General features: G+C 46.0%; 1 protein-coding gene across 11 annotated transcripts; it reads right to left on the bottom strand.

Moving 5' to 3' along the window:
- Positions 1-70,563: 70,563 nt before the first annotated feature.
- Positions 70,564-194,648, bottom strand: LOC138287369 (uncharacterized). 11 transcript variants are annotated; one of them, XM_069227749.1, is made up of 5 exons: positions 194,475-194,648; positions 169,514-169,623; positions 126,666-126,774; positions 88,851-88,889; positions 70,564-74,790 (listed from the first exon to the last, which is right to left on the bottom strand). In XM_069227749.1, the coding sequence occupies exon 5, from the start codon at positions 73,768-73,770 to the stop codon at positions 72,013-72,015; it is 1,758 nt and encodes a 585-aa protein (XP_069083850.1). In that variant the 5' UTR covers positions 73,771-74,790; positions 88,851-88,889; positions 126,666-126,774; positions 169,514-169,623; positions 194,475-194,648; the 3' UTR covers positions 70,564-72,012. The 11 variants fall into 11 exon arrangements, with proteins under 11 accessions (XP_069083850.1, XP_069083852.1, XP_069083851.1 ...); XM_069227751.1 differs by having other exon boundaries at positions 88,859-88,889; XM_069227750.1 differs by lacking the exon at positions 88,851-88,889 and adding an exon at positions 80,175-80,210.
- Between the last annotated feature and the right edge of the window lie 42,509 nt (positions 194,649-237,157).

The raw sequence follows: 237,157 nt of genomic DNA, 5'->3' as shown, positions 1-237,157 counted from the left end.
AACCTACTCTGGTTTCATGGTCTGGGGAGCTGCCAAGTTCACAGATTGCCCATATGTGACATTTCCATCATTTCAGGGTGCTGATGAGTGAAATTCCATTGCTGAGTGTGTGATACCTGGAGTGACACTTTAACATTGATAAAGCCAAGCAAATACATTAACTTGAAGAGCTCTATATAGTGCAAAACCTTTGAAACAGAAGTTCAATAACCACAACAAATGCACCAAACCACCAAACTGTAGGAAAGTACCATCTTGCCTGGCATGTTACCCCCATTTTTCACTGTATATATGTTGTTTTAGTTGTATGTGTCACTGGGACCCTGGTAACCCAGGGCCCCAGTGCTCATAAGTGTGCCTGAATGTGTTACCTGTGTAGTGACTAACTGTCTCACTGAGGCTCTGCTAATCAGAACCTCAGTGGTTATGCTCTCTCATTTCTTTCCAAATTGTCACTAACAGGCTAGTGACCATTTTTACCAATTTACATTGGCTTACTGGAACACCCTTATAATTCCCTAGTATATGGTACTGAGGTACCCAGGGTATTGGGGTTCCAGGAGATCCCTATGGGCTGCAGCATTTCTTTTGCCACCCATAGGGAGCTCTGACAATTCTTACACAGGCCTGCCACTGCAGCCTGAGTGAAATAACGTCCACGTTATTTCACAGCCATTTTACACTGCACTTAAGTAACTTATAAGTCACCTATATGTCTAACCTTTACCTGGTAAAGGTTAGGTGCAAAGTTACTTAGTGTGAGGGCACCCTGGCACTAGCCAAGGTGCCCCCACATTGTTCAGAGCCAATTCCCTGAACTTTGTGAGTGCGGGGACACCATTACACACGTGCACTACATATAGGTCACTACCTATATGTAGCTTCACAATGGTAACTCCGAATATGGCCATGTAACATGTCTATGATCATGGAATTGCCCCCTCTATGCCATCCTGGCATAGTTGACACAATCCCATGATCCCAGTGGTCTGTAGCACAGACCCTGGTACTGCCAAACTGCCCTTCCTGGGGTTTCACTGCAGCTGCTGCTGCTGCCAACCCCTCAGACAGGCATCTGCCCTCCTGGGGTCCAGCCAGGCCTGGCCCAGGATGGCAGAACAAAGAACTTCCTCTGAGAGAGGGTGTGACACCCTCTCCCTTTGGAAAATGGTGTGAAGGCAGGGGAGGAGTAGCCTCCCCCAGCCTCTGGAAATGCTTTCTTGGGCACAGATGTGCCCAATTCTGCATAAGCCAGTCTACACCGGTTCAGGGACCCCTTAGCCCCTGCTCTGGCGCGAAACTGGACAAAGGAAAGGGGAGTGACCACTCCCCTGACCTGCACCTCCCCTGGGAGGTGTCCAGAGCTCCTCCAGTGTGCTCCAGACCTCTGCCATCTTGGAAACAGAGGTGCTGCTGGCACACTGGACTGCTCTGAGTGGCCAGTGCCACCAGGTGACGTCAGAGACTCCTGCTGATAGGCTCCTTCAGGTGTTAGTAGCCTATCCTCTCTCCTAGGTAGCCAAACCCTCTTTTCTGGCTATTTAGCGTCTCTGGCTCTGGGGAAACTTTAGATAACGAATGCAAGAGCTCATCCGAGTTCCTCTGCATCTCTCTCTTCACCTTCTGATAAGGAATCGACTGCTGACCGCGCTGGAAGCCTGCAAACCTGCAACATAGTAGCAAAGACGACTACTGCAACTCTGTAACGCTGATCCTGCCGCCTTCTCGACTGTTTTCCTGCTTGTGCATGCTGTGGGGGTAGTCTGCCTCCTCTCTGCACCAGAAGCTCCGAAGAAATCTCCCGTGGGTCGATGGAATCTTCCCCCTGCAACCGCAGGCACCAAAAAGCTGCATTACCGGTCCCTTGGGTCTCCTCTCAGCACGACGAGCAAGGTCCCTCGAATCCAGCGACTCTGTCCAAGTGACCCCCACAGTCCAGTGACTCTTCAGTCCAAGTTTGGTGGAGGTAAGTCCTTGCCTCACCTCGCTGGGCTGCATTGCTGGGAACCGCGACTTTTGCAGCTACTCCGGCCCCTGTGCACTTCCGGCGGAAATCCTTTGTGCACAGCCAAGCCTGGGTCCACGGCACTCTAACCTGCATTGCACGACTTTCTAAGTTGGTCTCCGGCGACGTGGGACTCCTTTGTGCAACTTCGGCGAGCACCGTTTCACGCATCCTCGTAGTGCCTGTTTCTGGCACTTCTCCGGGTGCTACCTGCTTCAGTGAGGGCTCTTTATCTTGCTCGACGTCCCCTCTCTCTTCAGGTCCAATTTGCGACCTCCTGGGCCCCAGCAGCGTCCAAAAACGCCAAACGCACGATTTGCGACTAGCAAGGCTTGTTGGCGTCCTTCTGGCGGGAAAACACTTCTGCACGACTCTCCAAGGCGAGAAGGATCCGTCCACCAAAGGGGAAGTCTCTAGCCCTTTTCGTTCCTGCAGAAACCTCAGCTTCTTCTGTCCAGTAGAAGCTTCTTTGCACCCGCAGCTGGCATTTCCTGGGCATCTGCCCATCTCCGACTTGCTTGTGACTTTTGGACTTGGTCCCCTTGTTCCACAGGTACCCTAGATTGGAAATCCACAGTTGTTGCATTGCTGGTTTGTGTCTTTCCTGCATTATTCCTCTAACACGACTTCTTTGTCCTTAGGGGAACTTTAGTGCACTTTGCACTCACTTTTCAGGGTCTTGGGGAGGGTTATTTTTCTAACTCTCACTATTTTCTAATAGTCCCAGCGACCCTCTACAAGGTCACATAGGTTTGGGGTCCATTCGTGGTTCGCATTCCACTTTTGGAGTATATGGTTTGTGTTGCCCCTATCTCTATGTTTCCCCATTGCATCCTATTGTAACTATACATTGTTTGCACTGTTTTCTAAGACTATACTGCATATTTTTGCTATTGTGTATATATATCTTGTGTATATTTCCTATCCTCTCACTGAGGGTACACTCTAAGATACTTTGGCATATTGTCATAAAAATAAAGTACCTTTATTTTTAGTATAACTGTGTATTGTGTTTTCTTATGATATTGTGCATATGACACTAGGTGGTACTGTAGTAGCTTCACACGTCTCCTAGTTCAGCCTAAGCTGCTCTGCTAAGCTACCATTATCTATCAGCCTAAGCTGCTAGACACCCTATACACTAATAAGGGATAACTGGGCCTGGTGCAAGGTGCAAGTACCCCTTGGTACTCACTACAAGCCAGTCCAGCCTCCTACATTGGTTGTGCAGTGGTGGGATAAGTGCTTTGAGACTACTTACCACTCTTGTCATTGTACTTTTCATAAGAGAAAAATATACAAAACAAGGTCAGTGTATATACACATAGCCAAAAGGTTTTGCATTTCCTCTTTTCACTCTTTTCTAAGTGCTGAAAAGTACTTCTAACTTTCTAAAAAGTTCTAAAAAGTTTTAAAAGTTTTTTTTCTCTGTCTTTCTAAAAGCTCTGACAAACTTTTTATCTTTTACTATCACTTTAACTCTCTCTAAAAATGTCTGGCACAGGCCAAAATGTTGATCTGTCCAAACTTGCATATGACAACCTTAGCTGGAAAAGAGCAAGGAGTCTCTGTATAGAGAGAGGTTTGAGTGTAGGGAAGAATCCTTCCTTGGAACTGTTACTTAACATGCTTAGAGAACAGGATAAGGCCATAGGTGCCTCATCTGTTGAAAAAGTACCGAATAGTTCTCAATCTGATTCAGGGACTCCCCCAGGAAAAGATTCAGGAAAGAAACTTCCTAGCCTGCCCATTACTAGACAGTCTAGCATAGTTGGTAATGATGATGAGCCACACCATACAAATAGTGTTGTCTCACATCATAGCAAAAGCATTTATTCTCACCATACTGGTAGTAATGTTTCTGTTAACCAAGCTGTTAGGGTGGCTTCTGTAAGGGACAGGTCTCCTTCTGTTCATTCCCATCATACCTCTGTTTCTAGGAATGTCCCTCCCACCAACCCTGATGACAGAATGTTAGAGAGGGAACTCAATAAGTTGAGGGTGGAACAAACCAGACTGAAGCTTAAAAAGCAACAGCTGGATTTGGATAGACAGTCTTTTGAATTAGAGAAGGAAAGACAGAAGTTGGGTTTAGATACCCATGGTGGCAGCAGCAGTATTCCCCATAGTCATCCTGCAAAAGAGCATGATTCCAGGAATCTGCACAAGATAGTTCCCCCTTATAAGGAGGGGGATGACATTAACAAGTGGTTTGCTGCACTTGAGAGGGCCTGTGTTGTACAGGATGTCCCTCAAAGGCAGTGGGCTGCTATCCTATGGCTATCATTTAGTGGAAAAGGTAGGGATAGGCTCCTTACTGTGAAAGAAAATGATGCTAATAATTTCCAAGTTCTTAAGAATGCACTCCTGGATGGTTATGGCTTAACCACTGAACAGTACAGGATAAAGTTCAGAGAGACCAAAAAGGAGTCTTCACAAGACTGGGTTGATTTCATTGACCATTCAGTGAAGGCCTTGGAGGGGTGGTTACATGGCAGTAAAGTTACTGATTATGACAGCCTGTATAACTTAATCCTGAGAGAGCATATTCTTAATAATTGTGTGTCTGATTTGTTGCACCAGTACTTGGTGGACTCTGATCTGACCTCTCCCCAAGAATTGGGAAAGAAGGCAGACAAATGGGTCAGAACAAGAGTGAACAGAAAAGTTCATACAGGGGGTGACAAAGATGGCAACAAAAAGAAGGATGGTAAGTCTTCTGACAAGGGTGGGGACAAATCTAAAAATGAGTCTTCATCAGGCCCACAAAAACACTCTGGTGGGGGTGGTGGGCCCAAATCCTCTTTTAATCAGAACAAGGAAAAGAAACCATGGTGCTATTTATGTAAAATAAAAGGCCACTGGACAACAGATCCCAGTTGTCCAAAGAAAGGCACCACTGCTCCTACCACTACAACCCCTACTGCTACACCTAGTGTCCCTACTAATAGCAGTGGTGGTGGGAGCAAACCTACTAATAGCCAATCCAAGGGAGTAGCTGGGCTCACTATTGGTAACTTAGTTGGGGTTGGTCTGATTAGGGAGACCACAGAGGCTACTTTAGTCTCTGAAGGGGCTATTGATTTAGCCACTTTGGTTGCTTGCCCCCATAACGTGGAAAAGTACAAGCAACTACCCCTAATAAATGGTGTTGAGGTCCAGGCCTACAGAGACACAGGTGCCAGTATCACAATGGTGATTGAGAAACTGGTGCACCCTGAACAACACATACTTGGACACCAGTACCAAGTAACCGATGCTCACAACATAACACAAAGCCACCCCATGGCTGTTGTAAATCTCAACTGGGGGGGGGTAACTGGTCCAAAGAAAGTTGTGGTAGCTTCAGAATTACCTGTAGACTGTCTATTAGGGAATGATTTGGAGACATCAGCTTGGTCAGATGTGGAGTTGGAGGCCCATGCAGCAATGCTGGGCATCCCAGGGCATATTTTTGCTTTGACAAGGGCTCAGGCCAAAAAGCAAAAAGGACAGGGAAGCTTGGATCCTGGAACAATGGACCAAGTGCTCCCTAAAGCTAGGGCTAGTAGAAGCAAACCACTTCCTACTATCCCTCCCTCTACAGTGGATTCTACTTCTGAGGAAGAAGAATTCCCTCCCTGTGCAGAACCTACACCAGAGGAGCTGGAAGCAGACACTGCTGAGCTTTTGGGTGAAGGGGGGCCTGCCAGAGAGGAGCTGAGTGTGGCACAGCAAACCTGTCCCACATTAGAGGGTCTCAGACAGCAAGCTGTCAAACAGGCTAATGGGGATGTCAGTGACTCTCACAGAGTTTACTGGTAGGACAACCTCTTGTACACTGAGCATAGGGATCCTAAACCTGGAGCTGCTAGGAGATTAGTGATTCCTCAGGAGTACAGAAAGTTCCTCCTAACACTGGCACATGACATTCCCTTAGCTGGGCACCTAGGACAAATGAAAACTTGGGACAGGCTTGTTCCCCTGTTTCATTGGCCTAGGATGTCTGAGGACACAAAGGAATTTTGTAAGTCCTGTGAAACCTGTCAAGCCAGTGGCAAGACAGGTGGCACCCCAAAGGCACCCCTTATCCCACTGCCTGTGGTTGGGGTTCCCTTTGAAAGGGTAGGGGTTGACATAGTTGGCCCCCTTGACCCTCCTACTGCTTCAGGCAATAGGTTTATCTTGGTGATAGTGGACCATGCCACAAGATATCCTGAAGCTATTCCTTTAAGGACCACTACAGCTCCTGCAGTGGCAAAGGCCCTCCTGGGAATATTTTCCAGGGTGGGCTTCCCAAAGGAAGTAGTATCAGACAGGGGAAGCAATTTCATGTCTGCATACTTAAAGGCCATGTGGAAGGAGTGTGGTGTAACGTACAAGTTCACAACACCCTATCATCCACAAAGAAATGGACTGGTGGAGAGATTTAATAAAACTCTCAAAGGCATGATTATGGGTCTCCCTGAAAAACTCCGCAGGAGATGGGATATCCTTCTACCATGCCTCCTTTTTGCCTACAGGGAGGTACCCCAGAAAGGAGTGGGCTTCAGCCCCTTTGAACTTCTTTTTGGACACCCTGTTAGGGGTCCACTCACACTTGTAAAGGAGGGTTGGGAACAACCTTTAAAAGCTCCTAAGCAGGATATTGTGGACTATGTACTTGGCCTCAGATCAAGGATGGCTGAGTACATGAAAAAGGCCAGTAAAAACCTTCAGGCCAGCCAAGAGCTCCAGAAGCAATGGCATGATCAGAAGGCTGTTTTGGTTCAGTACCAACCAGGGCAGAAAGTGTGGGTCTTGGAGCCTGTGGCCCCAAGAGCACTCCAAGATAAATGGAGTGGACCCCACACAATTGTTGAAAAGAAGGGTGAAGTCACCTACTTGGTTGACTTAGGCACTGCCAGGAGTCCCCTTAGGGTGCTCCATGTCAACCGCCTGAAACCCTACTATGACAGGGCTGATCTCACCCTGCTCATGGCAACTGATGAGAGACAGGAAGAAGACAGTGATCCTCTACCTGATCTCTTCTCTTCCACAGAACAAGATGCTCTTGTGGAAGGTGTAGTTTTGGCAGATTGTCTTACTGCTGAGCAGAAAGACCATTGCATAAATCTCCTAGGACAATTTTCAGAACTCTTCTCTACTGTGCCAGGCACCACTTCTTGGTGTGAGCACACTATAGATACTGGAGACAGTTTACCTGTCAAAAGTAAGATCTATAGGCAGCCTGACCATGTCAGGGACTGCATAAAGCAAGAAGTTCAGAAAATGTTGGAACTAGGAGTGGTTGAGCACTCTGACAGTCCATGGGCTTCTCCTGTGGTACTGGTACCAAAACCGAATTCTAAAGATGGAAAGAAGGAAATGCGGTTTTGTGTAGACTATAGAGGTCTCAACTTGGTAACCAAAACTGATGCTCACCCTATACCCAGGGCAGAAGAGGATATAGATACACTGGCATCTGCCAAGTATCTAAGCACTTTTGATTTGACTGCAGGGTATTGGCAGATCAAATTATCAGAAGATGCTAAACCTAAGACTGCATTTTCTACCATTGGAGGACATTACCAGTTTACTGTAATGCCTTTTGGTTTGAAAAATGCACCTGCCACTTTTCAGAGGTTGGTGAACACAGTCCTGCAAGGGCTGGAAGCTTTCAGTGCAGCATATTTGGACGATATAGCTGTCTTTAGCTCCAGCTGGGATGATCACCTGGTCCACCTATGGAAAGTTTTGGAGGCCCTGCAAAAGGCAGGCCTCACTATCAAGGCTTCAAAGTGCCAGATAGGGCAGGGTAAGGTGGTTTATCTGGGACACCTTGTTGGTGGGGAACAGATTGCACCACTTCAGGGGAAAATCCAAACAATTATTGATTGGGTTCCCCCTACCACTCAGACTCAGGTGAGAGCCTTCCTAGGCCTCACTGGGTATTACAGGAGGTTCATTAAGAACTATGGCTCCATTGCAGCCCCTCTTAATGACCTCACATCCAAGAAAATGCCTAAAAAGGTATTATGGACAGCAAACTGTCAGAAAGCTTTTGAGGAGCTGAAGCAGGCCATGTGCTCTGCACCTGTCCTGAAAAGCCCTTGTTACTCTAAAGAATTCTATGTCCAGACTGATGCATCTGAATTAGGAGTAGGGGCAGTCCTATCACAACTTAATTCTGAGGGCCAGGATCAACCTGTTGCTTTTATTAGTAGAAGGTTGACCCCTAGAGAAAAGCGTTGGTCTGCCATTGAGAGGGAGGCCTTTGCTGTGGTCTGGGCTCTGAAGAAGTTGAGGCCATACCTGTTTGGCACTCACTTCATTGTTCAGACAGACCACAAACCTCTACTTTGGCTAAAACAAATGAAAGGTGAAAATCCTAAATTGTTGAGGTGGTCCATATCCCTACAGGGAATGGACTATACAGTGGAACATAGACCTAGGAGTAGCCACTCCAATGCAGATGGACTCTCCAGATATTTCCACTTAGACAATGAAGACTCATCAGGTCATGGCTAGTCTTATTGTCCTTCGTTTGGGGGGGGGGTTGTGTAGGAAAGTACCATCTTGCCTGGCATGTTACCCCCATTTTTCACTGTATATATGTTGTTTTAGTTGTATGTGTCACTGGACCCTGGTAACCCAGGGCCCCAGTGCTCATAAGTGTGCCTGAATGTGTTACCTGTGTAGTGACTAACTGTCTCACTGAGGCTCTGCTAATCAGAACCTCAGTGGTTATGCTCTCTCATTTCTTTCCAAATTGTCACTAACAGGCTAGTGACCATTTTTACCAATTTACATTGGCTTACTGGAACACCCTTATAATTCCCTAGTATATGGTACTGAGGTACCCAGGGTATTGGGGTTCCAGGAGATCCCTATGGGCTGCAGCATTTCTTTTGCCACCCATAGGGAGCTCTGACAATTCTTACACAGGCCTGCCACTGCAGCCTGAGTGAAATAACGTCCACGTTATTTCACAGCCATTTTACACTGCACTTAAGTAACTTATAAGTCACCTATATGTCTAACCTTTACCTGGTAAAGGTTAGGTGCAAAGTTATTTAGTGTGAGGGCACCCTGGCACTAGCCAAGGTGCCCCCACATTGTTCAGAGCCAATTCCCTGAACTTTGTGAGTGCGGGGACACCATTACACGCGTGCACTACATATAGGTCACTACCTATATGTAGCTTCACAATGGTAACTCCGAATATGGCCATGTAACATGTCTATGATCATGGAATTGCCCCCTCTATGCCATCCTGGCATAGTTGGCACAATCCCATGATCCCAGTGGTCTGTAGAACAGACCCTGGTACTGCCAAACTGCCCTTCCTGGGGTTTCACTGCAGCTGCTGCTGCTGCCAACCCCTCAGACAGGCATCTGCCCTCCTGGGGTCCAGCCAGGCCTGGCCCAGGATGGCAAAACAAAGAACTTCCTCTGAGAGAGGGTGTGACACCCTCTCCCTTTGGAAAATGGTGTGAAGGCAGGGGAGGAGTAGCCTCCCCCAGCCTCTGCAAATGCTTTCTTGGGCACAGATGTGCCCAATTCTGCATAAGCCAGTCTACACCGGTTCAGGGACCCCTTAGCCCCTGCTCTGGCGCGAAACTGGACAAAGGAAAGGGGAGTGACCACTCCCCTGACCTGCACCTCCCCTGGGAGGTGTCCAGAGCTCCTCCAGTGTGCTCCAGACCTCTGCCATCTTGGAAACAGAGGTGCTGCTGGCACACTGGACTGCTCTGAGTGGCCAGTGCCACCAGGTGACGTCAGAGACTCCTGCTGATAGGCTCCTTCAGGTGTTAGTAGCCTATCCTCTCTCCTAGGTAGCCAAACCCTCTTTTCTGGCTATTTAGGGTCTCTGGCTCTGGGGAAACTTTAGATAACGAATGCAAGAGCTCATCCGAGTTCCTCTGCATCTCTCTCTTCACCTTCTGATAAGGAATCGACTGCTGACCGCGCTGGAAGCCTGCAAACCTGCAACATAGTAGCAAAGACGACTACTGCAACTCTGTAACGCTGATCCTGCCGCCTTCTCGACTGTTTTCCTGCTTGTGCATGCTGTGGGGGTAGTCTGCCTCCTCTCTGCACCAGAAGCTCCGAAGAAATCTCCCGTGGGTCGACGGAATCTTCCCCCTGCAACCGCAGGCACCAAAAAGCTGCATTACCGGTCCCTTGGGTCTCCTCTCAGCACGACGAGCGAGGTCCCTCGAATCCAGCGACTCTGTCCAAGTGACCCCCACAGTCCAGTGACTCTTCAGTCCAAGTTTGGTGGAGGTAAGTCCTTGCCTCACCTCGCTGGGCTGCATTGCTGAGAACCGCGACTTTGCAGCTACTCCGGCCCCTGTGCACTTCCGGCGGAAATCCTTTGTGCACAGCCAAGCCTGGGTCCACGGCACTCTAACCTGCATTGCACGACTTTCTAAGTTGGTCTCCGGCGACGTGGGACTCCTTTGTGCAACTTCGGCGAGCACCGTTTCACGCATCCTCGTAGTGCCTGTTTCTGGCACTTCTCCGGGTGCTACCTGCTTCAGTGAGGGCTCTTTATCTTGCTCGACGTCCCCTCTCTCTTCAGGTCCAATTTGCGACCTCCTGGTCCCTCCTGGGCCCCAGCAGCGTCCAAAAACGCCAAACGCACGATTTGCGACTAGCAAGGCTTGTTGGTGTCCTTCTGGCGGGAAAACACTTCTGCACGACTCTCCAAGGCGAGTGGGATCCGTCCACCAAAGGGGAAGTCTCTAGCCCTTTTCGTTCCTGCAGAAACCTCAGCTTCTTCTGTCCAGTAGAAGCTTCTTTGCACCCGCAGCTGGCATTTCCTGGGAATCTGCCCATCTCCGACTTGCTTGTGACTTTTGGACTTGGTCCCCTTGTTCCACAGGTACCCTAGATTGGAAATCCACAGTTGTTGCATTGCTGGTTTGTGTCTTTCCTGCATTATTCCTCTAACACGACTTCTTTGTCCTTAGGGGAACTTTAGTGCACTTTGCACTCACTTTTCAGGGTCTTGGGGAGGGTTATTTTTCTAACTCTCACTATTTTCTAATAGTCCCAGCGACCCTCTACAAGGTCACATAGGTTTGGGGTCCATTCGTGGTTCGCATTCCACTTTTGGAGTATATGGTTTGTGTTGCCCCTATCTCTATGTTTCCCCATTGCATCCTATTGTAACTATACATTGTTTGCACTGTTTTCTAAGACTATACTGCATATTTTTGCTATTGTGTATATATATCTTGTGTATATTTCCTATCCTCTCACTGAGGGTACACTCTAAGATACTTTGGCATATTGTCATAAAAATAAAGTACCTTTATTTTTAGTATAACTGTGTATTGTGTTTTCTTATGATATTGTGCATATGACACTAGGTGGTACTGTAGTAGCTTCACACGTCTCCTAGTTCAGCCTAAGCTGCTCTGCTAAGCTACCATTATCTATCAGCCTAAGCTGCTAGACACCCTATACACTAATAAGGGATAACTGGGCCTGGTGCAAGGTGCAAGTACCCCTTGGTACTCACTACAAGCCAGTCCAGCCTCCTACATTGGTTGTGCAGTGGTGGGATAAGTGCTTTGAGACTACTTACCACTCTTGTCATTGTACTTTTCATAAGAGAAAAATATACAAAACATGGTCAGTGTATATACACATAGCCAAAAAGTTTTGCATTTCCTCTTTTCACTCTTTTCTAAGTGCTGAAAAGTACTTCTAACTTTCTAAAAAGTTCTAAAAAGTTTAAAAAGTTTTTTTTCTCTGTCTTTCTAAAAGCTCTGACAAACTTTTTATCTTTTACTATCACTTTAACTCTCTCTAAAAATGTCTGGCACAGGCCAAAATGTTGATCTGTCCAAACTTGCATATGACAACCTTAGCTGGAAAAGAGCAAGGAGTCTCTGTATAGAGAGAGGTTTGAGTGTAGGGAAGAATCCTTCCTTGGAACTGTTACTTAACATGCTTAGAGAACAGGATAAGGCCATAGGTGCCTCATCTGTTGAAAAAGTACCTAATAGTTCTCAATCTGACTCCCCCAGGAAAAGATTCAGGAAAGAAACTTCCTAGCCTGCCCATTACTAGACAGTCTAGCATAGTTGGTAATGATGATGAGCCACACCATACAAATAGTGTTGTCTCACATCATAGCAAAAGCATTTATTCTCACCATACTGGTAGTAATGTTTCTGTTAACCAAGCTGTTAGGGTGGCTTCTGTAAGGGACAGGTCTCCTTCTGTTCATTCCCATCATACCTCTGTTTCTAGGAATGTCCCTCCCACCAACCCTGATGACAGAATGTTAGAGAGGGAACTCAATAAGTTGAGGGTGGAACAAACCAGACTGAAGCTTAAAAAGCAACAGCTGGATTTGGATAGACAGTCTTTTGAATTAGAGAAGGAAAGACAGAAGTTGGGTTTAGATACCCATGGTGGCAGCAGCAGTATTCCCCATAGTCATCCTGCAAAAGAGCATGATTCCAGGAATCTGCACAAGATAGTTCCCCCTTATAAGGAGGGGGATGACATTAACAAGTGGTTTGCTGCACTTGAGAGGGCCTGTGTTGTACAGGATGTCCCTCAAAGGCAGTGGGCTGCTATCCTATGGCTATCATTTAGTGGAAAAGGTAGGGATAGGCTCCTTACTGTGAAAGAAAATGATGCTAATAATTTCCAAGTTCTTAAGAATGCACTCCTGGATGGTTATGGCTTAACCACTGAACAGTACAGGATAAAGTTCAGAGACACCAAAAAGGAGTCTTCACAAGACTGGGTTGATTTCATTGACCATTCAGTGAAGGCCTTGGAGGGGTGGTTACATGGCAGTAAAGTTACTGATTATGACAGCCTGTATAACTTAATCCTGAGAGAGCATATTCTTAATAATTGTGTGTCTGATTTGTTGCACCAGTACTTGGTGGACTCTGATCTGACCTCTCCCCAAGAATTGGGAAAGAAGGCAGACAAATGGGTCAGAACAAGAGTGAACAGAAAAGTTCATACAGGGGGTGACAAAGATGGCAACAAAAAGAAGGATGGTAAGTCTTCTGACAAGGGTGGGGACAAATCTAAAAATGAGTCTTCATCAGGCCCACAAAAACACTCTGGTGGGGGTGGTGGGCCCAAATCCTCTTTTAATCAGAACAAGGAAAAGAAACCATGGTGCTATTTATGTAAAATAAAAGGCCACTGGACAACAGATCCCAGTTGTCCAAAGAAAGGCACCACTGCTCCTACCACTACAACCCCTACTGCTACACCTAGTGTCCCTACTAATAGCAGTGGTGGTGGGAGCAAACCTACTAATAGCCAATCCAAGGGAGTAGCTGGGCTCACTATTGGTAACTTAGTTGGGGTTGGTCTGATTAGGGAGACCACAGAGGCTACTTTAGTCTCTGAAGGGGCTATTGATTTAGACACTTTGGTTGCTTGCCCCCATAACTTGGAGAAGTACAAGCAACTACCCCTAATAAATGGTGTTGAGGTCCAGGCCTACAGAGACACAGGTGCCAGTATCACAATGGTGATTGAGAAACTGGTGCACCCTGAACAACACATACTTGGACACCAGTACCAAGTAACCGATGCTCACAACATAACACAAAGCCACCCCATGGCTGTTGTAAATCTCAACTGGGGGGGGGTAACTGGTCCAAAGAAAGTTGTGGTAGCTTCAGAATTACCTGTAGGCTGTCTATTAGGGAATGATTTGGAGACATCAGCTTGGTCAGATGTGGAGTTGGAGGCCCATGCAGCAATGCTGGGCATCCCAGGGCATATTTTTGCTTTGACAAGGGCTCAGGCCAAAAAGCAAAAAGGACAGGGAAGCTTGGATCCTGGAACAATGGACCAAGTGCTCCCTAAAGCTAGGGCTAGTAGAAGCAAACCACTTCCTACTATCCCTCCCTCTACAGTGGATTCTACTTCTGAGGAAGAAGAATTCCCTCCCTGTGCAGAACCTACACCAGAGGAGCTGGAAGCAGACACTGCTGAGCTTTTGGGTGAAGGGGGGCCTGCCAGAGAGGAGCTGAGTGTGGCACAGCAAACCTGTCCCACATTAGAGGGTCTCAGACAGCAAGCTGTCAAACAGGCTAATGGGGATGTCAGTGACTCTCACAGAGTTTACTGGGAGGACAACCTCTTGTACACTGAGCATAGGGATCCTAAACCTGGAGCTGCCAGGAGATTAGTGATTCCTCAGGAGTACAGAAAGTTCCTCCTAACACTGGCACATGACATTCCCTTAGCTGGGCACCTAGGACAAATTAAAACTTGGGACAGGCTTGTTCCCCTGTTTCATTGGCCTAGGATGTCTGAGCACACAAAGGAATTTTGTAAGTCCTGTGAAACCTGTCAAGCCAGTGGCAAGACAGGTGGCACCCCAAAGGCACCCCTTATCCCACTGCCTGTGGTTGGGGTTCCCTTTGAAAGGGTAGGGGTTGACATAGTTGGCCCCCTTGACCCTCCTACTGCTTCAGGCAATAGGTTTATCTTGGTGGTAGTGGACCATGCCACAAGATATCCTGAAGCTATTCCTTTAAGGACCACTACAGCTCCTGCAGTGGCAAAGGCCCTCCTGGGAATATTTTCCAGGGTGGGCTTCCCAAAGGAAGTAGTATCAGACAGGGGAAGCAATTTCATGTCTGCATACTTAAAGGCCATGTGGAAGGAGTGTGGTGTAACGTACAAGTTCACAACACCCTATCATCCACAAACAAATGGACTGGTGGAGAGATTTAATAAAACTCTCAAAGGCATGATTATGGGTCTCCCTGAAAAACTCCGCAGGAGATGGGATATCCTTCTACCATGCCTCCTTTTTGCCTACAGGGAGGTACCCCAGAAAGGAGTGGGCTTCAGCCCCTTTGAACTTCTTTTTGGACACTCTGTTAGGGGTCCACTCACACTTGTAAAGGAGGGTTGGGAACAACCTTTAAAAGCTCCTAAGCAGGATATTGTGGACTATGTACTTGGCCTCAGATCAAGGATGGCTGAGTACATGAAAAAGGCCAGTAAAAACCTTCAGGCCAGCCAAGAGCTCCAGAAGCAATGGCATGATCAGAAGGCTGTTTTGGTTCAGTACCAACCAGGGCAGAAAGTGTGGGTCTTGGAGCCTGTGGCCCCAAGAGCACTTCAAGATAAATGGAGTGGACCCCACACAATTGTTGAAAAGAAGGGTGAAGTCACCTACTTGGTTGACTTAGGCACTGCCAGGAGTCCCCTTAGGGTGCTCCATGTCAACCGCCTGAAACCCTACTATGACAGGGCTGATCTCACCCTGCTCATGGCAACTGATGAGGGACAGGAAGAAGACAGTGATCCTCTACCTGATCTCTTCTCTTCCACAGAACAAGATGCTCTTGTGGAAGGTGTAGTTTTGGCAGATTGTCTTACTGCTGAGTAGAAAGACCATTGCATAAATCTCCTAGGACAATTTTCAGAACTCTTCTCTACTGTGCCAGGCACCACTTCTTGGTGTGAGCACACTATAGATACTGGAGACAGTTTACCTGTCAAAAGTAAGATCTATAGGCAGCCTGACCATGTCAGGGACTGCATAAAGCAAGAAGTTCAGAAAATGTTGGAACTAGGAGTGGTTGAGCACTCTGACAGTCCATGGGCTTCTCCTGTGGTACTGGTACCAAAACCGAATTCTAAAGATGGAAAGAAGGAAATGCGGTTTTGTGTAGACTACAGAGGTCTCAACTTGGTAACCAAAACTGATGCTCACCCTATACCCAGGGCAGATGAGCTTATAGATACACTGGCATCTGCCAAGTATCTAAGCACTTTTGATTTGACTGCAGGGTATTGGCAGATCAAATTATCAGAAGATGCTAAACCTAAGACTGCATTTTCTACCATTGGAGGACATTACCAGTTTACTGTAATGCCTTTTGGTTTGAAAAATGCACCTGCCACTTTTCAGAGGTTGGTGAACACAGTCCTGCAAGGGCTGGAAGCTTTCAGTGCAGCATATTTGGACGATATAGCTGTCTTTAGCTCCAGCTGGGATGATCACCTGGTCCACCTATGGAAAGTTTTGGAGGCCCTGCAAAAGGCAGGCCTCACTATCAAGGCTTCAAAGTGCCAGATAGGGCAGGGTAAGGTGGTTTATCTGGGACACCTTGTTGGTGGGGAACAGATTGCACCACTTCAGGGGAAAATCCAAACAATTATTGATTGGGTTCCCCCTACCACTCAGACTCAGGTGAGAGCCTTCCTAGGCCTCACTGGGTATTACAGGAGGTTCATTAAGAACTATGGCTCCATTGCAGCCCCTCTTAATGACCTCACATCCAAGAAAATGCCTAAAAAGGTATTATGGACAGCAAACTGTCAGAAAGCTTTTGAGGAGCTGAAGCAGGCCATGTGCTCTGCACCTGTCCTGAAAAGCCCTTGTTACTCTAAAAAATTCTATGTCCAGACTGATGCATCTGAATTAGGAGTAGGGGCAGTCCTATCACAACTTAATTCTGAGGGCCAGGATCAACCTGTTGCTTTTATTAGTAGAAGGTTGACCCCTAGAGAAAAGCGTTGGTCTGCCATTGAGAGGGAGGCCTTTGCTGTGGTCTGGGCTCTGAAGAAGTTGAGGCCATACCTGTTTGGCACTCACTTCATTGTTCAGACAGACCACAGACCTCTACTTTGGCTAAAACAAATGAAAGGTGAAAATCCTAAATTGTTGAGGTGGTCCATATCCCTACAGGGAATGGACTATACAGTGGAACATAGACCTGGGAGTAGCCACTCCAATGCAGATGGACTCTCCAGATATTTCCACTTAGACAATGAAGACTCATCAGGTCATGGCTACTCTTATTGTCCTTCGTTTGGGGGGGGGGTTGTGTAGGAAAGTACCATCTTGCCTGGCATGTTACCCCCATTTTTCACTGTATATATGTTGTTTTAGTTGTATGTGTCACTGGGACCCTGGTAACCCAGGGCCCCAGTGCTCATAAGTGTGCCTGAATGTGTTACCTGTGTAGTGACTAACTGTCTCACTGAGGCTCTGCTAATCAGAACCTCAGTGGTTATGCTCTCTCATTTCTTTCCAAATTGTCACTAACAGGCTAGTGACCATTTTTACCAATTTACATTGGCTTACTGGAACACCCTTATAATTCCCTAGTATATGGTACTGAGGTACCCAGGGTATTGGGGTTCCAGGAGATCCCTATGGGCTGCAGCATTTCTTTTGCCACCCATAGGGAGCTCTGACAATTCTTACACAGGCCTGCCACTGCAGCCTGAGTGAAATAACGTCCACGTTATTTCACAGCCATTTTACACTGCACTTAAGTAACTTATAAGTCACCTATATGTCTAACCTTTACCTGGTAAAGGTTAGGTGCAAAGTTACTTAGTGTGAGGGCACCCTGGCACTAGCCAAGGTGCCCCCACATTGTTCAGAGCCAATTCCCTGAACTTTGTGAGTGCGGGGACACCATTACACGCGTGCACTACATATAGGTCACTACCTATATGTAGCTTCACAATGGTAACTCCGAATATGGCCATGTAACATGTCTATGATCATGGAATTGCCCCCTCTATGCCATCCTGGCATAGTTGGCACAATCCCATGATCCCAGTGGTCTGTAGCACCGACCCTGGTACTGCCAAACTGCCCTTCCTGGGGTTTCACTGCAGCTGCTGCTGCTGCCAACCCCTCAGACAGGCATCTGCCCTCCTGGGGTCCAGCCAGGCCTGGCCCAGGATGGCAGAACAAAGAACTTCCTCTGAGAGAGGGTGTGACACCCTCTCCCTTTGGAAAATGGTGTGAAGGCAGGGGAGGAGTAGCCTCCCCCAGCCTCTGGAAATGCTTTCTTGGGCACAGATGTGCCCAATTCTGCATAAGCCAGTCTACACCGGTTCAGGGACCCCTTAGCCCCTGCTCTGGCGCGAAACTGGACAAAGGAAAGGGGAGTGACCACTCCCCTGACCTGCACCTCCCCTGGGAGGTGTCCAGAGCTCCTCCAGTGTGCTCCAGACCTCTGCCATCTTGGAAACAGAGGTGCTGCTGGCACACTGGACTGCTCTGAGTGGCCAGTGCCACCAGGTGACGTCAGAGACTCCTGCTGATAGGCTCCTTCAGGTGTTAGTAGCCTATCCTCTCTCCTAGGTAGCCGAGAAGTGTGGCTCAATGGTTAGAGCGGCAGACCCTGAAGCAGAGCTCTGGCTCAAGACCAGGGTTCAAGTCCCGCTTCGGCAGGTCTTGGGCTCAATTCCCCTTGACCAGATAATTCTCGCCTCGGTGCCTAATCTAATTCATGGGTCCCACTCTGCAACTCTGGGCAATAGCTTGCTTAATCTCCACAACGGCCCCAACAGCGCTTGGATGCCTGGCTTCACCCTGGGGGTGCTCAGGAGTGGGCGCCTCACAGGGAAAAGCCAGGAGGGGTTCCATAGCGGTATGAGTACAGCGCCTTGAGACCCTAACGGGTGAGTAGTGCGCTATACAAGTGCTAATTTACATTTAAACCCTCTTTTCTGGCTATTTAGCGTCTCTGGCTCTGGGGAAACTTTAGATAACGAATGCAAGAGCTCATCCGAGTTCCTCTACATCTCTCTCTTCACCTTCTGATAAGGAATCGACTGCTGACCGCGCTGGAAGCCTGCAAACCTGCAACATAGTAGCAAAGACGACTACTGCAACTCTGTAACGCTGATCCTGCCGCCTTCTCGACTGTTTTCCTGCTTGTGCATGCTGTGGGGGTAGTCTGCCTCCTCTCTGCACCAGAAGCTCCGAAGAAATCTCCCGTGGGTCGATGGAATCTTCCCCCTGCAACCGCAGGCACCAAAAAGCTGCATTACCGGTCCCTTGGGTCTCCTCTCAGCACGACGAGCGAGGTCCCTCGAATCCAGCGACTCTGTCCAAGTGACCCCCACAGTCCAGTGACTCTTCAGTCCAAGTTTGGTGGAGGTAAGTCCTTGCCTCACCTCGCTGGGCTGCATTGGTGTGAACCGCGACTTTGCAGCTACTCCGGCCCCTGTGCACTTCCGGCGGAAATCCTTTGTGCACAGCCAAGCCTGGGTCCACGGCACTCTAACCTGCATTGCACGACTTTCTAAGTTGGTCTCCGGCGACGTGGGACTCCTTTGTGCAACTTCGGCGAGCACCGTTTCACGCATCCTCGTAGTGCCTGTTTCTGGCACTTCTCCGGGTGCTACCTACTTCAGTGAGGGCTCTTTATCTTGCTCGACGTCCCCTCTCTCTTCAGGTCCAATTTGCGACCTCCTGGTCCCTCCTGGGCCCCAGCAGCGTCCAAAAACGCCAAACGCACGATTTGCAACTAGCAAGGCTTGTTGGCGTCCTTCCGGCGGGAAAACACTTCTGCACGACTCTCCAAGGCGAGAGGGATCCGTCCACCAAAGGGGAAGTCTCTAGCCCTTTTCGTTCCTGCAGAAACCTCAGCTTCTTCTGTCCAGTAGAAGCTTCTTTGCACCCGCAGCTGGCATTTCCTGGGCATCTGCCCATCTCCGACTTGCTTGTGACTTTTGGACTTGGTCCCCTTGTTCCACAGGTACCCTAGATTGGAAATCCACAGTTGTTGCATTGCTGGTTTGTGTCTTTCCTGCATTATTCCTCTAACACGACTTCTTTGTCCTTAGGGGAACTTTAGTGCACTTTGCACTCACTTTTCAGGGTCTTGGGGAGGGTTATTTTTCTAACTCTCACTATTTTCTAATAGTCCCAGCGACCCTCTACAAGGTCACATAGGTTTGGGGTCCATTCGTGGTTCGCATTCCACTTTTGGAGTATATGGTTTGTGTTGCCCCTATCTCTATGTTTCCCCATTGCATCCTATTGTAACTATACATTGTTTGCACTGTTTTCTAAGACTATACTGCATATTTTTGCTATTGTGTATATATATCTTGTGTATATTTCCTATCCTCTCACTGAGGGTACACTCTAAGATACTTTGGCATATTGTCATAAAAATAAAGTACCTTTATTTTTAGTATAACTGTGTATTGTGTTTTCTTATGATATTGTGCATATGACACTAGGTGGTACTGTAGTAGCTTCACACGTCTCCTAGTTCAGCCTAAGCTGCTCTGCTAAGCTACCATTATCTATCAGCCTAAGCTGCTAGACACCCTATACACTAATAAGGGATAACTGTGCCTGGTGCAAGGTACAAGTACCCCTTGGTACTCACTACAAGCCAGTCCAGCCTCCTACACAAAGGCCTCTCAGTATGAGGATAGTCGCTACACTTTGACTCATTTCAATTATTTAGGTTGTTTTTTGTGTGGTTCACAGTGCTCAATGTCCCACGAGATCCACCCTTCCTGTCGCAGGCACGTAAGTGCCACTGCCTGCAATCACTTGATGAGTGGACTTTGCTGAAAGTCCTCGCAGCTCACTCATTGTGTTTGTCATGTCTGAGAGTAATTTAGCAAACCATGCATCACTCGTGAAAATGGCACCTTCACATATACAAGGTGCAAGCACATCTATTCACACAGAATGAATGCCCGCTGGGCTGCACACATGGGTGGACTCTCCAGGAATGCACCATGAATAGTTGTATCATGTTTGCCCTTCTGACCCTCTGTCATGGACCTATGAAAGCATTCAGTAGGACTAGTCTGTGTAATGTCTGTTTGATTGGGTTGCTCCCGCCTGCTCCTGGGTTGACCCCTCAGAGCATATAGCATGACTGGTTGTTTAATGTGTCTTCGATGGGCTTCTCCTATGGCGCTTCTGTAGAGTATACACCATGACTGGCTGCATAATGCCCATTCCTATAGGTTGCTTCTGAGTGTACTCCTAAGGCATATATTTTGTGTGGCTGTACGATGACTGGTAACCTGTCGCACCATGGTTGATCGAACCATCAGAATAGACTGTGGCTGGTTAAAGAATACCAGTTCCTGCGGGTGGCTCCCTCCTGCCCCTGCCAGGACATCAGAGCATATACACTGTGGCTGGATACATAATTGACTATTTTCCTTGGTTTACGCTTCGGTTACTGCTGTGTGGACAGGAACCCTGTTTTTGGCATGGTTACCCCTACCTTTGGGCTGCTGTCTGTGTGTTTTGACTGTTTTACCTGGGATCCTACTAATCAGGACACCAGTGACTGTGCTCTCTCCCTCTAAATTTGGTTGCTTGGGTATTTACACACCCCACAATTGACATACTGGTGCCCCCATATAAGTCCCTAGTATATGGTACTTAGGTATCCAGGGCATTGGGGCACCAGGGGTTCCCCACGGGCTGCAGCATGTACTGTGCCACCCATGGGAGCCCATGCAAAATATGCCTGCAGGCATGCCATTGCAGCCTGTATGAAAAGGTGCATGCACCCTTTCACTACAGGTCACTGCACCAGGTCACTGTAAGTCACCCCTATGGTAAGCCCACCTAGGTCAGAGGGCAGGGTGCAGGTGCTTGTGTGTGAGGGCACCCCTGCATGAGCAGAGGTGCCCCTATGAACTCCAGCTCCATTACACTGGACTTCGTAAGGGGGCTCCTGTTACTGAAAATATAGAAAAAGGAGAAGGCCCACTTTTGCTAATGCATGAATTAGGAGGAAAATGTGCAGAAAGTCCAAATAGAGAGCCCAGGATAGAGAGGATGCAGGGGTGCAAGGACAGGGACAAGCAGAAACATATATTCATAATGCAGCTGGAAGTAGAAGGCCATAGAAAGCTTGAGCCATAACTAGATAACACGCACAAGGAGGGCGCACATTACGATCCTCGTTCACAAGGGAAAGTCGTTCACAATGGTGGTTTTGGAAAGGGAACACGATAAGCTTTCATGCTTGAAGGAAAGCAGCTGTGCAAGGGAGGACAGACAGAAATGTTTCCAAACGTGGAGTTAGCTGAGGAAGGATGTACTGATAGGCTTCAGAACGTGAGATCAAAAGGCACTGTGGTTATTAGCAAATGTGTCCATGACAGATGTGTAACCTTCGCTTTTCTGTAAATACGTAATTAGATGCTTTCCCAAGGAGAAATGTGGCTTTGTGCTAACGTAAGTAGAGATAACAATGCACCAAGCAAGCTCTTAAATTATAATGCATGACAAATTATAAGACGCATTTAAGGTATCGTGAGGATATAAAAGAAGCTTTTTGTGATGACAAAGTTGAGTGCTGTATCAGTCACAGAGCTATGCTGCCCTCCCGGCCGTTATTCATAAATGCTCATATTATTTCCCAAACAGAGTTGTGTCGTTCTTTCATTTCCTGACCCTACAACACTCCTTAGAGGACCCCCAGCATTGCTTCTACCAGTCTTCTGGTGTTTTCCGCGCAGCCCGCGCTGCTGCCACCCTTTAGACAGGTTTCTGCCCTCCTGCTGCCTAACCAACTCAGGCAGAGGAAGGCAGAACAAATGATTTCCTGTGGGAGAGGGAGGTAACACCCTCTCCCTTGGAAATAGGTGTTACATGGCTTGGGAGAGGTAGCCTCCCCAAGCCACCGGTATGCTTTGAAGGGCACTTTTGGTGCTCTCCCTCCTTGTATAAACCAGTTTGCACCAGTCCAGGGACCCACCATCCCTGCTCTAGCGCAAAACTGGACAATGGAAAGGGGAGTGACCACTCCCATGTCCATCACCACCCCAGGGCTGGTGCCCAGAGCTCCTCCAGGTGGCCACTTGATTCTGCCATCTTTAATCCAAGGTGGGCAGAAGCCCCGGGGAGCATCTGAGTGGCCAGGTCAGGCAGGTGACGTCTCAGCCCCCTTCTGATAGGTGATCACCCTGTAAGGTGACCAATCCTTCCTCCTGGGCTATTTAGGGGCTCCGTCTTGGGTGGGTCCTCAAATTCGATGTGCAAGATTCCAGCAGGACTCCTCTGCATCGTTTACTTCATCTTCTGGCCACAGGGACTGCAACTGGACCCTCAAGCAACAGACAATCTGCAACTACAGCAACAACTCCGCTCTGCAACATAGTTTCTCCAGCTCCTTCCAGCAACTGCAACAATTGCCCAGCTGTGCATCCTCTGAGGGCAACGAGTCTTCAGCCTACATAAGAAGCAAGAAGGAATCTCCCTTGGAGTAAAGGAGTCACTCCCCTGCATCCGCAGGCACCAAATGCAACAACGACCGGCTGCATGGATCTTCTCTTCTCCAGAGCTGGTTGGATCTTGCATCACAGGTTGTGGTCTGGAGTGGTCCCCTTGGTCCTCTCTACCAGCTCTCCAACTTGGGGGACGGTAAGCCCTTCCCTCTCCTTGCAGGACAGTACTCCTGTGCACCATGACTCTTGCAGCTACCAAGGCTTGTTTGTTCCTCCTCCAAGGGATCTTCAAGCTCCGTGTAGACCCAGCACTTTTTCCTGCAAAGCACAGTTGTAGGAAGCTGGCCTCGTGTGTGGTGGGTATCTAAGGTACTTACACCTTATACCAGGTATCCCCTGTTAGTGTAGTGTAGGCAGTGTCTAGAAGCCAGGCTCTCTAGAGGTAGCTGTGGATGAGCAGCCAAAGCTTATCTAGGAGACATGCAAAGCTCATGCAATACCACTGTAGTCACACAGTACTCACACAGAAGAAAGAAAACACTCAGTGTTACAAAAATAAAGGTACTTTATTTTAGTGACACAATTACCAAAAAGTACCAGAGAGCCAACACTCCAATAGGAGGTAAATAACACACTAGATATGTACACTAGAACCTGGGTATCAAATCAAAACAAATCATTAACATTTATAAAGCGCGCTACTCACCCGTGTGGGTCTCAAGGCGCTAGGGGGAAGGGGGTTACTGCTGCTCGAAGAGCCAGGTCTTGAGGAGTCTCCGGAATACGGAGTGGTCCTGGGTGGTCCTGAGGCTGGTGGGGAGGGTGTTCCAAGTCTTGGCCGCCAGGTAGGAGAAGGACCTCCCACCCGCTGTGGCGCGGCGGATGCGAGGGACGGCGGCGAGAGCGAGGCTGGTGGAACGGAGGAGACGGGTGGGGGTGTAGAAGTTGAGGCGTCGGTTGAGGTATTCTGGTCCCTTGTTGTGGAGGGCTTTGTGTGCGTGGGTGAGAAGTCGGAAGGTGATCCTTTTGCTGACTGGGAGCCAATGCAGGTGTCTCAGGTGGGCGGAGATGTGGCTGTTGCGGGGTATGTCGAGGATGAGGCGGGCGGAGGCGTTTTGAATACGTTGCAGTTGTTTCTGGAGTTTTGCGGTGGTCCCAGCATAAAGGGTGTTGCCGTAATCCAGGCGGCTAGTGACGAGGGCGTGGGTCGGCGGGGATCCAGCGGAAGATCTTGCGGCACATGTGGAGGGTGAGGAAGCAGGAGGAGGACGTGGCGTTGACTTGTTTGGTCATGGTGAGAAGAGGGTCCAAGGTGAAGCCAAGGTTGCGGGCGTGGTCTGAGGGGGTCGGTGCGGTGCCAAGGGCCGTGGGCCACCAGGAGTCGTCCCATGCAGTCGGGGTGTTGCCGAGGATGAGGACTTCCGTTTTGTCTGAGTTCAGTTTCAGACGGCTGAGCCTCATCCAGTCTGCGACGTCCTTCATACCATCTTGCAGGTTGGTCTTTGCGCTGGCGGGGTCCTTGGTGAGGGAGAGTATAAGTTGAGTGTCGTCGGCGTAGGAGGTGATGTTGAAATCATGCCCCAATACTGTTGCAAGTATTGGAAGTATGATTCCATGCACTCTGGGGGCTCCTTAGGGGACCCCCAGCATTGTTACCACTAGTCTTACAGGGTTTTCCGGGCAGCCCAAGCTGCTGCCACCCCTCGGACAGGTTTCTGCCCTCCTACTGCTTCATCTGATCAAGCTCAGGAAGGCAGAACAAAGCATTTATTTTGGGAGACGGAGGCAGCACCCTCTCCCTTTGGAAATAGGTGTGACTGGCTTGGGAGGGGTAGCCTCCCCAAGCCACTGGTGTGCTTTGAAGGGCATATTTGGTGCCCTCCGTGCATAAACCAGTCTACACCAGTTCAGGGACCCCCAGTCCCTGCTTTGGCGCAAAACTGGACAATGGAAAGGGGAGTGACCACTTCCTTGTCCATCCCCACCCCAGGGGTGGTGCTCAGAGCTCCTCCAGAGGGTCCCTGGCTTCTGCCATCTTGAATCCAAGGTTGGCAAGGACTTCTGGGAGTATCTGAGTGGCCAGTCCAGGCAGGTGAAGTCAGAGCCCCCTCCTGATAGGCACTTACCTGGTTAGGTGACCAGTCCCCTTTTCAGTGCTTTTTAGGGTCTCTCTCTTGGGTGGGTCCTCAGATTCGGCTTGCAAGATTCCAGCAGGATTCCTCTGCAACCTCTGCTTCTACTTCTGGTCTCCAGAACTTTGACTGGACCCTCCAGGATCTGATAATCTGCCTCCAAGAAGAAGAACTCTTCTGCAACATTGTTTCCGGTGCTTCTGCCAGCAACTGCAATATTCCCACCGGCTGTGAATCCACGGAGGGCGGAGTGTCTTCAACCTGCACGAGAAGAAAGAAGGAATCTCCCTTGGAGTAAAGGAGTCACTCCCCTGCATCTGCAGACACCCGCTACGACGACGACAGGCTGCGTGGATCTTCCCTCCCCCTGAGTAGCGTGGATCCTGCATCACGGGTGATGGTCCAGAGTGATCCCCTTAGTACTCTCTACCAGCTGTCTGACTTTGGTGGAGGTAAGCCCTTGCCTTCCCACGCAAGACAGTACCCCGGTACACTGCATCCTTTGCAGCTGCCAAGGCTTGTTTGCATCTCCTCCAAAGGAACTTCAGGCTACGTGCAGCTCCAGCCCCCAGCACTCCTTCCTGTGAAGCGTGGTTCTTCTGCAGCGTGGTATCCTTCTTCTGTGTGCTGCGTGGGCTCCTTCTGCAACTTAGGTGTCCCTGTCCTGTGGGACTCCTATGGGTGCTGCCTCTGCTCCTGTGGACTCTCTCTGTGACGCTGAGCATCCCCTCTTACTCCCACTCCTGGGTTGAGTCCTCCTGGGTGTAGGAGGCTGGCCTGGTTTGTAGTGGGTACCTTGGGTACTTACACCTTATACCAGGTCCAGTTATCCCTTATTAGTAAAGTAGTAGTGTTCTAGCAGTTTAGGCTGATGGAGGTAGCTATAGCAGAGCAGCTTAGGCTGAACTAGGAGACATGCAAAGCTCATGCAATACCACTTTTAGTTACACAGTACTTATACACAAGCAAAGACAATACTCAGTGTTACCAAAAATAAAGGTATTTATTTGGGTGACACAGTACCAAAAATATCTTAGAGACAATATTCCTTCTGGAGGTAAGTATTATACACAATATATACACTAGACACCAAAATTAGACAAGTAAATAGTCATAGAACAATGCAAACAGTAGGAAATCCATTAGAATGCAATGGGAGAAAATAGGTCAAGGGGCAACACAAACCATATACTAAGAAAGTGGAATGTGAATCACGAATTCCCCCCTAGACAAGTGTAGTGTGTGCAGAATCGCTGGGAGAGTAAGAATACAGTAAAGGTAAGTAAATTACACCACCCCAGAGCCCAGAAAAGCAGGAGTAAAGTACTGCAGGTTTCCTTAGGACACATCACACCTCGTTTTGGGGATTTTGCAGCAGCCAACCAAGTCTGCAAAGAACAACTGCTGGATTGTTGAAGAGGGTGCAAAAGAAGAGTCCCCGGTTGGTCAAAGACTGCAGAAATGCACCCTAGGAAGATGCCAGCGGGTTCCTGTGTGATGCAAAAGATGTCCCACGGTGTGAAGATTGTTGTGACTGTTTGTCAATATGGCACTGGATGGACCCAGGAGGGACCTGGGGGCCTCAACTCTGTGTGAGGAGGAAGAGGGGGCTCTCAGCACTTTAGAGAGCCCTCAGGATGCCAGCCAGCGCCCCCAGAAGCCTCAGGATCCAGGTTCAAAGGAGGTGCAAAACACGGTTGATGCAGCACAACAAAAGAAGGTCCCACGCCGCCGGAGAACAACTCAGCGAGTTGAGCGTTCCAGGGTGGAGTGCTGGGGACCTGGGCCAGGCTGTGCACAAAGGAATTTTGCAGAGAGTGCACAGAGGCCTCAGGAGGTGAAGAAGACACAGTACACAGGGGTACCGTCGTTCTCGGGGAAGGCAAGGTCTTACCTCCTCCAAATTGCATCAGCAGGACCTCAGGACAGTCTATTTCGATGATGTCCACCCTCTGTGTCCTTAGGAGCACGCTTGTCATTGTGAGATGAGTCTCAGGGTACCGGTCGTCGTCTTAGAAGGTGCCTGCTTGGAGCAGGGGAGTGACTCTGTCACTCCACAGGAGATTTCTTCGGTCCTTCTGGTGCGGGATGAAGACAGGGAGTCCCTAGAGCGTGCACACTGTGGAAACTGTTGCAGTTGCTGACTGAGGTTGCTGAAGAAAAGTGTCTCTTGTTTTGCAGTTACAGCATTTCTTGGAGCAGGCTGCGGTTGATCCGAGGTCAGAAGATTCTGAAGTTGTTGCAGAGGATTCCTGAAGGAAACTTGCAAGCAGAATCTGAAGAGAACCCACAGGACAGACTCTAAATAGCCCTGAGAAGGGGATTGGCTACCTTATCAGGTATGGACCTATCAGGAGGTGTCTCTGACGTCACCTGCTGGCACTGGCCACTCAGAGCCCTTCAGAGTGCACCCACACCTTGCAAAGCAAGATGGCTGCCCAGACCCCAGGAGGGCGGAACCCTGTCTGTGAGGTGGCAGCAGCTGTAGTTGCAGTGCAAGCCTCAGAGAGCTGGTTTGGCAGTACTGGGGGTCCATGGTGGAGCCCCCAGGATGCATGGAATTGGCTCCCCAATACCAGATTTGGAATGGGGGGACAATTCCATGATCTTAGACATGTTACATGGCCATCTTCGGGGTTACCATTGTGAAGCTACATATAGGTATTGACCATATAGGTCCAGGTAGTGCACGCGTGTAATGCCATCCCCGCACTCACAAAGTCCGGGGAAATGGCCCTGAACTATATGGGGGCACCTTTGTTAGTGCAAGGGTGCCCTCACACTTAGTAACTTTGCACCTAACCTTCAGCAAGTGAAGGTTAGACATATAGGTGACTTATACGTTACTTAAGTGCAGTGAAAATGGCTGTGAAATAACATGTGCGTTACTTCACGCAGGCTGCAGTGGCAGTCCTGTGTAAGGGTTTGTCTGAGCTCCCTATGGGTGGCAAAAGAAATGCTGCAGCCCATATGGATCTCCTGGAACCCCAATGCCCAGGGTACCTAGGTACCATATACTAGGGACTTATAAGGGGGGTCCAATGCGCCAATTGAAATTGGTAAATGAAGTCACCGGCCTACAGTGACAAATTTAAAAACAGAAAGAGCATAAGTACTGAGGTTCTGATTAGCAGAGCCTCAGTGACACAGTTAGGCACTACACAGGCATACACATTAGGCTAGCAGGATCCCACTGAGACAGGCAAAACACACTGACATAGAGGTTTTTATCTATGACCACTGGGGTCCTGGCTAGCAGGATCCCAGTGACAAAGTAAAAGCACACTGACATACACTCACAAACAGGCCAAAAGTGGGGGTAACCATGCTAGAAAGAGGCTACTTTCTCACACTGGGCCTTTGCTCGTCCCTGGCAGCACCACTTTCCACCAACCGTGATATTTGCCTTTGCCAAGGCTTGTTGGTGGAATTCCTGCACCAACACCCAACTGCAATTCTTCTTCCAGCGTGGGACATCATCTGCATCCCTCAGGAACTCCTCTCCGGCTCCAGGGCTGCAGTGCTGACCTTCTTCACCTCACCATCAACCAACTCCTGCAACTACAGCTGGGTGGGTAGTAGCTTCTACTCCTCCTGAACTCCACTGTGACTGATGGCCTTGGTCTCCTCTCTCCACAGGTCTTCCTCTCCAGGAATCCACCGCTGGTTTCTTGCAGTCTTGTCTGGGTGTCTTCTTTCTTCATTTCCTTCCTTTGGGGTGGTTTGGGTAAATTCCAGTAATATACTCCTGCTTTCCTGGTCGCTGAGGGGTACTGTGTTACTTACCTTTGTGGTCCTCTAGTACTCACAGCTTCCCTCTACACATTCCACTTACCTAGGTGGGGGTCCTGTGTTCGCATTCCATTTTGTTAGTATATGGTTTGGGCTCCCCCTAGGGTCACTATTGGTTATTTGCAACTGCACTGTTTTCTAACTTTTTCTATGCCTTTTGCTGTTTACTAGTGTATATAATTAGTGTATTACTTACCTTCTATTGGAGGATTGCCTCTAGTATTTTCTGGTATTGTGTGATAAAAAATAAAGCACTTTTATTTCTGTACAACTGAGTGTTTTCTTTCATGTGTGTAAGTACAGTGTGACTACAGTGGTATTGCATGAGCTTTGCATGCCTCTTAGATAAGCCTTGGCTGCTCATCCACATCTACCTGTAGAGAGCCTGGCTTCTAGACACTGCCTACACTACACTGAGAGGGGACACCTGGACCTGGCATAAGGTGTCCTTTGGTACCTTTGGTACCCACCACACACCAGGCCAGCTTCCTACAATATACTAGTGGGTTTACTTAGCTCCAGTTGGGGTATTGCCTATATAGTAATTAAGTATGTGTGTTATCATAATAAAGTACCTTTATTTTTGTAACACTGTGTGGTTCTTTCATGTGTGTAAGTGCTGTGTGACTACAGTGGTATTGCATAAGCTCTACATGTCTCCTAGATAGGTATTGGCTGATCATCCACAGCTGCCTGTAAAGAGCCCTGGGTTCCTAGACACTGCCTACACCTCACTAATAGGGAATACCTGGACCTGGTATAAGGTGATAACTGTTGTATTGTGGAATTAGAATCCTGGGAGCTTCGGGAAGGGAGAGCGAGGATGAGAACTCTGGGGAGATGAGAGACGGTTGATTGTGAAGAGGAGGCTTGGATCTATTGACGGAGACTTTGTCTCGACTTCGTCTTAATGGAATAAACTTCACGAAATATATCTTCACTTGTTTGGATCTTACTACCTTCATAACACTGGCGACGAAGGTGGTCAACTCTGCGTGTCAGTCCTGTCGACATCCCAACTCCTTCACGTTTTTTTTGGTTTTGTTTTTTTCTCTGTCCTCCGATGCTCTGAAGCGACTTCTCGCTGGAACCTGCAGACTGGGAGGCATTCTGGGAGAACAAGGAGAAGAAGGAGGAACAATTTTTTTTTTTTTCCTCTTTTCTTTCGCGTATACTGAAACACGCTCAACGGAGCTAATGCGCGTGCAACGTCAACTCGCAGACGCCATCTTGCCGCACATGACGCCTTTTCACCTGGCAACTAGGGAATAGTGGTGTTGCTTTCTTAGCAACCAAAGACACCATCTTGACGCACACAACGTCTTTTCACCTGGCAACCAGGGGACGCTTTCCCACGTCCGATCGGCAACCCGGAGATGCTTTTCTACGCCTGATCGGCAATATCTTTCAGGACACTTCTGTTCCAAGACACTGTTATTTATTTTCTTAGTTTTCTTTTAAGTGGATTTGATATTTTGAATCTGTTTCTTTCTTGTTACATTTTTTTTTTGTTTTGGTTATATTATATAAGCACCTGTTTGCTACATTTAGTGCCCTCTATGGTCTGTGCCAACTCATCCTACTAAAATGCAGAATGTTTCTTCTCCACCTTTCTTTCTTTCCACTCCTGGTGAACCCCCAATCAAGTGGGCTAAGTGGAAGAAAGTGTTCGAGAGGTACTCCAGAGTGTGTGGTACATCTTTGAGCAATGAGAGGAGGACTGCATTACTTCTTCATTGTTTGGGAACCGAAGGTCAGGAGGTTTTTGATCATCTTCCTGATCTTCCAGATAATGAAGCAATCAATTTGAATGAGTATGAAATATGTATTAGGAAGCTAGATTTACATTATCTTCCTAAGGTTAGCACAATCTTGGAGAGATATTACTTTGGGAAGCGTTTTCAAACTGAAGGTGAATCTGTTGAAGATTATGTCACGGATTTAAGACGTTTAGCCTCATCATGTAAATTTGGGTCCACAATAGAGGAGAGAATTCGTGACCAATTTATGCTAGGGTGCAATGTTGAAAAAGTACGTAGTGAACTATGGCTTTTGGATGATCCTCAAATTGATCAAGTTATTTCTCTGGCCAAGAGGATTGAGCACTCTCTTAAGTGTGTTGATGTTGTGAAACGCTGTGATTTAAAAGATGTAAATGTGGTTGGTGGTACTAAACCCAAAATAATCAAACCTTTTGATAAAGAATTATTCTCCAACATTACTGGCAAGAAATGTTTTAGATGTGGGAGAGGGGGACATCTTGCTAATAGTAAGCTTTGTCCAGCTGTTAATAGTTTTTGTTTGTTTTGCAAAAAGAAGGGTCATTTCTCGGATGTGTGTAACCTCAAGAAAGCAAAACAGTCTGTGAGTGTGGTTGATAATGATTTGGATGTCAGCAAGGTTGAGCCTGATTTTTCCTGTGGTCAAATTATACTTCAAGTTTCAGGTGACAAATTGTCTGGCCCTCTGGATTATATTACGGTAGAGGGTAAAAGAACCAAAGTACTTTTTGACTCAGGGGCGAAAATTTCCATAGTGTCTGATAAGTTTTATCAGAATGAGTTAAAGGGTAAAGTCAACCTGTTAAAACCTGATATTAAACCTTGTGGTTATGGTGGTGAGCCCATTGACTTACATGGTTATTTTATTGGTTTGATTGAGTATGATCAACAATTCACTTCTGGGAAAGTTTATGTATCAAAAAGGGGGGATAGCATCATAAGTTGGTGGCATCAGAAAGATCTTGGGGTGATGCTTGATCCCAACAGTTCACCTCCTATTATAGTGAAACAATTGGGAGATATGGATGGAGTGAGTGTATTAGCTACAACTGATCTCACGGATAAGTTGCGTAAAGAATTTCCTAATGTTTTCAGTGGCAGAATAGGATGCATGAAGGGATATTCTCATAAAATTAATTTGCTTCCTGATGCTATACCGTTCAGTAGTAAAGTGCGGAATGTTCCTTTTGCAGTGAGGGATGAGTTACAATCTGAACTCAAAAAATTAGAGGATCAAGGAATAATAGAAGAAGTGGAGGGGACAAATTTGTTGTCTCCCATAGTCATAGCTAAAAAAACTAATGGTAATATCAGACTTTGTGTTGATCTTCGCAAACTTAATAGATGTGTTATGGTGGACAGATATCCTCTTCCCAACATTTCTGAATTACTAACTATGGTCTTGGGCGCTAAAGTTTTCTCTACCATAGATTTAACCTCAGCTTACCATCAGATAATCTTAGATGAATCTTCAAGGGATTTAACAGCTTTTGTTACGCCTTTTGGTACGTTTAGGTTCATTCGATTGCCTTTTGGCTTAATCTCAGCTGCATCTGTGTTTCAAAGAGCAATGGAACGTATATTAAGAGGGATCAATGGTGTGTGCGTCTATCAGGATGACGTTCTGGTTTATGGGGAGAACAGTAGTGCTCATGATGATATCCTTAGAAGGGTGTTATTGAAGATTTCGGAGTATGGCTTAACTATTAAAGCAGAGAAATGCAAGTTTTTGGTTGAGAATATTGACTACCTAGGACACACTATTACTGGAGGTGGTTTAGTTCCTAAGAAAGATTTGGTTGACACGATTAAGACTTTAGCTTCTCCTACCTCCAAGGAAGAACTGATGAGATTTTTAGGCATGGCTGAATATTATAATAAATTTGTTAAAGATTTTGCTAGTTCATGCTAGAATATGAGACTTTTATTAAAGAAAAGTAGAGAGTTCTTATGGGATGAGGAGTGTGAAAAGGAATTCATCATGTTAAAAAATTGTTTATGTAATGCTCCCAAACTAAAGAATTTTAATCCAAATCTACAATTGATTCTGACAACTGATGCCAGTAGTAAAGGGTTAGGTGCAGTTCTGCAACAAGGTTTACGTAGTGCTGAGAACACTATTGCATTTGTTTCCAGAAGTCTGAAAGAAACTGAGACAAAATACTCTGTTATAGAAAGAGAAGCCCTTGCGGTTTATTGGGCGGTTAAGAAGTTTAAAACAAATTTGTGGGGAAGACCCTTTGTTGTGAAACTGATCATAAACCTTTAGTTGAGGTCTTTAAGTCTAAAGGTGTTGATGCGATCTCAAGCAGAATTACTAAATGGATCATAGCTTTACAAGAGTATGATTATGTGGTAGAGTATGTTCCTGGGACTGAAAATTGCTCCGCAGATGTGCTATCGAGATTGGTATCTCCTATAATGTCAGATTTGGATGATGTTGAAGATTTCGAACAATTTGAAAGGGTGTGTGAAGTTGATTTTGAGATGATTTCAGAAGAAAGGTGGCGTGAAGATACTAAGTCTGATAGAGTATTACAGGAGTTGGTGAATTTAATGTGTTCTGGTTGGAAGAGTAAAAATCAATGCAGTGTGGAGTGCAGAGAGTTTTGGAGTGTGAGAGATCAATTGACTGTTGATCGGGATTTAGTACTTAGAGGAATGAGGTTAATTCCACCATCTAGTGTGAGAGGGCTACTTATTGATCAGGCACATAACAGTCACATGGGGATATCCAAAACCAAGGAGAGGTTAAGATCATCGTATTGGTGGCCTGGGATGGATACCCATGTAGAGAGAGTTGTTCGTGACTGTATGCAGTGCGCTTTTAGTGAAAAAACTATGAAGCCTAGAATTCAACCAATGGTAGTTAGGAACAAACCGAAGGGACCTTGGGAATATATTTCACTTGATATTTTGGGTCCTATATATGGTCATGGTTCTGTTGAGTATGTTATTGTGGTCATGGACATGTATTCTAGATGGCCTGAGATTTTTTTCACCAAAGGGACAGAAACGCGGAAAGTGATAGATGTTCTTAAAAGTCTCATTACTAGGGAGGGCATACCTTCTACCATACTTACTGATAATGGTGTACAACTGGTTTCGAGAGAGATGGAGGAGTTCCTTAAGGGGTGTGGTATAAGACATAAGTTATGTGCATTATATCATCCTGAGTGTAATGGTTTAATTGAGAGATTCAACCGAGTTTTAAAAGAAACCATCTCGTTAGCTAAGGATAATCATCTCAACTGGAAACAAGAAGTAATTAAAAAAGTGGCAGTTTATAGACATACTCCACATTCAACAACAGGTCAAACCCCTTTTGTCTTATTTCGGGGAAGACAAGGGAATACTATTCTTGAGCCATTTTGGGTCAATGAATTTTTGGGAGAGAAGTCAAATCAAATCAAATCAAATCAAATCAAATCAAATCAAATCAAATCAAATCATTAGCATTTGTAAAGCGCGCTACTCACCCGTGCGGGTCTCAAGGCGCTAGGGGGGAAAGGGGGGGTTATCGCTGCTCGAACAGCCAAGTCTTTAGGAGTCTCCGGAAAGCGGAGTGGTCCTGGGTGGTCCTGAGGCTGGTGGGGAGGGAGTTCCAGGTCTTGGCCGCCAGGAAGGAGAAAGATCTCCCACCCGCCGTGGAGCGGCGGGTGCGAGGGACGGCAGCAAGTGCGAGGCCAGCGGAGCGGAGGGGGCGGGTGGGGACGTAGAAGCTGAGGCGTCTGTTGAGGTATTCCGGTCCCTTGTTGTGGAGGGCTTTGTGTGCGTGGGTGAGAAGACGGAAGGTGATCCTTTTGCTGACTGGGAGCCAATGCAGGTGTCTCAGGTGTGCGGAGATGTGGCTGTTGCGGGGTACGTCGAGGGAAAGAAGAAGAAGGGAAGAAAGGTTGTTAACTAGGATTGGAAATTCAAGGAACAAGAGAAATCTTTGATGAGTAAGAATAATTTAGATAAAAGGAATGCAGTGAAGAAGACTATTGTAAATGTTGGTGATTGGGTTATAGTCAAGAGTCCTGTGTTGAGGACTCGTGGGAAGAGACTCTTTTCTCCCATAAAAGTTGTGAAACTTTTCACTAATGGTGTGAAACTGAGTGATGGTCGAATTTGGAACTTAAATAGAATAAGTAAGATTAATGCTAACACTGCAAGTTTTGAAACTTTTAAGGGTCAGCAAGATGAAAGCTCTTGTTCTGCTGATAACATGGAAACGAGGAAATCTGAGAGGAATATTAAGACTCCTTCATATTTGAAAGACTACATTTTAAAACGACGGAAGGAAGGTAGTTCAAAAGCCTTGGATGAAAGACTGAAGAGGAATATCAAGATCCCTTCTCACCTCAAGAACTTTGTAATGTGATGATGGACATTTTTGTTTCTTTTGTTTTTGATATTTAGAATGTTACAATCAACTTATTATATGTTTTTCAAGTTTTTATTATTGTAAACTCAAAAGTTTTTATAATTCTCCTTAGTTTTGTTAGGTATCCACTAGGTGCTATCAATGGAAGAGGGGAGATGTGTTGTATTGTGGAATTAGAATCCTGGGAGGTTCGGGAGGTTCGGGAAGGGAGAGCGAGGATGAGAACTCTGGGGAGATGAGAGACGGTTGATTGTGAAGAGGAGGCTGGGATCTATTGACGGAGACTTCGTCTTAATGGAATAAACTTCACGAAATATATCTTCACTTGTTTGGATCTTACTACCTTCATAGCAATAACACCACAGGTGCCCACCACACACCAGGCAAGCTTCCTGCAAGCACATAATCTAGCTCCTAAAGGTTTCACCTCTGGGCACTTTTCTAGACCACACATTAAATCTGGCCTAAACTGTAGGAAACAGGGGGCTCCAAAACAGGAGGTATTTTCATGTGCGACCACATCTATCCTCACAGTTGTCTCATATATAAGCATAGATGGGGGACATGCTTCCTCTGACGTGGTTTGAGCTGTCTCTGACGTGTACACAAAACACCAGCACACTTCCAGCAGAAGCCGTCGGGGGATTCACGGGGCAACTTGTCCCCTATTGCCATCCCTGTCAGTGCCACACGGATGGAGTCAACCTCGTGCTCGGAATAAAAGGAGCCAAATAAAAGTAGGACTCTGGGATTCACCCCCCCCCCACTCCTCCTGTGGGAGGTAAAACACCCAAAGGGCACCAAGAACCTTCTGCTTCTGACTGCTTGTTGGGTAGGGGTTGCTGTTTATGACAGTTTATGCACCCCCACACCGAACAGGGATGGGAGCTTATGTGTGCACCGAGGGCCGCACCGCATGAACCCAGACATGGTGAGAGGGGTGGCCTGGCCGTGATGAGGCTGGAGGGCAACCTGGCATGACAGGCAGCACAGAAGTGGAGACATCTTTTGTACGTGCATTAATGTACACGCAAAAAGACGACTGTATGCATGGTATCTAATTAGCTTATCAAGTACCTTCTAGTCACCAGGCTTGTTTAGGCCCTCTAGGGTGAGGTTTCGGTGATCATGTCCACATGACAATCTATGATGTTAAAGTTTTGTTTGTTTTTCCAAATTCTAACAATATTCCGCGGGGCAACGATTTCTCAATTTCCAATCAGGCTTTTGGGTGGTCACCAGTTTTATCAAGAGTGGAGGTCATTTAGGATCAATGGTGCAGGTGTGAGCACGTGCAGATGTGAGGAGGACGTGAGCAGCTGTGACGAAGGTGTGAGCAGGGCGTCAGCAGGTGTGAGAAGGGAGTGAGCAGGTGTGAGTTGGGCGTGTGCCTGGCGTGAGCAAGTCTGAGAGGGAAGTGAGCAGGGCGTGTGCGGGTGTGAGAGGGGCATGAGGAAGCCGTGAGCAGCTATGGCATGGGTCTATAACCGGCTGTCTTGCCCTTGACTTCTGACCACCAAATTTCATCTGAAGAGCACAGCACGAGCCTATGTACACAGCCTACGTGAAGTGGATCCAGTAAGTTTTTTTTTCTCCATTTATTTAGTTTGTGGAACTTTGCAAGGACGCACTAACTCTCTAGAACACTGGTCTCCAGACTGTGGGGCGGCATCACCCCTGGGGCGCGCGCCTCATCCCTGGGGGGGGGGGGCTCGCGCCTCATCCAATAACCTCACCCTCCATTGTGCACTTTCGAACGTTGAAAGTACGTTCGCCTCCTTTCCTTTGTCCCTCATCTTCAACGGAGCTCTCTGATTGGCTGCACTGTCATAGCACCCAATCATGAGCCAGCGTTATTAGCTGTGACGTTGCGCCAATCACAGCGAGAGCAGCGCTGCAAATTCTACCTTTGTGGAGTTACAGAATGGTCACTACTTTGCTTTTAGGGGCTCTTCTCCACTGCTGCCTTTCCCCTCCTGGTTGCTTCCCTTGGCCTCCTGGTTCCCGCCAACGCCGTAGCTTCTCCCTTTCACTGCCTCACTGGTTTCGAGCTAGAGAAGTTAAACGTTAATTCTATATCAGGACCGGAGGCTCGGATTATGCTTTCTCTTTCTTTACTGAGAAATTCACAGCAGCCAATTAAAACACATTTAAACAAAAAACAACATTTCCCAAAGTGCTCTAGTGTATCAGTCACATGCACCAATCAACCATAGTGACCTTAGTCCATAAAGTCCTTAACCTCCAACGTCATATCCTCTTTCTTTGCTGCTTCGCAGCAGATAAGTAACTTTTCACTTTATCTAAATCTAATGTCTATTTTACTGGTGTATTGAAGTTGAATTTCTTAAATGTAGCAGGCGCAGGGAGTCTGGGTGCCTTTTACAAGCTTTTTAATCTTTATTCTTCGGCTTCCAGCCGAGTTAATTGCCTTTTTATTGATTTTTTCTAAAGCACTTGCTTTACTCTGTACATTTCGGCCTCCTGCCGAGTTAATCCCTTTTATTGATTTTCCTGTGTTGAGGGAACTCTCCTGTTATTGATTTTTTCATTAGGAGCGCGTTACACCCTACAGCTCGGTTTCCCTGCCGAGTTAATATTTATATTGATTTTCCCTCGTGGAGGGACCTCGGGAGAGGACTGCACGCCCTGCGTGCAGTCTATTTTCACTGGCAACCGGTGTTGCCAAGCGTGCACGCCCATTACGAACCGATCTCATTTCCCTTTGCCATTTTATGAGATCGGTTCGTTTCTGGACAGCGTGAGAGGCATCAGGGCTTGCCTGGAATCATTAACTCACCTCCTCCCTGACGCCCAGTTAAGAAAAGATTCCACTGGGTTGTAAAATTTAAAAAAAGGCTTGGCCTAGGGGAAATACCTTTTATTGATGCAGGCACCTTCCTCCTCAAGCACAGTTGTTTTTTCATTGATATATATATACTTATTTTTCACTGGTTGTGGTTTTTAGGTATATATATATATATTTATTTTGTTCTGCTAATTCGCCTGCTGAGGTTTATCCACTCACTCCTTTATTATTCTTGTCTATGGTCCTATATATTATTATTATGGCTCAATGGAGCGACCAGGATGCAGGGTTCTACCCCGATGATACCGACAACCAACTGGAGTTAAATCTGGTTGAGGCACTAGATTCCAGGGTGCAACAGTCGGTGAATGATGCTCTAGCAAGAGCTTTGGGCCCCTTCTCAGGTCAATTATTAGATTATGCCCAAACGCAGGGCTGGATGACCGGGGACCCCACCCCTTCCTCGGAGGACACTGCTACACCTGTCCCTACAAAATCCAAGTCAAAATCTAAGAACATTTCAAAGGAGGACCCTGTTGGAGAATTACATGCTGACATGTTTGACAAGTTACGCAGGAAGAGAAGCGCAGAGCATAATTATAGCTCCCATCGTAATTCCTCTTCTTCGGAAGACTCCGATGATCCAGATTCAGACGACATTACCACCCCTAACCTTAGTAAAAAATCGTAAACTACTTCCACTACGCCTCAAATTTTAGATTTTAATCCTTCAGAGATTATACACCCTAGATCGTCGAGTTGGCGCCCAACTCCTGAGGTAGCTCTCTATGTTCACGCGAACTTAAGGAAGAGTTTTGATAAAGAGGTGCATTCCAGACTCAAGGCGGAATGCCCCAGGCCTGAGCTAGATAATAATGTAGCAGAAACTCCCGAGATTGACCCCACTATGATTACCTTCATGAAGAAGTACGCGAAAGATCCTAAGAAGGGTCTCGACAGATCCTGGCGCCTCTGCCAAGACAAATTATTAGACATGGCAGGCCCATTAACAAAAATCTTAGATTTGGCTACCACTTCCAAGGAATCAAACACCCCAGTGAACACTGATGTTTTATTGGGATGGGCCCAGAGAGCAGTATGCCTTTTAGGCAACACAAATAGTGCTATTTCCACTGAGCGCAGGAAATCCATACTGATGCGAATAGACCCTAAACTAGTAGACTTGGCTGCCTCCGAAGCGGGACCAGCAGCTGAAGGTCTCCTCTTTGGCTCATTCTTCATAAAGGAATTGGCCAAATTTTGCTCTACTTTTTCGACACTGGGCAAGGCCCAACTGTCCCTTAAAAAAGTTTTTAGAAGGGGCCTTTTTATCAGGGCTGGGCGTTACGGCGGACAAATGCCCGGCCGAGGTGGCTTTGTCAGTCCTCAAAATTACTACCCGAGGGGTAGAGGTAACTGGTCTGGAGATCAAGCAGACACCACGTTCTATCCCTCACGGCCCCGTGGAGGAAGACCCAGGTTCCGCAGAGGGTACCGTAGGAGCCAGCAAGGAGCTATACAAGATGCCCCCTTTACCGGTAAGAATTATTCTACATTCACAAGTCATTCTAGGGGGAAGAGTCAGTCTGTTTGTACACAAATGGAGGGAGATTTCAGGAGATCCTTGGGTTATTCAGACAGTGTCGGGATTTCACCTGGAGTTCCTCAACACTCCGTTTCAGCATGCCCCTCCGATAAACATGTGTTTTTCCCAATCAAATCAGAATTTTATAGATATAGAGGTACAAGCGTTGTTAGACAAAGGTGCAGTAACATTTTCAACCCCGCACCCTACCGGTTTCTGCAATCCTATTTTTGTGGTAGACAAAAAAGGAGGTGGTCTTCGGTTAGTATTAAATCTGAAGGACTTCAATTGTTGGATTGTTTACAGACACTTCAAGATGGAAGGGATCCTCATGTTGCGAGACATCCTTCTAGAAGGGGATTGGATGGTTTGCTTAGATCTGAAGGATGCGTACCTCTCAATCCCGATTTTTGTCCCCCACAGGAAGTATCTTCAGTTCCAGTGGAAGGGGTATTGCCTAGAATTCACGGCTCTCCCATTCGGCCTATCCTCGGCCCCTTGGTGCTTCACAAAGCTTTTGAGACCATTAGTGGAATGGCTGAGAACCAAGGGGGTTCGTCCTATCATATACCTGGACGACATCTTACTGATGGCGCAGGATGCAACGACGTTGCTGACACATCTGAATTGGACAATCACTTTACTACAGGAATTAGGTTTCCTTATCAATGCGCAGAAGTCATTGTTGAAACCATCCCAAAGGATAGAATTCTTGGGTTTCAAGATAGATTCCATTCTCTCCCTCTTGATACTTCCAGCTAAAAAAATTCGCAATATCAAAAGAGAATTGAGAGCGGCATTACTCAGGCCGAATATTTCTCAAAGGAGCATTGCTCGATTGGTGGGACTATTAGCCTCCTCCATTCAAGCAATATTTCCTGCCCCCTTACACTATCGTGCCCTCCAGCGATTGAAGATTCAATATTTGAGGCAAGGTCTGAGTTACTCGGCCCTTGTTCCTCTGACTTCAGAGGTCAAAGAGGAAATTCAGTGGTGGCTTCACCACATGGAAGCATGGAATGGCAGGGCCATTTTCGGATCTCACCCAGAGGTGGTCATAGAATCGGACGCCAGCCAGTGGGGCTGGGGAGCTCGTTGCGGCTCAATGACGACAGGGGGTCGTTGGTCATCAACAGAGAAAGATTTGCACATAAATTGCTTAGAACTCTTGGCGGGGTCGTTCGCAATAAAGAGTTTATCCCCGATCAGGACAGATTGTTGCATTCTTCTGAGAATGGACAATATTTCGGCAACGGATGCTTTTCTACAGAATTGGAGCTCGTTCCAGTGCTATGCATTCCCTCCATTCCTATTGATACCCAGAGTCTTGGCTCAAGTGAGGAGACAGAAGGTAGAATTGATTTTAGTAACCCAGTTGTGGAGGTCTCAGCCGTGGTTCCCTATTGCCCTTCAATTAGCATGTGCTCCTCCACTGCTCATTCCTCCTCGTCGGGACATCTTACTCAGTCCGGAGGGCCATCAACATCCCTTAATTGTCTCGGGGACTCTAACTCTGATGGCTTGGAGTGTTTCAGGGCAAGATGGAAAGCCCCGGGAATTTCGCAACAGGCTGAAGGTTTTATCAAGCGAGCATGGGCAAAGAGTACCCACAAGAGATATGCTTCGGCATGGCGTAAATGGGTTAGTTGGTGCAATGGAAGAGACCTTAATCCCATGGGGTCAGGTATTGATATGATTATTAATTTCCTGGCTGAGTTAGCCTCTTCAGGTTTGGTTTATAGGACAATCAATAATTTTAGATCAGCAATTTCTTCAGGACATCCACCTATTGATGGCAAACAGGTAGGTGAACATCCGCTAGTATGTAAACTGTTGAGGGGTATCAGATTTTCGAATCCTCCTCAGCCTAAGTACTCTGTACTTTGGGATGTGAATATTGTGTTGAGATTTCTGGATTCTTGGCCCAGTAACAAATACTTGTCTCAGAAACAATTGTCAGCTAAATTAACTATGTTACTATGTTTAGTCTCATGCAAGAGAGTCTCAGATGTGAGAGCCCTAGATCTATCGGGGAGACTTTATTCTCCGGAGGGAGTAACCTTTATTATCTCCAGAAGAACCAAGAACAATTGCAGGTCAGTAACGTACCCTTGTTTTCCAGATAATTCAAAATTATGTGTGGTACAATGTCTTAAAGATTATGAAATATCTACAGAAGAACATAGACAGGACATGAATGGGCAAGTATTGCTTCGGCCACTCTGGCGAGATGGTTAAGATGGCTTATGAACGAAGCAGGCATTGATACTAGCCATTTTGGAGCTCATTCAGTAAGAGGAGCAATGGCATCTAAGTCTTTTACGTTAGGTTCCAGTTTAACGGATATTATGAAATCTGCAGACTGGTCGTCTGAAAGTACTTTTCTTAAGTTTTATTTTAAACCCGTTTTGGATGTGGCCTCTGTGGTTATGGGTCAGCTTTGAACTAGCATAATCCGAGCCTCCGGTCCTGATATAGAATGAAAAATTTTCTAGCTTACGCGTTAAGAATTTTCAATTCTATTAAGGACACGGAGGCGAGGATTATCCCACCCTTTTATGAATATTAATAATTTTATTACTCTTGAAAATCTTAATTCATTGTTACCCTCCCACGTTTATAGAGTGTATTAAGATGTGAAAGATTTTAAAATGGTTTGTACCATTAGTTTGAAAATATTACCGGCTGTTTTTATTTTTTTTATTTTTTTATTATTATTTCTTAGGAACGGATCACAAGAATTCCTGAAGTTCTTTCCATCCAGATGTCTACGTTCTTGGAAAACCGACTTGATGTTCAATCTGGTCTCCTTCGTTGGTTTCTTCCTTCCTAGATGAGAGTTGGTATCATCTAAAGACTTTGAGGTCGTGAGAAAGGAATTTACTGTTTTCGGTTGAAGCAAAGAAAGAGGATATGACGTTCGAGGTTAAGGACTTTATGGACTAAGGTCACTATGGTTGATTGGTGCATGTGACTTATACACTAGAGCACTTTGGGAAATGTTGTTTTTTGTTTAAATGTGTTTTAATTGGCTGCTGTGAATTTCTCAGTAAAGAAAGAGAAAGCATAATCCTCGCCTCCGTGTCCTTAATAGAATTGAAAATTCTTAACGCGTAAGCTAGAAAATTTTTCATTGCATGTAAGCCGCACATCGGGTGTTTCCCGGGAGGCTTTTAGGGTTGGTAGTGAGGGAGGAGGCGGTTTGTTTGGGGGGCTGGTTTGCCTTTGAGGTGCAGGAGTCCTGCGTGTTTAGCAGGTAGGTAGAAAAGAATGTTCTCATCCTCAATTTGTCCCGTAACATCAATTTGGGACACATTTCATATGCGGAAACCATCCCCTGACAGTTTTAAAGTTGTTTTGCCTGAGCAGCGTGTAAGGGTTTGTAGCAGTGCAGTAGTTTTTGAAGCACTGCAAAATTCCTTGTATCTTCAGCACTTTTTGAGCAACAATAAAAGTGTCAAGTTAACTCCGGTGATTAATGTACCTGCAGGAGAGAGAAGGGAGTTCTGTCTAGCTGCAGTTTTTACTCATCTAGGGTAGCGCAGAGGGTTAATATGCCTCCTGCAAAGAAGTGCACTATGCACATCAAAGAACAATATTTTATGTGCATAGGTCATTGGGTTACTGCTTTTGTCACAGAGATTCTTCGGTTACTGTGCATTTCATAAAATACAATCGTAATCTAGCGCAGTGAGTTATGAACTGCCATCAAAGAGCTGCATGCAACCTACATGCTACAGGTTATAACGTTATGTATTCTCCCAGTCTTTCATCATCTTGAGGTTGCTTAAAAATGGGTTTGTCCGGTGGAAATAAATTATTTTCATTAAAGTCAATCCTAACCACCTCATTAGGTTCTGAATCATGAGTTGGTGCTACTCCAAACCGAGCACCTTTCAAAAGCGCTTACCAGTATGGATGGCGTGTGAATCCTACACTCTGTAGTCCCCTTTGCCTTATGTAACATTTTCTCTACACTGATTTACACATGTATGATGCATTGTCTCTGCATGTGTGTTTGAAACAAGCAAAACGGTGCATTTTCCAACCTTTTATTTCAATGTCATGGCCCAATTTCTAATTTTTGCCAAGAGACTCTGACCCTCCTGTGGCGGTCACCAGTCACTAAGACACAAACAAATGGAGAAAATAATATGGGATGAAACAGTGTAGAGAGGTTTAGGGTGCCCAGTGCACTGATCAGCCCTCTCTTCAGGTCAGGTGATTGCTCTCAAGCAGGGCGGCACACCCAGGCTACAGCAGGACCTGTTAGCCAACATTCCTTGCTGGAATGTCTGTTGGCCCAATCCTACTCCACAAAAATTAATCCGACTGCCTTCCTTACGGCTTCTCCAGCACGAGTGTGTTAAAAACTGAGATGAAGTCTATTTGGCAGCCTCATCCTCCGCATGGCATGTGCCTACTAGAGCTTGTGCAACTGACCATAATCAGTCTTCCAGACCACATAAACAGACCCTCGGTGACCTGGTCATCAAAGGTTTGGATGTTTTCTAACAAAAACTTGAAGGGCAGCTTTGAATGTGTAGACACAGTTGCTCTGTTCTTGTATGCAGTAGTCACTCTAAGCTGTCATGCTTGGATGCATTCCACTTGCTATTCAGGACCCATCCAACCACTCTTGTGGACATGTTCTTAGATCACAAGTGGATATTCAGTGAGAAGGCTGACTGCCTAGGCCCAGCCCTCACATACTCATGACCGGTCTTCTGACCAGTCCAGGCCCTTTCAGACCCAGGTCAGTTACCTCAAGGTGCTCGCTCTCCTCATGCTTTCCAGCTCCTTTCTCTTTCACCCGACTCTTGTCCTCTGTCAAGCTGTTTCATCCTTCTGTGCCTTTTGCTCTTTCACTTAATGTTTGTCTATCTTTCACCTGTTTTTCTGTTTGATTTCTCTTTCATCCCTTGTGCCTTTTTGTTCTTTTCACTTGTTTTCTTGTGCCTTTTTCACCCATTTCAGGCCTTCTGCCTCGCCCTTCCCCCGTCTGCAGCATTCAAATGCCTCCAACATCTTTCCTTAATTGCTCTTCTGTTCCCATCTCCTTCCTGCCTCTTCTTTCCCTGCCTCTGCATCTTCACCCATGGCTTCCACACTCCTTCCCCTCCCAGAACCTACTTAATGGCAGCCGCTGTGTGACAAAGGCAAGCCCGTTTGCAACTGGACCCCTCTCGGCACCGCAGACCCTGGTCCAATCACCCCCAGCACTACCCTGCAGCGCTCCTTCGATCCCTCGACCTTGGATGCATCTCTTTCCACTGCTGCCGCACCACACCACAGTAGGAATATTCACCTGCACCCACTGCAGCAACACCATCAACACTCCCACCTAACACAACCTATTACAGAAAACCCACACCCCAACACTCACATGCATGCTTCTCAACATGCGAACCCTCAGCAAACACGCGACCAAAATCTGGGACCTGCTGAGCAGGAATGCATAGCGCTGCCTCTTCCAGAGGGAAACCTGTCTCAACTCCAGATCAGCACCCGGCATCGCCACAGCAATCTCAGCGGACTACAAGATTGCAAAACAAGCCCTCATTCACACACCGCTCCCCACATTCACATAAGCAGAGCAGAAGGTTGCTCATTCTCCTATATCACACCCAAAACATGGAATGACCTCCCCCCCTACATTTGAGAGCCTCCTCCTCACTTCTGGAATTCCGCAAGAAGCTGAAGACCTGGCTCATCGAATAACTCTAAGGGGACCACACGCCTCCATAGCTGCTCAAGTGCCTAGATCCCTTGGAGGAGAAGTAAACAAGCCTTGGCAACTGCAAAGGACGCAGTGTAATGGGCTACTGTCTTGGTGGGGAGGCAAGGGCTTAACTCCACCAAAGTCAGAAAGCTGGTAGTGATGACTAAGGGGGCCATTCCGGACCACCACACGTGACGCAGGATCCACGACACTCAGAAGGAGAGAAGATCCATGGAGCCAGTTGTCGATGCAGCAGGTGCCTGCGGATGCAGGGGAGTGACTCCTTCACTCCAATGGCGATTCCTTATTCTTCTTGTGCAGGCTGAAGAGTTGCTGTCTTCTGGGGATGCACAGCCGGGGAAATGTTGCAAAGCTGGCAGGAGCCTTGGAAACAAAGTTGCAGAGGAGTCTTCTTTGTGGATTGCAGTGTTGTCGGTTCCTGGAGGGTCAAGTCACAGTTCCAGTGGCCTGAAGTGGAGGTTGCAGAGGAATCCTGTGGAATCTTGCAAGCCAAATCTGAGGACCTACCCCAGAAGAAGACCCTACATATCCCTGGAAGGGAGACTGGTCACTTAACCAGTTAAGTACCTATCAGGAGTGGGCTCTGACATCACCTGCCTGGCCTGGCCACTCAGATGCTCCCAGAAGTCCCTGCAAAACATGGATTCAAGATGGCAGAACCCAGGGACCCTCGGGAGGAGCTCTGGGCACCACCCCTTGGGTGGTGATGGACAGGGGAGTGGTCACTCCCCTTTCCATTGTCCAGTTTTGCGTCAGATCAGGGACTGGGGATCCCTGAACTGGTGTGGACTGGTTTATGCATGGAGGGCACTTAATGTGCCCTTCAAAGTAATGCCAGTGGCTTGAGGAAGCTACCCCTCCCAAACGAGTCACCTTTTCCTAAGGGAGACGGTGTTACCTCCCTCTCTCAAAGGAAATCCTTTGTTCTGCCTTCCTGGGCTTGATCAGATCAAGCAGCAGGAGGGCAGAAACCTGACTGAGGGGTGGCAGTAGCATGGGCTGCTCGGAAAACCCTGCAAGACTGGCGGTAGCAATGCTGGGGGTCTTCTAAGGAGCACCCAGAGTGCATGGAATCATACTTCCAATACTTGCAACAGTATTGGGGTATGATTCAGACATGTTTGATACCAAACATGCCCAGGTTCGGAGTTAAAATTATGTAGCTGGACATAGGTAGTGACCTATGTTCAGTACACGCGTAAAATGGCGTCCCAGGAAAATGGAGCTGGAGTCTGTGGGAGCACTTCTGCTAGTGCAGGGGTGCCCTCACACAAAGGTACCTGTACCCTGTCCTCTGGGCTGAGAGGGCCTACGAGGGTTGATTTACAGTGACCTGGTGAAGTGACCTGTAGTGTTTCAGGGTGTATGCACCCTTTCATGCAGGCTGCAATGGCAGCCTTGCAGAGCATTTTGCATGGGCTCCCTATGGGTGGCATAATACATGCTGCAGCCCATAGGGATCCCCTGGTACCCTAATGCCCTGGGTACCATATACTAGGGGCTTACATGGGGGCACCAGTATGCCAAATGTAGGAATAAAAAGGTACAGTTACCAAAATTTACAGGAGAGAGCATAACCACTGGGGTCCTGGTAAGCAGCATCCCAGTGGACACAAACACACTGAGGATAGGCAGAAAATGGGTGTAACTGTGTCAAGAAAGAGGGTACTTTGGTACATTCCTCAAAGAGGATGCAGGCATAAGCCCATAACTGACCTCTGCCTCAAACCTGTTCATTCAACAGGACAAGTTCAAGGTGTGGTTCCAGAGCTCATTGTGGGAGATCACTTGACATTCCTGGATCTTCAGGATGCCTAATATCCTCGAACAATCCTCCACATACACAGATATTACCCGAGGTTCACCATGGCATCCCAGCACTATCAGTTCACAGTCCTGCCACTTAGCCTAAAAATTGCACCTTGTGTCTTCATGAAAGTACTGCCAGTTCTTGCAACTTCACTGTAATGGTCTGGGGTTCATATATTTCTGTACTGATAAAATAGTAACTTTAACACCATGGGAGACTCTCAGCTCAGGTGACGATCTATGAGTTAGTTATCCAAATCTGCACTGGTGGATGAACCACTCCAACCTGATGATGGGTTGCCCCTTCTGTCCTCTACAGGCACAAGCTACTGTGGCCAAGAATGCATCCTTGCTTGCCTCAGGTGCCCATTGGGGTGACATCAAGGTGTATCACCTTAGAGTCAAGATGGATTAGCTTCTGCCCATAAATGTGCGGGTGGTTCACCTTCCATGAAGACCTATCTGCCTACCATCTCAGGGAACGCATCCAGGATCTGACCAACATCACCACCAACAACCGTTATATCAACAGTGGTGTGGGGTAGTGGACCCTGTGTTGGGAGGTGATTTGTCTGTGCCAGTGGGCTTAGTATTGGAGGATATTCCAGTACACATCTCGCCTTGCAGGCTCCCTCAATGTGAGAACAGATACTTTGAGATGCCTCTCTGTCGAAGACCCTGTATTTGGTATTTATTCAGAGAACATTTGCCAAAGCTTCATTGCATTAAAGAAAGGAAAAAAAGAGGTTCCATAAAAAAACGTAAAAGAAAGCAATGCCAGTGAAGCAGATGATTACAACAGGTTGAACAGATATGTTTTAAAGCTTTGAGGGAGAAAAGCGATTGCAATACTTCCCAAATATCCTTGAGGCGCTTGTTCCATTCTCTAGCAGACATTATTGAAAGGCTCTATCACCAAAGGTCTTGCTTCGAGTTAAGGCCAGGGTTCAAGGTCCTCTAGATCTCAAATCTCCGGGTTGCTCCGAGTAGTCTATTGAAAATAATTTTGGCTTTTAAAATGTGTGGAGCTTTCCCATGTAAGATACAATGTATTATTGCCGTGGCCTTAAAGAGGATTGGTATCCAGTGCAACTGCCTCAAAATAAGTGAGATCAGTTGAAACCAAGGACTGGGTATTAGCAAAGGGGCTGCCGACTACTGAATCACCTGTAGCTATTTCAAAGACTTCTCTCCAGTAGCAGATATTTCTGTAGTTGGGATGTGGTAATATCAGTATATATATATATATATATATATAGGTTTGTTTAGATTAGAGATAATGATATATAGATATATATATATAAGTAGTATGTTCCTCCCCCCTTTCCTTCCCCTTAGAATGAAATGTTCTGACAGTTAGGTACAGGAGTTGACATTGGAATGTTGAGAGCTGAAGGAAGACGGTGTGTGAAGAGCTGATGAGGAGAAGTGGAGATGGAAAATAAAGACAATCACTTCAGTATTGGTGTGATCTCATTATAACACTGGCGACGAGCTTCGTGCGTAAGGGGGCACTTTCATCTCTACCCCTTACTGGTGCCTCCTCATCTATTGAACCTAGTGACTGTAAGGTACTGTTATTATGTTTTGCCATATGTCTAAGCGACGAAGTATTCCCATTATTCAACATGACTAAAGGCATCGAAACGGATCGTTAACATCTTGTTAACTGCGACGTTTTTTTCCGGTTATCATCGGCACCTAACAGGATTCAGTCTGTAGTAGCGTTTAACCACTTTTGCTGTGTTCCATACAACAAACACTTTCTCGTCTATTTATTTTTTTCTATTCAACTATTGAGCGCGTCTCGGCATTTTGCCGTTTCACCTTTGTGACTAGAAAAGACATTTACCAAGCATCTGCATTCTGCAACGCGCGACAACTTCGATTAACCGTGTTGGTGTAATTTTTTAACTTGCCAATTAGGACAGCGTTTACGAGGAAAACTAAAACTAATTTCAACATTCAACGGGAACGCGCGACGAAGCGCGTCCGTTTGTTTTCACAGATTCAGTCCGTTTCGTTCAACCCGATAAAAGCTTATTTATTTTAGCCTTGAGTCAACGTCTATGAATCTAAGCTGACACTAACCCTCATCATTCAACTGGAACGCTGTGAATCTGAGCCGTTGTTCTGACGAGAAAAAGTTCTACCAAGCCTCAGCACTTGCTACGGTCAAATTAACGAAGGCGCCTACTAACTTTTAGCTGCTACTGATATTACGGCTCGCACTAATCATCGCTGAGCCTGAAAACAGCAACACGTCTCACGCAATCAAGTACATTTATCAGTTGATGTTCAATGACTTACCTGGTCAAGTGTAAGATAGGAATCTAATTTATAATCGTTGATCCCACAATTCAAACAGCCTGTGGTGGAACGCTGACAGGCACAGCTTATAGCTATTTTTCAGGACAATGAATAGTACTGTATTGGGATATCTTGTTAATGGTAACACTCACAGGCACATCCTCTTCCTGATTCATTAGTATTGTGGGAAATATATGCGTTACTCAGGTTCTTTCCTTTAATCTGCTACAAACACTGGACCGTGTTTTTATATTATTGTGTACCATAATTCAATACGGGAGTTGCTTGGTTTAATACAGTTCACAACACACTGTAATTGCCTTGTGTGTTACTCAGGTTCTTTCCTTTAATCTGCTACAAACACTAGACCGTGCTTTTATATTATTGTGCATCATAATTCAATACAGAAGTTGCTTGGTTTAGTACAGTTCACAACACATTGTAATTGGCTTGTGTACCCATTATATATATATATATATATATATATTGTTCATTAACAGTTTTATTGCTGAAACATTTTTACATTTATACATTGTAAAATGGCTGCAGCAGGCATGTCCCAACCGATCTCATTTTTAAATGAAACTGGAGAACCTAATATTCCATGGAAAGAATGGTTCAGAATATTTGAGTCTTATTTAATTGCCATTGGGGGAGATAAATTTAACCCAATAAGAAAACAACACATATTATAACACAATTTAGGAACACATGGTAGAAAAATTTATGATTCTTTACCTGAACCTGATATTCCTGAGGGACAAGTGCAGGATGATTATGTCACCACTTACACTAAGTTGGAAAAACAATTTGGGGATAGGGTTAATGTTTTATTAGAACGTCATACATTTTTCTGTCGTTCTCAAGGTAAACAAGAAAGCGTGATTAATTATGTTGCTGCTTTAAGGGGTCTGAGCACCTTAAGCAATTTTGGGGAACTTATTGACTCCCTTATTCGGGATCAATTAGTTTGTTGTACAAGTAATATAAAAATTCAAGAAAAGTTATTACAAAGACAGCCAGATCTGCAAGAAGCAATCAAAATTACAAAATCTATTGAGCACACAGCTCTCTGTTTACGAGAAATTAGATCTCCACCTTCTTCTGATCAAATTACTGAAATCAAAGAAAATATAGAGGAAGGAAAAGTTCTGAAGAATAGAAATGGTGGTAAACAGTTTCTAAAAAGTAATATTTCAAATGCAGGTTTGAAATGCTATTGTTGTGGAAGCAGTAATCATTTGGTAAATTCAACCTCTTGTCAAGCCAGGACAGCCATATGTAGAAAATGTAATAAAAAAAAGGCCATTTTGCTAGAGTGTGTAGGGATGTCTCTAAATTTGAAAGACAATATGAGTATAAAAAGGTGGATGACTCTCAAGAGGTTAAAAAGATCATACTACAGGTTAAAAATGAAGAGGTCAATCTTTCCCAATATCCAGAGTGTAATTTTTCCATTGATGGCAATCCAATAAAAGTTTTCGCTGACTCTTGCTCGCCCTTTACAATCATAAATGATTCGTACTTTAGGAGAATTAGTGAAGAAAAGCCCGTCAAATTGTCGGAACCAGACATTAATCCCAAGGGATATAACAAAGACCCCATTCCCCTTAAAGGCATGTTCAAAGCGTTGATTTCATTTAAAGGTCATACCACTGTAGGGAAAGTTGATGTGGTAGAGGAGGGATCAAGTTTATTGGGTTGGCAACATCAGAAAGAGTTGGGAATCACATTGGATCCTAACAATCCGGAACAAGTTTTGCTCATGGACAAACACAACTCTAATGAGGTGGTTTTTCAGGAATTTCCAGAAGCTTTTAGTGAAAAGTTAGGTTTACTGGTAGGCTTCCAGCATAAAATTAAATTAAAACCCAAAGCTAAACCGGTAGTACATAAAACCAGACAGATACCTCATCTACTTAAAGATCCTCTTAAAAAAAGAACTGGAGAGACTGGAATCCTTTGGAATTATTCAACCGATTGAGAGTTCATAATGGTTATCTCCCATTGTGATTGCTAGAAAAAATAATTGCAATGACATTAGGGTATGTCTAGATTTAAGAGACTTGAACAGAAACACTTGGGAGGAAAGACATCCACTCCCTGTAATTAACGAAATATTGAGCACTATGGGTGAAGCGGCATGTTTTTCAGTGCTAGATCTCTCTGGTGCGTACCACCAAGTTGAACTTCACCCAGATTCTAAATGGCTTATGGCTTTCACCATGCCTTTAGGATCATATATGTTCAATAGAATGCCATTCAGGCTTGCAGCAGCCGCTGCTGTGTTTCAGAAAATCATGCAACGTATTTTGGAAGATGCTCCTAAGACTCTGTGTTTTCAAGATGACATTTTAATATACGGTGCCACCGTAGAGGAACATAATACAAACTTGAGAAAGGTCCTTAATAAACTAAAAGCTGCTGGTTTGACTTTAAAGAAAGAGAAATGTCAAATTGGAGTAGACTAAGTACATTATTTAGGGCATACCATATTAAAAGATGGGTTCAAACCGAAAACCTCCCTAGTGGAAGCTGTTAGGCAAGCAGGGGCACCCAAGAATAAGGATTCAAAATCATTCCTAGGCCTTGCTGAATATATGACAAAGTACGTTAAGAGGTTCTCAGAGATATCATATGATCTCAGACAGTTACTAAAAAACCACGTCCCTTACAAGTGGATGGAATGCCATGAATCTGCATTCCGAAAGATTAAACAAGCCATATGAGCAGCAACTTTCCTATGTACCTTTAATCATAAAGGGAAGACTATTCTCACTAGACGCCAGCAAAAAGGGATTGGGAGCAACCCTATCTCAAGTGGTCGATGGAAAGGAGAGAATTGTGTCCTTTGCTTCAAGACCTCTAAGTAAGGCAGAATCCAACTATTCAGTCATTGAAAGAGAAGCTCTGGCACGCAGTGATAAAACAAAACTGGTTCGCAAAACACCAATATCTCCGGTGGCCGTACCGGACAAGCCTTGGACAAAATTGGCGTTAGACATCATAGGGCCAATCAACATGAGAGGAGTAGTCAAACGTTTTACTTTAGTGTTAATTGATTATTACTCGCATTGGATAAATCTGAAAATGGTTAACCAAATCACCACAGAATCGGTTATTAATTTCCTCAAAGATGTATTTGCTATTGAAGGCATACCTGCTACACTGATAATGGAGTTCAACTAACTTCATCAACAATGAAGGATTTCCTCAATTCTTTAAGCATACACCACCTCACTACAGCCCTGTATTGTCCCAGGGCCAATGGTCTAATTGAAAGAACCAACCGTATGATTAAAGAGTGTATCCAGTTAGCTAGTGTCAACCAATTAAATGTTGAAAATGCTATTCGAGACATGTTATGGGCGTACCATACAACTCCAAACTCAGTTACAAAAATTTCTCCGTTTTCAGCTCTAAAAGGCAGGAAACCGAGTACAAAGTTCTTTCCTTCATGGTTAGGAGGAGGAGGGAAATGTGAACCCATAACACCACAATTCAGGCTTAGAGTAAAGTCACATCAAAACGATTACAAAAAAGATATGATGCTAAACATGGTACGAGACAGCAACAATGGAAAGAAGGGGATAAAGTGTATGTTAAAAATCCTGTAAGGGATTTAGGTCCAAGTATGAGAGGCACTAAATTCATGGGTCCTTTTGATATTGTTAAAGTGAAAAACAATGTGGTTATATTAGGAAACGGTCAGTGTTGGAGTATGGCTAGGATCGTCCAACAACCACCAGCTCTTGTGAAGAGTGAAGAAAATCCTGAGGAAGATGACGAGAGTGAGGAAGCTCAGCAGAATCGAGATGTTGGTACGGATGAAGGATACAGCAATAGGACCCATAACAGACGAATTACACCTCCCGTTTGGCATAAGGACTATGTAGTTGCCAATGGGGTATGAATTTTTGGCATCTTTTGTATTGTATGCAAAACTCTCATTTGAAGATGTGTATATATGAACGCCTTGTAAAAATGGTTGTGTGTGGAAGGGAAGATGTGTTGTAATATAGTTTTAATAGTATAAAATGTGTATGTATATATATATATATATATATATATAATGTTCCTTCCCCCTTTCCTTTCGCTTAGAATGGAATGTTCTGACAGTTAGGTACAGGAGTTGACATTGGAATGTTGAGAGCTGAAGGAAGACGGTGTGTGAAGAGCCGATGAGGAGAAGTGGAGATGGAAAATAAAGACAATCACTTCAGTATTGGTGTGATCTCATTATAACACACATTTTAGCTGCACCTGCTGCTCTAGAGATAGCTCAGCATCTATATGGTTATACCAGTTGCGTACATTGAGAGTAAGGTTGCAGGCCCACAGTCTCGGCCACACTGCAGCATCACATTTGGTGATGTTATTTTTAGTCATCAACAGTTCAATCGTGGCCTGGCTCACATTCAAAAAGTTGGTAGGCATCGGTTGCTGCACTTCCACTAGAGTATGGGTCAGCTTGAACTGTGGGACTGGACTGTACAGACCAGATGACTTCTGCTGGTGATGATCAAATATAAACTTTGTATCATCAGCTTGCCAGTAAAACTGCATGCCTTACTTACCGAGTATCACTGCCAGAGATTTCATGTAGATGTTAAAAATGAGCGAGGATACAAAGGATCCTTGAAGGACCCTGCACAAAACAGCCCTGGGATCCACTGTAAAAGGTTGCATGGATGCAGGAGTCCAGCCAGTAAGAACAGAAAGGAGCCACTGAACGGCCATTCTAGGTTCTTCAGTCTTTATGGCAGTGTGACATGGTTGATGGAATCAAATGCCAAAGAGATGTCCAAAGCTACTAGGGCGGCAGTATTCCTCCTCTCCATCATGTACAGAAAGGATTGCCAGTTTTATGCGGTTACTGGCCCTGAACATGGCTTGAAACAGATGTAATAGATTCTTGGCTCCAACAAAAAGCCTGTAGCTGAGTAAAAATATCCTTTTCATGACCTTTGCTAAAAATGGTAGCACAGACTGGTCAATAATTGCTGCATTAAAGGCTTAAATTTGCCACCTCCCAATCCTCAGGGACCTTCCTAATATGAATCAAGAGATCTCTGTAATATCCTCTAACATCCATGCAGAGACCTGCTTTATGATGGTTGTCGGGCAACTATCTAAAGGTGACCTGTGAGGTTTGGCATGGTCCAGGCCTTTTGTATCCGTACCATGAATTAACAGACATCCCAAAGTAAAAGACATGATCTCGAGATTAGTCTGGGCCTGAATCTTTTCGCCATGGCCCAGAACTGGAATGTGTCTTCAGTTTTATGTCACACTTCCTTCAGAATGGTTCCCTGCTGGATGCCTTCAGGCTCATTTAGTCAGGAGGACTGCTCTACTTGTTTACACCGGTTCTGCTTCTGTTGAGAGTCCTGTGGAAGGTGTAGGAATATCAAGCACTGCCGATTCTCATTGTCCCAGACTGGGCAAGGACTTGACTTACCTATCTGTTGGCACCCAGCGTTTGGGGCCCTCTTCCTTTCCTGCACAGGGTGAACCTTCACTCACGTAGGATGGCCAGTTGCTCCATCAAGTTCCACAAAATCTGCCACTGCATGCGTAGAAATTGAGCAGAGGCAGCTAGGGTTCTTTTGCTTACCATCTGGATTGTGGTCAACCCATTAATAAATTAATTTATGCAGGTTTTTAAAACAAGTTTGCAATGATGCAGGTCAGAAAATATGAACCATTTTTACCCCTGCCACTACAGTGTTCTGCAGTTTGTACTGTTGCTTACTTAGTAGTGGTTATTTGCTCCCATATTCATTCATGTGTCTCCCTGATCAGCCTTCCCTCTTTTAGTCGCCACTAGTGACGCATTTCCTACAAGGCTTAATATAGTTGCTTCCTCCCACTCTGTTCATGGCTACTCACTGGATATTGAACCTTCAATTAACTTTCCTAATGGCACCCCCTAATCAAGCCGATGCATAGCAGTACTTTTTAACTTCTCAATCTGAAGACTGTTTTGTAGTGGATCCTATTTAGTTTTAATGGGAATCAGGAGTTTAGCTTGGTCTTCTGGCTTGCAGGCCTGTGCCCCTGTCACCTAGTGACTTTTAACCTACTTAGTTTGCTCTGTCTTAGCCTATTTATTTAATTATTTCTTCCAAGATGGCTGCTATTTTTATAGTTAGGAAGATGTTTTGGTTTCACGTTATCAGTGCCACTCTGTAAAGGCGTCCCTATCAGCATCAAAGACAAGTGATACACGTAGGTATTCACATCATGCCCTTTTCCCACTTACGTGTGTCAGGAACATAATGTACTTTCAAAGGAATTGTTTATATAATTGCTGCCCAAAGCATGCCTCATCATCTATTGTTTGGGAACATACCTGTGTCAGGGGTCCTGCAAGATCTATATAAATACATCTCACCCAGACAAGGTTATCAGAGGGATTCCTTCAACGCTATCTATGCTACACGTCGTCTTGATGCAGACCCAGCCTTCGTGTCCTCATCAAGTTCGATCTAGAGACCTCATTCCAAGGTATCAAGGGTTGGGGGGCTCTTCTTATGGACATGGTACTGGTGGATTAGGTTTAACACCTAGCTCTCTCTAGGTTAGAGATTAGGTTAATCATGCTAAGATTTTAGGGATATTTCACATCACGTTATTGCAAGATGGTGGGGGTCTCTGTATTCACGACTCTCGTTTCCTTGGTCTTAGAATCAATACAGACACAGTGTGAGACCTCTGAGATCAACAGCAATCAAAATAAATATCGGTAATTTTTTTTATTCATGACGGATTGTCACAGCCCATTTTTCCACAATTTACTGTTGTTGGGAAATTATTAATTCCATTTTGTGACAGCATTGAAAAATCTTTTCTTCTCTCACTTTCATTTGAACCGGGCAGATGGCATATTTTTATGTTTTCAAACTTTCACCCTGCCTTTTCGACCACAGATTGTAAACACGTGAAAAAGGAGCGTAAATTAGAATAGCAATTTTTTTCCGTCACAATCTCTCGCTCAAGTATAATTTTACTGATGGGTAGTTTTTGCATTGCCAATGTCTGTCCGGTTTTATCATGAAATGGTTACTACTACTGGTAATATTCCATGCATAGTTTAGCTGGCGCACAGACTCTTGCGGTCTGCCACCTGTAATACAAAAATGTTCCTGCAAAACATAAGGAGCAGTTATTCCATTCTGCGTTCTGTAACCGTGTTATCAAAAACTGGATGCATTTTTTGGTTACATTGGTTGGTGTTGCTCTTATTAAAAATTAAGTCTCACTTCACACCTTATTTAGGGAGCAACAAGTATCCTCAGCCTGGGCACCTGAAATCACTTGGTTGTTGCATTGCAAACAGCAGGTGCCGAGAGATCAGTCCTCGAAGTACAGACTAAAAACACACGACAGGAACTCAGGGAGTTGTGGAACCTTGCCTTTAAAGCCCATGCCATGGGTCTTCTCAATATCCCTCATTTGGCTGGCAAGACGTGCCGCGACTCACCTCAATGCCACATCGGATAACACCCTTTGGCCCAGCTCTCCTGTACCTCAGGCCTTTCTTGGCCAGCAAACACAGGAAGAGTGTGAATGACAACTTTTATTTAAAAAGGCAAGGGGACATTTAAGAAGTAACCAAAGCCAATTTGAGACATGTTCCAGGACATTCTTTTATTCTCAATCCACTTTGAAACTCATCTTTCTAATTCCAAATCCGACATGAAATAACTTCCTTTATGACAATTTCCTATATAGCATTATATAAGGAGTCTAAGAACTACTTCTTCCTGTGAAGAGGCTGGAGACATGAGTTCTGTAGCCACCAGGCGAGATGTATACAGGTGACATTCCTGACGGCTGAGGTGGGACACACACTGTAGCGAGAGAAGCAAAGCATCCTCTGAGCACATCAAAGGGCTCTTTGATTCCACAAAGAGTTTCTGGTCAGTAGTGCCCGGGCTCATTGTCAGAGATGGTGGGACTGATGAGGTTCGCAGTATCAGGAAATCTTTAGAAAGGTTTAGTCCTTTGAACATTTACGGGCATATTACAGTGGCAGCCGAGAGCTGGGTGTGATATCCGGTTAGTCCTTTGGACTATGTTGTGGGTCACTCATAATTGGAGGCATTCCTGCTGTGAGAGACTGTCTTTTTGACCAACGACAGTGCAGCAGAAACCACTTCAAATAAGCTGAAATCCCTAACATAAATTTAGAAGACCACACGTTAAATGACATAGGTGTATGGATTTGGATTATACAGGTGGGAGCACGAGCCTTATACTTAGTTAAACCACACTGTCATCAAGAGAGGGAAGGTTGTCAAAACATCTAGCTGCTGGGAACAGTACTGGGGACCAAGGTTTGCCAGTCTACTATTTGGATGAGAGGCCATCACCCAAGAGCCAAGATCACTTGCCCGGAGGCTGCAACACCAGCCTATGAGCAGTGGCCTCTGTGAGAAGCCGAGCACACTTAAAAGCCTCCCTGCCAAGACCAGCAGAGCCTGTGAGGAAAAGGAGAGAGCTTGGAGGGAGTGAGGCGCAACGGGGATCTTGGTGAATGGATCCCAGTGGTGAGGTGCCCAGTCAAGTCTGGAGCGGTGTTGTGAGGAAGCCCCCTGCCTCCCTATACTTTTCCTCATAGTATAAGAACTCCGGCCACGGGGTAACAAGCAAGATTCGTACCCAGTAAGGAAGCTAATAGGTTTAAGAGCAGAAGTGTTGCAGTGGCAGAGTGAGTATGATCTCAGCTATTCTTTACCACCATAGAAGCAGACCGCCTGGAGCGGTAACTATAATGCCATATTGCATCTCCCTACTTTTATCCCCTCCCAGTGGATCCATGATACCGGAACCAGTAATTTACAACGTATTTTGTGCTTTTACTGTGTGTGTGCTTTATGTTTGTTTTTCTTGTATTGTATTACCCTACAGAGGCACTTAAAAAAATGGGATCACAATAGTATATCAGCATCTTTAAATGCAACTACATATCATTATCACTTGAATGCTGCAATCATGAGTGCTCTGCACATTTGAGGTGTTGTATGCTAATTTTGGTGCATCACTGGAGAGCATATAATCAAGCAATGATACTGCCAATAATAGGGCAGGCTAATTCTCCCTTTATGTCTCCACAGGCAAAACTTTGATGTCACCACATGAGGCAGGAACAGTATACTTTAACATGCAAGAGACATGCTTGGGCAAACTTTTCCCTTAAGGAGTGGCACCAGGGAGTCATCCTTGGTCCTTATGATAAGTCTAGGGGTAGGCATTGACACATGCAGACCAGGAAGGCAGGTACATAATATGCCGCACTTCGACTTACCCCACTGTTTAATCATACCGCCACTAGGGCAGATATTAAAGTATTGATGCCCATCGTCGGTAGGTATTTTTAACCATTTCAAGACTCCCACACTTCTATTTCCTTCCACCATGGGCGTGCAGGAAGCGGGATAGGGGGTAAATAAAAATGTATTAAATGTAATAAATAAATAAAAAACACTTACCTTCTCTGTTGCCGCGCCTCTGCTGCAGGTTGCAGGCACAGGCTCCCAAGCCTGTCTCTGTAGCCAATCCTGACGCTGCTCAGAGCATGCTCTTTCCAGCCCGGCAACTGTGTTGATGGGCTGAGAGAGCCTACTGCGCATGTGTGTTTGGCTGGCCCGAGACAGCTGGCCCAACACACTTGTGCTCTGAGGGGAAGTGCTGTGCACTCCTGCTCACTGCTTGTCACCCCATGCCCCTGCCCCTTTTAAAAGAAAACGATAATAAACTAAATGTATCATCATTTTCTTTTAAAGGTTTTGCCGCTTCCGCTGCTGGGGGGGAGGAGGGACAACGCTCCTTCGCCCTAACGGAGGAGCCACCCCTGCTTCCACCTCAGCGGAGTAGTCTATATATTTAAAAAAAGTGCTCCCACGTAATCCGTTGGTTGCAGCACGCTTCGTTCCGCAAGGAAACAGGATGCACCCAATGATGAAGCATGCCACCAACTGGTAACCCTGATGGGTGAGGGGTACTTTTAGGAAAGTCAAAATTTTCCTGTTTTGTCCCCCTCTGTGGAGGATCTTTTGTTTCAAGTGGGTGTTAGAAATGGGGTCTCTGTTTGGCAGTTGGTGTGCACTATGTCCAAGTAGGGACCCTCACTCTAGTCAGGATACGGAAGATACTTGCTCAGATAACCCTTGCTCACCCCCTTGGTAGCTTGGCATGAGCAGTCAGGCTTATCTCAGAAGCAATGTATATAACATTTGCAAGTATTACAGTGAAAACACTACAAAAGGACACCACACCAGTTTTTGAAAAATAGTCAGCGGAGCAAAGCGGGACAATGCGATGTGCAGGGCCCACAGGACACGGTGCAGGCAGCGGCTCGGTGACAGTGTCCAGCGACGTCGGTGAGATCAGGGCTTGGTGATGGTGTCCAGCAGCGTTGGTGATACCGGGGCGGTGCGATGTGCAGTGTCACCAGGTCACGGTGCAGACAGCTGCGTCATCGTTGCTGAAGTGCTGTCGTCGGTAGACCCAAGTCGGTGGTGTGGGGCTGGCTCTGTGCGGTGTCCACAGGTCGCGGTGCAGACAGAGGGGTCTGTTGACGACACTGGAGTCGATGATGCTGGCGTCAGTTGACCAGGGCTGTGGTGCGGTGCTTCGTGTGCCTCACAAGCAGTGTTCACAGGCCACAGTGCAGGCAGCGGTGCCAGTGTCAACAGGAGCGGTGTTGTTAGGGATGCCCAGGCCGCTGTGTGAGCAAGGCGATGCCGGAGTGTGGGGTCCACAGGTCACAGTGCGAGCCACAGCTTATTGTGGCGGCGGCGATGAGACCAGGGTTGTGGTGCAAAGTGGGGAAGTGCAGCTCCGTGTGGTGTCAGGTCACGGTGCAGGCCAGCGGCATCATTGGCTGAGTCACAGTGGTTCTTCTTCTTGAACAGAACAAAACACACAGTTCCCAGTGCTGTAGGCAGATGAAACTGAAGTCTTTGGTATCCCTGAGACTTCCAAAAGGAGGCAAACTTTCTCAAGCAGGATACACAGTAAAGTTCACCCTTTGCTCTCTTCTCTTTTCAAGCAGAAGCAGCAACTGCAGGCCAACCCAGCAGAGCAAAACAGCAGAGGGGTAGTACTACTCCTCCTCCAGCTCTTCTCCTTGGCAGACGTTCCTCTTGATCCAGAAAGATTCTAAAAGCCTGGAGCTTTAGGTCCAATACTTATACCCCTTTCTGTCTTTGAAGTTTCCCAACTTCAAAGAGAACTCTCTCTCGTTTACAAGATCCTGTCTTGCCCAGGCCAGGCCCCAGACACACACCAGGGGGTTGGAGACTGCATTGTGTGCGGGCAGGCACAACCCTTTCACGTGTGAGTGACCACTCCTCCTTCCACTCTAGCACAGATGGCTCATCAGGATATGCAGGCTACACCCCAGCACCCCTTGTGTCACTGTCTAGACGAGATGCATATAAAGCCCAACTATCAAACTGACTCAGACAGGGAATCCACAAACGGGCAGAGTCACAGAATGGTTTAAGCAAGAAAATGCCTACTTTCTAAAAGTGGTATTTTCAGACTAACAATCTAAAACCCAACTTCACTAAAAGATGTATTTTTAAATTGAGTCCAGAGACCCTAAACTCCAAATTTCCAACTGCTCTCAAACGGAAACTGCACTTTAAGAATATTTAAAGGCAGCTCCCATGTTAACCTATGAGAGAGATAGGCCTTGCAACAGTGAAAACCTAATTTGGCAGTATTTCACTGGTAGGACATGTAAAACACATCAGTACATGTTCCACCTTTAACATACACTGCACCCTGCCCATGGGGCTGCCTAGGGCCTACCTTAGGGGTGCCTTACATGTATAAAAAGGAAGGTTTAGGCTTGGCAAGTGGGGACACTTGCCAAGTCGAATTGGGCAGTATAAAAACCGCACACACAGACACTGCAGTGGCAGATCTGAGCCATGTTTACAGTGATACTCATGTGGTGGCACAACCAGTACTGCAAGCCCACTAGTAGCATTTGATTTAAAGGCCCTGGGCACCTCTAGTGCACTGTACTAGGGACTTACCAGTAAATCAAATATGCCAATCATGGAAAACCAATTGTTGGACTTTTGCTTATGCAGGGTCATCCCGAATCTTTTTGCCTCCTGCCTCCTATTTTTTCTGACCGGTCGCTGTTGGCTTTTGAACTCTGAGCACTTTACCACTGCTAACCAGTGCTAAAGTGCATATGCTCTCCGTGTAAATTGTATGTAATTGGTTTATCCATGATTGGCCTATTTGATTTACTAGTAAGTCCCTAGTAAGGTGCACTAGAGGTGCCAGGGCCTGTAAATCAAATGCTACTAGTGGGCCTGCAGCACTGGTTGTGCCACCCACATAAGTAGCTCTGTAATCATGTCCGAGACCTGCCACTGCAGTGTCTGTGTGTGTATTTATACACTGTAAATTCGACTTGGCAAGTGTACCCACTTGCCAGCCCTAAACCTTCCCTTTTCTTACATGTAAGGCACTCCTAAGTTAGGCCCTAGGTAGCCCCAAGGGCAGGTTGCAGTGTATGGATAAGGTAGGACATATAGTAATGTGGTTTATATGTCCTGACAGTGAAATACTGCCAACTTCGTTTTTCACTGTTGCAAGGCCTGTCTCTCTCATAGGATAATATGGGGGCTACCTTTAAATATGATTAAAGTATAGATTCCCCTAGAGAGTAGATGGACATGTGGAGTTTGGGGTCCCTGAACTCACAATTTAAAAATACATCTTTTAGTAAAGTTGATTTTGAGATTGTGCGTTTGAAAATGCCACTTTTAGAAAGTGAGCATTTTCTTGCTTAAACCATTCTGTGACTGTCTTGTTTGTGGATTCCCTGTCTGGGTCAGTTTGACAGTTGGGTTGTTTTTCACCTTGCACTAGACAGTGACACAAAGGGAGCTGGGGTGTAACCTGCATTTCCTGATTAACCATCTCTGCTAGGAGGGAGGGGTAGAGTGGTCACTCTCATCTGAAATGCAGACTCCAACCCCCTGGTGTGTGTCTGAGGCCTTGCCTGGGCAAGGCAGGATTTCACAAGTAGGTGTGAGTCCCCTTTGAAGAAACGTGACTTCAAAGACTAAAATGGGTATAAGAAGGGCACCCAAATCTACAGACTTTAGAAACACTTCTGGAACCAAGAGGAACCTCTGCCTGGAGAAGAGCTGATAGCTGAGGAAGAAGTGCTGCCCTGCCTGTGGCTGTGCTTTGTGGAGCTTTCCTGCAGTGCTGCTTCTGCCAGAGTAAGAGGGCAAAGACTGGACTTTGTGTGCCTTCCATCTTGCGAAGAAATCTCCAAGGGCTTGAGTTAGAGCTTGCCTCCTGTTGTTTGAAGTCTCAGGGACAGCAAAGACTTCTCTCCGCCAGCACCTGGAGTCTCTGGAGAGACTCCTGCTCTGACAAGTGGTGCCCTATCCAGTCCCTGGGCCCTTGAAAGGAAAGCTGGTGGAAATCAAAGGAAATCGACTTCGGACGACTCCGGACCGACGCAGCTGCTGAATCCGGTGACGCTGCCTGCACCAGACGCCTTGACCTTCGCTGGAACGCGACGTTCTTCGCAGGCCCGACGCCGCTGCAGCCCCGCTGAAGTCCGCGACTCTGTGGAAGTCACCGCACCACGTTGTGACCGACGCCGCTCGAAGAGCACGGATTCAACGTTTCGCACAGACGCCGCGATCCCCGACTTCACGCATCGGCTTGTTTTCACTCTTCACCAAAGGTACTGTACTTGGGGGTCTACACGACTCCATGTCCGGCGCCGCTGGTGTCGGCTTGTTGGGAACGACTCCGTCACGACGCCGTGTTAACATCTCATCGAAGCATTTTTGTTTCTAAGCGCTATTTTTGAGTTTAATCTCTAAAAAATCATAACTTGACTTGTGTATGTCGGATTTTTGTCGTTTTGGTCTTGTTTTGTTTAGATAAATATTTCCTATTTTTCTAAACTGGTGTGTCATTTTGTAGTGTTTTCATTAAGTTACTGTGTGTGTTGGTACAAATACTTTACACCTAGCACTCTGAGGTTAAGCCTACTGCTCTGACAAGCTACCAAGGGGGTAAGCAGGGGTTAGCGGAGGGTGATTCTCTTTTACCCTGACTAGAGTGAGGGTCCTTGCTTGAACAGGGGGTAACCTGACTGTCAACCAAAGACCCCATTTCTAACATTGGTGATCAGCGGTTGGGATTTGGACTTGTATTTGTACTTGACATACAGTGATTAAGTGTACACTGCTGTTTTGATCTCAGACCGCTACGTGACCACATACTACTCGTTTGGTGATCTTTTGCTTTTTCTCTTAAGGACTCCTTTTTGTTCTACTTTCATGATTTTGCTGATCCCTTGACGGATTCTTTTTACTTCATTGGGAACTTATTTTCTGCCTTTGGAACTTTGCACTTGTGACCATCATGTCTCAATCTGGAGATGCAACAGCTGGAGCTGTGTTTGAAATAGAGAAACTGAAGGAGTACTCAGTTGCTCAAATGAAACAGTTCCTTAAAGATCTTGACTGTCCCACTGAGAGCTCCACCAGGGAGGGGGAGCTGCAAAAGGCACAGAGGGCCTGGGTGACTATCAAGGAGTCTGGAGGGCACACAGAGGAGGAGAATGTGGGTGGGGAAGTGCAGAAGATACACAGTGGTGTAGTGGAGGTACCTGTTACGCCTGGGGGAGGGTCCCCAGGAGGGGTAGCAGGGTGCCACCCAAGTGTCTGACTCCTGAAGAGTTACAGGACAGACAGGCAGAGAGGGCTCGCCGGTTGAAGTTCAAGGAGTTGAGGATGCAAAGGGAGAAGGAGTTGGAAGAAAGGAGGAGGGACTTAGAGATCAAAAAGAGGATTTGGGCTTATGAGCTCAAAATGAAGGAGCTGGAAGTCATAAGGGCTGAGTCCAGCTGGAATGGTGGCAGCAACAATTTCATATCCAGTGCTGCTGAAGAAGTGCACATGCACAGAGATGTGGTGCCCTAATTGAAGGAGGGAGTTAACACACGCCAGGAGGTTCAGGGGTATGAGGTAGCTCCACTGATGCACAGGGTCCCTGAGGTGGATTGGGGAACTGGCATGGGGAGTCATATTCCTACTGGTGGGAGGGACACTCTACTGACTCTAGGTGAGAGTGACAGGGAGAGGGGTTCCCCCCCAGGTAGAAGTCCTGGTTATGGAGTGTGAAGACATCCCAGAAGAGTGTGGGTTGAGTGTCAGGGACAGTCGGGTACCGTCTCACCAGTCTCAGGAGGGTGATGTGGGGTGCTTTTTCAAAGCAGAGTCACTGGATGGTTGGGTGAAGGGTACTTTGGTTAATTCATGTAAGGGGCTGAGTAATGTAATTGCTGGAGAGCATATGTCTAGTCCTTATTTTCCAGAGCTACGCCAACACCAGGTGGAGTGTGAGTTCTCTGACCCCAGGGAGCTTATAATGGAGGCAGACTTCTGGGTGAGTACCAGAGAGTCTGAAGAGGCATTTGGGGGTGCTCCTGAGAGGAGTGGTCTAGGTAGTTCCCAACCAGGTGAGGTAGGGAAGGATTGTAGTGTCCCAGGTAGGCCCCAGTGTAGTGGGATGGGTGAGGGACCCCATGTCCAGTCTCAGAGGAGAGGGAATGGGGATGGGTTGATGCCCAAGGTGCCTAAGATCCGGTCCCAGGTCCTGGAGGGTTCCATGAGGGAACACCAGAAGGGGAGCCTAGCCTGTACCATAGGGCCATCTGTTGAGGGAGACCCCACAGTGTCAGGAGAACTTGGGGGGGGGCGGCTGTAGCCAGCGTCCCACCAGTTCAGGTGTCTGGCAGTACCACTCCTAGTGAGGGGGTGCAGAAGTCCAGACAGAGGGTTGAGAGGGGGTTGCAGACCCCAGTGGAGAACCTGGAGGGTCAGGGGTCAGCTCTGAGAGCAGAGCCCCCCATGAATGACCTTGGTGAGACCATTTCTGGGTTGGGGGGAATCCAGACTCTGTCAGATGGGCAGAGGTCAGGAGACCTGCGCCAGCCAGACTCTTGTGTGGCCCTTGGGGATGGTGTGGCCCTTAAGGGGGGTAAGTGTGCCCCCCTAGAAGTCCTGGTGTGCCAGGGAATGGTTCAACTGCAGGGTGGTCACTCTGGGTTGGATGACCAGGTTCAGAGGGTAAACTCTGACCTGGTGGGGGGTAGGTATGCCCCCCAGAAAGTCCTGGGTTGCCAGGCAGTGGTCCAGTCTGAGGGTACAGACCCTGGACTGGAAGACCAGGTTCAGGGTGTCCCCCCTGACCTGGAGGAAGGGGCTACTGCTAACAGTGCCCATCCCATGTTGTCTTCTGAGGGGGCCACTCTTAGTTGGGGGGTGCAGGACCCCAGAAGGGAGGGCAGGGGGAGGGAAGCCTCACCCCTGGCCCTAGTCCAACCTGAAGGTACAGACCTCAGGTTGGAGGACCAGTTGCAGGTTAACATCCCTGCACTGGTGGAAGAATTGTGCAGGACTGCTTCTACAAGCACCCTGACAGTTTTTGACTCTGGGGGTGCTGCTTCTGCAGGGAGGGTACAGAGCCCCAGAGGGGAGGACCAGGGTCAGGTTGTCATCCCTGACCTGGTGGAAGAGAGAGTGGTCAAGGGGTGCCAGGCACCTGGGGCTACTGCCCCCCAATCTCCACAGTCACAGTGCTTGGAGAGGCCTGAGGTCGGGCTCTCATCCCTGACAGTTGTCTGGGGCCACTGTGGCTTGCGGTCCTGGTGGACAGAGTTGCCCCTGGGTGGGGGACGAGAGTCACACCCCCAGGGTGGAGTGGGCAACACCACTGTGTTGGCCCTGGTGGTGCCATCTGGCCATTGGGATACATCTGTGAGCAAAGTAAAGTTAGGTGCTGCACAGATGGTGTCTGCAGATGTGGAGAAGGGTTCCCCATGGGTTAGCTTAGTGGGCCCCGAGAGTATGGACAGAGGGATCCAACTGGAGTCAGGAAGGCGTAGAACTGGAACATGCCCCTGCTGTTGTGGGCCTGGGTCCTTGTTCTATCGCCCCAATCAGGGAAGTACATCAAGGTATTGATTGTTCTCCCCTGGCTTTAGGCTAATAGGGGGTCATGTTGGACTTTTGCTTATGCAGGGTCATCCCGAATCTTTTTGCCTCCTGCCTCCTATTGTTTCTGACCTGTCGCTGTTGGCTTTTGAACTCTGAGCACTTTACCACTGCTACCACTGCTAACCAGTGCTAAAGTGCATATGCTCTCCGTGAAAATTGTATGTAATTGTTTTATCCATGATTGGCCTATTTGATTTACTAGTAAGTCCCTAGTAAGGTGCACTAGAGGTGCCAGGGCCTGTAAATCAAATGCTACTAGTGGGCCTGCACCACTGGTTGTGCCACCCACATAAGTAGCTCTGTAATCATGTCCCAGACCTGCCACTGCAGTGTCTGTGTGGGTATTTTTACACTGTAAATTCGACTTGGCAAGTGTACCCACTTGCCAGGCCTAAACCTTCCCTTTTCTTACATGTAAGGCACCCCTAAGGTAGGCCCTAGGTAGCCCCAAGGGCAGGGTGCAGTGTATGGATAAGATAGGACATATAGTAATGTGGTTTATATGTCCTGACAGTGAAATACTGCAAACTTCGTTTTTCACTGTTGCAAGGCCTGTCTCTCTCATAGGATAATATGGGGGCTACCTTTAAATATGATTTAAGTGTAGATTCCCCTAGAGAGTAGATGGACATGTGGAGTTTGGGGTCCCTGAACTCACAATTTAAAAATACATCTTTTAGTAAAGTTGATTTTGAGATTGTGCGTTTGAAAATGCCACTTTTAGAAAGTGAGCATTTTTTTGCTTAAACCATTCTGTGACTCTGCCTTGTTTGTGGATTCCCTATCTGGGTCAGTTTGACAGTTGGGTTGTTTTTCACCTCGCACTAGACAGTGACACAAAGGGAGCTGGGTTGTAACCTGCATTTCCTGATTAGCCATCTCTGCTAGGAGGGAGGGGTGGAGTGGTCACTCTCATCTGAAAGGACTGTGCCTGCCTCTGACAATGCAGACTCCAACCCCCTGGTGTGCGTCCGAGGCCTTGCCTGGGCAAGGCAGGATTTCACAAGTAGGTGTGAGTCCCTTTTGAAGAAAGGTGACTTCAAAGACTAAAATGGGTATAAGAAGGGCACCCAAATCTACAGACTTTAGAAACACTTCTGGAACCAAGAGGAACCTCTGCCTGGAGAAGAGCTGATAGCTGAGGAAGAAGTGCTGCCCTGCCTGTGACTGTGCTTTGTGGAGCTTTCCTGCAGTGCTGCTTCTGACAGAGTAAGAGGGCAAAGACTGGACTTTGTGTGCCTTCCATCTTGTGAAGAAATCTCCAAGGGCTTGAGTTAGAGCTTGCCTCCTGTTGTTTGAAGTCTCAGGGACAGCAAAGACTTCTCTCCGCCAGCACCTGGAGTCTCTGGAGAGACTCCTGCTCTGACAAGTGGTGCCCTATCCAGTCCCTGGGCCCTGGAAAGCGGGTGGAAATCCAAGGAAATCGACTTCGGACGACTCCGGACCGACGCCGCTGCTGAATCCGGTGACGCCGCCTGCACCCGACGCCGTGACCTTAGCTGGAACGTGACGCTCTTCGCAGGCCAGACGCCACTGCAGCCCTGCTGAAGTCCGCGACACCTTGGAAGTCGCCGCACCACGTCGTGACGGACGCCGCTCGAAGTGCACGGATTCAACGTTTCGTACAGATGCCGCGATCCCCGACTTCGCGCATCGGCTTCTTTTCACTCTTCACCAAAGGTACTGTACTTGGGGGTCTACACGACTCCGTGTCCGGCGCCGCTGGTGTCGGCTTGTTGGGAACGACTCCGTCACGACGCCGTGTTAACATCTCATCGAAGCATTTTTGTTTCTAAGCGCTATTTTTGAGTTTAATCTCTAAAAAATCATAACTTGACTTGTGTATGTCGGATTTTTGTCGTTTTGGTCTTGTTTTGTTTAGATAAATATTTCCTATTTTTCTAAACTGGTGTTGTGTCATTTTGTAGTGTTTTCATTAAGTTACTGTGTGTGTTTGTACAAATACTTTACTCCTAGCACTCTGAGGTTAAGCCTACTGCTCTGCCAAGCTACCCAGGGGGTAAGCAGGGGTTAGCTGAGAGTGATTCTCCCTGACTAGGGTGAGGGTCCTTGCTTGAACAGTGGGTAACCTGACTGTCAACCAAAGACCCCATTTCTAACACCAATCAACAGGACAATTTATATAGGGAGCACATGCACTTTAGCACTAATTAGCAGAGACAATAAACCAGCAAAACAGAGTCCAGTATACCATAAAAACAGGAGGTCAGAAGGCAAACAGATAGGGGAGACACACCAAAAAGCTGCCAGGACTAACACAGGGCCTTTAGGTTATGTTACATAGTCACTTAGGAGGGTAAGCCCAGCTTTTTCTCCTCCTACTCCCTCTTTTGTTTTAGAATTCTAGGCAGTGCACAGCTGTGGACGTTTTTTCCACATAATTGCCAGAAGTGCCAAATCATTACATAGACACACACTGAGCCCACCTGTAATACACATGGTGGAAATCACAGGACTCACCACCTCGGCTGAGGAAGTAGAGCAAATGTTTGCTTCAGCATATCACTGAAAATATATCAAAATTAGACAACCCAGGGGAAAGCAAAGACTGGGATGAATTCAGTACCCTCAAAAAGAATCAGATTAAAACCAGGATCCAATGGATCATGATGACTTAATATCTTAGATGCGGCCCCCAAGGGTAAGGAATGAACCTTTCATCTTCCAACACAACAAAACGTTTAAAAAGGACTGGTTACTAACAGCTTGGCATTGCTCTTGGGATTGGCTAATCTTGATTATTCAAACTGCAACAAGATTGTCTGAGGAACTCAAAACACAAATACTTACAATAGAGGTTCACATGAGAACATACCAATCTACAGGGACCCTAAAGAAAAGGTTTGAGGAACTCAACCTAACCAAACACTGATGCACATGCTAGGTTTTGCCACACTTGGGGGTCACCTCCCTTTTTAGGGGCGCAGTGTTCAGAGTGGAGGGAAAGGGAGAAGAAAGGACTTGTGGGGTGGGATGCAACAGTGACACAGCCATTCCTAGTCTTAAAAGCTTGCATGCATACTAAATGAATAATAAATACTGCATATATAGTAAATACTACTTTTATAAGGAAAACACTATTAGACTGGACAATCACCTTATTGGGGACCCTCTGGGAATTTTGAGTTGGGAGCCCTCACGTACTTTGCACCTACCTCACCTGTATAACCCTGGACTGCTTGACCTGCGATTCCATTGAGTCTAGTCCTGAAGGGGTGGTACTTGGCCCACTTACTCAGGACCGATAGTAGGTGGGACTCGACTACAGGAGTAGAAGGCCACAGTTGGGCCCAGTAGCTCCTGCATTTTCAATGCTCTCTGAAAGGGGTTCTGACACATGCAAAGTACCTTAATTATATTTTAACAGTCATTATTGGCACAATTAGCTTTTAAATTGAAAAAAGGTTGTTATAAAATAATTTCTGTGTTATTAATAAGTATGCTATATATACACATTTTGTTTTCTCCATTTCCTATGAGGTTTCATTTGTAGTCCCTGTCTCCATTTTGTTTCTATGGGAGGGTGTTGCAGTATCAGTGGTTGGTATGCTGCTGGACATAATATGGCTGCTTTCTGTCAGTATGAACTTACTTTGTAATTTGGTTCTGCCTCCTTTTTCAGGCGAGGAAACATGCAAGTCTACACTTCTGAGTAACTTGCACTTAAATTTTGTTAATAGCCAAAAGTAGTAGTGTTACTGAAAGTATAAAAGTAAATATACACATGTAATCGCTTATAAGTTGAAGATAACATTGTGAATAGCCCCACATATGTTTAAACATCTTCGACTGATGATTTTTTTCTTATGTTCTAGTTGAAAAATCCTACTACACAAACTGTTGGAGTTAAATAAAAATGTTATCCTTGGTGAGGCAACAGTATCCCTTGAACCAATTGTCAATATAGTTGACAAAAGATAAGAAAGACATATGATACGTGCAATCAAAGTAATTCTGACAGACTAAGTAAAAAATGATATATTGAGCGATAAGTAATACATTTAACTGTAGCAGAAATTTACAAGCATCTCCATTTTTACTTTTTCAACGTATCTGAGTAACGCCTTGGAGTGATGTGTTGCAAGGAAGAGCACTGCAAAGGTTCCATACCAATGTCAGTCCTTTCCCTGTATGTTATATGCATGCAGACCTTTAAGGAGGCTCTGAACACAAAAATAATGAGGTGATAGAGTCTGAACTAAAACTTTTTATTATCCATTATACGTATACAATGAAAAAGGCATATTATGTCAAACATAAAACTAACTTTAGATAAGATTAAAATAACACAGAAGAAAACGTATCCACTTCTGAAGCCCGTCTAACATATGTTTGTCCCCTTAGTGTACAATACTTCATTAATGCATTTTTTAATCTACCAATGCAAAACCGTATACAATATTGCGCTAAGTAACACTGTGAATAGGAAACACAAACATCTGCTCTGGTTTTGCTCTTAAGAATGCATGTCTGCAACAGTGAACTCTGCTGATTACCTGCCTCTGCCACCCTCCCTGCATTCTGTTGTAAGCCCTTTTTATAGAAAGATGGACTTCGTAATTTATGACATCAAAGCAAAAATCACACAATGAAAAATCACCTTCAGCCATCAACAGAAAAAATCTAACTATAGTTGCTACAATATGATATACATCCGAAAAAGTTAAATCATTAAGACTATGTACGTCTTTTTAAACTCAGAAGCAGATTAAAGCATTAACAGCGTCAACAGAAACAAACAAAATGAAAGCATTAACAAAAATAATGCAATGCACTGGTCAGCTTGCATATTTTTGAAACGTATGTAATGTTGTTCAGAACACTGCGAAAGTAGAAAACAAGCAATAAACTTTAACAAAAGGATATCTGGGCCTAGAACCAAAATCTGAATCAGAACAGGGTGACTGCAGGCCAAAATGGTCAAAGGTCACTGATCACATGAAAGATATTCAATGATTTGGGTGTACTCAGCACTCAATGGAGTGAGAAACATTCTCCTTGAGCTCTGCCACCAATTTATCAGTACTCCTGACACCTAAGGGGAATTCTGCTATGTAAGGGGATACACTCAAGTGAAACTAGGGGGTGGTCTCTGCAGGACTGTGCAATAAGGCGGCTCACTGTAGGACTGAAATTTAGCAGCCCTTCAAATTCAAAATGGTGGCCAGATGATGATATGGTTCTATATACCTGAGCCCTGGAACAGCATGTAGAGGGATTGATACTGGGAGAGTCACACCCATGCCAACTACAGAGGGTATAACTGAAACACAAGGACAATGATTACTTTTGTGCCTGTAATGACTTCTGTTTTGCAAAATTCTTGTCCAAGTTTGATGATGGCTTTGGGGTTGGCCCTCAATAACCCATACTGCAATACCTTCTGTACACTGGAATTTTTCGATGCTGTTATGTATTAATCAAGACCTATTATTGTCATGTGGGTATAACCTATTTCAATGAGGCCCATGCTTTCTCATCATGGAATGTACAATCTGTGAACATGTTGTCTTTTGTAAATCAGCGATTTCCTTATTTACACATCCATTGGTTCCTATTTATATTTGTGGCTAGTTTATCATTTCAGACCTGTAAGACAGGCCAGGAATTTTGTTACGTGTTGTTGAAGAACTCTTCAGAATTATTCTATCTCTTCTTTAATCTCAATTGTTGTTTGTGGAAGCTGCTCATTTATATGTTCCAAGGTCACCTCATTTATTGTTATTTGTGGCAGCTGCTCATTTATCTGTTCAAAGGCCACCCCGCTTGTTGCTGTTTGTGGCAGCTGCTCATTTATCGGCTCCAAAGCTACCTCACTTGTTGCCGTTTGTGGCAGCTGCTCATGTACCTGTTCCAAGGCCACCTCATTTGTTTCCATTTGTGGCAGCTGCTCATTTATCTGTTCCAAGGCTAACTCATTTGTTGGTGTTTGACGCAGCTGCTCATTTCCCTGTTCCAAGGCCACCTCATTTGTTGTTTGTGACAGCTGCTCATTTATCTGTTCTAAGGCCACCTCATTTGTTGCTGTTTGTGGCAGCTGCTCATTTATCTGTTCCGAGGCCACCTCATGTTGTAGCTGCTCATTTGCCTGCTCAGAGGCCACCTCATTGCTTGTTGTTTGTGGCAGCTGCTCATTTATCTGTTGCAAGGCCACCTCATTTGTTGTTTGTAGCTGTTGCTCATTTATCTGTCCCCTGCCCACCCACCTTGTTACGGTTTGTGGCAGCTGCTCATTTATCTGTTCCAAGGCCACCTCATTTGTTGTTTGTGGCAGCTGCTCATTTATCTGTTCCAAGGCCACCTCATTTGTTGGTGGCTGATGCAGCTGCTCACTTGCCTGCTCAGAGGCCACCTCATTGGTTGTTGTTTGTGGCAGCTGCTCATTTATTTGCTCCAAGGCCACCTCATTTGTTGTTTGTGGCAGCTGCTCATGTTTCTGCTCAAAGGCCACCCACCTTGTTACTATTTGTGGCAGCTGCTCATTTATCTGATCCATGGCCACCTCATTTGTTGTTGTTTGTGGCAGCTGCGCATTTATCTGTTCCAAGGCTACCTGTTCCAAGGTACTGATAAGGCCTGTGTGTGTTTTCTCATGTTTAACTAGATTGATTTTTTGACTAAAGCTTTTCTGGCATTTGAAGCATTGAAAAGGTTTTTGTCCAGTGTGTGTTCTCTCATGTTGGGTAAGTCTGGCCTCAAGAACAAAGCTTTTCTGGCACTCAGAGCACTGGTAAGGTTTTTCAACACTGTGGGTTCTCTTATGTTGAGTGAGATTGGATTTCTGACTGAAGCTTTTCAGGCATTCAGTGCATTGATATGGTTTTTGCCCAGTGTGAATTCTCTCATGTTGAGTCAGATTGGCTTTCTGAATGAAGCTTTTCTGGCATACAGAGCACTGATAAGGTTTATGCCCAGTGTGTGTTCTCTCATGTTTAGTGCAATCAGATTTCTGGCTGAAGCACTTGTGACATACAAAGCACTCATAGGGTTTTTGGCCGGAGTGGGTCCTCTCATGTAGAGTCAACGTAAATTTGTAACTAAAGCATTTCTCACATACGGAGCACTGAAAGGGTTTTTCTCCAGTGTGTGTTCTCTCATGTTTAGTGAGACTGGCTCTCTGAGTGAAGCTTTTCTGACATTCATGGCACTGATAAGTCTTTTCCCCCTTGTGTGTTTTCTCATGCTGAATGAGAGTAGATTTTAGACTAAAACTTTTCTGGCATTCAGAGCACTGATAAGGTTTTTCCCCAGTGTGCTTTCTCCTATGTCGCTCAAGATGTGATTGAAATCTAAAGCTTTTCTTGCATTCATTGCATTTAAAAGATGTAACCTTCCCACGTTTGGTTTTACGTTTTTTATGTCCTATCTTTATCCGAATTATTTTCCAGAGTCTTGACATGTTTAGAAAATGTTCAACATTAACCTATGAAATAATCCACAGGAACTCTTATAAATGCTTGTATTTAGACAATGATCACTGTTGCTTAGGTTTATAATGTTGACAATCCTACAGAAAGCCTATGTAGGCAGTGATGTAAATATTCTCTGCAAATTCCTGCTGGATATAGCAGGACTTCTCTAGTGGGGTTACTGTTTCCACCTTGTAGCTTTTCTCATGAAAACACAGGATTATTTTGTGACTGAAGCTTTTCTCATATTAAGTTATTTAGGAGTTTAAAAACACCAAGGTACTTGTTTAGGATTAGGTATGTACAACGTACGTACAGTTTAAATACAGATAAAGTCAGGAGATTACGATATGCACTGTGGCCGAGTCCACAGCAGAGATATTGGTTTTTATGGCTGGAAATAAAAACTTTAGAGCCTTTGCTGTTTGAGAAAGAGCTTTTTCAATGACGTTTTTATGTCCTGAAACTGTTAATTCATCTTGAATCAATTGAATGTACAAACTAATGTCTGTTCACTAATTTTTAAGCAGTTTATTTTTCCTAAGAAAAGGTAATATGCTCTGTAAAGTCTTTTTTTTTTTTTACCTATGGAATTCCTAATGTAGCATCAGACAAACCCAAAGAGGTTATTTTCATGTCCATCACATATGTATCAGTTTTATCCAATATGCACTACTGTGTAAAGGCACACCTGTCCCCTCTTAGTTTCCCTCTGTATTTCATTTACGTTTGTCTAATTAAACTTTTAAGGAAAAAAAAAAAAACACTTTTTAAAATGTTTCTGGTGACTATACTTTGACGGATAAGTCATTTATATTGAAATTTATAGAATCATAAAGCATTCATTCAGTAGTTCTCTTTGATCTCTGTTCTTCACCATCCCTGGCTTCCACGCATTGCTTCCTTCATGCAGCTCTCAGGCATCTCCACGTCTTCAGAACAAAACTTTGCTCTAAGTGGAATTTTCTTACAAGACTGATATTTTACTTTTTCTGTCCAGCTTCGGGTACCTGCAGAATTAGAATCAGAGACTGTTACTGAATGTTAATTGGCATATAAATATTATATCTCAACTAATTCAATACAGAATGACAGCAATTCGATAGGTAAGGCAGACAGGCAAGCAACAAACACTCGGTTGAGAGGGTCCCTCGTTGGTTCCTCGGCCTGGGCTGAACCAAAAAACCTTGTTGCCAAGTCCCATACCATTCATCTCAACACCTGACCTTGAGGGACATTTACAGCTCATAAAACCACCAAACCACTGTTTCATTGCATGGCTCCCCCACCTCACTGTATCCTCTGATCTCACTGTCTAATTGTTCTATCTGAATGGTAAGAAAAAGCAGTAAAGTAAGCTAAAGTGTCTGCTTTTAGGTGCGAGATCAGCTGCGTTAATACTTGGTCTTAATGCATTTTAACCTAATTTAAAACAAAAAAGTAAGGGCTAACATCACAACAAAAACCAAAGATTTCTATTTACAAAGGTAACCTTAACTTTGTAGATTTACTCATGTGTAAATTTACTTCTGCGCTTAGAAGCACGTCTACACTTTGTTTTGCTATCCATCATTTCTGAGTATAGACTCATCCCTCCTTGCAAACTTACATGTCACCACCCTCTCAGTTTAGGGGGTGAAGACAGCAAGACAGAATTTAAGAGTGTAAAGTTACTACTAGTAATCTTTGACATGAAGGCAAAGAGCTCTTCCATAGTGTGGAGAGCTCCCTATACGAAAGAATAGGCTGCGCTGGGGTAGCTAGTTAATGATAGGCCACACTGCCCTAGTTCCCCCCCCCAGTGCATTCATTTTATGGTGTGTTGCGGCACAGACCTGGGCAGTGCACCCTTTTCATTGCAGGGCCCCAGGAGCTTACAGAGCAGGAACTGAAATCACTTGAAAAATGATTTGGTGCCGCTAGAAATAGAATGGATCTAAAAAGAAGTGTTATAAAACACAAATTATAAAATCAATATCGTTTATAGAGAAAAATAGAACAAGACCATTTGAGAGTAACAGAAAAATAGGGACAATGAAAAAATAAGAAGGACGGGCAATTGTTAGCCCACAAGAAGAAAAAAAGTAAATAATGGATATTATGCACATAAGATCACTAATGACAAAATAATTACACAAGGCTCAGGGAGTGTATATGAATTATATAATGTTTACTCCATTTTCTTTAATACATGAACTGGTTGAAGTAGACAAATAGTGGTCTCCTCTTTAGGAAAGGGTTCATGTGGTACAATTATCAGTAGTTAATTTTTTTTTTTGTTTTTAAGTAGAAAAAAAAATATCACAGGAAAAAATACATTATGTAATTAAACTGTAATCAGCAGAGAATCCCCAGGTCTTGAAAGATTGTGTGTAGAGTTCTATAACACTTTGTTTTATGGTAATCCTTATGTGACAACATTATTCAATGACAGCTGTGACAGTCTAATATGAAGATTACATGAAGGAATCTGGGATAATGGTCTTGATAAGAATAGTTATAGGCATGCACTGGAATCTAAGTGCAGAACCAACATTTGGCATATGGCACAAAGAATCTGAGCTACCACTGCCAGGTCAAGGCAACCTAGGCACCTGACAAATGACAGGGGTTGCTTCCTCTCAGTCTCACTAAAGGCCCTAACTTACATGAATAAACATAACAAAGAAGTCAGAAGTTCTGACCCTGGGAAAGCTCAACAATTCCTTAGAATGCCAAACTTACATCTTATTAGTGTGATTCTCTAACATGACCTCCATAGATTTATCAGGCTTGGTTAGGTTCTACACTTTTACACCCACTTAATAAAATAAAGTAGCAACTTTACACTTGTGAGGTTGCAGTACCTTATCACGAAGGCTGAACAGGATGCTACTACCCTTTCCTTCTCCGTCTGAATATAAAGCAACCAGAAAATACTACTAGGACAACCCATCTTTAAAACATAACAGAATCAATCTGGTCAAGGGAGCAAAACAATCTGACTATACTACAACCCAGTAGAAGAGAGGGACACGTTTCACTTTATCCTCAAGGTAATCAATCTATAGCAAGCTCTTGATGGTAATGCAAAGTAGGGTCCAGCTGGGGTAACCAAATTGACACAGGAATCTGTTTTCTTCTGTTTGTAGAGAATGTATTCTTTTATGGCCTCTCAAAATGACCGTACACATGGCTGTCACCACATTGTTAGCCTCTTATTTTTAAATAGTTTGCCCTCTGCTTTTAGGCAAAACTCAATATTTCAAACACACCAATGTGATGAGAGGTATGCTTGCAATTTGTCTATCCACTGGCAATCCCTTGGGCTAGCCTCCCCACCCATTGTTCCTTTAACTATCATGCCACCTCAGTTTGGACCCAGCCACGTACAAATCAATCTTGACCTTGCTCTTCATGGGAACACTGCCCTGAACTGCAAGTCCCGGTCCTCCCTGAACCGGAACGCTAGCAGCTGGCGAGTCCTGGAGGACGGCAAAAAGTTATTCCTCAAAGTTGCTGACATACAATGGAAATACTAAGGGTGCCAAATGCAGCCCTGATATTTATCTCTGCCCGACTTAAATGTTGTTGTACATTCTAATGTAGGCCTATAGTGAACTGATGACAAAAGGCAATTAAGTAATGTTTTTAAGCAAACTCAGGATACGGTCTTCTACCTCCCACTCACCCTTAATATTTGCCATAATTCTGACCTGTCAACTAGATTGAGCATACTCAATACATCCATAAATAAGGCTCCCCCAATTGATCTTAATGTATTTACCAACTAGGGGGTAGAGGTTCAGACATCATTCAATAGTGACCCACACTTCTTGGGTTACACTCCTGAACTAAATGACAACTCTTGTAGTTGGTTCAACAGCATTACTCCAATACATTTTACAGAAAAGTTCAAAGGTGAGTGCCCTAGTTACAGAGTGCAGGGTTTTCATATAAGAACCTGTAGGAGGCTGGCTTGGCTTACAGTGGGTACCTGATGGTACTTACACCTTGTGCCAGGTCCAGTTATCCCTTATTAGTAGATTAGTAGTGTTCTAGCAGCTTAGGCTGATAGAGGTAGCTATAGCAGAGCAGCTTAGGCTGAACTAGGAGACATGCAAAGCTCCTACCATACCACTTATATCATATAGCACTATATCACAAAAACACAATAATCAGAGTTACTAAAAATAAAGGTACTTAATTTTAGTGACAATGTTCCAAAAATTTCTTTGTGGTTTCCAGTGCAGGATGAAGGCAGGCAGCCCCCAAAGCATGCACCACCAGAAAAAGCCGACAGGATTAGGCGCTACAATGTCGCTGGTAGTCTTCTTGCTACTTTGTTGCAGTTTTGCAGGCGTCCTGGAGCAGTCAGCGGTCGATCCTTGGCAGAAGTCAAAGAGATGCAGAGGAACTCTGATGAATTCTTGCAAGTCATTATCTGAGGAAAAGCCCACTGGAGAAACCCTAAATAGCCCATAGAGGAGGATTGGCCACTTAGTCAGATAAGCACCTATCAGGAGGGGTCTCACCTGCTGGCACTGGCCACTCAGAGGCCTCCAGAGTGCCCTCACACCTCTGCATTCAAGATGGCAGAGGTCTGGGACACACTGGAGGAGCTCTGGGCACCACCCCTGGGGTGGTGATGGACAGGGGAGTGGTCACTCCCCTTTCCTTTCCTTTGTCCAGTTTCGTGCTAGAGCAGGGACTGGGGGTTCCCTGAACCGGTGTAGACTGGTTTATGCAAGGAGGGCACCACCTGTGCCCTTCAAAGCATTTCCAGAAGCTGGGAGAGGCTATCCCTCCCCAGTCTTTAACACCTATTTCCAAATGAAGAGGGTGTGACACTCTCTCTCTCAGAGGAAATTCTTTGTTCTGCCTTCCTGGGACTTGACTGCCCAGACCCCAGGAGGACAGAACCCTGTCTGTGGGTTGGCAGCAACTGTAGAGAAAACCACAGAGAGCTGGTTTGGCAGTACCCGGGGTCCATAGTGGAGCCCCGGGGTTGCATGGAATTGGCACCCCAATACCAGATTTGGCATGGGGGTACAATTCCATGATCTTAGACATGTTACATGGCCATGTTCGGAGTTACCATTGTGAAGCTACACATAGGTATTGGCCTATATGTAGTGCACGCGTGTAATGGTGTCCCAGCACTCACAAAGTCCGGGGAAATTGCCCTGAACTATGTGGGGGCACCCTTGCTAGTTCAAGGGTGCCCTCACACTTCGTATCTTTGCACCTAGCCTTCACTAAGTGAAGGTTAGACATATAGGTGCATTATAAGTTACTTAAGTGCAGTGTAAAATGGCTATGAAATAACATGTACATTATTTCACTCAGGCTGCAGTGGCAGTCCTGTGTAAGATTTGTCTGAGCTCCCTTTGGGTGGCAAAAGAAATGCTGCAGCACATAGGGATCTCCTGGAACCCCAATACCCTGGGTACCTAGGTACCATATACTAGGGAATTATAAGGGTGTTCCAGTGTGCCAATTAGAATTGGTAAAAATGGTCACTAGCCTATAGTGACAATTTTAAAGGCAGAGAGAGCATAAGCACTGAGGTTCTGAATAGCAGAGCCTCAGTGACACAGTTAGCCACTACACAGGTACACATTCAGGCCACAAACTGTGAGCACTGGGGCCCTGGTTAGCAGGATCCCAATGAGACAGGCAAAAACAAACTGACATACATGTAAAAAATGGGGGTAACATGCCAGGCAAGATTGTACTTTCCTACAGCACCAGGAGCCATTCAGGTATGAGGTTAAGTTATTTCCTCCATGTTAGACCCTTAGGTTACAACCACAGCCTGACAGGTCCCACTGGGGCTCAATTCTTCAACCACATGTAATCAACTCCCAGGCTTCACGCAGTAAACAAACCACATTAGCACAGCATTCTCCCTCAACATTATACTCATGTCCACTCAGCCGATGCATAACCAGAAACATCATGTCATGTCACTGCATCACCCTCGTTCCTTACAACTTACAAATTCACACGCCTTCTCATTCTTCCACAAGCCATGTACACATGCTCATAAGTAAAAACATTTTTAGCATTCGCAACAAAGAATTTTCAATTCTATTAAGGACACTGAGGCGAGGATTATGCTTCTCTTTCTATGCTTTAATATTTCAGCAGCCAATAGTAAAAGTAAACAAACAGTCGCGGGATAACCATAGAGATGGGCCTTATAAATACTCTTGCCCACATAACACTCTCTATTTCTTTGCAATCCAAAGCAATAACATTTGACAAAACCTTTCAATTTGCGTCATATTCAATACAGGAACGAAAAATCATTTTCCAAGGGAGCTGAAGACATCTAAGACCGTAAGAACTGTCCTGCAACTGTTCCTGCTAAACCCAACCCGTGTGCCAATCACTCCAATGGTGTCCTTACCTACAGGAAGTATCCTAGATCACTTATCTTACAGCCCTAAAAGGAATGAGAAAAAACAAAGTTGAAGTATTCACGGTCTATCCACGGTGATGAGCCACAATGGGCAATAATATACTTTTGCGCAAGTGAGGGAACAGTTAGTAGAATCAAAATGCATGAGCATAACATCATAACACTGCAATATCAACCGTAATATACAAACAGATATGCTGTCCTATGTAACTGACTGGGTGGGATAATCCTCGCCTCTGTGTCCTTAATAGAATTAAAAATTATTTGTCGCAAATGCTAGAAAATCTTTTATTCTTTGTCAGGACCGGAGGCTCTGATTATGCTAGTTTAAAGCTGATCCATTACAACTGAGGCCACATCTAGTATTGGTTTATAGTAAAAACTCTTAAAGGTAGACTCAGATGACCAATCCGCCGCCTTCAAAATGTCCTCTAAACGAGATACTAAAGCAAATAATTTGGAAGCCATAGCTCCCCTTGCAGAATGCGCTCCAAAAATTGAAGTATCAATACCTGTTTCATTAGGAAGCCATTTCACCCATCTAGCCAGTGTAGCCGTTGCCACTGTACGAAACGTTCTCTGTAATGCAATCAATAATTGACCCTGCATATCAGATCGAAATTCTGCTCTACTGGCCTCATATGCTTTCAGATAATGAACTACATATAACTTAGAATTATCTGGGAAAGCTGGATTTGACACCATTCTGGAATTGCTCTTAGTCCTCCTAGATATTAGAAATGAAACTCCTTCAGGAGAAAATTGCCTACCTGCTAAGTCCAAAGCCTTTACATCAAAAACTATCTTGCAAGAGATAAGACAGAGCAACATGGTCAATTTGGCTGACCACTGTTTCCGCGATAATAGATATGTATTACCTGGCCAAGAATCTTAGGACTATGTTGACATACCATAGGTGGAGGAGGATTGCACATTCGAATACCCCTCAGCAACTTGCAAACAATGGGCGATTGACCTACCGGAGTTCCATCTATAAAGGAATGGCCGGCTGAAATGGCCGATCAGAAGATGTTCACAGACCGGTAAGCCATTCCGGCTGCTGCTAATGAGGAAAGAAAATTCACAAATTGCAATATGTTCTAATGGAATCCGCACTCCATGAATTACACCTTTCACACCAACGTCTCCATGCAGAGGCACATCTCTTATGAGTACCTGCTGACCAAGCAAGACTAATGAACTGCTGAGCGTCTTTTGAAAGGCCTGGGATATTCCATCGTTCCCTGAAACCAGCCAGGCCACTAGAGAAAGTTGACCTGTCTGTATCAAAGGATGGGGAAGGCCCCCCCCCCGGATCTAATAAAAGGTTCCAACGCCATGGAAGAAACTCCAACACGTCTGGGAACCAAGGTTGAGCCCTCCACAGAGGTGTCACTATAATGATTTCCGCTTTTTGACATCTCATCTGAGCTAGCACTCTGGGAATCATTGCAAATGGGGGAAATGCATAGTTCAGAGAGGGGCTCCAAACCTGGAGAAAAGCATCCGTTGCCAGAGCCTCCGGGTCTGGACGCCAACTGAAACACACTGCAATTTGACGGTTCAGGCAAGAGGCGAAGAGGTCCACACTTCATGGACCCCCCATCTGCGATTCAGCATGCGGAAAGCTCGATGGTGAAGCCTCCAATAGCTGAAGTCTCAGAGGTGATGAGAGTGCCAGTCGGCTATCACATTGCTCTGACCTGGAAGATATTCTGCTGTCACAGAAATGATTCTACAGACAAAAGTGACCAAAATCCTTGGCTATTTGCGGGAGCATCTTGAATCTGGTCCCTCCCAGCTTGTTCACATAACGTACCGCTAAGATGTTGTCCATGCAGAGTAAAATGTAGCAATTCACTTTCCCTACAGAGAAACTCCGAATTGCAAACGAACCTGCCAATAGCTCCAGGCAACTGATGTGAAGATCTGACCTCAACAGGCTCCCCATCACCACTGGCTGGCATCCACCTCTATAATCATCTCTGGGGCTACGCCAAAAATGGCTCTGCCATTCCAAGCCTCCATGTGGTCCAGCCACCAGGAGATCTCCGACTTGGCCTCCTCCGACAGGGAGATCTTCTGGGAATAAGAAAGGCCCTTGTTCAGATGCTGAATTTTCAGGCGTTGAAGGGCCTGATAATGAAGGGGTCTCGTAAATATTGCCTGAATAGAGGACACCGACATGTCCAATAATTTGTCCTGGCATCATTTCCATGCCCGGTCTAAACCCTTCTTCGGGTCCTTGGTAAAAATTTTAAGGTAGGTACCAGTGGTGGGGTCTACCTCCGTGGTGTCTGTGACCTTCTCAGGCAGGTCCAGTCAGGGACATTTCGACCGTAGTGGAGCACGTACATCCTTGTCAAAGTCTTGGTGGATATGGGAAGCGACGTAGTCTGCAACTTCTAATGGGGGAACCTAGGAAGTGGATCTGGGATGTATGATATCCCGGGTTCGAAAGTAAGAACCTTCAGTAGCTTACGTAGTTCTGCATGTTGCGATTTTTTCTTCAGTTTGCCAGATTCTGGGATTGCCTCCTGAGCCGAATTCTGTGAATCTGGTGAGTTGGAATCGTCTGACCCAGTGGCATCACAGGGGGGTAGAGGGTACACTATAAGCGTGGTCGGCGGACAGAGATGCTGCCAGTCTCTCAAAGGCCTCTGCGTGAGGCCTCTTGGGCTGTAGCCTTCTTACCCATCTCTTGTGGCGGTCTCGGGGTGGCGGGGGTCTGGGGAAGGAAGCCAACCCTGTTGTTGCACAAAACCATAGAGATGTTTCAAGGGGGCAATGGCTTTCACCAGGGCATCATTTACCGTCTAACGCACTCCTGCGTCAAGGACATGAGCCAGGCCCTGTTCAAATGACCCAGAGGGGTCTCCCCATAATAAAAAAAATACCATCTGTGGCCAGATATTCATCTGCCATTATTCTACCTTTGTGAGGTAGATCTAAATGCAAATCGCAAAGATTTGATGCCAAAACGATTCTGAGCCCCAAGGGGTTAATCGGGGGAGCACAGCAGCCAAAAGACAAAGCTTCCAATCTACCCCAGAAAAAACAAGGCCAGCACCAAATGCACAATAAAGAGTGGAGAGAACAAGGCCGGAACAGATCTGGGCAGGGCCTCTGCAATATTTTACAACCCTGCTGAACTCTGTCGAGGCAGGGTGTCTACGGGAGCCAGAATAGGCACTGTGAGTCGTCTGCGGCAAAACGCGTATCTTCCAGACGAATTGCAGTGTATGGGAGTCAGCAAAGCGCATGCATACGCCGCTCTCGCTCAAGGCAATAAAAAGGAGGACCCCGCGATCGATGATTGTGTCGTCCTAGCTCTAATCCCTCGCCACACGGTAAAGCAAAGGTGGCAAAGCGCCATGATTTGATGGGGGAATGGGGGGGCGAGGGGGGGAAGGGTGTCAAACTGACACGCGGCCTGAAACAAGTACAAGCGCTACAGTAAACGATGACCATAACATGGAAGAAGGAGAATGCACATAACTGGTTGCGGAGCAGCAAAGAAAGAGGAAGTGTTATGTGGGCAAGAGTATTTATAGGGCCCATCTCTATGGTTATCATGTGACTATTTGTTTACTTTTACTATTGGCTGCTGAAATATTAAAGCATAGAAAGAGAAGCATAATCAAAGCCTCCGGTCCTGACATAGAATACAATACACTTCATCACATGCTCTTGCATACACAAAGAAAAAATGCATCCCAACTCTCCAACACACCCAACAGGGTGTAAAGGGAGAGACATCTGTTGAGGTATTTTGGTCCGTTGTTGTGCAGTGCTTTGTGAGCGTGCATGAGGAGTTTGAAGGTGATTCTCTTGTTGACTGGGAGCCAGTGCAGGGGGATGTCCAGGATGAGGCATGCGGAGGTGTTCTGGATGCGTTGCAGCCTCTTCTGGAGTTTCGCCGTGGTTCCTGCGTAGAGGGCATTGCCGTAGTCCAGTTTGCCGCTTACGAGGGCTTGGCTGACTGTTCTTCTGGTTTCAGTGGGTATCCATTTGTAGATCTTTTGGAGCATGCGGATGGTGTTTAAGCAGGAGGAGGAGATGGTGTTGACTTGCTGGGTCATAGATAATGACGAGTCCAAGATGAATCCTAGGTTGCATGCGTGGTCGGTGGGAGTTGGAGCGGCAGGCCACCAGGAGTCATCCCATGCGGAGGGGGTGGAGCCAAAGAGGAGGACTTCCGTCTTGTCGGAATGGAGTTGGAGGCAGCTGCTCTTCATCCATTTGGCGATGGCCTTCATTCCTTCGTGGAGGTTGGTCTTGGCGGACTCCTTGGTGAGGGAGAGGATCAGCAGGGTGTTGTCAGCATATGAGATGATGTTGAGGTTGTGGGATCGGGCGATGTTAGCAAGTGGGGCCATGTAGATGTGGAAGAGGGTCAGGCTGAGGAATGAACCCTGGGGTACGCCGCAAATGATTTTGGTGGCCTCTGAGCGGAATAGGTTCCGCCGGTGAGAAAGGAGGTGACCCAGTCCAGGGCTCTGTTGCGGATTCCTGAATTGCTGAGGCGTGAGCGTAGGGTGTGGTGGCAGACTGTGTCGAACGCGGCCGAGAGGTCCAGGAGGATGAGGGCCACGGATTCGCTGTTGTCCAGTATGAGCAGAGTAGTTGTCTGTTGACAGCCTTCTCAATGACTTTTGCCGGGAAGGGGAGCAGGGAGATAGGCCGGAAGTTCTTGAGGTCCTTTGGGACTGCCTTTTTGAGGAGGGTGTTGATCTCTGCGTGTTTCCAGCTCTCTGGGAAGGTGGCGGACTCGAAGGAGCTGTTGATGATCTTCCGTAGTTGGGGTGCGATGACTGAGCTTGCTTTGTTGAGGATGTGGTGAGGGCAGGGGTCAGACGGAGAGCCGGAGTGGATTGTGTTTATGATTTCAATGGTGTTGTTGTCGTTGATGGGGGTCCAGGAGAGCAGGAGGTTGGTCAGAGGTGAATCTGTGGTGTTGGTGGTTGCCAGGGGGGTCTGAGTGCTGAAGTTGTCATGGATATCTGCAATCTTGCGGTGGAAGTAGAAAGCTAGGGAGTTGCAGAGGTCTTGGGATGGCGGGATATCGTTGTCATTTGGAGCTGGGGTTGGAGAGTTCCTGCACGACGTTGAATAGCTCCTTGTGGCGGTGTGCGTTGTTGATTCGGTCTTTGAAGGCTGTTCTCTTGGCAGCTCGGATGAGTTGGTGGTGTCTGCGGATGGCATTTTTAAAGGCTGTGTGGGTGTCAAGAGTCTGATCTTGGTGCCACTTTCTTTCGAGTCTTCGGTAGGTTTGCTTAGATTCGTGGAGGTCGGCGGTAAACCAGAAGGCCTTTCTGTCGGTGCGTCTGTTGGATGGACTCTTGATTGGAGCGAGAGTATTGGCACAGGTGTCGACCCATTGCCTGAAGTTGAGGACAGCTGCATCACTGTTGGTGGTGTCGATGGGTGGGTTCCGGGACAGGGTCATAGTAAGTTGGTCTTCGGTGACATTGTTCCAACTGTGGTGGGGGATCCGTTGTGGGTTTCTTGAAGGAGAAGTGGATGCAGTGGTGATCTGTCCAGTGGAGTTCAGTGGTGTGGCTGAAGGAGACGTGATTGCTAGCGGACAAAATAGGGTTGAGTGTGTGTCCTGCGGAGTGGGTCAGTGTCGTGACGAGCTGTTTGAGGCCGAGGTTGAAGAGGTTGTCGACCAGGGTGGCGGTGTTGTTGTCGTTGGTGTTCTCGAGGTGGAAGTTTAAGTCCCCGAGGAGTATGTAGTCAGTGGATACGAGCATGCGTGCTGATGATGTCGGTGATGGAGTCGCTGAACTGCTGCCGGAGGGCCTGTAGAAGAGGGTCCCTCGGAAGGTGGTGTTTGGAGTGGTGGTGGGTGCGGTACCTAGTGCAGGGTGCAGTGATCAGGAAATCAGTAATGTCACTTCCTGTGTAGGTGGATGATGGAAAATCCAGTGATGTCACTTGCTGTGCTAATGGGATATCCAGCGATGTCACTTGCTCTGCTGAATGGTAATGGGAAAGAAAAAAGAAAAAAAAAGAAAAAAAGTCGATCTACACCTAGCACCACACCCGCTGGAAGGTGCACAAGCATCAGATAAAACATCTCTTGCGCACAATGATGACAGAGTCTAGTACTTGCAGACTGAAAATTCTTAACACAATAAAACAATTAAACAGCAGTGCAGTTCAGCAATCCAATGCTTAACCAGTCCATATAACAGCAATGGCCAAATGTCAAAATGTGGCCTTGAATGGCTCCACGTTGCTCATCTCACCTGTTCAATCTCCATGCATTCTTAATTTCCAAAGTTCCTCAGTTTGCAGATACCATGTGGGTGCTGCGCACTACTGCCTGAACAACTCCATTGTTTCATCAGCCACCAGGGCTCATTTGGGGTGTCGTACACATGCCACAGTCTCTTCTACCCACCTATTGCTCTCCTCACATGCTGTACAGATCTAGCAGTCTGAATAGAGGCCGCCATGCACCCTTAACTTGTGTCCCAAGAGCACACGCGCTTACAGCTGTTCACTTCAAAATTATACATGTGCCACTTATCAACAGCTGCCAAGCAGTGGAGAAAATCTATGCAAAGTAAAATGCTATCAAAAATGTCCTCAAACTCTCTCCAGAGTCTAGCTTCAGCTCCACAAGAATACCTTATAAAAACTCACAGCCGAAATGTTGTAGTCAGAGGCCAGGTCATCACACAACACCGTAGTCATGTTCTTAATGTTGTGTTAGGTTCTTCTGTCACAGCCACAGCCTAGCAGGTCCTGTTAGGGTTCTCTTCTCCCACAACTGTAACCACCTGCTAGGCTTCATTTATCACACAGATACTTGCATTCCATAGATCACCACACTGGCACAGAATACATACTCAACATTCAACAGCATGTCCACTCAGGCCTTACATACACAGACCCACCATCACATCAGGGAGCTTGATCGGATAGCGAGAGGGTTTGGAGTTCCCTTTATAAATATAGGTATGATAACCAAAGGACTTGAAAGATTGATTCTTTGTTTAACACTCTGGTCGGTAGTGGAGCCCAGAGAAATGGATTATGCCTGTAAAGATCATCAGGTACACCACTGGGCATATAAGTAAGATTAAAGTCACTTGACTCTGCTACTTCCCACATAGACATCCATACTCTTTGATCACTCTCTGGGAGATCAAGAATACAAAGCCATCCTGTCTGGCTGTTACTATACAATTGATTAAACAAATTATTAACATGGGGGTAAACCAGTGCTCTCCCAGGATAATAGCATCCATACTATGCTCATGCTTCTCCTCTCCCCAAATCCTCTAGAAAGTCTTCCAATTTCCAGTCTGCAAGCATCAGCTAACTAATCCCATCCTTCATTCTATCTTTATGTTTTTCTGCTTGTATAGCTTTTCTTTAGCTGGATCTCTTATTGGCTACAACCTCATTACCTCTTGGGAGAGCTTAAAACAATTCCTGTTTAACCTTTCTACAAATTACATTGACTTTAGTATCCAACTTTTTAGTTCTTTAAAAAATAAAAAAAAATAAAGCCTAGACCATTACCGGTTGATTATAGGTATAGGTTGATCTGGGGGAGGGGAGAGAGAGTAAGAGAGAGAGAGCTAGAGAAAGGGAAAATATAGATATAGAGAGAAGAGGGGGAGAGCGAGAGAGAAGAGGGGGAGAGTGGGAGAGAGGAGGGGGGGAGAGAGAGAAAGAGAGAGAAGATTAAATCAACGAGTACCCATCGTAGCCTCGTTCCATCATTTGAGACTGCACTGACCCTTGGGCATAAGAAAATTGCAGATGGGGTTTTTGATCTAACAGGTGGGTGAAAAAACGAAAACTAAAGGGTTTGTGTAGAGATGATGTAGTAGGTAATCTAGAACTATAGGAGAAGAGAGATTCTAGAATGAGAGAGAGGAAGCTGGGAGCTGTGCCAGGGATGCTGCTCATGGCTGTGCTGGAGATGCTGTACATTGGATATGAAATAAAAGAAAGGTGGAACTAAACTTTGTTGAAGATTCATCTTTACATTGGCGACGAAGGTGGGATCACGCCGTGCAGGAGACGGATTGTAATTAAATAGAGCATCTCCACTCCTGGAAACAAATTCAGAGTCTTGACCTATGAATTCAAAAAGAAAGATACGGAACAAGAAGGAAGGAAAAAGAAACTACTGATGGAAACTTCAAACATTCATTTTTTTGAACTGGTGAACTGATGAGCAAGAAAAAATCATTATTTAAAACCTGACGGTTTATCCCTGAAAACCAAATGGTTTTATAGGAGGAAAATATTTAAAGGACCTCGTGAGAAAATTGAAGCGGAGGCTGAGCGGCTCTATAAGGGTAATTAACAAATCTTTTAAACCGGGCGGCCCGCGCGCCTGTATAAGGTTGTGTATATATATTTAAATATTCAACCGAAGCAAGCGCGTGCTCCTGCCAGCGCGTCACTGCCAGCGTATGCACACAGCAGTCGGTATGGCGCTCGCGGCAGTACTCGCGGTCGGCATTTTCATAAACAAACACACCGCGAGCACTGCACGTGTTGCTGTCGCCGTTTCCTTAGCAACGGGCGCACACAGCTTTTGAATACAAGCATACTACGAGCGCAATTAATGCGAGTGGAAAACCTGCACAAATAAAATACGGATAATTAAACAAATAAAAGAAAAGAACTCACGTGCACACCTAATGTCTCTATCTTTCACTTAACCTTCATCTGGAAAAATTGAAATTAAAAAGGGACTTACTAAAAGAAATTGAAGAAAGACTTTACATAGGTTCTATATTGCTTTAAGAAAAGACTAAAAAAAAAAAAAAAAAGTGTATAGATTGAAATTATTAGTATAATTGACTAATATTTACAATATTTATCGATCTAAACAAATTATGGGTGATCAAAATATGTCTTCTCCACCACCCTTTTTGCCAACCCCTGGAGAGCCATCCATTCCATGGAAACAGTGGAAAAAGATGTTTTCTACCTACCTGCTAGCAATTGGAGGTGATCGTTACAGTCCAATCCGAAGACAAGCAATTCTTCTTCATCATTTAGGCATAGAGGGAAGAAGGATCTATGAGGATCTACCTGAGGTTTCCTTAGGTATGGGCGATGGTCAGCCTTCCAATCTATTTGAAATGTCCTTACAAATGCTAGATTTGCAGTTTACACCTAAAACTAACTTAGTCTTGGAACGTTATAAATTCTTTTCAAGGATGCAGAATGCTGATGAAGATGTAGCATCATATGTTGCAACCTTACGTGGTCTTGCATTGTCTTGCCGCTTCGAACAGTTATCTGATTCTTTGATAAGAGACCAGATTGTAAGGTGTGCCTACAACAAAAAGATAAGGGAGAAATTACTAATGAAAGATTCTAATTTGGATGAGGCAATACAAATTGCTAAGACTATGGAGCACACGGCTGTGTGGCTACTGGAAATGGATGGTTCAAATAAAGATGGGAAGCAGAATATTGTTAATGAAGTAAGAGATAAGAACAAATTCCCAGTTGAGGAAGTGAAGAAAAAAGTGACAAGAAATTGGGAGGACCTGAATCGTGGAAGATTTGCTGCAAGGGAAGTGAAATGTTATAGATGTGGAGCACCTGGGCACATTGCATCAAGCAAGATGTGTGCTGCAAAAACCGCTATATGTCGCAATTGTGGGAAAAGAGGGCATTTTGCCAAAGTCTGTAAATTAAAAAACAACGAAGGTGGCAGACGTGCAATTCAGGAAATACAGGACGTATGTGGAAATTTGGAAGAAATAATATTAACAGTGGAAGGAAATTTCATTGATGCAGCGTCTATGGTTATAACTGCTAGTGGAAAACATTTTATACACAATGTTGATCTGGAAAGTACAAGTATTTTGGAGAAACCTCATGCTCAAGTGTTATTGAATGACATACCAGTTAAATTGTTGGTAGATTCTGGGAGTCTGTTTACCCTCATTGCGAGAAAAACTTATGAGGAATTGTGGAATAATGAGGGTGAGGAGGAAATGCTGGAACCCGATATAAAAGCTATGGGATATGCAGGGAAAAGAATAGTGATGATAGGTATGATTTGGATGACGATCGTTTTCAAAGGAAGAGCAGTGAAAGGAAGAATATATATCACGGACTTTGGTACCAATCTATTGGGTTGGCGTCACCAGAAAGATTTGGGGATAGTCCTGAATCCCAATGCCAAAGAGCCTGTGATGTTAATGGAAAAAGGAAAAATTTGTGAAGTTAATGAAAATTCTCGTCATCCTTTGATTCAAAAGCATCCACAAGTTTTTTCTCTGAGATTGGGAGTCTTGAGAGGATTTTCGCATAGAATTGTATTAAAGAAAGGTGCAAAACCGGTTGTTCATAAAGTACGTGGCATACCTAACTTAATGAAAGACCCTTTAAAAAGTGAATTGGATAGATTGTTGCAGGATGGCATCATTGAACCTATTGAGTCTTCAGAATGGCTTGCTCCAATTGTAGTGGCACCCAAGGAAGGGGGGAGGATTCGTCTGTGCATCGACCTTAGAGATTTGAACAAAAATATTTGGGTGGACAGACAACCGTTGCCAAATATTTCTCAGATGTTGTCTGTAAAAGGTAAAGGGTGCATTTTTAGTGTGTTGGATATGTCTTCAGCATATCATCAGATAAACTTACATGAAGACTCTAGGCACTTGACTTCCTTTATCACGCCTCTGGGGGCATTTCGTTATAAGAGGATGCCTTTTGGATTAGCCTCTGCCTCAGCTGTTTTCCAAAGACTGATGGAGGAGATTTTTGGGGATTTGGAAAAAGTGTTATGCTTTCAGGATGACATTTTAATTGTGGGTAATGATGAAAGAGAGCATAACCACTTATTTGAGGAAGTGATGTCCAGATTGGAGAAGAGAGGCTTAACCATTAAGGAAGAGAAGTGCCAAATTGGGAAATCTGAAGTAACTTATCTGGGACACTCTATTAGTGGAAATGGTATTAGACCTAAGAAAAGTATTGTGGCTGCAATTGAGAAAGCACCTGAGCCAACTAATAAGGATGAATTGAGATCTTTTTTGGGTCTTGCAGAGTATTGTGCCAAATTTATAAGGAACTTCACGGAGATAGTAGAACCTTTAAGGAGATTGATGAAGAAAGGAGTAACATATGAGTGGTGTGAGGACTGTAGATGTGCGTTTCAGGATGTGAAAAAATATATTTTGAGTGCTCCTACTCTAGGCGTCTTTGATGTAACAGCAAAGACGTATGTAACCTCGGATGCGAGCAATGTAGGAGTGGGAGCGATCTTAACGCAGGTAAAGGATGGTGATGAGTATGTTGTAGGTTTTGCTTCCAGACGTTTGCAGGGTGCAGAATTATCGTATTCTGTAATAGAGAGGGAGGCCCTGGCTTGTTGCTGGGGAATTAATCATTTCAAGTTTTACTTGTGGGGAGTACCTTTTAAATTAAAGACGGACCATAAGCCCTTGATTTATATTTTTAAAGGGGGGCGAGGTTTAGAGGGGAATGTAACACCGCGAATTTCAAGATGGTTATTATCTATAATGGAATATAATTTTGAAGTGGAGTTTGTAAAAGGTAAGAGGAATGTGGTGGCGGATTGCTTATCAAGAATGCCTGTGGAAGTGGATGAAATCGGAAGTGAGGTAGTGGAGAATTTTGTGGGAACTATCTTGGGTGAACTGGCCTTGGGTGAAAGTGAATGGGCCAATGCTAAGGCGAGCGATTTGGTTATGAATAAAGTGGAAAGTAAAATAATTAATGGGTGGACATATGAGGATGAACATGATGGTGATGTGTCTTCTTACTTTAGGATCAAGGATCAACTGAGTATATTGGAGGGTAGGTTGTATAGGAAGAGTCAAATGGTACCACCAGAGGGGGTAAGAAAGCACATTATTGACATAACACACCAGGGACATTTAGGACGAGGTGTGATGAAAAGGAAAATAAGACAATTGTTCTGGTGGCCAGGGATGGATAAACAAGTGGAAGAGACAGTGAAACATTGTGTGCCTTGTGGTAATAGTGACAAAACTAAGATTTTAAGGCAAGCACCTCTAGCTCCCATGACTTTTCCAAAAAGACCTTGGGAAAAACTAGCTGTTGATTTCATTGGTCCTGTTTTTAAGTTGGGTGCTAGGAGTAAGTTCATTATTGTACTTGTTGACTACCATTCAAAGTGGTTTGTAATCAAAATTGTTGACCAGGTGGATACTACAAGAGTCATAGAATTCTTTGAAGAAGTTTTTTTAGAAGAAGGAATTCCAAAAACTATTGTATCCGACAATGGGGTACAGTTTGTGTCACGTAGAATGGTGGAATATTTACGGAAAATGAGTATTAATCATGAAAGAGTTGCTCTATTTCGGCCACAGGCCAATGGTTTGGTTGAAAGGGTTAACAGACTGATAATGGATAGTATTCAATTATCCTTGGCTAATCATCTCTCTTGGAGAAGTGAATTATGTAAGATGATGTGGACATATCGCACAACTCCACATTCAGTCACTGGGGTGGCACCGTTTGTGTCTCTGAAAGGGAGAATGCCTGGTGTGAAAGAATGCCCGGTGTGGTTAAAGATTAAAAGGAATGTAAGAGTGTCCAGGGAAGCAATGGTAAAGAGAGTAGAGGAGATGCAAAGGAAAAGTATCCAACAATATAACAAAAGAATGTGTGTAAAATATGGCCACATAAATAAAGGAGATTGGGTAGTGACAAGGAGAAGTGGAATAGTTGTGAAGGGGGACAGCAAATACTCCACCCCTCAACGTGTGAAGGAGGTCAAAAGAAATGTAGTAGTTTTAGAAGATGGCTCTTCCTGGAGTATGGGAAGTGTGTGTAAAGTTCATCATTAAGTTGTTAAAATGCAAAGTTCTTAGTTATTTATAGAACTTATATTGTAGCTTGTGTCAATGTTATTGTCTTATTTCTATGTATATAATCTTATTTATGCTTTTCTTTATTTGTTAGGTGTGGTATATTATATAAGGGGGGGGGAAGTGTAGAGATGATGTAGTAGGTAATCTAGAACTATAGGAGAAGAGAGATTCTAGAATGAGAGAGAGGAAGCTGGGAGCTGTGCCAGGGATGCTGCTCATGGCTGTGCTGGAGATGCTGTACATTGGATATGAAATAAAAGAAAGGTGGAACTAAACTTTGTTGAAGATTCATCTTTACAGTTTGGCTCACTCTCTCTCTATCAAATCATGGGAGATTAGAGAAATTGGGATGTGCTCCGATACCGACACTTAATCAATGGTACTTGGAGACGCATTCTCAATATAGGTGCAGCGAGTGGAATTGTCCCTCAACTTACGGAAGAAGGTTCTAGACATGCTGTATGTATAAAGAAAATCCTGCAAAACCTTGCCTAGGTCTCACTTTTAGCAAAGTCCCACTAGGATGTCACTATTTTAGGAGATTTTACCAATTAAGTGCTTATTTGTTTCTCTCTGGGCGATCCCATTTTAGTGTTAAAATCAACCATGCCTACCGAAGATGGTGGAAATGGGACTATCGGAGAAGAGAATCATCACACCGTCAGACATGCCTGTGCTTTACAAATAATAAAATACCAGTGTTAGGATTTAATTTTATACTGGTTTTGGGTTGGAGACTCAGAACAGCGGAAGTTCTTTGATGACGTTGCACCCGGACTGACAGGACTTGCAGCCTTCATTTTCCCTTATGAAATCCAGGCTTTCATAAGGCTACCAGGCAAACTGGGCTAAAGGTCAGGACTATCTGACAGCATTTTATATCATGAGGCCAACCTGCCACCCATACTGAGAAGGAGATGATGACAGACAAGAGTAGCAGAACACAGCAACTGCTCCACATTAATTCTTGACCTTTTGAGACCCCTCCACGACACTGCCAAATCAAAACTGAAGATGGCCAGGCCCTGTCGCACCTTGTGCGAGCCAATCACGCTAAAACTGGATGCTGCAGCACAGTATATTGACATCCTCTTGCAGGTCAGTATGTCCAAACTTGACCAAAGGCTAAGATACCATAAAATCTCAACATACCACTTCAGGTAGCCCCAACCTAATGACTATCACTCTATCTCCCCCAATCCTACTCCGTCACTGATATGCCCTTGACTATTTTCAGCAACCCACTTTGCCGTAAACTATATATAGTGCTAACATCACTCCTCCCTGATGCTCATTTTCAATCAACCTGTGAGAAGGAATGGTATCAATCTGGTGTAAAATCAAATCACGGCTTGCCCATTTGCTCAATGTTGGGGGCTGTGCTGCAGACACAAGGAGATAAAGTAGTGCGATTCTCCATGCGAGTGAAACAGGAGTTGCATGGCATGCAACAACGCATGCACCTTGAGGCTCTTAACCCTCGTTCATGCATATGTTAACAGGGAAGGGGAGTACAATCCACTTAGAAAGAATTGATAGGTCTGTGTGAAAGGCTGAGGGAGCACTTGCTCAAATTTCAAAAGTTCCAAGTTGCTACTTTGAAAAAGCCTACCTTCCAGATGCACAAGACAAGGCCTGCATTTCAGATGTCAAAGGAGCAGAGCCACAGCCTCATTTCCTTTCCACAGTCATAGGGTTCTGAATGCGGCAAGCACATGGATACCAGATATTGTTTTGCAGAAATTACCACTTCTGACATGCTGTCACACCGTCAAGCAGTTTTGTGAGCACTGTCTGTTCTTTTGCTTTTTGAGCAGTCTCAGTCTTTGCATGGCGCAATTCCACAACATTTTCCACTTGGTACAATATACGCATACTGGGCATGGCCACCCAAAGCAATTCTGAATAATGTGAATTTTTAAAACACTGCAAATACATAACATTTTAACGCCAGCTGTTGGAGCAGCAGAGTGCATCCAATGTTAAAAGTATTTAATGGTGAAATACTTTTTACTAATTTGTACTTTTAGATTCAGTGGAATGCAAACAGTTAAATAACCTCTTTACACTGAGAATGTCCACCACACAAAACCGAATGCACTTTCAGATGGGCAGAACACATGTATCAGGTAGGGTTATAATGCTATCAGCATCTTATTTATCATCGTATCAGAGCCATTTCCTTACACAGACTAGCTGTCAAAATACCACCTCTCTAAACTTCACTAATCCTGTATTCATAGTCTAATCCATTACCCTATTCTATTCCCTAACTGTCCCAAACACTTAAAGTCACTAACCAAACTGAGCTGTACCGTCTGTCCTGTTCGCTATGGCACAAAGCAGAAAGGCTCAACTTAGAGGCAATGTGTAATACAGAACCAAAACAGTAATAAAAGTCAAAATGCATAATAAAAATCTCAAACCGAATTGGGGGGGGGGGAAGAGTACAACTTAATAAATAAAATGACAAAAATCCAAAAAGGGAACCAGAGATATGAATGTTTTAAGTTTTAGAAACAGCGCCATGAAGCAGAATGTGCCAATGATAGTCAATGGCCGCAACTGAACACAACCTAGAAGACATTTGATGCCGACCGTTATGGTGCGCGGGTCAGATACACCAACCAGGTTAATTCCGGTCAAAAATTTTACCTCATAACTTTAGCCCTTAACGTCCAAATCCACTACAGAAGTACACTTCTACAGCCCCCTGGGACCTCAGCGGAGAACTTAGACTCACACGCTGGCAGGCAAAAGCCAACATGTTTGTGCAGTCCAGGTCCAGTTCCCACCGGTCAACTGGGCCGTTGCAGGAAAAGGCCTCTTTGTAGCTTGTTGTGTCCCAGTAGCTTTTAACAGGAGGTCAGCCTTACGACCCTTGGAGTTTACTTCCTTGTCCTTTGTACAAGAAGGAGAGAAGATCCAGTGTTCTAATCTCTTCTCAGGTCTCAGACAGCAGGTTCAGTCTTCTAATCTTCCACAGGTCCAAGTGTGTTATGAATTGGAAGCCTGTAGATACCACATTTATGCCTGACAGGAGCTAGTGAGTGGGAATGGCCTTCGGGGAAGCCCTAACCAATGGAGTAATAGTTCTTGGGGTTAACCCTACCCATTTGGGCATTTTCATTATGATCAAAGTTTTCGGCCACAATAAACATGGGCACTGGGTGTGGGGAGGGGGAGTGTACTATGTTAATTCTAGTGTCCTCCCACACAACACTAAAATCCAGTTTTAGGCAGCCCCTGTATACCCAACAAACTCACAGACTGAAGTCTGGTAGTGCAAGTGCTAAGCTTTCCGCAACCAGACAAGGGATTCACACAAATTGTTTTGGCATTATGTTTCTCTCCTTTGAAGTGTCCCTTAAGTGTCATGAGAAATCCCAGCAGACCTGTCAAGCAGGTTTTGACACTACAGCAGGATCTATCAAGATACCCACTGTGATAGAGCCTGGTCTGGCTTTGTGGGATTGGGAAGTTGGTGCAGGCCTGGATGTTAGCTACATCTGCTCATGACAAGTCTCTTTGTAACCAATCAAGTCCTATGGCCAAGCCCACAGAACATCCTGTCAAGGGTGCAGCACCCCACCACACTCCAGGCCTTTTGTCCCAGCCCTGGAAGCATGTTCACACCTCATCTGCATCCACTGAAATGCTAATTACAGGCTGGCAGAAGGGAAGGAGAAAATGCAGATTTCATTTCCAGGAACTTCAGGTAGGGCAAAAGTGACTTTTTAAAAGTCATATTTCCAAAATATGCATTACACATGAACAGAACCTATTTGGGACTTCGGGACTTGACAGCCCACAATTCAACGCCCTGAGGGTAAGTGCCCTTCCAGCAGCGCTACTTACCATGTTCTTGTTGCCTGTCTGTTCCCCTCAGAGCCTGGGGAAGAGTTGGCTAAGCCTCATCTCTTAGTTTTGCTCTTTTGCAGCACCTTTATGATGAAGAAGACTGTGTCTGCATTCTGGTGGTAAGTCAAGCTCTGCACTCTCCTCCATTGCAAACTTTCTGACGAGCGCTATGGGAGTTTTGAACACCGAGATACACTCGATGGAAGAAAGTCAGGGCACAGTGAGACATTCTGTTGGAGGCGCCTACAGCTGTTTTATTTTAGCACCCCCATTGATTCATAGGTAATAAAACTGTCAAGGCCCAGTCAATTTTGACTCTACCCTGGAGGCACTGGTTCCAAGTTTATCCCCCCCAAAAAAAAGAATGTGCCCCAAAAACAAAACTAAGCTTGTTGAATCCTTGACAATTTTCTCTAAACATCAAGGCGCTAAGGGATCTAGTGCTGGTCATACGCATGTAATACTTTTGCCCACGCTCTGAACTATGCTCCTACTCAGCGTCCGCTGGTATGAGCAGCCTGGATTGCTTGGTTAAGAGTTTCTTTGCAAAACTAAATGACACTGCAGCATCACTGGCCAAGCTTAAAGAGGTTAGAGGCGGAAAGAAAGGTTCATCAAAGGAGGTTGGTTGGGGACAATGTTGAAGAATTAGGATTTGTGCGGTCAGGTACAATATTCCTAGGTCGACCCAAAGACTACCCCACCTAAAAGGAGTGCTTGTCCCAGTAGTTCTCTAAGGGCTGACTCAGCAGGAACAAAGGTTCAAGTGGAGTCCAACCTTTCTTTCCCAGACTTACTAGTTTAATCTTTTAATCTGCCCATAGAGAGGAACATGTTACAACTTCCTCCAGAAGCAACCACTTATTTTATAATGTTGAATAATGTCCCCGTTTTGAAATCCAAATAGAAGAGGAATTGGTCTGAGCAACACAAATAAGGATTACACAGGGCTCAGAGACAGTATCATGGTCATAAGAGTTTCTTTGGTGAGCACAGATTGTAAAGTTACTCTGGGGGACTGTGCCTTGATTATATTACCCTGCGAGACTGTGCCTTGATTAATTTTAGAGACACTACCATTGTTGCTACTTCACTTTGTAGACTTTCACCTTCATGGAACACTGGTCACATAAAGGCCCTACATTTGGGCTACGTGTACAGGTCATTGAGCAATAGGTGTTGTCTCAACAATTTGTCCTTGCACACTAATTTGCTGGCCCGCCATACCCTCTTTAATATCCTAGTTCAAACTCAATTGCCTCTTTAGAGGCACTGTAAAATAGACTAGTGAGCCTCACCATCATATAACAATGGGAATATGCCAGGGTAGGGTGGTAACTGCAATAATGTAGATGGGATACCTATTGCATGCTCACTGCCTGCTAAGCTATTTCTAGCAAGTGTCTTCAGTCACAGAACAGTTGTAAGACTATTTCTTTGAAAGTGGCGGTTATCAACTTCAGGCTGACTAATACAGATTGTCTGGCTAACTTTTATCAAGCAATTTATTTGCATTTGTTTGCAGGAGACATGAGCTCTTGATCCGTTTTTATTAACTGTTTTATCACTCTTAGTACACCAGCTATGACCTTAAAGTCGGGTAAAGCCAAAGTTGGCTTGGCTTTTCTTATTACAGTTACAATGGCTGGACTGGTTTCCTGTCATATACTTGACTCTCCGCATTAAAAGATGATCTGTTTAAAACGTACTGGCCCTGACAAGATTCTGGTGGTTAACTTTCATAACAGCAATTTTAATCACAAGAACTACAATACTATGCAACTTCTGGGACAGGTCTCAGTCAACACAATCACAAACTTCAGGCACAACGGGCCCCTATCATGGATGGGTGATTTTAATGCTTGGTTTTGTTAGTTTACATCATTTTATGTATGTGGGTTTGTTAGCATATTTGTGTCTAAAAAAACTAATTTTCAACAGTATGGTAGGAGACCTAAATGGCATTTTAATTAAGTACTGCCTCTTTTTTTAGATGTATGTAAACTTCCCGTTGCACAAGAACTATTTTTTACATTGATTTTATTCTAATTTTAGAGAATTTGGGTTTGTCAATACAACACTTTTCGGTGGTTCCACAGTGTGCAAGTGACCTTAACCCCCTTGTTCAGTCACTTAGCTCTAGACAATTCCTCCAAAGTAGGCCACGAGATGGTAGGGGGCAGGATGAAGAATAAGGGGGTTTTAGTGAAATAGTCTAACTTTGACGCCCACAAAATTACGAGTGACTATCAGGACTGCCCGCCCGGAGATCTGGTGATGCCTAACCAGCCAAGCCCTATCATAATTCTAAATGCTTTTGAACTAATTCGCCATACCACCAATACGCTAATAACGGGCCCTGTAGATCCTCGCAAAGTCACCCTTACAGATGGTTTGATACTGCCTCGTTTTGCTCACAGCAAACGCAAGTCTGCACTCAAGAATAAGCCTTGTACACCTTTAAATCGTACAGCAATACAGACAAGACTATAAAAAGGTGCTGGAAGTGAGAAAACTTGCTACCGGGAAAGAAGTCTGGGCCTCCTCTCTTCTTGCGAGTGAGCTTTGTAATCGCACTGCATTTTGGAGGGTAGTAAATGCCCAATATTCTACAGACAGTGTATTGCATCGTTTACCCACTTATCTCAGAGGACAGCGGAAAGACATTGTTTGCCATTTATAATCACATTTACTCTTGACCGACGCTCCAGCCAAACCTTTAGATATCCCCATGGTCAGGCTTGATGCCTCAATTCATTGCGATGTAGAGTAATTAAAACATGCTATTGTGAGAAGCAGGACAAGTGTCAGTTGATATTTTTAAAACCAAAGTTTATTTGTGCGCTTCTATTGTTGTTAATGCTCTCAGGGTTACTGCAACACATCAACCCTGAAAATCGTGGTCCAAATCAATAATTGCCACAATTTAGAAGAAAGGGAACAAAACAAACCCTACCAGTTAGAGACATATTTCCTTGTTTGATTCTAGTGTGAAGGTTACAAAATTGTAAAACTGGGCCCCAGAAAACACCATCTTATCTGAGGTCCAATTTGGCTTCTATTTAAGGCTTGGTCCATTGAGCAGTGTCTAAATGTGTACCTAGTGGCTTCTACATATACAGTAGCCAAAGATGGTTTATTGCACTTGTAATTTATGGACTTCACAAGTGTGCTTGACTATGTGAACAGTTTCAAACTCTAGCAAAAAAAGATGGACATGGCGACTGATCCCCCAATTATGTATGTTTTAGTGCGGTTACACACTGACAAGACTGCTTATGTCTGCTAAGGAACAGGGAGTGAATGCACCAATTTGTTTACGATTAGCAGTGGAGCACAGCAGGGATGTGTCCTGGCTTCCTTTTTGTTTTCCTTGTACATCAATGAATTGGACGGATTCCCAAGATTAAGGGCCCAGTACCTGTCCCAGAAAGGCTCACAACCGCTGCCTGAACTCCTTTATGCTGATTATGAAGTCTTGATGGTATGTACAGCCAAAGGACTTCACAGCTTATTTTATGGAAAATCTAGAAATACCGACTAATGCTCAGAGTTCACCATTTAAATATCTTTCAATATGTGGGGGTTTTACTTGAATCAGCTCTCAAATAGGGCCACTCTCATAGGGGTACAGCCTGATAGTTTGAAAGAACAATTTTAGATCATCAAACAAGCTGCACTGTATACCATTCAGCGAGATGATTGAAATGTATACAAATAATTGCATGTCTATTGCTAGTTATGGGGCTGGAGTTACAAATGCTAAGTGCCCAAAATCTTCACCTACTTTAATCCTTCACCCTCCGCTTGGTGCTACTCACTTGGAAATTCAAAAATCTGATTCAGCTTCAATGCTCTTACCCTGCAGTTAGCCATCTTACGTCAACACAAAACATCACTTAATCGTGTGATCATCTTGAACTTCCCATCACTGGACCATGGTGATCATATACTTTAGTTGAAATATGTCAAAAGTGATAGATAGAAATACCAGGTTACTTCTCTTCACCAGACTTAGGCAAACTTTATTCCAAGGGAATGCTGAAACTACAACTTCTTGGGAAATGTAATGAGACCTGGTTCTTGTGAGAGGTGGTGCTTGTCAGAGTCAAACAAAATAGTTGGTAGTGCCTATGCCCCAATCATTACAACACGCTTGATGGAACCGTACCTCAGTTTTCTACGAAATATGTAGCACACTTTTATATTAATGAGCTTTCTTTTTAATATTGCTTGTTTTTTTTAGTAACCTTCACCAAAAAGCAGCTCTGGAACACTAACTTAGCCCTCTTTTCATTGTGATAATTTGTTAGTCCAGTCAACAATTCACTTTACCCTTTTCATTTTTTAGAAGGGATTGAGGAAATTATTATTACCTTTACTGGTTTCCCTTGTGAGCTTTCAACAAACTTAATATGTAACCATAAGTAGCATATATATTTGTGCAAAGAAATGCACATATCTGAATACATAAATATAATCAAATTATACATATTTACATACACAGGCGTATACTGTACTTTTGTATTTGAGTGTGGTGGTCCTGTGGGAAAGAGCCACCTCGAATAGTCTTCCGAATATAAAATAATTATCCCTAGCTCTAGTGTTTGGGAGTAATCAATTCCATAGCATACACACATACATACATGTGGCATACAGTGGATTGGTGTAGAATGTAGGGGCATGGAGTTGAGTGTTAAAGAGTAAAGTGAAATGGAGCGGAGTGTAATGGCATACAGTGTAGTTGCATAGAGTACAGTGGCATAGAGTGGAGTTGTGCACAGTAATTTGGTGGGACCTAGAATGGAGTGGTGTACAGTTCAGTGGCAAAGGGTGTATTAGCATAGAGTAGAGTGGTGCAGGGTAGAGTATAATGTTGTAGCGTGGAGTGGTGTGAAGTGGAAGTGGAATGGTGCAGAGTAGAGTGCAGTATTGTAGAGTGGAGTATTCATGGTGTGGTAGCACATGCCATTATAGACAACACATTTTCATTTGAAATGACCATTACATTTGCACACACATACTAATAAAACTGTACAGTGCACAGACGTAAAAATGTGGAAATGGCATTACCTAATCTAATGATTAATTGTGATCATATTAAAGTATTTATTTCCAGAAATAACACACAAAAAAAGTGCTACATTTGTGTGTTTATAATTCTGATATATTTTGAAATACTTCCCCAGTTCATTTAAATATTGTTGTGTGCTAGAAGAAAACTCTTTCCTACCCCCAGTATCCAGCAAGATTGTCACATAATTCCTTTCTCTTTGAAGTCAGAGAAAGAAAAGTAAACAAGCGCTCTTGGAAGACATGGCCTGACATTTGACCTTGAGAGCTTTGAATGCAGAGCAAATGTGACTAGATGAGAACAACATTTAAAGTCCTGTTAACAGAAAGCAATTTTGTGGAAGAATACTGTAAACACAGTTTAGGCAGCAGGAAGGATGAACTGAACCTGGAGAGCATAAAGCAATATACGAGAGCCTAAAGCATATATAGCCAGCAAAGGAAAAGCCAGAAAATGAGTGGAATGCATTCCTAGGTTAACTTTCTGAAGTCCACAAGATGTCTTGCAACCTTAAAACATACGTAGTCCTCTTGGTATGAGTAACAAGTTTTAAAAAAATGCTTTCCTAATTATGGTTTGGCTTACAATGACCTCCGTGTAATTCCAAATTCAGGGATACTTTTCCCTTACTAAGGGGTCCCTTTTGTAACACTGTTCTCCTATGACGCAATTCACTGTATTTTTGGGAAAAAATATTGCCATCCTTTATTAGGTCAGAACAGCGTATTTCAAGTCATGAGTTATCTAGTAATTTGATTTATCCCTTATCAGGGGGTCAAGCCAGTACCACTGTTTTGGTACAATTCAACTTGGTATTCTGCGAGAATAATTTGACTTTTCATCTTCTTGGCACAATTAACTATAAGCTACCAGGTTTTTGATTACTTAGTGTAGGAAGCTGGATCTTTATGTGGTATGTAAATACCATGTAACAGTTCCAAGGGTTTCTCAGTGAGTGGACAGATCTTGCAAAGCAATCCCAAAGGGCTCTATTTGGAGGTAGGGTAGTCTGTATGTGCTATTTCAAAGTAAGGAATAGCATGCACAGAGTCCAAGGGTTCCCCTTAGAGGTAAAATAGTGGTAAAAAGAGAATACTAATGCTCTATTTTGTGGTAGTGTGGTCGAGCAGTAGGCTTATCCAAGGAGTAGTGTTAAGCATTTGTTGTACATACACATAGACAATAAATGAGGTACACACACTCAGAGACAAATCCAGCCAATAGGTTTTGTTATAGAAAAATATCTTTTCTTAGTTTATTTTAAGAACCACAGGTTCAAATTTAACATGTAATATCTTGTTTGAAAGGTATTGCAGGTAAGTACATTAGGAACTTTGAATCATTTCAATTGCATGTATACTTTTCAAGTTATTCACAAATAGCTACTTTAAAAGTGGACACTTAGTGCAATTTTCACAGTTCCTGGGGGAGGTAAGTTTTTGTTAGTTTTACCAGGTAAGTAAGACACTTACAGGGTTCAGTTCTTGGTCCAAGGTAGCCCACCGTTGGGGGTTCAGAGCAACCCCAAAGTTACCACACCAGCAGCTCAGGGCCGGTCAGGTGCAGAGTTCAAAGTGGTGCCCAAAACGCATAGGCTTCAATGGAGAGAAGGGGGTGCCCCGGTTCCAGTCTGCCAGCAGGTAAGTACCCGCGTCTTCGGAGGGCAGACCAGGGGGGGTTTTGTAGGGCACCGGGGGGGACACAAGCCCACACAGAAATTTCACCCTCAGCGGCGCGGGGGCGGCCGGGTGCAGTGTTAGAACAAGCGTCGGGTTCGCAATGGAAGTCAATGAGAGATCAAGGGATCTCTTCAGCGCTGCAGGCAGGCAAGGGGGGGCTTCCTCGGGGAAACCTCCACTTGGGCAAGGGAGAGGGACTCCTGGGGGTCACTTCTGCAGTGAAAGTCCAGTCCTTCAGGTCCTGGGGGCTGCGGGTGCAGGGTCTTTTCCAGGCGTCGGGACTTAGGTTTCAGAGAGTCGCGGTCAGGGGAAGCCTCGGGATTCCCTCTGCAGGCGGCGCTGTGGGGGCTCAGGGGGGACAGGTTTTGGTACTCACAGTCGTAGAGTAGTCTGGGGGTCCTCCCTGAGGTGTTGGTTCTCCACCAGCCGAGTCGGGGTCGCCAGTTGCAGTGTTGCAAGTCTCACGCTTCTTGCGGGGAGATTGCAGGGTTCTTTAAAGCTGCTCCTTTGGATAAAGTTGCAGTCTTTTTGGAGCAGGTCCGCTGTCCTCGGGAGTTTCTTGTCGTCGTCGAAGCAGGGCAGTCCTCAGAGGATTCAGAGGTCGCTGGTCCCTTTGGAAGGCGTCGCTGGAGCAGAGTTCTTTGGAAGGAGACAGGCCGGTGAGTTTCTGGAGCCAAGGCAGTTGTTGTCTTCTGGTCTTCCTCTGCAGGGGTTTTCAGCTAGGCAGTCCTTCTTCTTGTTGTTGCAGGAATCTAATTTTCTAGGGTTCAGGGTAGCCCTTAAATACTAAATTTAAGGGCGTGTTTAGGTCTGGGGGGTTAGTAGCCAATGGCTACTAGCCCTGAGGGTGGGTACACCCTCTTTGTGCCTCCTCCCAAGGGGAGGGGGTCACAATCCTAACCCTATTGGGGGAATCCTCCATCTGCAAGATGGAGGATTTCTAAAAGTTAGAGTCACCTCAGCTCAGGACACCTTAGGGGCTGTCCTGACTGGCCAGTGACTCCTCCTTGTTATTCTCATTATTTTCTCCGGCCTTGCCGCCAAAAGTGGGGGCCGGGGCCAGAGGGGGCGGGCAACTCCACTAGCTGGAGTGTCCTGCGGTGCTGTGACAAAGGGGTGAGCCTTTGAGGCTCACCGCCAGGTGTTACAGCTCCTGCCTGGGGGAGGTGTTAGCATCTCCACCCAGTGCAGGCTTTGTTACTGGCCTCAGAGTGACAAAGGCACTCTCCCCATGGGGCCAGCAACATGTCCCTAGTGTGGCAGGCTGCTGGAACTAGTCAGCCTACACAGACAGTCGGTTAAGTTTCAGGGGGCACCTCTAAGGTGCCCTCTGGGGTGTATTTTGCAATAAAATGTACACTGGCATCAGTGTGCATTTATTGTGCTGAGAAGTTTGATACCAAACTTCCCAGTTTTCAGTGTAGCCATTATGGTGCTGTGGAGTTCGTGTTTGACAAACTCCCAGACCATATACTCTTATGGCTACCCTGCACTTACAATGTCTAAGGTTTTGTTTAGACACTGTAGGGGTACCATGCTCATGCACTGGTACCCTCACCTATGGTATAGTGCACCCTGCCTTAGGGCTGTAAGGCCTGCTAGAGGGGTGACTGACCTATACTTGCATAGGCAGTGAGAGGCTGGCATGGCACCCTGAGGGGAGTGCCATGTCGACTTACTCGTTTTGTTCTCACTAGCACACACAAGCTGGCAAGCAGTGTGTCTGTGCTGAGTGAGAGGTCTCCAGGGTGGCATAAGACATGCTGCAGCCCTTAGAGACCTTCCTTGGCATCAGGGCCCTTGGTACTAGAAGTACCAGTTACAAGGGACTTATCTGGATGCCAGGGTCTGCCAATTGTGGATACAAAAGTACAGGTTAGGGAAAGAACACTGGTGCTGGGGCCTGCTTAGCAGGCCTCAGCACACTTTCAATTGTAAACATAGCATCAGCAAAGGCAAAAAGTCAGGGGGCAACCATGCCAAGGAGGCATTTCCTTACAACACTTTTATATTAATGAGCTTTCTTTTTAATATTGCTTGTTTTTTTAGTAACCTTCACCAAAAAGCAGCTCTGGAACACTAACTTAGCCCTCTTTTCATTGTGATAATTTGTTAGTCCAGTCAACAATTCACTTTACCCTTTTCATTTTTTAGAAGGGATTGAGGAAATTATTATTACCTTTACTGGTTTCCCTGGTGAGCTTTCAACAAACTTAATATGTAACCATAAGTAGCATATATATTTGTGCAAAGAAATGCACATATCTGAATACATAAATATAATCAAATTATACATATTTACATACACAGGCGTATACTGTACTTTTGTATTTGAGTGTGGTGGTCCTGTGGGAAAGAGCCACCTCGAATAGTCTTCCGAATATAAAATAATTATCCCTAGCTCTTGTGTTTGGGAGTAATCAATTCCATAGCATACACACACACATACATACATGTGGCATACAGTGGATTGGTGTAGAATGTAGGGGCATGGAGTTGAGTGTTAAAGAGTAAAGTGAAATGGAGCGGAGTGTAATGGCATACAGTGTAGTTGCATAGAGTACAGTGGCATAGAGTGGAGTTGTGCACAGTAATTTGGTGGGACCTAGAATGGAGTGGTGTACAGTTCAGTGGCAAAGGGTGTATTAGCATAGAGTAGAGTGGTGAAGGGTAGAGTATAATGTTGTAGCGTGGAGTGGTGTGAAGTGGAATGGTGCAGAGTAGAGTGCAGTATTGTAGAGTGGAGTATTCATGGTGTGGTAGCACATGCCATTATAGACAACACATTTTCATTTGAAATGACCATTACATTTGCACACACATACTAATAAAACTGTACAGTGCACAGACGTAAAAATGTGGAAATGGCATTACCTAATCTAATGATTAATTGTGATCATATTAAAGTATTGATTTCCAGAAATAACACACAAAAAAAGTGCTACATTTGTGTGTTTATAATTCTGATATATTTTGAAATACTTCCCCAGTTCATTTAAATATTGTTGTGTGCTAGAAGAAAACTCTTTCCTACCCCCAGTATCCAGCAAGATTGTCACATAATTCCTTTCTCTTTGAAGTCAGAGAAAGAAAAGTAAACAAGCGCTCTTGGAAGACATGGCCTGACATTTGACCTTGAGAGCTTTGAATGCAGAGCAAATGTGACTAGATGAGAACAACATTTAAAGTCCTGTTAACAGAAAGCAATTTTGTGGAAGAATACTGTAAACACAGTTTAGGCAGCAGGAAGGATGAACTGAACCTGGAGAGCATAAAGCAATATACGAGAGCCTAAAGCATATATAGCCAGCAAAGGAAAAGCCAGAAAATGAGTGGAATGCATTCCTAGGTTAACTTTCTGAAGTCCACAAGATGTCTTGCAACCTTAAAACATACGTAGTCCTCTTGGTATGAGTAACAAGTTTTAAAAAAATGCTTTCCTAATTATGGTTTGGCTTACAATGACCTCCGTGTAATTCCAAATTCAGGGATACTTTTCCCTTACTAAGGGGTCCCTTTTGTAACACTGTTCTCCTATGACGCAATTCACTGTATTTTTGGGAAAAAATATTGCCATCCTTTATTAGGTCAGAACAGCGTATTTCAAGTCATGAGTTATCTAGTAATTTGATTTATCCCTTATCAGGGGGTCAAGCCAGTACCACTGTTTTGGTACAATTCAACTTGGTATTCTGCGAGAATAATTTGACTTTTCATCTTCTTGGCACAATTAACTATAAGCTACCAGGTTTTTGATTACTTAGTGTAGGAAGCTGGATCTTTATGTGGTATGTAAATACCATGTAACAGTTCCAAGGGTTTCTCAGTGAGTGGACAGGGCTTGCAAAGCAATCCTAAAGGGCTCTATTTGGAGGTAGGGTAGTCAAGCAGCCTTAGGCTGAACACAGAGGAGTGTAAGACAGCCACAAGTACACACAATAGTCAATAAATGAGACGCACAACTTGAAAAGGAGATCCTCACCAATTTATAAAAATAGCAAGTATCTTTATATATGTTTAGGCATCAGAGAAAAATCATTCAGCTAAGTAGGTTTTTAAATAGGAATTCTTTTCACTTTCCAAAGGTGGACACAGTGCAATTTTTGGGCTCTGCAATGTTATCCTATGTGGTGAAAAAAACGTTCTGCAAACAGGTAGAGTACAGCGACTTACCAGACCAATCTCCAGGAGTTAAGGTGAGAAGTGGGCAAGATCCAAGTCAGCACCAGTAGTACACCACCACCAGCCGGGTGCAGAATGCAAAACAGCATCTGGTGCCCAATGTGTTTCAGTGGAGATCGGTCACTGTGAAAACAGGCTGCAGGCTCTGGCCAGGAGGTCAGCCAGGATAAGGCAACAGTGGGGCTCAGCCCTCACGATGCCCAGACACCTTTGGTCCTCTTCTTCATGGCTCGGGGGGACGGAGGTAGAGGTGTCTTTTGGTGGTGGGTTTTCTTTACTGGAGCGGTTGCAGAGGCAGCAGGCATCGATGAGTCCAGGAGGGGTGAAACCACAATAGACTCGGACTCTGGAGGGCTGAGGAACCTTGTTGGCACTGGTGGTCCACTTCAACTCGGGTTGGAGACTGCGGGTGCAGTGGTGACTTCAGGTGATGGGTTTTGGCGGTTCCAGAGGCTTCAGAGTCCCTTCTTTGAAGTTTGCTGGAGAACAGGCTGTTCACAAGAGGTCTTAAGTCTTTATTGAAGGCAGGCAGGCAGTCAGTCCTCCCGGGTTTCTGGAGTCAAAGCTGGAGGGCGAGTCAACTTTGGTGCAGATTTCAATGAGGAATGCAGACAGGCCGGCGGAGTTGGTACCAGGTCAGCTGCTTCTTTTCTCCTCTTCTGCTTTTGCGACTCTTCTATGTCCTTGGAATTCTTAGGTCAGGATCTGTTTTTCTGGTGCCAGGGGCTCCCCTAAATACTGAATTTAGGAGCATTAGGTGTGTGTAGGGTAGTAGTCAATGGGTTACTGACCCTTGGGGTCAGTACGCCCCCTATATGACCACTTCTTACGGTCCCAGAATTCCTAGGTAAGCCATCACAAAGATTTTCTCATTTTCCTTTCCGGTCAGGTGCCAAGTGGGCTCTGCGCCCTGCTTCAGAGCTGTACGGCCTGCTGTAGGGGTGACTTGCATGTATTGCATGCAGTGTTAGGGGACATGACACAGGCTGTGGACCATGTCGTGTTTTCATTTTTGTCTGCACCAAGACACACAGCCTGCAATGGCAGACTGTTATGTGCTCGGTGAGGGGTCCGTTAGGGTGGCACAATTTGTGCTGCAGCCCTTAGGGACCCTCTTTAGCTCGTCAGGACCTCGGTACCAGGGGTACCAATTACTAGGGACCTACAGAGGGTGCTAAAGATTTTGCCAATTGGGGAAACAATTGCACAGTTTAGGGAAAGATATCTGGCACTGAAGTCCTGGTTAGCAGGAACCTAGTGCAGTTTTAGCCGGAATCACATCATATACCAGGCAAAAAATGGGAATCGAGGGAGGGGACGGGGGAAATGAACATGTCCAAAATAGGCACTTTCCTACATTAAGAATACTCAACATATTCTTTGATCATCCCCTCTGGACTCCACTAACCTATACAGTTCTGTTCATTTTTCAAGCCCCGAGGAAGTCTTGTCGACGAAACACATGTTGGCTGTTAACAGAATATTCTGGCTGTGTAAATACCATATTGAGACATCTATCAACATTTTACAATGTGTACTTTTTACATTATATGAATGTTCAATATTTTTCTATATAGCTAATAAAACATTTTGAATAATAACTTCATATTGGAGATTTGTGGAATTTTAGAATCTTGTAGTTCAATCTGTTCTCCAGGCTTGTGTATAATACCTTTTTTTAAAATGGTATAACACATTCCCCACCTTGAACAGAGCATGCAGTGCATCATTACACTTGACCTATGTTGCAACATGATAATTTCTAGATAAAAATGCTTCAGAGTTATTCAAGATTGGACACCAGCAATTCCCAGGCTTTTAGCAACAGGACCTACCTGAATTGTAAATGTGGTATATGGTCTGTATGGAATGTGTGCATGCCTTTCACCAGTGAGCATCATAATAATAGTAACCTCACATACACAGAAAACAAGAACTTATTTGAAACAGTACAACCAAAGGTGATCTTGATGGTCCTGATGAAAGCTGGATGACCCACTGGGCAATACTGGACTAGCTCAAACATGCTGACCAGTACGCCCCTTCCCGTTTTTAAAACGGCCACAGAGACTCTGAGAATAAACCTTAGTACAAAATATACAGCTTTAGGCGTTCTTAAGATTGATCAGGATCCCAAAATAGCATATAAAGCATACATCGAAGTCCTCCCTCTAAAAGTGGGGTTGAACACATACTGTATTGACTTTTATACTGATTGAGGACTAGGGAAGCATGCCACGGACAACTACCTGGGTGTGAGTTCTTTTCTTAATAGGGGTACATCCCTTTTTTGTTTTTAGAAACTGATTTGGGTAAGTGAATTCTAGGAGGAATTCTCCTGACTGCAGATTCAAGTTACTCTAGTGAAGATAAGGTGACCTTCCAAGACAAATACCTTTGCACTCCCTCTAGTTTGTTTGCACTAGATCAATGCACGTCTGTAACAAAATTATTTTGCTGCTAACACCAAGTGGGCAATTTATTTCTTGGCCAAGGCCCATCATTCTGCTGTGGAGACAGAGTAAATTACTCCATCCCCATGGCAGAGACGCCACCCGCCTAATTTATAAATGACCATCAAGCAGGTTGTAAGTTATAAAAAACACTGCCAGGAACCGCCATCACTTCGTTTCCTGGCACTGCAGATTGCTCCCGCGTCAGCACAGTAATAAATAAATAAATATATATATGAACACACCTATGTACACATATATGCAATAAATTTAAAACAAACTCAACATTTTGCCTGCAGCTGCCTCAAGGAAACAAGATGGATGTGTTTCAAGAGGTTTTGACTAAGGGCATCCATAGAAATTCACAGAGGGCTTACAGAGATAAGAAAAGGAGCCATCAATATTCAAATATGACAAAAGCAGATTGGGAAGCTTTAAAGGATTTACAAGATGACAACTTGATTATCAAAGCTTCTGATAAAGGGGGTAACAAAGTGATAATGGATCAGAACAAATATATCAAAGAGGCCAAAAGGCAAATTAATGATAAGGAGAATTATGAAAACTTGAAGGATCCAACTGAGGAGTACATGAAAACGTGCCATCACAAATTGCTTAATTGGCATGAAAGGGATCTACTTGATGATGAATATAAATATCTGAGAAATGATGATCCAGTTAGACCAACAATTTACTTTTTGCCCAAAGTGCATAAAGACTTGTTGAAACCACTAGGAAGACCCATAGTGAGCACCACTGACTCATTGTTGGAGCAAACTTCATGGTTTGATATTTTTTTGTTTCCGTATGTACCAGCTTTACCCTCATACATAAGGGATTCAATGGACTTTTTAAACAGGATCAATGGAATCCGATGGTGACCATCGATGTGGTCTCTTTATACAGCTTGACTGAACATAAAGCTGGGGTGCAGGCATTTTTTTAGGTCCAGATCTGCCAGTCTGCTTGAACATACAGAAACGCTTATAGAAATGCTTGTTTTCTGTCTCAAACAATGTTTTTCTCTTTTTGACAACAATTTTTATCTTCATAAAAAAGGGACAGTGATGGGGATGTGTTTTGCCCCCACGTTTGCGAACCCAACGATGAGATCGTGGGAGGCAGCGACAGTCTGGACGGCAGTGATTTTTATGATGATTTGTTTTTGATTTGGGATGGGAGTGAAGAAGAGCTCACAGTCTTTATCAGATCTTTGAATGACAATTAGTTGAAATTGAAATTTACCCATGAAATCCATGCCACAGAAATAAATGTTCTTGATCTACAAGTTTATATTGAGGGAACCAAAATATGCAACAAGCTCCATAGAAAACCTACCAGCACTAACAGTTTATTACATGCTAATCATGGGCATCCTCGTGCGCTAAAATGGACAATACCATTTGGTGAATTCCTAAGAGCCAGACCTAATTGCTCACAGGAGGATGAATTTGCCAAAGAAGCAGAGAACATGTTTCAGCGATTTCTGAGTAGGGGGTATCCAATTTCAGTACCAGAGGATGCGTTAAAAAGGGCTGAACAGCAAAAAAGAACGGAACTCTTGGTCCTGAAAATGTAGCACATAGAAGAGGAGCAGGAAACAATGGACATTAGATGTATAAAGGATTTTAATGCATCCAGTTATGAGGTTAAAAAACTTGTTCAAGAAAATTGGATCTAAATAGAATTCTATCTGAACATCAATCAATCAGGGATTTGTAAAGCGCACTACTCACCTGTGAGGGTCTCAAGGTGCTGAAGGGGGGGGGGGGGAAACCAAGAAGAGAGGGAGGTGCTGCTACTGCTCGAACAGCCAGGTCTTGAGAACATCCCTCAATAACGTATAGAAGAACAGCTTCCCTGGATGAGCTCCTGACGAGTAGTTTTCAGAAGAATTAAGATTTTTAAAAAAGACTTGAACTGGCTGACGGATGGTCAGAAGGGCTTTTGGCTTTCTTCCAGATGCAAAGCTTGCAGTTATGGACTAAACAGGACATCATTTACACTACAAAATGGTAAAACTGATCAAATCAAAGAAAGAATAACATGTGAAACAACGTTTGTGGTCTACATTTTGGCGTGTGCATGTGGTAAAAAATATATAGAAAGTACTGTGATATGAATAAACTGAAATTATGTCTTACAACATCTGAGAGCAATTACCAATAGGGATTTTGGGTATCCATGGCTAAACACATCTGGGAATGACATTGAGGAAATATGTCCTAGCTTTGCTATTATGGATTACACAAAATATGGAAATAACCCAGAGGAGGTAATCAGGAGTTAGCGCTGAGGAAAGATGGATCATTAAGAAAGGCACAGAGGTACCCTAGGGCCTGAATGAGGAAACCTAGCTGTAAGAACAAATTGGTAAATTGGTTGCATGGACCAGTACGGAGCAGATTACCTGGATGAATATAATTATAATGGCGCCTTGTGTTGGTCTTGCACACTGCATTTTGCTGAAACCTGCATATAACTTTATAAAGGACTATAGGGGCCTAAGGAGTGAATCTCAAGTATGGACAAAAAAAGTGAGACATCCCCCTTTTGGGTGAATTTGAAGTGGATTGCTGTTTAAGCATGAGAATATGAATATGATCCCTTAAAGTAGGTTTAATGGAATTCCTCTACAAGGAAAATCTTAATGAAGTGTTTGCTTAAATTTAGGATGGTTGAGTTCAGCCGCTGTACATCAACTTGGGGATGAGAATATTTATGTTTGTACTACACTGCTGCACTTTATAGGTGCAATTTCGCTTGTTTACATTTTGAACATTTTTGCGATTTGCACATAATCACACATTGCACCTTATTAATGAAGACATCTTGAGTGTGGACAAAAAATTTGACATATTTCCCTCTTGAGCTAACTTGAAGTGGACTGGAGTTTAAGCATGATTACATGAAACAGGTTGGACCTATGTTTCAGTCTATAATCGATCCCTTCAATTTGGTCTTATGGTATTCTTCTACAATAAAAATCCCAATGAAGTGTGTGCTTACATTTAGGGTGGCTGAGTTTAGCAGCTGTATATCAATTTGGGGCTGAAAATATTTATGTTTGTCTTACATTGCTGCACTTTATGAGTGTAATTGCGCCTGTTTTGCATTTTGCACATTTTTTGCGATTTGTGCTTAATCGCACATTGCATTTTATTAATGAACACAGGGTCCATCTATGTCTTGCTGTACCTTGTACTTTGTGAGTGCAATTGCGCTTGACTGCACATTGTGATTTGCACATAAACACACATTGCACTTTAATGCTGAGGATCAATCTATAAAAACAATGAAACTGCTTTCATATTGATCTAAACTTTTAAGTGAGGATTACGTGAGACAATAACCCTGTGAGGGTAGAACAATCTTGGATTGCATATATTTATATATATGGCACCGAACGGGAACTTGCACTTATTTGGATTTTGCCCATATGTGTGATATAAATGTAACTGCATGTTGCAGTTTATGGAGTGGGCCCATGTCTGACACCCCTGGAGTATAAGCAATTAGTCTTCATTATGAACATGGTGCACATCAGTATGATCGGCACAGTACTACACGTCAAGGATGTGAGTGAAGCGTCTTTTTGGTTTGCATAAGGTTGGATATATGTTTTTGAATGAGAGGTTTTTTTATAAGAATGGTCAGATGTTTCCTTTATGGTTCTTCTCTATTTCCCCATCCTGAACTTACATTCATATGGCACATGGTGACTAGGTCCGATGGATTGAGGTCAATATAGTGCCTAGTAATGAGTTTATTCTGTACTTTACAAGGAAAAGGGAACACATTTCAAATCGTGCATTACAGGCATTTTAATTTGTGTCCATACATGCTGAATGGTAAACAGTATAAGAGAAGAGGTCAAATGTAGTGCCCAGTGATGACTTCATGTGGTACTTCACAAACAAAAGCAAATAAACTCTTAGATGGGTTCTGAAGCACTGACAGAAGGCATGATGGAGTATATGGTTATACCCATGATAATGAATTTAAGAGCCATAAGCATGTGAATGAATTACAAAGAAAACAAATGGAAGGGAAGAAAAATAAATGAGAACCACAAATAAAATAGGGAATGACATAAGAAATTATAAAGGGATGGAAAGACGCAAATTAAAAGTAATAAAATGGTGCTTGCTTAATTAAAGTTTGTGGGTTGTTTACCAACATTGAGAAACTGTAAAATAAATATATTGTGTCTGTTCCCTTAAGCTTTGCACATGATGATGTAAGGTGTTGGGAGGAGGGGACTGTTGTCCTTTAAGAACACTCTGGTTTGTAAATGACTATGGCCAGTTGAAGGCTCCGGCCGAAATGTGTCGCCACTCGTGTTGTTCCTGCACTGGAGAATATAAATAAATAAAATTGGGTTAAATTGGAATCTGGCTGTGCTGCCCGTTTTTTTAACCAGACCGATATTTGAAGTGGGTGGATATGGACACACACAGACACACACACCCAATCCCATGGGAGTCTTCTCCCATAGCGCCCCCCCCCCCCCCCTTTCATCATGGGAGTTTTCTCCCATATGTTCTTATTGTTCCTTACTACCAGATTTTACCTGGCAGTAACAAACAATAGACAAGCTTTGGCAAAGTCAATATGTCTTGCCTATACCTAAGCTATTGGCTTTGGCAATGCATTTTGCCATGTTGTACACCAGTGTGGCTGCTGTTTAGCATGGCTAAAAGTTATTGGTGTGGAGTGTCAGAGTAGCGCGTCAGAGTGGATTTGTTGGAGTGCCGTAGAGTGGAATAGGAGAGGTAGAGTCGAGGAGAGTAGAGTACATTGGTAGAGAGTGGCAGAGTGAGGTGGAGTGGGTTGGAGTGGATGGAGATAATGGGGTGGATTGGAGGAGAGTGGGTGTATTGCATTGGGGTAGAGTGGGGTGGATTAGATTAAATTGGGGCGAGTGGTCTGGATTGGAGTGACGGGGCAGATTATATTGGACTGGAGTGGAGTTGGGTGGACTGGATTGGAGTGGGGTGGATTGGAGTTGGGTGGACTGGATGGATTGGAAAGAGGCGAACTGAACTGGGATGGGGTAGACTGGGATACAGTGTGGTGGATAGGAATGAGTGGGGGAATTTGAGTGGGGTGAGGTGGCCTGCAGTGGGATAGACTGGATTGGGGTGGATTGGAGTGGGGTACGCTGGATGGATTGGAGTGCGGTGGACGGAACTGGGATGGGGTGGGATGTGGTAGGGTGGACTGGACTGAACTGAAATCGGATGAGGTGGGCTGGAGGGGGTGGGTTGGATTGGAGTGGGGTGGACTTGAGTGGGGTGTGATGGACTGGATTGCCATGGGGTGAATTGGATTGGTGTGGTGGACTCGAGTGGGGTGGGTCGTATTGGATTAAAGTTGACTGGATTGAGTGAGGTGGATTAGGGTGGGGTGGATGTGGAGATGATTGGGGTGGGGTGGATTAGATTGCGTGTGGTTGATTGGATAGCAGCTGGGTGGATTGAAGTGGAGTGGATTGCCATGGACTGGTCTGAGTGGGGTGGATAGGATTGGAGTGGGGTGGATAGGATTGGTGTGGGTGAAGTGGACTGGTGTGGGTGAAGTGGACTGGTGTGGGGTGGACTGAATCGGACAGGGATGGATTGAACTGGAGAGGGGTGGACTGGAGTGCAAAACATGAAGGTGGTTCAGAGTGGGGTGGACTGGACCGGAGCATACAGAACGCCTCCGCACACCTCATCCTGGACATCGCCCGCCACTGCCACATCAGAGCCCACCTGAGAGATCTACAGTGGCTCCCCGTCAACAAGAGAATCATGTTCAGACTCCTCACCCACGCTCACAAGGCACTGCACAACACCAGAATACCTCAACAGGCGGCTCTCCTTCTACACCCCGACCCGACAGCTTCACTCCGCCGACCTTGCCCCCTCCACCGTCCCACGCATCCACAGAACAATCGCTGGGGGCAGATCGTTCTCCCACCTCGCCGCAAAGATGTGAAACACTCATCCCACCCATCTGCGTCAGACACAGGACCTACTTACCTTCAGGAGACATCTCAAGACATGGCTGTTCGAGCAGTAGCAAATCCCACCCCTCCACTCAGCGCCTTGAGACCCTCACAGGTGAGTAGTATGCTTTACAAATATTCTGAATGATTGAGTAGGGTGGATTAATGTGGACTGGATTGGGGTGGATTAAAGTGGACTGGATTGGAGCGGAATGGACTGCAGTGAGGTGGCTTGAGTAGCAGTGAACTTGATTTGAGTGGGGTGAATTGAATGGGTGGAACTGGTTGGACTGGAATGGGGTGGATTGGACTGGAGTGGATTGGGGTGTGGTGTATTATATTGGGGTGAGGTGGATTATACTGGGGTAGGGTGTATTGGAGAGGGGTCGATTGGACTGGGCTGGATTGGAGTGGGATGGAGTGAGGTAGATTGGATTGGGGTGAGGCGGACTGAAGTGGGGCGAATTGGAATGGGCAGATTGTTTTGGATTGGAGTGGGTTGTTTGGGATTGGAGAGGGGCAGGTCATTTTGGATTAAAGTGGAGCAGATTTGAAAGGGGCAGAATGAAATGGATTGGAGTAGGGCAGGTTGTCTGGGTTTGGAGTGGGGCAGATGGCATTAGGGTGGATTAGAGTTGGGTGGATTGGCGTGGAGTGGACTGGATTGGAATGGGTTGATGGGGGTTGGGTTGTATTGGACTGGGGTGAATTAGGATGGAGTGGGGTGGATTGTACTGGGGTGAAGTGGATTGGATTGGAGTTGGGTAGATTGTTATGGAATGTAGTGGGGAGGATTGGAGTGGGGCAGATTGTTTTGAGTTGCAGTGGGGCATATTGTTTTGAATTGGAGTGGGGCAGACTGAGGTGGGTTGAAGTGGATTGGACTGGGGTGAGTGGTTTGGAGTGTGGTGGATTGGGATGTACTGCATGATTATGTGTTAAAGCCATATCAGAAATGACACAAAATAAAAGAAACTATGTTGCTTTTCAATATTTAGAATAATAGTCATCTTTTGAGAACAGCACCCACGAACAAAAACAAAACATGAGTGCAAAGTGAAAAAAGTTGACTCAGCAAAATAAATAAAAGCTATAAAAAAAAATAAAAAAAAAAAAAACTTAGCAATTTTGTTTGTCTTGTTCGGCACGTCTTTGCCAGTCACAAGCCTTCTGTTTGCAGGGCACTAGAAGTTAAAAAGAACAAAATAGTACCTCAATTACGTTGGATGCAACGGATGGGCACTGATTAAGTTGAATCAATCCGTGCTTGGTCCCTGCTCCACACAGAGAAGTGGAATGATGCTTGGACTTCAGTGACGAATTACGAGGCTGTAAAGAAGAGTGCCACGCAAGCCAACAAATGGTAAGTGAAAGACGGGCTTACAAGCCCTTTCCTGTATACAACAGTCTCTCGCATGTGAGACACATGCGCTAGTGCATGCTATCACACACTCAACCCTAAAAAACTAAATTACATGCCTGCCCATCTAAACTGAGCAGGCAGACATATAGCCATTTCTGCAATGTTCATTATTCCCCAGGGCCACTGGAGAAGTTTGGCCATGGCAGAGACAGAGTAATCGCCACTGTGCCCGAACTGAAGTTCCCCTTGCATTAAAATTGAGCGAGTGGACCATTATGTTGGCAGCACGTATACTCTGTTGCAGTGGAGTATACAAACAGCCAACACACAAATCCTCCCCCTTATTTCTTACGCAGGCGTTCGTGAGCCCCATATACCAGCCTACTAGAGCCTGACTGAGGGTTCCATGTTTTCTTTCAAACTGTTGGCAGTTTACTTTGGTAAGACAAATACCTTAGAAACCCAGAGATTCAGAAGCTTTCTCTGATAAATTACTCCCCTTAATTTCAAAATGTTGAAAATATTTAAGTTCATCTTGCATTTTGGATTTAATGGATTAGTGGTGTCAATTGGCATTTAATCTAGATTTAGCAATATATGTTTTCTAACCAATTGCTTCTCTTGTGAGTGAAGTAAGATTTTTATTAATCTGTTTCACACTATGTGGGAAAGTTTTGTTTTGAATGCCAAAAGAATCCAAAATTAAAAATGGAATTGATACTTCAGAAGGCTAAGCTAGATGTCCTAAACCACATCAACCACCCAGAGGAAGTGTTGACTGTTGACCTCACGAAACCTAAATGTCGAACATTGAAAAAAGCCAGAAGGTCTAGCTTTCGCAAGCGTATGAAATGGGTTTATAATTGCTGAACTTGATGATGTATTTAAACAGTGGGAATACCAGAAGTGCAAAGAAGTGAAGAAGGGACAAATGGCAAAAAACTAAACATTGGCAAAGTAAATGTTTCGACCATCCTTACCACTAAAAGGCACGTCTTCTTAGGCAGAATATAAATTATGCTAAACAGACAAAAGGATGATAAATTCCTGGTCCAAATCCATTTATATATGCTATTAGTTTATTTTCCTCAGAGGCTGGCTAGACACCTAAAGCTGTCCCGTTGGGTGATCCCAGGGCTGTGGTTCCCAAGATCAGGGGTGCTCTGTGACATAATGTCTCCTCTCAGAGACGAATGAGGGATTCACTGTTGTACTGCGCATGCCCAGGACTAGCCGTAATAAATTCATTGTGCATGCCCAGAACTAGTAATACTAAAAAGTCAATGCTCGTACCTGAACATGACATACGTGTTAATGCATTGCGCATGTTCATACAATGAGACACTAAACTGCTGCCACTTTTACTGCACATCACCAAGAGAATCACAAGCATTCTGTATTACTGTGCATGCTCAGAAACAAAATACTTACTCCCAGGACCCAGAGCACCAGTGCTGAAGGACACTCACTGTTGAGGCTCATTAATACGGAAGGATGTGCAGCAGCGTGGTTCACCCTAGCTCCCAACCAGCATAGGCCTTGCGCCCTCCCCCCGCCTCCAAGAGCTATAAAGGAGGCACTAGTTACTGAGTTTGCATTATGAGGCCTTGAAAAATAATAAAAATGTTACTAGACCTGCAGTTCTAATGAATTGGATAATCTACTCGACCCAACTGTAATGTACTTGACCTGTAAACTGGTCCCATTGTGTGATTCCAAGCAAATAATTTATTTTAGAGTTGCCTTGTTCTTCATTATCACGTATGAGAACACCTTCAAATATTCAAGTTCAGCATTTCTGCTTTACAAAAAAAACCTTGCTTGATTTAACAAATTAAACTTCTGCTCCAGGTATAGTAAGAATCTAGTGCAAAAACAACAAGTGATGGACGGAATGCTGAACATTGTCAAACATTCACCCCCAGTCACAGATCTGGGTTTAAGCCATCGTTTTTTTGCTGCCCATGCCATTCCAGTTTGGACCCAGCCATATGCAAATCAGTCTTGACCCTGTTCCCCATGGGAACAGTCCAGCCCGAACTGCTAGGCCAGGTCTTCCCTGGACTGAAAACAAGCATCCTGGGACCGGTTTCGGGGTTTCACCCCTCATCAGCCAGGCTAGCTTGAATCCAGTGGCATGGGAAGCACGGGACCCACGTCTGGGCATACCCTTCCCACTTAGGGCGACAAATGCAAAAACAACAAGTGATGGATGGAATGCTGAACATTGTCAAACATTCACCCCCAGTCACAGATCTGGGTTTAAGCCATCGTTTTTTTGCTGCCCATGCCATTCCAGTTTGGACCCAGCCATATGCAAATCAGTCTTGACCCTGTAAGAATCTAGCCCACATATAGGGTACACGTGACCCAAATTGCCTCTTATATCACTAGCAGTAAGGTCACTGCGGGTGGAGATGGTAGACATGTTTCCCAGTTCATGTTTTAAAACTCACTTGCATAATAGCGCACTGTTATTTACAAACAGTACATTTTCCATTGAAATGGGTACAAACTTCCACACTAAAGCAGTTTCACTGATAAAAATATTTATCATATAAACAATAATCAAAAATATTTAGCATTTGTACATCATTCATGAAGTGTTTTGTTTTCATTCTATTAAAATCTTTTTTCATTATGCAAATGTTTGTACAGTTAATTTACAAGCTATTTAAATGTTGTATGTTAGAAAAAAAATCTGACATCCAATTGCCTTTTATTTTACACTTTTTGTACAGCATGATTGTTAGAAATTGAGTCTCTAGTTGGCAGAGGTATGCACCCTTGTCCAAGTCGGGACTGCAATTCTAGTCAGGGTAAGTCACAACACAATCCAAATTATCCTGTGCCCACACTCTGGCAGCTTGGCACAGAGCAGTCAGGCTTAACTTAGAAGGCAATGTGTAAAGTATTTGTGCAATAACTCATACAGTAACAGTGAAAACACCATAAAAAGACACCACACCAGTTTTAAAAAGTAGATAATCTTTATATGAATTAAATAAGGTAAAAATGTCAAAAATCCAATGTGAATAGGCCAAGATATGAATTTTTAAAGATCAAAGGCCAATAAGCGCTTAGAAACACAATAGTTCTAACTGGGACTATCACGTCATTTTCAACTGTCCGACGCCACTGGCACAAGTCAAGTATTCTCACAGCCCTCAGGCACAGTACCTTTGAAAACGATGAACCAAAGATGCTACACAGTGTCGGGGAGGTGTGGCTTCACTGGAGCCAGTGCGGCGTTGGTTCCTTATGGTGAACTAGGAAGTGAGGTATCGTTTCCACACTAGAAGGCAGGGGAGGCGAGGTTTCAGTTCCGTCCGGTTGCAGGGAAGCAGTCGCGGCATTGGTGACGAGGCGGTGGTTCCTTGTGACCCGGCAAGGTCAATGAATCCAGTCGGTCAAGACGTGATGTGTCGACTTCGCAGTGCCGCAATCACACCGTGAGACGTCGGCAGCGGTGCAGCGATGTCAGATTTACGTTGAAGGGCACGGTCAGTGCGTTCAGCAAGGACCACAGAGCCATAGCAGTCAGCGGTGTGGCGTCGGACATCGGCATTGGTGCTGGAATCGTTGAAGTCAGTGAACTAGTTAGAAGGTAGTAGATTAAGTCTTTGTTGGCCCTGAGACTTCAGAACAGGAGGTAAGCTCAATCCAAGCCCTTGGAGAGCCCTTGTGGAGGGAAGGCAGAGTCCTTCCAGCAAGGTCAGGGGCCAGCAGGGCAACAAGCAGGGCAGCAGTCCTTCCAGCAAAGCAGTTCAGATGAGTCCTTTGGGCAGCCAGGTAGCCCCTCTGACAGAATCCAGGTGTAGGTCCGGAAGTGTCTGATTGGGTGGGGTCAGAGATCCAGTTTACATATCCAAAAATGCCTTTGAAGTTGGGGAGACTTCAAAGAGTGGTTTTGAAGTGCACAAGTTCTCCCTTCAACCCAGCCCTGTCTGCCAGGATCCCGGTGGGGTTTAACATTCGTTTGTGTGAGGGCAGGCCACTGGCCTTTGAAGTGTAAGAGAGGGCCCCTCCACCCTTCCTGCCCAGGGAGACCCATTCAGTATGCAGATGTGACTGAGTGTCCTGTGTTTATGGCTGTCTGGGTGGGACGCACAAGGGGAGTTGTCAACCAGCCCAGCGCGAATGTGGATTGAAGACAGGCTGTAAGGCACAGATGGCAGAAGTTACAGAGAAATGCCCACTTTCTAAAAGTGGCATTTCTAAAATAGCCAGGCCTCGAAAAATCATAAAAATGTTACTAGACCTGCAGGTCGAGTAGCTCGAACAATCTACTCGACCTAACTGTAATGTAATTGACCCGGAAACGGGTCTCAAATTGTGTGATCCTATGGAAATATTGTATTTTATAGTCTCCTTTTTCTTCATTCTCACAGGAGTGCACCTTCAAATATGCAAGTTCAGCATTTCTGCTGTAAAACAAGTACCTTGTTTGTTTGATTAAATACACTAAAAGTTTGCTCCATGTATAATAAATCTAGCCCACATATAGGGTACACATAATCCATGCATGACTTTCCCCTTAGTTTACTAATAGCTTTGCCATCAGGGCAGGAGTGTTTCTCAGTTTATGTTTAAACACTCACTTTTAATAGGTATATTACTAAAGCATGATGTGGTAGCACACTGTCATTTACAGACAGTAAATTTCCAAGAAATGTCCAAAAACCTTCCCACTAACGTGCAGCTTTACTAATAAAGCTTTATGGTGTATTAACAAGGTTCTGTGAAAATTAGGTTTTAGAAAAAATATTTATCATTTGCACATCACCAAGTAAAGTGTTCTGACTTTTTTTCATCCTATTAAAATATTTTTTTCTTCACACAAGTACAAAAAAATGGTCTTTCACAGCTACTGAAATATATTTTGAAATGTTTGTTAAGTTGACTTAGTTATATAAATGTGTGTTAGGAAAGACTGGATACCCACATCCTTTCATTTCATACAGGTAAGGCAGTTCAGCTTACAAAATCCTGGAACTCTGCAATCACAAGGAAAAGTATTTGCATTGCAAGAAGACCAACTGACTTTTGACCTCTGTCTCGAAACACAGCACAAATGTGACAAGAAAAAGATTTAAAGGCCTCTTAATTCTGTCTGAAAAGAACACCTGTTCTTTGTCCACTTGCCAGAAGGGTTGAGTAGTTTCTAAAAATAGCTCGACCTCCTAAAAAAAGACTCGCCATAGCGAGCGGTCGAGTAGATTTTTCGAGTCCCGATAGTAATATTTAATCCACTTTCACCAGTAAGCAGGATTTTCTACTACCATTCTGGCCATACTAAACGTGACAGGGCTACTCCTTGCAGATCAAAATCTACCATTTAAAAGGTTATAAGGGCAGTTCTAATGCTGGCCTATGAGAGGAGCAGGCCTCACAGTAATGAATAACGGATTTGCAAGTTTTTCACTACCAGGACACGGAAAACACATAAGTACATGTCCTGCCTTTTACTTACATGCCACCCTGCCCTATGGGTTACCTGGGTCCTACTTTAGGGGTGATTTAGGTTATAAGAAAAGGGGAAATTTAAAGCATGACAAGTACTTTTAAATGCCAAGTCGAAGTGGCAGTAAAACCGCACACACAGGCCTTGCTATCAGGCCTAAGACATGGTTAGGGGCAACCTATGTGGGTGGCACAATCAGTGCTGTAGGCCCACTAATAAAACATTGAATTTACAGGTCCTTGGCACATCTAGTGTACTTCACTAGGGACTTCTAGGTAAATGTAATATGCCAACTGGGTATGAGCCAATGTTACCATGTTTTAGAGAGTGCGTACATCCACTTTAGCCCTGGTTAGCAAGGGTAAAGTGCCCGGAGTCCTAGGGCCAACAAAAATGAGGTCAGAAAAAGAGGAGGAAGGGAAAAAGTTTGGGGTGACCCTTCCAAGAGGGCCATTTTCCAACAATGATTGTCAAACAGTTCACTTTACAAAATCCTACAACTTGGCACCCAGAGAAAGAAAAGTGAACACCAATCTCCAGGATAAAATAACCAGCAAGAAGACATAAGCTGGCATTTGACCTTTGTCTTTGAACACACAGCAAATGTGACAAGATTAAAACAAGATTTAAAGGCATCTTTATTGCGCATTCACTTTGAGTGAACAGAGCACCTGTTCTTGTTCAGCTGGAGCTCTCTTGCAAGACCGGGCCAGTAGGCGCGAAAAATAGCTTGCTCTGATAAAATCTGACTCACCATAGCGAGTGGGCGAGTAGATTACTGGAGGTCTGATTAGTAACTGATTTCAGTTGTGTTGGAACACCGCAGCCCTGGTCTCACTGACGCCGCTGGACACCGTCACCGGGCCTCTGCCTGCACCGTGACCTGTGGGCACCGCATGTTGCATCTACCCGCTTCGCACCGAAGCCATCCACGCCAGCGCACCTGACATCATCAGCGCGGAGTTCGATCTGCAACGCGTGGGACTTCAAGGGCCCAGCGACCCCCGCACCAACCTCCGGAACGGACACCACGACGCCGCTCTCTGGATCTCCTCGCAAGGATCACGACGCCCTGCAATTCCAAAAGGTACTGTCTGCGGGTCTTCCTGACACCGTAGCTGGCCCGTGACACCGCGGCCAGCGTGAACTGTTGGTTTTGTTGAAGCCGTGATATCCCCAGGTGGAGCTATCGACTTCAAGGAACTGTCTTTTAAAGTAACTTTTGCAGAATTCATATATTTATTATTGTATGTTGGATTTTTATCGTATTTGGTCTTGTTTACACAGATACATTTTGGCTATTTCTTCAAAAACTGGCGTGGTGTCCATCTCTAGTTTTCACAGTATTACTGTGTGTTATGTGCAAATGCTTTACAAATTGCTTCTGAGATAAGCCTGACTGCTCATGCCAAGCTACCAAGGAGGTGAGCAGGGGTTATCTGAGCAGGTATCTCCCTTATCCTGACAAGAGTGAGGGTCCCTACTTGGACAGGGACCAAACCGACTGCCAACTAAAGACCCCATTTCTAACAATTTGTTACACAAATTGGCTAATTGCCCTTCAGTTTCAAGGGCTTTTGAGAAATATACTGATTGGTCTGGATAACTGGTCTATCTGAAGTGCTCTCCCTGTATGCGTAGTCCCGAGCGATTTCGCCGTGAATGCAACATTAATGTCATTCTTTGGGCACGCCCAAGCTGCATTCCCGGCCACCTGGAACAATAAGTGACAAATGCACTGAGAAATGTTGCTACCCCTTGAGCAGTGGTATGGCAGTGCCCAAAGCCTTCAGACTCAAGCAAATTGTAATCGCCTTCGGCCCAAAGGGTCACTGTGCCACTGCTGGAATGGAAAAATCCCCTGCATAATGATGGATGCGCACACCTACCCTGAGTGCCTCAGTTGCATTGAAATCTGGCTCCCTGGTACTGATTTCTTGTCATAGGCGGACACGGATCACGGATGTGCGCCATGACCTAGGTCTGTAATGCAGCCTAATGCAATGTGGTAATACGGTTGCTTAGACTGGGAGAGGCGCACCAAGCACTACACTAGTGATGGTAGAGGGCTACTACCCTTACCTGGAGTCAATTATCACAAGCATGGTGGCGACAACATACCAGTTTTGGTGCTCAGTAGAATCTGTGGTGCAAACAGGTTTTTTAAAACCTGTGTCACTGGAGTGGGGCTTACTGACCTACCCTGGAAAAGTTCTGTGGCAGTGAACTTATCTCACCCTTTGCCTGCATTGACTGTGCACTACCGGACGTGGTACGATACTTGAGTGTGTGCGCTAGGTTGCGTGTAGGTGGTACATAGCAGGGAGGCCTGTGGGCTCCATTTTTGAAACCCATGGCCTGAAGAGGCTGGAGAGTTGAGGACTGCAACTCCCAGACAGGAAAGATACAGTGCTGACATTCCCGAGGACTGGGCGGAGTCCCACACACTGAAGGAAAGCTTTGTTGCAACTTCAGGGTCCTGTTTTTGCTCAATCCTCAGAGCACGACAGAGCAAAAGAGAAATTAAGTAAAACTTGCTGAACTTTCTCAGTTTAACCAGACGTGCAATGCAAAGGCTGTGCCAGGAAACCTACTCTGCATTTTCCCCATGCTTAACATTTTCTCTCAGACTGTGAATTAGGATGGTGAGTTAGAGAAAGTCAGTAACCCTAAGCAAGGACACACTGTTATGAGCTGCTAGCTATCAAATATTGATTGAGCTAGCGCTGAGCAACTGATCCTACCCAGCGGGCGCCAATTCCTTTTTGCTGGACAGTTTTACCAAATCGCAGAAGATGTGTCATTCAGCAAATGGTGATCAGTACGCCAAAAGGGGTCCGGAGAACCTTTAATAATAGCAGTCTCCCGCACAGAGAGCAGGGAGACAGGCAGACCCACCTATTTTTTTTTTTTTTTTTTTTTTTTTTTTTTTTAAGAACTGAAGGTGTAAGGGATCCCTTCAGCTGCACAAAATCATGCCAACAGTGGAAGAAAGCAAAGTAACAGTAAGGAAAACCCAAAGTTGGTGGTGTGTGGGAAGCATGAAAGATGGAGAGGGTGGCAAACGTTCACCGAGCTAAACACAATTATGTCAGAAGAGAATAGGAAACTCCTCCAAAAAGGGACACAAAAAAACAAAACAAAAAACAAAAACAAATCACGTTCTCCTTAAACTTAACAATAATTGTACTTAAGTTGTTTTTTAAAGAAAATAAATCTTTAAGCATCAATATATTTGACTTGCCAATTACATTAATAGTTTTCCTATTTCACATAATTGTCACTCGCTGTTTTAACGCATGTGCCCTTAATTCGCCTGGCTAGTTTCAGAATTGGGCCATATGACAGCAAACTGGTCAGTGCCAAGACTTCTGCTTGGCCTCATCACGAGTAACGTGGAGCTGTGTCTGCAGTGGTCTACCGCTCCATCACAGTGCTAGCGGTGTTGTGATTTTTGGACCCAAAATTACCCGATCTGGAGTTTTCTCGACTTGGCAGTCACAGGCTTAAACCAACATACTGTGGGAAACAAGTGATTGTGCTTCTCTTACCTGTGGGAGTATCAGAATCGAGGTCAGTGAGTGGCACAGACTCTAGAGGTAAGAGGAAATGGTAACGAATTGACAGATTTTCCCAACTCGTGCTTAAGACTTGATTGACCTTAAAAAAAAAATGAAGGAGACAAAACGGTTTTAGTGTTCTAAGCGCCACCGAAAGCGAAGTACAAAAGTGAAGAAAGAAAAAAACATATCAGTTTAAATATACGAAAATAATAAAACAGGCAAAAAAAATCTAAATATATTAATTATATGTATGCACCAGGCATCGTAATTTCCCACCAAACAAATAAGTGTAAAAACATAGAATTTGAGGGAATCGAGATAAAAAATGAATAAATGAGTTTAAACTAGAGACACAGTAAGAAAAACAACGGACAAATCTAATTAAACAAACGAGGCAAGTTCTGTTTTTATTAGATGGTGTGATAAAATGTAAAGCTTTTTTCTTTTTTTTCTGGCTCTTGGACAAAGAGCACGTAACCTCTGCTACTTAGCTTATGGCACAGTAAATTGTTGTGTTAGTTCACTCTGCGCCTCGGGACCAAACAAAAATATATCATGTCTGCTACTTATCTGGCTGCTAGGTAAAGAGTTTAGTTTCTTTGTCCCCAGCTGAACACTTCACAATCTCGGTTATTTAGATGGTCATTTAGATACTGGCCAGGCAGACAGGGAGCTTCCTTTGCTGCCTATTTGCAATAACACTGCAGGATGTTGGGTATTTAGCCGGAGAACAGCTAAATCCCCGGCACCTTCTAGTAAAGAAAAGGGGTTCAGTACTGACGAGCACTAAGTGTAAATGGAAGAAGACAGCATCGGTTGCAACAATAACCCCTTTAATAGGAAACTCACATAGCAGCACCGGGCCAGCTGCCCCTGCACCAATAATGTGCGTTAAAGGAAAGGGGAGGGGAGGGGCTGGGGAACAAGACACGGAGTGCTGCAGACTGGAGGGCAGGAATCTGCAGGGACGTAAAGCGGAGCCTGCACCCAGCTGTGGGGTCCGGGGGAGACGCAGGGTACACGGGGCCGCAGGCCCTGAACATTCACTTGGTGTTATCGAGGTCACCCGGTCCTGTCCAGCACTCACCTCCTCCGCACCCTTCTGAGACGGTCCTCGCAGGTGAGGCCTGGCGCCTTCCCGTCGGGTGATCCCAGGGCTGCGGATTCCGAGATCAGGGGCGCTCTGGGAGACAATGGCCCCTCTCGAAGACGATTGGGGAAGCCACTGTCGTACTGCGCCTGCCCGGCACTAGCCGGAATCAAATACACTGCGCATGCCCAGAAATAGTAATACTAAAGTCAATACGCGTTCCCCGAACATGACATAAGTGTTAAATGCACTGCGCATGTCCATACAATGAGACACTAAACTCCTACCACTTTTACTGCACATCAAGCGAACCACGAGCATACTGTACTGCGCATGCTCAGAAACAAAATACTTACTCTCAGGACACACAGCACCAGTGCTGACACTCACTGCTAAGGCACATTAATAGGGAAGGGAAAGATGTGCAGCACCGTGGTTCACCCCTCTTCCAAGAGCCTGCCGAGGGGAGAAAGGAGTGTATGTCTGCCCAGAGTCGTTTTAAGACATTTTATTTCCAGGGGTCGAAGTGTGGGGTATCTGGGGGGATGGGGATGGGGATGGGGGGCGGGGGGCTTACAACGTGTCCATCCTTTTTTTAATTCAGGAAAATCAGCTCCCCAATGTTTTGTGAAAAGACAACCGCCACGGGATGGTTAATTCCGGCATTTGAGACGTCTCAGCTGAATTAGAACAGGAAGGAGTTTCCTGCGCTGCCAAGCCTAGGGAGGGACAGAGAGCTGAACACAAACTACTCTTCTTTCCGGGGTGCCAGCAGCCTTAAACAAATGTTAATGTGCACACCTGGTCAAACAGCAAATGTAAAAGGTTGCTTGGAAGCCGGGGTTCGCCTTAATTGATGAAACAGCTTGAAGCTTCCGAGTGACACATTTATTTTTGGGAGTGGTATTTGCAGGGAAGTTACCTGCTGAGTTGTGAAGTTCATGCTGATAATGGCCAATTATAAAATAAAAATTGCACTACATACAATCTGGGTATTACTAAAAATCTATATTTCAGAACACTTTATTTCAAACAATGTTGCACATTGCCTAAGCCCATCTTATACTGTGTATAATACAAGTCTAAAATAATGACTGATATATTCACAGTGCTTTCTGTCAGAGGTTGAGACAGCATAGCACTAAAAATACACACATTCTCCACTGCACCAACCCGGATACAATTCTGTGGCTTTCTGGTTAGATACAGACCTCTGCAGTGCATTAACTAATGGAAGTTTCAAAATAGAAGATGGTGCGTTTCACACTGATTAACTTAACTGGGATTTTTTTTTTAAGCTGTGCATTAACTTTTTATGTGGTTACCTGAAAGTGAAAGACCAAAAGGAGTTAAAGAATATTTAGTTTTTAGCTACGCCTTTCACCCCGACCCCTCACTCACTGCCCCAGCCCCATTGCACGCAGCATCTGAGTCCCATTTTTTAATACACACCAACCACTGTTTATATCCCATTCTCACCCTGTGCCAGGGCCAGAGGAAGGAGCTGTGCTTCTAGTTACTGGTGATTCTGGCAGCTTGAGCTCCCAATCATGGAATAAGTCCGTCAGAGTCTAACCCTGGTCTGGATTTGGCCTGGCAGAGCCCTTGCTCAGCTGTGGATACAATCTGACTACACTCAAACTCTGCTTTACTGTGGACTATGTTATGGCTGTGCTATAGATCACTCCTGGCTTTGCTGACCTTGTGCTCTCACTGTGCTGTGGTTCAAACCTAGCTCTAAGGAGTTGTTGTAAAGTGCCCTTTTGGATGGTCACACCCCAGTTTTTGCTGCTTGATGCTGTCGCTTTTGATCTGAAAGTGGACTGGGACATGTTAACCAGCCCCCTGTGCCAGTGCTCATTCCCTTAAACTGTAACTGTGAATTGGATAACCCAATTGGCAAGTATTTTACACCCCTGTAAAGCCCTGGTAAATGGTCCAGTGGTACCAGGGCAGGGATGGTAAAGGGGTCACCAGGGGTGCAGCACTGATTGTGCCACCCTCGATAACCCGAGCAAAAGCAAGGTCTTCAGGACTGCCATGTCAGCCCTGCATGAGCAGCTCGCCGGCTCGAGGTCAAATGTCCACACCATGTGCAGGCAGAGCCCAATCATTGCCCATTTTGTAAGTCAGTTACCCCTAAGGTAGGCCTCCCATAGCCCAGGAGGCAGGGTGTGTTATGCTACAAGTTTGGACATATATGTGCAAGCATATATGGCCCTGCGGTAGCATTTAAAACTTAGTACTACCACAAGTGACCAGCGGTCCATAAGATAACATAGGCCGGCACCCAGGCAAACCCCTAGATGCCCAGTTCCCTAATGTTTGGTATCAATCACCATGCTTTGTAACCCCTCAAACGACTGTCGTGCAGGGGATAACCTAGCATGTACCCAGGTGCCGTCCTTAGAGGATGCCCACTGAAGATACCAACTTTCCCATGCCTTGGTGGGCTTTCCCAAATGTTTTCCCCCAAGCCAGAGATGTCTTCTCATGCTGGGGAGTGCATGCTGCTCCTAGCGGTCAAAACAGAGGTCTGTGCCAGACGGAAATAACACCTGGGCCCTGCCAAGATGGATAGTGAATGGACCCATCACAGTGGTGAGCTTCAAAGACTGCTCCGCCGCTGGACAAAGGAATTTGTCCCCCACTCCAGGACAAAGCCTCCCTCTGCCCCAAGGAACCTTCTCAGGTGGGCATGCGAGAAAATGAGCTAGTCAGCAGGCGGACACTCCCTAAAGCTGGCCACACCTTTAGGGTAGACCAACTGGAGTGACATGTGCAGGATGGTGCATGTAGTCACCTCAGGGGTGGATTAGCCGCAGGACTAGATGCTCATTGGCTACTAGCCCTCACACCCCATAATGACCCATAAATATAGGATTTAAGGGGCACCCATAACAACAGAACCTCATATCTGCTGTGAACCAAGAAGAGACCCAAGTCCACGACAAGGCAGGACTCCACGAAGAAAGGAGCTATGTTCTGCACCTGTGGTAGCCACTCTGTACCCGCTGGATTTCGACTCGTGAGAAACCGGCTCCAAAAGGGAAGGTGAACCCCTTTGCAACCAAACCCCTTCACCAGGTCTCCCTAGGACTACTAGTACTAGTCCCCTGATGATGGCGGAACCAAATCGCACATCCACGACTACTGAAGAACTGTGCACCGGAATATGAAGTGTGGCCACCCAAAAGTAACTGGTAAGAGCATTCAGAGAACTGCTAACCCGATCCTCAGTGAGGCTCAGCTTTCTGCATCATTCCCCTGGTCCTCTGGAAGAAGATTTCTCCAAACGCTCTGCTGGCTGGCACCAAGGCTTGTTGGTGGTCAGCCCGACTACTACCTGCTTTACTCGATGCTCCAGGCCCAAGAATCCATTGTCACCATTCAACAATCTACCCCAGTGGCTCTGTTGTCCTGTCTTTGAATCTCCTTTAAGCCTGCCTTGGCACTCCTGGTAAAGTCAGCACCCACGGATCCCGCTCAGCTCCATGTATAGCCAGGAGCAACTCTGCACCCAAGACGTCAGAGTGTAGCCGAGCCGTTCTGCCTGGTGATTTCTGGTCCGAGGCCAACTCCAAGCTAAGTTCCAAAGGGCTTCACTGAACTAGACCTGCAAGTCACCTTTTGCTAAGGAGCCCACTCCAAGACTACAAGTCCCACTCAGCACCAAGGACAGCTACCACCTCTATATTCCGCGACCCCCGTCCCGAGCCTGGTAAAATTGTACTGGCTGTTGAAGCCTGTTGATCTGTGTGCCTGCAAGACCTTAACTCCAAGTGGGTTCCACAGAACTCACCCCGCGAGTGACCTATTGCATAGTCTTCTCCCACTAACCACAATGATATGGTTTAACAACTCTGCGAAGTACTGACAGATTTATTGCTCTAAAATTGCTACCTCTAGTTATCTACTTAGTTTTGGTGTCTAAAATCATATAAAAAAATAAATAAAAAAAATCGTTTTTATTTTTATATATCATTCGAGTCGTGTCAATTACTTATTGTCCATGTTAGTGCTGTGAAATGCTGTGAACACATATACCTCTAAGAAGCCTGACTGCTCTTTGCCACTCTACCAGGACTGAGCTAAGGTTTACTAGTGTGAATCGGAGGTTCACTTTTGGGGATTGTGCTAGTATTACAATGTAAGACTCCCAACTCATACCACATAATACTTCCACCTTGCCTCAACTGTGCTTTGCATCAGTCCTGGCTCTGGAGCATTTGTGACCTGGATGTGGTTTGGATCAGTCATGGCTCTGCTGTAGCTGTGCTCTGGCTCCACCCTGGCTCTGATGTGCTTGTGCCCTGGCCCACTCCTGGCTCTGCTGTGCTTGTGCTCTGCATCAGTCCTGGCTCAGCTCTGGGTGCACTATGGTCATACTCTACACAGTGCATGCAATATAGGTAAGCTAAGGCAGGGTGCACTATAGTGCATGTGTGGGCATCGATGCATAAGTAATATGCTCCTACTGTGCTCCTGCCAAACCTGGGACATGGTAAGTGAATAGAGCAGACATTTTACATGCATGTGCTGACACTGGTCAATACAAGTTTCACAGCTACACAATGGCCACTCTGAACCCTGTTTTTTTTTGGTATCAAGCGGCTCAGGAAAAGAAATCCAAACTGGTGCCAGTATTAGATGTACTGCAAAATGTAACCAGGGGTCACTTTAGAGCTGCCCCCGCAAAAGCTAATCACCCTGATATGGTTGTTGGCTGGTCACAATCAGCCTGCCACCACCAGACAAGATTTTGGAACCTGGAGAGAGAGCCATTGCTCTCTGGGTCCAGAAAACAAAGCCCTTCTTGGGCAGAGGTGTTACACCTCCTTCCTCAGGAATGTGACCAGCCCTGCCTTCGAGCTTCAAAGGGCTTACCGCCCTAGAAACTCGACCCCCAGCCCTGCTGCTAGCAGCAAACGGCCGTCCCCGTTGCAACCCCCACCTATGGTGAGAGCAACAGCGGGTAAATGCACAAAGGACAGGAGGAGTGGTCACCTCCAGCTTGCACCACCCCTAAGGTGTTCCATGCGATATCCTCTCCATTTCATTTTCCTCCATCTTGCATGGAAGGAAAATACCCTATCAGGGATAGGGAAGTGACCTCTGCCCACAGGAAGTGGTCACATTTTGAGTGTAGCCACCCTAAGGTAGATGACCCATTGGTCACTGCTAGGTACCGTCCTAAATGCCCACTAACTGCAGTATTTAGTGGGTACCCCTAGACCTGGAGATCAGTGTCCAAGGACACAAGAAGACCTGCAACAAAGAAGACCGAAGGCTCCAGAACTGCATTCTTGCTGTAAAACAAAAATGTGCCAAACCCTCCCTGCTGCACTGAGGACTCGACAATCACCGCTGAGTGGTTGCCCGGACATCTGATGAACTCTATAAATCTCAGAGGGACCCAAAGACCAGTGAAATCCAGTTCACTGGCCGGCTTCTGCCCAAGGAATTGGACCAAATTTCATCAGAAGGACAAACCATGCAAGTGTGCCAGGTTTGGTGGCACTGCGGCCTCCAGTGGCTGAACCATGCAATAGCCAGGGGTACTGAAACCCCAACGTCGGACACCCAGAAGGAAAGTCCACTCCAGACACCAAAAGGACCAGAAGCAAACCCCAGTTGAGGGACTTCAGGAAATGTAAGTACCACCCCCCAGGAGCGGCCATGCTGATCCTCAAACTGACTTGCCTCCTGCTCCCAAGGGCATCTTGGCACACACATCTCTTGACTCACCTATCTGTTCTGCGCCTGGCCTCCCTGGGCCCTGTACAGGAGAACAAGCTGTGCTCTAAGGGTCCCCCACCCCTTGCAACCTCTACACTCCAAGGGGACCGACCGGACTCACCTCAAAGTCCACCTGTACATTGGCTTTCCAAGTGGCCATCCGCAGTGGTCCTGCACCAGCTCCAAGGACTTTTCAGTGTAGGAAAGTACCCTCTTTTTGGCATGGTTACCCCCACTTTTTGCCTGCTGTCATTGTGTTTTGACTGTGTTCACTGGGATCCTGATAACCAGGACCCAAGTGACTGTGCTCGCTCCCTCTAAATTTGGTTGCCTGGGACTTCATACACCCCACATTTGGCATGCTGGTGCCCCCATATAATTCCCTAGTATATGGTACTTAGGTACCCAGGGCATTGGGGCACCAGGCGTTCCCCATAGGCTGCAGCATGTATTATGCCATCCACGGGAGCCTATGCAAAATGTGTCTCCAGGCCTGCCACTGCAGTCTGCATGAAAAGGTGCATGCACCCTTTCACTTCCGGTTACTGCACCAGGTCACTGTAAGTCACCCCTATGGTAGACCCACCTAGCCTTAGGGCAGGGTGCAGGGTCCGGAGTGTGAGGACACCACTGCATGAGCAGAGGCACCCCCACATACTCTAGCTCCATTTTCCTGGACTTCGAGAGGGCAGGATGCCATTTTACACGTTTATTGGCCATAGGTCACTACCTATTTCCAGCTACGTAATGGTAACTCCGAATCTGGGAATGTTTGTTATCAAACATGTCGGAATCATACCCCAATACTATTACCAGTATTGCTTGTATGATTCCATGCACTCTGGGGGCTTCTTAGAGGACCCCCAGCATTGCTCCTACCAGCCTTTTGGGGTATTCCGGCAGCCCAAGCTGCTGCCACCCCTCAGATGGGTTTCTGCCCTCCTGCTGCTTGAGCAGCTCAAGCCCAGGAAGGCAGAACAAAAGATTTCCTTTAGGTGAGGGAGGCAACACCCTCTCCCTTTGGAAATAGGTGTTACAGGGCTTGGGAGGGGTAGCCTCCCCAAGCCACTGGTGTGCTTTGAAGGACACATTTGGTGCCCTCCTTACATAAACTGGTTTGCACCAGTCCAGGGACCTCTAGCCCCTGCTCTGGCACGAAACTAGACAATGGAAAGGGAAGCAACCACTCCCCTGTCCATCAGCTCCTCCAGGTGTCAACTTGATTCTGCCATCTGGAATCCAATGTGGACAGAGGCCTCTGGGAGCATCTGAGTGGCCAGGACAGACAGGTGACACAACCCCCTTCCGATAGGTGGTCACTCTGCTAGGTGACCAATCCCCCTTTCTGAGCTATTAGAGTCTCCCTCTTGGGTGAGTCCTCAGATTCGACGTGCAAGATTCCAGCAGGATTCCTCTGCATCATTTACTTCACCTTCTGGCCACTGGAACTGCAACTGGACCTTCCAGGAACCAACAATCTGCATCCACTACGAAGACTCTGCTTGCAACATTGTTTCCACACCTCCTTCCAGCAACTGCAACATTTCAATGGCTGTGCATCCTCTCTTGGTGCCAAGTCTTCATTATGCAAAAGAAGCAAGAAGGAATCTCCCTTGGAGTGAAGGAGTCACTCCCCTGCATCCGCAGGCACCAACTGCAATGACGACCGGCTGCGTGGATCTTCTCTCATCCTGAGATGCGTGGATCCTGCATCCCGGGTCGTGGCCTGCAGTGGTCCCCTTGGTCCCCTTGGTCCCCTCTACCAGCTGTAGAACTTTGGAGACCGAAGATCCTTGCCTCTCCATGCAGGACAGTTCCCCCCCCCCCCCAGGCACCGCGTGTCTTGCAGCTACCAAGGCTAGTTAGCATCTCTGCCAATGTATCTTCAGGTTCAGTGTATCCCCAGCCCCCAGCACTCTTCCCTGTGACGCACCGCCCTCTGCGTGGTTCTTCAGCGACGTGGAATTCCTTTCCAAGTATGATGTGTAAGCTTCACTGCGACTCCTGTGCTTGCTGCCTGTGGTTCATCTGTGGAGGCTGCCTCCTCCTCTTCTAACTCTCCAGGTCGCCAAGGGTCACCCGGGACTCCCCTCTGTTGGTTTGGTCCCCCTGGAGCTTGCTGGTAACTGGCAGCCCCACTTTTCTTCATTCATGACATTTGAAGTTGCCAAGGCCGGCTGGTGGTTTTTCCATATTACAGACCGACTGCAATTCTTCATCCACCGTGGGACGTCAACTGCATCACTCAGGAACTCTTCAGCTGCTCCAGTGCTGCACTGCTGACAGTCTTTGTTCACCATCGACCTGGTCCTGCATCCACAGATGGGTGGGTAGTGGCTCCTGCCACAACTGGACACCCCAACGTGAACTGGAGTTGGTCCCCTTCTTTTTCAGGTCTCCTTCTTCCAGGATCCACCTTTGGTTTCTTGCAGTCTTGTTTGGATCTTGCAATATCCTTCTCTGAAGTCCTTTTGGTGGGTTTAGGGAAACCAGGTACTTACCTCTCCTGGTCGCTGAGGGGGAACTCTAGTGCTTACCTTGGGGGTTTCCTAGTTCCTCCAGCTCCCCCTCTACGGATTCCATTTCCTTGGGTGGGGGCCCGATTTTCGCATTCCACTTACTTGGTATATGGTTTGGTTGCCCCCTAGGCCTTCAGTATTTCCTATTGCTTTCACTGTTCTCTATTGCCTCTTTATGCTAATTCCTGACTCCTAATGTGTATATAATAGTGGGTTTACTTACCTCCAGTTGGGGTATTGCCTACATAGTATTTTGATATTTGTTTACTATAGTAAAGTACCTTTATTTTTGTAACACTGTGTGGTTGTTTCATGTGTGTAAGTGCTGTGTGACAACAGTGGTATTGCATAAGCTTTTGCATCTCTCCAAGATAAGTCTTGGCTGCTAATCCACAGCTACCGCTAGAGAGCCCTGGCTTCCTAGACACTGCCTACACTTCACTAATAGGGAATACCTGGACCTGGTCTAATGTGATAACACCATAGATGCTCTTCACACACCAGGCCAGCTTCCTACATTCAGCAGTTGTTCCCGCATTGCCTGATGTTATATGTATTTTTAAAGTTTTCTCCCATGATTCCTAAGGTACGTAACGACACACAGAAACAAGACATTTTCTAAACTTTGAGGAACCATATCTTAAAAAGTACTTACACGATCTTGATGATATTGGTCTTAAATTTAAAAAAAAAAAAAAAATCTGAAATATTTATGTAAATTGGTCTAGAGTTTTTCTTTTGAGTGTGTATATTGCTTTACTGATACTGTGAGTACAACAAATGCTTTGCACTTCTCCAAGATTAGCCTAACTGCTCGACCAAGTTACCATAAAAATTAGAGCATTAGGTCGTCTAGTTTTTACCTCTGTAAACCAATGTGTGGCTGCCTGGACCCCCTGCACAGTGTGCCTAGCTTTTCACACTTCATAAAGGGCCTGCCTCCTTCGCACTATAACTCTGCTTTACTGTGGGCTATGTTTTGGCTGTGCCTTGGATCAGTCCTAGCTCTGATGTGCCTGTGCTCTGGTTTCTCACTGGCTCTACTCTGGATGCACTCTTGCCATGCATGTTTTGGCCATGATCTAGCTGCGCTCTAACTCAGCTTTACTGTGGGCTGTGTTCTGGCTGTGCCTTGGATCAGTCCTAGTTCTGCTGTGCTTGTGCTCTAGTTTCTCACTGGCTCTGCTCTGGATGCACTCTTGCTATGCTTTGGCTCTGCTCTGCTGCGCTCTAACTTGGCTTTACTGTGGGCTTTGTTATGCCTCTGCTTTGAGTAAGCCCTGGCTCTGCTCTGGGTGCCCTCTGGCCGTGCTGCGGCTCTGCTCTGGGTGCCCTCTGGCCGTGCTGCGGCTCAGCTCCTGGGTGCCGTTTGGCCGTGCTGCGGCTCAGCTCCTGGGTGCCGTCTGGCCGTGCTGCGGCTCTGCTCCAGGGGGGGGGGGTCACTCTAGCCATGCTTCGGCTCTGCTCCTGGGGGGAGGGGGGGCACTCTGGCCACGCTGCAGCTCTGCTCCTGGGGGGAGGGGGCACTCTGGCCGTGCTGCAGCTCTGCTTCTTGGGGGAGGGGGGGCACTCTGGCCGTGCTGCGGCTCTTGGCCCTGGGGGGGGGGGGGGGGGCACTCTGGCAGTGCTGCGGCTCTGGGCCGGGTGGGCACTCTGGCCGTGCTGCGGCTCTGGGCCGGGGTGGGGGGGGGGCTGGCCGCGCTGCGGCTCTGGGCCGGGGGTACTCTGGGCGTGCTGCAGCTCTGGGCCGGGCGGGGGGGGGGGCGGGGCATCACTCTGGCCGTGCTGCAGCTCTGGGCCGGAGGGGCACTCTGGCCGTGCTGCAGCTCTGTTCTGTGAACAAACAATGGTCCCGCAGCTAACACTTCAAACTAAAATCTACCATATTCATAATACAAATTCCACAGTAGATATGATGGTATGTCAAATTAATTAAATGAAGACCAGGGCCCAAAATATTCCTTCAATGTGATCTGTAATCTCACACCTTTTACGTAACCACATACAACAACCAACATAAACAGCACATGGTTCAAAAGGTGCTCAATGTGAAAGCCAAATAATGATCTTTCATATATACACATCCTGATCACATACCCTATCATATATTAGATCGATAATGGATGAATCCATGTAAAACGCAGTGTCCATAAGGAAACCCCATGATGATGTTGACAGCGCGGCCGATTGGAGATCTTGTCACTGCTAAAGTAATTTCAAAGAGAAAACTGGCAAAGGCATCTTTGCATCCAGGAGCGGCTACATGTTCACATAGGAGGCTTAGGGTTAGCCTTTTTATTTGAGGGCTATTTATTGAATGGCCTTAAAAAGAGGCCAAAGGCAAACAAGGGTATTATACCCCATTAAGGAATAACCCCAAAGATGGAACTGGCAAGGCCTCTCTGACATCCAAGAAGTCCTAGAGAGTCGGGTAACTGGCCGGAAACAGGGGGTCACCCCTGAAATGACAGAAGGATGAAAAGAAGAACGATGTCTGCCATATAAGGTGGTAGCTAGTCACTCTAAGTCATTAGATAGCTGGAAAGAACCCACAGTCGGCCCCTAAGTGGAGAGCTCAGGATGTGGTTCTGGACACAGACAGCTGTCAGTAGTCTCTGTTGGGTGCTGGCCTTCATGGAAGCACTATACTTGGGATGAGAAGCAGATCCTACGCCCAGAGGAAAATTAAGCATCCTGAGCCTTTAGGTCATGGTGGGGTTGCTCAAGTGTTGGGTGACCTTTTTGGGTCAGCTAGGTGTTGCCCTAGCTAAGGTAGGGTTAGGAGAGGTGGGCACCACACTAGCCAAGGTAAAAGATTAGGAGGTTAAATACATAGCTTCAGCTAAGGTACAGTTTAAATGAGGTCCTGTCCTAGTAGAGGTGTAATAACTGCCCAGAGGCAATGATCCTGACAGAGGGGTGTAAGGCAAGAGAAGTAAGTCAGCCAGTTTTCCCTACATCCTTCTTCGTTGGACAAGTCAGGAAAACTCACCCAGAGTTGGGCCGAGTCTCCTGGACATGTTAGCTGGGAGGGGGTTGTATAGCAAAGCAGCCTTATTGCAGTTTCACCCCACTTTATGCCCCCATTTGGACTACTGGCTGCTGGTTAGGACTCTGAAAGTGCACTGGAGCCTGCTAACCAGGCCCCAGTGCCAGGGCTTGCTCCCCAAACACAATCCAACAAATTAGTACTCTCAACTGGCAAAGAATTTAACCCCCTTATACATCCCTAGTAAAGTGGTTCCAAGGGTCCACAGGGCATGGGTGTTAAAGAGGACACCAGAGCCTGAAGCATTATTTGTGCCACCCTGAGATGACAGCAGGATTGCCATTGCAGACTGCAATAACAGTGCAAACCGCCACACCTCGACTTTGCCCTCACCATGTGTGACAAAGTCGAAGAACTATCTTTAATATATATGTCAATCAACTCTAAGATAGGCCTCCTAAGCCCGAGTGCAGTTTATTAAAGGTATGGACATATAAATGTAAGTTTATAAGTATTTATGTCTCTATAGTGGCCCTTTCCATTAAGGACTATTATAAGAGTTCAGCAGTCCACAGGGTAACATTGGCTAGCACCTTGGCACACTCAAGGTCGCCATCTCCATTATGGTACAGCCGAATATGGTCATGTTTGGTATCCAACAGCCTCCTCACCCCCTTCAGGGAGAAGCCAGCCTCTGGTTCTCCCTGGGCTCGGCTAAACTGCTCTACCTTGATCAGCCAAATCAGGGAAACCCAGGAGATGAGTATAATCACCCCTCCCGTCATCCGAGGCTCAAGTGACATGTAGGTACGACAGGGGGTGGTGAGGGTCGGGAATGCTGTTGTGTGCTCTGCTCACAGGCTCTGCCTCTCGCTTTTCTCTGGCCAATTAACATATTTTGGAGAGGTAGGTGTAAGAGAGGCAAAGGCTGTGTACTGGGGCACTAATGTTGAGAGCAGAGGGCCTTTACCAATTTGTATAGGTCGCTGTTGCTCCATTGTCTTCCATTGACCTCTCAATACTATAAATATTCCAATGAACAATTTAAACACCAAAATAACAAAAATCCTATAAGGGAAACCATTAATATGAATTGTTGACATTTTTAAGTCTAAATAGCGCTAAGGAGCACAGAGTGCTAATGATAGTCAAGTCAATGGTTGCTGTAGAAAAGAAACTAGGCGCAATTTGACGCTAGCGGTGATGGAGCCTGGTCATATACAACAACCAGGATCGTCCTGGGCTATAGATTTTATCTTTGGACTTAAGTCCCAATCCACAGAAGGAATACACTTTTAAAGCTCCAAGGACCTCCGGGGAGGCACTTAAGAGACTCACAGGGTGTCAGAGTCCAGGCCAGGTCCAGTTGCCACTGGTCAGTTGAAGGAAAAGCCTCTTGGAGCTTGTTGTCCCTGTAGCTTGAATAGGAGGTCAGCCTTATGACCCTTAAAGTCTACTAATGCGTCCTAGGTACAAAAGGGAGTGCATATCCAGATTTGCAGGCTCTTCTCAGGTCTGAGACAGCAGATTCAGTGCTCTTCTTATTTTCCACACGTCCAGGGGAATTCTGAAGTGTGTGCCTTGATTTTAAGCCTGGTGAGAGATTGTGGGTGAGAATGACGACTGGGGTGCGTTAACAAATAGAGTAGTGTTCCTGGGCCTAACTGGACCCATTTTGGGCATTTTCAAGATGGCTCAAGTCTTCGGTCACACTAAACTTGGGCTCTGAGGGCAAGTGTATTCCGTCAATTCTAGTGCCCTCCCACATCTAACACTAAAATCCAGTTTGAGGTTTTCAGTCATCAGACAGTAAATACACACACACTTGTTTGACAACCTGTTTCCTTCTTTTGAAGTATGGACTAAATATTGTATGTAAAACCAGATGGCTTAACAGGCGTTGACACTAATGTCAAAATGAGGCCCACTAAAGTTTGGGGCCTGTCTGAATGCCCTGTCCAAGTGTCAGTTAACACCTGCCAGTGACAGAGGAGGCCTCTCTGAAGTGTGGTTCCAGAGTCTTCTGAAAACCCAATGTTAGAAATGGGGACTCTCGTCGACAGTAGGTTAACACCCTGTCCAAGTAGGGACCCTCACGCTAGTTAGGGTAAGTGAGATACACAGCTCAGATAACCCCTGCTCACCCCCTTGGTAGCTTGGCACAAGCAGTCAGGCTTATCTCAGAAGCAATGTGTAAAACATTTACACATAACACACACACACACACAGTAAAACACTACAAATAGGACACTACACCAATTTTAGAAAAAAAATCGATACTTATCTGTGTAAAACTACACCAAAACAAGAGAAAAATATAACATACAGTAATAAATATATGAATTTTGCAAGAATTACTTAAAAGTACAGTTCTTTGAAGTCAATAGCTCCTGTCTGGGGCTATTAACGCGCCATGGACAACAAATCCAACAGTTCAGGCCGACCGCGGGGTTGCGGGCCAGCTACTGTGTTGGGAAGACTCACAAACAGTTCCTTGGAAATGCACAGTGTCGTGATCCTCACAATGAGATCTGGAGTACGGTGTCGCTGGCGTCGGGCGGGCATTGGTTCTGGAGGTCGGTGGGGTCTTTGGGCCCTTGACGCGCGCTGCAGATCGAACTCCGGGCTGATGACGAAGTCAGGAGCACTGGCGTTGATGGTGTCGTGGCTGCAGTGCGAAGCAGGCGATGTGACGTTCGGTGCCCACAGGTCACGGTTCAGGCAGCAGCTTATGGCGGCATCCAGCAGCATCGGTGAGGCCAGGGCTGTGATGTGAAGCGGGCAGTGCAACATGCGGTGTTTCAAGGTCGCGCCTCTGGCTGCATCGTCATCGTTGCTGAATCGATGCATGCAGTGACCACGGGTCGTGGTGCAGGCAGAGGCATCTGCTGACGACACTGGAGTCAGTGGCATCGGGAGACCGGTGCTGCGGTGCGGAATGGTGGCTAGTGTACCACCCAAGCGGTGTCCTCAGGCCCTGGTGCAGGCAGTGTCGTCGGTATCAGCATAGAGCGTCGTCGATACTGAGGCTTTGGTGTGAGCAAGACGATGTGGAGTGCAAGCTCCATGACTGCATCACGTGGCAATGTCAGTGAGATCAGTGATGCGGTGCAAAGCGGGCAGGGCTCTGTGCAGTGGAGTCAGTTCACGGTTCAGGCAGCTGCGTCACTGACAGCATTGGTGGTTTTTCTTCTGTTGCAGCACAAAACACACAGTTCCCAGTGCTGTAGGCAGATGAACTTGAAGTCTTTGATCTCCCTGAGACTTCCAACAGGAGGCATGCTCTACTTCAAGCCCTTTGAGAAACTTCACAAGCAGGATACACAGCAAAGTCCAGCCTTTGTCATCTTTAAGGCAGAAGCAGCAACTGCATGCCAACCCAGCAAAGCACACACAGCAAAGGGGCAGTACTCCTCCTTCAGTTTATCTGCTTGGCAGAGGTTCCTCTTGATCCAGAAGTGTTCTAAAAGTCTGGGGTCCACTACTTATACCCATTTCCACCTTTAAAGTAGGCAAACGTCAAGGGAAAGTCTCTGTTGTTGACAAGATCCTGCCTTGCCCAGGCCTGGCCACAGACACACCAGAGGGTTGGAAACTGCATTGCACGAGGAAAGGCACAGCCCTTTCAGGTGCAGGTGTCAGCTCCTTCCTCCCCACTCTAGTCCAGAAGACTCATCAGGATAAGCAGAACACTCCCCAGCTCCCTTTGTGTCACTGTCTGGAGGGAATTCACAAACAGCCAACTGTCAGTCTGACTCAAATGTGGATTCCACAAGCAGACAGAGGCACAGAATGGTTAAGCAAAAAAATGCCCACTTTCTAACAGTGCCATTTTCAAACGGGCAATCTAAAAACCAACTTTAACAAAAGATGTATTTTTAAATTGTGAGTTCAGAGACCCCAAACTCCATATCTCGATCTGCTCCCAATGGAAACTGAACTTAAAAGATATTTAAAGGCAGTCCCCATGTTACCCCATGGGAGAGATATGCCTTGCAACTGTGAAAACTGACTGACTGCGTTTCACTATCTGGACATGTAAAATACACCAGTACATGTTCTACCTTTTAAATGCATTGCACCTTGCCCGTGGGGCTACCTAGGGCCTACCTTAGGGGTGACATACATGTAGTAAAAGGGAAGGTTTGGGCCTGACAAGTGGGTACACTTGCCAGGTCGAACTGGCAGTGCAAGACTGCACACACAGACACTGCAGTGACAGGTCTGAGACATGTTTACAGTCTTCTCATGTGGGTGGCACAATCAGTGCTGTAGGCCCATTAGTAGCATTTGATTTACAGGCCCTGGGCACACATAGTGGACTTTACTAGGAATGTACTAGTAAACCAAATGTGCCAATCATAGATAAACCAATCACCAATACAATTTACAAAAGGGAGCACTTGCACTTTAGAACTGATTTGCAGTAGTAAAGTGTGCAGAGACAATAAACCATCAAAAACCAATTCCAGCATATCATAAAAACAGGAGGTCAGAAGGCAAAAGGACAGGGGAAATACACCAAAAGATGTCATGTCTAAAACCCCAGATCTGTAAAGCAGGATTTGATAGTCAAGCTGGATTTGACACTTTGTCAAAAAGGATCATATTCAGGCCAGCCTATTGTTTGCTCCTGGGAGCAAGTTCACACCTCAGTGATTAAAATGCTTCCCCTGAAACGGAATTCTGGAACGCGCTTGTGCTCCACTGTAGTATGCTAAGCTTATTAGTGTTAAACACACCTGTAAAAATATTAAAAAGCTGTGGTGCGTGACATATGCACTCAAAGTAAAACTAGAATTAAAAACTACCACTAAAGCTATAAAAAGCTCATCTCCACTAAGGCAGAAGTTTTAGCAAAGATATATTGAAGGCACCTACTCGGAAGGTCTTTTCCATCCCTCACAATCTTGTAAATTCTTCCTGCATTGCCCAGCCTGTCATGCACATGCTAAATCTTTGCAATTATTCCCCACAGTTCTTCCAGGAAAAAATATTAGGAATCATGAATAGTCTTGGTCAAGATAGCAACTCAATGTCTAATCTAATTCTGGACTGTCTGGCTTAGTCAGTCGGCAAATGTTAGTCAATTTGGTAACATCCAGGTCACACAATCCCGACGCTACTATTTATAAACTCATGGAAAACATAATATCCCTATGAATTTCTGACTGGATAAACAGAGACAGCTTCACAACGCTCACTCGTGTGATTGCCTGGACTCTCCACTAGATCCTTTCCCTACTAGGATCTGTCAACAATCGGCCTTCTCAGTAGCATAGCCACTAAGATCCATTTGTAATTTATCACTTGCCATGGGTATTGTTCCTACTGAGTAGAAGCAGTGCCTTTGCTAAATACATCTTCAGCAGACCCTATGGAATTAATTATTTTCTGCCCAATCTCACTGCCGTCATACCCCACTAAAATGCTGAAAAAAACATGTCTACCGCATCCTGTAGGATCATTAGGAATCTCACCGGCTCAAACACTGAGGAAAATTCTCCCCCTTCTTTTGAGTCTCCATGGACCCTGGTAGTACAGAAAGCTATCCAGATCACGCAAAACGACACAGAAAATCTAGTATTAGCTACACCATGTAATTCTTCAGCAGCTTCTGCTGCACTAAATACACTCCACTAACTCCCTTTGCCTAAGGGGATAGCATTCAAGATGCTCGTCGGTCTGCATTGTGCATAGAGTTATTTACAATAAAGGTGCTGTGTTTCTTCAGCATAATGCCTTTATCAATCTACATGTTTCTTATAATCCTCTGGATACAATCTCCCGATCCTCCCAACGTTTCAGAGGGCAGGGATGTAGAATTCCTATTGCCCTTATTTGGGGTCATGGGCAATAAGTTTTCATGTTTATTTTGTCTAGGGGACAAGTAAGCCCAACCCCCCTGCAGCACAAACCCCTTTGGCTGCCAGTTTAAAGAGAAGGGAACTGTCTGCAGGTGAGGTAATGTGTGTCCATATGTCAATGCTGTTCAAACTTGTATTTATGGTTCATTAATGAAAAATGTTCATTATTAGGGTGAGCGCTGTAAATAAAAGTTTTAAGGTCATGCTGTACTACTGACAGTGGTTCCAGTAAAAAAAAAATAAAAAAAAAAAGTTTGACAATATGAGGCCAAGTATAATGCTCCCAGAATGCTCTCTGATTAGATGCAAATATTTGCTTTAAAAAAAAATTGCTCAGAAAAAAAGCAAGTAGGAAAAGGAAAATGTTACTTACCCAGTAGACATCTGTTTGTGTTGGGCTCGGGGAGTTACAAGTTTTATTGTTTTTTTTTCAAAGAAGGTTTTCGGGTCACAAGATCAAGTGACTCCTCCTCTCGGTAATACTGCCCCTGGGCCTTCAGTCCTTTGTTAGATTGTTCTCCCGTAGGCCGGTCAAGAAAAGAGTGTGTACATGGATAGATACAGATGTCTCCAGAGTAAGTAACATTTTCCGTTTGATGGCATGTGTAGCTGTAGATACACATGCTTTGCATAGACTGTAAAGCAGTCCCCTCCAAATAAGCGGTGGTCAGCCTGTAGGAGCTGGAGTAGCTTGAAATAATGCCCTAAGTACTGCCTGTCCAACATTTGCTTGTTGGCGAGGTAACACAGTAATGTTTAGTAAATGTGTGTGGTTTAGACCATGTAGCAGCTTTACATATGTCATTGAAGCTCACGTTTTCCTAGTGGAATGAGCTTTAGGAGCTACTGGTAACTGTCTTTTAGCTTTAAGATAACAAGTCTGAAAACATTTCACAATCCATCTGGCTAATCCACTTTTTGAGATAGGATTGTGAGGTTCTGAAAATGCTACAAAAAGTGGTTTTGACTGTCTAAAATCTTTTGTTCTGTCTATATAGTACATGAGAGCTCTTTTAACATCGAGGGTGTGTAGGGCTCTTTCTGCAACTGGATCCGGCTGAGGAAAGATGACCGGCAAATCCACTGACTGATATGAAAAAGTGAAGTTACCTTTGGTAGGAATTTTGGGTTTGTCCTAAGCACTAATTTGTCTTTATGAAACTGAAAGAACAGTTCTTCTAATAATGAAACCTTGAATTTCACTAACTCTTCTTAAAGAAGTTATTGCTACTTAAAAAGCAACCTTCCATGGTGGGCCCATAAGTCTTGCGAGTACAATGTTTAAATTCCATGCAAGAGCTAGAGGAACTCTATGTGTGATTACTCTTAAGTCCCTCCATAAAAGCTTTATTAACAGGAATTCTAAATAGAGAAATATGCTCACTGTTTTGAGTATAAGCTGCTATGGCTGCTAAACGAAGCCTAATAGAGGAGTGTGCCAGATTTGCTTTCAGTAAGTGTAACAGATAGCATACAATATCTTGTACTGAAGCTTTAAGTGGGTCAATGTTTTTGGCTTGACAATAGTACACAAAATGTCCCTGTTAGACCTGGCATAGTCTGCCCCAACGTTGCGCCTCTACTTCCCAGGCTGTTTCTGTGTGCTGGATTCTGTTTTTGCTGTTTTTTGTTACTCTGGGCACTTTACCACTGCTGACCAGTGCTAAAGAACAAGTGCTCCCTATGTGAAATTGTATGTGTAGCTGGCTTTTCCCTGACTGGCATATTTGTTTTACTAGCAAGTCCCTAGTAAAGTGCACTAGAGGTGCCTAGGGCCTGTAATTCAAATGCTACTAGTGGGCCTGCAGCACTGATTGAGTCACCCACAGGAGTAGACCTGTAAACATGGTTCAGACCTACCACTGCAGTGTTCACAGTTTTTAAGCTGCCAAATCGACTTAAGGTAGGCGCTAGGTAGGCCTATGGGCAGTGGAGTTTATGTTAAAGGTGGGACATGTACTGTTTTACATGTCCTAGCAGCAAAATACTGCCAAATTTGTTTTCACTGTCGCAAGGCCTCTCTCACTCCTGGGTTAACATTGGGGCTGCCTTTAAATATTCTTAATTCCCTTCGAGAACAGATAAAGATATGGAGTTTGGGGTCTCTGAACTCACAATTTAAAAATACATCTTTTAGTGAATTTGGTTTTTAGATCGTTAGTTTGAAAATGCCACTTTTAGAAAATAGTCATTTTCTTGCTTAAACCATTCTGTGAATCTGCCCGTTTGTGGATTCCTTGTCTGGGACAGTTTGACAGTTGGGCTGTTTGTGCATCTCCACTGGACAGTGACACAAGGGGTGCTGGGGTATAACCTGCATATCCTGATGAGCCATCTGGGCTAGGATGGAGGGAGGAGTGGTCACCTACACATAAAAGGGCGTCCTCACACAATACAGTCTCGAACCCCCTAGTGTGTGTCTGGGGCCTGGCCTGGGCAAGGCAGGATATTGTAAACAGAGACTTCTCTTTGAAGTTGGGCAACTTCAAAGGCAGAAAGGGGTATAAGTACTGGACCCAAAACCCCAGACTTTACATTTCTTCAAGATTTGCTTCTGGAACCAAGAGGATCCTCCGCCAAGGAAAAGAGCTGAAGAGAAGTACTGCCCCTGGCTGTTACTGTACTTTGTTGGGCTATCCTGCAGTTGCTGCTTCTGCCTGTGGAAGGTGACAAAGACTAGACTTTGTTGTGCATTCCTGCTTGATGAGTATCTCCAAGGGATTGGACTGAGCTTGCCTCCTGTTTTCAAAGCACCAGTCTCAGAGTCTGCATGCTGTGGACTCTAGCTTGTCAGATGGTGCCATTCCAGTTCCTGGGCCCCTGAGAATGAGATTCTGTTAAAATCCTGTGAAACCACATCGGTTGACGCCTTGCGATTTCGCTAAGGACACTGCTGCACGGAACCCGCAACGCCACCTGCACCAGAAGCTGTGGACCTCCGATAAGCGCAACGACCCCACTGACTCTACAATGCCACAGCCACCACAGGAACTCACAAGATCGGAGTGTCGTAGCACCGACGTCCGTGACACCCGACTCGGTCTTTTTTTAATTTAGATAAAAATTTACTATTTTTCTAAACCTGTGTTGTGTCCATTTTGTAGTGTTTAACTATAGTACTGTGTGTGTTGGTACAAATACTTTACACATTGCTTCTGGGTTAAGCCTTTCTGCTCATGCCAAGCTACCAAGCGGGTGAGCGGGGGTTAATTAAGTGCAAATATCTTTTACCCTAACTAGAGTGAGGCTCCTTGCTTGCACAGAGGGTAACCTAACTAGCAACCAAAGACCCCATTTCTAAAATTGGTGATCAACGGTGGGATTGAACTTATATTTGACATACAGTGATTAAGTGTACACTACTATTTTCAGTGCAGACCATTATGTAACCACATAACACTTGTTTTTGTGATTTTGTTTTTTTCTCTTCAGGCTTTCATCCACTTCCATTTTTATTTTTTTTAACTTTTCATTGGGAACTCTTTGTTCCGCCTTGGAACTTTGCACTTTTGACTTCACATAATGTCTCAATCTGGAGATGTTTTTGAGTTGGAGAAGCTGGAGAGTTACACAATTGTCCAACTGAAACAATTCAGTTAGGATCTTGCCTGTCTCATTAGGAGCTCCATCAGGATGGAGGAGCTGCAAAAGGCACTTAGGGCCTGGGTGACAGCTAAGGAGGTTGGGGGGCACACAGAGGAGTATAGTGATGGTGAGGAGGTGCACAATAGCCATGAGGGCATAGTAGAGGTACTTGTACTGCCTGGGGGAGGCTCTCCAGGGTGGGTAGCAGTGTGTCCTCTAAGGGTCTGACTCCTGAAGAGTTGTAGGACAGACAGGCAGAGAGGGTGCACCAAGTTGAGTTGGAGAAACTGTAAACTGTAAACTTCGCATTTGTATAGCGCACTACTCACCCGTTAGGGCCTCAGGGTGCCGTACGCATACCGCTGTGGAACCCTTCCTGGCTTTTCCCTGCGAGGCGCCCACTCTCGGACAGCCCCAGGGTGAAGCCAGGAATCCAAGAGCTGTGAGGGCCATTGTGGAGATTAAGCCAGCTATTGCCCAGAGTTACAGAGGGGGACCCATTAATTAGATTAGGCACCGAGGTGAAAATTAGCTGGTCCAAGGGAATTGAGCCCAAGACCCGCCGAGGCGGGAATTGAACCCTGGTCCCGGGCCAGATCTCTGCATCAGGGTCTGCCGCTCTAACCATTGTGCCACACTTCTCTTGAGAAGCTCAAAATGGAGATGGAGGAAAGGAGGCTGGCCACCGAGGAGAAAAAGATACTGCTGGCTCATTAGCTTAGTTTAAGGGAACTAGATCAGAGGAGCCAGTATAGCAGAGATGGTGGCAGCAGTACCTCAGTGAAGCCTGAGAGGAGGTGCACATTCCTAAAGACCAGGTGAAGGAGTATAAGAGGGAGGATGATATCTTTTTGTGGTTCAAAGGGTACGAGTCTTCTCTCTACATGAACCTGGTCTCTGAAGCACATTGGGGGCGGGTCAGTGGAAGCACTTTCTGGTACAGGGCAGGGACACCCTGACATCCTCGGGGGATCCTCAGGCACTCACCTACACTATCATGAAGGACACCTTCCTCACAAGATACGGTCTCAACCCTAAGCAGTACAAGGACAAGTGTAGGTCCTACAAAAAAAAGAATCCCAAACATGGTTAGAATGTGTTGACTCTTTTTGCAGGTCACTGGATGGTTGGGTGAAGGGAAGTAAGGTAACATCGTATGAGGGGCTGTACAGCTTAATTGTTTGGGAGCACTTGTACAGTCTTGGTTTTCTAGAGCTGCGCCAGCAACTGATTGACAGCAAGCGGACTGACCCCAGGAAGCTTGAGCTGGAAGCGGACCGTTGGGAGAGCACCAGGGTCCCAAAGAGGTATGGGGGAGACCACGTCAAGGGGGGCAGGGTCCCTCTCAGAAGAAAGCGGGGTAAGGGTAAACAGGGGGAGTTCTCTAAAGGGCTCCCAACCTAGTTCCCAGGGTATGGATTCCCAGCCCCCAATTGAAAAGAAGCCATGGTTTTCTAAAGGGAAAACTGCAGAGGGGGTCCCTGCAATTGTTATGCATGTGACCAGGTGAGTCATGTGAGGGGGGATCCCAAATATCCCAAGTGAATACCAGCACACACTGGTGCTCAGTCATAGGGTTTGGCCAGTGTAGCGCTTGGGGAGGAGTTGGTTCCAGGTGGGTGGGAGCAGCTGAGATGACCCTTGTATCACTAGGGAACAGTGAGATGGTCCAGAGAACCCTTGTGCCTGAGAATACTAAAAAGTACAGGCAGTGGGTGCCCATCAACGGACAGAGGGTGGAGGCTCCGAGAGACACAGGAGCCAGCGTGACTACTGTGAGAAGTCACCTGGTGTCTGAAGAGCAGATAGATCCCAATGTAGTTAACCAGGTAGTTGCGGTAAACAACTCAGAGCACCTGTGCAGAGTGGTGCAGGTATCCTTTGATTTGGGAAAAGGGGGGAGGGGAAGGTCTCAGGTGCCTTGAGAGTAGCTGTGAGTCCAACCATGCATGTCTGCTTGGCAATGACCTAGAGGATTCCCCTTGCAAAGAGGTGGAACACGGGTCTCACTTGGAAATGTTGGATCTGCCTGGGTGGGTGTGTGTGTCTACCCGGTCCATGGAAGCCCGTCAGGTTGATCAGGAGACCCTGGAGCCTGAAAGAGTGGCCCAGGTGTCTGCCAGAAGGAGGAAGGGCAAGGGGAGCAGGAAACCCGTTCTAGAAGTTTCAACGGTCCGAGAGAAGGCTGAACCTGAGGGGGATGCCCCGGAGCCTAGAGGAGGACAGGTGACTGAGCTGGTGGAGGTCCCGGAGCTGACTCAGTGGCAGCAGGGAGGGGGACCCACCAGGGAAGCATTCTGTGACAGAGAAAACATTCCCTATTCTAGAGGGTTTGCTGCAGCAGGCTGCAGACCAGGAGTCTGGCAAGAAGTCTGGTTCACATCTGATTTATTGGGAGGCTGGCCTTCGCTACAGCAAGCCTAAGGTTGCTGAGCCTGGGTCAGCCCATCTGCTGGTGGTACCCCAGTGCTTCAGAGCCTTCCTAATGTCTGGCTCATGATGTGGCTTTAACTGGACATTTGGGGCAGGACAAGACCTATGAACGGCTTGCCACCCACTTTTACAGTCCCCAAATGCGCAGGCATTCAGATGCACACTGTAGGTCTTGCCACACTTGTCAGGCAAGTGGCAAGAGTGGGGGGCAATGTAAGGCTCCCCTCCAACCCTTTCTGTGGTCAGCACCCCCTTTGAAAGGGTTCGTATCGACATTTTGGGGCCTCTGGATCCCAAAACAATCATGGGCAACACGATCACCCTGGTCTTGGTAGACCATGTCACCCGGCCAATCCTTTAAGATCAATCACTGCCCCTGTGGTGGGACGTGCATGGGGTTCCCCAAGGAGGTGGCATCTGATAGGGGTACCAATTTCATATCCACATACAGGGAGTGCAGAATTATTAGGCAAATGAGTATTTTGACCACATCATCCTCTTTATGCATGTTGTCTTACTCCAAGCTGTATAGGCTCGAAAGCCTACTACCAATTAAGCATATTAGGTGATGTGCATCTCTGTAATGAGAAGGGGTGTGGTCTAATGACATCAACACCCTATATCAGGTGTGCATAATTATTAGGCAACTTCCTTTCCTTTGGCAAAATGGGTCAAAAGAAGGACTTGACAGGCTCAGAAAAGTCAAAAATAGTGAGATATCTTGCAGAGGGATGCAGCACTCTTAAAATTGCAAAGCTTCTGAAGCGTGATCATCGAACAATCAAGCGTTTCATTCAAAATAGTCAACAGGGTCGCAAGAAGCGTGTGGAAAAACCAAGGCGCAAAATAACTGCCCATGAACTGAGAAAAGTCAAGCGTGCAGCTGCCACGATGCCACTTGCCACCAGTTTGGCCATATTTCAGAGCTGCAACATCACTGGAGTGCCCAAAAGCACAAGGTGTGCAATACTCAGAGACATGGCCAAGGTAAGAAAGGCTGAAAGACGACCACCACTGAACAAGACACACAAGCTGAAACGTCAAGACTGGGCCAAGAAATATCTCAAGACTGATTTTTCTAAGGTTTTATGGACTGATGAAACGAGAGTGAGTCTTGATGGGCCAGATGGATGGGCCCGTGGCTGGATTGGTAAAGGGCAGAGAGCTCCAGTCCGACTCAGACGCCAGCAAGGTGGAGGTGGAGTACTGGTTTGGGCTGGTATCATCAAAGATGAGCTTGTGGGGCCTTTTCGGGTTGAGGATGGAGTCAAGCTCAACTCCCAGTCCTACTGCCAGTTCCTGGAATACACCTTCTTCAAGCAGTGGTACAGGAAGAAGTCTGCATCCTTCAAGAAAAACATGATTTTCATGCAGGGCAATGCTCCATCACACGCGTCCAAGTACTCCACAGCGTGGCTGGCAAGAAAGGGTATAAAAGAAGGAAATCTAATGACATGGCCTCCTTGTTCACCTGATCTGAACCCCATTGAGAACCTGTGGTCCATCATCAAATGTGAGATTTACAAGGAGGGAAAACAGTACACCTCTCTGAACAGTGTCTGGGAGGCTGTGGTTGCTGCTGCACGCATTGTTGATGGTGAACAGATCAAAACACTGACAGAATCCATGGATGGCAGGCTTTTGAGTGTCCTTGCAAAGAAAGGTGGCTATATTGGTCACTGATTTGTTTTTGTTTTGTTTTTGAATGTCAGAAATGTATATTTGTGAATGTTGAGATGTTATATTGGTTTCACTGGTAATAATAAATAATTGAAATGGGTATATATTTTTTTGTTGTTAAGTTGCCTAATAATTATGCACAGTAATAGTCCCCTGCACACACAGATATCCCCCTAACATAGCTAAAACTAAAAACAAACTAAAAACTACTTCCAAAAATATTCAGCTTTGATATTAATGAGTTTTTTGGGTTCATTGAGAACATGGTTGTTGTTCAATAATAAAATTAATCCTCAAAAATACAACTTGCCTAATAATTCTGCACTCCCTGTATATGAAGTCTCTATGGAAGGAGTGTGGGGTAACCTACAAGTTTACCACTTCTTACCATCCACAAGGAAATGGTCTGGTTGAGAAATTCAGCTGCACTTTGAAGGGCATGATCGTGGGCCTGTCAGAGCCCTTGAGGCATAAGTGGGATGTCCTCTTGCCATGCCTTCTGTTCGCCTACCGGGAGGTGCCACAAAAGGGTCTTGGATTTAGCCCTTTTGAATTGCTGTATGGTCACCCTGTCAGGGGACCTTTGAGTCTGGTTAGGGAAGTCTTGGAGAAAGACTCCAGTAAGCCCCCCAGAATGTATTCAGTTACATGCTGGCTTTTGGGAACCAGACAGGCACGCTCCAGAAAGCTCTCTCAAGAGAACCTGGAAGCAAGCCAGGATGATATGAAATGGTGGTACGACCAGAATGTCACTATGGTTGAGTTTCATCCTGGACAGAAAGTGTGGGTGATGGCCCAAGAAGAGCCTCAAGCTCTCCAAGATAAGTGGACTGGGCCTTTTGAGGTGGTGGAGCAAAAGAGTGATGTCACCTATCTGGTGAACCTGTGGACTCCTAGGAACTCTTTGAGGGTCCTACATGTAAACCGCCTCAAGCCTCACTTTGAGGGGACAGAGGTGGCAATGGTCCTAGCAACAGAGGATGAGGTGGAGGAAGAGAGTGAGCCTCATCCTGACCTCCTGTCTGCTGAGGAGAAAGATGGGTCTGTGGAGGGTGTGAACCTCTCCCGCTCACTGACCCCAGAGCAACAGATGAATTGTTGCCAGGTGTTAAGACAGTTTGTCTCATTGTTTTCCTGGACCTCAGGGGTCACCCATTTGTGTACACATGATGTGGACAGTCCTCCTGTGAAACAAAGTTTACAGATTGTCTGACAAGTTTAGGGCCAACATTAAGGATGAGGTATCCAAAATGTTAGCTCTTGGGGTTATTGAGTTCTCCACTAGCCCTTGGGCCAGCCCTGTGGTCTTGTTCCCAAAAGCTGCTGCTCCTGTTGCCACTCCAGAACTCAGGTTGTGTGTGGACTACCTTGGACTCAATGCGATCACTAAGACCGATGCAGACCCTTTCCCCCGAGCTGATGAGCTCACTGAACAGTTAGGGACTGCCAAAAAACTCAGTACTTTTGATTTGACCTCTGGATATTGGCAGAATGCACTGGCTGAGGGGGCCAAGGAGAGGTCTGCATTTTCTACCCTAGATGGGCACTACCAGTTTAGCGTGATGCGCTCTGGGATGAAAAATGCCACTGCTACCTTTCAGAGGCTGGTTAACCAGATGTTGGCTGGATTTGGATGATTTCAGTGCAGCATAACTGGATGACATTGATGTGTTCAGCTCCAGTTGGGAGGAACACTTGCAGCACCTCTGCGAAGTGTTTGAGGCCCTGCAGAAGGCAGGCCTCACTATTAAGGCTAGCACATGCCAAATAGAGCAATGCTCTGTAGTGTACTTGGGGCACCAGGTAGGGATTGGTCAGGTGGCACCCCTACAACCCAAGATTGACACTATTCTGGCTTGGGAGCCCCCCCAAGACCCAGACTGAGGCAAAAGCCTTTTTAGGCCTCACATGTTAGTATAGGAGGTTTGTTAAGGGGTATGAAACCATTGTTGCTCCCTTAACAGAGTTAACGTCCAAAAAGCAACCAAAGAAGGTGATCTGGACTGAGTCTTGCCGGACAGCTTTTGATGCCCTGAAGGCAGCCTTGTGCACAGCACCGGTGCTGAAGGCAGCTAGTATCATATGTTGGAAATGGTACATACAAGAAAGGGCCCGAGTGGGACTAGCAGGTACAGCAGCTTTACATGAACAGGTGTCACAAGCCCCTGTGCAGGATGATGAGAGGGTGCAGGAGGTGCCACACATAAGAGTCACCAGTGAGATGGGGTGAATTATTTGAATCTTTGTCCTCTGAGGATGGGAAGCATATATGGTTTACTGATGGTTCAGCCAAGTATGTGGGGGCCAAAAGATATTGGAAAGTAGTTTCATATAACCCAGTCACCAAGACGTTGTTACCTACTACAGTAGAAGGGAAGAGTAATCAATATGCAGAATTGTACGCTGTGTATCGAGCACTGAAACAAGAATTACCTCGGACTTGTCATATTTATACTGATTCATGGTCTACCGCCAATGGGTTAGCCACCTGGCTTCCCATGTGGCATGCACATAACTGGCAAATACATTTGAAAGAGGTGTGGGGCAAAGAGTTGTGGCAAGAAATTTGGGAAATGCTAGAGCAAAGTACCGTTACAGTGTACCACGTAGATGCCCACTGTCCCACCGACTCACTAGAATCTTGGTTCAATTCCCTTGCAGACGAAAAAGCCAAAATCTCAGAGGCTGAAGCGGCGGCACCAGATTCTGACTTGGTGGGGATGGCTAAGTGGGTACACCAAAAATGTGGACATCTGGGAGAGAAAGCCACTTGCAGGTGGGTAGAGGGATGCACATTCCCCTAGATTTGATAAAAAACATGATCATGCAGTGTCCTATTTGTCAACACACACAACAGATATCTGTCCCGCTAACAGTCAAAGGTCAGTTAGGGAGAGGTAAGCTGCCGGGGCAGATAAGGCAAACTGATTACATTGGGCCACTACTGACTAGTCGCGGGTGTCAATACGCTTGCTCAGTAGTGGACACTTATTCTGGTTACCTGATTGTCGTCCCTTGGAAACGTGCCACCCAGTACAACACCATCAAGACTCTGGACATGTTAACCTCTTAGCTGCTGGGCCATCCCCCCCCCCAGTGCTGAGCCCTTTTTTGGCTATTTGGGGTAGTTCGCGCTTAGGCCTTCATAACTTTTTGTCCACATAAGCTATCCACGCCAAATTTGCGTCCTTTTTTCCCCAACATCCTAGGGATTCTAATGGTACCCAGAGTTTGTGGTTTCCCCTGGAGGAGACCAAGAAAATAGCCAAAATACAGTGAAAATTTAATTTTTCCCAAAAAAATGGGAAAAAAGGGCTGCCTAAGAAGGCTTGTGTTTTTTCCCCTGAAAATGCCATCAACAAAGGGTTTCTGGTCCTGAAATCACTATCTTCCCACCTTTCAGGAATGGGCAGACTTGAATCAGAAAACCACATTTTTCAACACAAATTTGGCATTTTACTGGGACATACCCCATTTTTACTATTTTTGGTGCTTTAGCCTCCTTCCAGTTAGTGACAGGAATGGGTGTGAACCAATGCTGGATCCCGGAAAGCTAAACATTTCTGAAAACTAGAAACAAATTCTGAATTCAGCAAGGGGTCATTTGTGTAGATCCTACAAGGTTTTCCTACAGAAAATAACAGCTGAAATAAAAAAATATTGAAATTGAGCTGAAAACAACAGCCATTTTTCTTTATGTTTTACTCTGTAACTTTTTCCTGCGATGTCAGATTTCTGAAAGCAATATACCGTTTTGTCTGCTGGACTCTTCTGGATATAAAGGGCTTGTAGTTTCATCAAGAACCCTAGGTACCCAGAGCCAATAAATGAGCTGCACCCTGCAGTTGGTTTTCATTCTATACTGGGTATACAGCAATTCATTTGCTGAAATATGAAGAGTGAAAAATAGGTATCAAGAAAACCTTTGCATTTCCAAAATGGGCTCAAGATAAGGTTTTGAGGAGCAGTGGTTATTTGCACATCTCTGAATTCCGGGGTGCCCATACTAGCATGTGAATTGCAGGGCATTTCTCAAATAGATGTCTTTTTTACACACTCTCTTATATTTGGAAGGAAAAAATGTAGAGAAAGATAAAGGGCAATAACACTTGTTTTGCTATTCTATGTTCCTCCAAGTCTCCCGATAAAAATTATACCTCACTTGTGTGGGTAGGCCTAGCGCCGGCGACAGGAAATGCCCAAAAACACAACGTGGACACATCCCATTTGTTTGACAGAAAACAGAGCTGTTTTTTGCAAAGTGCCTAGCTGTGGATTTTGGCCTCTAGCTCAGCCGGCACCTAGGGAAACCTACCAACCCTGTGCATTTTTGAAAACTAGAGACCTAGGGGAATCCAAGATGGGGTGACTTGTGGGGCTCTGACCAGGTTCTGTTACCCAGAATCCTTTGCAAACCTCAAAATGTGGCTAAAAAACACGTTTTCCTCTCATTTCGGTGACAGAAAGTTCTGGAATCTGAGAAGAGCCAGAAATTTCCTTCCACCCAGCGTTCCCCCAAGTCTCCCGATAAAAATTATACCTCACTTGTGTGGGTAGGCCTGGCGCCCGTGACAGGAAATGCCCCAAAACACAACGTGGACACATCCCATTTTTTGACAGAATACAGAGCTGTTTTTTGCAAAGTGCCTACGTGTAGATTTTGGCCTCTAGCTCAGCCGGCACATAGGGAAACCTACCAAACCTGTGCATTTTTGAAAACTAGAGACCTAGGGGAATCCAAGATGGGGTCACTTGTGGGGCTCCCACCAGGTTCTGTTACCCAGAATCCTTTGCAAACCTCAAAAAGTGGCTAAAAAAAACACGTTTTCCTCACATTTCAGTGACAGAAAGTTCTGGAATCTGAGAGGAGCTACAAATTTCCTTCCACACAGCGTTCTCCCAAGTCTCCCGCTAAAAATGATACCTCACTTGTGTGGGTAGGCCTAGCGCCCGCGACAGGAAATGCCCCAAAACACAACGTGGACACATCACATTTTTTCATAGAAAACAGTGCCTACCTGTGGATTTTGGCCTCTAGCTCAGCCGGCACCTGGGGAAACCTAGCAAACCAGCGCATTTTTGAAAACTAGAAACCCAGGGGAATCCAAGATGAGGTGACTTGTGGTGCTCTGACCAGGTTCTGTTACCCAGAATCCTTTGCAAACCTCAAAATGTGGCTAAAATAACACGTTTTCCTCACATTTCGGTGACAGAAAGTTTTGGAATCTGAGAGGAGCCACAAATTTCCTTCCACCCAGGGTTCCCCCAAGTCTCCCGATAAAAATGATACCTCACTTGTGTGGGTAGGCCTGGTGCTCGCGACAGGAATGGATCACACAACGGTCAATGTTGGTCCTTACATGAGGCAGCTGTTGACCCTGGGGTGATCCATTCCTGACACAGGCACTAGGTGTAGGCACTCAAGTGGGGTAGTGTTTTTATCAGGACAGGTGAGGAGTCACTGGGTGGTAGGAATTTTGTGGATCCCAGCATATTCCTGTAGTTTGTGTGACAGAAATGCGAGAAAAATAGAGTTTTTATTCAACATTTCAGCTTTGCAGGGTATTCTGGGTAAGAAAACGTTGGGGAATCCACACAAGTCACACCTCTGTGGACTCACCCAAATGTCTAGTTTTCAGAAATGTTTGGGTTTAGTGTGTTTCTCTATATGGCCGCCGAACCCAGGACCAAAAGCACAGGTGCCTGCCTTACAAAACCAGTTTGTTTTGCCATGGATAATTTTGATGTCTCCACAATACGATTTGGGTGGTGGAATTTGGGGCTGAACTAAATTGGGGAGCTCCCAAGAGAGCACTCCCTCTCTCTCTGCTTGCCGCCGCATTCACCTGCTCTCTGGGTTGGGCTAACCCACTATTACCCAGTTGCACAAACAGCTTGCGAAGGGACAGCAGGACTGTCCTCATCACCTCCCTCATAATGTACTGGAAGAGGAGTTATCGAATGGGACTCCTCCGACTGAAAAAATCACTCCAAGAGTCTGCGCCATTGTCCTATCCCTCAGATGCTGTCTCAGTATCTGATGTTTCAGTCTCTGATCCTATGTCAGAGCTGTCCTCTATAACTCGAGTGCCGGCAGCAGTCATCCATCAAGATGCCATCTCTGCTATTGGCTAAACTGTTGCTCTAAAACACTAGCCTACGTAGACAGTCACAAAATCGATGGTGTGTGTGAGATACGTGCAACAGTAGAGGCCACCTTACCTGCGCTTCTTCCCTCAATCAGCACGTTCTTTCAAGACACTCAAAAAACACCTTGTCACATACCATTCGTCACAGTCTTTAGCACCTCCTGCGCCCAGTCCAACAATCATTATTGGTGCTCCCACTCCCTCCTCCTCGGATTCCCTCATTACCACCCAGCAAAAGTCCCCTTCATCTCTCCATAGCCGCCCTCCACCCGCACATACATTTCATTGGTATTATAGCGCAGGTAATGGCTGACTTTACTAATGTACTCAGCTATTTACATAAACTACAGATTTGCTCTTTGCAGTAGGCATATATACCTTCTGCGCTTCTTTATGGCACTAAAACTGCCACTAGACAAGTCTGACCCTTTTCCCCCCAGGGAAACCACACACATATTGACAAAAGTGATATATATATATGACAGCTAACCACCTGAAACTCAACTCAAGCAAAAAATAAATAATCCTCTTTGGCCCACACAAAAACACCTGGGACCCCTCATGGTGGCCCACCACGCTAGGCCCTGCACCCACCCCGCCAACCACGCACGCAACCTCAGCATCATCCTAGACTCCTTCGTCTCGATGACCCAACAAATCAACGCTCTCACCTCCTCATGCTTCAACACACTCCGTATACTGAAAAAAAACAATCAAATGGATCCCCACAGAGACCAGAAAAACTGTCACTCACACACTCATCAGCAGCAGACTGGATTACGGAAACGCCCTCTATGCCGGCACCACTCTAAAACTCAAGCGCAAACTACAGAGCATCCAGAACTCAGCAGCACGACTCATCCTCGACCTCCCCTGACACGAACACATCTCTCCACACCTCAAATCCCTCCACTGGCTCCCCATTGACAAAAGGATCACCTTCAAGAGCCTCATCCTCGCACACAAATCACTCCACAACACAGGCCCTGCCTACCTCAACGAGAGTCACCTTCCACACCCCCACACGAAACCTCCGCTCAGCTGACCTCTCTCTCGCCTCTGTCCCCCGCATCAAACACACCACCACCGGGGGCAGATCCTTCTCCTACCTTGCACCCAAAACCTGGAACGCCTTCCCAACCCACCTTCGCAAGACCCAAAACCTACTTCTTTTCAGGAAGGGCCTCAAAACCTGGCTTTTTGAACAGTGATCCTCCCAGCCCCCTCCCCCCCCCGTCCCCGCTCACCCCCCCCCAGCACCTTGAGACCCTCACGGGTGAGTAGCGCGCTTTATAAATCTCTTTGATTGATTGATATATATATAGATCTATCTCTCTATATATATCTATCTACATAGATATATCTATAGATATATCCATGTACATAGATATATCTACATAGATATATCTATCTATATATATAGATCTATCAGCCCGTTTTCCGAAATCCCTGGCGTCTAGTGGTGTTTCCTGGCCCGATTGCATCACAGCTGCGATCGGGGGCCAGGAAACACTTTCAGAAGGCCTCGTAAGAAAGGGGAGGCTCTCCCCTTTCTTACGAGGCCTTCCCGAACGTGGGGAAGGCCGTTTTCCCCATTGGAGCAGGAAGCTGCCGCAAGGCTGCTTCCTGCTCCGATGGGGAAATCATCTTTGTAATGTCAGTGCGCCGTCACAAAGGGGCGGGTGGGGGGCGGGAGGGGAGACACTGAAGCTTCCGTGTCTCCCGGGGTTAGGAAAAAAATAAAATAAATCCTCGGGTGCGATGCACCCGAGGATTTATTAAACCCCTCCCTGGTGTCGGCCACTGGTCGTGACCCGCACCAGGGAGGTAGTGCGGGCGTCTGCCAGTGGCAGACGCCCGCATTGAAGGGGTTAATGCTATATTACGGAGTCCCACGCAAGTCCAGAATGACAACAGGTCACATTTCAAAGGAAAATTGGTACAATATTATTGTTTACAACACAATATTGAGTGGATGTATCACAGTCCATATTATCTACAATCTGCAGGACTGATTCAGAGAATGAACGGCTTGCTGAAAGCCCAATTACGAAAACTATCAGATGGAACTTTGAAAAACTGGAGAGAGTATTTAAATGAAGCCCTCCTAATTTTGAATAACAGACCACTGACAAATGCAGAGACTCCACTAATGCAGATGTTAACTCCAGAAGTACAGATACAACCCCATGTAGCGAATAACACCATAATGTATTGGGAAATAAAACCAGGAGCCCTAGCTCCTTACCGGGTCCACCAGAATCTGCAGGTCTTGATCTACACGCCTTAAAGGCTTACACATTGAAACCTAGAGAAATGGCTCTCTATGAAACAAGTGTTGGAATACAGATTCCCAGGGGTATTTCGGATTGATTGCTCCCAGATCTGGGTTGCCACTCAAAGGTATTCAGGTCTTTGGGGGAGAGGGGGGGGGGGGGGGGGGTGGCAGTGAGGTGAGCTGAGGGGGGGGGGGGGGGGGGTGATTGATGCAGACTACAAAAGGAGAACTCAAAACTATTCTCCTGAATAGTGGAGACACGGACCTGATAATACAATCTGGAGATAGAATTGCCCAAATTGTAATCATTCCAGTGTATGGAGGAATAGTGAAAAAGGGGACTGCTCTAGCCCTTCTTACAGTTCGTGGGGTGGGAGGTTTTGGCTTAACTGACAAAAACCTGGGTGCTAAGATGTGGTTAGAATCTCCAAATCATCCTCTGGAACTAGCAGAAATCATAGCTAAGGGCAAGGATAACGTTTTGTTGATCATGAAACCCGGGAAGTAGAGGTGGGAGCATATACCAGCTGATAAATGTTGTTTGCGAGAATTATCATACTTGTCTCTTTTACTTGTCACAGGTATCGGTGTGCTATCTGTGCTACGTGGTCTCCCTTCAGGTGTGTGCGTGTGGGGTCGGGAGAGACCAAAAGACCCCAGCTCTGAAATGACTGACCGACCACGCCAATCAAAACCTTTACTGCACTTGACCGAAAATGTTTGGAGTCATCTGGCACATGTCGTACTCAACAGGTCGGACTTCTGTATGGCCCCCATGCAAAGTACAGTGGATGTCATATCCACCTGTCTGGTGGCCATTCCTACTCCTGCAAAAGTTCTACTTCAAATTTTTAATGCCAGTAACAAAGATGGAGACGTTCAAGAAAGCAATGTTTTATCCCGTTTCAGTACCTACGAGTCCTGTAGATTTTGCCAAGAAGTAACAGATAAAAAGTGGGGCAACTTGACTCAAGTGATTACTTAACAATATTACCATGGGTGATGTATGTTATGAAATTACTTGTGATTCTTACAAAATCGGACAATGTGCTCAACTACGCCTAGAGGCCACAAGGGGGTCTCCTCAAGAGATCCTGTGGGAACAACAAACCTTGGTTCACTACCGAACTGATAAACATTGCAAACATATGAACAATGACATGTCTTGTTTTCACATTGTGACTACTACTAGTCACATCAAGCATGTCAAACTACCAGTGGGATGATTGTTCTCTTGTGGCAATATCACTTTCACATACATTCCTTCTGATATAACTGGTGGACTGTGTACCTTTACACGATTAGGACTCATGATGTTTCCATTTCATTCTCTACATACTCGCTATCCAGGGGAAACAGTTCAATTAGTGAGGATTGGGATTCTGAAATTCAATTATTATCTAAATCAGAATATATGAGCTTTTGCCTTTCTATTGTAGAAGTTCCAGGATGAGCTGTTTATAAGACTTGAGTTATTAATAAGTTAGCATGTTTAATGGTTAAGAACATCAACCATACGCCCATTGCTTTAGCTGAATGTTTGCTAGATATACGAGGTACTAGAAAAGCGACATTGCAGAACAGGACCGCTTTTGATTATTCACTGTTAAAGCACGATCAGTGTTGCTCAGAATTTGAAGGCCTCTGTTGTTTTAATCTATCAGACCACTCTGAATCCTTTCAGTCCCATATGGACACTTTACATGAATTAGTGAAAGGAGTAAAATAAGATGTGGACAAAGGGTGGTGAACTGGTTATTTAATTGATTTTGGGCAACTGTGCAATATTTTAGGCAGTATACTTGTAGTGATTGGTATTATAATAATGCTATGTTGTTATGTACAATGCATACCTAATCTGCTTACAATGTTTAAACCAAAAAGGGTTCATTTTAGACCAGTATGCTATGAGAGTCACTGGTCAAAGTGTGGAGTGCAATGCTGACTGACTCAATGTTGTGCTTCGCTTGAAACGCCGTCACATTGGTGCGCAGGTATTTGCGCACAGCTTTATTAACGTGTTTTAGCTTTTTCTCACCAGGGAAGAGAACATAACATCGGGGAGGAATACAGATAAGGACGTACCAGGCTGAGAATGTTTATAGTAGACCAGGGTGCAACTCGATCTCGGAAATACACAGTGACATCTGGCCAGTTTCTAACGTGATTTTTTAAACACTGACCTGGGATGGCCAGCACTTGAATTTCATTCCAACCAGCTACAGTCTGGAAATCATTATTAAAACATCTTCAACATCTGGTTAATGGCATGTGTTTTAGGAAAAAGGCTTAAAACCTGCCTTTTGTCATAACTGATGTCTCTCACGATCCATAGCACAAGAGACATTTGACTGATAGAGTGCTTAAGAAATTCAAATAAAAATTATGTAGGTTCCACTGCCTGTCAGGCTATTGTCAAACTTAAGTTTATGCCGTATTATCTTTGTTTTAAATGTTATTCGAACTTTGAAGTAATAACAGAAATAAAAAACCAGTGCAGTGGGGAAAATCAGTTAATACCAGGGATGTGGAATTCCTATCGTCCGACGCCCAGGACATCTTGTTTGGGGTCAAGGGCAACAAGTTTTTATGTTTACTTTGTCCTTGGGACAAGTAGGCCCAACCCTCTGCAGCCCAAACCCTTTGGCTGCCTGTTTACAGAGAGTGGAACTCTCTGCAGTTGAGGTAATGTGTTTCCAAAAGATAAGGCTGTTCGAACTTGTATTTATGGTTCATTATTTGAAAGTCTTCATTATTAGGGTGAGTGCTGTAAATAAATGTTTTAAGGTCAGGCTTCACTACTGACGTTGGTTCCAGTACAAAAAAAAAAAAAAAGTGTATACACATGTTTGAAAAGTTTAGGCTATGAGGCTAAGTATAATGCTCCCAGAATGCTCTCTGATTAGATGCAAATGAAGTGTCATTTAGTAAAATGTGTAGATGCATGCCAGTATTTCCCAAAAATATTTCTAATGGGAAATCAGTGTAACCATTTTCAACACGATTATGGGAAGCATGAAAATAAACAAACACTGACAGAGCCAACTGATCTGACATATTTTTATAAGTCTTTTAGTTTCATCAATGCGTGTCTTGTTTTGACATGGCTTTTGTAACACTTTATTGTTTTGGGATCTACCAGGCCCTCAACATTGTAACAAACACTGGCAAAAAAAAAAAAAAAAGGTTTTTGAACTCTAAAAGCACACGTTGCCACCAGTGGCATAACAAAGGCCCCACAGCCGCCCTCCAGGGGCCCCCTTCAGCACAGCACCTGCCCTGAGTGAGTCTGGAGAGGGGGCTCCTCCATGTTCTTTGCAAAGGGGCACCCTCCAGTTTCGTTACGTCACTGATTGCCACTGTAGTTCCTGACACTGAACAAAACTACTTTGTGTGCCAATATGCTCCTTGTGGAAGAGCAGAATGCGACCACTCACAGTAAAGCCAGCCGAAAGAGAGAGAAATAGAAGTTTAATAAAAACAAAATGTCTTTGTTAACACCAGACCTAATTAGGGACCAAGACCCACATGTAGGTAGCTTTTTGCATGTCGCAAACAGCGACTTTCGCTGTTTGCAATGTGCAAAAAGCACATTGCGATGCACAAACCCAGTTTTGCGATTCGGTAACCTGGTTACCGAATCGCAAAACAGGTTTGCGACTCGCAATTAGGAAGGGGTGTTCCCCTTCTAATTGCGACTCACAGTGCAATGTAGGATTGTTTTGTGACAGCGAACGCAGGCGCAAACCAATCGCAGTTTGCACCCATTTCAAATGGGTGCTAACACTTTCGCAAAAGGGAAGGGGTCCCCATGGGACCCCTTCCCCATTGTGAATGTCACAGTAAAAAAAAATTCAGAGCAGGCAGTGGTCCTGGGGACCACTGCCTGCTCTGAAAAAATGAAACGAAAACGTTTCATTTTTCGTTTTTGTAATGCATCTCGTTTTCCTTTAAGGAAAACTGGCTGCGTTACAAAAAAAAACTGCTTTATTGAAAAGCAGTCACAAACATGGTGGTCTGCTGTCTCCAGCAGGCCACCATCCCTGCGAGGGCCGCCATTCACCAGGGGGTCGCAAATTGCGACCCACCTCATGATTATTCATGAGGTGGGCATTTTTGAAGCCCTTGCAAATCACAGATGGTGTCAGGGACACCATCCTACATTCGTATTTGCGACTCGCAAATTGCGAGTCGCTCTGATTCGCAATTTGCGGGTCGAAAATCTGAATCTACCTACATGTGGCCCCAAATTCTTAAAGAAAGTCACAAAAGTGCACCCATGGTATATGTCTTACCCCTATAAAATATTTGTGAACTGTATTTTAGCGTATTTTAGCGTGGGTAAATACGCATGTGTAGATTTTCTCATGTGAAAATCTATTGAGCATTTGCAAGTTCATTTTCCCTCCAGCCACTTTCTTCCCAACCCTGGAAGAAGTTCTAATTCTGCCATTGTCAGGAGTAAATGTCCAACCTTTCTTATTATGGGAAAATATTAGAGAGAAGCTGGTGAAAATCTTTAAAACATGCAGATTAGTAGGTTTGCAGACTCAAGGGCATTACAGCCCTGGAACTATTGCTTACTGCTTCCTCCAGCCCCAGTATGCAGATCTGCAGAAAGGTGGCAAAATAAGGAAATTGCTACCGTAGGGATTGAAACTGCAAGTATTCAAGCCCTACTATGGTAGTAGCCCTGGCATAATCAGAGAGGCTATTATCAGAGCTCTTACATAATGAGATTGCTGCCATAATTTGTCGCCACACTACATGGCACCAAAGGGACAAGTAGATCTTTTTACAGGACAAGTAGATCTGAGAAGCAACCTGTCGCCTGGACAAGTAGATATTTTAATAAATTCCACACCCCTGTAATACGTATGCAATGACAGTTATATTGAGAGTGTGGTTACCTGGAAAGCAGCTTATGCACAGGGTGATCCGCCAGTTGTACAGTTCACACTCTACCCTTAGGATATTTTACATATAATGCTATGCAAGACCTCCCAGGTATGTTATTTATCTCCTATTCTCGGTCAGTGTTCCTGCTGTCTTCTTCTAGTACCCCATAACTCTCTAGGTCAGGACTGCTGCGGTAGTAGTATGCTATAGTTCTCGCACTGCTAACTGCAGCAGACCATGTCACGCAGCCAGTCTTGGCGCTTCGAAGATCTGCCCCTGCCCTAGCTTATAGCTACCCTTTGTTTGGCTAAGAATTGCACTATTGCCATAAACTTTATTTATATTTTTGGTACATCTCATACATGGCCCAGCAGTGCCACTAACGGTGTCTTGTTTAGCTGTGCATCAACCATTGTGTTCAGTTTCCCAAAGACTATCCCAGAATTGATCCATTGTTGGGCATGTCCACACCAGGTGCCGAAAGACCACTATGGGGGCTGTGCATCTCGGACATCTAGTGTATGTCCCAAACCCTTTCCTATACAGGCTGAGCGGCTTGTGGTATACCAGATAAAGGTATTTATAGTGCACAATTCCGGGCCTACCTTTAGTAGATTTTCATTGCTTTTGGACACCATAATATGTAAATGTATCATCTCCCATGTTTTCCCAATTGTGTCGGCTCCAGCTTGTCTGGATTGTATGTTGTATTTCCGTACTGGGCATAGTCTGCATTACTGTGGCATACATGGCATACATGAGGGATATCAGCCTTGCTGGAAGGACTCACAGTATCGCAAGTGTCAGCAGTTTCCAGTCCTAGGGACAGGCACGGCACACTAGGTAGCACTCCCTAAACAATCAGGACAAGCAATAGTGTAAGTATATGTCTAACGCACTATATAGCCCCTGGTCTTTATAAGCCTTTAGTGTTAGAGAGGAACCCTCTCTCTACATATCTCCAATACTGCAGAGATGACAGTTACATTTCTCCTAGCAGCTGGTTCACAGGTCACCTCCAATTGCGGATTGCTCAATAAGTGGGTCCATCTAGCCAATGCCAGTGATGGCTGCCAGCCTCGACTACCCCCATACAGTGCATTCCACTGTGTGCACTTCTACCCTAGGACTAGTGGGGGTCTTAAGGAGCACTGCCTTTGATGGATGGGCTGCCAATCCCCACTTCATCTCATAATGTGGCACTTACCTAATATTATGAAACCAATGGTGCGCGTACTGCACCTGAGCCACCAAGCAGTATGCTTCAGAATTTGCAGTAGAGAAACCCCCTACTCATAAGGCAGTTGCATAGTCTACTAGTTTATTCTGGCAGTCCTGCCGGCCGAGCAAGCCGCACAGAGTGTGCAGTGTCCTAGAGCAATCAGGGTTGAGTGGAATCTGTAGGTTTTGGAAGAGATACAACAGCTGTGGGAGTACCATCTTCATTATAACTGGCTTACCAGCCAACATAATCTGCTATTTATATTGGTTATTATTTTCTCCAACCACACCCCACTGTTAGCACTGAGTAAAACATCTAGGCCCTGATGATATTGTATGGCGAAATGGCTGACCAGGTCTACTCTCCATAATAAGGGGTCGTCCAGGGCCACCTCCCTCGTGTTCTTGGTCAGCGGTACCAGAACTGATTTGTCCCCATTTAAAGTGACGCCAGGTCATCTATCAAATATTTCCATATATCCGACAGTAGAGTTCAAAAAGTCCCCTGGTTTCCTGAACAGGAGCAGAATGTCAGTAAGGTAGAGGGACACCTCCCAAACTAATGCTTCCCTCGCCATGGGTCTTCCGCAGGTTATTAGCCACCAGCCCTACCGTCAAGGCAAACAGGAACAGTGACAGTATGTAGCCCTGACATGTACCCCACAGGATAGGTGTTCACGCTGTTAGGTGGCTGTGTAATAGCCACATCTATCGTACCATATCTCTCCCCAACCCCATTTTATACAATGCTGTGAAAAGGAATGACCAGGCTACTGAATCGAAGGCCAAGGCCGCACTGAGGTACACCGCAACAGCCTCTAGATTTGGGTTTGTTTGTGTGAGATTGTGACTAAAGTCTGCAAGCATCTGCAGAAGACCTGCCAGGGAAAAACCCAGATTGATCTGACAGTATCAGTCTGTGCAGCAGCGGGAATAGTCATGTCGCAATTATTTTAGATAGCGTTAGTTATTCCCAATATTAATAACTAGTAATAGTCCATTACCAGCCATGTTGGTTGGGGGCATCTGTCTAGTTTTAAGAGAGTAATTACAACTGCCTCTCGCATCACAAGGGTATGGGGGTTAGGCATTCCAAAGCCAATCCCTCTTCAATGCCCGTCAATAACACTGGTGCAAATTCCTCTATGTATGTCTGATAGAATTCACTAGTGAATCCATCACGTCCATGTGCCTTGTTGTTATTCGAAGACTTAATAGTGCCACGGACCACTGCCAAGGTGACTGGAGAACACAGAGTCTCACGTGCAATCCTTTCCACCTATGCTAAAGTTGCCCTAATTAAGTACTAGTTCATATCAGTGACACCATGTGTGGTTCCCCGGGTCACAAAGCTAAGCACAGTTTTTGTGAATTCCTGCATTATTGTGTCAGAAGCATAAGTAGTATGTCCGTCAGTAGTCTTGACGCCACTGTCGATGCCACTCGACTCAGTTAGAGAGTATGTCTTGGCATATCTCCCACTCCACATGTATGTACCACAATGTATTTACTGGGGAATTTTAAGTCTCTATCCACCTCGTCTCTATGTTCCTATTGCATGGTGTGTAGGGCATGTAATGTGTCAGTTGTGCCCTGGGCTCGGTAGGAGGCCTGCAACGAAGGTCTACCTCTAGATATAGTGATGTGTGCCTGCTGGACTTAAGCATTCCATGTCCTTTGACAATGCATTTTCCTTGAACCATGGGCTTGAATGCCTTCCAGAATGTCCCACTTGATTGCACAGAGCCAGTGTTTGTTTTGAGAGAATGAATATCCTGCCTAATATCTCCTTTAATGGAAGAATGTAGGCGCCACAATGTATGTGTCTTTATCCCATCTAGCGGGCATAGAGTCAGCATTACTGGTGAGTGGTCTGCGTTAGTGCGCACCAGGAGAAGTGTATCCACCGCCTAACTGATCACGTCCCTCGAGCCCAGCCAGTAATCCTGCCTAGGGGCCAAACAAGGGGAGAATCATGGCATGCCTATCTCCTCTCCATCAGGTGTCACATTCACTAGATGTCAACAAGGTTATGCTACTGTTGTACGTCATTCAGTGCCACACATGCCCTGGGGTGAACCCTTCCTGTAAAAGGAGACCAAGTAAAGGTCAAGAAAACGCAGAGTTGACTGTCAGAAGCAAGAAAAGAGACAGGCAGCTTATGAGACCTAGTTAGTCCTGGAACTGTCTCCTTGGGCCCAATTACAAGTATGGTGGTGCGGAATCCCAAGAGGACTACTGCTCCATCACACTGCAGACGGTCCTGTTTCCAGACTCAAAATTAACAGGTCAAGATTTCCTGGCCTTGATTTTACCTGGTGTAGATCTGCAGATTTAAATTAAGATATTGTGGGAAGGAGCCTTAAAAGAGCTTGTACTTCCCTTACCTCTGGGGTTGCCAACATCAATATCAGTGAAGGGCGTAGACACTTAAGATGAGGGGACAAAGGTGAAGAATTGACATATTTTCCCAACTCGTGCTTATCACTGGATTGACCTTAAAAAAAAAAAGAAAGACAATAATATTGTTTTAGCATTTTTAGTGCCTACCAAAAGCAACATACAATTTTTAAAGAGTACCAAAAAAAAAAAAAAAATATATATATATATATATATATATATATATATATATATATATATATATATATATATATATTACTTTAAATATGCAAAAATATTAAAACATGCAGAAAAAACATGCCATATTAAGTATATCTGTAGGAAAGGATAATTTTTTGGATTGAAGAGGTGCCCACCACAAAGGATAAGGCCATCACTTGGTAGATGTCACACAGATTCAATTAAATAAACCGGTGCTAAATCCATGACAAGATATGACGCCATCTGGCTTTAATCAAAGGAAATGCGTAAAGTATGTAAGCAGTGCATACACACTAGAAGAACAAAACAAAAAAACACAATTACATTCCACACCAATTTTAAAATATATAGAGGAATTGTAATCAGTGAAATAGAATCAAAAACAGCCAAAATAAAATTCATGAAACTAGAGATATAAATTACAATTTCTGAATATTTAGGTGAAAGTAGTGCCAAAAAGCACAAACGCCAATTATAATCTAAGGAAGCGTTACACAGGAATGTAGGTGTGATTTGAAGCCGCGACAGAGCTCTGGTCAGATACACCATGTAGATTGGTCCCACTGAACTTTAAGAAAAGGTGGTCTTCCTTTAAGACAAATTGGAAATTGTAGCCGCCCCAGTGGAACTGCTCATTGGGTACCTGCCATAGATTAGTCCTATTACGGGGTCTGGAGTTGTTGAAGTTTTTGCTTGAAAAAGTTTCCAAGTTCCAAAACAGAAAGGGATTTTGTGTTTTTTTCCTGGTGCTACAGCCTGTTAATGGGACAAATCTGAAACTCAATCCAACACAGTACAACTGCCCACCAGGTACTTTTCACAGTAGGTCTTTTTGGCTCCCGAGTAAACGTTTTCAAACCTTTACCTGGAACCAAAGCAACAACAGATGTATACTTTCAAGCCACCCATGACTTTGCTGGTGCCCCCTGCCTTTCACTCTGTCCCAAAAGTCCAGTCCAAGTTCCAGTTGCCACTGGTCTGCTGGGTGTTGAAGAGAAAGGGCCTCTTTCAGCTTTTTGTGTCCCTGTAGCAACATAGAAGGTCAGCCAACAGACCCTTGGGAGTCCACGTCTTTATCTTGGATACAGGGGGGACCAAGTCCAGTACTTTAGAGCTTCTCGCAGAGAGCAGATCCAGTCCTCTTCTGTTCTTCTGCCGGTCCAGAAAGTGTCCCAAGGAATTCTGAGTGAGGGTTCAGCTTTGGAGAGGTCACCCACCTGTGGGTAGAGGACACATATGACACTCCTAGGACCTTTCTGACAAATAGAGTAAAGGTTCGCAGGCCGTGGCCGACCTTCTTTTTCAGTAGTTCCCATTTGCTTTGCTGAAAGCTACCTAATTGCCATGTGCCAAAGGATTTTCAAAATGATGAAAATAGCCAAACTAAACTTGGGCTCTGAGGGTTGTGGGTGTGTAGGAGAGTGCACAGCAGTCAAAGTGAGTTTAAAATAAAAAAGTATAGGAACTGTGATGCTCTGTGCAATGGGGTGGAGTCAGTCATCATGAGTTTGGAGTCAAGGGCATGGGGAAAAAAAACAATACACAATATCTTTCCATGCAGGCCCTGAAAAATCATCAAATTGTTAGACCTGCAGGTCGAATAACTTGAATAACTTACTCGACCTAACTGTAATGCACTTTACCAGTAAGCATGTCTCAAATTGTGTGATCTTTGGCAAATATTTTATTTTACAGTCACCTTTTCCTTCTCACAACCTTCAAATAGGAGAGTTTAGCATTTCTGCTATACATAAAAAAACTTTTGTTTGATTAGGACTAAACGTTTGCTCCATGTATAAGAAGCTGGCCCAATTATAGAGTACACACGATCCATATGTGTCTCTTAGTTTACTAACAGCATTGCCATCTGGCCAAGAGTGTTGCACGGTTTATGTTTAAACACTCACTTTTAATAAATGCATTACTAAAGCATGATGTGGTAGCACACTGTCATTTACAGACAGTAAATTTCCAAGATTTGTCTAAAAACATTCCCACTAATTTGCAGCTTTACTGACAAAACTATGTAGTGCATTAACAATAATCTGTGAAAACTGGGTTTCAGAAAACATATTTATCATTTGCACATCACCAAGTAAAGTGTTCTGATTTGTTTTCATCCTATTAAAATATTTTTTTGCATCACACTGAAGAACAAAATTGGTCTTTTACAGCTACAAACATTATGAAATGTTTGTACAACTGGCTTATTTATTTAATTGTAGTGTGTTGGGAAAAAGGCTGACCACCTACAGCTTTCCACTTGGAACCACTTACGCACTCTCTCCCATTTCCCATGGGAAGCCACAAATCTGCAGGACGAAGCCCTGGTCTTATCCCTTGATGCTGAAAAAGCATTTGACTGTATTGAATGGAACTACTTGTTTGAGACCCTGCAAAAATTTGGACTAGGTGACCAATTCATTGCCAAAGTCCGTCTGCTATACGACTGTCCCATGGCGCAATTCAATTGCAGGGGCTTCCTATCTGAACCATTTCCAATCTGTAGAGGGACGAAGCAAGGCTGCCCCCTCTCAACACTTCTATTCCTACTGGCCATGGAGCCACTCGCTGCAACTATCCGCTGTTACAAGGATATCCCAGTAAGGGGGGAGGGGAAGGGTGGGTGTCTCAAAACTCTACTTATATGCAGATTACATCCTACTAAGCCTAGCAGACTTAGGCCGTTCCCTACCGGCCTTACAGGAGATCACTGATGGGTTTGCAACCCTATCTGGGTACCGGGTGAAGTGGGACAAGAGCAAAACGCTGCCCCTTTCATTTATCACAAGAGCATTGTTCAGTTTGACACCAACCCGCCTCAAATACCTAGGGATACTCGTTAACTGAGGATCTGAACGTATGGTGGCAGATAACCTGGACCCTCATCACCCGCATGAAAATGGACTTCGAAAAATGGTCTCATTTGGGTCTCCCCATGTGGGGCAGGCAGTAAGGATGGTCACTTTACCGCGGTTTACATATGTGCTAGGAATGTTACCCCTTCAAGAACCCTCTCGACCTTGAGACCAATAGAAGCAACGATCAGAGCCTTCGTGTGGGGATCTACTTGCACCCGTTTAGCAGCAGCGAAACTTATGGTTCATCGCTCTTGCGAAGGAATGGGCTTCCTTCGGTAGAACATTATGCCCTTGCTCTCCACCTGTCCCAGTTAGCATACATGCTCCCCGGAGTAATGGATCCACCACAATGGGTGAAAAGGAAAAGGATGCTACTCTCCCACCAAGGTGGTCTTAGTGGCCTATACAGCACCAGCCCTCCACAAACCTCCCCTGCCAACCAGATACTGAAGGCGATGCATGCGGCCTAGTGTAGGGCGCACTGCCTTCTTGGAATACATCTTCTTTACATTGGTAGGCTCCTTTGTGGGGAAATGACAGTCTACGAGTTGGGGGTGATCCCCTTAGCTGGGCACAATGGTGTGTGGCTGGCATTGACAGCCTGGACCAGTTTGAGGATGGCTTACTTAAACCGTTTGGGAGACTACGAGAGGAATACGGTCTCCATCCTTGCCAGGAGTGGCGTTATCTGCAGCTTAAGCACTACCTTCAATGAAGTATGGGAGCCACCCCTTGGGTCGTTCAGTCCTCACCTGTAGTTCTCTTATCTTAAGACATGGGGACACTGCAAGGGCGTGATGGCAGGTCTATATGCTATAGACGCTATATACACAGCATCTATATTCGTAACCCCTCCTCAAAACACTACGCTCTAACTGGCAGACGCGCCTTCAGATGGAATATGCCACGGGTCAGATATCATTAAGACCCTAGACAGAGGCACCCGGGATGCCCGCCTGAAGTTCTGTCTCTTTAAAATAGTCCAAGACTGGTACTCGACCCCTGTGAAATTATACAGAGCAGGCCTTTAACCACACGTGGACTGCTGGCGATGCTCGGAGACTCGGTTTGATTTGACCCATGTTCTCTGTGTCTGCCCATCGGTCCAACCCATGTGGAAAGCGGTGAGCTCCAGCCTCTGTGCCTCTCTGCCGCCGCTCTCCTGACACAGTGATGCAGAACTCTTTGTGAGGAACTGTTCGGGACTTTGAGGACTAAGGGTGCCATGAGAGAATGTGCCACTAGAACAGCCAAGGCTGTATTCCTTAGCACGTGCTCTTCTCTCATACTCCTGCACGACAGGGGACATCTCCCCACTCTGTCACGGCCACAACAAAGACTGCTCCACACCGCTCTAGCGGGAGCCAAGATCTGCATCTTTCGTCACTGGAGGTCAACTGTCCCCACCCCGGAAGAGTGGATGGCAGCAATGATCGCGATATCGGCTCATGAACGTGTCATTTATCATTTGAAGAACCAAACTGCTCTTTTCGAGCACACCTGGGTGCCCCTTTTTGCAGGAGAATCTTAGACCGCTCACCACCACTCTACCCCACCGCCTGTCAATGCAGCTAATACTGCGACCTTAGCTTCCCACCCACCCCGGCTCTGTCCCCCATTCCCCTCCTCCCGTACCCGACCAACACCCGTCCCCATACTCCTCCTCCCATGAGCCCCTTCCTCCCCTCCCCCAGATTGAGATGGGCCCCGAGTGCCCCTAAGCCCGTGGCCTCTGCACTTACCCCACCCCCACACCCCTTACCTCTATTCTTCACCCTTCGTTGTAGGTCTCTTCTTTCTCTCCTACCCGATGCTCTGTTGTAGGAAAGTACCATCTTGCCTGGCATGTTACCCCCATATTTCACTGTATATATGTTGTTTTAGTCTATGTGTCACTGGGACCCTGCCAGGCAGGGCCCCAGTGCTCATAAGTATGTGCTCTGTATGTGTTCCCTGTGTGATGCTTAACTGTCTCACTGAGGCTCTGCTAACCAGAACCTCAGTAGTTATGCTCTCTCTGCTTTCCAAATTTGTCACTAACAGGCTAGTGACTAAATTTACCAATTCACATTGGCATACTGGTACACCCATATAATTCCCTAGTATATGGTACTGAGGTACCCAGGGTATTGGAGTTCCAGGAGATCCCTATGGGCTGCAGCATTTCTTTTGCCACCCACAGGGAGCTCTGACATTTCTTACACAGGCCTGCCAGTGCAATTTCACAGCCATTTACCACTGCACTTAAGTAACTTATAAGTCACCTATATATCTAACCTTCACCTGGTGAAGGTTGGGTGCAACATTACTTAGTGTGTGGGCACCCTGGCACTAGCCAAGGTGCCCCCACATCGTTCAGGGAAAATTCCCCGGACTTTGTGAGTGCGGGGACACCATTACACGCGTGCACTGTACATAGGTCACTACCTATGTACAGCGTCACAATGGTAACCCCAAACATGGCCATGTAACATGTCTAAGATCATGGAATTGTCACCCCAATGCCATTCTGGCATTGGGTGGACAATTCCATGATCCCGGGGTCTCTAGCACAGAACCCGGGTACTGCCAAACTGCCTTTCCGGGGTCTCCACTGCAGCAGCTGCTGCTGCTGCCAACCCCTCAGACAGGTTTCTGCCCTCCTGGGGTCCAGGCGGCCCTGGCCCAGGAAGGCAGAACAAAGGATTTCCTCTGAGAGAGGGTGTAACACCCTCTCCCTTTGGAAATAGGTGTGAAGGCTGGGGAGGAGTAGCCTCCCACAGCCTCTGGAAATAATCTCTGCATAAGCCAGTCTACACCGGTTCAGGGATCCCCCAGCCCTGCTCTGGCGCGAAACTGGACAAAGGAAAGGGGTGTGACCACTCCCCTGACCTGCACCTCCCAGGTGAGAGGCCCAGAGCTCCTCCAGTGTGTCCCAGACCTCTGCCATCTTGGAAACAGAGGTGTCTGTGGCACACTGGACTGCTCTGAGTGGCCAGTGCAAGCAAATGACGTCAGAGGCACCTTCTGATAGGCTCTTACCTCTCTTGGTAGCCAATCCTCCTTCCTAGGTAGCCAAACCTCCGTTTCTGGCGATTTTGGGTCTCTGCTTTGGGGATCTCACCAGATAACGAATGCAAGAGCTCACCAGAGTTCCTCTGCATCTCCCTCTTCACCTTCTGCCAAAGGATCGACCGCTGACTGCTCAGGACGCCTGCAAAACCGCAACAAAGTAGCAAGACTACTACTAGCAACCTTGTATCACTTCATCCTGCCGGCTTTCTCGACTGTTTCCAGGTGGTGCATGCTCTGGGGGTAGCCTGCCTCCTCTCTGCACCAGGAGCTCTGAAGAAATCTCCCATGGGTCGACGGAATCTTCCCCCTTCAACCGCAGGCACCAAAAGACTGCATCACTGGTCCTCTGGGTCCCCTCTCAGCACAACGAGCGTGGTCCCTGGAACTCAGCAACTCTGTCCAAGTGACTTCCACAGTCCAGTGACTCTTCAGTCCAAGTTTGGTGGAGGTAAGTCCTTGCCTCCCCACGCTAGACTGCATTGCTGGGTACCGCGTGATTTGCAGCTGCTCCGGCTCCTGTGCACTCTTCCAGGATTTCTTTCGTGCACAGCCAAGCCTGGGTACCCGACACTCCTTCCTGCAGTGCACAACCTTCTGAGTTGTCCTCCGGCGTCGTGGGACTCCCTTTTGTGACTTCGGGTGGACTCCGGTTCACTTTTCTTTTAAGTGCCTGTTCAGGTATTTCTGCGGGTGCTGCCTGCTTCTGTGAGGGCTCCCTACGTTGCTGGGTGCCCCCTCTGTCTCCTCCTCCAAGTGGCGACATCCTGGTCCCTCCTGGGCCACAGCAGCACCCAAAAACCTCTACCGCGACGCTTGCAGCTAGCAAGGCTTGTTTGCGGTCTTTCTGCGTGGGAACACCTCTGCAAGCTTCATCGCGACGTGGGACATCCATCCTCCAAAGGGGAAGTTCCTAGTCCTCTTCTTTCTTGCAGAACTCCAAGCTTCTTCCAACAGGTGGCAGCTTCCTTGCACCCTCAGCTGGCATTTCCTGGGCTCCTGCCCACTCTTGACACCGTCGCGACTATTGGACTTGGTCCCCTTGTCTTACAGGTACTCAGTTCCGGAAATCCACTGTTGTTGCATGTAGGAAAGTACCATCTTGCCTGGCATGTTACCCCCATATTTCACTGTATATATGTTGTTTTAGTTGTATGTGTCACTGGGACACTGCCAGCCAGGGCCCCAGTGCTCATAAGTGTGCCCTGTATGTGTTACCTGTGTTATGACTAACTGTCTCACTAAGGCTCTGCTAATCAGAACCTCAGTGGTTATGCTCTCTCATTTCTTTCAAATTGTCACTAACAGGCTAGTGACCAATTTTACCAATTTACATTGGCATACTAGAACACCCTTATAATTCCCTAGTATATGGTACTGAGGTACCCAGGGTATTGGGGTTCCAGGAGATCCCTATGGGCTGCAGCATGTCTTTTGCCACCCATAGGGAGCTCTGACAATTCTTACACAGGCCTGCCACTGCAGCCTGAGTGAAATAACGTCCACGTTATTTCACAGCCATTTTACACTGCACTTAAGTAACTTATAAGTCACCTATATGTCTAACCTTTACCTGGTAAAGGTTGGGTGCTACGTTACTTAATGTGTGGGCACCCTGGCACTAGCCAAGGTGCCCCCACATTGTTCAGGGCCAATTCCCCGGACTTTGTGAGTGCGGGGACACCATTACACGCGTGCACTACACATAGGTCACTACCTATGTGTAGCTTCACAATGGTAACTCCGAATATGGCCATGTAACATGTCTATGATCATGGAATTGCCCCCTCTATGCCATCCTGCCATTGTTGGCACAATCCCATGATCCCACGGGTCTGTAGCACAGACCCGGGTACTGCCAAACTGACTTTTCAGGGGTTTCACTGCAGCTGCTGCTGCTGCCAACCCCTCAGACAGGTTTCTGCCCTCCTGGGGTCCAGCCAGGCTTGGCCCAGGATGGCAGAACAAAGGACTTCCTCAGAGAGAGGGTGTTACACCCTCTCCCTTTGGAAAAAGGTGTTAGGGGAGGAGTAGCCTCCCCCAGCCTCTGGAAATGCTTTCATGGGCACAGACGGTGCCCATTTCTGCATAAGCCAGTCTACACCGGTTCAGGGACCCCTCAGCCCTGCTCTGGCGCGAAACTGGACAAAGGAAAGGGGAGTGACCACTCCCCTGACCTGCACCTCCCCTGGGAGGTGCCCAGAGCTCCTCCAGTGTGCTCCAGACCTCTGCCATCTTGGAAACAGAGGTGCTGCTGGCACACTGGACTGCTCTGAGTGGCCAGGGCCAGCAGGTGACATCAGAGACTCCTTCTGATAGGCTCCTTCAGGTGTTGCTAGCCTATCCTCTCTCCTAAGTAGCCAAACCCTCTTTTCTGGCTATTTAGGGTCTCTGCTTTGGGGATTTCTTTAGATAACGTATGCAAGAGCTCATCAGAGTTCCTCTGCATCTCTCTCTTCACCTTCTGCCAAGGAATCGACTGCTGACCGTGCTGGAAGCCTGCAAAACTGCAACAAAGTAGCAAAGACGACTACTGCAACTCTGTAACGCTGATCCTGCCGCCTTCTCGACTGCTTTCCTGGTGGTGCATGCTGTGGGGGTAGTCTGCCTCCTCTCTGCACTAGAAGCTCCGAAGAAATCTCCCGTGGGTAGACGGAATCTTCCGCCTGCTACCGCAGGCACCAAAGAACTGCATCACCGGTCCCCTGGGTCTCCTCTCAGCACGACGAGCGAGGTCCCTTGAATCCAGCAACTCTGTCCAAGTGACTCCCACAGTCCAGTGACTCTTCAGTCCAAGTTTGGTGGAGGTAAGTCCCTGCCTCCCCACGCCAGACTGCATTGCTGGGAACCACGTCTTTTGCAGCTACTCCGGCCTCTGTGCACTTCCGGCGGAAACCCTTTGTGCACAGCCAAGCCTGGGTCCACGGCACTCTAACCTGCATTGCACGACCTCCCGAGTTGTCCTCCGGCGGCGTGGGACTCCTTTGTGCAACTTCGGGTGAGCACCGTTTCACTACACTTCGTAGTGCCTGTTCCGGCACTTCTGCGGGTGCTGCCTGCTTCTGAGAGGGCTCCTTGTCTTGCTGGGCGATCCCTCTCTCCCCTGACGCAATTGGCGACATCCTGGTCCCTCCTGGGCCACAGCAGCATCCAAAAACCCTCACTGCACGACTTGCAGCTAGCAAGGCTTGTTTGCGGTCTTTCTTCAGGAAAACACTTCTGCACGACTCTCCACGGCGTGGGACATCCATCCTCCAAAGGGGAAGTTTCTAGCCCTTGTCGTTCCTGCAGAATCCTCAGCTTCTACTATCCAGTAGCAGCTTCTTTGCACCCACAGCTGGCATTTCCTGGGCTCCTGCCCACTCTTGACACTGTCGCGACTATTGGACTTGGTCCCCTTGTCTTACAGGTAACTCAGTTCCGGAAATCCACTGTTGTTGCATTGCTGGTGTTTGTTCTTCCTGCAGAATCCCCCTATCACGACTTCTGTGCTCTCTGGGGGTAGTAGGTGCACTTTACACCTACCTTTCAGGGTCTTGGGGTGGGCTATTTTTCTAACCCTCACTGTTTTCCTACAGTCCCAGCGACCCTCTACAAGCTCGCATAGGTTTGGGGTCCATTCGTGGTTCGCATTCCACTTTGGAGTATATGGTTTGTGTTGCCCCTATACCTATCTGCTCCTATTGCAATCTATTGTAACTTTACACTGCTTGCATTACTTTTCTTGCTATTACCTGCATAATTTTGGTTTGTGTACATAGATCTTGTGTATATATCTTATCCTCATACTGAGGGTACTCACTGAGATACTTTTGGCATATTGTCATAAAAATTAAAGTACCTTTATTTTTAGTACTTCTGTGTATTGTGTTTTCTTATGATATTGTGCATATGACACCAGTGGTATAGTAGGAGCTTTACATGTCTCCTAGTTCAGCCTAAGCTGTTTTGCCATAGCTACCTTCTATCAGCCTAAGCTGCTAGAAACACCTCTTCTACACTAATAAGGGATAACTGGACCTGGCACAAGGTGTAAGTACCTCTGGTACCCACTACAAGCCAGGCCAGCCTCCTATATCTGTTTTCGCATTTTCATCTTCCTTGGCGTAGTTTACCTTTTCCCAATCCTTCCCCTATAACAGTCAACTATACCTTGCTCTGTCTTACCTCTCCCAAACTCCCCATATGGAGTGCTATTATTGCAGATTGACCAGGCACTCAGAGAAGTATAGTCCGGTTAGATCAATGGGAAAATGTATCCTAGGTAATGTGGATCCAGAAGCGGAGAAGAAAACACTGATTCCAAGTTGGTGTTGATCAAAGTCTTTAATCCTTTAGACCGCGTTGGTCATAGATGAGTTTTTCATTTTTGCAGAGAAACAGCCAACACGTGTTTCGTCACACAAGTGACTTTATCAAGGCTGTAAAACAATAATCAATGCTAAGTGTCGTATATTATTCAGTGTATATACAAGTCAGAAAAATAAATAAATTGTACTCGTGCTCCGCTAATGTTGAAATGTGTGAGCATGCACACACTAGTGAGGAAAAGGTGATTGGCATGGCAAACTGTATACTCAAAGTGTGTCCTTTAACAATAACGAGGTGAGAGGGGAAGGAGGAGGACGTGAATGGGACATCCAAATGATCCAGTGGAAAATAGAAAACAGGAAGTACAGAACAGTTGCGTATTAGGTTGTTGTACAAAATAACCCAGGCGATGTGCAGTGAAAATAACACCGCGAGTGTCGAGACAGAAAGAGACGTGACATCTAAGTGACTAAAACTGGCAGAAAAGAAAGAAGTCGTGTCAGGCGGTGGGTGGTGAAACCCACTAGAAGTCCCTGTACTCCGTAACATACCTGGGCCAGTCCGGCCAGGGAGAGTACGAACGTGGTTGGTATGTCGGTCGGTTTGGGAGAAAGAGCTGGATCAGCTAAGTCGAGTGTGGTTTCTCCAGTCGTCGAAGAAGGGAGGCGAGGAAGCCCTGATAAGCCTCCAAAAGATTCCCTGGAAAATGAAGCAGTCTGAGGTGGAGTAGATGCAGAAGGTATAAAGTATAACTAACATGCAGAAACCTTCAAGTGAGTAACACTAAAAGCACCAAGGGGGGGGGGGGGGGAAGAGGGAGAAGGGGCCTGGTAAAGGGGTGTTGGAAGTAATAAAGACTTATCCATGGGTCAGAAGTGACGTAAGTTTAATGAGGAAAGCGCAGAACGGCATATAGCAAAAAGTTCCAAAAGGGAGTAGGTCACTTAGAGGTAAGGAACAAGTGTGTAATAGCGGATAAGAGGGGCGAGGAGCTGTGGCATGCGTTAGTTAATAACCAGGATGTCCGGAGAAAAAATGAAAAGAGTATCGGAAAACCAAAAGTGTAAATTAAAGTGAGTTCTGCCAGTAGGGTTAACCAGCATGGGGCCCGTAGTCAGTTAAGAAATTACGAAGGCATGAACATACCGTAATTATACAGGTAACTGTACTGAGCTATACACACTCTGGTGTGTGGTGCCAGGTGGTAAATACAGAGAAAAAACGTTTGGATGCAAGGGTCTGAGGTTCGGATAGGAGATCCAAAGAAGTACCAATAGCGAGTAAAAATTGTGCTACCAAGTTAGTAACCTCGCAGAGGTGGTGAACGCGTATCAAGGGGGGCAGGTAGGAAGTCTTAGCGTCTGAGAAGCTAATAAAAAGGCGAAAATACCTTATAGATACTGCTCGGTTCGTCTGTTGTGTGAAATGAAGCGTCCGATGTATTGAGCGCCCCGCACGTATTAATGTGGGAGCGTTTCATCGACATGAAAGGAGGACTATGCTAAGTAGATGTCCCATATGAAAGCCGATGTAGTGAGAAAAAGAAGCGGCCATCTATTAATGATGGGAGTAGACTGGAAATAAAGTATGTAACGCTAGTAGGCAAGCGGTATGCTGAGTGGAGTGCTAAGTTCGTACACTATTCGAAAATAGCATGTCCGTAGTTTCTGGTGGATGTGAAAAGCGTGTCAGTAGACTAAAATAAGGGAGAACTCAGCGTTCAAAACGTCCCAAAAGGTGTCGAGTGTATGGAAAATAATGGCGGCCATTTTGTAATGGTGGGGTCGAAGGCAGTCAAAGGAGTGCAGGAAGTTTGGCCGTGTTGCAGGAGTACTCCAAACTTTTAAGGAGTTTGATAGCCCTGAAATCCCTATGTGAACAGAGAAAAGAGACCCAGACGGTGAAGAGCGGCTAGCTTCACTGGTTATAAGTGAGTTGTGAGACACCAATTTAAGTTATCTTAAAATGTCCTGCTTGAAAGTGTGGCAAGAGCACCAACGGGGTGAGGGTTGACAGCTATAATTAGGAAAATAAACAAAGCATAAGTAATGACATTTTGCATAGTACAATGTAGGCGTGATTGAAAACCTCCTTGGACACAACATAGTCCAGTGAGGATAGTAGGTAAATGTGAAAATGGGGTTACAAGTGCAAAGTACATACAACAGAAGTTTGATGCGCATTAATATGCATGTTCCATATGAACTGAGTAACATGTTCAAATACATCGTATAGACATGGAGCTAAAAAGGCATATATCACAAAGCTAGGTGAGGAAGAAATGTAGTTCATGGTCAGTGTTTAGTCCATGTTCTACTGCACGGAGTTTAAGAATCCAACCTGCCTCACATCTCCGTAAGTCCCTGGTTCTATCCCCTAGTCTGGGTGAACCAGTGACCTGACCGATACCGTGAAACCTAATGTTAATCAAATCCCTCTCGCCATGCATAGTGTTAAAATGGACGGCCATCGGGTACGTGCTATTGAAGTTCCTGATAGCTCTCACGTGTTCTTGTATCCGTTCCTTCAAAGGGCGTATCGTGCTGCCAACGTAAATCAGTCCACACACACAAATCAAACAGTAGACAGAAAATCTCGTGTTGCAGTTAATAAAGCTCGTGATTCTGTGAGTAACGCTCGTATTGTATGTGAACGAAGAGATCTTGTTGAGAGCCAGTTGGCACGAAATGCAGTTTCCACATTTAAAGAAGCCCCTTGGTTTACTAGGAATCCAGGTGGAGGAGTGTGTCTGTGTGAGGGGCATGAGAAAGCTGGGGCACAGTATGTTTCTGAGTGTGCGTCCCCTGCTGTGAGTCATGTTTGGAGAGTTGTTGATATAGCTCTTGAGACAAGAATCCAGTAGTAGTAGGTGCCAATGTTTCCTAAGGACACGGAGTATGGTTTTACTGGCGGGGCTGTATTGAGTGATGAAGGAGATCGGGCGTGTGTTGGGTATTCTGGGTGGTCTCTTGGAGCCCCTAATAAGAAGCGAGTGTTGGTCTTTGGAAGAAATGCGTTTAATCCCTGTGGAAATTAGTTCCTTGGTGTATCCACGGGCTTGGAAGCGATGTGTCAGTATGTTGAGTTCTTTTGTTGAAGAGGTCAGGGTCAGTGCAGTTCCGTCGAACTCTGACCATTTCCCCATAGGGAATGGCTCTGATTTGTGTCAGTGGGTGGGCGCTCTGTGCATGTAGGATAGAGTTACACACAGTTGGTTTCCTGTATAGTCTAGAGGTGATCCTATGGTTGGTGATATACAGGAGAAGGTCTAGGAATTCAATTTGAGTGCGGTCCACCTTGTGTGTGAATTTTAAGTTGAAATCATTGGTGTTAAGATGTTGAATAAGTATGTCGAGGTCAGAGGCGTTGCCCGTCCAGATAGCCAAAATGTCGTCAATGTATCTGCCCCAGTAGAGAATGTGCTGGGTGATGTGCTTTGGGCATTTGGACCACAAATGTGTTGATTCAAACTGTCCCATATACAAATTAGCATATGATGGAGAAAATTTTGCACCCATAGCTACACCCTGGCACTGGCGATACCAGTTACCATTATGTAAAAAGACGTTGTTCTCAAGTACCAAGCGTGTGAGGTCAAGAAGCATACAGGTATGTTCCAATAAGGTGGCATCCCGTAAGCTGAGAGTCTTAGAAAGCATCTCAAGCCCCTTTTCCAGTGGAATGGTTGTGTATAACGAGCTGACATCCAGGCAGATAAATGTACATTCCTCTGTCCATTCAATGTCCTCAAGTTTGCAAAGCAGATCCCTAGTGTCCTGGATGTAGGATGGAAGGTTACGCACCAAGGGTTGGAGAAACGAATCAATGTATTCAGAGATGTGTTAGTGGGAGACCCAATACCTGAGATAATGGGCCTACCAGGTGGAAATCCATCAGTTTTGTGTACCTTGGGTAGGATGTAAATACAGGGTGCTCGAGGTGCTGTGACTCGCAAGTACCTATATTCGAGGTCAGATAAGAGACACAGATTCTTCCAATGGGTAAGTTTGTTTTCTATTAAGTCTGAGATGTTAGGGAGAGGGTTAGACTGGACAGCAATGTAAGCCTGTGTGTCACTCAGTTGTCTGTCGATTTCTATCCATGACTACTACATTGCCCCCTTTGTCTGCTTCTTTGATGACTAGATCTGTGCGTCTGGACAGTTGCTGCAAAGCCATACATTCACTGTTTGTCAGATTATTCTTGTGTCTGTGTGGACGTGTCCCAAGTCTGTCCTCAATTTGGAAAAGTTCCGAGCTCACTGCTTTGTAAAACACATCAATGCAGTTATCTGGAGATGAGATTGGGACAAAGGAAGATTTTGGTTTGAGACCACTGTCCTGATCTAAGTTAGAAGGGATGTCAAGATGGACTAGAAGTTCCTCGAGGCGCACGGGTGGAGTGCTATTATGCTTCACTCCACCCAACACTAACTGGTCCGGCAGCACACTACTCATCTCTAGCTCGATCCCCTCGAATGCATACCATCATCTATTGCCCTCTCCTCTCCCAACTCTACTACCCCATCTTTCCTATAACCTCCTCCCTTGCCCCTCCATTACCAAAACCCCTCCCCCTTTCTCGGTGTGGGCCACATGCCCCACACACTAGGAGCAATAGCCCGATGGCACAACCCATTGACTACCGCTGCTGTCTGCGCTCCCCTCTACCTCGACTGCGCAATGACATACCCACCACAGGTCCCTCCCTCCCCTTGACTTCCAGCATCTCCACTGACAAATAGACTGCTTAGTCCAATCACCGAACACCAGCTCCAAGGAGTACTGCACAGCTGTCTTGGCAGGGGAGCACCCGCTAGAACTCTCCGGAATTCTGTGGTACAATGGAACCTTGGACGTTGCTCACTAGATGTACTGCACAGTCCTACTAACCCAATGCTTCTAACCCCCCTCCCCCCCACCAAGTGCCCCAATGCCCTACCCCTACCCCCTTCCTTTCCTCTCACCTTTTTCTGTTAGGGTAACGGACACTGACTTCCTCGGTCATGTACAAATGATGTAGTGGTGCAATGTACTCTGTTTTATTCCTGTACTGTTTTTGTACTATTCCATTTCTCTAATAAAAGATTGCAAAAAAAAAAAAAGATTTAAAGGCTTCTTTATGTGCATTCACTTTCTGACTGAACAGAACACCTTTTCCTTTGTCAACTCGCCAGAAGGGACGAGTAAGTCCTAAAAATAGCTTGACCTGATAAAATATGACTCGCAATGTGACACAGCAAGTGGGTGAGTAGATTTTTTGAGGCATTCCTTGTGTGTATGTATTTCCACACCATAAACTTTGGCATTATAGGAAAGTTAAATGTGGCAACAAAGCTTTGATATACCAGACCTCGCAAAAACATGAAAATGGTACTAGACCTGCAGGGCAAGTAACTTAAATAATCTACTCGACCTAACTGTAATGTACTTGACCCGTAAATGGGTCTCAAATTGTGTGATCCTAGGCAAACAGTTTACAAAGTTGCCTTTTTCTTCATTCTCACATATGATTGCACCGTCAAATATGTGAGCTCAGCATTTCTGCAGTACATAAAAACCTCTTTTGTTTGATTAAGTAGACTAACGTTTGCTGCATGTATCACAACAATCTAGCCCACATATAGCGGACACATGACCTATGACTTGCTTTTAATTTACCAACAGCATTGCCAGCAGGGCAGAAGTATGTCCCAGTTTATGTTTAAACACTCACTTTTAATAAATATAATACTAAACCAAGATGTGGTAGCATATTGTCATCTACACACATTACATTTCCAAGAAATGTCCAAAAACCTTTCCACTAAATTCCAGCTTTACTGATAAAAACATATATTGTATTAATCTACGAAAACTGGGTTTCAGAAAACATATCCTTTGTTCATCAACACGTAAAGTATTCTGATTTGTTTTCATCCTATTAAAATATTTTTTCAATCACACAGAAATACAAAAAACTGGGCTTTCACAACTACTGAAAGATATTTTGAAATGTTTGTACAATTGACTTAGTCATTTAAATGTTGAATGTTGGGGGAAACCTGACACCCTATAGCCTTCTGTTTTAAACTCTAAACAGCAAGTCACACAATTCACCTTACAAAGTCCTGGAACTCTGCATTCAGAAGGAAAATCAATTGTAAGACAAACTGACTTTTGACCTCTGTCTTTGAACACAGAGCAGAAGTGACATAAGAACAAGATTTAAAGGCATATTTTATTGTCCCTCCACTTGTTGACTGAACAGAACACCTGTTCTTTGTCAACTCGCCAGAAGGGGTGAGTAAGTTCTAAAAATAGCTTGACCTGATCAATTATGACTCACAGCAAGTAGTCAAGTAGATTTTTCGAGCCCTGTATACTATATCATTTGATTGATTGTTACTCTAAACCATTACAAGGGATAATAACGTGAAACAATGTCAAAATTCCAAGTCAAACGGCTTCCAAAGCATTTTTTTTATATTTAACGATAAAACATTACAAATCAGTAGTCATGTAAACAACGTTAAAATAAAAGTCAAATAACTTTCAAAACATTTTACATTGTCGATAGAGCTAGTGCAGATAACTGGTCCAGTGGCTAATTAAAACAATGAGCAGAATGCAAGATTTAAAACAGCAGCAGACTTTTTGTCAAAAAAAAAGTTAGGTGCAAAAGCCTATTGCTCTCACCAGGAACTAGCACCTAATTTACTTTTTTAATTTATTGATAATGCTGGTGCAGACAACTGCTCCAATGGCTATTAAAAGCCGAGTGCAATATATAAAAATAGCAGTAGACTCTTGTTAACAGAAGAGAGGCACGAGAGCTTAACGTTCCCTACTGGAACTAGCAACTAGCTTGCGCAAATTACATTCAAATATGACAACCAGAACAACACTGAAACAGCACAAAAAAAAGAGCATCAATGCGTTTTTAGTAAATCGTTAAGGCAAAAGTAAGCAAACTAATCTGGTTAATACTAAGGACAAAGTGCAGAGTGCAGTGTAATAGTGGCAGGCTTTTAATTAGTAAAAGAGGAGTGTGGGGGCAGATTGCTCCCTTTGAGGACTAACACATGAGTAGACTCAGTGCGTCTTCAGTGAATGCATGAAGCTCAGGGTGCATTCACAACACTTTCCACACAGCGCAAAGAAACAAAGATTTCATAAACAAACTCAGCTGTAAGCGAAAATCAGGTAAGCAACACTGGAACAGGAAGCAGACAGCGCTTAATTGTTAAACGTGAGTCGTTGACTAAGCATTTGCCTTAATGTGCTCTGGCGTCAGCGGGCAATCCAGTAAAAAATTTTGAACTGATGGCTGGAGCCACTACACATGTTGTTACCCCCAAGCTTAGCTTCTTAGCCTGAAGCCGCTTAGGTCACAAACTTGAACAACTGCAATAAGGTATAAAGACACCTTTAACATGTTTACGAGTCAGAACACATACACAGGGCCCTTGAAAGCAGTTTCCCTGTTGTAGGAAGCTGGCCTGGTGTGTGGTGGGCAGGCACCAATGGTGTTATCACCTTATATCAGGTCCAGGTATCCCCTATTAGTGAGGTGTAGACACCGTCTAGGAAGCCAGGCTCTCTAGATTTAGCTGTGGATAAGCAGGCCAAGACTTTTCTAGGAGACATGCAAAGCTTATGCAATATCACTGTAGTCACACATGAAAGAACCACACAGTGTTACAAAAATAAAGGTAGTTTATTAAAGTAACACAAATATTAAAATACTGTATATGCAATCTACCACTAGAAGGTGAGTAAACACACTATTATATACATATTAGAAGTCAGGAATTGGCATAGTAAACAATAGAAAACAGTACAATAGCAGAATAAACGGAGACCCAAGGGGGAAACCAAGCCATATACTAAGTGTAACGCGAAAGCCAGTCCCCCACCCAAGGAATTGGAATCTGTAGAGGGGAGATGGAGGAACTAGGAACCCCAAAAGGTAAGTACCATGGTGCCCCCCAGCGACCAGGAGAGAAGTGGTAAATACCTGATTTTTCCCCAAACCCACAGGTAAACTTTGGAAAAGGACAGTGCAAGACCCAAGCAAGACTGGAAAAAAACCAAAGGTGGATCCTGACAGAAGAGAAACTGCAAATGAAGGGGACCAAGCCCAGATCAAATTAGAGTGTCAGGTTGGGACAGGAGCCACTACCCACTTTTCTGAAGGTGCAGGACCAGGCTGACGGTCAAGGCAAAGAGTCAGCTGTGCAGCACTGGAGCCGGAGAGGAGTCCCAGAAGTGATGCAGCCGATGTCCCATGATGAAAGAAGAGTTGCAGTCGGTCAGTGGTGTGGAAAAAACACCAACAAGCCTTGGCAAAGGCAAGTGTTGCAGATAAAGAGTTGCAGAGCTGTTGGGGACTAGGAAGGTCCAGGGGTTCTCAAACCAAGGAGGGGATTCCCAGGTGACTCTCAGCAGTGAGGAGAGTCAGAAGACGAGGAGGCACCAATTACAGGCAAATCACAGGCAGCAGGCACAGGAGTCACAGTGAGGCCCACTCAGCACACCCGGAGAAGAGTCCCACGTCGTTGAAGCAGCAGGCCGGAGACTCTGCTTTGCACAGAAGAGTGCTGGAGGCCAAGGCTACATAGATTCTAAAGATCCTGTAGAAGAAGAGCCAACAAGCCTTGGTAGCTGCAAGAGTAGCAGTGCACAGGGGTACTGTCCTGCAAGGAGAGGTAAGGGCTTACCATCTACCAAGTTGGACAGCTGGTAGAGGGGACCACTCCAGACCACCACCTGTGTTGCAGGATCCACGTAGTTTTGCAGAAGAGAAGATCCACACAGCCGGACGGCATTGCAGTTGGTGCCTGCGGAGGCAGGGGAGTGACTCCTTCACTCCAAGGGAGATTCCTTCTTGCTTCTTGTGCAGGCTGAAGACTTGACGCCCTCAGAGGATGCACAGCCAGAGAAATGTTGCAGTTTCTGGAAGGGGCCGGAGAAACAATGTTGCAAAACTGAGTTGTCGCTGGAGTTGGAGATTTTGAGTTTCTGGAGGATCAGTTGCTGTCCTGGTGGCCAGAAGATGAAGTTAACAATGCAGGAGTCCTGCTGGAATCTTGCATGCCGAATCTGAAAACCCACCCTGGCGGGAGACCAAGAAGAGGGATTGGTCACCTATCAGGAGGGGGCTGTGATGTCACCTGCCTGACCTGGCCTCTCAGATGCTCCAAGGTGCCTCTGCCCATCTTAGATTAAAGATGACAGAATAAAGTGGCCATCTGGAGGAGCTCTAGGCACCACCCCTGGGGAGGAGAGGGACAGGGGAGTGGTCACTCCCCTTTCCATTGTCCAGTTTCGGGCCACAGCAGGGACCGGGGGTCCCTAAACTGGTGAAACTGGTTTATGCAAGGAGGGCACCAAATGTGCCCTTCAAAGCATACCGGTGGCTTGGGAGGCTACCCCTCACAAGCTATGAAACACCTTTTTCCAAAGGAAGAGGGTGTTGCCTCCCTCTCCCAAAGGAAATCCTTTGTTCTACCTTCCTCTGCTTGAGCAGGCTAAGCAGCAGGAGGGCAGAAACCTGTCTGTGGGATGGCAGCAGCGCGGGCTGCCCGGAAAACCTCAGTAAACTGGTAGGAGCAATGCTGGGGGTCCTCTAAGAAGCCCCCGGAGTGCATGGAATCATACAACCAATACTGGCAACAGTATTAGGGTATGATTCCAATATGTTTGATACCAAACATGCCCAGGTTCGGAGTTACCATTATGTAGCTGGACACAGGTAGGGACCTGTGTCCAGTACACAGGTAAAATGGCTTTCCCGCACTTATGAAGTCCCACACCAGTCCCAAAGGTGAACCCAACTACACTTTTGCTCTGACTACTGCTACCACTGGTGTTGCTACTACTTGGGGTGCTAGGGGTAGTAGTGGTAGCAGGCTTGGTGCTATTTTTAGGACAAGTGCTGTCACATGCCCTATGGCTTGGTTGCCTACAAATGTAGCACCAAGGTTTATTGTTGGAAAAGGACTTAGACCGACCCCCAGAAGAGTTTTGTGGGCCTGATGAAGACTCTGTGTTTATCTCTGTACCCACCCTTGTCTTGAGACTTACCTGCTTTCTTCTTTTTGTGGTCACCCCTATGTGAGATTTCCTACTCACCCTGGTGCGGACCCACTTGTCTGCCTTCTTTCCCAATTCTTGGGGAAAGGTCAGATCAGAGTACACCAGGTATTGATGCAGCTGATCAGATACAGTTATTTAAGATGTGCTCTCTTAGAATTAAGTTATACAAGCCCTGAAAGTCACTCACTTTGCTCCCATACAACCACCCTTCCAGGGCTTTCACAGAACAGTCCACAAAATCTACCCAATCTCGGGAGGACTCTTTTGTGGTATCTCTGAACTTGATCCTATACTGTTCAGTAGTTAGACCAAACCCATCTAACAGTGCTGCTTTAAAAACTGTGTAAATGTCTGCATCCTCTTCTCTGACAGTGAGGAGTTTGCTTCTACCTTTGTCAGTAAAGGAGAGCCACAACATTGCTGCCACTGCTACTGGGGGACCCTCTGTACCTTACAGGCCCTCTCCAAAGCAGTGAACCATTTATAGATATCATCTCCCACCTTGTAAGGTGCGACTACCTTGTTCAAGTTTCTAGAGTCAAAAGAGTCCCCTTGGCCCTGGTGTCCCCGAAACCGAAATTGCTGCCACCATTGGGTACTAACTCCAAACCCCGTCTTTCCCTTTCCACTGCCAATGCCTCCCTATCTAGGGCCAGCTGTTGCTGCTGCAGCCTCAGCTTGACCTCCTCCAACCTCAGTTGCCTAAGCTCCCTATCTAGGGAATCTTCCCTTGAGGTGGAGTAGTGGGTCCCCTCAGAGACTGAGGAGACATGGGAAGGGACAGAGGAGGATCTATCCCTCCTCTTGGGAACCCTCTGAACCAACCTTCTAGGAGTGAAGATGGGCCTACTGGAATGGCCTCCCTTTTCACTGCCTGCAGTGCTCGTAACAGGGCTGTGGTGTTCCCCAAGTTCTTCCTGACCCTCCCCAGTGTAGCCCAAGTCTACCCTGTCTAGGACTGGAGGGTCAGCTTCTACTTCTTCCTGGCTACCAGCATTATTCTGGTCAGCCTGGGGGAGTAAGCCAAGAAGCAGACTCTTGTTTGGTTTTCTCCCAGTTTTCAGTTTTGTCTCAGCACACATTTCCTTCTAACTCTTAGAAAGTTAGGCCCTCATAGTCCAGGACCTGAGAGGTGTGCTCTACTGAAGACATGATGTCTAGCTAGAGTGGCGTAGGAGTCCCTAACTACTCTAAGCAAAGTGTGGAGCAAGGCTATGCCAGACCTTAGCTTAACCAAACTCAGGAGACTAGACCCCTAACACTAAGTGTAAAAGTGTACCTACAGCTAGTAATCGTCTTGCCTGTGGAAAGTACCTAGTGACAGAGTGGTAAGGCAATTGCAAGTGCTTATTCCACAGCTGCACCACCACTGTAAGGAGCTAGCCTGTTGTGAGGTGAGCATCTATGGTGTTATCACCTTATACTAGGTCCAGGTATCCCCTATTAGTGAGGTTTAGACAATGTCTAGGACGTCAGGGCTCTATAAAGGTAGCTGTGGATGAGCATCCAAAATGTATCTAGGAGACATGCAAAGCTTATAAAATACAACTGTAGTCACAGCACTTACACACAAGGAAAAAAAATAAAAAACACACAGTGTTACAAAAATAAAGGTACTTTATGATAGTATCGCAAATACTAAATACTAAAATACTGTATAGGCAATCTTCCACTAGAAGGTGAGTAAATACACTAACAGACACACCTTAGAACTCAGGAATTGGCATAGAAAACAGTAGAAAAGAAGAATAAAATGGAGACCGTAGGGGGAGACTAAACCATATACCAAGTAAGTGGAATGCAAAAGTCAGTCTCCCACCCAAGGAAGTGGAATCTGTAGAGAAGAGCTGGAGGAACTAGAAACCCCAAAAGGTAGGTACCATGGTGCCCCCAGCAACCAGGAGAGAAGAGGCAAGTACCTGGTTTTTCCCAAAAACCCACAGGTAAACTTTGGAAAAGGACGGTGCATGACCCAAGCAAGACTGGAAGAAACCATAGGTGGATCCTGAGTTCAAGTTGGAGTGTCCGGTTGGGGCAGGAGCCACTACCCACCCTTCTGGAGTTGAGGGACCAGGTTGACGGTGAAGGCAAAGAGCCATCTGTGCAGCACTGGAGCCGGAGAGGAGTCCCAGAAGTGACACAGCCGATGTCCCACGGCGGAAGAACAGTTACAATCAGTCAGTGGTGTGGAAAAACCACCAACCAGCCTTGGCAAAGGCAAGAGTCGCAGAGCTGCCGGGGACCAGGAAGGTCCGGGTGACTCAACCCAAGGAGGGGAGTCCCAGGTGACCCTCAGCAATGAGGAGAGTCAGAAGATGAGGAGGCAGCCCTCACAGGCACCAGGCACAGGAGTCGTAGTGAGGCCCACTCAGCACACCCAGAGAGGAGTACCAAGTCACTGGCAACAGTATTGGGGTATGATTCCAACATGTTTGATAAGAAACATGCCCAGGTTCGGAGTTACCATTATGTAGCTGGACACAGGTAGTGTCCAGTACACGGGTAAAATGGCTTCCCCGCACTTACGAAGTCCAGGAAAATGGAGCTGGAGTTTGTAGGGGGACCTCTGCTCATGCAGGAGTGCCCTCACACACAGGTACATGCACACTGCCCTCTGGCCTAGGAGGGCTTGCTATAGGGGTGACTTGTCGCAGTGACCTGTAGTGAAAGGGCGCATGCACCTTTTCACCCAGGCTGCAATGGCAGGCCTGTAGACCTTTATTGTGGGCAAGTCTCACGTCCTGAGAAAAGCCTATGGTAATTGGGCTGAGGGTGTTTACTGCCAGCACCTGCATTTTAAGAAAATCCTGCTGCAGTGCCGCTAGGGTAAGGGGCATTGGGCTGATTACATGTGAACACAGGTGCACATTCACTTGTGCATGGGTGCAGGCTGCACTTGTGAGATGAAGGCAGTGTGCAGGCCAAGAAATGAGTACAGGTAGACTGGCGCAGAATGGGACTTTGCAAGGATTGGTGCTGTCCTAGGGTATGCCTTCTAATATAGTGGGCATTCATAGATGTCAGTAGGGTTTATTGAAATAAGTCGGCATTGCCTTTGCTGTATTAACCATACAGGCAAAATCTGCCTTAACATGCAGTTTCGCTCAACTTAGGCCCACACAGAACAGGAAGATGATGTCACGCTGGGATAAAACATACACGACGAGTTGGAAATTGCAGTTCACTAGAATATATCCACATATTATTACAGGGATTGTCATATTCCTCTGGGTCAGTTCATATTCGGATTCTAGGCCTTTACCCCCCTCTACTGGCCCAAGTTAATTACTCTACTTCCCAGTGGAGATAACAAAGGCCTCCCCACACAGAGGGAGCAACTAACAGTGATTGACTCCTGAGAAGGAAGAAATGGGGAAGAAATCTGCATCTCATAATTACCTTTTCACACTGAACCTGGGCTGGATCATGAAGACAGAGGAAGATCCCAGACATCTGAGCCACCTGATCTCTGCAAAATGGACTAAGGTCTTTGTCACAAACTGATCCCCAGGAATAGGATGGGTTTCACCAGGGCCAGTGGTACTGGCCCTCTTATGCCCTTGGAAGACCAATTGGGGGAATAGCCCAATTTCTTACAGTACCAATGTTAAATGACCAGCAGATGGTAGAACAAAATCAAAAGTTGTGGGTGACCAAAAGTGGTCACTCTACAACAGTACCCATACGCGATTACTATCCAGCTTAGTATTTTTCAACTACAGAAATACGTTTCAAAATACACAATCCTTTGGAGACAGAGGCATACAATGAGTAAATGTGTTTAAACTGGAAACAAATATATTGTTTTGGGGGGGTGGGAAATAACGGCACATACCAGAGGAACCCTGTTTTTTATCAGATGGCAAAACAAATTGGAAAGTTTCGGAAGCGTTTACCTGGCCACTAGCAAACAGCACAGAAGATCTGCCCCTCAGCTTGTGGCATGATATATAGTCATGTTACTTTACTTTGCGCCCAGCAACCACTCGAAAATACATCATCTGCTATTTATCCGCTGCCAGATAAAGAGTGAAGTTTATTTGATACCATTTGAAAACTTCAAATGGTAGTCATTTATATGGTCATTCATTACTGGCCAGGCAGGCAGCGAGCTGCCTTTGCTATCTGTCTGCAGTAACACTGCAGGATGTTGGCTATTCAGCCAAATACCCGACATCTTCTAGTAAACAAAAGGGGTTCAGTACCGACGAGCACTAACTGCGAAGGGATCAACAGATGACAGGAGCGCACGGATGTTATGAATATAAACACCTTTAACATCAAACTCACGTAGCAGCACCCGGCCAGCTCCGTGCTTTACAGGGGGGTGGGGACCTGCGCGGGGTTAAAGCTGGGTCTGCGCCGAGCAGGGCTGTGCGGCCTGGGGGGAGCCTGGAGAAGGGGCAGCATTATCTAAGAGAGCCCCGGTCCTGTCCAGGGCTCACCTCCTGTGAACCCGGCTCATCTCCAGCGAAGCTGACTGCCTTTGTCTCCGGTGACCTCTTGCAGGGATCCAGGGTAAAGGCCGGATCCTGCGCAGATCCCGAGAGGACCGGAGAGGAGCTTCGAAATCCAATAAACACTTCTAACCACTGCGCATGCCCAGGAATGGAACACCACTCGCTGTCCATGCCTATAACGGGCGTCCAAGGCACACTACGCATGCGCAGACTTAGAGGCATCCGTACGGTACACCCGGGAGTCCACGTCAACTGCGTGAGCCCTACCGAGGCTCCTTATTATGCAGAGCATGCGCACTTACCATCCCTGCGCGTGCCCAGAAATGTGATGCCTTAATAACCGGATACGAAATACTAAATAAATGTCTGCCGGCTGTAGTGTAACTGCGCGTGCCAAGCATATACCACCCCGAGGGACACTCGCTGTTAATGCCCTCTCACAAGGAAGTGATGCGTGCTTGAAGCCTATGCAGCAGCGGGGCTCTTAAACCCGTCAAGGCTAAGGCTGTCACAGTTTATCTCGAATATGGATGCAATCTGTGTTTTGGTAATTTATTTCTTTACGATTTTACATAGCATATGCGTGACCCTGGGGCATTGGAGTGCTAAGCAAGAGAGCGTGTAAGAAAGCATTCGTACGCACAAACAGTCGTTCTTTCCAATGACAGTAAAGGCTCAAACGAAAACTGCTTCAAACATTGATCTAGGATACATCGCCGAGGACAGAGGTTACTTTAACCAAAGTGTTTATTGAATAATAAAATTCAGCCCTGCCAGGTTTCATGTATGATGTGCTGCGCCAGGCCATGTTTTTTTTTCCTTTGAATTCTGGAACTTGTAGTTTTGTTTATTCCACATTAAAACATAACTACAAGTCCCATCATTCAGATAAAAAAAAAAACCTGGCCTGGAACATCACATAAAGCATGGACCTTGGAAACGTGGTAGCTATGCCTGGATGTTCAGTTCCATTTTGAAGGTCTTATGATTCACTGCAGTGCACAGGGTGGCTAGGGGGAGTTCGAAGTTACTGTGGCACTGCCAGAGAAAGCCTGATCCATATACCATTTGTGCTTGAATGTCATGGGACTTCAACTGGTGGATGGACGAATTTTGACCCACACCCAGAGCTCACGCCAGGAATCCTGGAATAATCATTAACAACAAACTGGACGTAAACGTACAAGTCAGCACGGTGACTGTATCCTGTTTCCACACCCTGAAGATGCTAAGGAAAATCTTCAAATGGCTACCAAGCAACACTAGAAAAACTGTTAGTCTTGCCCTAGTCACCAGCAAGTTAGGCTATGGGAACACCCTCTACGCCGGGATCACCCAACAACTTACTGAAAGATTACAAACCATCCAGAACTCATCAGCGAGACTCATCCTCAATCTCCCATACAGAGCTCACACCACACCAGACTTCAGGGAGCTCCACTGGCTCATGATACACAAACTGTCTTAATTCAAACTGCTGACACACACATTCAAGGCACTACATAACTCAGTCCCCACCTACCTAAACAGTCACATCTTCCACCAACTATCCAGATAATTCCACTCTGCAAGATTCCTACTCACAATCATCCCACGTATACACAGAAGCAGATCAGGTGGACGAACGTTCTCTTACATCGCTCCTAAATCGTGGAACACCCTAACACTCCACATCAGAGCTTATCTCTCTCTTACATTCTCCAAGAACCTGGCTGTTCAATTAACCAACTTATCATAGGCAGGGCTGGACACACGCACACCTTCTCAGCCCCAGGATACCCTTGCAGCGATTGTGCGCTTTACAATACACATAATAATGTTGCATAGTAATCTTAAGTAGTGATAGACATTTATGGCCATGGTGAAAATGTGTTTCTGAAGGTAGAGACCATTGTTGACTGAAAAATCCCAGAGATATGGCGCTATCCACAATAACTTGTGTGCAGTCTAAAGGAGAAAAGAAATGTCAACCATTCTTAGATGGGAAGATTTTATTTCTTTGGAGAAATGAGTAGGTAGATTTGAGATTTAGGTAACAGTTTGCTACACGTTTCTTAACTGCAAGTAGGATGAAATAATTTGGGGGAGAAACTTTCAGATATATCCGATTGTAATCTTTCTATTGTTGATACACAATTTCAGAGCTTCTCATAATATCTCACAGAGATTGCACACTGGCTCATCGCTGTTGTGGTTGTGCTCTGGCTACACTGTCTCTACCTGCATCTTGGCTCTTTGCTGGGTGCGCACTGGCTGTCTTCTAGCTGTGCTCTGTCTACTCTGGCCCTACTGTAGCTGTAGTGTTGGTGGCCTCTAACTGTGCTCTTCTCAGTCTGCGCTCTTGCCCTGCTTCGTTGTGGCTCTTTTGGCTGCGCTCTGGTCCTGCTTCGACAGCACTCTGGCTGTGCTCCGTTTGCCCTTTGGGTTTGTTCTAGCTGTGCATTTGCTCTGCTGTGGCTGTGCTCTGGTTCTGCTGTGGCACTGTTCAGGCTCTACTCTGCTATGCTGTTGCACTGCTCAGGCTCTACTCTCCAGGGGCTGTGCTCTGGTTCTGCTGTGGTGCTTCTCTGGCTCTAATCTGCTGTGGTGCTGCTCAGGCTCTACTCTGCTGTGGCGCTGCTCAGGCTCTACTCTGCTGTGGCACTGCTCAGGCTCTACTCTGCTGTGGCGCTGCTCAGGCTCTACTCTGCTGTGGCGCTGCTCTGCCTCTACTCTGCTGTGGCATGCTTGTGACGACATATGTATAGCGTCACAATGGTAACTCCGAACATGGCCATGTAACATGTCTAAGATCATGGAATTGTCACACCAATGCCATTCTGGCATTGGGGAGACAATTCCATGATCCCCCGAGTCTCTAGCTCAGACCCGGGTACTGCCAAACTGCCTTTCCCGGGGTTTCACTGCAGCTGCTGCTGCTGCCAACCCCTCAGACAGGTTTCTGCCCTCCTGGGGTTCAGCCAGGCTTGGCCCAGGAAGGCAGAACAAAGGACTTCCTCAGAGAGAGGGTGTTACACCCTCTCCCTTTGGAAAAAGGTGTTAGGGCTTGGGAGGAGTAGCCTCCCCCAGCCTCTGGAAATGCTTTCATGGGCACAGATGGTGCCCATTTCTGCATAAGCCAGTCTACACCGGTTCAGGGATCCCCCAGCCCTGCTCTGGCGCGAAACTGGACAAAGGAAAGGGGAGTGACCACTCCCCTGACCTGGACCTCCCCTGGGAGGTGCCCAGAGCTCCTCCAGTGTGCTCCAGACCTCTGCCATCTTGGAAACAGAGGTGCTGCTGGCACACTGGACTGCTCTGAGTGGCCAGTGCCAGCAGGTGACGTCAGAGACTCCTTCTGATAGGCTCCTTCAGGTGTTGCTAGCCTATACTCTCTCCTAGGTAGCCAAACCTCCTTTTCTGGCTATTTAGGGTCTCTGCTTTGGGGAATTCCTTAGATAACGAATGCAAGAGCTCATCAGAGTTCCTATGCATCTCTCTCTTCACTTCTGCCAAGGAATCGACTGCTGACCGCGCTGGAAGCCTGCAAAACTGCAACAAAGTAGCAAAGACGACTACTGCGACCTTGTAACGCTGATCCTGCCGCCTTCTCGACTGTTTTCCTGGTGGTGCATACTGTGGGGGTAGCCTGCCTCCTCTCTGCACTAGAAGCTCTGAAGAAATCTCCCGTGGGTCGACGGAATCTTCCCCCTGCAACCGCAGGCACCAAAGAACTGCATCACCGGTCCTCTGGGTCTCCTCTCAGCACGACGAGCGAGGTCCCTTGAACTCAGCAACTCTGTCCAAGTGACTCCCACAGTCCAGTGACTCTTCAGTCCAAGTTTGGTGGAGGTAAGTCCTTGCCTCCCCACGCTAGACTGCATTGCTGGGAACCGGGTGTTTTGCAGCTACTGCGGCTCCTGTGCACTCTTCCAGGATTTCCTTTGTGCACAGCCAAGCCTGGGTCTCCGGCACTCTAACCTGCAGTGCACGACCTCCTGAGTTGTCCTCCGGCGTCGTGGGACCCTCTTTTGTGATTTCGGGTGAGCTCCGGTTCACTCCACTTCGTAGTGCCTGTTCCGGCACTTCTGCGGGTGCTGCTTGCTTCTGAGTGGGCTCCTTGTCTTGCTGGGCGCCCCCTCTGTCTCCTCACGCAATTGGCGACATCCTGGTCCCTCCTGGGCCACAGCAGCATCCAAAAACCCTAACCGCGACCCTTGCAGCTAGCAAGGCTTGTTTGCGGTCTTTCTGCACGGAAACACCTCTGCACGACTCTTCACGACGTGGGACATCCATCCTCCAAAGGGGAAGTTTCTAGCCCTTGTCGTTCTTGCAGAATCCACAGCTTCTACCATCCGGTGGCAGCTTCTTTGCACCCACAGCTGGCATTTCCTGGGCATCTGCCCACTCCCGACTTGATCGTGACTCTTGGACTTGGTCCCCTTGGTCCACAGGTACTCTCGTCAGGAAATCCATCGTTGTTGCATTGCTGGTGTTGGTCTTCCTTGCAGAATTCCCCTATCACGACTTCTGTGCTCTTTGGGGAACTTAGGTGCACTTTGCACCCACTTTTCAGGGTCTTGGGGTGGGCTATTTTTCTAACCCTCACTGTTTTCTTACAGTCCCAGCAACCCTCTACAAGGTCACATAGGTTTGGGGTCCATTCGTGGTTCGGATTCCACTTCTAGAGTATATGGTTTGTGTTGCCCCTATCCCTATGTGCCCTCATTGCATTCTATTGTGACTATACATTGTTTGCACTGTTTTCTATTGCTATTACTGCATATTTTGGTATTGTGTACATATATCTTGTGTATATTTGCTATCCTCATACTGAGGGCACTCACTGAGATACTTTGGCATATTGTCATAAAAATAAAGTACCTTTATTTTTAGTATATCTGTGTATTGTGTTTTCTTATGATATTGTGCAAGTGACACTAGTGGTACTGTAGGAGCTTCACTCGTCTCCTAGTTCAGCCTAAGCTGCTCTGCTAAGCTACCTTTTCTATCAGCCCAAGCTGCTAGACATCCCTCTACACTAATAAGGGATACCTGGGCCTGGTGCAAGGTGTAAGTACCTCTTGGTACCCACTACAAGCCAGTCCAGCCTCCTACAACGAGCAAGAAGCAAGCTGCACCAGGGGGAAGAGGAGTTTGAAGGGAGGATGTGGGATAGCAGGGAAAGCACAGTCAGAAAGCAGTGGCTTGGGTTTGCAGCTGCTTGGTAGGGTACCATTAACTGATGCCCAGGAGGGACTGCGGCAAGCTGGCCCCACTCGAGCAGCTGAGGTGTCAGAGTTCAAAGGGCACATATCATACATGTGATCTTTTCAAGGCAGAAATGAGGGTGATATTCGTACAGTGTTGTCAGCTGCCCCAGCCGATGGTTGTTGCCATGATTCATAACTGTTCCCATGATGGATGTTTAAGAATACTGATGCATTTTAAGGCACCCTAGAGCAAGAACTTTGGTCTTAATTGCATAGAGTTTAAAGACCACTTTTCAAGGAAGACTAGAGTGGGCTTCTTGTGGGATAATGTCTGTAAATAGTGAAAACGTGTGCAATCTAAACCACAGTAGTAGGCCAGCTGGTGCCACTTGTCACGCTAAGATACATTTTGAAAGGCTCTATCTTGAGAACTGTTTGGAAATTTTCAGAGAAATGGTTCACATTGAGCTAGTAATAGTAACTTCAGTATGAATGTATGTGGATTAAAGATACCTTTATATGGCATTTGGTGTTTTTCCACCAAGAAACCTTTTTTGCATGCAATGGAAAACAGTGCATTCTACGAAACATTGGGTCAATGACATAGGAAATGGATATAGCTTCACAAGAAACTTTGAGCCTGATTTAGAGCTTGGCATGCAGGGTATAAACATGACGGAGTGCCCTGTCTGCCAGCTCGATTTTGAGTTGGGATGACCTGTCAGTTTTTCAACAGTAGCGCCCCAGCTGGATCTACAGTCGGAAAACTTACTCCGATGGTCCGATATGGTAGAGGTCATCATCATAAGGGCATCAGGCAACCCACCCAGACGATCTGGGGTTGTATTATGGAATGTGGTGCATTCTCCCTGTTTGCACTGGGCGCACTTTTCAAAAGGCACGTGTAGGAAAGTGCCTCTTTTGACACAGTTACTCTCCACATTTTGCCTGGTATCTGTTGTGATTTCGACTGAAAGTGCACTGGGTTCCTGCTAACCAGGTCCACAGTGCCAGATCTCTTTCCCAAAACTGCACAGTTGTTTCCCCAATTGGCAAACCCTTTAGGACTCTGTAGGTCCCTAGTAAATGGTACCCCTGGTACCTAGGGTCTGGGATACTAAAGAGGGTCCCTAAGGGAACCCTCACCAAGCACATGACAGGCTGCCGTTGCAGGCTGCGTGTCTTGGTGCAGACAAAAGTGAAAATACGACATGGCACACAGCCTGTGTGCCATATCCCCTAACACTGCATGCAATATATGTAAGTCACCCCTCTAGCAGGCCGTACAGCCCTAAGGCAGGGTGCATTATTTTACATGTGAGGGCAGAAATGCCTCTGCTATGTCTTTGTCGATTCTCAGACATAGTAAGTGACCAGGGAAGACATTTCAAGTACATATGCTGGACATTGGTCAATATGAGTTCCACAGCTACATGATGGCTTCACTGAAGATAGGGCTGTTTGGTATCAAACATCTGGTAATGGTGATCCCACAATGATGCCAGTGTTGTACTTACCAATACATGCACCCGGAGGGGACCTTAGAGATGTCCCCTGAAGCCCTTCCAGCCTGTGGTGTGCTCAATGACTAGTTTCTGCCAGCCTGCCACCTAAGACACTGTTCTGGACCCCTAGAGGGAGAGCCTTCTGCTCTCAGGAGGTCCAGAATAAAAGCCAGCCCGGGAAGAGGTTGTAACAACCCCTTCTACAGGATGACCTGCTGATTAGCCTTCCTAAGGCGGCAAGCCTAAAAGGGCTGCCGCATTTGAAATGCAAATCTGGCTTTCCTCACAGGAGAAGAAGCACCCCTCGAGCAGAGCGCATTTGGCACCTCAACAGGCGGAAAAATTAGCTAGTCAGGTAGGCATGCCACCCCCAGGCTAGTACCACCCCCAAGGAAGGCTACTTCGAGGTGGACAACATTTTTCAGAAGTAGCCATCTTGGTGCTGGCATACTTAGGAATTCTCAGACAGGGTTATGCCCACTTCCCACAGAAAGTGGCCATATTGGCGGCGTAGTGACTCCAAGGGTTAGTAGCCCATTGGCTACTACCCTATACACCCCTAGTGCACCTAAATTCAGAATTTAGGGAAGCCCCTGGCACCAGAAAGGCAGAATCAACAACTTAAGAAGATAAAAGACACCAAAGAGCCACGACAGCAGAAAAGGAGAAAAGAAGCAGCTGACCTGGTACCAACCCCCGCCGGCTTGTCTGCATCCCTCGACGAAATCTGCACCAAGAGTCAACTCGTCCTCTAGCTGTGACTCCAAAAACCCAGCTCCCTGAGTCCGAGTCCATCGTGGTTTCACCCCGTCTGGACTCCCCGAAGTCGCCTGCAGCCTCTGCACGCAGGCTCCCTCTCCTGAGGCTTGTGGTGATAGAAACCCAACGCCTAACGCAACCACTGAACCCGCCGCCTCCAGCCCAACTTGAAGTGGGCCCCTGGTATCAACAAAGTTACCCAGCTCTCCTGAGCTCGATTCCACTATAGTTTCACCCCTCTTGGACTTCCCGACGACGCCTGCAGCCTCAGACCACAGGACCCCTCAACCGAGAGTGCTCCTGGAAACAGAAACCCGACACCGAAGGACACCTCTGCACCCATCGCCCTTGACCCGTGGAGAAGAGGACCAAAGGTGCACCTACGTCCCCGAGCACCCCATGTTTGTAACCTACCTGTTGGTTGACCTCAACTGGCCTCCTTGCCACAGCTTGCAGACTTTTTTTTCCATGGAGACTGATTTGCATTGAAATACTTTGGGCACCTAGTGCACTACTACACCTCCGCACCCGGCTGCCCCAGTGCCACCTGGAGGGACCTGCTGGTGTGGTTCTGACTCTTGCCCAATACTCACCATAAGCCTATGAGATTGGTCACATAAGTCGTCAAATAATCCCTGAATGCAGAACTTGCTTTTCCTTCCATAGGATAACATTGCAGAACTCAGAAATTGCACCGTGTCCACTTTTTAAAGTGAAAACAATTTCCTATTTAAAAACGTACGTACTTGAACGATTTGGCTCTGATGCCTAACATATATATATATATATATATATATATATATATATATAGAGATACTTGCTATTTTATTAAATTGTTGTGGATCTCCTTCTTGAGTCGAGTGTCTCATTTATTAACTACTATGTGTATTTGTAGATGTCTTGCACACCTCTGTGTCAAGCCTAAGGCTGCTCGACCACACTGCCCCTAAATAGAGCACTTTGGGATTGCATAGCAAGCCCTGTCCACTTACTGGGGAACCCCTGGACCCTTTACATGGTATTCACATACCACATAAAGGGCCAGCTTCCTGCAGTGCGCCCAGGGCAAACAAAGATAATGCATGGTATTAGCATGAATGTGGTGCCCCCAGGGTAGCCACGAACTCGCACTGCCCTGGGGGTAGTGCATTCAAGTGAAAAACCGAGCGGCTGCTTTACAGCTGCTCTGTGTCTCACTGTGCAGGCAGCAAACCGCCTGCACTTTTAAGGGGGATTAGAAATCCCCTTGCAGGTGGGTGCAGTGAATTGAATGACTGCACCCGCCTGCAAAGGGATGTCTAGGGGGTCCATGGGACCCCCTTTCCTTCCTCCAGAGGCTGCCATCAGGGAGCACATTGACAGTGTGCCACCTTTTGCACAGCCTGACAGCTTCTTTGCCTCTGCGCCACCTCAATAATACGGCACAGGCACAAAGGCAAAGGGATTTCCTCATTTGCATGGGGCCACACCCTGATGCAAATGAGGGCGCACCCTCTGGTGATAGTGCTGGTGCTATATGTGCACCAGCTCTATCTGTATTACAGAAAGGGCTGCACAAGCGTCTGCGGCTCCATCTGTAATGCTAAAGTGTCCTCGGGGTGTGCAAAGCAGGCACACGTGCCTGTTGTGCTCCCTGGGGCACTTCTATAATATATCCCCTGTTCCTTTTTCTGTTCACCACCACCAGGTTTTCCATTCACAAACAGAAAAACAAAACAAAACAATGACTGACCCATTCCCCCTCCAAAAAAGAACACTCCCAGGTTATGGAGCGATTCACTTTTGTTTTTCTGAAAAACAAAAAAGTTTGGTGCATGGCTGTCAGAAGATTTCAGATGTGCAGCACACATGGTGGCAGGTCTTGTAAAGGCACAGTGACCGTCCTGTAAAAGCACAGTGCCGCTCCTGTACAGGCACAGGGCAGCTTCCTTATAGGCACAGGGCAGCTCCCGTACAGGCACAGGGCAGCTCCCGTACAGGCACAGAGCAGCGAAAGGCACAGAGATCAACACATATCTAGAGCATTGATCTCTAGATATGGTAGGCAGGAGTCCAGCCAGTGTGATGGAAGTAATCACCTCTGCCAGACAGTGGCCTGTAGGCCGTACCTTGAATCAGACCCTACGTAAGGCCACAGTCAAGTGTTTATTTAAAAAAATATTTCCTGGCTATGTTGAAGGATAGAAATATAGGTTTATAATTATTATTTATATGCACAGGAAATAATGTGTAAGAGGTCAAGAAGGCAACTTATGTGACCAAGTCAGAAATATTAGCCTCACACAAACAAATAGTAAAAGTTACAACAACAAAAAGAAAGCTTGTTTTAGACATTGACATTGCAGTGCAAAAGACAGTACCTTGTACAATACCGTATTTGGTAGAATGGTGTATTTTAATGTGCATTTGTCTTGTAACAGTGAAGAGAATTTGACACAATTTTCCCTTAAAGAAGTTTTGAGGTTCTAGGAGAAAATGTTACGTTCTCATTCTGTATTCCACCAGTCAATTCTTCCAACATCGAAAGAATGGATGCACTCTCCCCGGTAATAGTGTTCACAGCATTTAATTAAGCAAAGAAAACCAGCATCTAAACTGTAAGGCTGTACACTGCCTTGTTCACAGCAGGAAGCCATGTTTTTTCAACCAAATATAAACATACAAATCATGTGACTTCTTACATCCATAGACAAAGTACCTGCAATCTTGTATATGTTCCTGTTATAGAAATAATGTAATAGAATTGATGACCATCAAAGTTGGAAAAAAAGTATTTTCTTTATTTCATTAGATAAATACATTGGCAGTACTAAGTTAGAGAGACACAAGCGGATATTGATACAGATTAGTGCCATCAGGAACTTTGATAAGAATTACCCTATTGCATGTTTTCATCAAACCATAAGTGGATTTGATGAAATTCTCCAATATAGACAACATACCACACACGAGGAGAGGAGGTGACCATGAAATAGCTTTATGTAGACCTGCGTCTATATCAATTATTTTGTTGGATACAAAAGAGCCAAAGGGGCTTAATCTGGAAGAACAGGTGTTCATAAACTTGTAATACATATGCCCGTTTGTTTTTCCCCTGGGGATAATTTGATTTTAAAGATTAAATATGTTTATAAATGGTGATAGTATGCTGATTTTCTCTTCTCCCTTCCCGCTTTTTTCATTTTTCACTTTAGGAATAATGATTACCTGAATTGCATTGATGTTTCCTAAATTTCAAAGTGAGATAAGACATTATATTCAACACCATTAACCCACAGTTTGTGCGATATAGAGGCATGTGATTAAATTGTATATAACAGGATATTGCGAACTGAGGGAACATATCAAGATATGAGGAGCTCATCAAATGAGAGGTGCAATAGGAGAGGCTCGCATATCTTCTGATCTGCATAACAATAATGGAATAGCCCATTGGGGCTAGATAAACTGTTTTAGGCTTAGCGATTTTGCCCTTATTATGACGCAATTTTGTGGTGTAATATGGAATTCTATCAAAATACGAGTCCAGGACTAGAGGAAATAGGAGTTGGGGTACCAGGACCAAGGTGAGAAGGATCAGGAGGATATGGAACATGGGACTCAAGGCTCAGAGGGCCTAGGCCAGAAGCAAAAGAAAGGCCAGGGCTAGAAGGAACAGGACGGCCTGGACCACCAGGTCGAGAGGGCTAGGAGGGTTTAAAGGGACTGACCCAGACAGACCAAGGGGACGCGAAGGATCAGGGTCAGGGGTAGCAGACCTAAGCAGACAGACCGAAGGGGACCGAAGCAGAACAATGAAAAAGAGGACCAGAGTCTAGGGGATAAGGACCAGAGAGATCCAATCAAAGAGGAACAAGGGACCATAAGCAGAAGTACCAGGACCGGGAAAATTACAAAAGGTAAGGACCAGGGCTTGCAGGACCAGGAAGCCCATGATGAACTGGGCTAGGGAGGACCTGGAAATCCAGGCCCAGCAGATCAGGATCAGAAGGTCTATGAGGGTCACTCTTCGGACAACCCTAAACAAGGATGACAATGACTACATGGACCAGGGTGACCGGTACCACTGGAACTAGGAGGACCCGGGCCAGTGGGACAAGGACAGGGAAGAACAGATGCAGGAGTTCCACTATTACGGGGACCAGGGCAGAGGAGACTAGGGTCAGAGAGACAAGACCAAGGTGGAACAGGCAAACCAGGGAAACAGGAGAACTAGTAGGACTAGGATGAGTCAGGAGGTATGGGGAACCAGGACAGGTAAGGGAAACCAAGGCCAATGGGAACAGCAGCAGAAGGCCAGGATGCCCAAAGGAGTACCAGAGCTAAGAAGACCAGGAGTGCATGGACCAGGAGAAGAAGGATTAGGAACAGCCAAACTATGGGGACTAGGTAAACCAGGGAAACCAGATCAGGCGGACTTGAGGACCAGAAGTAGGGTGAGGTTAATGAAAGCAGCCAGTACCGGGAACCTGTGAAGCAGGAGGACCAGTGACAGGAGTATCTGAGAATAAGTACCATAAGGATCTTCTAAGGATGGATGTACAGGACAATTTACCAGTCAGAATGTTCTGGACTTGAGGATAGATCAATTTCCTGCAGTAGCCATTTCATCAGCCAGTGAGTAGGAACACAAATCTTGGGAGTGTCATCTAAAGAAGTCTGCCAAAGAAGAGGAAAATGCCATAGGCAGAAAAACCTCTTAAGGAACAACAACACGCCAGTGTTGGCTGAGTGGTCAGGCACGAGATTGGATTAGAGAGGCAGGGCAGAGAAGAAAGGTCCACCACTTTAGGTTGGGCAGAACTGTGCCGAGATAAAAAAAGAAACAGTGGCAATGATGGATTGGGCTGATGTTAGAAAGTCCTATACCTTATGGTGCCTCAACTTCCAGCTTACTTGTTTTGGGGACACCTACCATAGAAGTCCCCAGTGCCACAGTACATCCCACATGGAGCGCCTGCCACCAAGACCCAGATTCCAAGGCAGAAGCAGTAGCAGGTCAGCATCTATTACTCTGTGCTTGCCTACAGGTACATGTCTACTTGGAGCACACCTGTGGGCCCTTTTAAAAGACCAAGATTGGGAAGGCCAGGCCCAGAAAGTTGTAAAGCTATTATGAACAGGAGATGGTCAGCTGTGGGCCAAGACGAACGAGTTACTTACCTTCGGTAACGACTTTTCTGGTGGATACATTAGCTACCTGTGGATTCCTCACCTAATGAATACTCCCATTGCGCCAGCACTCGACGGAAATCTTCTTCCTAGCTTCTGCACATCGACGAGGACGTCACATTTGCCCACGCGACGCCGTCTGACGTCATACAGGCAATAAGAGGTCCTCGCCGACGTGCCGACGTCAGTACCAACATTTTTTACGTGCCTGAGAATAATAATCCATTGAGATGAAAGAACAATAGCAATATTTAATGACATTTCAAACAAACATATCATTCTGAGAATTCGGCCTACCATTTCTTTTTTTTTCTTTTTTTTAAAAACAAGTAAATAAATATATGAACTATATATATATACATATAAACATATATACATAATATATACCAATCCTCAAAACCAAGAGGAGCACACTCAAGAATTACTTGGTTAGACCAAACAGGCAACGGGGAGGCGGGTGGGACCGTGAGGAATCCACAGGTAGCTAATGTATCCACCAGAAAAGTCGTTACCGAAGGTAAGTAACTCGTTCTTCTGATGGATACAACTACCTGTGGATTCCTCACCTAATGAATAGAGTCCCAAAGCAGTACCGCACTCGGTGGTGGGTGCCTGAATGGTCAAACCAAGAAATCCTGCAGCACCGACCGTGCAAAATGGCCGTCCCTTCTGACCTCAGAGTCCAAGCAGTAATGCTTCGCAAAAGTGTGAAGGGACGACCAAGTTGCGGCCTTGCAGATGTCGACCACAGGAACACCCCTAGCCAAGGCCGAGGAGGCCGACTTAGCTCTGGTGGAATGAGCTCTTATACCATCAGGGGGATCCTTCTTTGCTAAAGAGTAACACATGTTAATGCAAAGAACAACCCACCTGGAGAGTGTTCTCTTGTGGACTGCCTTTCCTCTCCTCTTTCCCACGTATCCGATGAAAAGCTGATTCTCCAGCCTGAAATCCTTCGTCTATATAAAAGCTTAACGCCCTCTTTGGGTCCAAGCGGTGTAGTCTCTCTTCTTCCTTTGACGGATGAGGCGGAGGATAAAACGTGGATAGAGTAATTGTCTGGGCCAAATGAAAGGGTGTAACAACCTTCGGAAGGAAAGCAGCCTTGGTCCTCAACACCACCTTATCCCCATAAAAAGATGTATAAGGGGGTTTTACCGATAGAGCCTGCAACTCACTCACTCTCCTTGCAGATGTAATAGCAACCAGGAAAACCATTTTAAGAACCACTAATCTTATGGGGCAAGAATGCATAGGCTCAAAAGGGGACCCCATAAGGAAAGTTAGAACCAAGGACAAATCCCATTGAGGCATAACAAAAGGACTTGGATGAAATTTATTCATAAGGCCCTTCAAGAATCTAAGCACTATTGGAGATTTAAATAACGAAGGCTGGTCTGGAAGACAAATAAAGGCTGACAAGGCAGACAAGTAACCCTTAACAGTAGCCACTGCACAACCCCTCTGTGCTAAAGACAAAGCAAAAGATAAAACATCCGACAAATGAGCACGTAAGGGATCAATCTGCCTCTCTCCACACCATACCACAAATTTAGACCACCTATTAGCGTAGATAGATTTAGTGGAGTGTCGCCTGGCTGCTAAAATAACATCCACTACCTCAGGCGGGAGAGAAAAGGAACTCAGGTTGCCCTGTTCAATCTCCAGGCATGAAGGTGCAGGCTCTGGAGGTTGGGGTGTAAAACCTGCCCCTGCGACTGCAAGAGGAGGTCTGCCCTGAGAGGGAGATGGAGCGGAGGGCACAGTGAGAGTTGGAGAAGGTCGGAATACCACACCCTCCTTGGCCAATCCGGAGCAATTAAGATTACTTGAGCCCGGTCTTGGCGTATTTTCCTCAATACTCGAGGAATCAAGGGTATGGGGGGAAACGCGTAAAGCGACTGGTCGCACCAGGTCCTCTGAAACGCGTCCCCCAACGCTCCTTGTACCGGATACTGGAGGCTGCAGAATAACAGGCAGTGCGAGTTCTCCCGGGTGGCAAACAGATCTATCCGAGGAAACCCCCACATCTGGAAGATTAGAAGGACTTGATCTGGATGGAGACGCCACTCGTGGTCGGCCAAGAAATGGCGACTGAGACTGTCCGCACGTACGTTCAAGACTCCGGCCAGATGATTTGCTACCAAGCAAATCTGATGGTCCTTTGCCCAGGACCATAGCCGAAGAGCTTCCCTGCAGAGAAGGTACGACCCTACCCTTCCCTGTTTGTTTATATACCACATCGCGGTAGTATTGTCCGTCAGGACCTGAACCGACTGACCGCGAAGGGATGGGAGGAAGGCCTTGAGAGCCAGACGTACAGCCCGTAACTCCAACAGATTGATATGAAACATCTGTTCCACTGGAGACCAAAGCCCTTTGATCTCCAGGTCCCCCAGATGAGCTCCCCACCCTAGAGTGGAAGCATCTGTTATTACCGTGGTCACTGGTGGAGGCTGCGTGAACGGCCTTCCCCGGGAAAGATTGTCGCCCGCAATCCACCACTTCAAATCTGTGGCAGCAACTGTTTTCTCCGACGTTACAGACGTCGAGGCCGGCGTCGGTGTCGCCTTCGATCCAGGCACCCCAGTACCTGGCTTTTCCGGCCCCTGGAGCCGATAATACCGCATTTTTAAATGCGATGTTCTCCATCTTTCAGCAGATGGCTCCAGGTGGTGCACCGGCTGGGCCTTCGGGCCCTTTGGCTTTTAACATCGGTGCTCCGGCTCCGCTTCGACCAGCACCCTTTATGCCCTTTCTCCCCCTGGGGAACGTGGGCTCGGCGCCGGTGTCGGCTCCGGTGGCTCCAGAGACTTCGGCTCCAAGAGTTTCGGCTCCAGCGGCCTCGGTGTTTCGGCCAGTGACGCCGTCTAGGCCTTCTACGACTCCGAAGCAGTCTTCTCTCCATCCGACTCCTGGTTCGGCGCCGAAGGTACCTGCGGCGCCTGTAGACCCGACGTCGGACGGATCCGGAGATCGGCGTCGTTCTTCGACATCTGCTGACGCCATGTCGACGCCGAGGATTGAGGAGAGGCTGCACTCGAGGAGGCTTGCTCTCCGTCTCCTGGAAGCAAAAACAACAAGTGATGGACGGAATGCTGAACATTGTCAAACACTCACCCCCAGTCATAGATCTGGGTTTAATCCATCGTTCTTTTGCTCACCATGCCACCCCAGTTTGGACCCAGCCATATGCAAATCAGTCTTGACCCTGTTCCTCAAGGGAACAGTCCAGACCGAACTGCCAAGCCAGGTCCTCACTGGACCGGAAACAAGCATCCTGGGACCGGTTTCGGGGTTTCACCCCTCATCAGCCAGGCTAGCTTGAATCCAGTGGCATGGGAAGCACGGGACCCACGTCTGGGCATACCCTTCCCACTTAGGGCGACAAAGCAAAAACAACAAGTGATGGACGGAATGCTGAACATTGTCAAACACTCACCCCCAGTCATAGATCTGGGTTTAATCCATCGTTCTTTTGCTCACCATGCCACCCCAGTTTGGACCCAGCCATATGCAAATCAGTCTTGACCCTGTTCCTCAAGGGAACAGTCCAGACCGAACTGCCAAGCCAGGTCCTCACTGGACCGGAAACAAGCATCCTGGGACCGGTTTCGGGGTTTCACCCCTCATCAGCCAGGCTAGCTTGAATCCAGTGGCATGGGAAGCACGGGACCCACGTCTGGGCATACCCTTCCCACTTAGGGCGACAAAGCAAAAACAACAAGTGATGGACGGAATGCTGAACATTGTCAAACACTCACCCCCAGTCATAGATCTGGGTTTAATCCATCGTTCTTTTGCTCACCATGCCACCCCAGTTTGGACCCAGCCATATGCAAATCAGTCTTGACCCTGTTCCTCAAGGGAACAGTCCAGACCGAACTGCCAAGCCAGGTCCTCACTGGACCGGAAACAAGCATCCTGGGACCGGTTTTGGGGTTTCCGTCTCCTGGAAGAACAGGAGTACCAGCGGAACCTGGAGGAAGGAGAGATTGAGGAGTCTCGTGAGGGTCTCCATGGGCTGGACACGGCTAGTGGCCTAGATACTTCCCCTGAGTGGGACTTGTCATCTCCTGGGGAGTATACAGAAGAGGCAGCCACTTTTCATACTGTTATCAGGAAGGCAGCTAACTTCTTGGATTTGCCTTTGCCGGTAACTGAAGCGAAGCATAATCTGTTGACAGAGGTGTTGCACCCGGCCTCTACATCAGCAGAACCACTTTTGCCGTTCAACGAGGCACTTCTTCGGCTGTCAATAGGTCTGTGGCTAGGAGGTATCTGGCTGCACCGACTGACCCTGGCTTTCTTACCAGACATCCAACACCTGAAAGCTTGGTGGTCCAGGCTTCCTGCTCGGCAAGGTCTGTGCCTGGGTCTTTTCCATCTGTGCCATCGGATAGAGACGCCAAGAAGATGGACATGGCATCCAAAAAGGTGTTCTCATCATGTAGCATGGCATTAAAGTCCACCAATGCTACATGTATTTTAGGGAGGTACATTTATGCTCTGGTGGATGAAATTACATCTACGCATACGGAGATCCCTCAAGGGCTATTGAATCTGGTATTGGACGCTCAAGCTGCTGCAACTCAGGTTATCCAATCTGGGTTGGATACAACTGACTCTGTGGCTAGAGCAATGGGCACTGCTGTAGTTACGAGGAGGCAGGCTTAGCTTCGTAAATCAGGGTTTTCATCAGATGTACAGTCGACCCTGCTGAACCTCCCTTTTGATGGGGACAAGCTCTTTGGTGCCAAGGCAGATTCGGCCTTAGAGAGGTTTAAGGAGAGCAGGGCCACGGCCAAGTCGCTAGGCTTGCAAGCCACTTCTTCTGCCTCCTCCAGATTTATTTAGGAGGTTTCGAGGATTTGGTTGTGGCTCCTCCTCCTCCTCCTTTCGGGGGAAATTCCAGCATCCTACCTCTGCTCTCTCCTATAGATCTTTTAGAGGGAGGGGTAGGATCTGTACCAGGGGAGCCTCTCAGCAGCACTCTGCCTCTTCCGCTTCCTCTGGAGGGGTGCAGCAGGGGAAGCAGCCTTAGGCTTCCACCAATTCCCACTCACTCTTCTCCTGTAGGGGGAGGTTACTGTATTTTCTCCACAAGTGGGAGGTCATCACATCAGACTCCTGGGTTGCAATGCTTTATTTAGAATAATGATTGCAGAAAACACGTAGTTATTCAAGTCAGTGATAGATGGTTTATTTAACATGTGATTCTGGTCTTTTAATATGGGAACCTTTGACAAAGTCATTAGGCCAGTTTTACTTAGATTGAAACCATCCTATAAAGTCCTGTGCTATTTGGCTTTGGGGGTGGGGGGCTGGAGGTACTGTGATTTGTGGGCTCATAACCCTATAGGGGCCAAATGTGATTTCAGAGAGTTACATATTTTCACCTACATTATGTACATATTTGTAGATTAGAGCATAGTATTGATTAGTGTGTGTGTGTGTGTGTGTGTGTGTGTGTGTAATGTACTTTTGCTTTTCTTTCCTTCCATTTATTGAGTGTTATTGTTGCTTGCCAGGGAATGGTGATTTCTAGCCCACACCACCTCCCATGAGTAGGCTTTGGACTGCTCTGTTTCACTGACATAAGAGATTCAAGCATTACAATGGGGTAACTTGGTCCCCAGTGAGGAGGTAATTGTGGCCCCATTACTTGCAGAGGCCCCACATCCTGCACAACGAATAGCTCAGTTTCCTTACACTGGTGGCAGCGGTGGGTTCAACAGTTCTGGTACATATGGATGACATTTGATAAGTTCAGTTTTGCCGCACATTACCCATGTATTAATGAGCAAATATCAGAGTGCAAGGCTTTGAGGGGGGAGGTTTCAAAGGTATGGTTATGCAAACTAAAGATGAGGTAAAGGAAAGCTTCCCGCTCTTATATATGTCATGCGGAAGCATTGAGGGCTGATGTTTAAACTATGGTGGCATGGGCTTTCACACACTTTCCAGGAGAGTGCTCTAGGCCATAGTGACCTTTGAACCCCAACACTACACACACTGGGCCTGTAAGAGGCGGGTTCATCTCTAGAGGTTTAGGGACTGTAACAGGTACGCGCACCTAAGATTTGGGAGTGGGTCCTTGTAGGAGGCTGGACTGGCTTGTAGTGAGTACCTAGGGGTACTTGCACCTTGCACCAGGCCCAGTTATCCCTTATTAGTGTATAGGGTGTCCAGCAGCTTAGGCTGATAGATAATGGTAGCTTAGCAGAGCAGCTTAGACTAAACTAGGAGACGAGTGAAGCTCCTACAGTACCACTAGTGTCATATGCACAATATCATAAGAAAACACAATACAGATATACTAAAAATAAAGGTACTTTATTTTTATGACAATATGCCAAAAGTATCTCAGTGAGTACCCTCAGTATGAGGATAGCAAATATACACAAGATATATTTACACAATACCAAAATATGCAGTAATAGTATTAGAAAACAGTGCAAACAATGTATAGTTACAATAGGATGCAATGGGGACACATAGGGATAGGGGCAACACAAACCATATACTCCAAAAGTGGAATGCGAACCACGAATGGACCCCAAACCTATGTGACCTTGTAGAGGGTCGCTGGGACTATTAGAAAATAGTAAGGGTTAGAAAAATAGCCCACCCCAAGACCCTGAAAAGTGAGTGCAAAGTGCACTAAAGTTCCCCAAAGGACATAGAAGTCGTGATAGGGGAATTCTGCAGGAAAGACACAAATCAGCAATGCAACAACAATGGATTTCCAAACGAGGGTACCTGTGGAACAAGGGGACCAAGTCCAAAAGTCACAAGCAAGTCGGAGATGGGCAGATGCCCAGGAAATGCCAGCTGTGGGTGCAAAGAAGCTGCTACTGGACAGTATAAGCTGGAGATTCTGCAGGAACGATGAGTGCTAGGAACTTCCCCTTTGGAGGACGGATCCCCCACGCCGTGGAGAGTCGTGCAGAAGTGTTTTCCTGAAGAAAGACCGCCAACAAGCCTTGCTAGCTGCAAATCGTGCGGTTAGGGTTTTTGGGTGCTGCTGTGGCCCAGGAGGGACCAGGATGTCGCCAATTGCGTCTGGGGACAGAGGGGGCGTCGAGCAAGACAAGGAGCCCTCTCAGCAGCAGGCAGCACCCACAGAAGTGCCAGAAACAGGCACTACGAGGATGCGTGAAACGGTGCTCACCCGAAGTCGCACAAAGGAGTCCCACGTCGCCGGAGAACAACTTAGGAGGTCGTGCAATGCAGGTTAGAGTGCCGTGGACCCAGGCTGGACTGTGCACAAAGGATTTCCGCCGGAAGTGCACGGAGGCCGGAGTAGCTGCAAAAGTCGCGGTTCCCAGCAATGCAGTCTGGCGTGGGGAGGCAAGGACTTACCTCCACCAAACTTGGACTGAAGAGTCACTGGACTGTGGGAGTCACTTGGACAGAGTTGCTGGATTCAAGGGACCTCGCTCGTCGTGATGAGAGGAAACTCAGGGTACCAGTGATGCAGTTCTTTGGTGCCTGCGGTTGCAGGGGGACGATTCCGTCGACCGACGGGAGATTTCTTCGGAGCTTCTAGTACAGAGAGGAGGCAGACTACCCCCACAGCATGCTCCACCAGGAAAACAGTTGAGAAGGCAGCAGGATCAGCGTTACAGAGTTGCAGTAGTCGTCTTCGCTACTTTGTTGCAGTTTTGCAGGCTTCCAGCGTGGTCAGCAGTCGATTCCTTGGCAGAAGGTGAAGAGAGAGATGCAGAGGAACTCGGATGAGCTCTTGCATTCGTTATCTAAGGAAATCCCCAAAGCAGAGACCCTAAATAGCCAGAAAAGAGGGTTTGGCTACTTAGGAGAGAAGATAGGCTAGCAACACCTGAAGGAGCCTATCAGAAGGAGTCTCTGATGTCACCTGCTGGCACTGGCCACTCAGAGCAGTCCAGTGTGCCAGCAGCACCTCTGTTTCCAAGATGGCAGAGGTCTGGAGCACACTGGAGGAGCTCTGGGCACCTCCCAGGGGAGGTGCAGGTCAGGGGAGTGGTTACTCCCCTTTCCTTTGTCCAGTTTTGCGCCAGAGCAGGGCTGAGGGGTCCCTGAACTGGTGTAGACTGGCTTATGCAGAAATGGGCACCATCTGTGCCCACGAAAGCATTTCCAGAGGCTGGGGGAGGCTACTCCTCCCCTGCCTTAACACCTTTTTCCAAAGGGAGAGGGTGTAACACCCTCTCTCTGAGGAAGTCCTTTGTTCTGACATCCTGGGCCAAGCCTGGCTGGACCCCAGGAGGGCAGAAACCTGTCTGAGGGGTTGGCAGCAGCTGCAGTGACACCCCTGAAAAGGCAGTTTGGCAGTACCCGGGTCTGAGCTACAGACCCGTGGGATCATGGGATTGTGCCAACAATGCCAGGATGGCATAGAGGGGACATGTTACATGGCCATATTCGGAGTTACCATTGTGAAGCTACACATAGGTATTGACCTATGTGTAGTGCACGCGTGTAATGGTGTCCCCGCACTCACAGAGTCTGGGGAATTTGCCCTGAACAATGTGGGAGCACCTTGGCTAGTGCCAGGGTGCCCACACACTAAGTAACTTTGCACCTAACCTTTACTAGGTAAAGGTTAGACATATAGGTGACTTATAAGTTACTTAAGTGCAGTGAAAATGGCTGTGAAATAATGTGTGCATTATTTCACTCAGGCTGCAGTGGCAGGCCTGTGTAAGAATTGTCAGAGCTCCCTATGGGTGGCAAAAGAAATGCTGCAGCCCATAGGGATCTCCTGGAACCCCAATACCCTGGGTACCTCAGTACCATATACCAGGGAATTATAAGGGTGTTTCAGTATGCCAATGTGAATTGGTAAAATTGGTCACTAGCCTGTTAGTGACAATTTGTACAGAGAGAGCATAACCACTGAGGTTCTGGTTAGCAGAGCCTCAGTGAGACAGTTAGGCACCACACAGGGAACACATACATATAGGCCACAAACTTATGAGCACTGGGGTCCTGACTAGCAGGGTCCCAGTGACACATAACAAACATACTGAAAACATAGGGTTTTCACTATGAGCACCGGGCCCTGGCTAGCAGGATCCCAGTGAGACAGTGAAAACACCCTGACATACACTCACAAACAGGCCAAAAGTGGGGGTAACAAGGCTAGAAAGAGGCTACTTTCTCACAGTCCTGCTTCTTGGGGTGTAGGGAGTGGTTAAACAAGTAGCCATACTTCAAAGGAAAGTCTCTGTTGTTCTCAAGATCCTGCCTTGCCCAGACCTGGCCCCAGTCACACTCCAGGGCCTTGAAGACTGTATTGTGTGAGGGCGGGCACAGCCCTTTCAGGTGTAAGTGACCACTTCTCCTTCCACTCTAGCCCAGATGTGTCACTGTCTAGAGGGAATTCACAACAGCCCAACTGTCAGTCTGACCCAGACGTGGAATACACAAACAGGCAGAGGCACAGAAAGGTTTAAGCAAGAAAATGTCCCCTTTCTAAAAGTGGCATTTTCAAACAAACAATTTAAAAACAAACAATTTAAAAAGCACCTTTACCAAAAGGTGTATTTTTAAATTGTGAGTTCAGAGACCCCAAACTCCATATTTCTATCTGCTCTCAAAGGGAAACTGCACTTTAAGGATAATTAAAGGCAGCCCCCAAGTTAACATAAGAGAGAGATAGGCCTTGCAACAGTGAAAACCGAATTTGGCAGTATTTCACTGTTAGGACATGTAAAACACATCGATACACTGCACCCTGCCCTTGGGGTTACCTGGGGCCTAACTTAGGGGTTCCTTACATGTAGTATAAGGGAAGGTTGGGGCCTGGTAAGTGGGTACACTTGACAGGTCAAACTGGCAGTGCAAGACGGCACACACACACTGCAATGGCAGGTCTGAGACATGTTTACATGGCTACTTATGTGGGTGGCACAATCAGTGCTGTAGGCCCACTAGTGGCAGTTGATTTACAGGCCCTGGGCATCTCTAGTGCACTTTACTACTCAGTAAATCAAATATGCCAATCTTGGATAAACCAATCAACAGTACAATTTATATTGGGTGCACTTGCAATTTAGCACTGATTAGCAGTGGTAAAGTGCGCAGAAACAATAAAACAGCAAAAACAGGAGGTCAGAAGGCAAGAAGACAGGGGAGACACACCAAAAAGCTGCCAGGTCTAATACCCATCACAGAGTATTTTGACGTCAGCAACAACACAGCGTCGTCCAGGCTGACTGAATGGCACGCCTTTAAGATGGCCATTAGTGGACAATGCTTAGGCACTACTTGGAACTTTTGTTACCAGTTAGACAAGAACATTATTCAGGTTGAGAGCGACTTGTTGGGCCATGAGACCTAAGCCTTGTATAATCCTACCCTTAAAGTTCACCTGGTAAGGGCACAGGTAGAGTATGCTGCATTACTAGAGAAACTGCAATGCGTCAACTGCACAGCTCATTTGGCTATGGCGCATGCTAGAGCAGATAGATCAAGGTCATTACTGGTGCAGCTTATTTGCCAGGAGCAGCCACAACACCCCATTCTGGAACTACGGGCTGCCTCTGGGGCTCTCCTTCACACACAAACCGATATACACGTCGAGCTAACACACCATTATTCCCTCATATCAATCTGTGACAACTGCAACACCAGAGGGGGTCGTCTGTTTCCTATCCGGTGTATCTCTACCTCAGGTAACACGTGAACAGAGAGCAGATCTAGATAGCCCAATCACCCTCTGAGATACAGGAAGCCATCCATGCATTTGCCACAGGCAAGACTCCTGTGTCAGATGGTCTTTCTATTGAAGTTTACAAGGTGTATGCTCCACTTCTGCCCCCCCTCCGCATGCTGATGCTTTACAACAAAGCCATAGTGACCTCCTGCTTACCAGCTACGCTACACAAGCCATTACTTATATCTCTCCCCAAACCTGACAGGGACCAATCTGAGCGGGGCTCCTACAGACCATTGGCCCTATTAAATACAGACTATAAAATCATAGCCAAAGTGTTCACCGATCGCCTAGTGCTCCTTGCCCTGACACTGGTGTACTTGGACCACAACGGGTTTGTTCTGGCCCACAGCACATCAGTCAACTTGCGGAGATTCTTCCGGGTCCTGGAATATGATCCCCACTTCTGGCTGACTGCATGGTGCTGGACCTAGAGAAGGCATTTGACTCCCTGGAGTGGGCTTTTCTCTCCGAGGTGCTGTGATGATATGGCCTCAGGAGCAGATTTATTTGGTTATGATACGGAGCTTCTTTAAGACCTCCCACTTGCCAGAATAAAAATGGGAACTCCCATTTCGACCCTCGCCAGGGGTGACCTCTTTCTCCCTAAATCTTCTCTTCTCCATGGCTATGGAACCACTGGCTATTGCGTTGCTTGCACATGGCCGGGATTGGGGTATCTCGCTGAGTGATGGTCTCCATTCATTCTCCCTGTATGCAGTTGACCTACTCTTGTACCTTCAGGATATCCACCTTATCCCGGATGGGGTGGCTTTGAACTTTAATCGGTTTGCTGCACTGTCAGAGCTTAGGGTCAACTGGGCTAAATCTAGTCTTTTCCCATTTACTACCATGATGTCTGACCCTGCTATTTGTCTTAACGGTGTCCGTCAGACCTGCCAACCGGCTGTGTTCTGCTACCTGGGCATCCACATTTCTCATACTCATACAGGAGCCAACCTACTCGAAGGTAACCTCACACGAGCAGTGACCTTGTGTGTACAAATGGGATTCTGGAGGTCATTCCCACTCTCTCTAGCCAAAATGATTATGCTACCCCGGTACTTATATTATTTTGTCAACCTCACCCTTTATATGCCAAAAACGTTTTTTTTGTTCACTTGAGAAACTGAGAAGGGACTTAATTTAGCACAATACACTTTGTCAGCTGGCGCTGGAGAAGCTTTATTTGCCCACGGACACAAGGTGGACTGGTGGTGCCAAACTTCGAACAGTACTATTTGACCCCTCAGCTTCAATGGGTAGCACACTGGCTAGCAGGCCGTTAAATTGCTGACGCTGTCACCACCTCCTTGGCCTGGAACTTACCAGCTATATTACACCTGTTTCATCCTTCTCAGCAGCAACACCTAGCCCCACTCTCCTGCAAGTGGTTATCGGTGCTACAAACTGAGTCTTTTTCCTACTAAGGTGACTACTCCTTATGCACCAGCGCTCTCATTGTTTGGCATGCCGCAACAAGTCGGGATGGTGTTCTCATCCCTCTAGTGTTCTTGACTGATAATGAAGGTATGCCTCTGGGTCAATTCCTCATGTACAATCCTTTGAATGGGAAACCGATGGGCGGGGATATGAAACAAGAACTTCACATGTAGAACCATGGGGGCCAGTTGGCGGTGCAAGGCCCACCCTAAGTCTACGGGTTCACAGAATCAGGAAAGGAGAGACCACACCAATCTAGAGAGGAAGAAAACACAGGTTTATTAGACAACAGTACAGCACAATCTCTAGAGAGGGAAGAGTGTCCAAGTCCACACCTGGTGCAGGTTCCGAGACTGTTCCGCCGATGAGGGGCACACAGTGTCCTTTATAGGACGTGGATACACCCCTGTCCGTGCGAGTTGCTAGCCAGAGAGTCACAGTTGTCAAAACGAGACGTACTGATGAGTGAAGTCCAAGGCTAATGGAAAGTTTGTAGGTTGATGCAGGTAGTTCAGCCGGTCGCTCAGCGCGTCGATGTCTGCTTGGTTTCCTGTAACAGAACCTGAAGCCGTGATCTTAATCTGGCTGTTTTGCATTTTCTGCATGCGGAAAGGTGGTGATCTTTGACGGGGAAGCTGCAGATGGCGGTTGGAAACTTATTTGGTTACGCAAGCTGCCTAGCCTGGGACGAGTCAGATCATTATCAGTCTTGCTTCCTTGAACATCACGTGAGCGTAGGACACAAACAGTCAGGGCTTGCAGCTGTGTTAGTCACACAAGCAGATTTAGAGAAAGCAAATGGATGACTATGATACAAAATGGAGGAGCACTTGGCAACATAGCAGAATTCAGTTTCACAGTCCCTCCTTTTACCATTGGCAACTCCTTAAGCAGTATTAATGCGCATTACTTCATCCAGAGCCTGTTGATACATTATTTTACTATTTTCAACGCGTTGAACCATTGGTTGTAGCTTGCAGTTGTTTACACAGAGTGAACAAAGAACTGGATCACAATGGACACAAAGGCAGCAGGCAAACACTATTGATAAGGGGATAGGCAGAAACATTAATACTTTCCATCCTCATTTGGTGAATAGTTCTCCCTCACCACCCAGACCCGGTCCATGAACCTGGTTCTTTGTGTATTTCTGCGGCTATGTTATGTAAGTTTGCAATGGCCGCATAGACGTTTGGAGCATTGTCCGGTATATATATGCAGCAGCTGGTCCCAATGATGCGCATGCTCCACCACGGTCGGCCAGGATGACGTCTAAAACAAGTCGGTTCTGCAAAGCAACAGTTAGTATAGCTGACTGTTCCAATTTCAAATTTCCAAGAGCTGCGGCTGTTTGATTTATTACTGCTTCCACTGTGCGAGTAAGGAGACGGATCAGTTTACTGTTTTGGACAGGGCCGATGAAGAAGAAAAATCCTCTATTAAAGTCGGTATATTGTTCCCAACTCGTTTCTGTTTGGTCGACCATAGGCATTTCTCTTTTCCGTCGTCTTACTGCCAGAACATGTGGCAGGTACATATCTTTATGGTAGGTTGCGGGAGCGACAAACGCTGGTGGAAGTATGAAGGCTACATAGCAGGTACCGGACCAACCCACAGGTAGATGGAAGTATCCACGTGTCCCACAAATGAAGAAGCTGTGTTTTGAGGCAAGGAAAGTACTGTTCACTCTTGCTGAAATGTTGAGAACAGTAATACGATCACTAGTGCCCCAAAAAATTGTACCTTGGCTGTGGATGCACAAGGGAGCACAGGCAGAACTGATGCTGATAACTGGTACTTCATTTTCCCCATTTTGTCGTCTGTTAGGAAATATAAAAGGTGTTTTATTTGTGTCAGAATATTCTTCTACTTCCCAGGAAGTTCTGTGTGCTTGGGGATTACCGTCTTGGTCTGGATAGCATACAATATTCAATTGTTTGTTGAGGTGGGTCATCACCATCGAAAGTGACTTGTTGTATGTGTGATGATACAATCAACAGAGCGAACCACGCACTACAGGAGCCATTATATGAAAACGGCAAAGGGATAAGTGGAACCCCTCCTATGCCCTGATGAGTAGGTACCTTTCCACAGACCCAACAACGTGTGATATTAGCAGCATCATGACTATGATGTAACACTTGAATGAAGGTGCTAATCTGATATGCCAAGCGATATTTTTCCTCATGGTAAGGCAGGGTGAAATGGTAGTGTTCCTGCAGCCCTGGGGCCGGAGTTACTGTTGCAAGTACCGTTGTTTTTGCCAGGAACACTTCCTCCATTATCCATACTAGCAGGCTGAAGATGATAGCAGCAATTGTAAGCACAATGAGTAGTATGATCTTATTGCTTAGTTTTTTCTTTTGTTCCTTTTGAAGGAGAGCAGCGGTACCTTGGGCTTGCACCAGAACTGGGTCCTGTCCATTTAGATGTTGCGATTTGCGTTGTTCCTGTTCATGTGGTCTTGGTACTGGGATTGGATGATAAGTGTCTCTGACTATGGGACGTAGTTTGATGTAATTCCCAGAAGGTAATATCCTGACATATACAGGATCTTGAACTGGGCCAGCATCATCATATCCTTCGCCCATGACGGTATATTCCTCTTCCATGGTTGCTCTGCAACTATACAGAGAGTACTGTAGTGACCCTAAGAGCTGCCGATAGTTGTTGATATCTTCACGGACTGATATATACTCTGGGCAACCACTAATAGGAAGTACCAAGAGCCCTTATTCCGTCTTTTCTACCGCCCTGCAGCAATGGTCAGCTAGAGTACTAATGGCCCTTGGAAGCCTTTGAACGTAGATAGTATCCGTCGGATCTGTCTTCACAGAGTTGGAGCTCAGGCTCAGAGTCAGGGTCACAAGGGATCGGTCTCTCATGAATCAGCACTTCCTTGTGTGCTGTAATGTCTTCTGTAGAAAGCGGCGGTACTTTTCTGCAATGGGACACGTGTACCCAAGACTTCTTTCTTTCGACCCGCACCGCTGTTCGCATGGTCAGTAACACAAGGAGTGGACCTTTCCACCTGGGTTGCAGAGATTGGGTCCGAGCAAAGTTCTTCACAAGGACGAAGTCACCTGGCTGAATATGGTGTCCTGGTCCCTGCGATTTATCAGTCAGGGAAGCTCTGACCTGGTCATGAAGTAAAGACATTGTTTTTGTTAGTTCATGCAAATAATCAGTCAATATTTCTTGAGGTAATTCAGAAATTCTCTTCGGGGATGGGGCATTCCAAATATTCATAGGTCTGCCAAAAACAGTCTCATAAGGAGTGAGGTGAGACTTGGAGTGTGGGACTGATCTAATAGATAACAAAGCGAGGAGTAAAGCATTCACCCAATTTAGCCCCGTCTCTACTGTTATTTTTGCCAATTTCTCCTTCAATATTCCATTATATCATTCCACCAGACAAGCCGCCTCAGGATGGAATGTGGCATAGAATTTCTGTTTTACACCCAACCCCTCCAAAATGTGGAGTATAGTTTGGCCAATGAAATGTGATCCCCTATCACTCTGAATCAGTCTACAAAGGCCATATCTTGGGAAGAATTCCTTAAACAGGACCTTTGCGGTGGTGATAGCAGTATTGTTTTTGGTGGGATAGGCCTCCACCCATTTACTGAAAGCGCAGACCACCACTAAGACGTATTTAAATGTGTTCACTCTGTCCATCTGGATGTAATCCATTTGTAGAACTTCAAAAGGTGCGGAGGGTAAGGCAAAACCTCCCATTGGTACTTTAGTGCCCTTGCCAAAGTTATACCTGAGACAGGTGAGGCAATTTATTACAAATCTTTCTGCCATTGCATGCAATTTGGGGTTGTCCCAGACTTCCTTTAACATTGTTAACATAGCCTGGGAACCGATGTGTAATGGTAAATGTGTCATTGTCAGTAAGGGCAGGACATAAGCGTCAGGTAATTTCCAGGTGAGGGTGTTCTGAGATCTCCAACAACCCTCCTCATCCAGAACCCCACTTTGTTCCCAGTTTGTTATTTCTTCACTCGTTGCAGATTCCTGAATGTCTTTTATCTGTTTTCGGACATCTTGCCATTTTTCGGCCTGGGATCTTTGGACCTATGCTGGTACATTTTGTCTACCTAGTGCAGTATTCCGTACTGTAGTGTCAGCCAATGCATTTCCCTGGCCTATCTCATCCACAATTTTCTTATGTGATGAGCATTTGATAACTGCTACAGCAGTGGGAAGAGTTATTGCTTCTAAAAGGGCAGAAACTAGTTCCCCATGTTGAATAGGTGCTCCGTGGGAAGTAAGGAAACCTCTTTCTTTCCATAGATGCGCAAAATTGTGAACCACCCCAAAAGCGTACTGGCTGTCCGTGTATATATTCACTCTCATGTGTGCGCTGAGGATGCATGCGCGGGTGAGGGGTGTTATCTCGGCAGCTTGGGCTGATTTCTGTAGTATCTGGGCTGTTTCGATCACTATGGTTGCTGTGGTGACAGCGTATGCAGCTGATGTGGTACCATCAGGGAGTTTTAGACAGGAGCCATCAACCCATAAATGTCCTTCTGCATCTGGGAGCGCTGTGTCCTTCAGATCTATTCTGCTCTTTGTTTCTGCATCTGTTCGAAAAACAGTCATGTTGTGGTAGTTTGTGTTGGGAATCGGTACTCGGTGTTGGGAATCGGTACTGGGTAGGGGCAAACGTGTTGCTGGATTGAGGGTAGTACATCGTTGTATAGTAATATGTGGATTTAGCAATGTCAATTCATAACCGTGTAACCTGTCACTAGTAAGGTGTTGAGTCTTTGTTCTATTCAGCAGGATATCTACAGCATGTGGTACCAGTACAGTAAGAGGTGAGCCTAGCACTATTCCTTCAGTTTGTCGGACTGCAACGGCAGCTGCCGCCACTGCCCGCAAACATGTAGTCAGTGCTTGTGCCACTGGATCTAGAATAGCGGAAAAGTAAGCACAGGGTCTTTTGTGTGTGCCATGTGGTTGACAGAGTAATGAGAGGAAGCAACCTGATAATTCATATACGAAAAGAAAAAATGGTTTCTGATAGTCTGGTGTCCCCAACACTGGAGCTGAACATAGTGCTTGACGTAATGTTTTGAAAGCCTCATTGTGTGTATCTGTCCATGTGATAGGGTCCGGGGTGTCTTTCACTATCAAAGAAAGTAATGGCTTAACAATGAGAGAGAAATTCGGTACCCACTGTCTACAAAAAGAGGTGAGTCCGATGAGGGCTCTAACATCTTTCTGTGACTGGAGTGGGAAAATTGAGTATCGTTAGTATCCTGTCTGGTCTAAGAGTGCACCCCTCCTTAGACAAGAGGTGACCTAGGTAGGTGACCTGTTGTCTACAATATTGTAGTTTCTTCTTAGACACTTTGTGACCATGTTGGGCTAGAAATTCTAGAGTCTGAAGTGATGTCTGTCTACATGCATCCATGGTGTCTGCTGCTCGGAGGGTGTCATCAACGTATTGTATGAGAACCACATTGTCGGGGAGTGTTATTTGGTCCAGTTCTTTCTCGAGGGCCTGACTATAGATACTCGGGGACTCCGAGAAGCCTCGAGGAGCACGACAGAACTGATAGGAAGTGTTTAATAGGGTGAACCCAAATAGATATCTGGAATCTTCATGGATGGGAATGGAGAAAAAGGCATTTTTGACATCTATTACTGTGTAAACAGTGGTCGTGGAGGGAATCATGGTAAGTATAGTGGTGATGTCTGAAACAACTGGGAATTGGAGAACCACTATCTTATTGACTGCTCTAAGGTCAATGACAAATCGGTATGTTTGGGTGTCTGGCCCTGATCGTTTGAGTACAGGGAGTATGTGGCTATTGCACATGTTGAAAGGGATTTGTTGTACAACCCCTGCTTTCATAAGGTCAATGACAATGTTGTATAATGCCCGTTCACCTTCTTTTGATATTTTATATTGAAATAGGCGAGGAAGGATAGCACCTTTTTTCACCTGTATGTGGACCGGGGGCATGTTGATGGTACCCACGTCGGTGTCTGAAGTGGCCCATAAATACAGAGGTAATTTGGCAAAGTCTGTTTGGATGTCGTGTTGTTGTAGGAGCTGTTTCAGGTGTTGACCATGTATGGGATTGTCATATAATATAACCCTAACTTTATCCGGGGAACATCTAATGGTAGCCCCAAAGTATTTCAGCATATCTAGCCCTAGTAAGGTTTCGGGACAATCTGAAGACAGGAGAAAGGTGGTGTGGGTGCCATTCCCTCCTATGGAAAAGAGTGTCAGTTGTGACAAGCTATTAATGGAGGGCTTACCATCGAAACCAATGGATGTTATTTGTTTGCCGGATGGAGGGGTCCTCAGGATCAGTGGGGTCGGTAATGTGGTGCGAGTTGCACCCGTATCAACGAGGAAACATCCCGGTGTGCCATTGACCGAGGCTATTACATAAGTTCCCTGCTGATTAAAAGGCAATTCCACTGGATCCTTCCCCCATCCTTGACATCCCTATGACCAATACAACTCTTTCATGTCATAATTGTCAGTAGTAAAGTCCTGAACTGTGGCCTGACGTTCTGTCTTGTTTTCGAAAGCATTGTTTCTAATCTGTATGTTAGATTGGGGCGTAGAACGCTGTTGAGGCGTTCGTTGTTGCGTTCTCCCCGAGGCTAAATCAAATCAAATCAAATCATTAACATTTATAAAGCGCGCTACTCACCCGTGCGGGTCTCAAGGCGCTAGGGGGGAAAGGGGGGGTTATCGCTGCTCGAACAGCCAAGTCTTTAGGAGTCTCCGGAAAGCGGAGTGGTCCTGGGTGGTCCTGAGGCTGGTGGGGAGGGAGTTCCAGGTCTTGGCCGCCAGGAAGGAGAAAGATCTCCCACCCGCCGTGGAGCGGCGGGTGCGAGGGACGGCAGCAAGTGCGAGGCCAGCGGAGCGGAGGGGGCGGGTGGGGACGTAGAAGCTGAGGCGTCTGTTGAGGTATTCTGGTCCCTTGTTGTGGAGGGCTTTGTGTGCGTGGGTGAGAAGACGGAAGGTGATCCTTTTGCTGACTGGGAGCCAATGCAGGTGTCTCAGGTGTGCGGAGATGTGGCTGTTGCGGGGTACGTCGAGGATGAGGCGGGCCGAGGCGTTTTGGATGCGTTGCAGGCGGTTTTGGAGTTTGGCTGTGGTCCCGGCGTAGAGGGTGTTGCCGTAGTCCAGGCGGCTCGTGACGAGGGCGTGGGTCACGGTTTTTCTGGTGTCGGCGGTGATCCAGCGGAAGATCTTACGGAGCATGCGGAGAGTGAGGAAGCAGGCGGAGGACACGGCGTTGACTTGCTTGGTCATGGTGAGAAGAGGGTCCAAGATGAAGCCGAGGTTGCGGGCGTGGTCTGCGGGGGTCGGTGCGGTGCCGAGGGCCGTGGGCCACCAGGAGTCGTCCCAGGCGGACGGGGTGTTGCCGAGGATGAGGACTTCCGTTTTTTCAGAGTTCAGCTTTAGGCGGCTGAGCCTCATCCAATCTGCGACGTCCTTCATACCCTCTTGTAGGTTGGTCTTGGCGCTGGCGGGGTCCTTGGTGAGGGAGAGTACAAGTTGGGTGTCGTCGGCGTAGGAGGTGATGATGATGTCGTGCTTGCGTACGATGTCGGCGAGGGGGCTCATGTAGACATTGAAGAGTGTCGGGCTGAGCGATGAGCCTTGAGGTACGCCGCAGATGATCTTGGTGGGTTCTGAGCGAAACGGAGGGAGGTAAACTCTTTGGGAGCGGTTAGCGAGGAAGGAGGCGATCCAGTCCAGGGCCTGGCCTTGGATCCCGGTGGAGCGTAGGCGGGTGATTAGGGTGCGGTGACAGACGGTGTCAAAGGCAGCCGAGAGGTCGAGGAGAATGAGGGCGACTGTTTCACCGTTGTCCATCAGAGTTCTGATGTCGTCTGTGACTGAGATGAGGGCGGTTTCCGTGCTGTGGTTGGTTCGGAATCCGGTTTGTGAAGGGTCGAGCAGGTTGTTGTCTTCCAGGAAGGTGGTCAGCTGTTTGTTGACGGTCTTTTCTATTACCTTGGCTGGGAAAGGTAGAAGAGAGATGGGGCGGAAGTTTTTCAGGTCGCTTGGGTCAGCCGTAGGTTTCTTTAGTAGGGCGTTGACTTCAGCGTGCTTCCAGCATTCGGGGAAGGTAGCAGAAGAAAAAGAAGAGTTGATGACGGTCTGGAGGTGCGGGGCGATGATGTCGTCGGCTTTGTTAAAGATGAAGTGCGGGCAGGGGTCCGAAGGGGCGCCGGAGTGGATAGAGTTCATGATGGATTTGGTTTCTTCCGTGTTGATGTGGGTCCAGTTGTTGAGGGTGATGTCCGGGGAAGCGGGTTCAGTGGTGTATGGTTGGGTCTGGTGTCCGAAGCTGTCGTGGAGGTCGCTGATCTTGCGATGGAAGAAAGTGGCGAGGGATTCGCACAAATCCTGTGAGGGCGTGACGGCGTTGGCGCTGGCGCTGGGGTTGGAGAACTCTTTGACGATGCTGAAGAGTTCTCTGCTGTTGTGGCTGTTTTTGTCTAGTCTGTCGGTGAAAAAGTTCCTTTTGGCAGTGCGGATCAGGTGGTGGTGTTCGCGTGTAGCGTTCTTGAGGGCGGTCATGTTGTCAGCGGTGTGGTCCTTGCGCCAGGCCTTCTCAAGGGCACGACAAGTTTTCTTTGATTCTTTGAGGGTGTCAGAGAACCAGAGAGGTTTTTTGGTGTTGGTCTGTCGATGCGTGCGTTTGAGGGGAGCAAGGTTGTCAGCACAGTTGGAGATCCAGTTTGTGAGGTTGAGAGCTGCGTCGTTGGGGTCGGTGGTGAGGGTGGGTTGGTTGGCGGCGAGAGCGGAGAAGAGTTGCTCTTCAGGGATCTTGTTCCACTGTCGATGAGGGATGGGTTGAGTGCGGAGGTGGGAGGTCTCGCGTCGGAATGTGAAGTGGACGCAGCTGTGGTCGGTCCAGTGTAGGGCAGAGGTGTGGCTGAAGAAGACGTGTTTGCTGGCGGAGAAGATAGGGTCGAGCGTGTGTCCGGCGATGTGGGTGGCGGTGGCTATGTTCTTCCAATGTCCTAATTATTGGCTATAGGCGCAGACATCAGAAGGCATGGGTCCTGCTTGCTGTTGTGTTTGAACTGTATTATGAGGTGGTAATGGCTGTCATACTGGTGGATGCCTATTATTATAAGGCATATTTTTAGAAATGTTAGCATGTGGTACTGAGCGAGTTTGGAGTTGGCTGAGCAGGACCTGCTCTTTCAGTTTTTTCTTCTTGTTTTCCCTGTCTTCTTCTATCAATTTATTCTGATTCTCATAATATTGAGCCATAGTGAGGATTGGTGCCGGCATTGCAGTCGGCCAGCTGCTCTCACTAGCTATTAATCGGGAGTGCACCTGAGGTAGCAACCCTTTCACCAACGTTTGCACCAACAGAAGTCTGCCTGTCTCAGTGGAGACGTCTTGCCCACTGAAATCTGTAAAGGCTTTTGTTAACCGGGTAAAATAGTCGGAGACTGTTTCCCCGTCATTCTGTTTACATGCTGTCAGTAATGCCCAATCTATTTTTCGCGCAGGTGCCATTGTTTTTAATTTTGTTAATATTCAGCCTGGTAAATCTAATATGAGTTGATGCGGCCACTCCCCTGGCTTCCGCTCTTTGTCGTGTGTCTCTAATTCAGCCCATGTGGCTCCCAGTGCTGTTGCGTCATCTGTTGTCTTAAGGGGTTTCCAAAACTCTGTTGGTATTATCATGCCAAAGAATTGTATTAAATCTGTTAATGTAAGGGTGTAAGGGTCTAATACTTGTTGCACTTGTTCATACAAACCCGTAGGATTCTTTCTAAGGTCAGGCATTTCTCTTTTTAACTGCAGTATTTCGGCTTTTGTCCAAGGGGTGTACACGAAATTAAAAATCATTCTTCAAGCGGCATTTACCCCAAGTGGATTTGCAGTATCACTACCGTCTGCTCTCTGTGGTACGAATATAGGGGCAGCTTCTTTTACAGGCATCTGTTTGTGGGGCACAGTGCATGCAGATAAACTGGTAAGATGGGTCTTTATGCCTGCCAATAGGATATTTCCTATTATCTTATCTGCTTCCCCTGTTACTACCTTCTTATACAGATTTCGGAATTCAGGTGGAATGTCTCGCTAATTATGTTCCATTTTTGCCATCAGATGATAAGCTTAGTTCGAGCTGATAATATTTATGTGACAACATTTTTCTTTTTCGTATATTATCATCCAAAATAGAAGAGGGCATATTCCTTGCTATTAGTTTAGCTGCCTTTCCGTCTAATTTCAGTTTCTCATCTCCTTTGAGTCGGGGAACATTTGATCTGTTTATGGATAATGGTTTATCGGGGGTGGAGAACAATATGTCACTGGGCTCATCATGATCAGAGACATCAGAGGAAGAAGAGGAAATATCGAGCAACTTCTTTTGTTACCCTACTTTCTTGTCTACCCGGGGTCTAACCGTGGGTGGGGGATCTGGTGTTTGCGTCAAAGTTGATGCCGGGGTAAGGACGGGTGGATTAGAAGGTTGTGATACACCTGGTGGTGGTGGTATTACTACTTGTCCATCATTCGGTGGGAAACCATGGGCTTCCTCCACTGAAGTGGCATAAGGGGGTGGTCTAGTCAATAATAGGGAATCTTCGTCATTTGTATTTTTAGGCAAGACCGGATAGAACCCTGTCGTATCCAATCTGTGTTTTCTGTCTAATCTTTCTATGTTTCTCTGGGTCTCTGGTACACGGGGTTGGGCCATTTTATCGGGAAAACTTTTATCTCTTTCCTTCTGTGCTTTCGCTGCCTCCCGTCTGTCCCTTTTCCGCACCTCTATTTTCCACCATCCAAAAACATCATACATACTAGCACGTACTTTTCTATTATGTAGTTGTTCCTCTAAGAAACTAAGTTTACTTTGTTCAAAAGACCCGTACTCGGGCCACTGGAGTTCTTTATTGTTTTTTGTGTTTCACACATAATCTTTATTCGGCCGACAGACCATCAAAGCATACAATACAGAACGATATGAATATAAATAAACATCATAATATCATAGGAAAATTTAAAAGAAGAAAATAAAATCCATGTTTGCCCGACTAGTAACAATTTCAAATCATTGTAAATAAAAAATACGTATGCGCCATGCCATTACTAAGAACTTACTTACTGCATAAATTGTCACATTTGAATTGTGGCTTTTTAAAATCCTCAAAGCTAAAAAACATTTCCTTAAGTTCAGTTCCCGACAGATTTTGTGAATCCATTTAAACCTTGGGGTTGAGTAAGCGGGACAGAAAAACATAAAATGTTCTATTGTTTCAGAAGAAGTGCCACATGCAGGACAAATATCAGAGCTTGACTTAGGTCCCCATCTGCTCGTCAAGGCCTTCAAAGGTAATGTTCCAAATCGAAATCTGGCATACAAGCTTTTGCCTAGTAAGTCAGGTATTATATCTAGATATAGTTCGAACTCTGGGTACCATTTAAAGTCAATAAACAAATTAGTTAAATGACCATTCGATTTTTGAGAAATGTAATTATTACGTATGTGGGACCAGTAAGCTCCCTTCAATACTTTAACATGGGACTTCACAAATTGCTGGGGATTCTCCCAAAAGTTCCTCAATCCCAGCGTGCAAAGCCAGCTGGATACGTGTTTGATCCATGGGATTGACGTAGAGTTAGGGCTTTTTAACAATTCTAATAGAGAAAACTTATATATGGCCAGTTCGGGAACTACCCAAAGCCTCACCCAATATACTAGAGGCCGTAAGATAATTAAATCAGCTATTCGTTTAAACCCTAGTTCTAAAAATAGGGGGGTTAATGGGGTACTAGTAGGGCAAGCACATAAAGCCCGTGCAAAGCTATTCTCAGTTTTGGTTATCCTACTATTATCTGCCATGCCCCAAATCTCTGCGCCGTAGACAGCAGCACCCTGTGCCTTAGCCACATAAATCTTTAGCGATCGTATTCCTATAGAGGCGCAATATGGATGCTGCCCGATGTTGCAAAAGCCCAGCACTCTTGCCAACTTGTTCCTCCCAAAGGAGTGTATCTGTAAGTCTCACACCCAAGTAATCAATGGAGCTAACCTGGTCCAAAATGGCTCCATCTAACCTAATAGTGCATTTCTTACGAGGGCCAGAGCGAAGCACCATCAATTTCGTTTTCTTCAAGTTCAGCTCTAAACCAAAATTCCAGCAGAATGATTTAAATCTGTCCACAAGAATTTGCAACCCCATAGGGGTTTTTGAAATCAATAGAGAGTCATCCGCAAAAAGGAGAATTGGAATTTTCTGATTGACTAGTGTGGGAGCATCGTTCTGGCTTGTCATTAGTTCTTGGACCACCTCGTTGATGAATAAAGAAAACAGAAGTGGTGCAAGCACACATCCCTGACGGACACCTCTTTTAATGGGAAATTTATTAGTCAATTCACCTTGTTTACCCCATCTTACTTGCGCGTAAGTGCCTTCGTGCATGCGTATTAATAGATGGATAATATCTGGTGGTGCCCCTATTTTGTATAACACTCCCCAAAGCTTATCTCTTGGGACCAAATCAAAGGCAGAACGTAGGTCAACAAAAATGACGTATAGAGTTTGCTTTGCCAAGACTACATATTTCCAGTGTAGCACGGTCAACCTGAAAGCCTGGTCAACCGTGCTAACTCTAGAGCGGAACCCTGCCTGGAGCGGTGAAAGGATCTGCTGCTCCGACACCCAGTTCTACAGTCTAACTAGCAACTGTTTAGCAAAGATTTTTTCTAAATTGTCGATTAAACTGACCGGTCTGTAATTGATTGGAAGATTTACATTACCCTTTTTGTAAATTGGGATAATTTCTGCGCTCTTCCACGTCTCAGGGATCTGTCCTCCTTTTGTGATTTTATTTGACAGTAGATTGATATACCAGGTCCATATAGATGGCTCTGATTTATAAAGGTCGCCTGGAATTTTATCAGGACCTGGGGCTTTACCTGACTTTAAAGAGTTGATAGCCTCTGCAGTTTCTTCGAGGGAGAAACAAATATAACTCTCAGGGTTATATGGATTCCCATCAGGTGGAGAAGTGGCAAGGTTAGCATTTTGTAAAATTAGAGGGTCTAATCCCACTTTATCACAGTCAACAGCCCCAGTGGAGATAGTTCCTTCATACAAGAGAGAGAAGTGCTCCACCCAAGTTCTGGGTTGAATGTGGTTCCTTAGAATAGACCTACCCCCTCTCTCGTGCTTCGTCAGCAGTTCCCAGAAGAGCGTATTGTTGTTTGCTTTTGTAGCATCTAACAAATCCTGCCAAATAACATCTTCCCAGGTTTTCTTTGATTGTAAAATTGTCTTTTTATACATACATCTTGCTTGTTTGATCGCCCCCGTGGACCCAGCCTTTATGGCTTTTCTTAGCTTGGTCTTAGCCCTCATACATGCATCATTAAACCATCTACTGTTAGATGAAACCCCGTGTTGCCGGCTTACCAAGGCTGCCTTTTTGTAAAAAACACTTTGAAGTTTGACCATCATATCTTCGTGGATATCAAGAAGTGGGATAGCTTCCGGCTCGAGGTCTTCGTAAGCTGACAGATTATCTAAGAACACTTGATAAATCTTACATAGCAGATAGGGGTTTGAAATGACTTTGGGCCACCTCACCTTCGTATTAGCATTATTTAAAATAGGGGGAGGGACCATTAAGGGTTGTGTATTCGAGGTTCTACCAAAGATATTCCCGGAGAGGGTAAGCAACAGTGGGGAGTAACATTTTGATGAAAATAAATTTGTAAGCCCATCAAATCGGGACAATCAAATTCTAAAACCTTATAGTCACATTGGAGCTTTGAATTTAGAAGAATTAAAAGTCCCCCTTTCGCTCGACCAGTTGCTTTCTCTGATGGCTGTGCAGGGATATTAAAAGAGAGAAACCCATCCATACTTGATTGGTCCTCAACCCAGGTTTCTTGGAAAAGACACACATCTTGTGACTCTATGTCGGCAACCCAGTCCACATCATCCAGTTTCCTAGCAAGGCCAGCAAGATTCCAAGTCATGATGGATAACCCATTAGTTCCCGTTACAGTCCCATGTTTGGAGGGTAGAGCATCCTTATAATTCGGCTCATTAACAAGGATCTTCTCTGAATTGTCCATTATGGATGCCACTAAAGTATCCTGATTGACAGCTTCCTGGGTGGAAGATAGTCATACAGAACCATGATGCAAAGATACGCCTTCCTCCCTAGAGCCTCTCTCATTAACATTGGCTATGGGGCCAGACACATCAGCCTGTTTTGAGTCAATTAGATTAGAGACTAGCCTAATGCCTCCTCCTTTTAGCTCCTTGTGCTGTCCCTTGCGTGCAACAGAGTCAATAAGTTGGTCAGCCAAAAATGTATCCAAAAACACAATCATAATTACATCAAGATTTGACCCAGAGGGGCACCATCTTTCAGTTTTTAGAATGTCTGAACGTATAACTGAAAGGCATCCCTGCCGACTGCGCAGCCAGTGAATAACCTTATTAAGTCTAGACTCGTGGCCCTCAACAGACCTGGGTGGCAGCTTTGGGACATTGGTTAGGAAAAGAGTGTTGGCTCTGTGTCTAGGACCGATACTATTTGGGGACGCATCTAGAGCGCTATTCATTCTTCGGGAAGAGAAAGTGCAAGCTGGGTCCTTAGTTAGAGGGTATGCAAGTAACTTTCTATTAGCTAGAAATGGGCTATCCCTATTTTTTGATATATTGGTAGAAGGATTTTGCCTCGTAGTGGAATGACAATTCGAAAGAGGAAAGAAGCTACTGATATGTTCTTCCCCATTCCTTATCTTATCTCCACCGAGGGAAGTAATGTTGCCCGCAGTGTATTTATTTTTAGGATGGTTGATGCGAGAAGATATGTTACCTTCTGTGGCCCTCCTATTGGCTCCTGATCTCTGGGCATGATAAGTTGGCCCCTCACATGTATTAGCATTAGATGTAGCAGAATCTACTACCAAAGTTCCACCTACCCCTTCTGTCTCTGACTTCTGACATTTGCATCCCAATTGATGAGCCATATTCCCCTGAATCAGTTTAGTTATCTGCAATACTAATTCCTTAATTTCGTCTACTCTCTGGAGAATTAAGGGCAATTTAGCTACGCTGGCAGACAACTCAGAACACTTATCAATAGTAATAGGAGGGGAGGTGGCAGCAGCTTAAGTAGCTATAACAGCTGTATAGGGGTCGTGGGCCTCAATCAGATCATTTTCCTCAGAGAGAAGCTCAAAACGATTTTTACATGGAATATTAGGGGCCAACCTTATCTCAGGACTCAATGGTAGGGGTATACGTTCTATTTCCTCCACTTGCAGAATCCCCTGAGATTGTGAAGGATTGGAGATACTGCTACGAGCCACGATACCCTGTTGGAGTGAGGGAACAGTGGCGTTAGCAGTAGATGACTTCCCTACGCAATCTGTTGAGCCCCCAGAAATTGCTGATCGAATTTTTCTATTCTTAGTGAAAAACTCCTGGATCTTTTTAGGTTGGAGTGGAGGCTTCTCGGGATCAGTGGGGTCGGTAATGTGGTGCGAGTTGGGCAAGAGGCCATGGGTACATAGTTCACTATTAAGTATAGCCTCCACCTCCTCGAAAAGTAGATCGATCTCATCAAGTGATTTCAGTTCCCTTTGAGCAGCCTTAATAGTTGATTTCCTAGGTCGCTTTTTCTGCTTTTTTTGTACCTTCCAATGGAGCCGGTGGGTCAACAGCCTTTCTTTTCCCCATAATCCGAAAATAGAAATAGAAAACAACAGGAAGATATAACCTGGAGACTGAGGTTGTGCCCGGTCTCTTAACAGCAAGATGCTCCTTCTAGCAGACAAACTATGGCTTTAGCCCAAATCAGGCTCCAGAATCTGGTTTGTTTTTTGTGTATTTCCTCCATAATGATGTATAAATTATGGCGGAAAGACCATACTTTACATACATATCTTTATTCGGTGTCCCTTCTGGGGGCGCCAGTTGACTGACTTCTAAATTTATATCAGAGGAACAACAACAACCACGACACCATTGTCTAAGTTTACTGAAAACAGACATGTTTGACTGAAATTATAAGGACAATAGTCCGTAATATCTATCAACCTTGTCTTAGTTCACAAATAGGAATACATTACCTGTTTCTCGATCCTTGCAAGGAGCGATTCAAAGAGAAAAATACTGAAATTTCACAATCATAACAGGTGTCGCAACCATGACCTTACCAGAATCAGACGCTGTCTTCCTCTCTAGGGCTGGTCTCCCTTTGTATCCCAGAATGAGACCCCAGTCAGGACCAGGTGTCTCTTTATGCCACTGATATCCGTCCAGGGGAAAAGAACAACGGTGACATAGGCTACGGGGACTCAAGTCCTAGGGTCCGTAGGTGCACCCCTCCGTGACCGGTCCTTCACCTCCTTTCTGGTCTGGCGGCTGAAGACCCCTGAGTCGCTGAAGGGGCCTAACGTTGGGCGCCAAATGTAGAACCATGGGCCCCTGGATGCCAGTTGGCGGTGCAGGGCCCACCCTAAGTCTACAGGTTCACAGAATCAGGAAAGGAGAGACCACACCAATCTAGAGAGGAAGAAAACACAAGTTTATTAGACAACAGTACAGCACAATCTCTAGAGAGGGAAGAGTGTCCAAGTCCAAACCTGGTGCAGGCTCAGAGACTGTTCCGCCAATGAGGAGACCACAGCGTCCTTTATAGGACGTGGACACTCCCCTGTCCGTGCGAGACGCTAGCCAGAGAGTCACAGTTGTCAAAACGAGACATACTAATGAGTGAAGTCCAGGGCTAATGGAAAGTTTGTAGGTTGATGCAGGTAGTTCAGCAGGTCGCTCAGCGTGTCGATGTCTGCTTGGTTTCCTGTAACAGAACCTGAAGCCGTGATCTTAATCTGACTGTTTTGCATTTTCTGCACGTGGAAAGTTGGTGACCTTTGACGGGGAAGCTGCAAATGGCAGCTGGAAACTTGTTTGGTTACGCAAGCTGCCTAGCCTGGGGCGAGTCTGATCATTATCAGTCTTGCTTCCTGGAACATCGCGTGAGCGTAGGACACAAACAGTCAGGGCTTGCAGCTGTGTTAGTCAAGCAAGCAGATTTAGAGAAAGCAAATGGATGATTATGATACAAAATGGAGGAGCACATGGCAACTTAGCAGAATTCAGTTTCACACACATGCACCTCATTATTCAGTTTCTCTATGTAATGGGTTCGGGGAACACTTGACGCACTGACTGGCTGACTCTCTGTGAACTCAGGCAGCAGTGCTGCTCACCCCCATACCCCGACATTGAAAGGCAGACCAAGCCAGCCCCTGTACAGATAGAGAGTGGAGCTCAATACTGGCGTACACTGTCCAAGTTCCACGTAATGCCCACTTTTGTCTCATTCAATATTCTATCCTTCACAGGGCCTATCTTACTCCACAAAAAATCAATGGTTACTTTATCCGCACACATGCCACCTATCCCCGCTGTTGCCTCCCTAATGCAGATTTATTACGCATGTTGTGGTCCTGTCCATCGCTTCACTAGTACTGGCAGAGCGTCACTTCACATTTGGTACATTGTAGAGGGCATCTGTGGTCAAGTCATGGAACCCGGGAACTCCAAGATGGCCTCCACGCTACTCTGTGATGGTGACGGACTCACGCACCAGTTGTGGTGAATCCATTTTAATTTCCCTTAGGACACAGGATTCAGCTTAGCCTTTGGCTTGCATGTCTGTGACCCGGTCACCTAGTGACCTTTCACCTATTTAGCTTGCTCTGTTTTATTTAATCTATTTTATTATTTCTTTTAGCTTTCGCCATGTGCTTACATTTTATAAGAAATGTTTTGATTTTCATTATCAGTGCCAATCTGAGAAAGTGTCATTATTGGCGTCACTATCAGTGTTACAAGTAGTTA

Source organism: Pleurodeles waltl, chromosome 4_1, assembly GCF_031143425.1.
Source record: "Pleurodeles waltl isolate 20211129_DDA chromosome 4_1, aPleWal1.hap1.20221129, whole genome shotgun sequence".
NCBI lineage: Eukaryota > Metazoa > Chordata > Amphibia > Caudata > Salamandridae > Pleurodeles > Pleurodeles waltl.
Note: the sequence above shows the minus strand (reverse complement) of the source record. Positions and strands in the feature narration are given on the sequence as shown.

What these genes read in the sequence shown, in the direction of transcription:
- LOC138287369 (XM_069227746.1), bottom strand. Translation starts at nt 73,770, where the DNA reads ATGTCAAGACTCTGGAAAATAATTCGGATAAAGATAGGACATAAAAAA.